This window comes from Lissotriton helveticus, chromosome 9, assembly GCF_964261635.1.
Source record: "Lissotriton helveticus chromosome 9, aLisHel1.1, whole genome shotgun sequence".
Lineage (NCBI taxonomy): Eukaryota > Metazoa > Chordata > Amphibia > Caudata > Salamandridae > Lissotriton > Lissotriton helveticus.
In genome coordinates this window covers 657,588,578-657,876,935 of record NC_136070.1, presented here as the reverse complement: position 1 = coordinate 657,876,935, position 288,358 = coordinate 657,588,578, and the positions used below count along the sequence as shown (strand labels likewise).

The window sequence follows — 288,358 nt, the reverse complement described above, 5'->3', positions numbered from 1 at the left end:
CAAAAAGGAAGACTTCCTAGACCTGATTTATCCAGCCTTGGCAAGGAAACTATATATCCAATTCAGGCTGGGCTGTCTTCCGCTTAGGTCATTTACCACCAAATGAGAGACGAATAAAAATACCGAGTGCCCAGCCTGTAGATACCATCTGGAAAATGAAATTCATGTCCTCTTTTTCTGTCCCACCTATCAGGCTGTACGTAAACGCTGGGTAAAACCGATCTGTAGAAATCTAGGCTTTAGACAATGTTCCACGGCTTTTAGAGTGCTAAAATACGATGCACACCCTCCTATTGTTTTTGCTGTCTCTCGCTTTTTAAACGGGATGTGGAATAAACGCAGAAACTTTTTACCGAAATATTCTGAGATTTAAATATCCCTACGAAATTTAATCTACTTACTCGATAACTACTGTACGGTTTAATCCGATTTTAAGATGTGATACTTAGGGAATGGTTTTATCTTTGTGAAGTAGGTGTATATATATGATTGTGATTGTCTCCGCTGTTCTATGTTATTTATCTATTGTATTGCTGTGCTTGTATGTATTTTATTGCATTTTTATGGTCCGATGTGACCAAAATAAAGTTATCGAATGAATGAATGAATGAATGAATAAAATGTTTTTATCTGACTGTCTTTAATTTTACAATTGTTCTAAAGTAAGTTATGTCCTAGCATATGTTCATCACACTCTGCTATAATCATGGACAGCTGCCTTTTTCTGACCAATGGGCGGCAAAAAAACTATTGCCTGGAATACTGCCCTGAGCAATATTCAGTGGCTTAGATTAATTCAAGCATTCCATTCATAAAGTTTTTGTTGATTGCAAGCCTATCTTACATACAGTCTTAAAGAAGGTTGCTTTCATATTGTATTTTCCTTCTGCTTATTAAGTATTATGTGACCAGTGGCACAAGGGTCGACCTTTGGCCTTGGCTTCCTGCAGATGTCTTCCTACAGATTAGGTTAAAAGAAAATTGTGATGAAAAACTTTTTCTGGAGGATGCTGACGTCCTTGATACAGAGACAATTAAAGAGGAGGAGTGGGAAGGGTGCCAAATTATGGTTAGCAGACGGGGCTCTCTGAGCAAAGGCCAGTTCTAGGCACAAGCATATATTGGCCTGTCTCACATGCAGAGGAAGTGTTTGGTGATAGTTCAGATCGTGACAACGTTGGCCCCTTCCATGTATGTCTTTTTTGGTAATTATTCACACAGGTTTTCCCTTTCCCTGCCTCATGTTTGTAAGGCGATGAATGAAGGTGGCCACGTGTATGCCTCAGATGACATAGAATCAGTGCTTAATTTGAGCCAGTGGTATCCGATGCTCAGCACCAGCACTTAATTGTCAACACTGGCATGTGTGACAGTCTGCCACGAGGTGGAGCTATCTGGCTAATTTAGAGATGACCACAACAATAGTTAACTATTAACTCATCCAAACACTCGTTTAATAGTATGATCTCCCTAATCCATTCTAGAGATTCTTCCCCCTCCATCTCTCCTTATACTCATCCCACACATCAACTTACTTCTAGGCTCTCCCAATAAAAATGTTCTAAACTCTTCGCTCTTCTATCCCCCATTATCCTATTCAATCCAACTAACAGACTCACAAGTCCACCGCTTAAATTAACTCAAATGTTCACTATACTAACCCACCACAAACTCTTTTTGGGTTCCGGAGTAGCGTGCTACTCGCCTAAAAGCTCTTTGATGCCTAATCGAAGGTAGTGAGTGCTATATAAATATAATTACAATACAATACAATTCAATATATATTAAAATGATTAGTTCCTGCTGCCCAAGCCATTCTTATAGCCTTGGGACCTTAAATGGTCAGAATTGTCACACCTGTAGGAGAGTGATGCTTAGTAGTTGTCAAAGTCGGATTGGTAAGGCGGGCATCTGGGCAATAGGTGAGGGGCGGTGTCGGAGTTACAGCTGTGGGTAACTTTTTTGCCATTGTGGTGGCCGGTTTATGCTGTGTCTGTGCTGTTAAGATGTTGCCGGAAGCCCAGTGGGGGCCTGAGTGACCTTTCCAAGGTAGATGGGTCTCTATTGCCTCCTTTTACCAAGGGGGCAGATGTGTCATTACCAGTCTTTCTCTAGGCCGGCAATTCATATATGCAGATTGAGGAGGGACAGGGCGCCTAAGCAGACCTGGCATCACTTTTATTTAGGTGTAGTTCACTAGTGTGTACTAACCGGTGCACAAAGAGTCCTGGCAACATTAGCATCTTTTTACATCAGTGAAGTTAAGAAAACATGCCCCTTTTACAGAGCTCCCCCCCCTCTTTTCTTAATACTTAAAAAGCAGAAGCTGTGTTTTGCGAAAAGGCACAATCTGCAAATGTGGGCCTTTTTTCTATAGAATGCCCAGGCCTATTTTTGATCCCAATCCAAGCCTGGTTGTTGGGTTGTTACTATTATTTGCAGCATAGCAGGGGCAATGTGCAGTGCAGGCCTGCCAAGTGCCACACATCCTGCATTAGCCTAAAGCATTTTAAGGCAAGTCCCCACATTACAGCATTAAAAATAATGATCATGCATTTATAGTGCCTCTAATTAGGCCGATATTGGCTGCTCTATTTTATTTTTTTTCTCTTGTTCGGCATGATCTCAACACTGTCCAATATGGCTACGTGGTGTGGCTGCTCTCCTGGTTACGCCTCAATAAACCTTTCCTTCCCTTAGCATACACTTAACCCCTTCGTCGTCCATTTCTGTGAGACGTTAGACATAGAAAAAGCAGTTATAACAGGAAGCAGTAAGTTATCCGGAACACAGTGTTTTCATTATCCAGAAGCAGTAGCACAAACTGTGCTCATCTCTCTTTGAGCCCAGAATTAGATAAGAAATGCTTCCAAACTATCATATATCACTGCCAGGCCCAGCAGTGACACTGTCATTGTTATGTACATTCTGTCCTCTTTCTATTGCGTATGCGCGCAAGCGTAAATAGAGCATCCGGAGCACACATTCCTTCTCACATTTTTGTTTGGCCCTAATATTTTCTCTACGTGGATTCTGACACCAGGGCGAGTACATCTCCAGAATCACTTCATGTGATTTTAGCACATTTCTTTGGTGTTCAGCACTCTATCTGAATGTTTAATGTTCGTTTGGGAGAAGCTTATTTGCACTTTGCTGTTTGGAGTAATCCAACAGCTTTGTGTACTGTTTGATATCAATTTGTGCACCTACCAACATATTCTTTTGGTATGATACACTTTTTGAGTTTTCTCATATCCCTTTGTGGGTGATTGCTTGTAGTTTTGTCACTCACTGGCTTATACCGTATGAGCTAGTGCTGTTAAATAACAATAGGTAAAGAAATCCTCACACTTTGGGCTGTTGCTATACTCTTGTGTAGCAAATAGTGCAGTGATCGACTCACTTACTTTATATTAATGACAGCAATCATTGAGGTCTCTATTAGTAACTATGAAATGTCACAATTCTGCAGTTTTCAGATCTTAGAGTTTCTCGTTGCCAAATGGGGGCAATTTCTGATATTTATGTTTAACTAGTCTTCACTGCTTAATTTTGCTCATGAGTAAGTGTCACTCATAGTTGTTAAAATGTCACTCATAATTACACTGAAATTATGAAAATGTCACACATAGCAATCTGAAACCTTGCCAGCTTTGGTGGTGAAAGCTGCAGTGGTCTCCTGACGAGCCCTGGCGCTTCATTTTTTAATACAAATTAAACACTGCTCGGAATGAAGATTCTAATGTCATGGCAGATGGTCTATGCATGACAGGCCCTCTCTCAGAAAGGCCTGGTTTCTCACGGCCTAGACATATTTTGCACCGAGCTTTTTGTATTTCATTTCAGCGTACAACAGCTCTTAGTTTATATTCCAGAAATATTGGATCACCAGCAGTGAATCCCACAAGGCCCTAGGGGGAGAAGATTAGCGCGGAACACACAACTGCCACAGAGCCATGCGCCATCACCGGTGACTGATGACTGCGCGCGATCAACTGTAGCCGCACGCAGGAGCGTGACTGCGTGCGAGCATCTGTAGCTTCACGCAAGAGCGTGCTTACGCCATGTCCGTGCAAAGCAATCTGTAACCCAGTGCAGACGAGGACATATGTGCAATAATCATGTCTCACGCGGCATATCTGCGTGCTGAAGGTGACGGACCTGTGCCTGAATGCTTTTGCGGTTGGTGTAGCATATTTTTTGGCAAATCCCTCTCCTCCATTGTTCGCTATATTTGTTTGCCTATATTTTGGTATGTAGGCGGTTGTGCCTGCGGCCTGCTCGCACTGCTTGTGCGTGAATGAGCTGCTAGTCCGGGGTTCACGGTGGTAGTAATCCAATAAGGTTAGCGGAACAAGGCTGTGGAGAGAATATTGAGCGGAAGGAATAGGCAACGGAAGGTCATACAAAGCTGGAAAGGCTTGAGAACACGTGCAATTGAGGGTCCTTGAGAAGAGCAGCAATGATCAGGAGTGGAAAGTGATTTGCAAATTCAATGACATCACAGAAAGCGACATCTCACAACGTTTGACGTCACTCTCAACGCGAGAAGGGACAGCAGTGATATAAACAGAAATCGAAATGGATGTAAAATAGATGAAGTAGCTCCCAGCTGTCACCAAAATAGCTTCGTGGCTTACAAAATTAGTGGAGTAGCATACACATCTGTCCAAATGGGCTTTTCCAAAAAATCAAGGGCCCTATAGGAGGACCCACTGGAGTAGAATGGCTTCATACTTTGCAAAGAGCAGATTACTGAAATGGATAAAATAAAGATTTCAGATTCCTGTCCTTACCAAGGGTGACACTTAACCTATTGTGACTTAGAGTAAAAATGGACCCCCATATGTGTGAGACTCTCGTGTGTGGTCTGGGTGCCCGAGTTTAAGGACCTTCAAGAGAACTCTAAAGGAACACTCCCCTGCCCTAGTAATAGCTGCATTCTGCCAACAATATTCTGGTACAAAACCCACAAGGACATCAAAACTAGTCCTGGTCCATAGAATCCTGATGAAGTGTTCGCAAAATTCACATAATTTGCTTATGCAAGATTCTGTAAATAATTACAGAAAATTCAAAATCAGCATTTAGCGTTACATTTTAGCACAGTATGGGTCTTTGCATCCATTTTGGACTCAAGAATGCATTTAATGCTAAAACAAATATCATCACCATAAACACAAGTGCCATTAACAACAGCCACTCACATACTGGTATTCATGTTGTTACCATTGTGCAGTTCAGCACTAAACTCTTGCCACGTGACATTGAGGCCTAATTTTGGAAATTTTACGTTACAAGCATAAAATGAAAATCATGAAATTAAGCAAGATTATATCAGCATAATAGACATTTTTCTGGGCATAATCCTGTCTGTACAAAACTGGTAAGTTCAACCCCCTCACAGCTCCCATTAGGTAAATTGTAATATTTTAACTCCTGGTCAGCTTACAGACACTCTTCATGTTCAGGTCAGGCAGCCATGCACTATACATCCGCTAAATGTGCAGGTGCCTGTTTGCCTGAGGTGAACTTTTCCAGGCTGAAAATTTTACAGCCCTGTGGACGTGGCAAAGTACTTGGAGGCCCTCCCCCTCATGATGAAGGGGAGCATCACTGGTATACTCGGATCTGTGCACTTCAGTTTTTTAAGACGGGATGTCCCCAGGGTTAACTGTCCACCAGTGGTGCTTGTCACAGAGTGGAATGGGATCACCAGTCTCACTAACCCCATCCCACTCTGTGACGAGTAAGGGACTGCTGCCTCCTCTAATTGGCTGAGCCGTACCAGGTTAGCCAATTAGAGGAGACAGCAGTCAAATCCTCCAGGAACCAACGAGGCTTCCCTCCCCGCCACCCTATATCACCATTGTAGCCATTAGGTCATTAAAAACAGTGATTGATGTGTGCGTTTGTGTATTTATGACTGTATGTGTATTTGTGCATGCGTTCTGTAAATGGGTGTGTGCGTGTGTATGTACTTGTGAATGGTGGGTGTATGTTTGCACACTTGTGAGTGCATGGATGTGAGTGAGTGCGCATGTAGATGGCTGAGTGAATTTGTGTGCGTGTGTAGCCCACTCGCACCCACCATTCTCATATTACCAGGTGCCACTGATAATAGGTGCCTCTATGAGCAACATGCTGCTTTGAGGTCAGCAATCCGGCTGTGCCAATAAGCCTTTCATCCTTCTGAGGTTGATATGACTGTCTTGAACCTATTAAATAAAACACTGACTATCAACAATATTTTGCAGCTTCATTTACCACTATTGTCTGGTAATTGTTCAGAGTGTCACCTATGTGTGGCCAGGTCTAAAAGTGGTGGGCCCTGTTATGCTGCGTTCTTCCTTTCTATGTCAATGTAGGAATAACACTTTATGGGTAATAATGTATAAAGCTGCCTCTTTGTGAGTATTTTGAATAAGAATTTCAAAGATTATTTATTGTTTTACTATCTCGCCTTATTGACCACAAATTAATTAGGCATTTTCGAATTGTAAGTATCACATCACTTATTAATCATACACTGTCCATAAGGTTGTGAGAAGAGACAGCATCAAGCCTTAACTGACCCATTAAGCTTGGAAATGTTTATAGTAGTTTCACATCACTGTGGCATTGCTTAATGTATGCTGGTTGCTGCAGGCGTTCGACGCCGGCACTAATATTTCAGGACGTGGACTTATTTTTCATCATCAGATTTTGGCCAGAAGAAACAGAAATGGAGAAAGGAAGAGAAAAGTTTAAAGACTGCGAAAAAAGTAAGAAAGCAAGCATGAAAAGGAAGCTACAAGAGTGACATAGGAAGTGTTGGGTGGTGAGAGACCGTGATAGGATGGAATCTAGAATAGGCATCCCTGATAATCTGCAACCCTGATATTCAACAGCAGAGTTTTAAGAAAACTTTTGGGCCCCTGCACCTATGTTTTCTAAGTATCAGGCCCACCAAACTTTGGCACTCGTGAGAATTCATCAAGGTTTCATGTACAAGTTAGCAAAGTTGGGGAAAATTAACAGCCCTTCTCAGAGTGCCTTACGTCTGGGTTCAGCCTCTAGCACCCTTGGTCCTTACATCCATGCACAGGTTTAAACCTCATTTTAGTAAAAGAAAAACACTTCTGATCTATCATGATACCAGAGCCTTCATTATTCCCAACACTATCACAGAATTCATTTTGCAATCAGAAAGATTAATAATTAGCACACTTACATAGCATACACACTACAACAGAAATCATTTCTAGGCACTGATAATAAGAGATATCATTAAGCGTGTGCAAAGACTTTTTTCACACATGAAGGCTTGTGTTAGGGGTGGGTGAAACTTGCGGAGTTACACTCCAGAGAGTTTAAGCAAAGTTACATGAAAATTCCATGAGATTCGCAGAGTTCTGCGAATGGGAGAAATCGGTAAGTCACGTTGCTTGCACTGATTTTTAGCGCCGAGAGCTTGTTCCGCGCTGCAAAATGAACACGGACGGCACTATGCTGCTCGCCAGAGAGGTCTCCTTCTTTGCTGCCACTCAAGTAGATTTTCTACTCGAGTAGCAGCTTTCTCAACATGAACGGTTGCCGCCTCCTGTAACCGACCGCATTGTGAAAATCTCACCAGGTGCCCTCCTAGCACCCCAAAATCTCACTAGAGGACGTTACTTCTCGCTCAAGCTCGCCAAGGTATACAATTGGCGAGCCGCACGCAAAACAATTCCAACACGCAGCGCTGGGCGGACTTTTGCCCTAACTCTGCGTTACAAGCATAAAGGGGAGTGGGCAAAACTCTGCGAACTCCGCCGTAGAAGCAGAATTTATTACCCACACCTATTTTGTGTACCCTGGGATTTACACCTTTGCCATAGTTTGAACTTTCCCAGTATTCCTTGTCCTGCTTATTCCCAGTTCTCAATGTGACTGCAGAATAGTAGAGTAGCAAGCCCTCATTTAGAGATATCCATGAGGTAAGAAAAATCGTGCTAAATATGAGTCACATTTTTTTTTCACATGTAATATGGTTTTTGGTACTTAGATCAAAGTCGTATTGTGCATCAAAAATGCATTAATACCACTTCTTTTCTTGAGAAATCCGTGCCCATCTCAACCAAAATGGCAGTACAATAAACATTTGGTCAGAGTAGCAACAATTTAACAATGACAAAGAAATAGTGGCATTAACAACAGTAAGATCTCAAGTTTTGCAGTGGATGAGATTTATTTTAAAGGCATAAATCACTTCTTGTAGACAACACAGTTGTTCATACATGCGGAACATGATTATGTACGCAACATTGGTGCTCTGAGATAGAAATGGGTGGGGGCGTTCTGGGTCAAAGTGAGTGAGGGAGTTGGAAAGGGGAGAGGTAATGTGACATATATATATATTATATTTACATAGTATAATCTGTCCGACATATAACAGGCCAAGTAATTCAGTACATATAAATAGGATTCTAGTGACACTGATAATGAATTTTGGTCGTCAAAGCTTGTATAAACGGTGTGTTGTAGTCAATGTTTCGACCCCTAAGAAAGTCCTAGGTAGTTCAGTCCTTAGAATGGGGTCTTCGTCAGGAAGGGTGTGACAGACTACCCAATTGGTCAAACAGCACGTCGCATCCGGCTGTAGGGTTTAGGGTAGTGTGCTTCAAAATACTCTAAAAGATCAACGGGAAAGATACTGTCATGTGTACATGTATGGGCATCCGTAACGGGACTGTGGATAGAATGAACCCCTACAATCAAATGGTAAACCTCTAACTTCCTTCTTCAGTGCACAATTGTTTATTGTACTGCCATTTTGGGATCACTGACATAATATTGATAACATAAATATCGATGTAGCAAAATATCGAGTTAAAAATATAGAATACAAAAATATCAAACTCCTATCTCCAAACAGGTAAGTGCAAAAATATTGAATCAAAAATATTGTTGTAAAAAATATAGATAGTCAAAATATCGATTTTTTTAAATGTCTTAAAAGTCATTGAAAAATAATAAAATATTAAATATAATTAACTTAAACATACTTAAAATACTTAAATAACCTTAAAATTAATAAATAATTAATTTGTTAAAAATAAATAAACATACCATTTAATTTTTAAATACATACATATATATAAACATAATATTAATAAAAAATATACAATATTTTTACCGTAGGGTAGCGGGACAGCAACATTTACTATTACCACTCCAGTGAGTAGGAGTAAAAATTACTATTCCCACTCCAGTGAGTGCATCAGTAGGGAAATCGTTGGATAGCGGGAAGGTAAAAATTACTATTCCCACTCCAAAGAGTGCAGCAGTAGGGAAAGCGTTGGATAGCGGGAAGGTAAAAATTACTATTCCCATTCCAGGGAGTGCAACAGTAGGGAAATCATTGGATAGCGTAGGGGTAAAAATTACTATTCCCACTCCAGGGAGGGCAACAGTAGGGAAAGCGTTGGATAGCAGTAGTGTAAAAAATAATATTCCCACTCCAAAGAGTGCAATAGTAGGGAAAGCGTTGGATAGCGTAGGGCTAAAAATTACTATTCCCCCTCCAGTGAGTGCAACAGTAGGGAAAGCATTGGATAGCGGGAGGGTACAAATTACTATTCCCACTCCAGAGAGCGCAACAGTAGGGAAAGCGTTGGATAGCATAGGGGTAAAAATTACTATTCCCACTCCAGAGAGTGCAACAGTAGGGAAAGCGTTGGATAGCGTAGGGCTAAAAATGATTATTCCCACTCCAGGGAGTGCAACAGTAGGGTAAGCGTTGGATAGCGTAGGGGTAAAAATTACTGTTCCCACTCCAGTGAGTGCAACAGTAGGGAAAACGTTGGATAGCGGGAAGGTAAAAATTACTATTCCCACTTCAAAGAGTGCAACACTACGAAAAGCGTTGAATAGCGTAGGGATACAAATTACTATTCCCACTCCAGTGAGTGCAACAGTAGGGAAAGCGTTGGATAGCGGGAGGGTAAAAATTACTATTCCCACTCCAGAGAGTGCAACAGTAGGGAAAGCGTTGGATAGCGTAGGGGTAAAAATTACTATTCCCACTCCAGGGAGGGCAACAGTAGGGAAAGCGTTGGATAGCAGTAGTGTAAAAAATAATATTCCCACTCCAAAGAGTGCAACAGTAGGCAAAGCGTTGGATAGCGTAGAGGTAAAAATTACTATTCCCACTCCAGTGAGTGCAACAGTAGGGAAAGTGTTGGATAGCGGGAGGGTATAAATTACTATTCCCACTCCAGAGAGTGCAACAGTAGGGAAAGCGTTGGATAGCATAGGGGTACAAATTACTATTCCCACTCCAGAGAGTGCAACAGTAGGGAAAGCGTTGGATAGCGTAGGGGTACAAATTACTATTCCCACTTCAGGGAGTGCAACAGTAGGGTAAGCGTTGGATAGCATAGGGGTAAAAATTACTAGTCCCACTCCAGTGAGTGCAACAGTAGGGAAAGCGTTGGATAGCGGGAAGATAAAAATTACTATTCCCACTTCAAAGAGTGCAACACTAGGGAAAGCGTTGAATAGCGTAGGGATACAAATTACTATTCCTACTCCATTGAGTGCAACAGTAGGGAAAGCGTTGGATAGCGGGAGGGTAAAAATTACTATTCCCACTCCAGACAGTGCTACAGTAGGGAAAGCGTTGGATAGCGTAGGGGTAAAAATTACTATTCCCACTTCAGTGAGTGCAACAGTAGGGAAAGTGTTGGATAGCGGGAAGGTAAAAATTACTATTCCCACTCCAAAGAGTGCAACAGTAAGGAAAGCGTTGGATAGCGTAGGGATAAAAATTACTATTCCCACTCCAGTGAGTGCAACAGTAGGGAAATTGTTGGATGGCGGAGGGTAAAAATTACTATTCCCACTCCAGACAGTGCAACAGTAGGGAAAGCGTTGGATAGCAGGAAGGTAAAAATTACTATTCCTATCCAAAGAGTGCAACAGTAGGGAAAGCGTTGGATAGCGTAGGGATACAAATTACTATTCCCACTCCAGTGAGTGCAACAGTAGGGAAAGCGTTGGATAGCGTATGGATAAAAATTACTATTCCCACTCCAGGGAGTGCAACAGTAGGGAAAGCGTTGGATAGCGTAGGGGTAAAAATTAATATTCTCACTCCAGGGAGTGCAACAGTAGGGAAAGCGTTGGATAGCGTAGGGGTAAAAATTAATATTCTCACTCCAGTGAGTGCAACAGTAGGGAAAACATTGGATAGCGTAGGGGTAAAAATTACTATTCCCACCCCAGGGAGGGCAACAGTAGGGAAAGCGTTGGATAGGGGGAGTGTAAAAATTACTATTCCCACTCCAAAGAGTGTAACGGTAGGGAAAGCGTTGGATAGCGTAGGGGTAAAAATTACTATTCCCACTCCAGTGAGTGCAACAGTAGGGAAAGTGTTGGATAGGGATAAGGTAAAAATTACTATTCCCACTCCAGAGAGTGCAACAGTACAGAAAGGATTGGATAGCGTAGGGGTAAAAATTACTATTCCCACTCCAGAGAGTGCAACAGTAGGGAAAGCGTTGGATAGCGTAGTGGTAAAAATTACTATTCCCACTCCAGAGAGTGCAACAGTAGGAAAAGCGTTGGATAGCGTAGGGGTAAAAATTTATATTCCCACTCCAGGGAGTGCAACAGTAGGGTAAGCGTTGGATAGCGTAGGGGTAAAAATTATTATTCCCACTCCAGGGAGGGCAACAGAGGGAAAGCATTGCAGAGCGGGAGGGTGAAAATTACTATTCCCACTCCAAGGAGAGCAACAGTAGGGAAAGTAAATACTTCATATATGATTAAAAATAAATTAAATATTAATACCAATTACAAGTTAATTAAAATTAATTACCAATTTAATATAATATAATAATTAATCAATTAAAAATAATTACTAAAAAATAATTACCTATTAGTACAAATTAATTACCAATAACAATTAATTAATTAAAAATTGAAAAATAATTAACAATTAATTAAAAATAAATACCAATTAATAAATTTTAAAATTCCCCTATAAACCCACAACCTGCTACAGAAAATAAATAATAAAATGAACATATTTATCAATTAATCAATTAATAAAAAGTAATTACCAATTATATTTTAATTAATTACCAATTAAAAATTAATTAACAATTAATTTAAAATAAATACCAATAAATACATTAAAATATTTAATTAATTATATTTAAATTACTTCCCATCCTATTCCCCTATAAACCCACAACCCGCTACAGAAAATAAATAAATAACATTTACATAATTATCAATTAATCAATTAATAAAAATTAATTACCAATTATATTTTAATTAATTACCAATTAAAAATTAATTGACAATTAATTCAAAATAAATACCAATAAATAAATTAAAATATTTAAAATATTTAATTAATTATTTAAATTACTTCCCACCCTATTCCCCTTTAAACCCACAACCCGCTCCAGAATTATATTACGCAAAAATTAAATACCATAAAATTAATTATTTAAAATAAATTATAAAATACACTTTTAACACATATACTATTATAAAAAACACTTACATATTATTACAAAATAAATTTTAACAGTTCGGGCTGGACTGTTCCCATGAGGCACAGGGTCAGACTGATTTGCATATAGCCATGTCTGAACTGGGGTGGCAGAGTGGGCTAAAGAACGGTGATGGATTAAATCCAGATGTTTTGACTGGGTGTGAGTGTTTGATTGATTCAGATGCTCCGTCCATCACCACCCCCTTTTGTACCGCTTTTGGCCGCCATAAGTGTGGCAGGGTATGCTCAGACGTGAGTCCCTTGCTCACTTTGCCACTGGATTCAAGCAAGCCGGGCTGAAGATGGCTGGAATGCCAGAAACCGGTCCTCGGAAGCTTGTTTCCGGGCCAGGGAAGGCATGGCTTGGCAGTTCTGGCTGGACTGTTCCCCTGAGGCACAGGGTCAGACTGATTTGCATATAGCCATGTCTGAACTGGGGTGGCAGAGTGGGCTAAAGAACGGTGATGGATTAAACCCAGATCTTTTGACTGGGTGTGAGTGTTTGATTGATTCAGATGCTCCGTCCATCACCACCCCCTTTTGTACCGCTTTTGGCCGCCATAAGTGTGGCAGGGTATGCTCAGAAGTGAGTCCCTTGCTCACTTTGCCACTAGATTCAAGCAAGCCGGGCTGAAGACGGCTGGAATGCCAGAAACCGGTCCTCGGAAGCTTGTTTCCGGTCCAGGGAAGGCATGGCTTGGCAGTTCGGGCTGGACTGTTCCCATGAGGCACAGGGTCAGACTGATTTGCATATAGCCATGTCTGAACTGGGGTGGCAGAGTGGGTTAAAGAACGGTGATGGATTAAACCCAGATCTTTTGACTGGGTGTGAGTGTTTGATTGATTCAGATGCTCTGTCCATCACCACCCCCTTTTGTACCGCTTTTGCCCGCAATAAGTGTGGCAGGGTATGCTCAGACGTGAGTCCCTTGCTCACTTTGCCACTGGATTCAAGCAAGCCGGGCTGAAGACGGCTGGAATGCCAGAAACCGGTCCTCGGAAGCTTGTTTCCGGTCCAGGGAAGGCATGGCTTGGCAGTTTTGGCTGGACTGTTCCCCTGAGGCACAGGGTCAGACTGATTTGCATATAGCCATGTCTGAACTGGTGTGGCAGAGTGGGCTAAAGAACGGTGATGGATTAAACCCAGATCTTTTGACTGGGTGTGAGTGTTTGATTGATTCAGATGCTCCGTCCATCACCACCCCCTTTTGTACCGCTTTTGGCCGCCATAAGTGTGGCAGGGTATGGTCAGACGTGAGTCCCTTGCTCACTTAGCCACTAGATTCAAGCAAGCCGGGCTGAAGACGTCTGGAATGCCAGAAACCGGTCCTCGGAGGCTTGTTTCCAGTCTAGGGAAGGCATGGCTTGGCAGTTCGGGCTGGACTGTTCCCATGAGGCACATGGTCAGACTGATTTGCATATAGCCATGTCTGAACTGGGGTGGCAGAGTGGGCTAAAGAACGGTGATGGATTAAACCCAGATCTTTTGACTGGGTGTGAGTGTTTGATTGATTCAGATGCTCCGTCCATCACCACCCCCTTTTGTACCGCTTTTGGCCGCCATAAGTGTGGCAGGGTATGCTCAGACTTGAGTCTCTTGCTCACTTTGCCACTGGATTCAAGCAAGCCGGGCTGAAGACGGCTGGAATGCCAGAAACCGGTCCTCGGAAGCTTGGTTCCAGTCCAGGGAAGGCATGGCTTGGCAGTTCGGGCTGGACTGTTCCCATGAGGCACAGGGTCAGACTGATTTGCATATAGCCATGTCTGAACTGGGGTGGCAGAGTGGGCTAAAGAACGGTGATGGATTAAACCCAGATATTTTGACTGGGTGTGAGTGTTTGATTGATTCAGATGCTCCGTCCATCACCACCCCCTTTTGTACCGCTTTTGGCCGCCATAAGTGTGGCAGGGTATGCTCAGACTTGAGTCTCTTGCTCACTTTGCCACTGGATTCAAGCAAGCCGGGCTGAAGACGGCTGGAATGCCAGAAACCGGTCCTCGGAAGCTTGTTTCCGGTCCAGGGAAGGCATGGCTTGGCAGTTCGGGCTGGACTGTTCCCATGAGGCACAGGGTCAGACTGATTTGCATATAGCCATGTCTGAACTGGGGTGGCAGAGTGGGCTAAAGAACGGTGATGGATTAAACCAGATCTTTTGACTGGGTGTGAGTGTTTGATTGATTCAGATGCTCCGTCCATCACCACCCCCTTTTGTACCGCTTTTGGCCGCCATAAGTGTGGCAGGGTATGCTCAGACGTGAGTCCTTAGCTCACTTTGCCACTGGATTCAAGCAAGCCGGGCTGAAGACGGCTGGAATGCCAGAAACCGGTCCTCGGAAGCTTGTTTCCGGTCCAGGGAAGGCATGGCTTGGCAGTTAGGGCTGGACTGTTCCCATGAGGCACAGGGTCAGAATGATTTGCATGTAGCCATGTCTGAACTGGGGTGGCAGAGTGGGCTAAAGAACGGTGATGGATTAAACCCAGATCTTTTGACTGGGTGTGAGTGTTTGATTGATTCAGATGCTCCGTCCATCACCACCCCCTTTTGTACTGCTTTTGGCCGCCATAAGTGTGGCAGGGTATGCTCAGACGTGAGTCCCTTGCTCACTTTGCCACTGAATTCAAGCAAGCCGGGCTGAAGACGGCTGGAATGCCAGAAACCGGTCCTCGGAAGCTTGTTTCCGGTCCAGGGAAGGCATGACTTGGCAGTTCGGTCTGGACTGTTCCCATGAGGCACAGGGTCAGACTGATTTGCATATAGCCATGTCTCAACTGGGGTGGCAGAGTGGGCTAAAGAACGGTGATGGATTAAACCCAGATCTTTTGACTTGGTGTGAGTGTTTGATTGATTCAGATGCTCTGTCCATCACCACCCCCTTTTGTACCGCTTTTGGCCGCCATAAGTGTGGCAGGGTATGCTCAGACGTGAGTCCCTTGCTCACTTTGCCACTGGATTCAAGCAAGCCGGGCTGAAGACGGCTGGAATGCCAGAAACCGGTCCTCGGAAGCTTGTTTCCGGTCCAGGGAAGGCATGGCTTGGCAGTTCGGGCTGGACTGTTCCCATGAGGCACAGGGTCAGACTGATTTGCATATAGCCATGTCTCAACTGGGGTGGCAGAGTGGGCTAAAGAACGGTGATGGATTAAACCCAGATCTTTTGACTGGGTGTGAGTGTTTGATTGATTCAGATGCTCCGTCCATCACCACCCCCTTTTGTACCGCAAGCTTGGGAAGTAGGTGCACTAGCAAATGTGCACGGTGTCCAGGAGTTCCGGTTCCACATCTCTCGTGATGGCTTCGGGTCTCATCTTTGCTGGAATCTCTTGTCGGCCTCCGAGATGTCTGGAAGTCTATGTCCTGTGTCACAAATCCTTCGGGATCCGGCGGGAGCCTTAGAAATGCAGACCGGCAAGATGCTTCTTTGATGCCTGTTTAAACAGGGGAGTCACTCCTTGACCCCAAGTGAGATTCTTCCGTCTTCTAGTCGATATAGAATGTTGAAGTTCCAGGTATAATCTAAAGTCTTAAGGACTGGGTTCCTGTACTTATACTAAGTTTAGAGGTTGGACTAACTCTAAGGTCCCACCTATGAAAGGACCTGGGGAGGGGGTGATTACATCCCTTCCCCTTTGTCCAGTTTTGCGCCAGAGCAGGGGCTGTGTGCCCCAGAACCCGGTTTGAACTGGGGTATACACAGGGACACCAAGTGTGCCCCAGGCACTATCTGAAAAGCATTCACTGAATGCACCCACCCTGCCCAAATACACTAAAGCCTGTCTGGGGAGGTGGTTACACCTCTCTGTGACCGGAAACCTATTGTCCAGGTCTCTCCTGCCGGAGTTTCGTCCAGCAGCAGGAGGTCAGACTTGTGTCTGTGGTAGTGTGTACATGTCTTCTCCCTCTAGAAGGGTGGAATTTTACCCCCGCCGCCAGGACTGGCGGGTGTAGGATTCCAAAGTATTTGACACCAAACACGACATGTTTTGATGCAGCCATTCCAAAGTTAGCATTTACTGCAAAGTTATAATGCACTTAAGAGTATATGGTATGGCTGTATCACAGAACAGCCTCAGAGAATATATTCCGAAAGCTGCAGAGGGGCTCAGCTCATGCTTGGGCACCCTCTCACATAAAACCAAGCACTGAGGAAAATTATATTTTGCCTGACCAAATATGACCAAATATGTCCTCTACATATACCCTATGTTACATGTCATGTGCATGTCACCCATGCATATTTCCCGTAGTGGCCTGAATCACTAGGCCTCTGCAAACATGTCCTGCAAGTCAAGTCATCAAGTCTCCCAAACGTTAAGCTAAAATGAAGGCCCATGTATTTGCATTTTGCATTGTGCTCTTTTAAATAAATATCGTACTGGTTGAGCCTGAAACCACTTTCTGAATTAATGTTTACATGACTCCTGACACACTGAAGCTGCAGTTACGTCCCTCTGACCTCGCATACTTCTAGTTCAGCCGAGAGAAGCCCAGCAAGAGGCCAAGACAGTATTATGAATAACAGTTATCTGAGGAAAAGTACACAGAACCCGTCCGAGGGAGATAGGCCTAGCCATTCTGTCTCCATTTAATTAAATCACAGTGCTTGCACCCATAGAAAGCTCATGCAACGAATAAATATGCCCTCTCTGTCTTTTAGTGACGAACAACCTTTGCTTCTTTTGCTTGCTGACTCTAGATATCAGTTGTACTAGATGTGCTGGTCGCCTTGACATAAAAGATCTCTCTGCTAGGTTGTAAGTCAGCCTCCACCCAGTTACACGTCAATTGCACGTCATGTTCAAAGTTGCACAATTAGGGCACAGTTCGAGCTGGTCATGCAAACTCCTCCTCTGTGTACCACCCACCTATGACACCTACCTATCACACACCTATGACTCATCAAGTGTACACCCACATGTTCTTATCTCATTTCTGTCTTGCGCCTGCTCCTATGTACAAGGAGTGAAAAGTATATAATATAATGTTTTGTTATTAAATGTTAGAAGACTCTTCCTGAACCTCTGTGGTGATGGAACATATTCTCCCTTTGACTCGAGTTATTGGAATAAAGCCCATTTTAACTCAGATACCACGGACTCTGCCTCTCACTTGATGCATGATACTTTGTTAATGCCTATAAATTCTGCCAGGGTAATATTTTATTTACCACATAATTTGGCGCCCGAATAGGGAAATATCCTTTTCCCCACTCGCCGGAGTTGTGGGTCTAGTCTTTGCCCCCTTCTACAGCCGTGACGGACTTCAAAGCGCACCAGCAGGTCTTCCTGCCACTCCCTCAGGCCCACGGAGGAGGACGGACTGCGACCTGGCATCCATGTGAGGCGGTGTGGAACGCGGGTCGTCTCAACCAGAGGCCCAGCCCGTGAGAGAGCAAGGTCCGAGGTCTCCAGAGGTCCACCTGTTCCAAGGCGCAAGCGTAGTCAAGTCAAGTTTCCGAGGCCTTCAAGTTTCAAGTTCTGCTTTCCCGGTGAGTACCACTATGGGGATTGCATCTAGTTTCAAGACGGGCCCACGGTAAAAGGTGGGCCCGGTAAAGACGTGCCCACGGTAAAAGGTGGGCCCGGTAAAGACGTGCCCACGGTAAAAGGTGGGCCCGGTAAAGACGTGTCTCAATTTTTTGGGACCGGTATGGTTGTACTGTATTTTCAGTGCACAAAACTGTTTTTCAAGTACATGTTTTATTCCATGTATCAGGTTAGACTGTGTCTGTTTTAGTGTTATAATGTGTCTTGTATGAATGATTGTTGTATGTTTCAGTCTATTCTTGTGTATTGTGTTTCCATTGTGTTGGTTTCAACATACCACTGTATGTCAGATAGGGACCAGAAAAGGTATACTAGAATAGACAGTTAATATCCGGCCTAGAGACACACCGGGTCATGATATGTGTTAAAAAGTCAAGACCCTCTCAGAAAGATGCCATTGAGTTATGGCGCAAAGAGTGACATAGGAGAACAAAGAATGAATTCAATAAAGCAGAGAGAACTAAACAAGCCAAGAAATGCCGTTGTTAACTGGTATTTATCCCGTTCTGTCAGAAAAACTAGCTAAAGTGACCACCTCAGAAAGACCCAGTAGGTAGAGAACGCCACCACCTGTACCCTTTAGAGTATGTAGAATTAAAGCCAACAACATCTGAAGAGTTCATTTCCTTGTATCTAGACAAGTCCCTTCTGGACTGCGAAAGTGCCTTGTGAGTAACTAGTTGGTTTATTTGTGAATTGCGCTTTGTGCTTAAAGACTTGTGAATAGTTTGTTGCATCCATGTGTGTAACGCTTTGTGAGTGGCTTGTAGTTGCTTGTGAATAGCGACTTGAGATTCAGACTTGTGAGTAGTATGTTGAATTTTCTTAAGTATAGCTCCTTGTAAATATGCCTTGTGAATAGCGTGTCATTTTTGTGACTTGTTGAGTTTCTTGTAAATATGGCTTGTGAATAGCGCCATGTAGTTATGTTTTGTGCAGAGCATGTTATCATCAGGTCCCTAGCCGTTACGTTAGGCAGGAGAGAGCTGGATCTCTTTCAAGTGCTTAGAGAAAATGTTTTGAAGATGTGCGTATGTGTTCTGTGATAACGTGGAGAGATGAGTTCATGACTTTCCCATGTACTGCAGTCATTGGGGAATGATTGTGCTTCGGCTGCCAAAGAGTTAATATCTTTTATTGAGAAGGCAGTATTTGTTTTAACAAGGTGTTGAGGTATTCTGGCGTTTTTTTTTTTTTGTGTTTGCGGGGGGGGGGGGGGGGGGGGGCGTGTTTTTGAGCGGAAATTCGTACCCGTTCCTGTGGAGGGATTTGGTTGCGTTTTGGTGAGGATTTAGGGAATAGCTTGGACTACTGTGATGCCAAATTTGAAAAGGATCTGAGCTGTGGAAGTGGTGGAAAAAGCATGTTTTGTGTGGAGGTGCGATTTGCCATGTTATCCAATGGGCGTATTCAGTTTGCAGATTGAATGGTAAAATGTTGCATGGAGGGTAAAGGAGTGTTTTTGTGAAGGGTTTTGTCTTGGAATACTTGATTTAATGTGTTTGGCTCAGAGGTCGGTATAGTTGTAAATAGACCAGTCGAATTGAGATAAAGGTTTGCACAAAGGGTGCTTAGATGTTTTCAGGGTTGACAAGAAAATATAAATCAGACCCTTCATAGAATGCGTTTTTATTAGTGTAATAGAACAGTGTGTTTTTTAAATAGGGATGTTTCTACAAAATATGAATTATTATTTTTCCCAATGCAAGCTGCCCTTTAGAATAGCGTGTGAATGTTAGCCCACTCAATTAGGAAAGTGGCTATTTGTAAATTAATGAACGTGGCCCTTTTTGATAGCTATAATACACTACCATCTTAATGCATTGCTAAGAGTCCCCTACATTAGTTTAATTTGCATTTAGTTTCAAGACCGACCTATGTACTTTGACAGGCTGCTTCAATTGATATGTGCAGAGAACAGTCCCCACTAAAATTAGAAAACATGGCCTTTTGAAAAAGTATGAATCTGGCCCTTTTAATAGGTAGAATAGAAAAGCTGACACACTTACTCATGAAAATATTGGTTATGCAATGCAGAATTAAGGAGTTCGACATGTTATTTTCAACAAAAAAAAAGGTAAAATATGGTGTGTTTCCATGCCATGATTGTTTTGTTCTGTTTATTTTTTCCCTTGCAGCTAGTAGCAGTACAGAATTATTTTAAAATGCTAGCATGTCACTCAGTTACAGAAAAATATATGTCTTTATTAATTTACTTTTTACCACGTTTTAAAGTTTGCTTCAGTTAAAGTTAGAAAAGCTCTGGCCTGGGAAGAGATATGTTATGACGTACAAGGAATGTGTTTTTTTAACCTTGAGACAGTCCGTCCGAGACAGAGATGGCCTGGTTCCCAGTTAATTGCTTTTTCTCTCTTGGAGTGCCTGTCTGTTGATATTGGCCATCCTCCAATTCCTTTCCGCGGACGATTATTGGCTGTTCTCCAGCTAAGTCAGGCTTCCTTCGCAAGCAGAATAAAAATACTTGACGAGCCACGGAGAAAATGTTTATGTGAAGGGAGGGCTACTGCTCAAGACTCACACTAGCTTCCTTCGCCTGTAGAGGGTGGAAGCTTGCATTCCAACCAAGCCCACTCTTTAAGAAACTTGGCAGACGCTTGACTCTTTCAATGAGCTCAGCGTTGGCAGCGACCCAATTTTAGAGAAGCAGAGACGAGTGAGAGGCTTGTCTCCTCTTAGTGATGTTTGACACTGAGCCAGCTCCTGGCTCTGAGGGGAGGGGTAGGTGAGCAAGGAGTGAGTTCGTAGCGAAGTTACCTCCCCAGCCCCTCTGACTTGTGTACAGAAAAAGTGTTCTTCATTACAGTCAACACTATAAGCTTCATTGACTTCAGATAAAGTCACGCTTGCAAATGGATAGTTATTCCCCCAGTAGTGTAAACAGAATAATTGGCAGGAGTCTTGCTCTTGCGATGGGTTCAGCATCTGGCAGTCATTCAATTGTAGATCTCAGTGTAGCCCGGCTTGGAGTTGATTCAAAACTCCGAGCGCGAACATAATTCCAGAGGGAGGGGCTGTTTCTCACAGAGGCTCCAGCCTTCTGTCTATGACTAGAATACTTTGGTTTTAATTCAGATACATTTAGAGAACATATTGTAGGTAGTATGGTCATACTGTTCCCAAGATCTAGAGTAGGATTTATTGTGAAACTGCAGAGGTTTTGGATAGAGGTTCCCCAATATAAAATAGTGCTTTTGAATTGAGAATATTTATTTATTTATTTATTTGTTTTTATGTAATTCCTTTTTGCTAGATTGGTGACAGTGAGCCCTAGCATTTACAGTCAGACACTGAAAATACAGCTAGACAGTATTGACATGCCTACCAACACAGCACTAATACAGCAGGATCAGAACCAGACCGTGACATTGCATCTCTGACAGTCTTGCACTTTCTGTGTAAAGCAAGTGGTGTACAACACTTGCTTTCCAAGGAGGGTCACCAGGTAGACAGCTAACACAAGAATCATACAGCTCATTACTAACCTTTCACAGCCCAGGACACAAAAGGAAGTACGTGCCTTTATTGGCCTCACTTCTTACTGTAGGCAATGGATTCCCCAGTATGCATATCTAGCAAACCGCTCATACAGTTAACTACACAGGAGGCAGCCATTTTGACTGTTCTCCCTAGGACACAAGATCACACCTTGGCATTTGAGGCCAGTTCTAAGCAACTCCATGTCACAGTAAACATTTTATGCTTTTTTATTTTTATTTATTTTTATATTTGACTGTAGCGAGACTGACAGGATATGGACTGACATTGTTTCAACCACACATAGAGATCAGACGTTGTAACATTCTGAATCCTGCAACGCTTTTGCCCTCAAGTACAGTAAATGCATCACCACATGACTATGTGGACGTAATGAACAAACCAAGACAAGACATGACAGATATTGCACTTCTGGGCCCAGACCAGACACTCTATGTAGATGGATCATGCATGAGAACAAGTACAGGAGAATTAGTAGCAGCGTATGCCGTGACCACTGAAGTCATAGAGACACAGAAAATAGACACACTGTCTGCTCAAGCAGCAGAGCTCATTGCTCTGACACAAGCCTGCACAAAGCACTTGAAAGTAAACATTTATACGGATTCACAATATGTCTTTGGCGTAGTCTTGACCTCCCATGGTGCCAAGATTCAGCATGAGCCAGCTTATTCAAGCCCTGTTAGAAGCCATATATTTACCTACAGCCGTTTCTATCTTGAAATATAAAGCTCATACCAAAGTTACAGACACCATTACCCAGGGTAATGACCTGGCAGACCGAACAGCTCAGACAGCACAGACACCAACATACACGACAAGGACAGAGGTACCATTACTGACAACATGTATGACAGTCAGGGATCCCACTCAAGATGTACTCGACATACAGACACATGCCACCACAGATGAGATAAAGAAATGGACTTTACAAGGAGGATCCAAACTAACCAAGGTTAGATGACTAAGGGAAAAGGTACATTGTTTTCTTCTCAGCACATAGTCCCGCACACTTAGGAGAGAAGGCAATGCTAGACTGTTTACAGTATATTTGGTTTAACAAGCACCTATGTGCAACAGAAAGTGCGAACATGTATGATCTATTGCCAGTTTAATCCAGGTAAAGGCATTCCGGTGGAACAAGGCGGATTTCATCCTCCTGACCACCCTTTTGAGGTTCTCCAGATGGATTATATCCAAATGGACAGATGTAGAGGATCAAGGAATCAACAAATATGTCTTAGTAGTTGTGCACTGTCTAGATGGACAGAAGCATATCCAGTTCCAGATTATACTGCTGTTACAACAGCCAGACAATTAGTGCCTGTACTTCCCCAGCTATGAATCACCTCATGTGATCTACCTCATGTGATCTATTCAGATAACGATCAGCCATTCTCCTCTGAATTAATGAAACAAGTGTCACTTCTGTTAGGAAAGAAGTTCCATTGTGTCAGACACCCAGAAGCAGTAGGCCTTGTAGAAATAAGACATAATCAGACCCTCAAGACAAAACATTGCTAGGATCTGTACAGAAATAGGCGTGGATTGGATGGTGGCCTTGCCGGTCGCCCTCTTTTACATGCTTATGGTAGCTCATTCCAGAACAGGCCTATCTCCTTATGAACTTATGAACTATATGTGGGGTACGCCTATGCCTAGAAAGAAAATAACTGATGTTGACAGTAACATGCTGACAGATTACCTGGCTTCCTTGATTTCTGCACTACTCTCTTGTTGTTCACAGGTTGCTGCCGCCTTCCCTGACAAACACCCAGGTCGAGGAACATGCCATAGCACCAGGAGAATTTGGACTCCTCAGGATCTTTGATCGTTCAAGTCCCCTTGAGCCACGTTGGAAGACGCCGAAGTTGGTGGAAGGACGTAAAGGCCGAACTCACCTTCATCACTACAAAAGACACTTTAGAAAAAAGGACACTGACCTTTGCTAGAAAATACCCCTCAGCAAGAGTATAGGTCTAGAGTATAGAACTAGCAAGTCAGACGTAGTTTAATTGTTTAAGCCCACCCGGTGGTGAATCGGTTAGACTCGATTCTGACATGCATAAGATCACAAACAAGAATAGTAATAACGAGAATAGTAGGAAGAGAGATAAGAAGGAAGTATACTGCAAGAGATTACGCAGTAGATGTATAGTTTCCTTAATCATCCTTTTTATTCTGTGCATTGTTATAATTGGTGTCAGTTTATTGCTACATGTTTTCTATCCCATTTCCTCACGTTTACACTCTTCCAGTAACAGTACCATAGAGCATACATTTAGCGACCTGCCACCTCATGAATTGTCATATCGACTTGCACTACGTAACAATACCTTTATTCGAATGTTACACCATTCTCATCAGACCAGCAATGCGACCAATTGCTGGGTATGTGGCCAGCTGCCCCCTTATCAAGAGACGAAGGGAGTATTGCCCTTCTACCCTTTACCGTTCTCACACAATGGTTCGTGTGGAGCATGGTTTGCTCTAATGACCTCAATAGATAGAAGGTACATAGCTTATCCAGGTGGCTGGATATATGGAAACCTGAATAAAGTAATGAATGAAGCATGCTTTCCAGACAAAGACGGATTCCCCCAAAGAAAGGGATCCGATTTAGAGAATGAAGAGTACGAACAGGGAAATGCATCTGTTAATTTTATAATGTTAAATGTTCAGCCCAAGCAAAACACAGGTCCACCGTTTATTTCAGTCCTGCCAGCAAAAGGTGATTTATGTGTTAGTAAGAAAGGCTCAGTACATATGGGACACAGCGAGTGTAACACTGTAGTAGAGTTTGATGATAAAGGACTTTCTTCTTTCAAAACATCACGCCATACCTATTTCATTTGTGGTCAGACAGCCTATGTACATCTGCCCTTAGACTGGGGTGGGACTTGTTATATAGCATTCTTATTGCCACCCGTTTTTCTAGCCCCATCAAATTATCACAGAGATTCACGACTGGAACATGTTAGACAAAAGAGAGAGACAGATTCCGCAGGGATTGATCAGACTGAAACAGCTTGGGAGCAATATACAGATTTCAACAGAGGATTCTTTTTCTTCATAGGTCCCGTCCAAAACAGTAAACTGATACGCAGGTTAACAAGGACTCTTGAAACAGTTGTAAATATAACTGCATCTGTCCTGGCGAACTTAACCCAGGAACAGTCTGCTATTAGACTTGTCGTTCTTCAAAACCGCCTCGTTCTAGACGTCATCTTGGCGGATAGGGGCGGAGCCTGTAGAGTCATCCGATCTAGTTGTTGCGTTTTCATCCCAGATAATGCACCATCTGTGTACGAAGCAATAACAAGACTCCACAAGATTGCTAATGCCATACATCAAGACCCAGGCACATGGACTTGGTCCAGTTGGTTCTGGGGTGTAATATCTGCATGGGGATGGAAAGTTATGTCCTTCCTAGGAATGGCCCTACTTATGGTATTTGGTTGCTGTCTCTGTCTGCAGTGTGGTCCGGCGATTTGCGGGCTGTGTGCTACTGCCTGTATTCCCCATCCACGTAAACAAAGGATAAAAGATGAAGAAATGATGCTGTATGATCAACTATACGGTCTCATGAATATAGATGTATCCTAAAGGGTTATGTAGGGAACAAGGAGGGAATGAGGAAAATGATATTTTGCCTGACCAAATATGACCAAATATGTCCTCTACATATACCCTATGTTACATGTCATGTGCATGTCACCCATGCATATTTCCCGTAGTGGCCTGAATCACTAGGCCTCTGCAAACATGTCCTGCAAGTCAAGTCATCAAGTCTCCCAAACGTTAAGCTAAAATGAAGGCCCATGTATTTGCATTTTGCATTGTGCTCTTTTAAATAAATATCGTACTGGTTGAGCCTGAAACCACTTTCTGAATTAATGTTTACATGACTCCTGACACACTGAAGCTGCAGTTACGTCCCTCTGACCTCGCATACTTCTAGTTCAGCCGAGAGAAGCCCAGCAAGAGGCCAAGACAGTATTATGAATAACAGTTATCTGAGGAAAAGTACACAGAACCCGTCCGAGGGAGATAGGCCTAGCCATTCTGTCTCCATTTAATTAAATCACAGTGCTTGCACCCATAGAAAGCTCATGCAACGAATAAATATGACCTCTCTGTCTTTTAGTGACGAACAACCTTTGCTTCTTTTGCTTGCTGACTCTAGATATCAGTTGTACTAGATGTGCTGGTCGCCTTGACATAAAAGATCTCTCTGCTAGGTTGTAAGTCAGCCTCCACCCAGTTACACGTCAATTGCACGTCATGTTCAAAGTTGCACAATTAGGGCACAGTTCGAGCTGGTCATGCAAACTCCTCCTCTGTGTACCACCCACCTATGACACCTACCTATCACACACCTATGACTCATCAAGTGTACACCCACATGTTCTTATCTCATTTCTGTCTTGCGCCTGCTCCTATGTACAAGGAGTGAAAAGTATATAATATAATGTTTTGTTATTAAATGTTAGAAGACTCTTCCTGAACCTCTGTGGTGATGGAACATATTCTCCCTTTGACTCGAGTTATTGGAATAAAGCCCATTTTAACTCAGATACCACGGACTCTGCCTCTCACTTGATGCATGATACTGTGTTAATGCCTAGAAATTCTGCCAGGGTAATATTTTATTTACCACAGCACTCTGCCTTCAGGATTGCCAAGGCCTGCCATTGCAGTGACTGAAAGGTTCATAGGTGTCTGTATTTAGAGGTAGCTATAGGTAACCTATATCTTAGCATAGGGTGCTTAAACCACCTTACCCAGGCTGCAGTAGCAGACCTGTGGTGCCAATTTGGAAGGCTTCCCAGGGGTGGCATAATACATGCTTCAGCTCCTGTTAGGCCTCTGGTCTACCTATGCCCTTGGTACCTAAGGTACCATATACTAGGGACTCACAAGGGTAACCCAGTAACCAATCTGTAGTGTAAATAAAGTACATGCAATCAATTTAGAGAGGAAACAGTTAGGCTGGGGTCCTGGTTAGCAGGGCCCCAGCCAGACTAAAGTCTAAAAACAGTGAAACACCTGCAAAAAGTGGGGGTAACCATACTACGCAGATCCTACTCTCCTATAACCCTTATGCCTGCCATGAGGCATAAGGGTTATAGGAGAGTTTGCTGCGTCACTTCTAAGACCCTTGCTTGCGGAGGTACGCCAACCCTGCATACATTATACCTGGCGCAGGTATAATGTAGCGCAGGGGTTTACGAAGTGACGCATCTACCTAGATGCGTCACTTCGTAATTATGGTGCAATATGGCGCATTTTTTATGCCACTGGTGCGTCACAAAAAGTGTTGTACCGGTGGGGCAAAAGTGATGCAGGGGCTCATAAATGAGCCCCTTTGTATCTATCAGAGTCTTGGGAATCAGGGAAAACATAAATGTTTGTTCAGGGGATCCGGAGGATTCCTTAATTTAGTTACCTTTTAAACAAAAAGGAAATGGTTGTCTGCTTTTCTGTATCTACCCCAGTGGCTTCAAGGAGATGTAGTGCCCTTCAGTGAAATGCGTGTTTGTTTTATTGAAAAAAGAATAGAGTAACTCTTACCTCAGCACCCCATGCATGGAACATTCCCTCCCTTCTCCCTTCTATCGCCTCCCTCCTTGTGAAGAACCCCAGCCTTTCATCACCTTGGACTCTGGGGCAATCCACCACTCTTCCACCCAGGACTCATCTTCTTCACTCCCGCTGATGGGTCCATCTTATATCGCCTGCTCAATGTCTTCTGCACCAGAATACTGGATGGCTGCTTCCTTCCACTGCTTCGCATTGTACAGAGAAGCATCCATCTCTTCTCAAGCTGCTTTGGTCTCTCCTGTCTCGCTGTCGGCGTTCCTCTTCCTGGATGTCCTTTCTGGTTTTTCCACTTCCTTTGTCTCTTCCAACCAAGAATCAAATCTGTTCTCCCTTTGGGGCGTGGCCAGCAACATGGCCGACTAGACGTGCCTGAGCAGAGCTCCGGCCGAGCCTGTTTATAATCCGGCTTTCAATATTCCCCACGACCCAGAACCGGCACCAGAAGTGTGGCCCTGGTGCCTGGACACCTACTGAGGGCTGCTGCAGTTCCGGAACGGACCCAACCCTGCCCGGCCGCTGTGCGCGACGGTGCCTCCTCACTGCCCCGGAGATCGGTCTGGCGGCCTGGGAGACGGGAGGAAGAGGAACGCGCCGAGCGCCGGAATTCCCGCGAAGAGCAGCTGCGGGTGATCGAGGCTCGATCGGGTGCTCGGCCGCCGGCGGGAGATCACACTCCGCCGCAGCCGGACAGCGGGAGCAGGACGGAGGAGATCGCCGACCACCTACTCAAGATGGCGACCGACGCGGCGAGGGAGAGGTAGAGACGGCGAAATCCCCCCACTGCTTCCGACGTGGTGCAGAGTCGGTGCCTGGGAGCAGGGGCGGAGGGCCAGTGAGCTTTGCGCCGAGGTGAGGAGGACCGCGTCTGTTCTGGGCCTAGCGTTGGGGCTGGTCTCGGTGGCGGCGCCCGCCTTTACCAAGATGGCGGCCGCGCACTGACGACCCACAGAGTGACGGACATCGGACTGTGGAGCCCGGCTCCTCCTGCCCTGGAACTTCGGCCTTCTCGACCTGTGCTGACCCCTTTTTGTTGGCCACTGGAACTTCTGTGGCACCACCCTGCCTGTGTCCACACCTGGTGATCCGACCCTACGATAGGGAGACTCCTGGGGGGGACGTGCACGTGGCGCAGGCTGAGGAGCACCCCCTGGTCCCCGCGGAGCGGACAGGGGTGGAGACGGGGCCCCCGCCAGTAGTGCAGCCGGGGTGAACCGGCGACCAGAGCCCGGACCCGGCGCTCCACATCGGGACGGGGAGTGTATGCGGGCCCCAGCCCAGAGGTTCTCAGGATCATATTCGGGGGCCGCCCGGGGGCCCTGCGTGGTCGAGGCGCTGCTTCACTCTGCCTCTGTCCCCGGTACAGGACCGAGCCCAGCGATACCTCGGAGGGAGGCTACTTCAGCCCAGGAGCCCCTGGCCTCTAGCCAACGCCGCGATGGGTAAAAATGCAACGGCACCCAAGACTAAGGGGCAAGGCCCGATGGACAATTTCGCTGCGCCGCGCAATGCGGTGGAACAACGGCCTGCGCAGTCAGGGGCACGCAATGACACAGACATGCTGCTGGAGGCCATTCAGGCGTCTAGAACGGACATCCAAGCTTCACGTGCGGCCTTGGAAACCAAAATCGGAGAGGTGGGATCTGAGGTTACGCTGCTACGCCAGGACTTTCGTAACTTAACCGACAGGGTCACGGTGACTGAGACAAGGTTGACGGACAATGAGAAGTCGGTGGCTGAGCTAAGGAAGGACATGGCAGAGCTCCAGGCCTCCCATCGTCAACTTTTGTGGAAGGTGGACGATGCCGAGAACAGGTCCAGGCGGAACAACCTGCGCTTCGTGGGCTTTAGAGAAGGGATCGAAGAAGGGAATATGGCTGCCTTCCTCCTTGACTGGCTCAAACAGACCTTCCCGGCGGCGCGGTTCTCCCCGTGTTTCATCATAGAGAGGGCGCACAGGGCGCTCTTGGCCAAACCACCGGAGGGTGCGAGACCGAGACCGGTCATAGCCCGGTTTCTGAACTTCGCCGATCGAGACCTGATATTGCGAGAGGCCAGGACACTGGGGGAGATCCGCTTTGAAAACGCCACCATAATGATTTTCCCGGACTACAGTCAGGAAGTCTCCAAACAACGCCGCTCCTTTGACGCCGTGAAAGCGAAGCTGAGGTCCCTTAACATCCGGTATATGCTCCTCTTCCCGGCCAAGCTCAAGGTCATTTATCAGGACAAATCCATCTTTTTTGCACACCCAGACGATGCTTGGCAATGGTTGGAGGAGCGGCCTATCCTGAATAGTAGGGAGGCGGCGGGCCGGGCAGAGTTGGACCGGTCACTACGGGAACGTCCGACGTGGGAGAGGCCGAAGCCGCCAAGGAGGAGATTGAAGAGGACACAGCGCAAGACGCCGCAAACTCCATACAGGACCACCGACCAGCAGGAGAGGAGGCGAGGCAGGTCGGCGTCACCGGGCTCCGACTCCGTGGCAGGCTCGAGGTTTGGTTGCCTGAGGAACGGAATCCGCTCGGAGGAGGAAGAACCGGAGGAATCGGAGGGCCGCGCATCCGGAGGAGAGGAGGAGAATGCTAGGAGTGACTCGTTGCACCCTCTGGCCAAAGAGATCCGGCAGCTAGAGCAAGACTCTACAGGTCGTGAGGAACAGATGGACACACAAGACTCTCACTCGTGAACACTGTTGCACTGGGTCTGGGAAGGGATGACGGCTCGGCGATGCAGAGCAAGCAAGTTGGCACTCCCCCTAGTACTGTTTTTTTGTGTTTATTAGCACTGGTTGGGGTTTCTTGAGGGTGGGATGTGTGGGAGGGCGACAGGCCTACTCCCGTGGATAGTTGAGACCCGTATGGGGATGCAACTGGAAGGGGAGGGAGGTGGGGTGGGGGGAGCGGGATGGGGCTTTGTTATCATGTTGCCCCACGTTGGGGTTGTTGAGAGAGCTGGGGAGGGTGGGGGGAGGTTCGTTAAAACACAGCAGCAGCAGCATGTTCGGGAAAGAATACCCTTGCCACCGTCCCGGCCTTGGGGCCAAGTGCTGGATAGTCCTCAAGTGAAACAATGGCGAGTACACTAGCTACACCCCACGGTGAAGGCACCGGGGTTAAGGCGCTGACCTGGAACGTAAATGGACTGGGTTCCAAAATTAAGAGGGGCCTGGTCACTGCATATATTAAACGGGTGGCACCTGACATCGTCTTCCTCCAGGAAACACATTTGAGGGGGAACCGATGTGCCTTTTTAGCGCGCGGGCAGTACACAGTTCTGGCACACGCGGGTTACACCATGGATTCACGGGGCACGGCAATACTAGTTAGGAAAACCGCACCTTTCACAGTTACACGTACATGGTTGGACCCACAGGGCTCGTTTACCGGGGTACAGGGGACATGGAGACGGCGCAGGTACACTCTACTGTCGGTATATGCTCCACCCAAATTACAAGCACGAACAATGCAGGAGGTCTCGGCCATTCTGCTAGACACGGCGGACACAATACAGATTGTGGGAGGGGACTTCAATGACGTGATGGACGTGACACGCGATAGATCTGGGAACCTCCACACAGTGGCTGCAGAGACGGCATTGGCGCGCAGAATGGACACGATCGGGCTTACTGACGTTTGGCGGTGGCTCCATCCTGCCCATGTGGCTTACTCATTCTACTCTGGGGCCCACAAGGTCTTCTCTAGGCTAGATTACATTTTTACATCTAGGCAGGAGCTTTCAGCGGGAGACGAGGCGGACTACAGGGCGAGGGGTATCTCGGACCATTCTCCGCTGTTCGCACACATAGGTCGGGGAAGGGGGAGGGGCCAGGCACAGTGGCATATGTCGCCATGGGATTTACAGACTCCTGAGATTCTAAGGGGCATAAGAGCGGATATCAAAGTTTTTATGGCCGAAAATGAGGGATCGGTACAGTCCGGAGTGACACTGTGGGAAGCCATGAAAACAGTGTTGAGGGACCGCTTCCAATCCAGGGTAGGGGAGGCCAAGAGGAAACGCACGGAAGCCATAGCGAGGGAGGAGGCAAACATCTTGACCCGGGAGGCAGAATATCACAGAACGAAGGAGGAGGTTGATCTTAGACTACTGCTAGATACACAAAGGCTGTATAGAGAACTGAGCACGGACGAGGCGCGTACACAGGCGCTGGCCACCCTACATCGCTTATACGATGTTGGCGACAAATCTGGTAAACTCATGGCGTGGTTGAGCAGGCGCGAGAGAGCTGCCAGATGGGTGGATTGGGTTGAGCTCCCTGGTAAGGCGCGGGCGTCCTCAGACGGCGCCATTGCAGAGGCCTTTGCGACCTACTACGAAGCCTTCTACAGGGCAAGAGACCTAGGGGACAGCGAGGTGGCGAGATCGTTCCTGGGCGACGTGGCCGTTCCGCAGTTGGCCCCTGAAGATAGTGAGGCTTTGGAAGCCGCCCTGTCTCTGGATGAAATCACAGAGGCGATGGCTGCCCTGAAACCGGGGAAGGCGCCGGGACCGAATGGTTTCCCGGCGGAGTTCTTCAAACGAACGGGGGACCTCCTTTCGCGTCACATGAAGTCGCTGTATGAGGGTGCGTTTGCATCCGGCGACCTCCCGCCGGACCTGGCCCTAGCGACCATAATCCCGATCCACAAGGAAGGCAAGCCCCTTGGTGACTGTTCCTCCTACCGCCCAATCTCGCTACTAAATATTGAGACCAAAATCCTGGCCACTATTCTTGCAAGGCGCTTGCGTCAGGTAATTACGGGCCTGATCCACCCGGACCAGTCCGGGTTCCTCCCGGACAGGGCCACCAAACTCAACCTGCGGCGCGCCCACAACTGGCTCCAAGAGGTCTGCGACAGGAGGGAGCCACATTGGTTCCTCTCCTTGGACGCGGAAAAAGCGTTCGATGCGGTCCACTGGCCTTTCCTAATGGGGACCCTTGAGAGGTTTGGGTTTGGGCCGAAGTTCCAGCGCTGGGTGACACTTCTATACTCGAGGCCTAGGGCTAGAGTGCGCGTAAACGGACGACTGTCGAGAGAGTTCGCGATAGAGAGGGGGACGCGACAGGGATGTCCGCTATCCCCACTCCTTTTTACCCTCACGATCGAGATCCTTGCGATCCGCATCCGGCTCAACCGAGCTGTGACTGGATTCCACTGGGGGGAATCGGCCGCCGACCAGGAGAAGATCTCCCTTTACGCCGATGATGTGCTACTATATGTGACTGATCCGGCCACGACGATACCGGCCTTATTCAGGGAACTGGATGACTTTGGGGCGGTAGCCGGCCATGCTATAAACTGGCATAAGTCGGTCCTATACGACCCACAAGGTGCCCCGCGAGGGGAGGAGCTGCCTGAGCTGCTCATTCACACCACGACAGGCTTCCGGTATCTGGGGGTCTTTATCACCCGAGATGTGCAGCGCTCCTATACGGACAATGTCGATAGAATTTTGGTGGCGGCGAAGGCGGAGATGGATAGGTGGCGGTCGCTCCCGCTCACCATTTTGGGCAGGGCTGCCCTGTATAAGATGATCCTACTCCCAAAGTTTTTATACGCCCTGCAAAATGAGTATTATCCCCTCCCGGCTCAGACTCTGCGGAAAGTCCATGCCGATCTCCGCTCCTTCTTGTGGCTGGGGAAGCAGGCCCGGGTGGCACTCACGACTATGCAGCGCCATCAGTATAGTGGGGGTCTCTCACTGCCTAATTTGGAGGCCTATTACTGGGCGGAACACCTCACCCCGATCAACGATTGGATACACGCCCCGGCGAACCACCCCACCTATGCACTTGAGAGGTCTCGGTGGGGCACTAAGACGGTGCTCCACTTTTTATATGGGGGGAGGGGAGGCCGCCAGCTTCTTCCAGCGACTAGGATCACCTTGATGGCGTGGCGCAGAGCGTCGGTTAGAATGGGTTGGCATGAAAGGCTCACCCGCCAAACCCCCCTATGGGCATGTAGGTGGCTGACTGAACTGAACAAGTTGCGCGGGTTTCAAAGGTGGGATGACATTGGCATCTCCACAGTTGGGGATGTCATAGCAAAGGGGGAGCTTAAAACATTCCAAGCACTGCAACGGGAGTTTGGACTCCAGAGATCCCAATACTACAAATACATACAGCTGCGACACGCATGGGGAGCCCAACACATATCTCTCACTGACATTCCCCAGTTTGCACCACTTGAGGGTCGCCTGCTGCAAGAACAGATGCAGAGAGGGGCAGTATCCATGACCTACAAAACATTGACAAATAACATGTTGGGAGATCTACAGGTCCTCAGGGAGAGGTGGGAGGCGGATGTGGGCACGCTAGAAGACCTAGACTGGGATCTCATACTCATGCACCCCCGAGAAGTGGCCATAAAATCGAGGCTTCGTCTCATTCAGTTTAGGGTCCTTCATCGGGCGTACTTTGACAGGGTGAGGCTTTTCCGGATGGGGAGGGCTGCTAACACCGCATGTCTACGATGCCAGCACCCAACGGGTGACTTCTTCCACATTATCTGGGGATGCACTGTGATACAGGAATATTGGGGTGAGATTTTCAACGAATTGAGTGAGATACTGGAGGTGGAGATACCCAGGGACCCCAAGTTGGCGCTCTTGGGAATGTCCACGGAGGTGGATATCACGCGATATTTGCTCATCTTTTTGCTGTTGGCCCTGGTGGTCGCCAAAAGGGACATTGCAAGACTGTGGGGGGCGCCTGGGAAACCAAATCTCGAGGAATGGAGAAGAGGCCTGGATATGTATATGGCAGCTGAACGTGTTACGTATAAAGCTAGGGGGTGCCCCCGAAAATTTAGAAAAATATGGGCCAAGTGGAGGCACTACCATGGACTGGAGTAGGAGGGTGGGACCGGGAGGGGGTAGTGGGCGGGTGGTAGGATGAAGCACAGTCATGGTGTGTAGGTCGCTGATCCCAGCAAATGTGCACTAGAAGGCTAGGGCCATGGGGAGTGCTTATACTCATTGCCACACAAATGCGAGGACCGAGAGAGCCATGAGGGGCGGGGGGGGGGGAGAGAGTGGGTGGAAGGGTTCATGCTGCTGGGGGGGGGGGGGGAAGTTGGGTGGGGGGGGGCTTCGAGGTGAGGTCCCTCAGTTACTACCTTTATTTATAGTTGATGGGGGGGGGGGGGGGGGAGTTCGGGGTGAAATTGAAGAATGATAAGTTCGTCAGGATGAATGCAATGTAACTGTCTATTTCAAAAGTTGCGTAACGGCGGGTAGAGCGGAATGTTGACGCTCCCCCGCGATGTATTGTTCATGGTACTAATGATTCACCTGATGCAACAATAAAAAGAATTTCAAAAAAAAAAAAAAAAAAATCTGTTCTCCCTTTCACCCTTCCATTCGCATGCTGATATCAACCATTTCTCCTTTACATTTTCTCATAAATGTATTCTTTCATCCATGATTCAATCTTTCACTATTACATCCATCCAGTGGCCATTCCATCCATCCATCCGTGCAGACATCCATCCTCTATGCTTGCATCCATCCACCTACACATCCACCATTTGATTTATCCATCCATCAATAAAACCTTTCATACACCAATTGATTCTTTTGCCTATCCATTCCTATGGTGCAAGGGGGCCTGCGTTAGTGCTAGGCAGCTGTAATTAGCACCAGTGCAGGTGGAAACGCCGGGCTGCACAGTATTCTTGTAAATGCTGTGTAACCCTGCATTTCAAAAGTGGCAGAGCGTGGCATTAAGCCAACAAAGCTAATGCCAATTACCGCCAATTAACTTGTAAATATACCCCTTGGTTTGTTTCGCAATGGTGTCTTTATTTTTACCTTGTTGTGCATTAAAACATACATATGAGGTTGGGAGGAGTTTTTCCAAAATGATGGTAGGTTATTAATCTTCTTTGTTTCCTTCTAGGTCTGTGGAAGTGGAAACTCAGACAAACTTTCCAAGCAACCGAACACAGCCGTAAGTATTTATTCAGAATATAATCAATAATCTCCCTTCCCCATATCCTTTGGCGCTCAGGCTGAAAAAGGGGACTGAGAAAGAATAATAAGTAAATATGAATGAAAGGGAAGGAGTTTTACAGGAGTGAGGGAGAGAGGAACAGATGACCTCTCTGTTCTCTCTCTTAAATGATACTGCCTGCTCCCCCAATAGGGTATATGTGACATCTCTGTATCTATCAGAGTCTTGGGAATCAGGGGAAACATAAATGTGTGTTTAGGGGATATGGAGGTTTCCTTAATTTAGTTACCTTTAAAACAAAAAGGAAATGGTTGTCTGCTTTTCTGTATCTACCCCAGTGGTTTCAAGGAGATGTAGTGCCCTTCAGTGAAATGCGTGTTTGTTTTATTGAAAAAAGAATAGAGTAGCTCTTACCTCAACACCCCATGCATGGAACATTCCCTCCCTTCTCCCTTCTATCGCCTCCCTCTTTGTGAAGAACCCCAGCCTTTCATCACCTTGGACTCTGGGGCAATCCACCACTCTTCCACCCAGGACTCATCTTCTTCACTCCCGCGGATGGGTCCATCTTATATCGCCTGCTCAATGTCTTCTGCACCAGAATACTGGATGGCTGCTTCCTTCCACTGCTTCGCATTGTACAGAGAAGCATCCATCTCTTCTCAAGCTGCTTTGGTCTCTCCTGTCTCGCTGTCGGCGTTCCTCTTCCTGGATGTCCCTTCTGATTTTTCCGCTTCCTTTTTCCCTTCCAACCAAGAATCAAATCTGTTCTCCCTTTCACCCTTCCATTCACATGCTGATATCAACCATTTCTCCTTTACATTTTCTCATAAATGTATTCTTTCATCCATGATTCAATCTTTCACTATTACATCCATCTAGTGGCCATTCCATCCATCCATCCGTACAGACATCCATCCTCTATGCTTGCATCCATCCACCTACACATCCACCATTTAATTTATCCATCCATCAATAAAACCTTTCATACACCAATTGATTCTTTTGCCTATCCATTCCTATGGTGCAAGGGGGCCTGCGATAGTGCTAGGCAGCTGTAATTAGCACCAGTGCAGGTGGAAACGCCAGGCTGCACAGTATTCTTGTAAATGCTGTGTAACCCTGCATTTCAAAAATGGCAGAGCGCGGCATTAAGCCAACAAAGCTAATGCCAATTACCGCCAATTAACTTGTAAATATACCCCTTGGTTTGTTTCGCAATGGTGTCTTTATTTAGCTTGTTGTGCATTAAAACATACACATGAGGTTGGGAGGAGTTTTTCCAAAATGATGGTAGGTTATTAATCTTCTTTGTTTCCTTCTAGGTCTGTGAAAGTGGAAACTCTGACAAACTTTCCAAGCAACCGAACACAGCCGTAAGTATTTATTCAGAATATAATCAATAATCTCCCTTCCCCATATCCTTTGGCGCTCAGGCTGAAAAAGGGGACTGAGAAAGAATAATAAGTAAATATGAATGAAAGGGAAGGAGTTTTACAGGAGTGAGGGAGAGAGGAACAGATGACCTCTCTGTTCTCTCTCTTAAATGATACTGCCTGCTCCCCCAATAGGGTATATGTGACATCTCTGTATCTATCAGAGTCTTGGGAATCAGGGGAAACATAAATGTGTGTTTAGGGGATATGGAGGTTTCCTTAATTTAGTTACCTTTAAAACAAAAAGGAAATGGTTGTCTGCTTTTCTGTATCTACCCCAGTGGTTTCAAGGAGATGTAGTGCCCTTCAGTGAAATGCGTGTTTGTTTTATTGAAAAAAGAATAGAGTAGCTCTTACCTCAACACCCCATGCATGGAACATTCCCTCCCTTCTCCCTTCTATCGCCTCCCTCTTTGTGAAGAACCCCAGCCTTTCATCACCTTGGACTCTGGGGCAATCCACCACTCTTCCACCCAGGACTCATCTTCTTCACTCCCGCGGATGGGTCCATCTTATATCGCCTGCTCAATGTCTTCTGCACCAGAATACTGGATGGCTGCTTCCTTCCACTGCTTCGCATTGTACAGAGAAGCATCCATCTCTTCTCAAGCTGCTTTGGTCTCTCCTGTCTCGCTGTCGGCGTTCCTCTTCCTGGATGTCCCTTCTGATTTTTCCGCTTCCTTTTTCCCTTCCAACCAAGAATCAAATCTGTTCTCCCTTTCACCCTTCCATTCACATGCTGATATCAACCATTTCTCCTTTACATTTTCTCATAAATGTATTCTTTCATCCATGATTCAATCTTTCACTATTACATCCATCTAGTGGCCATTCCATCCATCCATCCGTACAGACATCCATCCTCTATGCTTGCATCCATCCACCTACACATCCACCATTTAATTTATCCATCCATCAATAAAACCTTTCATACACCAATTGATTCTTTTGCCTATCCATTCCTATGGTGCAAGGGGGCCTGCGATAGTGCTAGGCAGCTGTAATTAGCACCAGTGCAGGTGGAAACGCCAGGCTGCACAGTATTCTTGTAAATGCTGTGTAACCCTGCATTTCAAAAATGGCAGAGCGCGGCATTAAGCCAACAAAGCTAATGCCAATTACCGCCAATTAACTTGTAAATATACCCCTTGGTTTGTTTCGCAATGGTGTCTTTATTTAGCTTGTTGTGCATTAAAACATACACATGAGGTTGGGAGGAGTTTTTCCAAAATGATGGTAGGTTATTAATCTTCTTTGTTTCCTTCTAGGTCTGTGAAAGTGGAAACTCTGACAAACTTTCCAAGCAACCGAACACAGCCGTAAGTATTTATTCAGAATATAATCAATAATCTCCCTTCCCCATATCCTTTGGCGCTCAGGCTGAAAAAGGGGACTGAGAAAGAATAATAAGTAAATATGAATGAAAGGGAAGGAGTTTTACAGGAGTGAGGGAGAGAGGAACAGATGACCTCTCTGTTCTCTCTCTTAAATTATACTGCCCGCTCCCCCAATAGGGTATATGTGACATCTCTGTATCTATCAGAGTCTTGGGAATCAGGGGAAACATAATTGTTTGTTTAGGGGATCTGGAGGTTTCCTTAATTTAGTTACCTTTAAAACAAAATGGAAATGGTTGTCTGCTTTTCTGTATCTACCCCAGTGGCTTCAAGGAGATGTAGTGCCCTTCAGTGAAATGCGTGTTTGTTTTATTGAAAAAAGAATAGAGTAGCTCTTACCTCAACACCCCATGTATGGAACATTCCCTCCCTTCTCCCTTCTATCGCCTCCCTCCTTGTGAAGAACCCCAGCCTTTCATCACCTTGGACTCTGGGGCAATCCACCACTCTTCCACCCAGGACTCATCTTCTTCACTCCCGCGGATGGGTCCATCTTATATCGCCTGCTCGATGTCTTCTGCACCAGAATACTGGATGGCTGCTTCCTTCCACTGCTTCGCATTGTACAGAGAAGCATCCATCTCTTCTCAAGCTGCTTTGGTCTCTCCTGTCTCGCTGTCGGCGTTCCTCTTCCTGGATGTCCCTTCTGTTTTTTCCGCTTCCTTTGTCTCTTCCAACCAAGAATCAAATCTGTTCTCCCTTTCACCCTTCCATTCACATGCTGATATCAACCATTTCTCCTTTACATTTTCTCATAAATGTATTCTTTCATCCATGATTCAATCTTTCACTATTACATCCATCCAGTGGCCATTCCATCCATCCATCCGTACAGACATCCATCCTCTATGCTTGCATCCATTCACCTACACATCCACCATTTGATTTATTCATCCATCAATAAAACCTTTCATACACCAATTGATTCTTTTGCCTATCCATTCCTATGGTGCAAGGGGGCCTGCGGTAGTCCTAGGCAGCTGTAATTAGCACCAGTGCAGGTGGAAACGCCGGGCTGCACAGTATTCTTGTAAATGCTGTGTAACCCTGCATTTCAAAAGTGGCAGAGCGCGGCATTAAGCCAACAAAGCTAATGCCAATTACCGCCTATTAACTTGTAAATATACCCCTTGGTTTGTTTCGCAATGGTGTATTTATTTTTAGCTTGTTGTGCATTAAAACATACATATGAGGTTGGGAGGAGTTTTTCCAAAATGATAGTAGGTTATTAATATTCTTTGTTTCCTTCTAGGTCTGTGGGAGTGGAAACTCAAACAAACTTTCCAAGCAACCGAACACAACCGTAAGTATTTATTCAGAATATAATCAATAATCTCCCTTCCCCATATCCTTTGGCGCTCAGACTGAAAAAGGGGACTGAGAAAGAATAATAAGTAAATATGAATGAAAGGGAAGGAGTTTTACAGGAGTGAGGGAGAGAGGAACAGATGATCTCTCTGTTCTCTCTCTTAAATTATACTGCCCGCTCCCCCAATAGGGTATATGTGACATCTCTGTATCTATCAGAGTCTTGGGAATCAGGGGAAACATAAATGTTTGTTTAGGGGATCTGGAGGTTTCCTTAATTTAGTTACCTTTAAAACAAAAAGGAAATGGTTGTCTGTGTTTCTGTATCTACCCCAGTGGCTTCAAGGAGATGTAGTGCCCTTCAGTGAAATGCATGTTTGTTTTGTTGAAAAAAGAATAGAGTAGCTCTTACCTCAACACCCCATGCATGGAACATTCCCTCCCCTCTCCCTTCTATCGCCTCCCCCCTTGTGAAGAACCCCAGCCTTTCATCACCTTGGACTCTGGCGCAATCCACCACTCTTCCACCCAGGACTCTTCTTCTTCACTCCCGAGGATGGGTCCATCCTATTTCGCCTGCTCGATGTCTTCTGCACCAGAATACTGGATGGCTGCTTCCTTCCACTGCTTCGCATTGTACAGAGAAGCATCCATCTCTTCTCATGCTGCTTTGGTCTCTCCTGTCTCGCTGTCGGCGTTCCTCTTCCTGGATGTCCCTTCTGGTTTTTCCGCTTCCTTTGTCTCTTCCAACCAAGAATCAAATCTGTTCTCCCTTTCATCCTTCCATTCACATGCTGATATCAACCATTTCTCCTTTACATTTTCTCATAAATGTATTCTTTCATCCATGATTCAATCTTTCACTATTACATCCATCCAGTGGCCATTCCATCCATCCATCCGTACAGACATCCATCCTCTATGCTTGCATCCATCCACCTACACATCCACCATTTGATTTATCCATCCATCAATGAAACCTTTCATACACCAATCAATTATTTTGCCTATCCATTCCTATGGTGCAAGGGGGCCTGCGTTAGTGCTAGGCAGCTGTAATTAGCACCAGTACAGGTGGAAACGCCGGGCTGCACAGTATTCTTGTAAATGCTGTGTAACCCTGCATTTCAAAAGTGGCAGAGCGCGGCATTAAGCCAACAAAGCTAATGCCAATTACCGCCTATTAACTTGTAAATATACCCCTTGGTTTGTTTCGCAATGGTGTATTTATTTTTAGCTTGTTGTGCATTAAAACATACATATGAGGTTGGGAGGAGTTTTTCCAAAATGATAGTAGGTTATTAATATTCTTTGTTTCCTTCTAGGTCTGTGGGAGTGGAAACTCAAACAAACTTTCCAAGCAACCGAACACAACCGTAAGTATTTATTCAGAATATAATCAATAATCTCCCTTCCCCATATCCTTTGGCGCTCAGACTGAAAAAGGGGACTGAGAAAGAATAATAAGTAAATATGAATGAAAGGGAAGGAGTTTTACAGGAGTGAGGGAGAGAGGAACAGATGATCTCTCTGTTCTCTCTCTTAAATTATACTGCCCGCTCCCCCAATAGGGTATATGTGACATCTCTGTATCTATCAGAGTCTTGGGAATCAGGGGAAACATAAATGTTTGTTTAGGGGATCTGGAGGTTTCCTTAATTTAGTTACCTTTAAAACAAAAAGGAAATGGTTGTCTGTGTTTCTGTATCTACCCCAGTGGCTTCAAGGAGATGTAGTGCCCTTCAGTGAAATGCATGTTTGTTTTGTTGAAAAAAGAATAGAGTAGCTCTTACCTCAACACCCCATGCATGGAACATTCCCTCCCCTCTCCCTTCTATCGCCTCCCCCCTTGTGAAGAACCCCAGCCTTTCATCACCTTGGACTCTGGCGCAATCCACCACTCTTCCACCCAGGACTCTTCTTCTTCACTCCCGAGGATGGGTCCATCCTATTTCGCCTGCTCGATGTCTTCTGCACCAGAATACTGGATGGCTGCTTCCTTCCACTGCTTCGCATTGTACAGAGAAGCATCCATCTCTTCTCATGCTGCTTTGGTCTCTCCTGTCTCGCTGTCGGCGTTCCTCTTCCTGGATGTCCCTTCTGGTTTTTCCGCTTCCTTTGTCTCTTCCAACCAAGAATCAAATCTGTTCTCCCTTTCATCCTTCCATTCACATGCTGATATCAACCATTTCTCCTTTACATTTTCTCATAAATGTATTCTTTCATCCATGATTCAATCTTTCACTATTACATCCATCCAGTGGCCATTCCATCCATCCATCCGTACAGACATCCATCCTCTATGCTTGCATCCATCCACCTACACATCTACCATTTGATTTATCCATCCATCAATGAAACCTTTCATACACCAATCAATTATTTTGCCTATCCATTCCTATGGTGCAAGGGGGCCTGCGTTAGTGCTAGGCAGCTGTAATTAGCACCAGTACAGGTGGAAACGCCGGGCTGCACAGTATTCTTGTAAATGCTGTGTAACCCTGCATTTCAAAAGTGGCAGAGTGCGGCATTAAGCCAACAAAGCTAATGCCAATTACTGCCAATTAACTTGTAAATATACCCCTTGGTTTGTTTCGCAATGGTGTCTTTATTTTAGCTTGTTGTGCATTAAAACATTCATATGAGGTTGGGAGGAGTTTTTCCAAAATGATGGTAGGTTATTAATCTCCTTTGTTTCCTTCTAGGTCTGTGGAAGTGGACACACAGACAAGCTTTCCAAGCAACCGAACGCAGCCGTAAGTATTTATTCAGAATATAATCAATAATCTCCCTTCCCCATATCCTTTGGCGCTCAGGCTGAAAAAGGTGACCGAGAAAGAATAATAAGTAAATATGAATGAAAGGGAAGGAGTTTTACAGGAGTGAGGGAGAGAGGAACAGATGACCTCTCTGTTCTCTCTCTTAAATTATACTGCCCGCTCCCCCAATAGGGTATATGTGACATCTCTGTATCTATCAGAGTCTTGGGAATCAGGGGAAACATAATTGTTTGTTTAGGGGATCTGGAGGTTTCCTTAATTTAGTTACCTTTAAAACAAAATGGAAATGGTTGTCTGCTTTTCTGTATGTACCCCAGTGGCTTCAAGGAGATGTAGTGCCCTTCAGTGAAATGCGTGTTTGTTTTATTGAAAAAAGAATAGAGTAGCTCTTACCTCAACACCCCATGCATGGAACATTCCCTCCCTTCTCCCTTCTCCCTTCTATCGCCTCTCTCCTTGTGAAGAACCCCAGCCTTTCATCACCTTGGACTCTGGAACAATCCACCACTCTTCCACCCAGGGCTCATCTTCTTCACTCCCGAGGATGGGTCCATCTTATATCGCCTGCTCGATGTCGTCTCCACCAGAATACTGGATGGCTGCTTCCTTTCACTGCTTCGCATTGTAGAGAGAAGCATCCATCTCTTCTCAAGCTGCTTTGGTCTCTCCTGTCTCGCTGTCGGCGTTCCTCTTCCTGGATGTCCCTTCTGGTTTTTCCGCTTCCTTTGTCTCTTCCAACCAAGAATCAAACCGGTTCTCCCTTTCACCCTTCCATTCACATGCTGATATCAACCATTTCTCCTTTACATTTTCTCATAAATGTATTCTTTCATCCATGATTCAATCTTTCACTATTACATCCATCCAGTGGCCATTCCATCCATCCATCCGTACAGACATCCATCCTCTGTGCTTGCATCCATTCACCTACACATCCACCATTTGATTTATTCATCCATCAATAAAACCTTCCATACACCAATTGATTCTTTTGCCTATCCATTCCTATGGTGCAAGGGGGCCTGCGTTAGTGCTAGGCAGCTGTAATTAGCACCAGTGCAGGTGGAAACGCCGGGCTGCACAGTATTCTTGTAAATGCTGTGTAACCCTGCATGTCAAAAGTGGCAGAGCGCGGCATTAAGCCAACAAAGCTAATGCCAATTACCGCCAATTAACTTGTAAATATACCCCTTGGTTTGTTTGGCAATGGTGTATTTATTTTTAGCTTGTTGTGCATTAAAACATACATATGAGGTTGGGAGGAGTTTTTCCAAAATGATGGTAGGTTATTATTATTCTTTGTTTCCTTCTAGGTCTGTGGAAGTGGAAACTCAGACAAACTTTCCAAGCAACCGAACACAACCGTAAGTATTTATTCAGAATATAATCAATAATCTCCCTTCTCCATATCCTTTGGCGCTCAGGCTGAAAAAAGGGACTGAGAAAGAATAATAAGTAAATATGAATGAAAGGGAAGGAGTTTTACAGGAGTGAGGGAGAGAGGAACAGATGACCTCTCTGTTCTCTCTCTTAAATTATACTGCCCGCTCCCCCAATAGGTTATATGTGACATCTCTGTATCTATCAGAGCCTTGGGAATCGGGGGAAACATAAATGTTTGTTTAGGGGATCTGGAGGTTTCCTTAATTTAGTTACCTTTAAAACAAAAAGGAAATGGTTGTCTGTTTTTCTGTATCTACCCCAGTGGTTTTAAGGAGATGTAGTGCCCTTCAGTGAAATGCGTGTTTGTTTTGTTGAAAAAAGAATAGAGATATCTCTTACCTCAACACCCCATGCATGGAACATTCCCTCCCCTCTCCCTTCTATCGCCTCCCTCCTTGTGAAGAACCCCAGCCTTTCATCACCTTGGACTCTGGGGAAATCCACCACTTTTCCACCCAGGACTCTTCTTCTTCACTCCAGAGGATGGGTCCATCCTATTTCGCCTGCTCGATGTCTTCTGCACCAGAATACTGGATGGCTGCTTCCTTCCACTGCTTCGCATTGTACAGAGAAGCATCCATCTCTTCTCAAGCTGCTTTGGTCTCTCCTGTCTCGCTGTCGGCGTTCCTCTTCCTGGATGTCCCTTCTGGTTTTTCCGCTTCCTTTGTCTCTTCCAACCAAGAATCAAATCTGTTCTTCCTTTCACCCTTCCATTCACATGCTGATATCAACCATTTCTCCTTTACATTTTCTCATAAATGTATTCTTTCATCCATGATTCAATCTTTCACTTTCTGATAGATACATCTGCCGTGTGGATTCCTCACCTTGTGAATATCCCCCTTGCGTCAGCAACATTCGGAAATTCTTTTGTAGCTTCGCGCCGACGTGGATCCGGACGTCACAGAGGCACGGCATCGCACGCGACCCCGCTGACGTCACCGGCGCCTATAACAGGCCCACGCCGGCGTGATGACATCAGTTCCCTTTTTTCCGCGTCGTCGACGCTTACGGTTTTCAGGGATCGTGTAGTAGCTTACAGTAACTTTGTTACTATTTCCTTATATTTGTGTCTTTGTTCATTCTCTTCGGAATGTCGTCGAAGAAGACTGGGTTTAAAGCCTGCGGTGAATGTGGCAAGACCATGTCAATCACCGACCCTCATGAATGTTGTGTCTGGTGTTTGAGCTCCGACCATGATGTCGAGGACTGTTCCTGCTGCAAGAAGATGACTCCGAAGGCCTTGAGAGAGAGGGAGACAAAGCTCCTCGTGGCGAAACTCAAGAGCAAGAAAACCAAGAAGTCATCGAAATCTCGATCTCGCCGATCGAGGTCGAAATCGAGGTCGAGGTCTCGTTCGAGGTCGCACTCGGAGTCATCCTCGGCTCACGCTTCGAAGTCATCGAGGAAGAAGCACAGGAAGAAGACCCATGAGTCACGTCATCGCTCTGGGAAGGACTCTGGCTCAAGACCGAAGTCCCGGGTCAAACTCATGGGTAAAGAAGTGGAGGTTTCGGAGTCTGAACACGAAGAGGCTTCGCATCCGGATTTGCCCGAACCTCAAGAACAGGTCCATTCTCCGATGCCAACCAATCCTTCTGGTCAGGAGGATGAAGGTGAGGAGCAGGGGGCTGGTGGAGCCGAAGTTCCGGCACCTGATGGTTCATCGACTCCGGTTCCGGCGCCCGAAGAAGAGGTCGACGTCGTATCGACTCCGCCTCCCCGGGAACATCCAAGATGTCCATATCCTGAGTTTCCAACTCCAGGTCAGGATCCTACCCAGTTCCTGAACGCCATGTTTGGTGTATATTCAAGAGCGATGTTCCCGTCTGGTGCACCTGTTGGTCCCACGGGTCCTATGGCTTTTAACTTAGGGGTTCCACAGGCTTATGCCCCTGCACCCTTCATGCCTTTTATGCCGGCTCTACCACCGCATTGGCATTTTCCGACACCACCTGTGTCGTCGACGCCGAAGCGCACGACGCCGGCTCCATCGACGCCGATCCCATCGACGCCGATACCCGCGACTCTGAGGCAAGATTCTGTCCGACCTCGTGTCGAGAGACCTCGTCCGACTTCGGGTTCGACGCCGGCACCGACCCCGTCGGAGTCGGTTCCGAATCCTTTGACTTCGGTTGGGAAAGAAAGGTCTCGGAGGAAGGCCCAGAGACTTCTAGAAGAGGAGAAATATGGGTATTCTGATACTGAAGAAGGGGAGTTGCAGGATTCTGAGGATCCCTTTGAAGACTTGTGCGAGGCCAGTGGGCTTGAGCTATCGCCTGAATGGGAGTTAGCTTCTGTATCAAATGTTCCAACTAAGGATGTGGTGCCTTACCACACTGTCATTAAGAAGGCAGCGAGTTTGCTAAACATTACTTTACCTACGGCTGATTATAAGCCTAATATTTTAACGGAGGTGCTTCATTCTCCCTCATCTGTGATCGAACCTATGTTGCCCTTCAACGAGGCATTGTCTGAACCTATCTATGAAGTCTGGAAAAAACCCTTATCTGCTCCTGCGGTTTCTAGAACGGTGGCGAGGAGGTATAGAGCTGCACCGGAGGATCCTGCATTTTTAACAACGCATCCTCTTCCTGAGAGTTTGGTAGTGCAGGCTGCCTGCTCTAAGAAATCTGCTGGAGCGTTTCCACAGGTTCCTGGAGACAAGGAATCCAGGAAACAGGACCAAAGTGCAAAAAAGGTTTTCTCGTCAGCCAGTATGGCATTAAAATCTACCAATGCTACGTGTCTGATGGGGAGATATATCCATGCTTTAATGGACTCTGTCAAACAGATTATTCCAAAGATTCCTGAGGAGGACAGGAAGGATTTTCAAGAAGTAGTCTCGGACACCCAAGCAGCTGCGAGACAGGTCATCCAGAGTGGTCTGGACACCGCAGACTCGGTGGCAAGAGTCATGGGTTCCTCTGTGGCTACTAGGAGAGCTGCTTGGCTCAAATCTTCAGAGTTTTCTGCTGATGTCCAGTCTGCGTTAATGGACTTGCCTTTCGATGGATCAGGTCTGTTTGGAAAGAAAGCTGATACTGCCTTGGTGCGTTTTAAGGACAGTAGGGCCACTGCAAAATCTTTGGGCCTTCAGTCCAGGGGTACTACCGGAAGACGCTTCAGGGGATTTGGCCGATCTTCCTTTCGATCTTATAGATCATCCCAGCAGCAGCCTCAGCAGCAGCAGAATACTCTGTACAAGTCGTACAGAGGCAGACAAAGATCCCGTCCTAGAGGTCGTCAAGCTTCCTCCTCCTCCTCCTCCTCTCCTTCCCAACCCCCGGCCAACGCAGCAAAGCAGCCCTAGATCCGCCATTCCGGATCATGTGGGCCCAGTGGGGGGTCGGCTTACTCATTTTCTACAAGATTGGGAATTTATAACATCGGATCTTTGGGTTCTCAATCTTGTAGAGAATGGGTATGCTCTTCCTTTCCAGGAATTCCCTCCCAATTACCCTCCTTGCCAGGGTTATTGTTCGGAGGACCACCTGCTTCTCCTGCAGGAAGAAGTCCTGGCACTGTTCCGAAAGGGTGCGATAGAGGTGGTTCCAGAGCAGGAAAGGGGTCAGGGGTGCTACTCCCGGTATTTCCTGATCCCCAAAAAAGATGGCAGACTTCGGCCAATCCTGGACCTCAGGATTTTGAACCTTTACCTGAAGCAGGAAAAGTTCAAAATGCTCACTCTTGCACAGGTTCTTCAAGCGCTGTTGGAAGAGGACTGGATGGTGTCGATCGACTTGCCGGATGCGTATTTTCATATTCCCATCTTGAAGTCGCACAGAAAGTATCTCTGTTTCACGGTTGGGTCACAGCACTACCAGTTTGTGGTCCTTCCGTTTGGCCTTACTACTGCACCTCGAGTCTTCACCAAGGTGATGGCAGTGGTGGCAGCTCATCTCAGAAGATCGGGGATTCACGTGTTTCCGTATCTAGACGACTGGCTGATCAAAGCAGAGTCGCCAGAGAAGGTGCTCCATCATCTGCAGGAGACAACTCAGTTGTTGCACAGGTTGGGTTTTTCGATAAATGTACCCAAGTCTCACCTGGTGCCCTCACAGCGCAACCTGTTCATAGGTGCGGTACTGGACACTACTGTATGTCGGGCATTCCCTCCTCCTCAAAGGATTCGCGCCATACAGGAGATGATTCCTTTATTTTTCAATGGAGCGGTCGTTCCAGTCTTGAAGGTTCTTCGCCTGCTCGGTCTGATGGCTTCATGCATTCTGTTGGTCAACCATGCACGCTGGCACATGAGGGCACTCCAGTGGTGCCTCCGCAGGCAGTGGTATCAGCACAACGGGGATCTCAGGGAGTCAGTGAGGATCTCCAGAGAAGCTGCGGCGGATCTGTCTTGGTGGGGCGTGGAAGGCAATCTGTCTCAAGGAAAGTCTTTCCAACTGCCTCCATCGGTGGCCACAGTGATATCGGATGCATCCACCCTGGGTTGGGGTGCTCATCTGGGGGATCTGGAGGTCAAGGGTCTTTGGTCTCCAGAGGAAAGGTTGCTTCACATCAACCTTCTGGAATTGCGGGCGATACGTTTGGCGCTCAAGGCCTTCCTCCCTTCCCTTCGCGGTCAGTCGGTTCAAGTCCTGACGGACAACACGACCGCTATGTGGTATGTCAACAAGCAGGGAGGAGTGGGGTCGCAGTGTCTCTGCAGAGAGGCTCTGCGCCTCTGGTCCTGGGTTCAGAACCATCAGATTTGTCTGATGGCAAATCATCTGGCCGGGGTTCTGAACGTTCGTGCAGACAGTCTCAGTCGGCAGTTCTCTGCCGACCACGAGTGGAGGCTTCACCCGGAGGTGGTTCGCGACATCTTTCAGATGTGGGGGACTCCTCGGGTGGACCTGTTCGCCACTCGCGAGAATGCTCACTGCCCGTCATTCTGCAGTCTCCAGTATCCGTTGCAAGGAGCCTTGGGGGACGCGTTTCAGTTGAGTTGGGGAAATCAACTCCTTTACGCGTTTCCTCCCATACCTTTGATTCCTCGGGTTCTGAGGAAAATTCGCCAAGACCGGGCCCAAGTCATATTGATCGCCCCGGATTGGCCGAGAAGGGTGTGGTATTCAGACCTTCTCCACCTCTCCTCTCACCCGCCGCTCCGTCTCCCTCACAGGGCAGATCTCCTCTCTCAGATGGAGGGGCAGGTTCTACACCCCCACCTCCAGACCTTACACCTTCATGCCTGGAGATTGAGCGGGGCAATCTGATTTCTTTTTCTCTCCCTCACGATGTGGTGGATGTCATTTTGTCAGCCAGGCGTGACTCCACTAAGTCCATCTATTCTTATAGGTGGTCTAAATTTGTTGTTTGGTGCAGGGAGAAATCTATAGACCCTTTGAGGTCCCATTTATCTGATGTGCTCCAGTTTGCCCTTTCTCTGGCCCAGCAGGGGCTTGCTGTTGCCACGGTGAAGGGTTATCTTTCTGCGCTGTCGGCGTTTATCTGTTTGCCTGACCAGCCTTCTCTTTTTAAGTCTCCCATTGTTTTAAGGTTTTTGAAGGGCCTTACTAATAGGTTCCCTCCTACACCCTTTGTCGTGCCTCAGTGGGATTTGAACCTAGTTTTGACATTTTTGATGGGGGCTCCCTTTGAGCCTCTTCACAAGTGTCCCATGAGGCTTCTGACCTTGAAAACGGTTTTTCTCGTTGCAATCACCTCGGCAAGGAGGGTAAGTGAGCTTCAAGCTCTTAGTTCCAAGCCCCCATTCCTGACCATTCATGCTGAACGAATGGTTCTTAGGACCAGGGCTGCTTTTCTGCCAAAGGTGGTTACTCCTTTCCACCTTGGTCAGTCCATTACCCTTCCTACCTTTTATCCTCCCCCTCACCCTTCCAAGGAGGAGGAGCGGTTACACCGTCTTGACCCCAAGAGGGCGGTGTCTTTCTACTTGGACAGGACTAAAGACTGTCGAATGGACGACCAGCTCTTCGTTGGCTTTGCTGGCTGCAAGAAAGGAAGAGCGGTCCATAAGAGGACTCTGTCAAGGTGGATCGTGCTCTGCATTAAGATCTGCTACTCTTTGGCTGGTAAGAACCCTCCAGAGGGTATTAGAGCACATTCGATTAGAGCAAAGTCTGCAACATCTGCTTTGTCTAGAGGTGTTCCTGTTGAGGACATTTGCAGAGCCGCGACTTGGGCCTCCCTCCACACTTTCGCGAAGCACTACTGCTTGGATACCGAGGTGAGGAGGGACGGCCACTTCGCGCGCTCTGTCCTCCAAGATTTCCTGGTATAGCAGAGTGGACACCCTCCTCCGGGAGTGGGGACTGCTGTGGGACTCTATTCACAAGGTGAGGAATCCACACGGCAGATGTATCTATCAGAAGAACAAGTTACTTACCTTCGGTAACGCTTTTTCTGGTAGATACAATATCTGCCTGTGGATTCCTCACTGACCCACCCGCCTCCCCGTTGTCCACTCTTCTATGCCAGAGTTTCTATGATATGTTATTTTATTGTCATGGAAATGTTTATTTCAAATGTTTTATTGCATTTGCTTCACACTGTGTGTGTTACCTTGTTTTCTATACTATGTATACTGTGTATATTTCTACTGTCATCGGTCCGTCCGTGTGCCTCGAGGGCACGGAAAAAAGGGCGGAACTGATGTCATCACGCCGGCGTGGGCCTGTTATAGGCGCCGGTGACGTCAGCGGGGTCGCGTGCGATGCCGTGCCTCTGTGACGTCCGGATCCACGTCGGCGCGAAGCTACAAAAGAATTTCCGAATGTTGCTGACGCAAGGGGGATATTCACAAGGTGAGGAATCCACAGGCAGATATTGTATCTACCAGAAAAAGCGTTACCGAAGGTAAGTAACTTGTTCATTACATCCATCCAGTGGCCATTCCATCCATCCATCCGTACAGACATCCATCCTCTATGCTTGCATCCATCCACCTACACATCCACCATTTGATTTATCCATCCATCAATAAAACCTTTCATACACCAATTGATTCTTTTGCCTATCCATTCCTATGGTGCAAGGGGTCTTGCGTTAGTGCTAGGCTGCTGTAATTAGCACCAGTGCAGGTGGAAACGCCAAGCTGCACAGTATTCTTGTAAATGCTGTGTAACCCTGCATTTTGAAAATGGCAGAGCGCGGCATTAAGCCAACAAAGCTAATGCCAATTACCGCCAATTCACTTGTAAATATACCCCTTGGTTTGTTTCGCAATGGTGTCTTTATTTTTAGCTTGTTGTGCGATAAAACATACATATGAGGTTGGGAGGAGTTTTTCCAAAATGATGGTAGGTTATTAATCTTCTTTGTTTCCTTCTAGGTCTGTGGAAGTGGAAACTCAGACAAACTTTTCAAGCAACAGAACACAACCGTAAGTATTTATTCAGAATATAATCAATAATCTCCCTTCCCCATATCCTTTGGCGCTCAGGCTGAAAAAGGGGACCGAGAAAGAATAATAAGTAAATATGAATGAAAGGGAAGGAGTTTTACAGGAGTGAGGGAGAGAGGAACAGATGACCTCTCTGTTCTCTCTCTTAAATTATACTGCCCGCTCCCCCAATAAGGTATATGTGACATCTCTGTATCTATCAGAGTCTTGGGAATCAGGGGAAACATAAATGTTTGTTTAGGGGATCTGGAGGTTTCCTTAATTTAGTTACCTTTAAAACAAAAAGGAAATGGTTGTCTGCTTTTCTGTATCTACCCCAGTGGCTTCAAGGAGTTGTAGTGCCCTTCAGTGAAATGCGTGTTTGTTTTATTGAAAAAAGAATAGAGTAACTCTTACCTCAGCACCCCATGCATGGAACATTCCCTCCCTTCTCCCTTCTATCGCCTCCCTCCTTGTGAAGAACCCCAGCCTTTCATCACCTTGGACTCTGGGGCAATCCACCACTCTTCCACCCAGGACTCATCTTCTTCACTCCCGCTGATGGGTCCATCTTATATCGCCTGCTCAATGTCTTCTGCACCAGAATACTGGATGGCTGCTTCCTTCCACTGCTTCGCATTGTACAGAGAAGCATCCATCTCTTCTCAAGCTGCTTTGGTCTCTCCTGTCTCGCTGTCGGCGTTCCTCTTCCTGGATGTCCCTTCTGGTTTTTCCGCTTCCTTTGTCTCTTCCAACCAAGAATAACATCTGTTCTCCCTTTCACCCTTCCATTCACATGCTGATATCAACCATTTCTCCTTTACATTTTCTCATAAATGTATTCTTTCATCCATGATTCAATCTTTCACTATTACATACATCCAGTGGCCATTCCATCCATCCATCCGTACAGACGTCCATCCTCTTTGCTTGCATCCATCCACCTACACATCCACCATTTGATTTATCCATCCATCAATAAAACCTTTCATACACCAATTGATTCTTTTGCCTATCCATTCCTATGGTGCAAGGGGGCCTGTGTTAGTGCAAGGCAGCTGTAATTAGCACCAGTGCAGGTGGAAACGCCGGGCTGCACAGTATTCTTGTAAATGCTGTGTAACCCTGCATTTAAAAAATGGCAGAGCGCGGCATTAAGCCAACAAACCTAATGCCAATTACCGCCAATTAACTTGTAAATATACCCCTTGGTTTGTTTCGCAATGGTGTCTTTATTTTTTAGCTTGTTGTGCATTAAAACATACATATGAGGTTGGGAGGAGTTTTTCCAAAATGATGGTAGGTTATTAATCTTCTTTGTTTCCTTCTAGGTCTGTGGAAGTGGAAACTCAGACAAACTTTCCAAGCAACTGAACACAACTGTAAGTATTTATTTAGAATATAATCAATAATTTCCCTTCCCCATATCCTTTGGCGCTCAGGCTGAAAAAGGGGACCGAGGAAGAATAATAAGTAAATATGAATGAAAGGGAAGGAGTTTTACAGGAGTGAGGGAGAGAGGAACAGATGACCTCTCTGTTCTCTCTCTTAAATTATACTGCCCGCTCCCCCAATAGGGTATATGTGACATCTCTGTATCTATCAGAGTCTTGGGAATCAGGGGAAACATAAATGTTTGTTTATGGGATCTGGAGGTTTCCTTAATTTAGTTACCTTTAAAACAAAAAGGAAATGGTTGTCTGCTTTTCTGTATCTACCCCAGTGGCTTCAAGGAGATGTAGTGCCCTTCAGTGAAATGCGTGTTTGTTTTATTGAAAAAAGAATAGAGTAGCTCTTACCTCAACACCCCATGCATGGAACATTCCCTCCCTTCTCCCTTCTATCCCCTCCCTCCTTGTGAAGAACCCCAGCCTTTCATCACCTTGGACTCTGGGGCAATCCACCACTCTTCCACCCAGGACTCTTCTTCTTCACTCTCGAGGATGGGTCCATCTTGTATCGCCTGCTCGATGTCTTCTGCACCAGAATACTGGATGGCTGCTTCCTTCCACTGCTTCGCACTGTACAGAGAAGCATCCATCTCTTCTCAAGCTGCTTTGGTCTCTCCTGTCTCGCTGTCGGCGTTCCTCTTCCTGGATGTCCCTTCTGGTTTTTCCGCCTCCTTTGTCTCTTCCAACCAAGAATCAAATCTGTTCTCCCTTTCACCCTTCCATTCACATGCTGATATCAACCATTTCTCCTTTACATTTTCTCATAAATGTATTCTTTCATCCATGATTCAATCTTTCACTATTACATCCATCCAGTGGCCATTCCATCCATCCATCCGTACTGACATCCATCCTCTATGCTTGCATCCATCCACCAACACATCCACCATTTGATTTATCCATCCATCAATAAAACCTTTCATACACCAATTGATTCTTTTGCCTATCCATTCCTATGGTGCAAGGGGGCCTGCGTTAGTGCTAGGCAGCTGTAATTAGCACCAGTGCAGGTGGAAACGCCTGGGTTGCACAGTATTCTTGTAAATAGTGTCTAACCCTGCTTTTCAAAAGTGGCAGAGCGCGACATTAAGCCAACAAAGCTAATGCCAATTACCGCCAATTCACTTGTAAATATACCCCTTGGTTTGTTTCGCAATGGTGTCTTTATTTTTAGCTTGTTGTGCATTAAGACATTCATATGAGGTTGGGAGGAGTTTTTCCAAAATGATGGTAGGTTATTAATCTTCTTTGTTTCCTTCTAGGTCTGTGGAAGTGGAAACTCAGACAAACTTTCCAAGCAACCGAACACAGCCGTTAGTATTTATTCAGAATATAATCAATAATCTCCCTTCCCCATATCCTTTGGCGCTCAGGCTGAAAAAGGGGACTGAGAAAGAATAATAAGTAAATATGAATGAAAGGGAAGGAGTTTTACAGGAGTGAGGGAGAGAGTAACAGATGACCTCTCTGTTCTCTCTCTTAAATTATACTGCCCGCTCCCCCAATAGGGTATATTTGTCATCTCTGTATCTATCAGAGTCTTGGGAATCGGGGGAAACATAATTGTTTGTTTAGGGGATCTGGAGGTTTCCTTAATTTAGTTACCTTTAAAACAAAAAGGAAATGGTTGTCTGCTTTTCTGTATCTACCCCAGTGGCTTCAAGGAGATGTAGTGCCCTTCAGTGAAATGCGTGTTTGTTTTATTGAAAAAAGAATAGAGTAGCTCTTACCTCAACACCCCATGCATGGAACATTCCCTCCCTTCTCCCTTCTATCGCCTCCCTCCTTGTGAAGAACCCCAGCCTTTCATCACCTTGGACTCTGGGGCAATCCACCACTCTTCCACCCAGGACTCATCTTCTTCACTCCCGCTGATGGGTCCATCTTATATCGCCTGCTCAATGTCTTCTGCACCAGAATACTGGATGGCTGCTTCCTTCCACTGCTTCGCATTGTACAGAGAAGCATCCATCTCTTCTCAAGCTGCTTTGGTCTCTCCTGTCTCGCTGTCGGCGTTCCTCTTCCTGGATGTCCCTTCTGGTTTTTCCGCTTCCTTTGTCTCTTCCAACCAAGAATAACATCTGTTCTCCCTTTCACCCTTCCATTCACATGCTGATATCAACCATTTCTCCTTTACATTTTCTCATAAATGTATTCTTTCATCCATGATTCAATCTTTCACTATTACATACATCCAGTGGCCATTCCATCCATCCATCCGTACAGACGTCCATCCTCTTTGCTTGCATCCATCCACCTACACATCCACCATTTGATTTATCCATCCATCAATAAAACCTTTCATACACCAATTGATTATTTTGCCTATCCATTCCTATGGTGCAAGGGGGCCTGTGTTAGTGCAAGGCAGCTGTAATTAGCACCAGTGCAGGTGGAAACGCCGGGCTGCACAGTATTCTTGTAAATGCTGTGTAACCCTGCATTTAAAAAATGGCAGAGCGCGGCATTAAGCCAACAAACCTAATGCCAATTACCGCCAATTAACTTGTAAATATACCCCTTGGTTTGTTTCGCAATGGTGTCTTTATTTTTTAGCTTGTTGTGCATTAAAACATACATATGAGGTTGGGAGGAGTTTTTCCAAAATGATGGTAGGTTATTAATCTTCTTTGTTTCCTTCTAGGTCTGTGGAAGTGGAAACTCAGACAAACTTTCCAAGCAACTGAACACAACTGTAAGTATTTATTTAGAATATAATCAATAATTTCCCTTCCCCATATCCTTTGGCGCTCAGGCTGAAAAAGGGGACCGAGGAAGAATAATAAGTAAATATGAATGAAAGGGAAGGAGTTTTACAGGAGTGAGGGAGAGAGGAACAGATGACCTCTCTGTTCTCTCTCTTAAATTATACTGCCCGCTCCCCCAATAGGGTATATGTGACATCTCTGTATCTATCAGAGTCTTGGGAATCAGGGGAAACATAAATGTTTGTTTATGGGATCTGGAGGTTTCCTTAATTTAGTTACCTTTAAAACAAAAAGGAAATGGTTGTCTGCTTTTCTGTATCTACCCCAGTGGCTTCAAGGAGATGTAGTGCCCTTCAGTGAAATGCGTGTTTGTTTTATTGAAAAAAGAATAGAGTAGCTCTTACCTCAACACCCCATGCATGGAACATTCCCTCCCTTCTCCCTTCTATCCCCTCCCTCCTTGTGAAGAACCCCAGCCTTTCATCACCTTGGACTCTGGGGCAATCCACCACTCTTCCACCCAGGACTCTTCTTCTTCACTCTCGAGGATGGGTCCATCTTGTATCGCCTGCTCGATGTCTTCTGCACCAGAATACTGGATGGCTGCTTCCTTCCACTGCTTCGCACTGTACAGAGAAGCATCCATCTCTTCTCAAGCTGCTTTGGTCTCTCCTGTCTCGCTGTCGGCGTTCCTCTTCCTGGATGTCCCTTCTGGTTTTTCCGCCTCCTTTGTCTCTTCCAACCAAGAATCAAATCTGTTCTCCCTTTCACCCTTCCATTCACATGCTGATATCAACCATTTCTCCTTTACATTTTCTCATAAATGTATTCTTTCATCCATGATTCAATCTTTCACTATTACATCCATCCAGTGGCCATTCCATCCATCCATCCGTACTGACATCCATCCTCTATGCTTGCATCCATCCACCTACACATCCACCATTTGATTTATCCATCCATCAATAAAACCTTTCATACACCAATTGATTCTTTTGCCTATCCATTCCTATGGTGCAAGGGGGCCTGCGTTAGTGCTAGGCAGCTGTAATTAGCACCAGTGCAGGTGGAAACGCCTGGGTTGCACAGTATTCTTGTAAATAGTGTCTAACCCTGCTTTTCAAAAGTGGCAGAGCGCGACATTAAGCCAACAAAGCTAATGCCAATTACCGCCAATTCACTTGTAAATATACCCCTTGGTTTGTTTCGCAATGGTGTCTTTATTTTTAGCTTGTTGTGCATTAAGACATTCATATGAGGTTGGGAGGAGTTTTTCCAAAATGATGGTAGGTTATTAATCTTCTTTGTTTCCTTCTAGGTCTGTGGAAGTGGAAACTCAGACAAACTTTCCAAGCAACCGAACACAGCCGTTAGTATTTATTCAGAATATAATCAATAATCTCCCTTCCCCATATCCTTTGGCGCTCAGGCTGAAAAAGGGGACTGAGAAAGAATAATAAGTAAATATGAATGAAAGGGAAGGAGTTTTACAGGAGTGAGGGAGAGAGTAACAGATGACCTCTCTGTTCTCTCTCTTAAATTATACTGCCCGCTCCCCCAATAGGGTATATTTGTCATCTCTGTATCTATCAGAGTCTTGGGAATCGGGGGAAACATAATTGTTTGTTTAGGGGATCTGGAGGTTTCCTTAATTTAGTTACCTTTAAAACAAAAAGGAAATGGTTGTCTGCTTTTCTGTATCTACCCCAGTGGCTTCAAGGAGATGTAGTGCCCTTCAGTGAAATGCGTGTTTGTTTTATTGAAAAAAGAATAGAGTAGCTCTTACCTCAACACCCCATGCATGGAACATTCCCTCCCTTCTCCCTTCTATCCCCTCCCTCCTTGTGAAGAACCCCAGCCTTTCATCACCTTGGACTCTGGGGCAATCCACCACTCTTCCACCCAGGACTCTTCTTCTTCACTCCCGAGGATGGGTCCATCTTATATCGCCTGCTCGATGTCTTCTGCACCAGAATACTGGATGGCTGCTTCCTTCCACTGCTTCGCACTGTACAGAGAAGCATCCATCTCTTCTCAAGCTGCTTTGGTCTCTCCTGTCTCGCTGTCGGCGTTCCTCTTCCTGGATGTCCCTTCTGGTTTTTCCGCCTCCTTTGTCTCTTCCAACCAAGAATCAAATCTGTTCTCCCTTTCACCCTTCCATTCACATGCTGATATCAACCATTTCTCCTTTACATTTTCTCATAAATGTATTCTTTCATCCATGATTCAATCTTTCACTATTACATCCATCCAGTGGCCATTCCATCCATCCATCCGTACAGACATCCATCCTCTATGCTTGCATCCATCCACCTACACATCCACCATTTGATTTATCCATCCATCAATAAAACCTTTCATACACCAATTGATTCTTTTGCCTATCCATTCCTATGGTGCAAGGGGGCCTGCGTTAGTGCTAGGCAGCTGTAATTAGCACCAGTGCAGGTGGAAACGCCGGGCTGCACAGTATTCTTGTAAATGCTGTGTAACCCTGCTTTTCAAAAGTGGCAGAGCGCGACATTAAGCCAACAAAGCTAATGCCAATTACCGCCAATTCACTTGTAAATATACCCCTTGGTTTGTTTCGCAATGGTGTCTTTATTTTTAGCTTGTTGTGCATTAAGACATTCATATGAGGTTGGGAGGAGTTTTTCCAAAATGATGGTAGGTTATTAATCTTCTTTGTTTCCTTCTAGGTCTGTGGAAGTGGACACACAGACAAGCTTTCCAAGCACCGAACATAGCCGTAAGTATTTATTCAGAATATAATCAATAATCTCCCTTCCCCATATCCTTTGGCGCTCAGGCTGAAAAAGGTGACCGAGAAAGAATAATAAGTAAATATGAATGAAAGGGAAGGAGTTTTACAGGAGTGAGGGAGAGAGGAACAGATGACCTCTCTGTTCTCTCTCTTAAATTATACTGCCCGCTCCCCCAATAGGGTGTATGTGACATCTCTGTATCTATCAGAGTCTTGGGAATCAGGGGAAACATAATTGTTTGTTTAGGGGATCTGGAGGTTTCCTTAATTTAGTTACCTTTAAAACAAAATGGAAATGGGTGTCTGCTTTTCTGTATCTACCCCAGTGGCTTCATGGAGATGTTGTGCCCTTCAGTGAAATGCGTGTTTGTTTTATTGAAAAAAGAATAGAGTAGCTCTTACCTCAACACCCCATGCATGGAACATTCCCTCCCTTCTCCCTTCTATAGCCTCCCTCCTTGTGAAGAACCCCAGCCTTTCATCACCTTGGACTCTGGAACAATCCACCACTCTTCCACCCAGGACTCATCTTCTTCACTACCGAGGATGGGTCCATCTTATATCGCCTGCTCGATGTCGTCTCCACCAGAATACTGGATGGCAGCTTCCTTCCACTGCTTCGCATTGTACAGAGAAGCATCCATCTCTTCTCAAGCTGCTTTGGTCTCTCCTGTCTCACTGTCGGCGTTCCTCTTCCTGGATGTCCCTTCTGGTTTTTCCGCTTCCTTTGTCTCTTCCAACCAAGAATAAAATCTGTTCTCCCTTTCACCCTTCCATTCACATGCTGATATCAACCATTTCTCCTTTACATTTTCTCATAAATGTATTCTTTCATCCATGATTCAATCTTTCACTATTACATCCATCCAGTGGCCATTCCATCCATCCATCCGTACAGACGTCCATCCTCTATGCTTGCATCCATCCACCTACACATCCACCATTTGATTTATCCATCCATCAATAAAACCTTTCATACACCAATTGATTCTTTTGCCTATCCATTCCTATGGTGCAAGGGGGCCTGTGTTAGTGCAAGGCAGCTGTAATTAGCACCAGTGCAGGTGGAAACGCCGGGCTGCACAGTATTCTTGTAAATGCTGTGTAACCCTGCATTTAAAAAATGGCAGAGCGCGGCATTAAGCCAACAAACCTAATGCCAATTACCGCCAATTAACTTGTAAATATACCCCTTGGTTTGTTTCGCAATGGTGTCTATATTTTTTAGCTTGTTGTGCATTAAAACATACATATGAGGTTGGGAGGAGTTTTTCCAAAATGATGGTAGGTTATTAATCTTCTTTGTTTCCTTCTAGGTCTGTGGAAGTGGAAACTCAGACAAACTTTCCAAGCAACTGAACACAACTGTAAGTATTTATTTAGAATATAATCAATAATTTCCCTTCCCCATATCCTTTGGCGATCAGGCTGAAAAAGGGGACCGAGGAAGAATAATAAGTAAATATGAATGAAAGGGAAGGAGTTTTACAGGAGTGAGGGAGAGAGGAACAGATGACCTCTCTGTTCTCTCTCTTAAATTATACTGCCCGCTCCCCCAATAGGGTATATGTGACATCTCTGTATCAGAGTCTTGGGAATCAGGGGAAACATAAATGTTTGTTTATGGGATCTGGAGGTTTCCTTAATTTAGTTACCTTTAAAACAAAAAGGAAATGGTTGTCTGCTTTTCTGTATCTACCCCAGTGGCTTCAAGGAGATGTAGTGCCCTTCAGTGAAATGCGTGTTTGTTTTATTGAAAAAAGAATAGAGTAGCTCTTACCTCAACACCCCATGCATGGAACATTCCCTCCCTTCTCCCTTCTATCCCCTCCCTCCTTGTGAAGAACCCCAGCCTTTCATCACCTTGGACTCTGGGGCAATCCACCACTCTTCCACCCAGGACTCTTCTTCTTCACTCCCGAGGATGGGTCCATCTTATATCGCCTGCTCGATGTCTTCTGCACCAGAATACTGGATGGCTGCTTCCTTCCACTGCTTCGCACTGTACAGAGAAGCATCCATCTCTTCTCAAGCTGCTTTGGTCTCTCCTGTCTCGCTGTCGGCGTTCCTCTTCCTGGATGTCCCTTCTGGTTTTTCCGCCTCCTTTGTCTCTTCCAACCAAGAATCAAATCTGTTCTCCCTTTCACCCTTCCATTCACATGCTGATATCAACCATTTCTCCTTTACATTTTCTCATAAATGTATTCTTTCATCCATGATTCAATCTTTCACTATTACATCCATCCAGTGGCCATTCCATCCATCCATCCGTACTGACATCCATCCTCTATGCTTGCATCCATCCACCTACACATCCACCATTTGATTTATCCATCCATCAATAAAACCTTTCATACACCAATTGATTCTTTTGCCTATCCATTCCTATGGTGCAAGGGGGCCTGCGTTAGTGCTAGGCAGCTGTAATTAGCACCAGTGCAGGTGGAAACGCCTGGGTTGCACAGTATTCTTGTAAATAGTGTCTAACCCTGCTTTTCAAAAGTGGCAGAGCGCGACATTAAGCCAACAAAGCTAATGCCAATTACCGCCAATTCACTTGTAAATATACCCCTTGGTTTGTTTCGCAATGGTGTCTTTATTTTTAGCTTGTTGTGCATTAAGACATTCATATGAGGTTGGGAGGAGTTTTTCCAAAATGATGGTAGGTTATTAATCTTCTTTGTTTCCTTCTAGGTCTGTGGAAGTGGAAACTCAGACAAACTTTCCAAGCAACCGAACACAGCCGTAAGTATTTATTCAGAATATAATCAATAATCTCCCTTCCCCATATCCTTTGGCGCTCAGGCTGAAAAAGGGGACTGAGAAAGAATAATAAGTAAATATGAATGAAAGGGAAGGAGTTTTACAGGAGTGAGGGAGAGAGTAACAGATGACCTCTCTGTTCTCTCTCTTAAATTATACTGCCCGCTCCCCCAATAGGGTATATTTGTCATCTCTGTATCTATCAGAGTCTTGGGAATCGGGGGAAACATAATTGTTTGTTTAGGGAATCTGGAGGTTTCCTTAATTTAGTTACCTTTAAAACAAAAAGGAAATGGTTGTCTGCTTTTCTGTATCTACCCCAGTGGTTTCAATGAGATGTAGAGCCCTTCAGTGAAATGCGTGTTTGTTGTATTGAAAAAAGAATAGAGTAGCTCTTACCTCAACACCCCATGCATGGAACATTCCCTCCATTCTCCCTTCTATCGCCTCCCTCCTTGTGAAGAACCCCAGCCTTTCATCACCTTGGACTCTGGGGCAATCCACCGCTCTTCCACCCAGGACTCATCTTCTTCACTCCCGCGGATGGGTCCATCTTATATCGCCTGCTCGATGTCTTCTGCACCAGAATACTGGATGGCTGCTTCCTTCCACTGCTTCGCATTGTACAGAGAAGCATCCATCTCTTCTCAAGCTGCTTTGGTCTCTCGTGTCTCGCTGTCGGCGTTCCTCTTCCTGGATGTCCCTTCTGGTTTTTCCGCTTCCTTTGTCTCTTCCAACCAAGAATCAAATCTGTTCTCCCTTTCACCCTTCCATTCACATGCTGATATCAACCATTTCTCCTTTACATTTTCTCATAAATGTATTCTTTCATCCATGATTCAATCTTTCACTATTACATCCATCCAGTGGCCATTCCATCCATCCATCCGTACAGACATCCATCCTCTATGCTTGCATCCATCCACCTACACATCCACCATTTGATTTATCCATCCATCAATAAAACCTTTCATACACCAATTGATTCTTTTGCCTATCCATTCCTATGGTGCAAGGGGGCTTGCGTTAGTGCTAGGCAGCTGTAATTAGCACCAGTGCAGGTGGAAACGCCAGGCTGCACAGTATTCTTGTAAATGCTGTGTAACGCTGTATTTCAAAAATGGCAGAGCGCGGCATTAAGCCAACAAAGCTAATGCCAATTACCGCCAATTAACTTGTAAATATACCCCTTGGTTTGTTTCGCAATGGTGTCTTTATTTTTAGCTTGTTGTGCATTAAAACATACAAATGAGGTTGGGAGGAGTTTTTCCAAAATGATGGTAGGTTATTAATCTTCTTTGTTTCCTTCTAGGTCTGTGGAAGTGGAAACTCAGACAAACTTTCCAAGCAACCGAACACAACCGTAAGTATTTATTCAGAATATAATCAATAATCTCCCTTCCCCATATCCTTTGGCGCTCAGGCTGAAAAAGGGGACAGAGAAAGAATAATAAGTAAATATGAATGAAAGGGAAGGAGTTTTACAGGAGTGAGGGAGAGAGGAACAGATGACCTCTCTGTTCTCTCTCTTAAATGACACTGCCCGTTCCCCCAATAGGGTATATGTGACATCTCTGTATCTATCAGAGTCTTGGGAATCAGGGGAAACATAAATGTTTGTTTAGGGGATCTAGAGGTTTCCTTAATTTAGTTACCTTTAAAACAAAAAGGAAATGGTTGTCTGCTTTTCTGTATCTACCCCAGTGGCTTCAAGGAGATGTAGTGCCCTTCAGTGAAATGCGTGTTTGTTTTATTGAAAAATGAATAGAGTAGCTCTTACCTCAACACCCCATGCATGGAACATTCCCTCCCTTCTCCCTTCTATCGCCTCCCTCCTTGTGAAGAACCCCAGCCTTTCATCACCTTGGACTCTGGAACAATCCACCACTCTTCCACCCAGGACTCATCTTCTTCACTCCCGAGGATGGGTCCATCTTTTATCTCCTGCTCGATGTCGTCTCCACCAGAATACTGGATGGCTGCTTCCTTCGACTGCTTCGCATTGTACAGAGAAGCATCCATCTCTTCTCAAGCTGCTTTGGTCTCTCCTGTCTCGCTGTCGGCGTTCCTCTTCCTGGATGTCCCTTCTGGTTTTTCCGCTTCCTTTGTCTCTTCCAACCAAGAATCAAATCTGTTCTCCCTTTCACCCTTCCATTCACATGCTGATATCAACCATTTCTCCTTTACATTTTCTCATAAATGTATTCTTTCATCCATGATTCGATCTTTCACTATTACATCCATCCAGTGGCCATTCCATCCATCCATCCGTACAGACATCCATCCTCTATGCTTGCATCCATCCACCTACACATCCACCATTTGATTTATCCATCCATCAATAAAACCTTTCATACACCAATTGATTCTTTTTCCTATCCATTCCTATGGTGCAAGGGGGCCTGCGTTAGTGCTAGGCAGCTGTAATTAGCACCAGTGCAGGTGGAAACGCCGGGCTGCACAGTATTCTTGTAAATGCTGTGTAACCCTGCATTTCAAAAGTGGCTGAGCGCGGCATCTAACCAACAAATCTAATGCCAATTACCACCAATTCACTTGTAAATATACCCCTTGGTTTGTTTCGCAATGGTGTCTTTATTTTTCGCTTGTTGTGCATTAAAACATACATATGAGTTTTTTTTTTTTTTAAATTACACTTGTATAGCGCTATCTACCCGGAGGCCTCGTAGCGCTTATGACTAGAAACTTACTAGCGCGGGCTCTGGGCAGATCAGCAGGACTTAGCATACAGGTGAGTTTTCAGGGCTTTCCTGAAGGAGAGAAGGTTAATAGTTCCTCGGAGGGGTAGAGGGAGGGTGTTCCAGAGCTTGGCCGCAGTATACGAAAAGGAGCGGCCACCCCAACGGGTTTTCCTGACTCTGATGGAGGTAGCCAGCTGGAGGGTGCAAGAACGGAGAGAGCGGGACGGAACGTAGGGGGTGACCAAGGACTGTAAAATTGCAGGGCCAGTGCGATGAAAGGCCTTGTGTAAGATACACATAGCCTTGAATTGTACTCTAGCTGCGATAGGTAGCCAATGGAGCTCCCTTAAAGCATTCCTTGCTGACTGCCAGCGAGGAAGATTGTAGAGTAAGCGGGCCGCACTGTTTTGGGTGACTTGGAGCTTCTGGATAACAAAGGAAGGGGCTCCCATAAAGAGGGCATTCCCATAGTCCAGGCGAGATAGTATAAGAGCCTGGACCAGGATCCTCCTAGCCTGAAATGGAAGCAGAGGGAGCACCTTCCGCAGCATCCTCATCAGCCCAAAACAGGTAGCCGCGATCTTTGTGGCTTGTACCGAAAAATTCAAGGCTGTATCAAACCAGATCCCCAGGCTTTTTATTTGGGATTTGGGAATGGGGGGCGTGCCCAGACATGGTGGCCAGATGGATGCAAAGACAGAGGGAGAAGAATTACCCAGTAAGATGACATCTGTCTTCTCCCCGTTGAGTTTTAAACAGGAGGATTGCATCCATCTGGCAACGTTGGGAGGAGTTTTTCCAAAATGATGGTAGGTTATTAATCTTCTTTGTTTCCTTCTAGGTCTGTGGAAGTGGAAACTCAGACAAACTTTCCAAGCAACCGAACACAGCCGTAAGTATTTATTCAGAATATAATCAATAATCTCCCTTCCCCATATCCTTTGGCGCTCAGGCTGAAAAAGGGGACCGAGAAAGAATAATAAGTAAATATGAATGAAAGGGAAGGAGTTTTACAGGAGTGAGGGAGAGAGGAACAGATGACCTCTCTGTTCTCTCTCTTAAATTATACTGCCCGCTCCCCAATAGGGTATATGTGACATCTCTGTATCTATCAGAGTCTTGGGAATCAGGGGAAACATAAATGTTTGTTTAGGGGATCTGGAGGTTTCCTTAATTTAGTTACCTTTAAAACAAAAAGGAAATGGTTGTCTGCTTTTCTGTATCTACCCCAGTGGCTTCAAGGAGATGTAGTGCCCTTCAGTGAAATGCGTGTTTGTTTTATTGAAAAAAGAATAGAGTAGCTCTTACCTCAGCACCCCATGCATGAATCATTCCCTCCCTTCTCCCTTCTATCGCCTCCCTCCTTGTGAAGAACCCAAGCCTTTCATCACCTTGGACTCTGGGGCAATCCGCCACTCTTCCACCCAGGACTCATCTTCTTCACTCCCGCGGATGGGTCCATCTTATATCGCCTGCTCAATGTCTTCTGCACCAGAATACTGGATGGCTGCTTCCTTCCACTGCTTCGCATTGTACAGAGAAGCATCCATCTCTTCTCAAGCTGCTTTGGTCTCTCCTGTCTCGCTGTCGGCGTTCCTCTTCCTGGATGTCCCTTCTGGTTTTTCCGCTTCCTTTGTCTCTTCCAACCAAGAATCAAATCTGTTCTCCCTTTCACCCTTCCATTCACATGCTGATATCAACCATTTCTCCTTTACATTTTCTCATAAATGTATTCTTTCATCCATGATTCAATCTTTCACTATTACATCCATCCAGTGGCCATTCCATCCATCCATCCGTACAGACGTCCTTCCTTTATGCTTGCATCCATCCACCTACACATCCACCATTTGATTTATCCATCCATCAATAAAACCTTTCATACACCAATTGATTCTTTTGCCTATCCATTCCTATGGTGCAAGGGGGCCTGCGTTAGTGCAAGGCAGCTGTAATTAGCACCAGTGCAGGTGGAAACGCCGGGCTGCACAGTATTCTTGTAAATGCTGTGTAACCCTGCATTTAAAAAATGGCAGAGCGCGGCATTAAGCCAACAAACCTAATGCCACTTACCGCCAATTAACTTGTAAATATACCCCTTGGTTTGTTTCGCAATGGTGTCTTTATTTTTTAGCTTGTTGTGCATTAAAACATACATATGAGGTTGGGAGGAGTTTTTCCAAAATGATGGTAGGTTATTAATCTTCTTTGTTTCCTTCTAGGTCTGTGGAAGTGGAAACTCAGACAAACTTTCCAAGCAACCGTACACAACCGTAAGTATTTATTCAGAATATAATCAATAATCTCCCTTCCCCATATCCTTTGGCGCTCAGGCTGAAAAAGGGGACGAGAAAGAATAATAAGTAAATATGAATGAAAGGGAAGGAGTTTTACAGGAGTGAGGGAGAGAGGAACAGATGACCTCTCTGTTCTCTCTCTTAAATTATACTGCCCGCTCCCCCAATAGGGTATATGTGACATCTCTGTATCTATCAGAGTCTTGGGAATCAGGGGAAACATAAATGTTTGTTTAGGGGATCTGGACGTTTCCTTAATTTAGTTACCTTTAAAACAAAAAGGCAATGGTTGTCTGCTTTTCTGTATCTACCCCAGTGGCTTCAAGGAGATGTAGTGCCCTTCAGTGAAATGCGTGTTTGTTTTATTGAAAAAAGAATAGAGTAGCTCTTACCTCAACACCCCATGCAAGGAACATTCCCTCCCTTCTCCCTTCTATCCCCTCCCTCCTTGTGAAGAACCCCAGCCTTTCATCACCTTGGACTCTGGGGCAATCCACCACTCTTCCACCCAGGACTCTTCTTCTTCACTCCCGAGGATGGGTCCATCTTATATCGCCTGCTCGATGTCTTCTGCACCAGAATACTGGATGGCTGCTTCCTTCCACTGCTTCGCACTGTACAGAGAAGCATCCATCTCTTCTCAAGCTGCTTTGGTCTCTCCTGTCTCGCTGTCGGCGTTCCTCTTCCTGGATGTCCCTTTTGGTTTTTCCGCTTCCTTTGTCTCTTCCAACCAAGAATGAAATCTGTTCTCCCTTTCACCCTTCCATTCACATGCTGATATCAACCATTTCTCCTTTACATTTTCTCATAAATGTATTCTTTCATCCATGATTCAATCTTTCACTATTACATCCATCCATGGGCGGAGCCGGGAGCCGGGCGGACGCTGATCGACTCGGCTCCCGGTCCACGAAATGCTCTGACCCGGCCCTGGGCAGTTACAGCCCGTCTTTTTGACCGCTCTTCTGTCCAGCACGAAGCGGAGCGAGTGGGGCAGGAGCGGAGCAGCAGCGATCGCTCCGGGGTTGGCAGACAGGCTCGTTCTCCCGAGGTGAAGGAGGAGAGGGCAGAGGCGCTCAAGATGGCGGGCGGCACGGCGCCGTGGACTCTGCTGACTGCGGCCGCCGCTGGGAGGTAGGATCGCGTCCTGCGCTACCCCGGCTTGCTGAGACTCTCGCCGCAGCTACTGGCATAATTGCCTCTACCCTTATATCGGTGGAGACCACCACCGAGGGAATCCTCCCAGCGCCTGCCTGACTCTAAGATGGCGGCCGGAGGCGACTGCTGATGGCGATCGCCGCTTCCACTGGCTCGCCCCAACTTTTCCCCGGCCTCCTGCTAATCCTGTGGCCCTTTCTTGATCTAGTGGCCTGCCTCCCGACCTGTTGCCAGCTTGGGGCCACTGCCAGTGCCGGATTATCCGGACATTTATTTCGTATGAACTGCAGGTTCCTGTTTTTTCCACGCATAAGAACTAAGATGGAAAAAAACTGTGTTGGGGGTATTTATGGCCTTGAGGAACTATCTCCAAGCGCGGAGAGAAACTTGGAGACAGAGAGCTCACTTGGTTGCTGCTGGGATTGAGACTTCCGTCATGACTTCAAACAAAGTAGTTGTAAAGGGACAGCTGAAATTCCAGGAGCCTAGTCCCGACAGTTCGACGACTTCGAAGGGCTGGAAGAGGTCCCCCGCTACACGGCGGAGGAGGGCACTGGACTTTCCAGGAGCCTAGTCCCGACAGCTCGACGACTTCGGAGGGCTGGAAGTGGTCCCCCGCTACACGGCGGAGGAGGGCACTGGACATCGAATGCTGTCTTATTTAAAGCGCTTTGATAACCTAATCGGTTCAAGTTACTGAAATGTGCAGCGTAACTGATTCTATGTAAACTGCTGTGATAACATGTAACGGTGATAAATGTAACATGTGCTATGTAAAGCGCTCTGATAACCTAATCGGTTCAAGTTCGCGCTATAGAAAACTCTAAAAATAAAATAAATAAAATAAATAAATTCCATCCATCCATCCGTACAGACATCCATCCTCTATGCTTGCATCCATCCACCTACACATCCACCATTTGATTTATCCATCCATCAATAAAACCTTTCCTACACCAATTGATTTTTTTGCCTATCCATTTCTATGGTGCAAAGGGGCCTGCGTTAGTGCTAGGCAGTTGTAATTATCAGCAGTGCAGGTGGAAACGCCGGGCTGCACAGTATTCTTGTAAATGCTGTGTAACCCTGCATTTCAAAAGTGGCTGAGCGCGGCATCTAACCAACAAATCTAATGCCAATTACCACCAATTCACTTGTAAATATACCCCTTGGTTTGTTTCGCAATGGTGTCTTTATTTTTCGCTTGTTGTGCATTAAAACATACATATGAGGTTGGGAGGAGTTTTTCCAAAATGATGGTAGGTTATTAATCTTCTTTGTTTCCTTCTAGGTCTGAGGAAGTGGAAACTCAGACAAACTTTCCAAGCAACCGAACACAGCCGTAAGTATTTATTCAGAATATAATCAATAATCTCCCTTCCCCATATCCTTTGGCGCTCAGGCTGAAAAAGGGGACCGAGAAAGAATAATAAGTAAATATGAATGAAAAGGAAGGAGTTTTACAGGAGTGAGGGAGAGAGGAACAGATGACCTCTCTGTTCTCTCTCTTAAATTATACTGCCCGCTCCCCCAATAGGGTATATGTGACATCTCTGTATCTATCAGAGTCTTGGGAATCAGGGGAAACATAAATGTTTGTTATGGGGATCTGGAGGTTTCCTTAATTTAGTTACCTTTAAAACAAAAAGGAAATGGTTGTCTGCTTTTCTGTATCTACCCCAGTGGCTTCAAGGAGATGTAGTGCCCTTCAGTGAAATGCGTGTTTGTTTTATTGAAAAAAGAATAGAGTAGCTCTTACCTCAACACCCCATGCATGGAACATTCCCTCCCTTATCCCTTCTATCGCCTCCCTCCTTGTGAAGAACCCAAGCCTTTCATCACCTTGGACTCTGGGGCAATCCACCACTCTTCCACCCAGGACTCATCTTCTTCACTCCCGCGGATGGGTCCATCTTATATCGCCTGCTCAATGTCTTCTGCACCAGAATACTGGATGGCTGCTTCCTTCCACTGCTTCGCATTGTACAGAGAAGCATCCATCTCTTCTCAAGCTGCTTTGGTCTCTCCTGTCTCGCTGTCGGCGTTCCTCTTCCTGGATGTCCCTTCTGGTTTTTCCGCTTCCTTTGTCTCTTCCAACCAAGAATAAAATCTGTTCTCCCTTTCACCCTTCCATTCACATGCTGATATCAACCATTTCTCCTTTACATTTTCTCATAAATGTATTCTTTCATCCATGATTCAATCTTTCACTATTACATCCATCCAGTGGCCATTCCATGCATCCGTACAGACGTCCATCCTCTATGCTTGCATCCATCCACCTACACATCCACCATTTGATTTATCCATCCATCAATAAAACCTTTCATACACCAATTGATTTTTTTGCCTATCCATTCCTATGGTGCAAGGGGGCCTGCGTTAGTGCTAGGCAGTTGTAATTAGCAGCAGTGCAGGTGGAAACGCCGGGCTGCACAGTATTCTTGTAAATGCTGTGTAACCCGACATTTCAAAAGTGGCTGAGCGCGGCATCTAACCAACAAATCTAATGCCAATTACCACCAATTCACTTGTAAATATACCCCATGGTTTGTTTCGCAATGGTGTCTTTATTTTTTGCTTGTTGTGCATTAAAACATACATATGAGGGTGGGAGGAGTTTTTCCAAAATGATGGTAGGTTATTAATCTTCTTTGTTTCCTTCTAGGTCTGTGGAAGTGGAAACTCAGACAAACTTTCCAAGCAACCGAACACAGCCGTAAGTATTTATTCAGAATATAATCAATAATCTCCCTTCCCCATATCCTTTGGCACTCAGGCTGAAAAAGGGGACCGAGAAAGAATAATAAGTAAATATGAATGAAAGGGAAGGAGTTTTACAGGAGTGAGGGAGAGAGGAACAGATGACCTCTCTGTTTTCTCTCTTAAATTATACTGCCCGCTCCCCAATAGGGTATATGTGACATCTCTGTATCTATCAGAGTCTTGGGAATCAGGGGAAACATAAATGTTTGTTTAGGGGATCTGGAGGTTTCCTTAATTTAGTTACCTTTAAAACAAAAAGGAAATGGTTGTCTGCTTTTCTGTATCTACCCCAGTGGCTTCAAGGAGATGTAGTGCCCTTCAGTGAAATGCGTGTTTGGTTTATTGAAAAAAGAATAGAGTAGCTCTTACCTCAGCACCCCATGCATGGATCATTCCCTCCCTTCTCCCTTCTATCGCTTCCCTCCTTGTGAAGAACCCAAGCCTTTCATCACCTTGGACTCTGGGGCAATCCACCACTCTTCCACCCAGGACTCATCTTCTTCACTCCCGCGGATGGGTCCATCTTATATCGCCTGCTCAATGTCTTCTGCACCAGAATACTGGATGGCTGCTTCCTTCCACTGCTTCGCATTGTACAGAGAAGCATCCATCTCTTCTCAAGCTGCTTTGGTCTCTCCTGTCTCGCTGTCGGCGTTCCTCTTCCTGGATGTCCCTTCTGGTTTTTCCGCTTCCTTTGTCTCTTCCAACCAAGAATCAAATCTGTTCTCCCTTTCACCCTTCCATTCACATGCTGATATCAACCATTTCTCCTTTACATTTTCTCATAAATGTATTCTTTTATCCATGATTCAATCTTTCACTATTACATCCATCCAGTGGCCATTCCATCCATCCATCCGTACAGACGTCCATCCTCTATGCTTGCATCCATCCACCTACACATCCACCATTTGATTTATCCATCCATCAATAAAACCTTTCATACACCAATTGATTCTTTTGCCTATCCATTCCTATGGTGCAAGGGGGCCTGCGTTAGTGCAAGGCAGCTGTAATTAGCACCAGTGCAGGTGGAAACGCCGGGCTGCACAGTATTCTTGTAAATGCTGTGTAACCCTGCATTTAAAAAATGGCAGAGCGCGGCATTAAGCCAACAAACCTAATGCCAATTACCGCCAATTAACTTGTAAATATACCCCTTGGTTTGTTTCGCAATGGTGTCTTTATTTTTTTGCTTGTTGTGCATTAAAACATACATATGAGGTTGGGAGGAGTTTTTCCAAAATGATGGTAGGTTATTAATCTTCTTTGTTTCCTTCTAGGTCTGTGGAAGTGGAAACTCAGACAAACTTTCCAAGCAACTGAACACAACTGTAAGTATTTATTTAGAATATAATCAATAATTTCCCTTCCCCATATCCTTTGGCGATCAGGCTGAAAAAGGGGACCGAGGAAGAATAATAAGTAAATATGAATGAAAGGGAAGGAGTTTTACAGGAGTGAGGGAGAGAGGAACAGATGACCTCTCTGTTCTCTCTCTTAAATTATACTGCCCGCTCCCCCAATAGGGTATATGTGACATCTCTGTATCAGAGTCTTGGGAATCAGGGGAAACATAAATGTTTGTTTATGGGATCTGGAGGTTTCCTTAATTTAGTTACCTTTAAAACAAAAAGGAAATGGTTGTCTGCTTTTCTGTATCTACCCCAGTGGCTTCAAGGAGATGTAGTGCCCTTCAGTGAAATGCGTGTTTGTTTTATTGAAAAAAGAATAGAGTAGCTCTTACCTCAACACCCCATGCATGGAACATTCCCTCCCTTCTCCCTTCTATCCCCTCCCTCCTTGTGAAGAACCCCAGCCTTTCATCACCTTGGACTCTGGGGCAATCCACCACTCTTCCACCCAGGACTCTTCTTCTTCACTCCCGAGGATGGGTCCATCTTATATCGCCTGCTCGATGTCTTCTGCACCAGAATACTGGATGGCTGCTTCCTTCCACTGCTTCGCACTGTACAGAGAAGCATCCATCTCTTCTCAAGCTGCTTTGGTCTCTCCTGTCTCGCTGTCGGCGTTCCTCTTCCTGGATGTCCCTTCTGGTTTTTCCGCCTCCTTTGACTCTTCCAACCAAGAATCAAATCTGTTCTCCCTTTCACCCTTCCATTCACATGCTGATATCAACCATTTCTCCTTTACATTTTCTCATAAATGTATTCTTTCATCCATGATTCAATCTTTCACTATTACATCCATCCAGTGGCCATTCCATCCATCCATCCGTACAGACATCCATCCTCTATGCTTGCATCCATCCACCTACACATCCACCATTTGATTTATCCATCCATCAATAAAACCTTTCATACACCAATTGATTCTTTTGCCTATCCATTCCTATGGTGCAAGGGGGCTTGCGTTAGTGCTAGGCAGCTGTAATTAGCACCAGTGCAGGTGGAAACGCCAGGCTGCACAGTATTCTTGTAAATGCTGTGTAACGCTGTATTTCAAAAATGGCAGAGCGCGGCATTAAGCCAACAAAGCTAATGCCAATTACCGCCAATTAACTTGTAAATATACCCCTTGGTTTGTTTCGCAATGGTGTCTTTATTTTTAGCTTGTTGTGCATTAAAACATACAAATGAGGTTGGGAGGAGTTTTTCCAAAATGATGGTAGGTTATTAATCTTCTTTGTTTCCTTCTAGGTCTGTGGAAGTGGAAACTCAGACAAACTTTCCAAGCAACCGAACACAACCGTAAGTATTTATTCAGAATATAATCAATAATCTCCCTTCCCCATATCCTTTGGCGCTCAGGCTGAAAAAGGGGACAGAGAAAGAATAATAAGTAAATATGAATGAAAGGGAAGGAGTTTTACAGGAGTGAGGGAGAGAGGAACAGATGACCTCTCTGTTCTCTCTCTTAAATGACACTGCCCGTTCCCCCAATAGGGTATATGTGACATCTCTGTATCTATCAGAGTCTTGGGAATCAGGGGAAACATATATGTTTGTTTAGGGGATCTAGAGGTTTCCTTAATTTAGTTACCTTTAAAACAAAAAGGAAATGGTTGTCTGCTTTTCTGTATCTACCCCAGTGGCTTCAAGGAGATGTAGTGCCCTTCAGTGAAATGCGTGTTTGTTTTATTGAAAAAAGAATAGAGTAGCTCTTACCTCAACACCCCATGCATGGAACATTCCCTCCCTTCTCCCTTCTATCGCCTCCCTCCTTGTGAAGAACCCCAGCCTTTCATCACCTTGGACTCTGGAACAATCCACCACTCTTCCACCCAGGACTCATCTTCTTCACTCCCGAGGATGGGTCCATCTTTTATCTCCTGCTCGATGTCGTCTCCACCAGAATACTGGATGGCTGCTTCCTTCGACTGCTTCGCATTGTACAGAGAAGCATCCATCTCTTCTCAAGCTGCTTTGGTCTCTCCTGTCTCGCTGTCGGCGTTCCTCTTCCTGGATGTCCCTTCTGGTTTTTCCGCTTCCTTTGTCTCTTCCAACCAAGAATCAAATCTGTTCTCCCTTTCACCCTTCCATTCACATGCTGATATCAACCATTTCTCCTTTACATTTTCTCATAAATGTATTCTTTCATCCATGATTCGATCTTTCACTATTACATCCATCCAGTGGCCATTCCATCCATCCATCCGTACAGACATCCATCCTCTATGCTTGCATCCATCCACCTACACATCCACCATTTGATTTATCCATCCATCAATAAAACCTTTCATACACCAATTGATTCTTTTTCCTATCCATTCCTATGGTGCAAGGGGGCCTGCGTTAGTGCTAGGCAGCTGTAATTAGCACCAGTGCAGGTGGAAACGCCGGGCAGCACAGTATTCTTGTAAATGCTGTGTAACCCTGCATTTCAAAAGTGGCTGAGCGCGGCATCTAACCAACAAATCTAATGCCAATTACCACCAATTCACTTGTAAATATACCCCTTGGTTTGTTTCGCAATGGTGTCTTTATTTTTCGCTTGTTGTGCATTAAAACATACATATGAGTTTTTTTTTTTTTTTAAATTACACTTGTATAGCGCTATCTACCCGGAGGCCTCGTAGCGCTTATGACTAGAAACTTACTAGCGCGGGCTCTGGGCAGATCAGCAGGACTTAGCATACAGGTGAGTTTTCAGGGCTTTCCTGAAGGAGAGAAGGTTAATAGTTCCTCGGAGGGGTAGAGGGAGGGTGTTCCAGAGCTTGGCCGCAGTATATGAAAAGGAGCGGCCACCCCAACGGGTTTTCCTGACTCTGATGGAGGTAGCCAGCTGGAGGGTGCAAGAACGGAGAGAGCGGGACGGAACGTAGGGGGTGACCAAGGACTGTAAAATTGCAGGGCCAGTGCGATGAAAGGCCTTGTGTAAGATACACATAGCCTTGAATTGTACTCTAGCTGCGATAGGTAGCCAATGGAGCTCCCTTAAAGCATTCCTTGCTGACTGCCAGCGAGGAAGATTGTAGAGTAAGCGGGCCGCACTGTTTTGGGTGACTTGGAGCTTCTGGATAACAAAGGAAGGGGCTCCCATAAAGAGGGCATTCCCATAGTCCAGGCGAGATAGTATAAGAGCCTGGACCAGGATCCTCCTAGCCTGAAATGGAAGCAGAGGGAGCACCTTCCGCAGCATCCTCATCAGCCCAAAACAGGTAGCCGCGATCTTTGTGGCTTGTACCGAAAAATTCAAGGCTGTATCAAACCAGATCCCCAGGCTTTTTATTTGGGATTTGGGAATGGGGGGCGTGCCCAGACATGGTGGCCAGATGGATGCAAAGACAGAGGGAGAAGAATTACCCAGTAAGATGACATCTGTCTTCTCCCCGTTGAGTTTTAAACAGGAGGATTGCATCCATCTGGCAACGTTGGGAGGAGTTTTTCCAAAATGATGGTAGGTTATTAATCTTCTTTGTTTCCTTCTAGGTCTGTGGAAGTGGAAACTCAGACAAACTTTCCAAGCAACCGAACACAGCCGTAAGTATTTATTCAGAATATAATCAATAATCTCCCTTCCCCATATCCTTTGGCGCTCAGGCTGAAAAAGGGGACCGAGAAAGAATAATAAGTAAATATGAATGAAAGGGAAGGAGTTTTACAAGAGTGAGGGAGAGAGGAACAGATGACCTCTCTGTTCTCTCTCTTAAATTATACTGCCCGCTCCCCAATAGGGTATATGTGACATCTCTGTATCTATCAGAGTCTTGGGAATCAGGGGAAACATAAATGTTTGTTTAGGGGATCTGGAGGTTTCCTTAATTTAGTTACCTTTAAAACAAAAAGGAAATGGTTGTCTGCTTTTCTGTATCTACCCCAGTGGCTTCAAGGAGATGTAGTGCCCTTCAGTGAAATGCGTGTTTGTTTTATTGAAAAAAGAATAGAGTAGCTCTTACCTCAGCACCCCATGCATGAATCATTCCCTCCCTTCTCCCTTCTATCGCCTCCCTCCTTGTGAAGAACCCAAGCCTTTCATCACCTTGGACTCTGGGGCAATCCGCCACTCTTCCACCCAGGACTCATCTTCTTCACTCCCGCGGATGGGTCCATCTTATATCGCCTGCTCAATGTCTTCTGCACCAGAATACTGGATGGCTGCTTCCTTCCACTGCTTCGCATTGTACAGAGAAGCATCCATCTCTTCTCAAGCTGCTTTGGTCTCTCCTGTCTCGCTGTCGTCGTTCCTCTTCCTGGATGTCCCTTCTGGTTTTTCCGCTTCCTTTGTCTCTTCCAACCAAGAATCAAATCTGTTCTCCCTTTCACCCTTCCATTCACATGCTGATATCAACCATTTCTCCTTTACATTTTCTCATAAATGTATTCTTTCATCCATGATTCAATCTTTCACTATTACATCCATCCAGTGGCCATTCCATCCATCCATCCGTACAGACGTCCTTCCTCTATGCTTGCATCCATCCACCTACACATCCACCATTTGATTTATCCATCCATCAATAAAACCTTTCATACACCAATTGATTCTTTTGCCTATCCATTCCTATGGTGCAAGGGGGCCTGCGTTAGTGCAATGCATCTGTAATTAGCACCAGTGCAGGTGGAAACGCCGGGCTGCACAGTATTCTTGTAAATGCTGTGTAACCCTGCATTTAAAAAATGGCAGAGCGCGGCATTAAGCCAACAAACCTAATGCCACTTACCGCCAATTAACTTGTAAATATACCCCTTGGTTTGTTTCGCAATGGTGTATTTATTTTTTAGCTTGTTGTGCATTAAAACATACATATGAGGTTGGGAGGAGTTTTTCCAAAATGATGGTAGGTTATTAATCTTCTTTGTTTCCTTCTAGGTCTGTGGAAGTGGAAACTCAGGCAAACTTTCCAAGCAACCGTACACAACCGTAAGTATTTATTCAGAATATAATCAATAATCTCCCTTCCCCATATCCTTTGGCGCTCAGGCTGAAAAAGGGGACGAGAAAGAATAATAAGTAAATATGAATGAAAGGGAAGGAGTTTTACAGGAGTGAGGGAGAGAGGAACAGATGACCTCTCTGTTCTCTCTCTTAAATTATACTGCCCGCTCCCCCAATAGGGTATATGTGACATCTCTGTATCTATCAGAGTCTTGGGAATCAGGGGAAACATAAATGTTTGTTTAGGGGATCTGGACGTTTCCTTAATTTAGTTACCTTTAAAACAAAAAGGCAATGGTTGTCTGCTTTTCTGTATCTACCCCAGTGGCTTCAAGGAGATGTAGTGCCCTTCAGTGAAATGCGTGTTTGTTTTATTGAAAAAAGAATAGAGTAGCTCTTACCTCAACACCCCATGCATGGAACATTCCCTCCCTTCTCCCTTCTATCCCCTCCCTCCTTGTGAAGAACCCCAGCCTTTCATCACCTTGGACTCTGGGGCAATCCACCACTCTTCCACCCAGGACTCTTCTTCTTCACTCCCGAGGATGGGTCCATCTTATATCGCCTGCTCGATGTCTTCTGCACCAGAATACTGGATGGCTGCTTCCTTCCACTGCTTCGCACTGTACAGAGAAGCATCCATCTCTTCTCAAGCTGCTTTGGTCTCTCCTGTCTCGCTGTCGGCGTTCCTCTTCCTGGATGTCCCTTCTGGTTTTTCCGCCTCCTTTGACTCTTCCAACCAAGAATCAAATCTGTTCTCCCTTTCACCCTTCCATTCACATGCTGATATCAACCATTTCTCCTTTACATTTTCTCATAAATGTATTCTTTCATCCATGATTCAATCTTTCACTATTACATCCATCCAGTGGCCATTCCATCCATCCATCCGTACAGACATCCATCCTCTATGCTTGCATCCATCCACCTACACATCCACCATTTGATTTATCCATCCATCAATAAAACCTTTCATACACCAATTGATTCTTTTGCCTATCCATTCCTATGGTGCAAGGGGGCTTGCGTTAGTGCTAGGCAGCTGTAATTAGCACCAGTGCAGGTGGAAACGCCAGGCTGCACAGTATTCTTGTAAATGCTGTGTAACGCTGTATTTCAAAAATGGCAGAGCGCGGCATTAAGCCAACAAAGCTAATGCCAATTACCGCCAATTAACTTGTAAATATACCCCTTGGTTTGTTTCGCAATGGTGTCTTTATTTTTAGCTTGTTGTGCATTAAAACATACAAATGAGGTTGGGAGGAGTTTTTCCAAAATGATGGTAGGTTATTAATCTTCTTTGTTTCCTTCTAGGTCTGTGGAAGTGGAAACTCAGACAAACTTTCCAAGCAACCGAACACAACCGTAAGTATTTATTCAGAATATAATCAATAATCTCCCTTCCCCATATCCTTTGGCGCTCAGGCTGAAAAAGGGGACAGAGAAAGAATAATAAGTAAATATGAATGAAAGGGAAGGAGTTTTACAGGAGTGAGGGAGAGAGGAACAGATGACCTCTCTGTTCTCTCTCTTAAATGACACTGCCCGTTCCCCCAATAGGGTATATGTGACATCTCTGTATCTATCAGAGTCTTGGGAATCAGGGGAAACATATATGTTTGTTTAGGGGATCTAGAGGTTTCCTTAATTTAGTTACCTTTAAAACAAAAAGGAAATGGTTGTCTGCTTTTCTGTATCTACCCCAGTGGCTTCAAGGAGATGTAGTGCCCTTCAGTGAAATGCGTGTTTGTTTTATTGAAAAAAGAATAGAGTAGCTCTTACCTCAACACCCCATGCATGGAACATTCCCTCCCTTCTCCCTTCTATCGCCTCCCTCCTTGTGAAGAACCCCAGCCTTTCATCACCTTGGACTCTGGAACAATCCACCACTCTTCCACCCAGGACTCATCTTCTTCACTCCCGAGGATGGGTCCATCTTTTATCTCCTGCTCGATGTCGTCTCCACCAGAATACTGGATGGCTGCTTCCTTCGACTGCTTCGCATTGTACAGAGAAGCATCCATCTCTTCTCAAGCTGCTTTGGTCTCTCCTGTCTCGCTGTCGGCGTTCCTCTTCCTGGATGTCCCTTCTGGTTTTTCCGCTTCCTTTGTCTCTTCCAACCAAGAATCAAATCTGTTCTCCCTTTCACCCTTCCATTCACATGCTGATATCAACCATTTCTCCTTTACATTTTCTCATAAATGTATTCTTTCATCCATGATTCGATCTTTCACTATTACATCCATCCAGTGGCCATTCCATCCATCCATCCGTACAGACATCCATCCTCTATGCTTGCATCCATCCACCTACACATCCACCATTTGATTTATCCATCCATCAATAAAACCTTTCATACACCAATTGATTCTTTTTCCTATCCATTCCTATGGTGCAAGGGGGCCTGCGTTAGTGCTAGGCAGCTGTAATTAGCACCAGTGCAGGTGGAAACGCCGGGCAGCACAGTATTCTTGTAAATGCTGTGTAACCCTGCATTTCAAAAGTGGCTGAGCGCGGCATCTAACCAACAAATCTAATGCCAATTACCACCAATTCACTTGTAAATATACCCCTTGGTTTGTTTCGCAATGGTGTCTTTATTTTTCGCTTGTTGTGCATTAAAACATACATATGAGTTTTTTTTTTTTTTTAAATTACACTTGTATAGCGCTATCTACCCGGAGGCCTCGTAGCGCTTATGACTAGAAACTTACTAGCGCGGGCTCTGGGCAGATCAGCAGGACTTAGCATACAGGTGAGTTTTCAGGGCTTTCCTGAAGGAGAGAAGGTTAATAGTTCCTCGGAGGGGTAGAGGGAGGGTGTTCCAGAGCTTGGCCGCAGTATATGAAAAGGAGCGGCCACCCCAACGGGTTTTCCTGACTCTGATGGAGGTAGCCAGCTGGAGGGTGCAAGAACGGAGAGAGCGGGACGGAACGTAGGGGGTGACCAAGGACTGTAAAATTGCAGGGCCAGTGCGATGAAAGGCCTTGTGTAAGATACACATAGCCTTGAATTGTACTCTAGCTGCGATAGGTAGCCAATGGAGCTCCCTTAAAGCATTCCTTGCTGACTGCCAGCGAGGAAGATTGTAGAGTAAGCGGGCCGCACTGTTTTGGGTGACTTGGAGCTTCTGGATAACAAAGGAAGGGGCTCCCATAAAGAGGGCATTCCCATAGTCCAGGCGAGATAGTATAAGAGCCTGGACCAGGATCCTCCTAGCCTGAAATGGAAGCAGAGGGAGCACCTTCCGCAGCATCCTCATCAGCCCAAAACAGGTAGCCGCGATCTTTGTGGCTTGTACCGAAAAATTCAAGGCTGTATCAAACCAGATCCCCAGGCTTTTTATTTGGGATTTGGGAATGGGGGGCGTGCCCAGACATGGTGGCCAGATGGATGCAAAGACAGAGGGAGAAGAATTACCCAGTAAGATGACATCTGTCTTCTCCCCGTTGAGTTTTAAACAGGAGGATTGCATCCATCTGGCAACGTTGGGAGGAGTTTTTCCAAAATGATGGTAGGTTATTAATCTTCTTTGTTTCCTTCTAGGTCTGTGGAAGTGGAAACTCAGACAAACTTTCCAAGCAACCGAACACAGCCGTAAGTATTTATTCAGAATATAATCAATAATCTCCCTTCCCCATATCCTTTGGCGCTCAGGCTGAAAAAGGGGACCGAGAAAGAATAATAAGTAAATATGAATGAAAGGGAAGGAGTTTTACAGGAGTGAGGGAGAGAGGAACAGATGACCTCTCTGTTCTCTCTCTTAAATTATACTGCCCGCTCCCCAATAGGGTATATGTGACATCTCTGTATCTATCAGAGTCTTGGGAATCAGGGGAAACATAAATGTTTGTTTAGGGGATCTGGAGGTTTCCTTAATTTAGTTACCTTTAAAACAAAAAGGAAATGGTTGTCTGCTTTTCTGTATCTACCCCAGTGGCTTCAAGGAGATGTAGTGCCCTTCAGTGAAATGCGTGTTTGTTTTATTGAAAAAAGAATAGAGTAGCTCTTACCTCAGCACCCCATGCATGAATCATTCCCTCCCTTCTCCCTTCTATCGCCTCCCTCCTTGTGAAGAACCCAAGCCTTTCATCACCTTGGACTCTGGGGCAATCCGCCACTCTTCCACCCAGGACTCATCTTCTTCACTCCCGCGGATGGGTCCATCTTATATCGCCTGCTCAATGTCTTCTGCACCAGAATACTGGATGGCTGCTTCCTTCCACTGCTTCGCATTGTACAGAGAAGCATCCATCTCTTCTCAAGCTGCTTTGGTCTCTCCTGTCTCGCTGTCGTCGTTCCTCTTCCTGGATGTCCCTTCTGGTTTTTCCGCTTCCTTTGTCTCTTCCAACCAAGAATCAAATCTGTTCTCCCTTTCACCCTTCCATTCACATGCTGATATCAACCATTTCTCCTTTACATTTTCTCATAAATGTATTCTTTCATCCATGATTCAATCTTTCACTATTACATCCATCCAGTGGCCATTCCATCCATCCATCCGTACAGACGTCCTTCCTCTATGCTTGCATCCATCCACCTACACATCCACCATTTGATTTATCCATCCATCAATAAAACCTTTCATACACCAATTGATTCTTTTGCCTATCCATTCCTATGGTGCAAGGGGGCCTGCGTTAGTGCAATGCATCTGTAATTAGCACCAGTGCAGGTGGAAACGCCGGGCTGCACAATATTCTTGTAAATGCTGTGTAACCCTGCATTTAAAAAATGGCAGAGCGCGGCATTAAGCCAACAAACCTAATGCCACTTACCGCCAATTAACTTGTAAATATACCCCTTGGTTTGTTTCGCAATGGTGTATTTATTTTTTAGCTTGTTGTGCATTAAAACATACATATGAGGTTGGGAGGAGTTTTTCCAAAATGATGGTAGGTTATTAATCTTCTTTGTTTCCTTCTAGGTCTGTGGAAGTGGAAACTCAGGCAAACTTTCCAAGCAACCGTACACAACCGTAAGTATTTATTCAGAATATAATCAATAATCTCCCTTCCCCATATCCTTTGGCGCTCAGGCTGAAAAAGGGGACGAGAAAGAATAATAAGTAAATATGAATGAAAGGGAAGGAGTTTTACAGGAGTGAGGGAGAGAGGAACAGATGACCTCTCTGTTCTCTCTCTTAAATTATACTGCCCGCTCCCCCAATAGGGTATATGTGACATCTCTGTATCTATCAGAGTCTTGGGAATCAGGGGAAACATAAATGTTTGTTTAGGGGATCTGGACGTTTCCTTAATTTAGTTACCTTTAAAACAAAAAGGCAATGGTTGTCTGCTTTTCTGTATCTACCCCAGTGGCTTCAAGGAGATGTAGTGCCCTTCAGTGAAATGCGTGTTTGTTTTATTGAAAAAAGAATAGAGTAGCTCTTACCTCAACACCCCATGCAAGGAACATTCCCTCCCTTCTCCCTTCTATCCCCTCCCTCCTTGTGAAGAACCCCAGCCTTTCATCACCTTGGACTCTGGGGCAATCCACCACTCTTCCACCCAGGACTCTTCTTCTTCACTCCCGAGGATGGGTCCATCTTATATCGCCTGCTCGATGTCTTCTGCACCAGAATACTGGATGGCTGCTTCCTTCCACTGCTTCGCACTGTACAGAGAAGCATCCATCTCTTCTCAAGCTGCTTTGGTCTCTCCTGTCTCGCTGTCGGCGTTCCTCTTCCTGGATGTCCCTTTTGGTTTTTCCGCTTCCTTTGTCTCTTCCAACCAAGAATGAAATCTGTTCTCCCTTTCACCCTTCCATTCACATGCTGATATCAACCATTTCTCCTTTACATTTTCTCATAAATGTATTCTTTCATCCATGATTCAATCTTTCACTATTACATCCATCCATGGGCGGAGCCGGGAGCCGGGCGGACGCTGATCGTCTCGGCTCCCGGTCCACAAAATGCTCTGACCCGGCCCTGGGCAGTTACAGCCCGTCTTTTTGACCGCTCTTCTGTCCAGCACGAAGCGGAGCGAGTGGGGCAGGAGCGGAGCAGCAGCGATCGCTCCGGGGTTGGCAGACAGGCTCGTTCTCCCGAGGGGAAGGAGGAGAGGGCAGAGGCGCTCAAGATGGCGGGCGGCACGGCGCCGTGGACTCTGCTGACTGCGGCCGCCGCTGGGAGGTAGGATCGCGTCCTGTGCTACCCCGGCTTGCTGAGACTCTCGCCGCAGCTACTGGCATAATTGCCTCTACCCTTATATCGGTGGAGACCACCACCGAGGGAATCCTCCCAGCGCCTGCCTGACTCTAAGATGGCGGCCGGAGGCGACTGCTGATGGCGATCGCCGCTTCCACTGGCTCGCCCCAACTTTTCCCCGGCCTCCTGCTAATCCTGTGGCCCTTTCTTGATCTAGTGGCCTGCCTCCCGACCTGTTGCCAGCTTGGGGCCACTGCCAGTGCCGGATTATCCGGACGTTTATTTCGTATGAACTGCAGGTTCCTGTTTTTTCCACGCATAAGAACTAAGATGGAAAAAAACTGTGTTGGGGGTATTTATGGCCTTGAGGAACTATCTCCAAGCGCGGAGAGAAACTTGGAGACAGAGAGCTCACTTGGTTGCTGCTGGGATTGAGACTTCCGTCATGACTTCAAACAAAGTAGTTGTAAAGGGACAGCTGAAATTCCAGGAGCCTAGTCCCGACAGTTCGACGACTTCGAAGGGCTGGAAGAGGTCCCCCGCTACACGGCGGAGGAGGGCACTGGACTTTCCAGGAGCCTAGTCCCGACAGCTCGACGACTTCGGAGGGCTGGAAGTGGTCCCCCGCTACACGGCGGAGGAGGGCACTGGACATCGAATGCTGTCTTATTTAAAGCGCTTTGATAACCTAATCGGTTCAAGTTACTGAAATGTGCAGCGTAACTGATTCTATGTAAACTGCTGTGATAACATGTAACGGTGATAAATGTAACATGTGCTATGTAAAGCGCTCTGATAACCTAATCGGTTCAAGTTCTCGCTATAGAAAACTCTAAAAATAAAATAAATAAAATAAATAAATTCCATCCATCCATCCGTACAGACATCCATCCTCTATGCTTGCATCCATCCACCTACACATCCACCATTTGATTTATCCATCCATCAATAAAACCTTTCCTACACCAATTGATTTTTTTGCCTATCCATTTCTATGGTGCAAGGGGGCCTGCGTTAGTGCTAGGCAGTTGTAATTATCAGCAGTGCAGGTGGAAACGCCGGGCTGCACAGTATTCTTGTAAATGCTGTGTAACCCTGCATTTCAAAAGTGGCTGAGCGCGGCATCTAACCAACAAATCTAATGCCAATTACCACCAATTCACTTGTAAATATACCCCTTGGTTTGTTTCGCAATGGTGTCTTTATTTTTCGCTTGTTGTGCATTAAAACATACATATGAGGTTGGGAGGAGTTTTTCCAAAATGATGGTAGGTTATTAATCTTCTTTGTTTCCTTCTAGGTCTGAGGAAGTGGAAACTCAGACAAACTTTCCAAGCAACCGAACACAGCCGTAAGTATTTATTCAGAATATAATCAATAATCTCCCTTCCCCATATCCTTTGGCGCTCAGGCTGAAAAAGGGGACCGAGAAAGAATAATAAGTAAATATGAATGAAAAGGAAGGAGTTTTACAGGAGTGAGGGAGAGAGGAACAGATGACCTCTCTGTTCTCTCTCTTAAATTATACTGCCCGCTCCCCCAATAGGGTATATGTGACATCTCTGTATCTATCAGAGTCTTGGGAATCAGGGGAAACATAAATGTTTGTTATGGGGATCTGGAGGTTTCCTTAATTTAGTTACCTTTAAAACAAAAAGGAAATGGTTGTCTGCTTTTCTGTATCTACCCCAGTGGCTTCAAGGAGATGTAGTGCCCTTCAGTGAAATGCGTGTTTGTTTTATTGAAAAAAGAATAGAGTAGCTCTTACCTCAACACCCCATGCATGGAACATTCCCTCCCTTCTCCCTTCTATCGCCTCCCTCCTTGTGAAGAACCCAAGCCTTTCATCACCTTGGACTCTGGGGCAATCCACCACTCTTCCACCCAGGACTCATCTTCTTCACTCCCGCGGATGGGTCCATCTTATATCGCCTGCTCAATGTCTTCTGCACCAGAATACTAGATGGCTGCTTCCTTCCACTGCTTCGCATTGTACAGAGAAGCATCCATCTCTTCTCAAGCTGCTTTGGTCTCTCCTGTCTCGCTGTCGGCGTTCCTCTTCCTGGATGTCCCTTCTGGTTTTTCCGCTTCCTTTGTCTCTTCCAACCAAGAATAAAATCTGTTCTCCCTTTCACCCTTCCATTCACATGCTGATATCAACCATTTCTCCTTTACATTTTCTCATAAATGTATTCTTTCATCCATGATTCAATCTTTCACTATTACATCCATCCAGTGGCCATTCCATGCATCCGTACAGACGTCCATCCTCTATGCTTGCATCCATCCACCTACACATCCACCATTTGATTTATCCATCCATCAATAAAACCTTTCATACACCAATTGATTTTTTTGCCTATCCATTCCTATGGTGCAAGGGGGCCTGCGTTAGTGCTAGGCAGTTGTAATTAGCAGCAGTGCAGGTGGAAACGCCGGGCTGCACAGTATTCTTGTAAATGCTGTGTAACCCGACATTTCAAAAGTGGCTGAGCAAGGCATCTAACCAACAAATCTAAGGCCAATTACCACCAATTCACTTGTAAATATACCCCATGGTTTGTTTCGCAATGGTGTCTTTATTTTTCGCTTGTTGTGCATTAAAACATACATATGAGGTTGGGAGGAGTTTTTCCAAAATGATGGTAGGTTATTAATCTTCTTTGTTTCCTTCTAGGTCTGTGGAAGTGGAAACTCAGACAAACTTTCCAAGCAACCGAACACAGCCGTAAGTATTTATTCAGAATATAATCAATAATCTCCCTTCCCCATATCCTTTGGCGCTCAGGCTGAAAAAGGGGACCGAGAAAGAATAATAAGTAAATATGAATGAAAGGGAAGGAGTTTTACAGGAGTGAGGGAGAGAGGAACAGATGACCTCTCTGTTTTCTCTCTTAAATTATACTGCCCGCTCCCCAATAGGGTATATGTGACATCTCTGTATCTATCAGAGTCTTGGGAATCAGGGGAAACATAAATGTTTGTTTAGGGGATCTGGAGGTTTCCTTAATTTAGTTACCTTTAAAACAAAAAGGAAATGGTTGTCTGCTTTTCTGTATCTACCCCAGTGGCTTCAAGGAGATGTAGTGCCCTTCAGTGAAATGCGTGTTTGGTTTATTGAAAAAAGAATAGAGTAGCTCTTACCTCAGCACCCCATGCATGGATCATTCCCTCCCTTCTCCCTTCTATCGCTTCCCTCCTTGTGAAGAACCCAAGCCTTTCATCACCTTGGACTCTGGGGCAATCCACCACTCTTCCACCCAGGACTCATCGTCTTCACTCCCGCGGATGGGTCCATCTTATATCGCCTGCTCAATGTCTTCTGCACCAGAATACTGGATGGCTGCTTCCTTCCACTGCTTCGCATTGTACAGAGAAGCATCCATCTCTTCTCAAGCTGCTTTGGTCTCTCCTGTCTCGCTGTCGGCGTTCCTCTTCCTGGATGTCCCTTCTGGTTTTTCCGCTTCCTTTGTCTCTTCCAACCAAGAATCAAATCTGTTCTCCCTTTCACCCTTCCATTCACATGCTGATATCAACCATTTCTCCTTTACATTTTCTCATAAATGTATTCTTTTATCCATGATTCAATCTTTCACTATTACATCCATCCAGTGGCCATTCCATCCATCCATCCGTACAGACGTCCATCCTCTATGCTTGCATCCATCCACCTACACATCCACCATTTGATTTATCCATCCATCAATAAAACCTTTCATACACCAATTGATTCTTTTGCCTATCCATTCCTATGGTGCAAGGGGGCCTGCGTTAGTGCAAGGCAGCTGTAATTAGCACCAGTGCAGGTGGAAACGCCGGGCTGCACAGTATTCTTGTAAATGCTGTGTAACCCTGCATTTAAAAAATGGCAGAGCGCGGCATTAAGCCAACAAACCTAATGCCAATTACCGCCAATTAACTTGTAAATATACCCCTTGGTTTGTTTCGCAATGGTGTCTTTATTTTTTAGCTTGTTGTGCATTAAAACATACATATGAGGTTGGGAGGAGTTTTTCCAAAATGATGGTAGGTTATTAATCTTCTTTGTTTCCTTCTAGGTCTGTGGAAGTGGAAACTCAGACAAACTTTCCAAGCAACCGAACACAACCGTAAGTATTTATTCAGAATATAATCAATAATCTCCCTTCCCCATATCCTTTGGCGCTCAGGCTGAAAAAGGGGACCGAGAAAGAATAATAAGTAAATATGAATGAAAGGGAAGGAGTTTTACAGGAGTGAGGGAGAGAGGAACAGATGACCTCTCTGTTCTCTCTCTTAAATTATACTGCCCGCTCCCCCAATAGGGTATATGTGACATCTCTGTATCTATCATAGTCTTGGGAATCAGGGGAAACATAAATGTTTGTTTAGGGGATCTGGAGGTTTCCTTAATTTAGTTACCTTTAAAACAAAAAGGAAATGGTTGTCTGCTTTTCTGTATCTACCCCAGTGGCTTCAAGGAGATGTAGTGCCCTTCAGTGAAATGCGTGTTTGTTTTATTGAAAGAAGAATAGAGTAGCTCTTACCTCAACACCCCATGCATGGAACACTCCCTCCCTTCTCCCTTCTATCCCCTCCCTCCTTGTGAAGAACCCCAGCCTTTCATCACCTTGGACTCTGGGGCAATCCACCACTCTTCCACCCAGTACTCTTCTTCTTCACTCCCGAGGATGGGTCCATCTTATATCGCCTGCTCGATGTCTTCTGCACCAGAATACTGGATGGCTGCTTCCTTCCACTGCTTCGCACTGTACAGAGAAGCATCCATCTCTTCTCAAGCTGCTTTGGTCTCTCCTGTCTCGCTGTCGGCGTTCCTCTTCCTGGATGTCCCTTTTGGTTTTTCCGCTTCCTTTGTCTCTTCCAACCAGGAATCAAATCTGTTCTCCATTTCACCCTTCCATTCACATGCTGATATCAACCATTTCTCCTTTACATTTTCTCATAAATGTATTCTCTCATCCATGATTCAATCTTTCACTATTACATCCATCCAGGGGCCATTCCATCCATCCATCCGTACAGACATCCATCCTCTATGCTTGCATCCATCCACCTACACATCCACCATTTGATTTATCCATCCATCAATAAAACCTTTCATACACCAATTGATTTTTTTGCCTATCCATTCCTATGGTGCAAGGGGGCCTGCGTTAGTGCTAGGCAGTTGTAATTAGCAGCAGTGCAGGTGGAAACGCCGGGCTGCACAGTATTCTTGTAAATGCTGTGTAACCCTGCATTTCAAAAGTGGCTGAGCGCGGCATCTAACCAACAAATCTAATGCCAATTACCACCAATTCACTTGTAAATATACCCCTTGGTTTGTTTCGCAATGGTGTCTTTATTTTTCGCTTGTTGTGCATTAAAACATACATATGAGGTTGGGAGGAGTTTTTCCAAAATGATGGTAGGTTATTAATCTTCTTTGTTTCCTTCTAGGTCTGTGGAAGTGGAAACTCAGACAAACTTTCCAAGCAACCGAACACAGCCGTAAGTATTTATTCAGAATATAATCAATAATCTCCCTTCCCCATATCCTTTGGCGCTCAGGCTGAAAAAGGGGACCGGGAAAGAATAATAAGTAAATATGAATGAAAGGGAAGGAGTTTTACAGGAGTGAGGGAGAGAGGAACAGATTACCTCTCTGTTCTCTCTCTTAAATTATACTGCCCGCTCCCCAATAGGGTATATGTGACATCTCTGTATCTATCATAGTCTTGGGAATCAGGGGAAACATAAATGTTTGTTTAGGGGATCTGGAGGTTTCCTTAATTTAGTTACCTTTAAAACAAAAAGGAAATGGTTGTCTGCTTTTCTGTATCTACCCCAGTGGCTTCAAGGAGATGTAGTGCCCTTCAGTGAAATGCGTGTTTGTTTTATTGAAAGAAGAATAGAGTAGCTCTTACCTCAACACCCCATGCATGGAACATTCCCTCCCTTCTCCCTTCTATCCCCTCCCTCCTTGTGAAGAACCCCAGCCTTTCATCACCTTGGACTCTGGGGCAATCCACCACTCTTCCACCCAGGACTCTTCTTCTTCACTCCCGAGGATGGGTCCATCTTATATCGCCTGCTCGATGTCTTCTGCACCAGAATACTGGATGGCTGCTTCCTTCCACTGCTTCGCACTGTTCAGAGAAGCATCCATCTCTTCTCAAGCTGCTTTGGTCTCTCCTGTCTCGCTGTCAGCGTTCCTCTTCCTGGATGTCCCTTTTGGTTTTTCCGCTTCCTTTGTCTCTTCCAACCAAGAATCAAATCTGTTCTCCCTTTCACCCTTCCATTCACATGCTGATATCAACCATTTCTCCTTTACATTTTCTCATAAATGTATTCTTTCATCCATGATTCAATCTTTCACTATTACATCCATCCAGGGGCCATTCCATCCATCCATCCGTACAGACATCCATCCTCTATGCTTGCATCCATCCACCTACACATCCACCATTTGATTTATCCATCCATCAATAAAACCTTTCATACACCAATTGATTTTTTTGCCTATCCATTCCTATGGTGCAAGGGGGCCTGCGTTAGTGCTAGGCAGTTGTAATTAGCAGCAGTGCAGGTGGAAACGCCGGGCTGCACAGTATTCTTGTAAATGCTGTGTAACCCTGCATTTCAAAAGTGGCTGAGCGCGGCATCTAACCAACAAATCTAATGCCAATTACCACCAATTCACTTGTAAATATACCCCTTGGTTTGTTTCGCAATGGTGTCTTTATTTTTCGCTTGTTGTGCATTAAAACATACATATGAGGTTGGGAGGAGTTTTTCCAAAATGATGGTAGGTTATTAATCTTCTTTGTTTCCTTCTAGGTCTGTGGAAGTAGAAACTCAGACAAACTTTCCAAGCAACAGAACACAGCCGTAAGTATTTATTCAGAATATAATCAATAATCTCCCTTCCCCATATCCTTTGGCGCTCAGGCTGAAAAAGGGGACCGAGAAAGAATAATAAGTAAATATGAATGAAAGGGAAGGAGTTTTACAGGAGTGAGGGAGAGAGGAACAGATGACCTCTCTGTTCTCTCTCTTAAATTATACTGCCCGCTCCCCAATAGGGTATATGTGACATCTCTGTATCTATCAGAGTCTTGGGAATCAGGGGAAACATAAATGTTTGTTTAGGGGATCTGGAGGTTTCCTTAATTTAGTTACCTTTAAAACAAAAAGGAAATGGTTGTCTGCTTTTCTGTATCTACCCCAGTGGCTTCAAGGAGATGTAGTGCCCTTCAGTGAAATGCGTGTTTGTTTTATTGAAAAAAGAATAGAGTAGCTCTTACCTCAGCACCCCATGCATGGATCATTCCCTCCCTTCTCCCTTCTATCGCCTCCCTCCTTGTGAAAAACCCCAGCCTTTCATCACCTTGGACTCTGGGGCAATCCACAACTCTTCCACCCAGGACTCATCTTCTTCACTCCCGCGGATGGGTCCATCTTATATCGCCTGCTCAATGTCTTCTGCACCAGAATACTGGATGGCTGCTTCCTTCCACTGCTTCGCATTTTACAGAGAAGCATCCATCTCTTCTCAAGCTGCTTTGGTCTCTCCTGTCTCGCTGTCGGCGTTCCTCTTCCTGGATGTCCCTTCTGGTTTTTCCGCTTCCTTTGGTTCTTCCAACCAAGAATCAAATCTGTTCTCCCTTTCACCCTTCCATTCACATGCTGATATCAACCATTTCTCCTTTACATTTTCTCATAAATGTATTCTTTCATCCATGATTCAATCTTTCACTATTACATCCATCCAGTGGCCATTCCATCCATCCATCCGTACAGACGTCCATCCTCTATGCTTGCATCCATCCACCTACACATCCACCATTTGATTTATCCATCCATCAATAAAACCTTTCATACACCAATTGATTCTTTTGCCTATCCATTCCTATGGTGCAAGGGGGCCTGCGTTAGTGCAAGGCAGCTGTAATTAGCACCAGTGCAGGTGGAAACGCCGGGCTGCACAGTATTCTTGTAAATGCTGTGTAACCCTGCATTTAAAAAATGGCAGAGCGCGGCATTAAGCCAACAAACCTAATGCCAATTACCGCCAATTAACTTGTAAATATACCCCTTGGTTTGTTTCGCAATGGTGTCTTTATTTTTTTAGCTTGTTGTGCATTAAAACATACATATAAGGTTGGGAGGAGTTTTTCCAAAATGATGGTAGGTTATTAATCTTCTTTGTTTCCTTCTAGGTCTGTGGAAGTGGAAACTCAGACAAACTTTCCAAGCAACCGAACACAACCGTAAGTATTTATTCAGAATATAATCAATAATCTCCCTTCCCCATATCCTTTGGCGCTCAGGCTGAAAAAGGGGACCGAGAAAAAATAATAAGTAAATATGAATGAAAGGGAAGTAGTTTTACAGGAGTGAGGGAGAGAGGAACAGATGACCTCTCTGTTCTCTCTCTTAAATTATACTGCCCGCTCCCCCAATAGGGTATATGTGACATCTCTGTATCTATCATAGTCTTGGGAATCAGGGGATACATAAATGTTTGTTTAGGGGATCTGGAGGTTTCCTTAATTTAGTTACCTTTAAAACAAAAAGGAAATGGTTGTCTGCTTTTCTGTATCTACCCCAGTGGCTTCAAGGAGATGTAGTTCCCTTCAGTGAAATGCGTGTTTGTTTTATTGAAAGAAGAATAGAGTAGCTCTTACCTCAACACCCCATGCATGGAACATTCCCTCCCTTCTCCCTTCTATCCCCTCCCTCCTTGTGAAGAACCCCAGCCTTTCATCACCTTGGACTCTGGGGCAATCCACCACTCTTCCACCCAGGACTCTTCTTCTTCACTCCCGAGGACGGGTCCATCTTATATCGCCTGCTCGATGTCTTCTGCACCAGAATACTGGATGGCTGCTTCCTTCCACTGCTTCGCACTGTACAGAGAAGCATCCATCTCTTCTCAAGCTGCTTTGGTCCCTCCTGTCTCGCTGTCGGCGTTCCTCTTCCTGGATGTCCCTTTTGGTTTTTCCGCTTCCTTTGTCTCTTCCAACCAAGAATCAAATCTGTTCTCCCTTTCACCCTTCCATTCACCTGCTGATATCAACCATTTCTCCTTTACATTTTCTCATAAATGTATTCTTCCATCCATGATTCAATCTTTCAGTATTACATCCATCCAGTGGCCATTCCATCCATCCATCCGTACAGACATCCATCCTCTATGCTTGCATCTATCCACCTACACATCCACCATTTGACTTACCATCCATCAATAAAACCTTTCATACACCAATTGATTCATTTGCCCATCCATTCCTCCATCCATCAGTCATCCCATCCACTTTCTATTTGCTTCTCCGCCCATCCTCTCAGACTTCCATTTACCATGCCATCCATCCCTTCTCTCAAATGGCTAATTACTCTGTAATCCTTACATCCACTTACCTAGCCACCCATCCTCTGAGATTTCTATTTTCTCTGCCATCCTTTCTCCCACCCATCCACCCTCTAAGATTTCCATTTCATTTTATATCCATCCTTCCGTCCATCATCTCAGATTCTCATTTACTCCGCAATCCTTTAAATCCACTCACCCCTCCATCCATCCTCAGATTTCCATTTACTCTGCCATCCTTTCACCCATCTATCCACCTATCCATCCATTCACTTAGATTTCAATTGCCTTTGCTATCCATCAATCCATCCATCCATCCATCAATACATCTTAGGTTTCCATTTAGTCGGCCATCTTTTCATCCACTGACCCATCCTCTCAGTTTTCCATGTACTTTACCATGCTTTCAGCCATCCATCTATCTGTCATTTCACCCACTCACCCATCCAACTTTTCACCCTCCTACCCTTTCACCGACCTATACAAACTTTCACCCATCCATCTTTTCTCCAACTCATCCATCCTTTTGCTCGCTCAACCTTTATTGCACACATCCATCCTTTTACCCACCCTTCCTAACATTCTTTCTTCCACCCATCCTTTCACCCACTCATCCATCTATCCTTTCATCCACCATCCTTTCACACACTGATCTATCCTTCTTTACATCCACCCATCCTTTCACCCAGTCATGCATCTCCTCACCCATCCTCCTTTCTCTATACTATCAGTCTATCTTTCTTTCTTCCGTTTAGAGATAATTACAAGCCTTTATCTGCCATGTTACAGATATAGAGGTCCATAAGAACCCTACCCTCACTGTAGCTGGTAAAGCGGGGGTTCACAACATCTTGGCCTCTGGAGGTGACTGAGAAAATAGCCAATCTTCCAAAATTAGGAAACATTGAAAAAAAAGAGCTCTGTAAAGAAGTGTCTGTTTTTTTCCTAGAAAAGAGCATCAACAATCCGTTTGCTAACCTAAGGTGACCATCTTCCTAGTTTTAAGGAAAATGCAGAATTGAATCAAAAAACATTTTTTTGCCACAGTTTTCTCATTTTTCTTAGGGTTAGCCCATTATTCCTATTTTTTGTGCTTCCAACCTATTTACAGTTTATGGTGGAAACAGGTGTGAAATACATTGGTGATCCAAGAAAGCTATAGATTTCTGAAAAGTATACATAATTCGGAATTTAGAAAGGAGTCATTTGTGTAGATCCTGCAAGGTTTTCCCGAAGATATTTACTGTGAAAATAAAAACAAATTTGAATATGAGAAGGAAAAACAACCATATGTGACAACATTTTAACCTCTGACCTCTTGTCACGATAGGAAATTTACAAAAGCAACATACCGTTACGTCCACTAGACCCTTCTAGTCCCAAAGACATACAGGGTTTATAGGTTCTCCAAGAACTCGAGGTACCCAGCGCCAACATCTGAGCACCACCGTCCAATGATTTTTATTTGAGTACCACCTATGCAGTAATTCATATGGTAAAATATAAAGAATGAAACATGAGTATGAAGGAAACCTATATATTTCTGAAATGTACAAATAACCACTACTCCTAAACTCAGTTTCCTGTGTACATCTATAAATTTGTGAGTAACCCATACTAGCATTTGATTACAAAATATCTTCTTTCTTACACACTGGCTTACATTTGGAAGGAACAGGTGCAGGGAGAAATCCAGTTGGTAGCAATACAGTGTCTTCTTCAAAAACCTTTTTTTTGGTCTGTACGACCATAAAAGTATGTATACATTACAATCAGAAACATTACATTGCATGGTTAAAAGCACTCGAAACGAAGATATAAAAATAGAGAAGTAACATCAATGGGAACACAAGAAATTTCGCAACACGGGCCAATGATTCATTAGTTCTGAGAAAGTGCAAGTGCAATAATAGCAGGAAAAAAAACCACAGGCATAGATAAGCAATCAAATCAATTGGGAGGATCATCAAATACATAGAAAATTTAAAAGTACACCCGGAGAGGGTTATAGATAAATATCGCATTAAAAATCATCATTTCATAAATAAAGATTTTTAGAACAGTTAAAAAGAATAAAAAACTGATCCTCTACCCATATTTGTGAAATTGAGACAATCTATGCCCTAGGAGCTTGGGCGGTTGATACTGTTTTGGGTTTTTCTTTTTCTATAAAAGCCTGACGCTGACGCCTGCGCCACATTGTGTTTAAAAAACGAGACACAGCAAAGACAATGGGTTTGGAGGTGTCATGCTTCAGAACTCTGAATGCCACCTGGCAGTGCACAAACCCCATGTTCCCGCACAGCTGTATAGCCAACACTGCCTTGCCATTTTATAATCATGGCAAAAAAACAAAACATGCAACTCTGTCTCCTCCTCATGGTTGCATGCTGGACAACTACGTTGGGCCCATCCAGACAATTTAGAGGTAAAGGCCCGCAGGGAAAGGGTACTGAATCTGAACTTGAGGTATAATTTTCTTGCTGGAAACGGTAGAATATCATCCAAAAAGGGTTCTAATTTATACTCGTCTTTTAGAGCAAGAAATTCTGCTGTCATAACACCTAAATTCGGGTTCCCATGGATGACCTCCAGTTTATGGGATTGATAAATTCTCACCAGTTCAGCTCGAGAAACTATAGTGCAAGTGTCTTCAGGGTTACTCCAGAGGGTTGGTCTGCGTATCCTTTTGCACTCTTCCCTTAATTGTGCAAATCAGGATAATATTTTTCCACCCCTGGGAGACGTAATAGCTCTTTAGTTTCTGCCTGGTATTCTACCAGTTCCGTGGTCACCCACATCCTGTGCCAAAATGTTAGTGGTCGTAGGGTAACTTCTTCTTCAATCTGCCTTATACCTAGATCTAACCGCAAGGGTATTAGCGGGGTGCGGGCCAGAAGGCCCAGAATTTGTCTTAGAAAGTTGTTCTCAACTTTGCTTAGGAGACTACAGGAACAGTGTCCCCAAAGTTCAGCCCCATGCAATGTGGCTCCCCTAGCCTGTGCCCTATACATTTCAATGATTGGCCCAGTAGGTTTATAGGTCGATTCCCTCATCAATTTAGCTATCGCACCAGAAGTCTGTGCTAATTTGAGCTTAGCTTTGGCTATTTGTGGCCCCCAATCCAAGTTTTCCATAAGAGTGACCCCCAAATAGTCAAATTCAGGAACCTTTTCCAGTGCTATACCATTTAAGTGGGGATTTGGGCGTGCTTTCTTGGCCGTATTGACAATCATAAACTTGGTTTTCATGGTATTAATCTCCAACCCCCTGTTATTACAAAAGATGACAAAACTGTCCAGTATCCTCTGGATTCCCATCAGCGACTTGGACATCAAAAGGGTGTCATCAGCAAACATCAAAGCTGGAACCTTTGAGTTTGCTAACTTGGGGGCATCATTATCCTTCACCTCTGTAAGTTGGGTAATAAGTGCGTTGACAAAGAGGTAAAACAGGGTCGGTGCAAGCACGCAGCTTATCTCCCCCCTCTGCCAACTGGGAGTCTAGTAGTTAATTCTTCCCCCTTTCCACACCTTACTCGGGCGTAGTTGGCCTCAGGGAGCTTAATAAGAATGGTTAACAGGTAAAAGGGAATCCCCAATTCTCTTAATACCCCTCATAATTTAACTCTGGGCACCAAGTCAAAAGCCGTTTTCAGGTCCGCGAAGACCAAATAGAGGCTGCCACCCTCCATTGACACCGTCTTCCATGATATAAGTTGGAGTCTATAGATTTAGTCAACGGTGGAAGTGTTCTTCGTGAACCCTGCTTGATAGGGGCTTATTATATCATTGTCATGCATCCACCCTTTTATACGGTCTAAAAGCATCTGTGCAAACAGTTTTTGGGTGACGTCGATCAAACTGATCCGGATGTAGTTTGCAGGAAGTAGGGGCGAGCCCTTCTTAAAGACTGGGACGATTTCTGCCCCCACCCAGGTGTCAGGGATTCACATGCCGTTCATTATGGCGTTAAATAGTACGCACAAATAGGGGCCCCAGATAGCTGGCTCTTCTCGGAACAGGTCCCCTGATAACCTATCTAAGCCAGGCGCTTTACCTGTGGGTAATTTCTTGATTGCTTTGGTAACTTCAAGGAGTGTAATCCAATCAGGCACCTCAGCAGAATACTCGGAGCAAGGGTGATTAGCTCCTCTACCAGGACAGTGTCAGCCCCTAAGTCCCCTTGTGTGGCGGTATGACTGGAGAAATACAAACCAGGGTCAGTTTCCATAGCATATAATGCTTGGAAATGGTCGGCCCACTTTTTTGCTGGAATATTCGGTTCAGTGGCTAAAATGCCTTCCCTACTACCTGTTCTAACTATGGCCCAGAATTCTTTCATGTCCCAGTTCTGTAAGGCAGTTTTAATGTCCTCCCATTTGTTCACTTCCCAGGACTGCTTTGCTTGAGAGACAGCCTCTTTATATAAAACCCTCCTCGTTTTTATTAAAAGCCTATTTTTAGATTTAATGGCCACTATCAACGCCCGTTTTGTCTTGTGACAACTTTCATTAAACCACATTTTTTGGGGCGCACTATTGGGTAGAATATGTCCACTAATTTAGTTAGCAGATTCGTATGAAGTTCTCCAACATGGTTGCAGGAGGTTAAATGGTCCCAGTCGGCTACAATGCTGCTAAACTCTTGCAATGCTGGTACTATTACTTCATATAGGGCACCCAACTTCTCAGGTGTTTGTTTTATTGCCCCCCACTTAATTCTTCTATTATTGGTAAGTGTTAACCTGTTCTCCGGGGGTGAATACTAACAGGGGAAATGCCCGAGTCCGGCACCTTCAATACCAGTATCAGCGCGTTGTGGTCACTATCATGCCGTGAAAGAACAGCAAAATCAAGGACCCTGTGCCATGATCTGGATTCCACTAAGATATAATCCAAAAGAGAGGCTTGGCCAATTCTATTGAATGTTAGTTTACCTCGTCTATCATAAGTATGGGCGAAATTTGCGAATTTGCGGTCTGCAAATTTGTGCGAAATTGCAAAAAAAGTCAGCGAGTTCGCAAATTTTCCAGCGAACTCGCGGATTTTTGTGCCATTTGCACAAATATGTGACCACGTGTGCCTGTAACTTTGCGAGCGCGCCAAAAGGCGCCGAGGTCCCTTGAGTGAGCTGGCCATTTTAATGGGGACAGGCGGGAAGACGTTTCATACCGCTAGTCTGTGGTGGATGGGCCAAACGGGCGGGGCTTCTATGCGAGTTCACATGCATCTTGTTTATAAAGGGTCAGAGACCGAGCAGAGCAGCAGATGACGAGAAAGCAGCCTCCTGGTCACAGGAGCTACACAGGGATGGCGCTCGGGAAGCTCATGGATGCAAAAATACATTTGGCACAGGACCCCAGAATCCTTCAGATATCCAAGATAGCTCTGCCGCGCGTGTTGGTACAAAGCCATTCTGATCCTGCTCAGTGGGTTCAGGCGCATGCAGCTGCTGCTGCTGGACAATGTCCCATCTCATACTAAACTGCCCCGTACAGGCATATGCTGACACTGGGCAGTAGGGTGCAGTGGCATGCGGGTGCTCCACGCCTGGTACATGCGCATACCAGTGCCAGGGGGGACACGTGTTTATTGGTGCTCTGTAGCAAGTTATGACTTTACATTTTGACTGCACCAGACGGTGGTACCACTTACACGGATCAGGAGCATCCAGGCACCAGACTTCATGGTGCAAGAGCATAATGGTGCTGTGCGGTACGGGTATATATGTACTGGGGGCAGGGGGACACTTAGCACAATGTGTGCTCACACCCAGAGGGCTCCCAGGCAATTGAGCACGAATGATTTTCACACTAAGAGGGCTCCTGGGCAGTTCAGCAGCACGGGGGCTCACACCCACTGGGCCCCGGGGCAGTTCATTAGCGCGTGGGCTCACAACCCCTGGGCACCTCTGGTTCATCACTGCCACCCTCTGTTTCATCACTGCCACCCTCTGGTTCACCACTGCCACCCTCTGGTTCGTCACTGCCACCCTCTGGTTCACCACTTCCACCCTCTGGTTCACCACTGTCACCCTCTGGTTCATCACTGTCACCCTCTGGTTCATCGCTGCCAACCTCTGGTTCATCACTGCCACCCTCTGGTTCATCACTGACACCCTCTGGTTCACCGCTGCCACCCTCTGGTTCACCACTGCCACCCTCTGGTGCACCACTGCCACCCTCTGGTGCACCACTGCCACCCTCTGGTTCATCACTGTCACCCTCTGATTCATCATTGCCATCCTCTGGTTCACCACTGCCACCCTCTGGTTCATCACTGTCACCCTCTGATTCATCACTGCCACCCTCTGGTTCATCACTGCCACCCTCTGGTTCATCACTGCCACCCTCTGGTTCACCACTGCCACCCTCTGGTTTATCGCTGCCACCCTCTGGTTCATCACTGCCATCCTCTGGTTCATTACTGCCACCCTCTGGTTTGCCACTACCACCCTCTGGATCATCACTGCCACCCTCTGGTTCATCACTGCCACCCTCTGGTTTGCACTGCCACCCTCTGGATCATCACTGTCACCCTCTGGTTCATCACTGCCACCATCTGGTTCTGCACCGCACCCTCTGGTTCACCAGTGCCACCCTCTGGTTCATCACTGCCACCCTCTGGTTCATCACTGCCACCCTCTGGTTCATCACTGCCACCCTCTGGTTGGTTCATCACTGCCACCCACTGGTTCATTACTGCCACCCTCTGGTTCACCAGTGCCACCCTCTGGTTCACCAGTGCCACCCTCTGGTTCACCCCTGCCACCCTCTGGTTCACCACTGCCACCCTCTGGTTCACCACTGCCACCCTCTGGTTCACCACTGCCACCATCTGGTTTACCACTGCCACCATCTGGTTCACCACTGCCACCCTCTTCGTCATCACTGTCACCCTCTGGTTCACCACTACCACCCTCTGGTTCATTACTGCCACCCTCTGGTTTGCCACTACCACCCTCTGGATCATCACTGCCACCCTCTGGTTCATCACTGCCACCCTCTGGTTTGCACTGCCACCCTCTGGATCATCACTGTCACCCTCTGGTTCATCACTGCCACCATCTGGTTCTGCACCGCACCCTCTGGTTCACCAGTGCCACCCTCTGGTTCATCACTGCCACCCTCTGGTTCATCACTGCCACCCTCTGGTTCATCACTGCCACCCTCTGGTTGGTTCATCACTGCCACCCACTGGTTCATTACTGCCACCCTCTGGTTCACCAGTGCCACCCTCTGGTTCACCAGTGCCACCCTCTGGTTCACCCCTGCCACCCTCTGGTTCACCACTGCCACCCTCTGGTTCACCACTGCCACCCTCTGGTTCACCACTGCCACCATCTGGTTTACCACTGCCACCATCTGGTTCACCACTGCCACCCTCTTCGTCATCACTGTCACCCTCTGGTTCACCACTACCACCCTCTGGTTCACCACTGCCACCCTCTGGTTCACCACTGTCACCCTCTGGTTCATCACTGTCACCCTCTGGTTCATCACTGCCACCCTCTGGTTCACCACTGACACCCTCTGGTTCACCACTGACACCCTCTGGTTCACCACTGCCACCCTCTGGTTCACCACTGCCACCCTCTGGTTCACCACTGCCACCCTCTGGTTCATCACAGCACCCTCTGGTTCATAACTGCACCTTCTGGTTCATCACAGCACCCTCTGGTTCACCACTGTAGATTATGGGGAGAAAGCACACCTGCCCAGCCTCAACCGGGGGCTGGTTAATGTGTTACTGAATTTAAGCTTCAAGTCCGGCACCTGCTTCCTTATCTTTAAGTGCTTCCTGTTGTGGTTTAATTTTTGTGACAGCCTGGAGCATTGTGCCATACTTGTAACTATTCTCTGACCCTGCTTCGAGGGTCAGAGCAGGGTCAGAGAATAGTTGCAAGTAGGCAACAACTCTGGAGGCGCCGCTCAGGAAGCACTTACAGGGTTACAGCAGGTGCCCAAGTTGAAGTTAATTTCTTTGTAACCATTTTGTAAATGGTTACAAAGAAATTAGCTTCAACTTGGGCACCTGCTGTAACCCTGTAAGTGCTTCATGTACTTTGTTAGTTTTTGAACATCCGTCCCGAACGCGATTTCGCGGATTTTTCTGCAATTTCGCAAGATTCGCGGACAGAAAATTCCAGAAAATCCGCAAATTCCGCGAACGGAACGGATTTTACACCCATGCTTAGAGGTTGTTCGGCCATTGCAAGCTCTCAAAGAGTGGTTTAGAAAGATGGCATTTATTTGAAGTACCAGGGGGACCAGGACTTAATCGGTTGGATTTGTGGTTCAGGGATAGCCCACTGGGAGTCCTCATTGGTAATTAAATCGAGAGTGCCAGGAAGGGGCTCGAATTGACAATTAAAGTCGCCCCTGACAATTAACCTCGTGTTAGGCGGCACATTGGAGATAAAAGAGTTTAAGGCATAAAGGGTTAGTGATTCCTTGCTCACTCTTACAGGTCGAGAGTAGACATTAATAAGGGCAAACTTCAACTTAGTGGGGAACCTATGCATGACACATTGGATGTCATTAGAGGAAGTGAACAAAGGACTAGCTAGGCAGCACACATGTGAGCCGACCCAGATAGATAAGCCTCCAGATGGTCTGCCCCTCTCTCTATTAACAGCTGGAATGTTAAATGTCGCAAAGCCCGCCCTTGTGTATTCGTCCCCACCCATGTTTCCTGGAACATGCAGATGTCATAGTTGTCCACGAAAAGTCCCCATTAAGGACAGGAGAGTTTACCCTTGATGCCAGCCACGTTCCAGGAGAGGATCTTCAGCTCGTTACCTGCCCATAAAATTTCCTTCTGGGGATCAGTACCAAATGGGATTACAATTGGGGGATTTACCCCCGGTGCAGTATTATTAGAGTGAGTAAAAGAGTTAATGAGTGTGGGCCCCGAAAGATGGCCTGGTCCCACATGGCCCTTACCCTCCTGTGAGGTGGCTAGAACCAGAGCCCCCGTTTCTGTTACTAACTTTGGAACGGAGTGCTGGATTTTACCTCCATGATCTAACTCCACTCGTCCTCTTAGGGACGTCGGAATTCTCTCAAAATTACCCAATCCTACTGTCCCTGATAGTCAATCCACATCTTCCAGGGGCCAATATCGGTTATTTACAGGTAAATTAAATAAAAGAGATCTAGTGGGCGGATGTCTGTGATCAACATTCTGGTCTTCAATCAGATGCCTTTCATACCCCAAGGTTACATTTGCCCTACCAGGGTTACAACAGTGGGAGTAAAAGTGGTCAAGCGAAAAAGCTCTCACCTCTGTATGGGGCTCTGCTGGACTACTTTTATGATTTAAAAGCCTATGTACAATCTGAGGATTTTTAAAATTGATAACCACACAGTCCCCTTGAGTAGTTTTTTTGGTAGGTCCCACCCAATCAATTCTCCACACCATTAATATTTCCCCAGCCCTTTCATAGGGGAACTGCATGTGTCTTGCTAGCCAGAACAAACTCTTGTTCCTTAGATCTAATTGTGACTCCCTCTGGTTGTTGTTAAGGGGAGGAACCCCAGCCAAAATGATTACACACGGTACTGAAGCAGGTGGAAGGTTTATAATTGACTGAGCAGCTACTTCCATCCTACCCACAGGGCACTCAACCCTCCTCTGCTCTTCTCTGCTTGTACTTGGCCCTGGTACACTCATAATGGTTTGGTGGGTATTCCACATAGTATCGGTTGTGGCGTTACTCTCGACCACACTGCGGGGTGTCCTCATCCTTGTGTGTGCTGGCTGCTCTAATACTCACTGTGTACCGGAATGCTGGGGGATATGACTGGTATCTTGACTATTGATCGACAGGGTATTGGGGTCGTGGGTCCTAAGTGTCTCTTGATTATTTAGAGAAGCACAAGGGTTACGATCTAGTATATTATTAAAACCGCCCTCCCTCGGTGCAGATTGTATTACATTGGCACTGGCTTGCCTTTCCCTTAGGCCCCCCACCGTTGTAAAAATATTTAGTTGATCAAGTAATAGGGCAACTTCTTCCTTTATAATAGCTCTTAGTTGAATCAACAGGTCTGTCAATAGGGTATGAGCCCAGGTTGGGTACTTTGGGTCTGTACAAGTGATGATGGCATGTTCTATTGATGGGTTGACATAGGTGAGTGTTCTACACTTGGCTTGTTCCCTCTCTTTGCTTTCTTGCTGTTAGTTGCCCTCCCGCCTGTTTGCTTTCGTTTCCCATTCTTATGCATGCCTAGACCCTCGTCCCCCTTTCTAGATACACTTGTCGGAACGTTCACTCCAAGTGAGGGGGATGGGGAAACATTTCCATTAGATGAAGGTACTGCAGAAGTAGTATTGGGAATAGACAAATCTACTGTTTGGAGGGATAGATCAGGGGTGATTGACAATCGCCTTTCAGTGCGTTCAATTTCAGTTGTTACAGGCCCTATTGCCCTTTGTAACATTTTGTCAATTGACGTTGGGAGTGGCGAGGAGGAGGGGTTAACTTGGGCCCGGGCTTTTTAGTGGTACAAATGCGTTTCCCCATAGTGTAATTTTAAAAACACACCATGCTCAATCCCCCTTTAAACTAGCTTCTGGAGTCCCGCGCCGCGTAAAAGGCAGCAGCGCCTTTGAGTGCTTATTGGCTCCTCCCCCACATCTGAGGCAGCCGATTGCAGTCACAGAGCACCCTGGGACATGGAGTCCCACCAGGGTTGAGTGCGGCTCTGGGATGTCACGATTCGAGGATCTGTGGGGAGGTGAGCGCATGCATTGTAGCCCCCTGGGACGAAGTTCCCACCAGGGTTTTAAGAGGACCACAAGCTGGCCCCCACGGCGAATAACAGCTTCTGGATTCCCGTTTCTACTATTCTGTCTTGCCACATGTATCCTGATAAAAATGGCACCTTACATGTATGAGTAAGTCTAGTTTCCAGTAATGTTGAAGCTCACTGTGAAACTGTGAAAATAAAGGATAAATGACAACACTGAAATAAACCATTCGCTCTCAGCACACAAGTTCGCAAGGTTTATTGGGAACCCAATCAGAATGTAATCAGAATGCAAATACACGTGCGGCACGGAGACCTCGGCAAAGCTTACTGAGTGCCCAATTGGTATGACAGTGCAGAGACATTTTATAGGTACAAGCCCTACAGGATGGGCATCATAGCATACGTAACCTAGATCGGACTATGTCCTGCTGGACCAATCAATGAAGGGCAATTGTGGTGTGATACCCTTTTAAGGCTCGAAATATGTCTATACCCTGGCGTTGCTGCCCACATGCCATCTACAAGAGCAGATTTGGGTTTTCCCCTAAAGGTGAAATCTGTGCCTCTGGTATACGTGGACTTGGCACGTACGTGACCGGCCAGGTCATGTCGACATGATTACTGAAATGTGAGGTTTTGCAATAGCTAGCTGGAAGCTGGCGTGTTTGTTCTTGGAAAGCCTTGCGTTGCTTTGCACGTTGCGCTGACTGACACACAAAATGGAGCGTGCAACCATTTTGTGAATTCCTGCTGGTGTCAATTCTTTAGTAGCTCAAAAAAGACTATAGGCCTGGCAACATTTGCATTTGGTATCATAGAAATATCTGCTTCATCATTCCCAGATCTGATACCAAATCATATGCTATTCAGAAACCATCTGTGCTCATCATTTCCTGTCCCTCATCCTCATCCTTATGGGTGTGGTGTGGTGAATCACCTTTCTTGGATATGCACCGGGCACGGGAGCTGGAAATTACTGTACAACAAGCTGGGCATATTTTGATCAGGAGGCATAGTGTCAAAAAGGCTGCTACCACTATTATAATTGCCTTTAGTATCCAAGAACCCCAGTCTGTGAACCAGTTCATCATGTCTTCCCATAAGCCTCCTGTGTGTATACCGTGGGCCTCATCTCTAATGGCTTTGATCTTTTTTATTGTTTTATTTATATTCCCACTGCTATCCGGTATGAATACACAGCATTGGCTCTGGGCCAGGGAAGATACTTGATGAAGGATGGAACAGACTCCTCCTTCTTTGGCCAGAATGATATCGAGAGCAATCCTGTTCTGGATCACAACTGCCCTCATGGAGGTGAGTTCCTCTGTTATATTTCCTAAGGCATCAGTGGTAGAGTCCGCTAGATCCTCAATCATCCTGGATAACTGGTGTATCCTTTCTGAGGTATAGATATTGCCTTCTACTGGGATCATTGCCCCAAAAGCTGTTAACATGTGATCTACTCATGCGGCTGTTCTCTTGGCCCTAACTAGTGTCAACTCTTTCTTTTCTGCTGGCACTAATTTTGTGAAGTGGGTCATCTGTGGGATGATGGATGCTTGGTAGCAACTTCCATACCATCCTGGGGGCAGATAGAAGTATGCCCATGGACCACAGACAAAGAACAGGCCCCTGTAACCTACTAGACCTAGGGACGGCTCGTCACCACTCCTAACTTGAGTTAGTCTTGTGGTGTGGTTACAGCTGCTCGTCCCCATGTAAATCTGGGGAACTGCCTTGGTAGGTAGTGTGCCTTTTATCCTGTTTATCCTGTCTTCACAGTCAAACCATCCCTGCTCCCCTTTAGCGACTTCTCCGAAGGTGCATCCAAATGAAATGCATTCTTTCCAGTTGTCTTTGGACAGCAGTTTCGAAAAACTGCATGTTCTGGCAGCTCCTTTTGGCAAAACCGGTATTCTTTTTTGTGTTATCCTTTCATCCTTAAGGATGCAGGAGGGGGCTGAAACTTCCCCTACCCTGAACCATGGCACTTTCATGTGGCCTGTCTCCATGTCATCCCAGCCCGCTCGGCCTCTCCATTCCTCATTCCTAGCAGCCCTGTCAAATCCTTTTAGCATCTCTAGGTCTCCATTAGTTGGCTGTATATTCATGCAAGGGATCCTCTTAGGTCTGAGAGGAGGGCCTGTTGTTTTTCTGCTATAGCCATTGTTACCGCTGGGATCAGCAGCCAGTACTTCAGATGAGGTCACACCTATCGATACTGACACAGACATGCTGTGTTGACTTAGTAACATGTCACGCATCAGAACACAGCCTACATATGTGGATACCGGCAGCACATTGTACTTCAAACTATGTGTGGCATCTGTGGGCAGGTGTGTGCAAGCATAGCAATCTGATATATTCAAAATTGTCACATATAGTTTCAGCATTTCAATATATTGGTTTCCTTCATATGTATCCCACAACCTTTCTTGGTCCCCTTTATTCACATCCACCCCCATTTCAGTAATGTTCGTTGTTATATTCTGTTCATAGTCTTTTGGGGATTTTGTTGGCTCAGCTCCATCACTCCCATTCCCCACTCTTCCATTAAGATGTGGTATTTCAAGCTCAGCAGAATACACTATTATCATCGTTGTTACTAGTATTGCTGGTGCCGGTAACAATATTGCAAGGACCACTGCTTTCCAGTTACATGTGTGTCTTTCAGTGGATGGCATGACTCAGAACAAACCTGACCCTTCCCTATGCTATGCAATCTTCTTGTGAATAGACCCTAAGTTTATTCTTGGTCCACTCGGGCTTGTGAATAGACCCTAATTTTATTCTTCTTCCTCTTGGCGCTATGCTAACTGTCCCTTAGAGCCAAGTATTTAACCACTGTTTTTCTCTTGTATTTAATGTCTCGAATAAGTCTAGGACCAGTGACCTCTGTTGCAAAAACAGCACGATAGAGAATGTTCAAGGTTTTGAATAATGCTAGATCCAGTGCTTTCTATCGCAAAAATGGCACCATTGAGAATGTCAAAACGTACATCTGTTAATTCTTGCTCAGGGACTTGCTCTGGGCCCGTTGGAAAGGAAATCTCATTAAAAATTAGTTTGATTATCTCACTGAGCAATAGTGGCCTTGGGATAAGTAATGTTAATGTTGCACTTATATCTCTCCCCGGACACAAAATAGTTAATTGTATCCTGGACCGTTGTCAGTAGGCTTGTATTGACACAGGTCGAAGTCTATCAGTCCTGAGCCCTTGTATTTAGGCAGCAGCTCATTAATCATTAATCTATGTCTGCGACTTTCTGTTTGTTGGAGCGAAGGTTAGATTCCTGGCGAGGCCCTCCTGTCGATACCAGCGTTGGTGGGATCTGTTCTTCGTTCTCAGGCGTTGCTTTTTTGGTGTGTGCCGCATGAATCCACAAAGTTAGACCATCACATTTCACTGCTGTAGCCGTAGTGAGAATAACCTGCATGGGTCTTCTCCATCTGGGCTGCAAGCAATTTCACCGTGTGTGGGCTTTGACCCAGTTCCAATCCCCTGGTTGCAGATCGTGGGCTGGTGGAGTCGCGGCTTCTGGCAGGGTGTTCAGCACCTGACAATGGAGGTAACGTAAAATGTCTGTTAATTTCCTACAGTAACACAATAATAAATTGTCTGTCACTGACATTGGGGCTGTTGACATGTTTCCTGGAATGTGCATTGGCCTACCGAACACAATGTCGTGTGGGCTCAGCTTTGTTACTCTGTCTGGTGTACATCTCATTGCTAGTAGTGCTAAGGGCAGCGCATCAACCCAGGAGAGGTCTGTTGACGCACAAATTTTAGCTATTTTGTTTTTCAACACCCCATTCTTCCGCTCAACAGCGCCTGCTGCTGGTGGATGATAAGCACAATGCAATTTCTGTGTTATGGCAAGCTCTTTACATAGTCCCTTTATGACATGAGAGATAAATGCAGGCTCATTGTCGGACGCAAGGAGAGAGGGTACCCCAAACCTTGGCAGTAGTTCCTTCAGTAGTCACTTGGCCACCCTCTGTGCATCGCAATGTTTGGTGGGGTAGGCCTCTGTCCATTTGCTAAACATACAGACGACGACTAAGACGTACTTGTATGTCTAGGTGGGGGGCATGTCTATAAAATCAAGCTGAAGGCTTTCAAATGGCCCATGAGGAGGGGGGAAGTGGCCAGGTGCAGTTGGTGTACCTTTTTCCGGTGTTGTATTGGGCACAGACAGAGCATTGCTTGCAAATCCTTTCTGCTGTCTGGCGAGATTTTGAGTTATACCAACATTGAGTAAACAATCTGATCATTCCATCACGTCCCACATGTGAAGGCCCATGGAACAGTCTGCTCATTGAAGGGAGCATGGTGGAAGGCAAACATATCCTGCCATTAGGCCCTGTCCATAACCCCTCCTTTGTTTGTGTGCAACCCTGTTGCGCCCACTCCTCCTTTTCCTGGTTGGCCACACTCATCTGAATATGTATTGGGTCAAAATGTAATGAACCACTATCCTTTCTGGTTTCTGTTCTGCTGTCTACTAATTGTACCATTGTTCGCTGGCAGCCTGTAAGTGCTATTCTCTTCACTTCTTGGTCAATGAAAGCATTGCCTCTGGAAATGGTGTCTTTTGATGAGGTGTGGGCAGCACATTTTATGATAGCCACTTTGAAAGGTAGTAGCAGAGCTCGGAGAAGGTCACAAATCAATTGTGCATGTTGTATCTGCTGGCCTGCTGATGTGAGCAACCCCCTCATTGACCACAGCTGGCCAAAGTCATGGACCACCCCAAAGGCATACTGGCTGTCCGTGTATATATTCACTTTCTTTCCTTCAGCCCATGCGCATGCCCTTGTAAGTGCCACAAGTTCGGCTGCCTGTGCACTCTTTGCTGTTGTCAGTCTCCCTCCTTCCAATAATTTAGTAGCTGTGCCCACTGCATAGGATGCTTGTAGTACTCCTGTGTCATCCCTTAAGCACGACCCATCTACAAACACATCTCCTAGAGCATCTGGGAGTGGCGTATCTTTAAGGTCTTGGCGTATCTTAGTATGCCTATCTAAGGCCAAGGCACAATCATGAAAGGAATCATCTCAATCAAAATTCTCCAGCTCATGTTCAGTTGGTAGCAAGCATGCAGGGTTCAAGGTGGTACACCTCTTGATGATAATGTGTGGTGTCAAGAGTACCAACTCATACCTGGTGAGGCGTGCATTGGTGAGATGCTGTGTCTTGGTGGATGTGAGAAGTGTGTCCACTGCATGTGGAACATGTAGGACTCGTGTGTGTCCTAACACTAAGTTGTTTGACTATTCCACTCCAAGTGCTGCAGCTGCCACTGCTTTCAGACACGGCGGGAGCTCTGAGGCCACTGGGTCTAGCGTGGCAGAGTAATAGGCCACTGGGCGGTAGAAGGCTCCATGTTTCTTAGCCAAGACCCCCATTGAGCAACCTCCCTTCTCGTGACAAAACATGTGAAAATCCTTGCTATAGTCCGGTATGCCTAGTGCTGGTGCTTCCCTCAATCCTCTTTTCAGCTCATTGAAGGCTGTCTCACATTCTTGTGACCAGGGTACAGTGTCAGGTATGTCTTTGTGTGTGAGTGCCTGTAAGGGTTTCGCAATGAGAGAGAAATTCGGTATCCAGTGACGACAGTACCCTACAACCCCTAAGAATGCCCTAACCTCCTTCTGAGTGCGGGGTCTGGGAAAATGGGTTATTGTTGAAATTCTGTCTGGCAGCAGTTTTCTTGTTCCTTCTGTTAACTCCTGGCCTAGGTATTTCACAGAGGCGAGGCAAAACTGTAACTTCTTTGGGGAGACTTTGTATCACTTTAGAACTTAGTGGCACAGAACAGCGATGGTGTCTTTTACACAAGCTTCCCTCGAAGGCGAGGCCACTAGTAAATCGTCAATATACTGGATAAGCGTGGATCCCTCCTTAGTACCAGGGAGTCTAAATCTGCTTTTAAGGCATGCGTGAAGATGGAGGGTGACTCGGTATAGCCCTGCACGAGCCTTGTCCAACAAATTCTCTTCTGTCTAACACTAAAGGAGAAGAGATGTTGGCTGTCCAGGTGCAAGGGGATGGTAAAGAAGGCGGAGCTAAGATCCATCACTGTGAAGGTGGTGGCTGTCACTGGGATGTTGGATAGTATTGTTGCTGGGTTTGGGACCACTGGGAAAGAGGGCAACACTACCTTGTTCAATTCTCTCAGGTCTTGTGTGAATCTATAGTCAGGGGCCCCGTTCGGGCCCTTGGTGGCCTTCTTCACCGGGAGTATCGGTGTGTTACATTGACTGTATTGAATCTCTCTTAAAATTCCTTGTTTTAGGAGGTCTTGTATGACTGGTGCGATGCCTTCCTCCCCCTCCTTAGATATTTTGTATTGTGGCACTCTTGGGAGAATTGCCCCTGGCTTTAGTTTTATCTGTACTGGTGGGTAGTTCAATACCCGCCCTACATCATTGGCGCTTGTTGCCCAGACTTCAGGCGGCACACAATGGAGTAGTTCTGGTGGTATTGTGGGGTCGGTGCATGTCATGAAAGCTTGCAACATTAGGCCATTGGCCTTGCTCTATAGAAAGACCCCTGTTGGTGAGCAGTGTATGGTGCATTGCAATTTGCATAACAAATCTCTCCCCAGCAAATTCACGGGCCAAAATCTGCTAAGAATAAACTGGTGGTGCACTGTTATTGTGCCTACTACAAACTGTAGTGGCTCAGTAAGGTATTCTGTAATCGGTTGGCAAGTCATGTCTACTGCGGTTATTGTAGTCTTAGAAAGTGGAACCTCGGGCGTTGTTAGTGCCTTCAGCATTGATCTTTGAGCCCCTGTGTCAATTAGAAATGGAACAACCCTACCCAATATTTCTCTCTCTACATATGGTCCGGATTGATCTACTGCTATTGCTGGTGCTATCACGCAGTTTCCCACTTTCAGGCATCCCTAGAATGATGTTGGGGGCGGTGGTTGAGGTCAGTCATTGGTTACTGGTGTCCACCCTTCCCCCCGTGTCCATTGCTGCTGGGACTCATTTCCTGTTGCGCATTGTCTCGGTACCCTGTGTGCCGAGTGTAGTTCGTGTGCTGGTGTCTGCCCTCCTGCCCGCTGTTCTGTTTGTACCTACTGTCCTCATTTTTTTTCTTTAATATTGTGCAATCTGCTTTCCAATGATTGGGATCCTTACAATAGAAGCATGCTGTTCCTTGTGGTGGCAGGGAGGCTGATCTGCGGGGTATGGAAGGTGCCCTACTGGTCTGTTGTTTTCCTGCGCCTCGTGCCCCTCCTCTGCTCCTCTCCCTTCCCCTGTTATTGCTGTAAAACCGTTCTTGTGCTACCATTAACCTCACTATTTCTTTCTTTAATTTTTCTGTCTCCATCGCCTGTGCACTAGACTGGAAATCTGAGCAGTATTTAGCCGCTGACAGCACTTTTTCTATAGGTTCCTGCTGCCAGCAGACAAAAGAAGTTTGCAAGTGTGTTCTGATAGGTGGTATGAGGCCTTGTACAAATGTAGTTACCAGGGCCGGCATCGCATCCCCCATAGGGTTGTTCAATCCACTGTTCTGCCTATATACTTGCAGGAGGCGGTCAAAGTATGTATTCACACTTTCATCTTTCTCCTGTTTAGTACTCGTAATTTTGCTCCAATCAACCCTATCTTCAGGTACCTTGTCCTTCAAGTGTTCCACCACCTTCTTATATAACTCATCTTCTTATATAACTCATTCTGACACTTTAACAATTCAGATTTAAAGCTGAATGGATCAAAGACGGAAATCCTCCTTCTGGGTCAGAAAGGACTCACCTTCCCCCTGGACGCCTGGCCACCCTGTCTGGGTCTTCCCCCTGACCCAAAACAGGAAGTAAAAAGCCTGGGAGTATGGATCGAAACTGATCTTTCATTCACCACGCAGGCAAAAAAAGTAGCCGGTACCTGCTTCGGACTACTGAAATCTATGAGAAAGATCCTGCCCCTACTTCCACCCATATCCCAAAGACTTCTTGTTCAAGGCCTCATACTCTCCAGGCTCGACTACAGTAATGCAGTCTACCTGGGCGCACCTGAAGCAACCTTAAATAAACTTCAGAAAATCCAGAATGCGGCGGCCCGGATCCTCACCAACACCCCGGCCAGAGCTTCAGCCAAACCTGCTCTGAAGCTCCTCCACTGGCTCCCAGTGAGGGAACGTGTGATTTTCAAAGTCCTTTGCCTAGCGCATAAGCTACTGCAGAATCAAGGCCCTCCTATTCTTAGGAAATTCATAAAGCCCTACAAAGCCTCCAGATCCCTTCGATCAGACACTGAATCCCTTATCATCCTGCCCAGATTCAAGAAAGCCCGCTCGGGTGGAAGACGCTTCTCGGTCCATACTGCACGCCTCTGGAATGCTCTTCCCCGAGACCTGAGAAAAGAACCCAATTACCTACGATTCAGGAAACGGCTCAAAGCCCATCTGTTTCCGTAATTTTTAACCCTCCCCTTCTGAATCTTGTCCTCCCCCCTCTCCGACGCCGAACCCACAGAAGTAGGGATCTTCAGCGCTGGGATACCTTAGGGTGACTACGCGCTCTATAAAAAAATTTTATAATAATAATAATAATCTATTTCTGGACCTGGCATCCCTCCCTTGCCCCTCTTTGGCTCCACATCTGGCCACCCGACCTTCCCTTTACATTCTTCTCAAAGGTCCTTTGGGATAATGATATTAAACAACGTATCAAGATCTCTCCATAGTAACCCCCCTAATGCAGACATTCTCTGTAACTCCTCATAACACTTTCGGGGTTCCTCTCTGAGCTTGGGGAAGTCTCTACTGAAATAGTTAATGTCCTGCCTTGACCATGGGACATAAACATATGCTAAATAATTTGCCGCACTGCCAGGTGGTGGCGGTATCTCCCGTAGGGGCATGATACGTGATGGGACTTCTGTTGTGGTGGAGGAGTCTGTTATGTTGGCTGTGGTGATGGAGTGGGCAAGAGAGTGGGCTACGTCAATTACTGCACATGTGTGTATTAGCTGTTTCCATTGTTGTAATTTTTCTATAGCATATTTAGGCGTGTCCTGCAACTTAGACTCCTCCCATGTTATTAAATCTGAGTCTGTGAATTCGAACTTCCCTATTTCCCAATCATATTGTGCTGGTAGTTGGGTACTGTTAGCCGTGGTTGTCTGGGTCTTGGCTTGTTTCGCATATGCCAAATGGGCCTGAGGTCCTTTGTTCATTAACTCTGCTCGTGCTAAAGACAGTGTTTTCTCTAAATACTTTCTACCCTGTGTTTGTATAAATGAGTCCACTGTTAGTGAGCCCTCCACGAGCCGCTGTAGTAGTGCTTTACAATTTAAAGAATCGCTCTTTAGCATCAATTTTGGTGAGTTTGGAGTGGACGCAGAAGCTCCTCCCACCCCTCCCCCCAAACTGCCTCTTCTTTTGCTCTCTGGAGTTGACTCTGGGGCCGATTCACAGAACTAACTTAAGACAAAATCCTAAACTTACCACTTTTGGTATTCACAGAAGGTAGGATTTTGTCTTAAGTGTGTCTTAAGACAGACTTAAGACAGACTTAAGGCAAAATCCTAACTTAAGTCTGTCTTAAGTCTGTCTTAAGTTTGTCTTAAGACAAAATCCTAACTTCTGTGAAAACCAAAAGTAGTAGGTTTAGGATTTTGTCTTAAGTTAGTTCTGTGAATCGGGCCCAGTGTGTCTGCCCTAAAGTCGAAATGTCGTGTTCTGTGTGGTGGACATATTTAAATACATCCCATATTAGTGAGTGCCACTGTGACTGGCCGAATGAATCATCCTGTGATTCATCTTCAAATAATTGCTGCCACTGTCTGTCTATTAATTTAGGTATTTTAACCTATTTTTTCACACATTATTTGAGAATGCTATGTTTCTTATCGTTGTAGTCTGAAGCAGCTTGGACTGCTGTGTCTCTCATTAGTTTCAGAGAACCCAGGTCTTGGACAGCGTCCAACTCTGGTCTCGCAACCTTATCTTTCAGCGCTCTGCGTACAAAGGTTATGGCTGCCTCCCTTTCCCCGGGAGTTAGCTCATTGTGTTCTGGCTCAGATGCAGGCAGCGGTGAATCGCATCACAGGCATCCCAAGAGAATATCTTCTAGGAGTTGGTCCTCCACCCCTGACCCACCTTCTACCTTCTTTTCTTCTTTAACTTGGATGCATGGGAATGCGCCTACTACGTCTAGCTGATGTTTTCTCCATCTGCCCTCCAGTTTTGCCTGTAATACTTTCTTTTTAATTTCCATAATTTCACTGTGGACCTTTGATTTGACTAAGCTAGTTGAACGCATCTCACTTAACACACAATCCCAACTATAGTAAGCCTCCCATTCCAGGCTTCTAAACTTCTTTCCCTTTAAATTCAACATCTGGCGCAAATATGATAATTTTACCATGTCATATGTGCCATTACATGGGAACTGTAGATCCGGGTTTTTAGATGTGAGATCGTGCCACTTGTGTGTGTACATAATTGAGCTTAAGCCTCTTTTTATACCCACTATATATGCAGGTGAGTTCTTGGGTGGGGCTGGCTGAGCCGTATCTAAATTCTTTTTACTATTGCTGTTTCCCATGGTTGAGTTGTGTGTAGCAGCTAGTCCTAAATTCCATACAAATAACTGTTCAAGTAAACCAGACAGATGGGTTGCAGGGTGGACTTCAACACGGTAACATGTGATACAATAGGTTGACAGAAATGCTTCATATATATTTCAGCCACACAGTATTTGCAAGAGAGCAACAAGAAAGCCATACATCAGTGACCCCAACAGGTCATGTTGTGACAATTCTCCAAAGCTGTTTCACAAGGAAGAAAGAAGCCAGATCCTGGTTGTTTGTTGAGCCTTGACGGCCTGTGAAATAAGTAAGATAGGAAAACAGAACCCTGTCTGTGGCTGTGCCACAGGGTGTTGACATTCAACAATAGAACCAGAGTGGTGAATTGCTTCGTGCAGTTCAGACAATCACATAAAACATCTAGGACAAATTCTGGGGATCCTACGCGGCAGCGCTGTAGAAAAAACCCTCTGTACTGAGAATGCGTGTGGGTCTGCTGTACTTAATCCCAAAGAAGTGAGGGGAATAACAGAATTTACTTTTAGTTTTGGAAATTTAGAGAAGTGCACATTAATCGGTCTTTCAGCCAGTCCCTTTTAGAGGCCAGAGAGTATTATGGACGGAAGTACCTATTTAGCAACGTTGGTAAATGGGTGTGTGAGGTAAAAATCTTCTATCAGATCTCCGTCAAGTAACGTTCTGATGCCCAGAATAAATGAATAAGCTGGCAAAGGAAATCTAGAACCTGGCACCAAGTAAAAACACCCCACATACCTAACAGTATTTGGCCACTAAATAAGCCAAGCACATTACAAGTACACATTAAAAAAATGCAATGAAACCTATAATGATTGAGAAAAGAAACACTGTTGTACCAAGCATCACACCCCCCTCTTCGTGCCGAGAAATATCCCGAGGCACGAACCTAGAACCACTCTGGTGCCTAGAAGGACGTCTCCAGGGGGAGGGCGGAGGCGGAACCCAGGCAGGGCAACGGGCGTTAGCCAAAGAGTCAGGAGTGCCTTGACCGTTCCTCATAAATGCCCAAATATTGGGCCAGCGGCGCGTGGGCGATAGTGCTGGACCCAGGTCAGAGCTCATGAGAACAAAAGAAAAGCACGATCGTCAAATACACAGTAGAAAACAAAACCTGGCCGCTAATCCGGCCACCCGTATCGCGATACCTAACAGGCACACACACTATGTGCCAATCTGGGGAGCAAAACTGCCACGCCCTATACCGGCGTGCTACCTAATACCACCCACAGGGGAGCAAAAACTGCCACAGCTCAACAACGAGGGGCCAACTGCTACAACCCAAAACCGGAGGATGAAAATCCCCCCCAAGTGTACTCACCGGGCTCCGTCCAGTCTGTTAGAGCATACCGACGTCCGCTGCAACCAAGGAGAATGGTCAGGCGAGGGCGTCCCGCACTCCCAGCGGCCGGTGACTCTCTGCGGCGGGGGAGGGGTGCAGAACTTCGCCCTCAATGGCAGGCCAAGGGCCTTCCGATACCGAAATCACCAAAGAGTTACTGCCGGCCAGGAATCCTGCAGAAACTTGCCATCACCAGCCAAGGAACGCAGGAGACCAAGGCCAGACCCTACAGGACAAAAAAATTATCGTGAGAAAAGGCAGCGGACTCCAGGTAGCAATGACAGAGGGGAACACACGCCAGTGGCACAGAAATGAAGAAAAGTCAATAGCGCAGGGAGCGAGAGAAACGGCTAAACAGGAGTTACCTCCTGGGCAGCGTGATGACAAAAACAAAAATATATTATCAGAGCCAATAACAGCAGGATGAAAAAAGCGATCAGAAATGGGATCACGAAAGACATGGAGTCTGGACAGGCAGTGGAAATATCCCCAGGACACAGGCACACTGGTCCAGACATAGAAAGCCAAGAACAAGAAGGGTCAGAAGAGGCAGAAACAACCCAAGCATGCTGAGAGTGAAAAGCGCAGGATCACACTAAAGACAACAGAGAGGTAACAAACAGACCATCCACCGGATCCGACCCGTCCAGCAACCAGAGAGATTGGAGAGAGATAAACAAACAGAACGTTATCACCTCAAATCCCCGCCCTCAGAAGGGTGCCAAAGGGTCCGACCACCAGTGTCTGTTCCGTCAATGGAGCCAGTCAGTCGTAATGGGTCCGCATTCTTCCACCAAATGTTGAAGCTCACTGTGAAACTGTGAAACTAAAGGATAAATGACAACACTGAAATAAACAATTCGCTCTCAGCACACAAGTTTGCAAGGTTTAATGGGAACCCAATCAGAATGTAATCAGAATGCAAATATAAGTGCGGCACGGAGACCTCAGCAAAGCTTACTGAGTGCCCAATTGGTATGACAGTGCAGAGACATTTTATAGGTACAAGCCCTACAGGATGGGCATCATAGCATATGTAACCTAGATCAGACTATGTACTGCTGGACCAATCAATGAAGGGCAATTGTGGTGTGATACCTTTTTAAGGCTCGAAATATGTCTATACCCTGGCGTTGCTGCCCACGTGCCATCTACAAGAGCAGATTTGGGTTTTCCCCTAAAGGTGAAATCTGTGCCTCTGGTATACGTGGACTTGGCATGTACGTGACCAGCCAGGTCATGTCGACATGATTACTGAAATGTGAGGTTTTGCAATAGCTAGCTGTAAGCTGGCGTGTTTGTTCTCGGAAAGCCTTGCGTTGCTTTGCACGTTGCGCTGGCTGACACACAAAATGGAGCGTGCGACCATTTTGTGAATTCCTGCTGGTGTCAATTCTTTAGTAGCTCAAAAAAGACTATAGGCCTGGCAACATATGCATTTGGTATCATAGAAATATCTGCTTCATCAAAGGTACTGCAGAAGTAGTATTGGGAATAGACAAATCTACTGTTTGGAGGGATAGATCAGGGGTGATTGACAATCGCCTTTCAGTGCGTTCAATTTCAGTTGTTACAGGCCCCATTGCCCTTTGTAACATTTTGTCAATTGACGTTGGGAGTGGCGAGGAGGAGGGGTTAACTTGGGCCCGGGCTTTTTAGTGGTACAAATGCGTTTCCCCATAGTGTCATTTTAAAAACACACCATGCTCAATCCCCCTTTAAACCAGCTTCTGGAGTCCCGCGCCGTTTAAAAGGCAGCAGTGCCTTTGAGTGCTTATTGGCTGCTCCCCCACATCTGAGGCAGCCGATTGCAGTCAGAGAGCACCCTGGGACATGGAGTCCCACTAGGGTTGAGTGCGGCTCTTGGGATGTCACGATTAGAGGATCTGTGGGGAGGTGAGCGCATGCATTGTAGCGCCCTGGGACGAAGTTCCCACCAGGGCTTTAAGAGGACCACACGCTGGCCCCCACGGCGAATAACAGCTTCTGGATTCCTGTTTCTACTATTCTGTCTTGCCACATGTATCCTGATAAAAATGGCACCTTACATGTATGAGTACGTCTAGTTTCCAGTGTCATAGAAATGCCCCAAAATGCAACATGGACACATTACATTTTTCAGCTGCACACTGGCACTCTTTTTGCTATGTGGCAAGCTGTGGATTTTGGGGCCTAGGCGAGCCAGTATCTATGGAAACCTAGTAAACCTGCACATTAATTAAAACTATACACCTAGGGAAATCCACATTGGGGTGACTTGTCCTTGCAAACCTCAAAAATAGATTTTTTTTGTAAAAACATTTTCCTCACATTTCTGTGATGGAAAGTTCAGTAAAGTGGTAGGAGCCACACATTTCCTACCAATTAGCATTCCACAAGTCTCTCGATAAAGGTGGAACCTAATTTTTGTGGGTAGGCCTAGTGTCTATGACAGGAAAGGTTCTAAACTGCAACATGGACACATCACATTTTTTGACTGAAACCAGACCCTTTTTAGGTCTCGCTGAGTCAGCGCATGTGCTGCTCTGCGAGACTTTAGTAGGTGAGTTTTCAAAGTGCTGCTGGCTGGCCTAGTGCTTGCGTTCACATGAGCGTGTACGAGCGCAGCCATTGTCTTTCACGGGTCATTAGAACCACTCGGCCGCACGTCTTGTGGCTCCTGCCATGTCAGCGGCCATCTGTCACGTCCTGTCACGGGTCATTAAGTGCATGCTTTTTCCCGTCCCCTTGTGTGCTGCTTTCCACCTCTCCAGACACCCCGTTGCATACCTCCCTCAACAGTTCTTCCGTTGCACCCTCCATTAGCCTTTTATGTATATTTTAAATTAATTCTTTAAAAAAAAGTATTTGTGCTACTTTATTGAATTTTTGAAACACGTGAGTTCATGCGTGCTTACATCATCACACTTGCGCACACACGCTGGGGCAGAATCATCCTCTAACCTCCGTGTTTAATGAAATCGTTTATTTCCCAGTCATTCTTTAAAAAAAAGGTATTTGCGCAACTTTATTTAATTTTGGAAACACGTGAGTTCATGCGTGCTTACATCATCGCACTTGCGCACACACGCTGGGGCAGAATCATGATTTAACTTCCGTGTTTAATGAAAGCGTTTATTTCGAAGTCATTCTTTAAAAAAAGGTATTTGCGCAACTTTATTTAATTTTGGAAACACGTGAGTTCATGCGTGCTTACATCATCGCACTTGCGCACACACGCTGGGGCAGAATCATGATTTAACTTCCGTGTTTAATGAAATTGTTTATTTCCCAGTCATTGAAGTTATGGCGGTTATCATTTCCACATCGTGCAGTCTGAGACAGTCAGCTGGAACATGAAACTGCTGCTGGTACAGTGTATCGTCTTTTCAAACTTTTGCCACCATGGCACCCCCACACAGACGGGATCGGCCAAAGCCCTGCGGTCCTCTGCTCTCAAGCGGGATGGTAAGTGCAGGCTCTGTTCGTGCTGCTGGTTTTTTTTTTATCGTGCCGCTCCTCACAGAGCGCCCCTCCCCCACCACATAGTGCGTCTCTTTATCACTCTCTTTATATGGTCCTGCTCCGGTCTGTCAGCTTATCCTCTTTGATGTAGGGTTCTAACATCCTCCGAACTCTAGTGTGTTTCGTGGACGACTCCATCGTTGAGGACACCACTGTCGACGATGACATCGATGACGGCAATAAGCCCACCGTCGACGGCGGATCCGTCGAGGACGAAGATTTCACTGGCAGTGATGTATGCCAGTTTTTCAATGCCGGTTTTGCAAAGGGCGTGCATGGAGTTTAAAACTCCAAAGATTTCACCTCTACCTCCCAGCAAGCTTCTGGATGTTGAAGATACGGACGACAACGAGGGTCAATTTGGAGTGGCTTATAGCCCCTCACAGTTTAATGTGAAATGTCAAGAGGATGATGACTATGCTGAGAAGGAGCACTACTACCAACAGTATGAAGCCCCTCCTGTTCATTATAGACACATTGAGCAGCCTGTGCAACAACCTGCTCAATTCCCACTAGCGTTACCATTAGACCTCCAGAGTATGCTGCAGGACTACCTAAAGAGGTTCCCTCCTCAAGACCAGGAAATTGTAGTACCTCCACCACAGGCAGCACCTCCAGCACCTTTGCCGCCTCCTGTGATGCCAAGTCCTAATATCCTCCCTCTCCCTCCACAAGAGGATCCAGCTACCTCTGATGAAAAGCAGGTGGAGGGGGAGATTCCTGACCCTGCGACAGCTGCTGAGGAATGGGATGATTACGTAGTGCCAATGCCTTCACTGCCACCTCATCGCCCTTCGGTTTCACCTTCTGAAGACATAGGAGATTTCCATAGTATTATGGATAGGGCTGCTGTTAGGTTACACCTACCAACTGTTGTACATCAGGAGGACTGCTTTCTGTATGACTTTAAGGAGCAATCCAGAAAAATTGTGAGGTCAATACCTATCATCGATCACATTTGGCAGGAAGGGGTGAAAGTGATGAAAACACCACCCTCTGTAATCCCTGTCCTGCCGAGACTGGATAAAAAATATAGAGCCCCTGAGGACTCTCCTGCTCGTCTAACAGGTCACCACAAGGCGGATTCAGTAATCTCTCAGGCGGCTCCGAGGCCCTCTACGAATCCGTCCGCTCTTATTACCTCCCCACCTGATAAGGATGGTAGACGTCTTGCCGCCATCGGAAAGAAATTTCTGTCGATGGCAGCGATTTCTGTAAGGGCGGCAAACGCTCTGGCAATCCTGAGCAGATACGATCGTCAGCTATGGTCTGATGTTGGGGAGATGAAATTCTTCCTCCCGGAAGAAAATAAGGATGAGTTTGCTAAAATCACTGAAGGAGAAAGAGCAGCGTCAGAGCTGATTAAAATCGCTATGGACATTGCCACTACCAGTTTTAGGCAGTTAGCGAGTGCTGCTGTCTTAGGGCATCAAGGGTGGCTGAAAGCGACAAGTTTCTGCCCGGAAGTGCAATCCAAAATCTTGGATATGGCTTACGATGGTGATAGGCTCTTATGCAGCCACATTGATGAAGAGTTGCCTGCCATAAAAAAAGATACTGAAACAGCTAGAGCTCTAAACTGCCATCAAAAAAAGATACTGACACAGCTAGAGCTCTAGGTACCCTTCAGTACCGCAAGGTTCCTTTTGGAGGAGCTCCAGCAGAGGTTTCTCAAACTACAGAAGTAATTACCAGCGTTCCCAGACCTATCAGTCTTACCAGTCACGACAAGGTTATCAGCAATATAACCGCCAACCAACTATAGCTGGATTCTCTCGACAAGGCTCATGACGAAAGTCAGCATCCCAAGGCCGTGACTCCGGCCGCAAACAATGAGTTCAGTCGGGTACAAGTGAGACTGCCTCTTCCTTTGAAAGGTGCGAAACTCTCCATGCATTTACACCAGTGGCGCAAAATCACCTCAGACAAGTGGGTCCTAGATCTCGTGCCTCACGGCCACACCTTGAAGTTTATTCAGATACCACCCAATACCACCCAGGGGATCGCACCCCCCTCGTCTACATATGTTCAGGAGGGAAGCGAAGATCATGCTTCAGAAGAGAGCAATAGAAAAAGTCGCTTTCTCGCAGTTTTTTCCTTATTTGCAAGAAATCAGGAGAGTGGAGGCATATCCTGGAACTCAGAAAGTTAAACAAATTCTTGAAGACTCGAACTTTCAGGATGGTCACTATGGCAGACATCTTGCGTCGCCTCAACAGTGGCGACTTCATGATGTCATTGGACCTCGAAGACACTTACTTTCATAACCCTATTCACCCAAAACACAGAGAGTTCCTAAGGTTCACAGTGGCTGGTACCCACTACCAATTTCGAGTCCTTCCCTTTGGTCTCAAATCGGCTCCACGAACATTCACGAAATTCATGGTCTCAGTAGCAGCTGCATTAAGAAACAGTGGTCATCAGGTATTTCCATAACTAGATGATTGGCTTCTGAGAAAGCGCCGTCGGCTCATCTAGTGGAAGCAGCACCGGAAGATTGCATTTCCCTGTTTCAGCGATTAGGCCTATCATTAAACTGCAAAAAATCCTCACTCATTCCAAGCTAGAGAATGTGTTTTCTGGGAGCAATTCTGGACACCATTTAGAACAAGGTCTTCCTTTCCCAGGAAGGACAGCAACGATTACAGACACTAGCACTAAGACTGACCAGAAAAAAGTGTGTTTCTGTAAGGATGTTCAAATATCTACTAGGAATGCTTTCATCGGCAATAGACCTAGTGCCAATGACTCGACTACACACGAGACCTCTTCAAGAGGAGCTGCAATGCCAGTGTATATAGACCAAAGGCTCTTTAGACGACATACTAAAGATCACTCCGCTAATGAAAGAAACTTTCCTCTGGTGGGCACAACAATCAAAACTATCCAAGGGACTTTCTTTTCTCCCAGTTATTCCAGACTACCTTGTCACAACAGATGCTTCTATGGAAGGCTGGGGAGGACACTTACAGGACCTACAAGTTAAAGGAAAGTGGTCTTCAGTTCAAGGCAAAATACATATAAACAGACTGGAGTTGAAAGCCATCTTTCTTACTCCAATCTTTCCTCCCACTGATTCAGGGATCCTCGGTTCTAGTCCGCACGGACAACACTACAAGCATGTTCTATATAAACAAATAGGGAGGAACCAAGTCCCTATCTCTGTCACAAGATGCCCAACAACTTTGGGACTGGCTAACGCTCCACAAAATCTCTTTAACAGTGGAACATGTCCCAGGTTTAAGAAATATCCTAGCAGATGTCATGAGCAGAGCGAACGAAGGTTGTCACGAGTGGGAGGTGGAACCATCACAGCTGGACAGGATATTTACGACATGGGGGAAACCAGAACGGGATCTCTTTGCGACTCAAATCAACTCCAAATGCCGATTCTTCGCAAGCAGATTCCCTCTCTCAGGATCTCAGGGGAATGCGCTTTCGATGCGCTGGTCAGGGATCTATGCGTACGCTTTTTCCCCCATACCCGATTCCCAGGGTCCTCACGAAGATCAAGTGGGAATGTTGTCACATTCTGCTCATAGGCCCCAGATAGCCCAGGCAACTCTGGTACTCAGAACTCCTCCTGTTGTCAGAAGCAATGCCCATTCACCTTCTCCCAACGCCAACACTGTTATCCAGGAACAATGGAAAAGTGTGTCACCTGGAACCAGCCACACTGCAATTGCATGCTTGGCTCCTGAATTCTTTGAATTTAAAGACCTAGACATTGACCAAGACTATAAAGAAATTATAGCCAAGTCAAAAGCTGACAGCACCAATAGAACATACAAACTTAAATGGAAGCGTTTTTGTGTAAGGTGCAGACTCAAAGCCTTAGATCCTTTCCATTCTGCTGCTGAACAAATCCTACCTTATTTACTCTTTTTAGCGAAATCTGGTCTCGCACACTCTTCAGTTAGAGTTCACCTGGCTGCTATATTGAGGTACCGGCGATTGCCCAATTGCCCCTCTTTATGGTCATCAAGAATCGTGAAAGAGTTCATGAAAGGCTTGTTTAGGATTTTTCCACCTATCAAAGCTCCACCTTCAGAGTAGCAACTAAATGTAGTATTGCCTCAGTTGATGAGGCAACCTTTTTACAAAAAGAGACTAATAAGCTATATGATGCATGTTTGCATCTATGGGCCTATGTTTTTTCATTATTTACTGCTATGTTATTTGTACCGTGGGACTCCCACTACGATAAGGGGGAATTATATCAGGCATTTGAATCTATGAAAAATACCAATACTGGATAACTGCAGTTACAGTAAGTAACTTAGGGGCATATTACCAAGATTAAGCGATAATTATCGCTTAACACGGTTAGCGGCAATATTATTATCGCCGAGCTCCGCCGATTTTTATCGCAGATAAACCTTGCTATTATCAAGGTTTATCTCAAAAGCGATAAAAATCGGCCGTAATGCATGAATATCGCTGAAAAGTGTGCGATATTCATGCATTACCGAGCTCATGCTCTTAGCCATGTTATTCCACCTACCATTGGATAACATGGCTAAGAACTGCTCTGGGCAGGCGTTAGCTTTTGGAGAAATTCGCGCTTAGCGCAAATATTTCCAAAAGTATACCTTTGTAGGTAATAGGAGATAGCGATGTTAGCGACTGTTTACAGTCGCTAACATCTTGGCACGCCAACTTTGCATGTCATTAGCGATAAATATCGCTGATATGCAAAGTGGGCCCAAAGATGATCGCTATCTCCTACTAGCTGTCGCTAACTGGTGTTAGCGACAGCTAGGTAATAGGGCGATAAAATTATCGCCGCTTTAGTGGGAAAAATTCCCGCTAAAGCGGCGATAAGGCCCTTGGTAATATGCCCCTTATTTCTTACCTGTGAAATACTTTCCTTTTCATTATATAAGCATGCATGGTAAAGGCAAATGTGTTTTTAAAACTGAATATATGTATTTTTAGGCCCATATCTGTCTGTATGTGTATATGTATTTACATATCTATAGATAATACATTTATATTTTTTATATACATGTATGTGTATATATAAATATATAAATCTATTAATGTATTTTTTCTTTTATCAACCCCAAATCCATCCATAACCCTCGAAATTCCCTTCTCACCCAAACCCACCCTAAAAATTCCCTTACCAACCAGAAGCCCAAATCCACCTTAAACCCAAAAATCCCCTTACCACCCAAAATCCCAAACCCACACTCAACCCTAAAACTTTCCTTGTCTCCCAAAACCTGAAATACACCCAAACATTCTCTTGAAAACGAAAACCCAAACCCACCCGAACCCTTATAAATTCCCTTGCCGTTCAAAAACCCAAATCCACACTAAACCCTATAAATTCCATTGCCACCCCAAAACCCAAACACACCATTAACTCTTATAAATTCCCTTGCCACCCAAAAACCCAAACCCACACTAAACCCTATAAGTTCCATTGCCACCCAAAAACCCAAACACACCCTAAACCCTTATAAATTCCCTTGCGAACAAAACACCCACACCCAGCCTGAACATGCCCTTATCCTATATATATATATATATATATATATATATATATATATATATATATATATATATATATATATATATATTACCTACTGGCTGTCGCCAGTAGGTAGTTATAGTTAGGATTGTTTTCCATAGGAAAATCGCAACATACTATTGGGAATAACTTTGGCGCCGGTTGAGGAATCTGCCTGAAAGTTTCCTCAAATTTGCCTCGCGGCTCTCCGCCCCTTCCCTGAAAGTTTGGGGGGGATTCGTCAATCGGGGGCTGAGATAAAAGGGGGGTCCAAAAACGTGTTTTCCCCATGTTAATTTCCATAGGGCGGTCGAACTCACTTTTAGCTCGAACGGCTGAATGGATTTTCACCAAACTTGGCAAAATTGTAGGGACTGGTAGCCCGATGTGCCTTTGCTATGTCTCAAGATATGTGCTCCAGAGGATTTTGAGTAATTTGGGTTTAAAAAAATATATATATCTATAAGTGCGCCCGGGTACGCGCTCCGGGGAGCGCACCGGGCGCGCTACGCGACTTGCGCACGGAAAGCTGATTGGCTCTCGGGTGTCTGTAAACATTTGAAACAGTCCGCAGCGGCCGCCATCTTGTATCTCGGTAGGATCGAGACACAAGAGGTGGCAAAAAACAAAGGGGGAAATGACCAAAAGGGGGCAGGGTACACCCTCCCTGACCCCCTAGGTTTGATGTGGGGGCCATAAAAGGGTCCCGCGGGACAAAAAAAAAATCGATTTTCGCGGGGAAAACGCCCGGTAAGCGCCCCGGGGAGCGTACCGGTACGCGTACCCTGTAGAAAAAAGATTGACAGAGATTCTTTAAAAATATAGGTTTATTTTTATAAATTAAAGGTAGTTCTAAAAAGAACTGTTTTTTTTATTCTTCTTGTTGTTTTATATTTTTTTATTGTTTTTTGGAACATTTTTTATTTTTTGGGGCTTTTCTGAAGTTTTATATTTTTTTTGTATTTTTTAAGGGGAAACAAAAAATAGGGAATTCTAAAGGGCTCAACAGGAGCAAAAAAAAAGGCGGAAAAAATCAATGTTTCCTTGGGCACTTGTGGTTATCCCAAGCAAGGTTAATAAGTGTGATGCTTTGCTCTCCATAGCATGTTGTTTGTCCACAAAAAATACAAACCATTTTAAAATTGGAAACTTTGTTTGTTTGTTTGTATGGTGGAGCATATCTCCCTAACTTCCGGTCCCGATGGGGTGGGAACATTAGTTTGGGAGGTGCTGGCAAAAGATTGGACAGGGTTTCTGGCCAGTTCCCTGACCTCTGCCCTAGCATAGTTATTTGGATGCCTGCGTAGCATATGCCTGATCATGGTGTGGTTGCCAAAGGAGTACTTTTTGTTGGGATTCCCCTTGACAGCTCCTGATGACATATTAAGCAGGTTGCCTTAGGCGCATTTACTTTTTTCTTGTCATTGGGGATTGAAAAAAACTGCCAGATGATGTGCTCTTTAGGTTTGTAGGTAATATTGTCCTCTTTGACGAATCTCCTCTCCTCGTCCTCCTCATCCTCCTCCTCTTCTTGATCTCCACCACTGTGAAGTTGTGGTGGTCCTTGTGGTGGTGGTGATGGTGGTGGTGGTGGACCAGAAGCTCCAGCAGCTGCAGCTAATGTAGCCATTTTCTACTGAAATAACTGCAGGTCTTCCTCTCTCAAAGCACAAAGGTAGAATGAGGAAAAAAGGTAGGGTCTTTTATCATTTGGAAAAGAAAACTGTTCTGATCCAATGAAAAGTGTTATTTTTAGGTCACATGACCTGGCCTTACATCATTAGGAAACCAAAAGTGAAATGAACCAATAAAAAGTTTTATTTTCAGGTCACATGACCCGACGCGCTTACGCTACGCGCCCCAGGGCGCGCCCCGGGGCGCGCCCGGGGGCACGTAGCGTAAGCGCTGCAGGACGTTGCGCGATCGTATGCGCTCGCGTGCTTCCGGGTGCGTTTACGCAGTGCGTCATATGACGCATCACGCGGTTACGCGAAACGTCACAATGTTGTTTTCGTTCGCGAGAATAGCGCTAACGGGAGGCTCACCGGTACGAGCCCCGGGCCGCGCCAATGCACTGCGCTTACCCGTGCGTTCACCGGTACGCGCCCCGGGAGCGCTCCGGCGCCAATAAAAAAAAAATTGACTTTTTATACCTATAGAGATTTGCTATTAAAAAAACATTGAAATTCACTGAAAAAACCATAGGTTTCACACCAGTTATAGTTAGGAATTCGCATTTAAAAAACCTATTAAATTCACTGAAAAAACCATAGGTTTCACACCAGTTATAGTTAGCTGGAAATTTTACTCGCATAAAACCATTGAAATTCCCACGTTATAGTTAGTTGGACTCACTATAACTTGTGCGTGCAATGCACTGCTGATGACGTCACATATTACATCACTCATGACATGGTCAGTGACATCACTCATGACATCACTGATGACACCATCCAGTGAATGTGTGTCTTTCTGAAAAATAAATATGTTTTATATATGTATATGTAAAAGTTGATGGAAGAATAAATGTTTAAATAAGTGTTTACATGGATGTTTAAAAAAAAAATTATTGGTTAACTGGCTTATTAAGTGTATCTTAGTGAATACATATATTAGTGAGTAATGTTTAAATATTTAAATATATGTATTAGTGTTTCACTTTCTGTATAAGTGGTTGCATGGGTTGGTGAGTAGCTACATGTGTATGTATATGGGTTATTAGATGTTTTTCTTAGTATCAGTATGAGAGTTTGCATGGTTTGGTCGGGGTATTACTTAGCATATAGAGGCATGAATGACTGACTCTCTGTATGTGTTTTGAAGACAGCATATGTGCAGGACTGTATGGGTGGAAGAGTGTGTATATGTGTGTGTTAGTGAGTGAATGACTGTCTCACTAGTGTCTTTATCAGTAACTACATATGTTTTAAACTAGTATATGTGAATATTGATGTAAGTGAGTATATGTGAGAGTATGAGATTGTGAGAGTTCCTGTTTAAATAAGTATGTGTTTCTATAAGTGATTGTTTAAGAGAATAAGTATGTGTAAGTTTACTTAGAAGTAAGGTGGTTGTGTGTGTATAGCTGTATATGCAAATAAATGTATGTTCAATAGTTTATTTGCATGTGTGAGTAACTTTTGGATGACTGTCGGTGTGTAACATGGTGTATAGGTGTATCACTACATATGATGAGTGAGTATATGTATGAGTGACTATGTAGAACTGTTTGTGAATAAGTGGATGTGTATATAGATGGTGGAATTACTGAATTGGTTGTTGTAACTGATATGGGTATCTCCATTTTTTTTTAAAGTTTAGTTTCTATTTTTGAATATGTGTTTCAAGGGTTACATTACAGTGAATGGAGGTCTGTCAGTCTGTCACAAGGATGGTGTCATCAGTGATGTCATGAGTGATGTCACTGACCATGTCATGAGTGATGTAATATGTGACGTCATCAGCAGTGCATTGCACGCGCAAGTTATAGTGAGTCCAACTAACTATAACGTGGGAATTTCAATGGTTTTATGCAAGTAAAATTTCCAGCTAACTATAACTGGTGTGAAACCTATGGTTTTTTCAGTGAATATATATATATATATAGGTCGCCAGTAGGTAGTTGTAGTCAGAACCTAGTTTTCATAGGAAAAGCATTTTTAAACTTGCCTAAAACTTTGGCTTTGTTTGTGAAGTTTTACCCAAAAAAGTGTAAAAGCAGGTTTTGGTTGTCATGAAAAGTTTAGGGGTGATCCAAGGAGGTGGAAACAAGAAATAGGGGCGCGAAAATAGGGTGTGTTATAATGTTCATTCCCATAGGTACATATTGTTGAACCTACAGCATGAACCACTAGACGGAATTGCCCCAAATTTGGCAGAAAGGTAAATGTTGTTACCCAGATTGTGCCTTTTGTTATTTGGTGCAAATCTGTCAAGTAGTTTTTGAGAAATTTAAGCAGGGAATTTATAGATATATCTCTGGCCGTGGATATTTTGCGATGAATCTCAAATGCCCGCCCCAATGGGAATGCTCTTATTGGCTAGACTCCACCTGAGTCAAAAGTTGGGGTCATCATTTTATCATCTGGAAATGGTACCTGGGGCTAAACATTTACATGAAAGCTCATATAACGGGTCAGGGTGGAGATACTCTGGCCACATTTTTGAGAAATTAGTGTGCTAGTGACACAAGTCATGTGTCCAAAATAGATTTTTTTAATTATATCATATCATATTGGCGACAACCTATGATCGCCAGTGCACCCCCTTGTACCATCACGGGGACATAGCGACTATTGTGACGTCATTTCAAATATAGGCGAAAATATATGAAAAAATATATATATATTTTTGTACACAATCACAAATCACTGTCACACACTCCTGTATGCACTCACAAACTCACTCAGACACGGATGCACCCATTCACATACCCACCCACACACTTATACATTCAGCCACATACCCACTCAGGTACTCATGCACCCACTCACATACCCATTCAGGTACTCATGCACCCACTTACAGACTCACTTGGAGAGTGATGCACCCATGTACAGACCCACTCAGACTCTTGCAACTACTTAGAAAGCCCCTGTTAGACTCATGCGCACAGTCTCATACCCACTTAAAGACTCTTACACCCTCTCACAGGACCACTCACAGACCCACTCAGATACTAATGCACCCAGTTACAGACTCACTCTGAAAGACACTCACTCATGTACAGACCCACTCAGAGACTCACTCACCCACTTACAGACCCACTCGCATATTTATGTTTGTCCTCACCAAGCCACTGAGACACTCGTATACTCATACACCCACTCACAGATACACTCAGATACTCATATACCCATTCACATGCCCAGTCACTCACACACTCAGTCACAGACCCTCTCAGAGACTCATAGACTCATTCACTCATATACTCACAAACTCCCTCACAAACTCACTCAGATATACGTGCACCCACTTACTCACCAAGTCAAGGTTTATGCATCCATTCACATAGCCACCTAGACGCTCTCCCAGTCACAGACACACTCATACATGCACCCATTCACTCACCCACTCAGAGAGTTATGCTCTCACTTACAGACCCACTGTGACACTCATACACCCATTCACAGGTCCATTTAGACACTCATACATCCACTCACGGACGCATTCAGACACTCACACACCCCCACAGTCACTCACACAACCACTCAACGACCTACTCAGAGACTTATGCACCCAGTCAGTTATACACTCAGAGACTCATGTACCCACTCACAGTCACACTCAGTGACTCACACACTCACTGACCGAACTACTCAGACACTCACACTGCCAGTCATAGATTCACTGAGAGACTCATGCACTCACTCACAGACCCACTCAGATACTCAATTGAACAATCATATATTCACTCACAGATCCAGTCAGACACTAATATACTTATTTACAAATGCACAAGGGCACTCATTCACCTACTCACCGATTGAGTGATAGATTTAGCCAACCAATCACAGACCCATTGTGACACTGATGCACCCACTCATAGATGTACTAAGGCAGTCATGGATCTCGTTACAGAAGCATTAAAAGACATGCACCGTCTCACAGTGAATGAGACTAAATGATACAGTGATGCATGCAGTTATAGATTTACAGAAAAAGTTGTGCACTGTGTTATAAAGATATTGAGGGAGTTGTACATGCGTTTATACAGTCGATTAGATAGTAATGTGTTTAGTGTGCTGGTTATAATCCAGTTTGCAGTTAAAAGTTTTGAATGTGGTGGTAGCTTTTAAATGTCAGCATGTGTTTTGTCATTTCGCAATGAAATCATTGCGACACTTGGTGTTACCGCTGAAGTTTTTATACAAACTCCCTACAAAAATATGACTTCAAACAGTGCAGTAATAAACCCCTAGCGTATAAAATACTGTTAAATGTGTGCATATATGTGCTTTGCGCCCCCTAAAAAATGGACGATTGTCAGTTATTAATGTACTTTATGATAAACACATCCCAAATCAAAAAATGAGAGGTATTTTCAGGACTGATTAAGACAATGTTTCACAGTTACAAATTAGTATAAGCTTTGTTCATCAATCACATTTTCATTTTTCTCCCCAACCATAAACATTGTCGGTCGCCATGTTGCCAACAGCCCATCCTGTAGCAGGAAGGACAATCTAGAAATATAATACTAATAATGGAGTCTAAACGTTCTCATGTCTATGCCCAACAGTGACATGTCACTCCAGCCCCACTGTGAATAGGGTCTGCAGTAGTCAGCCAACCCCACCATACATTACAAGAATAAAGCAACCCTCTTCCCTCCCTTCCTCCCCAACAGTCCCACCCAGTCTCCCCCCCCCCGTCTCCTGGTCACAGTGAAATCACCATAATATAGTGCCTTCTGATTTATATCTTAATTGTGTAGACCATAGCATTAAAGATACAAGTAGTCTGTACGTTGCCCCGGGTGTCATAATGTCCCATTAATCAAGCTCTGTACACTGTGTAGGCATCATACCCTATCCCCTTGTGACGGTATAAGATCTATTCCCTCCAGTTCCATTAGCATGACCTCCCATTCCTGTGCTATAGGACATTTCCGTTGGCCTTTCTCCTCCTCTCTTCTAAGAGCTGACTCCACCGCTCGGCCCCACTTCACAAGGTCTGTCTGCCACACGGCCGTTCTGGGTGGCCTGGGGAATTTCCATCTCATTGTCAGTGCCCTGACCGCTAATAGGAGGGCCAAGTCTAGGAGTTTCAATTTAGCCTTCAGCTGTATGGGTCTACTACGGGACCCCACTAAGCAGTATAGAGCCTCCTCAGGTACCGGCAGGTGGGTAATGGTTCTTAATAACTGGCATATTTCTGCCCAGTATCCCCGCAGGCGTGCACAGGACCAGAGCATGTGGAGGAATCCAGCCTAATCTTCCCCGCAACGCGGGCAATTATGGGAGGAGTCCGGGAACATCTTGTGTAGCCTTTTTGAAGTTAGATACGCCTTATGCAGCACCATTACTTGTATGAATCTGAATTTAACATTCCGCGACACTCGCCTGGGATGCTCAATGATAGTCTGCCAAGCCTTATCCGTCAGTACTGTGTCTTTATCCTGAACCCAAGTGTCCCTAAGCATTATAAGTGGAATTGTTGCATGTTCCCTGAAATACAAAAAAGAGAAGGGATTTTCAATTATCTAGCACACAGTTATTATCAAAGGTGGCAATTAATGTGATCGCGCGTTTCGGCTTTAAAGGAACGCCTTCTTCAGGAGCCACAAATTTATTCTGTAAAATATAATCAAAAAGAAGAAAAAGATATAAAACTTCAATCTATACATATTCTAATTACAATCATAAGAAATAAACAAAACATTTGATAAAATTCATTTTCATCATACATATGAATACAGAAATCAGCTTTAAAAACAAACCTCTTCCCTATCTGTTCAGATAACAAGTATATGATAAACATATAATTGAAAATTCCTTCTCTTTTTTGTATTTTTTCTTAAATTGATACTTATGATTTCTCTTCCAGTTTATATGTATTAGTATGTATTATGTTGTATATGATTTATGATTTTAATATGAATGTTTATTAAAAGGAATATAATAATGTTATAATAGAGTTTGTATCCTTAGTCTCCTTTTTTACAACCTTGTTCCCTTTGCTGTTGTTATGATTGCCTAGGATTGATATATACAACCCAGAGAGCTATGGCCAGGGGCTCCAGAGCGAGTATGAATAAGAGCAGGGAAAGGGGACAGCCTGTCTAGTGCCCCTATACACCGGGTAACTGTCAGACACATATCTGTTCGTGCGCGCCCTGGCCGAGGAGCCCGTGTATAATAGTCTGATCCACCGCAACAAGGTGTCCGGGAAGCCAAACCGTTCCAGGGCTGCAAACATAAATGTCCATGACAGGGAGTCGAACGCCTGTTTTAGGTCCAGAGCTATACAGCCCACTCGGGGGTAGTCCCGTGGCTTAGTTGTCATAAGTGCATGTAACCTCCGCGTGTTCAGGGACGTACTCCGTCCCGCGTGAAACCCACATTGGTCTTGATGCACAAGGGTAGGAAGGTGGGATTGTATACGCAAGGCTATGATCTTACTAAGGATCTTATACTCTGTGGAGAGCATGGACAGAGGCCTATAATTTACCATGTCTTCAGTGTCCCTGCCAGGCTTTAGTATCGACGTGACCAGAGCTTGCATCATCGACGTAGGTAGATGTCCCTCCTCAATCGCGGCCCTCTATACCTTTTCCCGGACCGGTACTAGGGTATTTGCATAAACCGAGTAAAACTCCACCGGGAGCCCGTCTAAGCCCGGTGTCTTATTGCGGTTGAGAGACCTGATGGCCATGCGTATTTCCTGCTGCGTGATGGGCCCCTCCAGTTCCTTCCGCACGTCATCAGTCAGTGCCGGGAAGGGAAGATCCTGTAGAAACTCAGACACCCTGTCTGGGTCCTCACGATCGAAGGGAGCATATAATGCTCTCAAGTGGTCGTGGAACGCTTTGTTAATCTCTGATTGCGAGCGGACCAGATTACCCGATCTATCAAGTATCCGCGTTATCACCGGGGGGTCCGGCTGGTCTCGTATCAGGCGGGCCAATAGAGTGCGCGATCTGTCTGCCTCAGTAAGTTGGCGGCGTAAATATTCCTTGTGATCAATGTTCCTCAGTGTTTCCAGTGTTTCCGCATGTTCAATGTTACCTAACTGCAATTTCCCTTTCTTCCCTGGGTCCACACTCGCCTCCCTCTCGAGTCCCTTTAAACGATCCTCCGCCTCACATTGTTTTTTGTGGATTTCCTGTCTGGCTCCTACTAGTTGACCTATGGCGGCTCCATGCACTACTACTTTCATGGCATCCCATACCACTAAATTAGAGGAAGCAGTGTCCCAGTTTTCCATGAAATACTTAGTCAGGGTGTCAGACAATGTTGCCCGGAATGGGCAATCCTCCAGGAGGAGCGGATTGAGCCTCCAGATAGGTACCGGGGTCGGCACCCTACCCCAGAGGAGGCTGAGCGACAGGGGCCTGTGGTCTGAGAAAGTCTTGGCCAAATACTCTGGGTTTTCAATCATGGACACCAGTGATCGTGAACACATGAACCGGTCGATTCTAGTATGTAGGTTATGTAGGGGGGAATAGTATGAGTATTCCTTATGGTCCGGGTTCGATACACGCCATGCATCTGCCAGTCCCCAGCCTCCGGCCCATGCCGTAAATACCTCAGACAGTCGGGAAGCCATTTGGAGGGGAGGATGTGATCTATCCAAACCCAGATCCAGTACCATGTTCCAATCCCCGCCCAGTACCCAGGTGATACCGGTCCAATCCGAAAGCGCCAGACCCACGGTATGTAAAAATTTATCCTGATCGGAATTTGGTGCATAGATACTGCCAAGCACTATCAATTCACCATCTAAGGTGCCCTTTACCAGGATATACCGACCTTGATCATCTACTTTCCTCTCTATTTCCTCAAATGGCGTCCCATGTCTGATCCAGATGGTCGCCCCTCTAGAGAAGGCAGAGTATGTCCTGGAATAAATAGTACCTCCCCACTTTTTCCGTAGTTTCTGGGCCTCTGATGCTATGAGGTGGGGTTCTTGGAGGAATGCAATCTGTGTGTGGTGTCTAAGCAGAAATTTGTGAATCCGATGCCGTTTCTGTCGTGCCCCCAGCACGCGCACATTCCATGTAGTGAATCGATATGTTCCTACAGTGTTAGCCATGGTCATCTGTGAGCAAGTGCAGGAGTGTCAGTAAACCAATAGCACAGTCCCTTATGCCGGGTGACCAGGAGACTTCATACCCCAAACTCCCCTTCAAGAACTGAACTAACCTGGCGCAGCAATTCAACATTGCTGGGCCCAACATGGTAACAATTAACAAAGAAGTCCTAACTTCAGTGCGTACGGCAATGGGGGGTTGGCCAAGCACTATTTAGGTCATCTAATCGGTTGCACCGGGTGCCACTGGCTCAGCGGCGTACCGCCCTGGGGGCACAATTTTAGAATCATACTTGTAGCCATTGACTGCAGGCCTCTCCATGGGATGCCTCAATTAACCCGCAAGGTCTAAATCCAACTAGGGACCGCGTCCCCTGCCCCACCCCCACCCGGGCAGGGAAAGCGACAAACTCTCACAGTGTAAGCAGGCAGAAAACATATCACCCAGCAACCCATCAATTCCTCATAATAGAAGTGGGCAGTTAAAGCAATAAACAGTATACACATTATAAAGGATACTCAAATGGTGCAGTTCAGCGAGTCTGCTCCGAGCGGAGCCATCTACTTCTTCAATTGTCCAGCATGCCTTCCGCTCTGGGCGTGACGGTAGGGAACAGGACCACACTGTGGTCCGAGTCTGAGTGGACCGTGCTGTCGTCCGAGTCCGTTGCGATCTTTCCCGAGTCTTCTCGGAACGTGCCCACCATCGCTAATGCTCCCAGCTGGTCTTCCTTCTGTTGTTCCCGCGATGGGCCGCGTCGTCCCGCTCTCCTCTCGGACGCCGGCGATCCTCCATTTTCATGTTCCGAGCCTCCCCGTGATCCATTGGCCGCGGTCTCTTGGGTAGCGTCTTGGCTCCCATCTATGCCCATCACCTCCAGCCATTCTTCAGCATCCGCAGGGCTCTCAAAAAAGTGTGTTTTCCTGCCGTGTACAATCTTTAATCGGGCAGGGAAGAGTAGCGCATATTTCAGTCTGGCCTTTTGTAGCCTTTTCTTCACCGCCACATATGAAGATCGCTGTTTCGACCACATTGGTATAATCCGGGTAGAGGGATACTCGTTGGTTCTCATATTGAATGGGGGAGTTCTCTCGCGCCTTCTGCAATAGGCTGTCCCTGTCCCGGTAGTTGAGTATCCATACGATCAGAGGGAGGGGTGGGCGGCCCGGCCTGGGCCTACTGGTCGGGATCCGGTGCGTTCGCTCTACATAGAAGTACGGGGATAATCCCTCCACAGCGACATGGTCCCGGAACCACTGCTCCATAAAATCCGCAGCACGGGCCCCCTTGCAACGCTCCAGAAGGCCTATGACGCGGATGTTGTTGCAGCGATTACGGCCTTCCGGGTCCTCCACTCGCTCCATGAGGGAGGTGACCTGTTGCTGTAATTGTTGGATGGAGGTGGAGTGGTCGGACACGGTCGGTGTGAGTTCAGCGATGGCGAGTCCCTGATCTTTAACCTTATCCGTCAATTTACCATGGGTCATTCGGAGGCTTCGTGCTCCCTCCTCACCTCAGCCGCCTACCTTCGGGTGTTCCCGGGCAGCAATCCGGTCCTCCACCGTCCCCGGACCCCGGCTCAATCCACATGTCGGGGACCTCCAGCTGGGTCCTCACCCCCCCTGCAGCCAAGCGCTGTCCTCCGGTAGGCCTCCGATTCGGCGGCGCCTCCCCCACACCTTCCAGGGGGTGCAGTCCGGGGACTTCCGGCTTTGTGTGCCTCAGCCGACCCGGGCTCCGAGCCTACCCCAGCTCCTGGCTTCTGCCTGCCGGCGTTGCTTCAGGCCCGGGCCTCCTCCATGCGCATTTTATGGGTCGCGATCACTCCCTCCGCAGCTCAAAGGCTCACCGCGGGTTCCGGCAGTATTCCCCCTCCGTATACCACAGTCAGGATTCGTGCCGGTACCCTATATCAGGATCAGGCCCCCAGGCGGACACGGAGCTCTAGTAGCTGCCGACCGCCATCGTGGCTGGCTAGCCACGCCCCCCCCCTCCCCGGTATATAATCTAAAAATAATATACAATATCCATTTATAAAAAGAATATAACAAAATGTTAAAGGCTCACTTAAAACAAAATGGATGTCACAATTAAGAAATAGAATTTTTTTTAAACCTTAGAAATTCACTGAAGAAATCAAAGGTTACAGGGATGTTATAGTTAGGAATTAACATTTAAAAAAGCCATAGCAATCCACTGGGGAAACCAGCATTTGCAATGCAACAGGTCTCGCATCAGTTAGAGTTAGAGTTATTGGCATTGTAATTACAATTGTGTTTTATAGAACTCTCAATAATCCACTACTCATACTTCTGTTTGAATTCAACAGATATTGTTATATCTTCTGCTTTGAAAACTGCTGGAAAATGTTCTGCCTGTCTATAGTAACATATCATTATATCAATATCATTTTGATGAGGTGCTTGGGAACTCTGGCTCAGTATGTTTCCAGGTTCTAAGCAGTTTTTGTTGCAAAGTAGGTAAACACTGATCAATGACTGAAATGATGGTGGTTTGCGACTCATGTGCTGCAATCTTACAAGGACTAGTCAGGTGGCTAGGTTAACGACTGGTTCAAATTGTCTCATTGTCTTCTTTGGTGACCTCGTAACATACTGATTAAATAGTCCATCCAAGACACCACCGGCATGTGGACTAGGTTTGTCTGAACTTCTTCCCCTATGGTCAGGGTAGTGTCCAGGACACAAAACGGTTCAACAATGAGTGTGTGATTCGCAACTAATTGTATAGTCTGTGATTGCTTCATCTTGCAGTGTGGGGGATTGCCTGTTCCTTTCTGTACTATAGAGTACTGATTAAGTCAATAATAATGACAGTTATGCATTGTGTGCTTCAAGTGCCTAGAAATGAAATAAACGATCAAGTGAAATCTAAGCAAATTGATATCTGAAACTGAGGTCTTCGGAAAAGTTCAGACTTCTAGGTCTTATTGTAAATGGATTGACTCACAAACTACTGAACAGAGCAAACAGATGAAGGTAGACGTATGCAGAATGCAGATATCCACCAATCAAACTGTGTATCAGAGTAACCAGCACAGTGATGTGCATGATACTTTGCATTGCTAATCTCAAGTGGTCATTTAGTGATTCGACTTGACTTGCTATGAAAAATTATATTTGATGATGATGATGATAATGACTTGCTCGGAAAGGCTATGTTAAAGGCTGAAGAAAATGAACCTGTGGGCGTATATCGACATTTAGAACAAATATCTGACTTTTCTGGAATTAACAGAGGATTCCAGGACTACTTCTGGGAAGGTGTGCCTATCCCAGGCCTAGCTCTGAAATCGTTTTATGAATCCCAAACTTTGTAACATGCCAAGGCATTTTATCATGTGTAACTGTGCATGGCGTACATGTACATAAGCACAAATACCTTGCAATAGTGCAACTGTATTCGTTTTTCATTGAAACCGTTCATTTTATTAGCATCATTTAGTGTGGGCCATGCAGCCTTCTTCTACAATGGTAATAAACGCTACCATGACAGGAATGTGGGATGTATTTAACTATTGTTTGCATTTGGAAATTTATTGCCGGATTACCTTTCCCGTGCCCTGGTAATATTTTCAAACTAAACATGTGTGTTGTTTTTCTCATCTAGTGGGCTTCTATGCGACACTTCAGTACAATACCACCAAGTTGACAGTTATGGATCATGTACATACCATATTCGGTTATTGTCACTGTGCAAACAGCGGTGGTTGTAATATGGCATTCAGAACCATGGAATCGGACCAGTGAATTAATTATGTTATGTAACCAGAAGTGGCGCCGACAGTAACGCCATTCTCGTGAATTACAGATTTTTAAGCAATAAAGATCTTAAAAGACTATTTTAACAAAATAGAGAATGAGGCACAGATGGTGTATTTACCTTACTCAATATAACTGACTTTATAAATTAAAGAATGCATTGTCCTTCGGAAATGCGAACGTCTGTCTATCCAACCTACAGATTACTTACAGATAACTGCAGCTGCGCGCGGCGCTCACGTCCCGATTGGGACTGGGGAGTTTTCTGTTTAAGGACTGCTGTTTGAAGCACCCCATCAGCTCACAGCGCCTCGAATCTGCTGTTTGTTATCAGCTCCATCACCCACCGGTACGTGTCAGATGCACAGTGAAACAAGCATTTGCAATGCAATAGGTCCCGCATTAGGAAAGTGCGAGCTATTGGTATTGTAAATGATAATTTTTTTAATATGTGTTTGGCTTTGAAAATATATAAATTAATAGCATTGTTATTCACAAAGCCAATAGCTTACACTTTCCTAATGCGAGTCCTATTGGCTATGGCAATGCTTGTTGGTAGCAAGCAAGGACAGTGCTGTTGTAGTGCTGAGTGATGATGTGGTTGGGCTGAGTGATGTGGTGGTGTATTAGAGTTATGTGGTGGTGTATTAGAGTGATGTGGTGGTGTCCCAGAGTGATGTGGTGGTGTCCCAGAGTGATGTGGTGGGCGTGGTGGTGTCCCAGAGTGATGTGGTGGTGTCCCAGAGTGATGTGGTGGTGTCCCCGAGTGATGTGGTGGTGTCCCTGAGTGATGTGGTGGTGTCCCCGAGTGATGTGGTGGTGTCCCTGAATGATATGGTGGTGTTCCTGAGTGATGTGGTGGTGTCCCTGAGTGATGTGGTGGTGCCCCTGAGTGGTGCCCCTGAGTGATGTGGTGGTGTCCCCGAGTGATGTGGTGGTGTCCCCGAGTGATGTGGTGGTGTTCCCGAGTGATGTGGTGGTGTCCCTGAGTGATGTGGTGGTACCCCTGAGTGGTGCCCCTGAGTGATGTGGTGGTGCCCCTGAGTGATGTGGTGGTGTTCCTGAGTGATGTGGTGGTGTCCCTGAGTGATGTGGTGGTGTCCCTGAGTGATGTGGTGGTGTTCCTGAGTGATGTGGTGGTGTCCCAGAGTGATATGGTGGTGTCCCCGAGTGATGTGGTGGTGCCCCTGAGTGATGTGGAGGTGCCCTTGAGTGATGTGGTGGTGTCCCCGAGTGATGTGGTGGTGTTCCTGAGTGATGTGGTGGTGTCCCTGAGTGATGTGGTGGTGTCCCCATCAGCTCACAGCGCCTCGAATCTGCTGTTTGTTATCAGCTCCATCACCCACCGGTACGTGTCAGATGCACAGTGAAACAAGCATTTGCAATGCAATAGGTCCCGCATTAGGAAAGTGCGAGCTATTGGTATTGTAAATGATAATTTTTTTAATATGTGTTTGGCTTTGAAAATATATAAATTAATAGCATTGTTATTCACAAAGCCAATAGCTTACACTTTCCTAATGCGAGTCCTATTGGCTATGGCAATGCTTGTTGGTAGCAAGCAAGGACAGTGCTGTTGTAGTGCTGAGTGATGATGTGGTTGGGCTGAGTGATGTGGTGGTGTATTAGAGTTATGTGGTGGTGTATTAGAGTGATGTGGTGGTGTCCCAGAGTGATGTGGTGGTGTCCCAGAGTGATGTGGTGGGCGTGGTGGTGTCCCAGAGTGATGTGGTGGTGTCCCAGAGTGATGTGGTGGTGTCCCCGAGTGATGTGGTGGTGTCCCTGAGTGATGTGGTGGTGTCCCCGAGTGATGTGGTGGTGTCCCTGAATGATATGGTGGTGTTCCTGAGTGATGTGGTGGTGTCCCTGAGTGATGTGGTGGTGTCCCTGAGTGATGTGGTGGTGCCCCTGAGTGGTGCCCCTGAGTGATGTGGTGGTGTCCCCGAGTGATGTGGTGGTGTCCCCGAGTGATGTGGTGGTGTTCCCGAGTGATGTGGTGGTGTCCCTGAGTGATGTGGTGGTACCCCTGAGTGGTGCCCCTGAGTGATGTGGTGGTGCCCCTGAGTGATGTGGTGGTGTTCCTGAGTGATGTGGTGGTGTCCCTGAGTGATGTGGTGGTGTCCCTGAGTGATGTGGTGGTGTTCCTGAGTGATGTGGTGGTGTCCCAGAGTGATATGGTGGTGTCCCCGAGTGATGTGGTGGTGCCCCTGAGTGATGTGGAGGTGCCCTTGAGTGATGTGGTGGTGTCCCCGAGTGATGTGGTGGTGTTCCTGAGTGATGTGGTGGTGTCCCTGAGTGATGTGGTGGTGTCCCTGAGTGATGTGGTGGTGTTCCTGAGTGATGTGGCGTGTGAGGGTGTGTGGGGGTGTGAGGCGGTGAGGGTGAGTGGGGGTGAGAGGGTTGTGAGGGTGAGGGGTGTGAGGGTGTGAGGTTGTGATGGTGAGTGAGGGTGTGTGAGGGTGGGTGAGGGTGTGAGGGTGAGTGAGGGTGTGTGAGGGTGACGGGGGTGAGGGTGAGGGTGTGTGAGGGTGAGGGTATGTGAGGGTGAGGGTGTGTGAGGGTGTGTGAGGGTGAGGAGGTGTGAGGGTGAGGGTCCGAAGTAAATGGTGGCAGGGCAGACATCATAAGACAGAGAGAAGAGACTGTGTGGTGACTGCGTTGGTGAGTTTCAGAATCAGGAGGGGCAGAGTCAGCACAGTCTGTGAGGGACCAACGTGTCTAGAGGCAAAGCATAGCGGATGTAGCATTGCAGCTAGCAAGTTGAGTGTTTTCAAGCCGAGTGTCCCTGGAGAGATGGCAGCACAGCAACAGCATTTGAAGAGCAAGGCTACTGTAAACAAGCACGGTAAGCTTTCACTTTCACCTAGAAACAAGCTCTCGGCATTGCTGTGGCGGGGGTGGGGGGGCGGGGGAGCGGCAGCCTTTGAAGTCTGATGCCGCAGCACAGACAAATGGTGGTGCGCGATGTGCACGTGGGGGCGGGGGAGCGGCAGCCTTTGAAGTCTGATGCCGAGGCACAGACAAATGGTGGTTGTGTTATGTGGCTGGCGGTGGTGTGCACGAGCATAGATCACATGAACTGTATGCGATCCGCAGCCGTTTTGGTAGACTTTTCTTTTCCGCTTACTATAATCTCGCCGGAGTAATGCGCAAGCGCATTGGCTCAGGCGAGACCTAAAATGCAAAAGTCTGGGCGACCTACACATGCATAGACCTCGGGAATTAGAGATCTCCGCAAAAGCTACAAATTGAAAAACATTCTGTAAAGAAATGTAACCTTGAGATCTGCTGCTGTGTCTCTTCATATAACTCTATTTTCAAAAGACAGGCGAAGGAGATGCGATAAACACATCTCAAAGGATACCAAGTATTAGGTCATATTCTTAAGCAGACGGGAGAGGGCGCTCTCAAGATTGCTATTATTCTTTTGTACGAGCGCGCTATCTCTCTTTTCTAATGGTTCTTTTTCTTCTACATACACATCTCGCTCAGCTTGGTGGACTTTAGTAAAAAGAGAAGAGTGTGATCTGTTTCTAGTACTCGGTCCCTGATCCAGTGACTGTTTCGGTATCATCAAGAAATACCAAGGCTGCGACTTACAGTACATCTAAATTGCACAGGTAACCACGGATGCAGCTCAGAGGTAGAGTGCATGCTTCGCATGTATGAGGCCCCGGGTCAATTCCCGGCTTCTCCAGATTACACATCTGTATTTCACGAAAATTGATTTATGTTAAACCATAACTTAATAATTATTTGCTGTGCACGAAATATAAATTAATTCAGAAAGGAGGAAAACAGTGTTGAAAACGTGAGTTAGCTAACACAGATTGTGAAAGCTCGCGACCGTTAACTATGAAACATTTCAGGCGTGTTTGCAATAACTCATATGACGTCACGTAGAAAAAGCCGACATAACAGCTGAACTAATAAAACCAGACATTGCATTGATTTCAATTTACGCATGGTTTTAGAGGAGGCTCATTCCATAGAATGAATTAAAGTCTTAGGGGCATATGTATCAAGCCCTTTTCCCATCGCAAACAGGCCGATTCTCACAATCTGCCCATTTGCGAATGGGGAAAGGCCTTTTGTATCATCCCAAAAGACATCGCATATTAGAGAATCGCAAAACTTGCGATTCTCTATTTTGCAAAAGCATTTAAGGAATCACAAATTGCGATTCCTTAAATGCACGAAAGCATTTAAGGAATCGTAATTTGCGATACCTTAAATGTAATGTAATAAGCATCCAATCAGATTTCAGTACAGGGATTGTCCTTAGATATAAAAACTTGTTTTTTTGGTTTATATCTCAAAAACCTCTGAACAGATTTACACTAAATTAGAAAAAGAACACTTTCTGGACCAAGAGCTAGCTTTTTGTCCAATTTAGTGTAATTCTGTTCACCGGTTCAGGCTGCGGTCATGTTCAAAATCCCTAAGGGGAAAACTTGTTTTGGGACCCCACCTATTTCTCTGCCCAGCATGATGGTTCACCCTGAAACTTTCAAAATTTCAGCTGAGTGTAGTATTAGTTTTGAACATTTTGTGAAGATTCGTCAAATGGGACCAAATATTTTGGGGAAAAAACTGTTCTTCCTATGGAAACTAGATTCAGTTGCTATATAAATATATTTCCTATGGGTGGGCCCCCTCCCCCCTATTTTTAACAATAATAAAACATTTTAGAAAAGAAGTCAGGCCCCAGGGGAAGGAGTCCTCTGTGCCAAATTCAGCCTGGGAGTGGGGCTGCACAGCCTTCCTCCGCCTTTTGTTGTTTAATAAAAATAAACTAAAAGGCATGGCCCTGGGGCCAAAATTGCCCCTGAACGGGATGGCCGTGTAGCCCCCTCCCCATTAAAAAATGCTCTGGACTCGGCGGATGGGGTCCCTGGGCCAAAAACGGTTCAGGGAAGAGGAGCCATGCCCGCCCCTCCCCTAAAACAAACTCCAGAAAGTTGCTGGAGGCCACACCCCTTTCACCGCCACTCTGCAAATGCGCCGCCTGACTCTCTGTCCACTGTGTGGCCTGAAGTCCCCTTGGCTACAGAGAGTCCTTGGGAGCCAATAAGTTCTCCTGTTACTACTTTAAGTAGGTCCCAAACAGCAGGTTTGCTGAGAGGACTTGGCCATGCCCCCTTTCACCGCCACTCTGTAAACGTGCCTCCTGGTGCTTTGCTGGTTGAAAGATGAAGCCCCCTTGCTGCTGAGGGTCTTTGAGAGCCAACTACCCCTCCTGTTATCTCCAGTAAGCCCCACACAGCGAGATTGCTGAGATGTTGTTGGAGGCCACGCCCTCTTTTTCTATCACTCTGCAATCACACCTCCTGGCACACTGCTGGTTGGGGGATGGAGTCCCCTTGGCTCCAGAGGGTCCTTGGAAGCCAACTTCCCCTTGTGGTACCTCTGGTCAAGTCTCACAGAGTGTGATTGCTGTGAGGACTTTGGAGGCCACAACCCCTTCCTCCACCACTCTGCAAATGCGCCTCCTGGCGCACTACTGATTGGGGATAAAGCCCCCTTGGCTGCTGATGGACCTTGGGGGCCAAAAAGCCCTTCTGTTACCTCCAGTTAATGCCTTACAGCGGGATTCGTGAGAGCTGGTCTGATGTCCCGCCCCTTTCTCCACCAGTCTGCAATCGTGACTACTCGTTACAAAAGCCATAGAAATTAGCTTAAAAAAACAAAGGTTACAGGGACATTATAGTTAGAAACAAGAATTAAAAAAACCTTAGAAATTCACTGAATAAACCAAATGTTATAGGGACATTATAGTTAGGAAATAGAATATAAAACAACCTTAGAAATTCACTGAAAAAAACAAAGGTTACACGGACATTATAGTTAGGCTCAGATTTCACTCATACTAAAACAGTGAAATTCAGCAGTTATAGTTACTTGAGAATCTGGAAACTGGGGAAGAACACAGAATCGCTCCAAACAACAGCAAGCCCAGGCCCGGCAGGAGTGAAACAAAGGGAGTACCTCTTCCTAAGAAGAACTTAACACTAATTTCATGGAACATCGCAGGGAGCAGCAAGATCGCAGATAATAACAACCTGAGGCGATTTCTGGAAACAGGAGACATACTCTGCCTCCAAGAGACCTGGGCATTATCTAGCACTGAAAACAAAGAGAGTCTAGGGGTCAGATACAAGGAACTCGACTCCATGAACCGTCCAAGACACAACTAATTACTAACGAAGTGAATATAAACCAATAAGTGTCTATATATGTTGTGAACTAAAAGACAAATCTCAAGGGTATGGGAAAAATTCCCATCAGTTGCCACTCTGCACCACCCTTTTACATCATATGGGTTCTCCTTAACACCCAGGAGAAAATGTCCACAGCCTAAAAGATGTGGCTGGACCTTGACCAGTGATGAATGTATAGGTGACTTGGTGATACCAAAACTTGTATTTTAGTGTGGGTAACTGAATAGCAGTGCAAAAGGTGAGTGTGTGAAGTGTTAAAATTGGATAGGACTGAGTAGAGAGTGAACTTTAATAATTTCTCCCAGTTCCTCCAAATTTTAAAAGAAGTGTAACATACCAACAGATTTAACATAATATCTGTTTTGCAATAGATGTCGACATGTTTCAGCAAAAGTGGCCGCTACGCCACTGCTTTCATCAGGACCAGAATGTTTGCTACTGCAAAAGTAGTGAGAATAAAAATAATGATATCACCTGTGGATTCCAGGTTTCTTTTTGTTAATAAATCCTCCACATCGCTGTAGGATCGTTGTATCAAGGACAAGGAACAAGGAGAACCATGGGGAAGAAAAGAAAAACAATCGAGACAAAATAATACAATGCATATCTTGTCAAAGTGGAGCATGACGGATTTCCCATTACTCCATAGCAGTCAACCACTTACCTATTTGGTGTGGGGATAATGCTTCACCACACCTGACTGCAGCTCAGGTAAGAGGAGCACCGCTCTAATTAAAACAATGAAAAACATTCGATCAGTAAATGGTCAAAACTACTACATAGATTGACAGATGCAGATGTAGTTCTTAAATCATCATACATCAGCTATGTGTAGAGCCATGTACTCTTGGTCGTTGTGCTGTATACGTGCGACTGCATATTCACAGAGCACTATGCTGTTCACATATAACAAACAACAAACTTTTATGTAGGGATCTTAAGAGATGAATCGGGGCCAACCCTTTTAATTCATAGTTTGGTAAAACACACAAAAGACACCTTAATGGATTAATGTAGTCAAATAGTATGATTGACCGAGTATGTGATTCTCATATTGGGTATTATCTCTCAGTACTCACTTTAAGCGAGAGCGAAAGCGCCCCCCGTGAAATGTGGGAGTCGTGAAACCATAAAGTAAGCACTGGGGAGAATTTGCTTGCGTTTGATGTGAGATTTATGCTGGACGCCCACAAACAGCAGGTCGAGTCATGATGCTAGCGTTAGCGCATACAAATAGGAAACCAATGCGGTCCTAAGTATAACGATCTTTTAATTGAGACTTGCACTAAGAAGCGACCGACCATAACCGGCGATTTAGCTTATAATGCCTTGGTTGTAAGCGTAGATATAGAGTATGATCGCTCGAGATCTGAAGTATAACAATTTTCGAAACGCTTATGAGCCGGGCTATAAAAACTTTAAACCGGCACTAACCTGTCCGTGGGTGTCTCCCAGCGTCCTTCTGCGCTGACTGGGGAGGCACTGGTATGGAGATCAGCGCCATATTTTTTTAGTCCTCGATGGTGAGTGGTCACGTGATCCGCCGATCACGTGACCAAGCGGCTCATGGGTAATGTAGTACAATGAAAAGCCGATCACTTTAGCTACCTTAGATAACATGGTCCAACGTGCAATTGTAATAGAACCATGCAGATTGTTCAGCAGTGTTCAATTTTTACCACGCTTAGGATAAATCTTTCTGGTAGCTATCATTGAAGATTAATGTGGAGCAAACCTGGCATAATAAATGATCAAACTGACAATTCTTAAAGATGATAAAGAGTGTATAGGTACAACTCTATCCTCCGATGTGGCCCAATTAATTATTTCTCTCTTTATATATTAGAAAGGCCAACTAGACCCTTCGTATTAAGCCTTGCTAATGAGTGGTTACGTGATCAGCCGATCACATGGCGAGGCTGCTCATGGGTAATGTAGTTCAGTGGATAGGCGGATCACTGGAACTGCCTACTCGTGTAATGTAGTGCAATGCACGGATATTGAAGAACCATGCGGATTATCTTAATGTTCCAGTATTCCATTTATACCACGCTTGAAATGAATCTTTCTGATAGCTTCAGGGGCAGAATAATGTAAAGAGAAACATGCATATCAAGTGCTTGTACTGCCGGACATATTAGACAAAGTAATAGAGTGTGTGTAAGCACAACTCTTTTCTCCGCAGAATTTATTTTTCTCTCTCAGTATGTTAGAAAGGCTGTCTAAACCCTTCGCATTAAGCCTAGATATAGGATTAATTGCAGCCACCGCGACCAATTCTGTAGGCAGTTGTAATGCGTTGGTCAGTCAAACTGGTTGCCTGTTAATACCCGTGGCCTGATGATGTAATGATTACAAGTGTACTAGTTGTCTCTTCCATTATAATCCACCTTTATGTTATAGTCATTTCATGGTGACTCCTATAGGGACAACTAGTGTCGTCTGGCCGGATGATAAGTACCTTTAAAGATTCACTTTTTGTCTGTCTATAGATCTTTTAATAGTACCTCTTGGGTGCCCATTGGGCTATAAAGACATCCATGGAATAGGTTCGTTTAGTCCATCTTTGTCGCTATTAAGATTATACGCCCATTTTTGTTGTTTATTGAACAGGAATTTTGCCACGTCAGGAACGTGTTCAGGTATAAAGGGCTGCTCTAGGACTGTCCAAGTAAAATCATTCGGACCATGTCCCACTTCCCAAAAATGTGCTGTCCGACGTGTTGCTTGTTTACGACACCGAATAGTGCTCTTGTGTTCGGATCTGCAAACCTTAATCTTTCTTGTCGTCATGCTGACATACCGTTGTTGGCATAGACACGTAATTAGATAGATAAGGTTCTGGCTGTTACAATTCGTAAACTTGCGTTGCTGCCAGGGTCTGTTGGTACCTATATCTGTACTCAGAGATTTGCATGTTTGGGGACAGGCTGAACACATGCCACAGGGGTGATGGCCTTCAACTGGAGGAAGATCCCACAATGTGCCGACTGATCTAACTGGTTTGCTCCTTGGTCGTGGAAGTACAAGTTTGTCCCTCAGGTTTTGTCCTCTTTTAAAGGCGAAGAGGGGCATAGGTATACTATCTCCCCCTGTATTCAGGATTGACCAATGTTTCTGGACAATTTTCTGAACCTGGTTTGATTTGGTATTAAATGTGTTCACAAAGGTGATTCTCGAGGATTTCTCTTTTGGCATTGACTGCTCGAGGAGTGTCTCACGGTTATTATTGGAAGCACGCTTCTTTGACTGGCGTATTATCTAGCACGCCATTGGCAGGGTTCTATGAACATCATGTGCCAGCAATAAGGAAGAACCTCTTTGGTCGCCCCTCCGGCGGTCTATCAGTTTATATAAAACACGCAAGCCCCTTCGTAGCTACTGGAATAAACCTAAATGTACCTGGTCTGCGAGCCCTGCAAACAGAAGGTCTGAAACACACACTACAACCAAGACGCCTCCTAATATTAAACTGCTACGTCAATCCAACTCAAACCACCATGAAAGATTAGTTGAAGGCATTGACAAGGGAAATCAACAGCCTCCTAAACAAATACAAAAATCATCAAGTAATCTTAGTCGCGGACTTTAACTTGAAGGACCTCGACAATACAGCATCCCCATATCGAGGGACGGGAAGGGCTGCACCCTTTCATGACTTATTCAACAATCATAAGCTATCTTCAACGTACGCTGTGAAAGCAAGATACTCGAATGGCGGGCGACTACAGCTGACCTTCTGGGACATCTCGAGGATCGACTATATCATGGTCAGCGAAGTAATGGCGGCCAGGCTAGAAGATTTTACAGTCAAGATCAGGTTGGAAAGCGATCACAGGCCACTAATAGCAGTTTTCAAGCTAGAAGTTCCAGCGGTCCTTAAGTTCCAAGCCATCGGAGAGTCCAGAGGGGACGAAAATTACAGCCTCCTAAAGAGAATCAGATGGACAGACGAGACGGGAGCAAAACTTCAAAACTGGCTGGACCTAAAGCAGGAGGAGATCCCAGCAATTCAGTCTTCACCGATAAAAATATGGGAGACCATAGTTGATGAGATACAAACAAGCTTGGGCCATACCCAGCCACAATGCTCCAGGCCCAAAAAGAATATAACAGCTGGAATCATCCGTCCAACCAAGGACATCCGCGAGACCAAATGCCTCTTGCGTAAGGAACTAGTAATAAAGAAAAGAGGAGGCAGACAAACAGATGGGACATCGATTGCATCATTGAGGGCAGCCCTAAGAAAGAAATGGTGGGAACACAAAAATGCTCACATGGAGAGGGAATGGATCAAAGTTTTCTCCCTGCTCAAACAGAAGAACTCAGCAGGATTATGGAGACACATAAACCGGCTAAGCAGCAGAGGTGCTCAAAGAGAAAACAGGTTGCAGAGCAAGATTGGCTGGTCTACGTAAAGCAGCTATATTCAATTGCCCATGTACACACACGCAGTACTGAAGATTCTAACTGTGGGACAGACTGTCTTCACCTACCAAGGGCAATGATCGAAGAAAAAACTTCTAGCCCCCGAAATCCTCCTGAGGGTTTGCGCGACCAGGCAGAGATGCGCCATACCCTGTCTGCCCAGATAAACCATGATATGGTTATTAAGATATTTAAGAACATGAAAAACGATGGGGCCCCTGGACCAAACGGGATATCGGCCAGGTTTTTAAAAAGGCCCCCGACTTTTGGGCATCTGTCCTACTCCTTTTTATAACCATTCCTTAACGACAGCAATAACCCCCGACTCATGGAGGGGCTCCATATTAGTCCCAATTTTTAAAAAGGGAGATCGTCTAAAGCCATCGAATTATAGGCTCATCGCTCTTCTTGACATGGAAGCCAAGGCCTACGCCTGCCTCATACTGAAGGACCTGGAGTCATGGGCCGAAGGAAAAAGCATCATACCCTGCTATCAGACTGGCTTCAGACCACAAGCATCGACAATGGATAATATCCTGGCGTTAGCGCACCTAGCAACTGAAGCAATAAAGAAGAAAAACCCTCCCCTCTTTTGTTGCTTCATTGATTACAGCACAGCATTCGATAAAGTGGTACGAAATAGGCTATGGCGGAAACTAGAAAATTGGGGCGTTCCGCCAAACCTACTGAAGGCAATCAGATCACTTTATGATGGCACCTGGGTGCGGGTTAAAATCAGCGCTGGTACAGTGTCCCCTAAAATAATAACAAACAACGGGCTGAAACAAGGATGCGTGCTGGCGCCCATCCTTTTTAACTTGTACACAGCGGATTTGGGGGATGCCTTATAAGGCGCCAGCTTAGTAGCACCGAGATTAGGCAGCATGAGGCTGCCGGTCCTACAATATGCCGACGACACAGCTGTAATGGACCACACGAGGGTGGGCCTACAGAGATCCCTAAATGCGTTGAATCAATTCAACAAAGATAACAACCTTCTAATAAACCAAGGGAAAACTAAGGTCATCATTTTTGGGAGCTATCATCTGAAAAAGAAAGCACAGTGGCGAATGGGAGATCTGCAGGTCAGTACAGTGGCAGAGTATAACTACTTAGGGGTTTGGTTTACGGAACGGGCCAATGCGAATGTCCATCTGAAGCAGCAGTCGTCCAAGGCCAATAAGGTGATGTTCCTTTTAAAGCAACTGAGCTTACATCTGATAAGCCCCACGGCCGGACCAATATTAACTGCCTTAAAAGCAAAATTGCCGCCAGCCATCAGCTATGGCCACCAGGCCTTCCGGGGACGCAGGATGTCCTTCTCACCGCAATCCAAGCCAAAGCATATAAATCAGTCTTTTCTATCCCAAGGTCGGCAAGGAAGTCAAGACTAAGGGGCTCATTATGATGGAGGATTTTCCGCATCCTCCGGGCCGGCGGAAGCCACCGCCGGCCCGGAGGATGCAGAAAATCCTCTGCGGACCCACCAAAGACCCACCGCCACATTAGGATGGCTGGTGGGTCCTGGTTTCAGTCCACCTCTTTTCCGCCGCTGTTGACTTACAACCGCGGCGGAAAAGCTGTAACATGGCTGGCGGTGTCTATCAGACACCGCCAGCCATAATAGGATGGCGTAAAAGAGATGCTTTTCCACAGCGGCTTCTCCGCCGTGGAAAAGCATGTGTAACTTCACTCTATGGTACCCCCCTGCATTTGTATGCAGTAATCGGCAGGCACCGCACGGTGCCTGCCGCTTTCTGCATACAAATGCAATGTATGCATTTTTAACATTGCGGCGGGTGCAGCTTGAAGCCGCACCCGCCGCAATGTTAAAAATAGAGGATGTGACTGCCAGGGTGGCGGTCACATCCTAATCGGACAGGAGGGAACTCCGCAGGCCATGCGGAGGTTCCCTCCTACTCTGTGGTCGCGGACGGACTCAAGTCCGTCCGCGATCATAATGAGCCCCTAAGATTGGAGCTAGGCCTGGTTAGGCCAGACTTGATGTGCCAAGGGGAGATTATAAAATCATACTTAAGGATTATAAGGGCCCCAACAAACTCCCTAAGATACCAATTGAGAGCCATCTTCGAAGGGCCAAGATCAGCATGGCACACCAGTCTTGGCAAAGCACTCAAGATTCTAAAGATCGAAGAAAAGAGCATACCACTGCCAGAAATCCCACTAAATGCATGGAAAAAAGCCATAAACAGACAAGTTCTGAAAATCTCATTCGAACTGGACCTTAAATCCCTATGCTATAGCCCCCACCTAGACCCGCTGAATAGTTCCTACATGGTAGGCAAGGCACAACCCTACCTGAATGAGGCCCTGACACCACAAGCCAGAACTAAAATCCTCTCTATGAGACTGTGTACTCTAGGAATCACTGAATTTAACCCCACATGGGCTCGTAATGGGGAAAATACAAGCTGCAGACTGTGCCCCTACACAAGAGAATCCTGGCTTCACCTTTTATGCTGCTGCCCCTCCCTTGCGAATGAACGCGGTCATCTTCTCCGCCCAGCCTGCATCATCAAGGGAATCAAGACATGCCGCGAAGCATCAGCCTTGTGCTTTTCTAGAATAACCACGATGACCTTGGCGAGTCTTGGGAAATTCATTCATCTGATTAGAATGGCTTTAAAGACAGCAAACGATAACAAAGAAACCAGTGCCACCAGCGTGGTACAATAAGGGGATCAAGGCAGCCTCCCCTCAAATGAGCCATGATTCTATCCATCCGCCCTAAAGAAATCGCACCACATCAATGGCTCTCTGTAGGAGAAAACCACCAAGCCCTACGAAGCTGTCTAAGAAACTTGGTGCAAGGACTTATGAGAAAGACCCGGGGCTGACGGTCCGAGTGGGTGCAGCGGAGAGGAGATATATTACTTGAACAAAAAACCTTTTTAACCAGCAGTCTTTACAGTTTTAATGTGATCATTGTTTTACTCACCAGTTTTATTCTTTCTAACTGTAATGATTTTAATTAATTGAACAGTTAATAAATTCAAAAATAGTTACTTGAGCTAACTTTAACTTGCGCCCCCTCATGCACTGCTTATGACCTCACATATTACATCACTCACAACATGGACAGTGACATTACTGATGATATCACTGATGACATCATCTACAGGACCACTCACACACCCACTCACACCCCCATATAACCTCTTGCACGCTGACTGACACACACACACAACCACTCACATACCCATTCACAGAACGATTCCAGTATTCATATACCCACTCACTCCTTCATGGTGGCACTCATGCTTGCACTCATTCACTTGTACAGCCACTCAGACAACCATTCACTCACACGTACAGCCACTCAACACAGCCTCTCACTCACATGCTCACATACCTACACAACCACTTACATACCCATTTATACATCCATACAAGCACTCATACATCCACTCACTCACCCATACAGCCATTCACACAGACACTCTCCAAGACAGCTACTCACACACCAACTTACTTAATTAAAAACTCACTCAAATAGCCACTAATTCACCCACACAGCCATTTACACACCCATTCACTGACTCATTCAGCCATTCAGACACCCACTCATGGGTTCGCAAAGTCACTACACACCCACTTACCCACCAGCTTACCCACCCATAGAGCCACTCACTCTGCCACTTACTCACTCATACAAACACTGACACACCCATTCATTCACCAATACTGCCACTCACACAGCATGTCACTCACCCTCGTAGCTACTCACACACCCACTTATGCACCCATGCTGCCACTCACACACCCATACACACAAAGATACTTACAGTCACACAGCTACTCACTTAATATATGTTAGACACTAAGTAGTAGTTCACCTAGTATACTAATTTGACTTTGTAGTAGATTAGTACATATGTTTGATACTGATAGACTCTTTAAAACACTTACTCTCTAGATGATATCATCAGTGATGTCATTTGAGATGTAATCGTTGATTTTATTGACCATATTAGAGCAGTGCATTGCGGGGGTGTAAGGTAACTATAACTGCTGAAATTCACTGCTTTTGTACGAGTGATATCTGAGCCTAACTATAATGTCCCTGTAACGTTTGGTTTTATCAGTGAATTTGGATATATGTATATATAGATATAGAAATATATATATTTAGATATATATAATACACTTGCCTTTATACTTGCCTTTTGCATGGTAATGGCATGCGTCGTAAAGGCAGGTCCTGGTACAAAAATGCATGGTAAAGGCATGTGTGGTAAAGATGCATGCAATGTAACACTTGCATAGTAGTGATATGCATGGTTTAGACCGTGTTGAAATTGCTGTTTCCGATGGGGGCTGCAGGAACTCTCTTTACTTTCACCCAGAGATTGTTGGTGCTGAAAATATCTGAAATCAATTTGCGAATGTATGAGGAAAATAAGGAATTACCAGAAGAATTGGACCTGACATTTACCCTGGTTATTCCTCATTTATTAGTGGACACTCATGGTCCAACTTATAATAGGCCAGATTTTCTAAGCTCCCGTTTTTACCAATACCCCTTGTAACTTATAATGGCAAATGGGGTTCAAGCCTCTTACAGATTTCGTAGTGGGACCCCATAAACAGACTGAATCTTCGTAATATTTTTATGGACCAAACCTGCCAAAAGCTCCCTGCAAGGCCCCTGCTTTCTCTAAGACAATGTGTTATGAGTTATTAGAATTTTTAAAGAGGGCTCCAGTTAGTCCAAGACACCTATAAACCAATACTTACAACCCATCACTTACTTGTCAGAACCTTAGCTCCCTTGCATTGTATCTTTAAAAGAAGGCACAAGGGGGCATGTTTACTAGGAGATTGCATCAACAAAGAAGGGGGAGAAGGAGGTTAAACCAAACCAGGTCGGCCTCCAGTCTATGTACGAAATACAGGGACCTTATGTCAAAGGTCCAGAGACCTGGTGGGTATGCTTATGGTTACTGCTTACTAAGTCAGTGTGTACCATAATTTGTGTGTGAGAAAGAAAAATTTCTTTCTAGAGTCCCCTCACTCACCGGGGTTGCCCCACGGTGACATGCTTCATCATTGGGGCCATCCCAGTTCTCTACGAAAAGGGGCGTGCTGCGACAAGGCGACTACGCTGGAGCACTAGTTTTGTGAGATGACTATGTGTGGTGCAAGTGTGATGATGGTGGAGTGGGTGTGAGATTAACAATACCGTGCTAGTGGGCCTCAACAATTTATTTCGCTCCTAGTGTGGTATAAAAATTAAAAAGGGGTAACACTGTGTACTAACTTTTACTGAGCTAGATCAGTGTTCAGGTCAACATGTTTCAAGCTCCCCTAAGCTTTTCTTCAGGACCATACAGGGTCCAGCCCTGTATTGCCACTCCTATTTTCTAATGAAAAAAGTGTTGCTAAAGAAATATATACATATATGTGTGACAATCTACGCTGTTATTAATAAACATGCGTGCTGTACATACGTTCTGTATTTCACTGCGTTTTCTGAAAGATAGAATAACAAATGTTAAAAGGTAGACAACCCCTTCCAGGAAGGGGGCAACTCACAAGCATCTCACTCCAACTAGGGCGTGAGTGTGCCCATGGCATCATATTGACGCGTGCTGGTTTCCAAGACGGTGTTGAGAAATAAATCACTGTGAATAAAGTGGTTTAGTGATTTACACATAAAACATACAAACACATAGACTAAATGTGACTATAGACAAAACACACTATGTACAAACACGAAATAATATGGCAGATGGTTATATTTACATAAAAGAGTGTATGGTTACACCCCATGGTCTTAGGCGAGGGCAGGAACGCCTCGTGGAAACGTTGCTGAAAAAAGGGATTATCAAAAATGCAGAGTTAGAAAGTTTTCCCTTTTCCTTCTCGTTGGCCCATTCGGATTTACCGTCTTTCTAGTAAGATTCCATAGCGCATTCACTTACTTCCTATTGGCAGACCCGCTCGGTACTACCTGGTTGCTTCCTCACCCGACCGCATACTGATATGAGGCCGGGCTGGCGGTGTATTTGATGCGCGTGAGCTGCCGAGTGGCGGGAAAACGCCTATGTCTGCTAGAGCGCGCACTGGGGCGGCCATCTTGGTGGGATGTAATCGCGCTCGGCGCGAGTATGAATTAAAAACAATGTTTATTAAAGAGTCTCGCTTGGTACAGGAAAAAGAAATAATTTAGGGCGCTGATGTTGGCAGGGTCATTCTTGCACAACAATTTAGAACACAGGATGATTTTTGCGTGGTTGCACATAATATGGGTTTGATCATAGACATGTAGGTAACGTAGCATTGGCAGAGAAGCAAGGATGGTACCTCTCATGTCTGGGTTCAGCTAGGTGTACTAGTTTTGTTGAGAAAACAGGTAAAATTATTTCAGATAGTAGGGACAGTTTTTGTGTTCAAACAGGTCGGACCAGCCTTGAACAGTCATTAGAAAAAATGATAACTATAGGCGAAATGCTCCCCACGGGATTTCATCATTGAGTTGGGTGTCTGTATGGAGACGAAACACCCATCTTTGTTCTTTTTCATGGAGGGTGCGTTCCAGATTGTCTTTGTTTTTCACTGTCTCTAATACTACCCAGGACAGGTCATTGGGTGTATGATTCTGCTCAATGAAATGGGTGGTCATTCTTGTTGTGGCTCGCTTGCACCTGATGTTACTTCTGTGCTCTACTATGCGAGTACTAACCTTCCTTGTCGTCATTCCTACATAGTGAAGGTTGCACGTACAGGTTATCAAATACACAACCCCACTTGTGTTGCAATTAGAGAAACCTTTTAGTTCCCATCTCGTACTGTTGTTGAAAGTAACGTTTTTGGTTGGGGAGGTCAAATGACAGACACTGCAGTTGTTGCATGGGAAATGACCGTCCGGTAGTGGCTGGGATCTAACTGTCTGAATTACTGCTGTGGGGCGTGTGTGTACCAAATAATCCTTTAGATTTTTACCTCGCCTATGGCTAAACATAGGAGTGGGTATGTGTAGGCCGCCGCTGTTAAGTATCGGCCAATGTTTCTTGATTATTTTAGATACATTGTTTGAGACTTGATTGTACGTGGTGATGCAGATTGGTTTTCTGTCCTCAAGTTGAGTTCTTTCTTTGGGTTCCAAAAGTGCTTCCCTGTTGTTGTTGGCCGCCCGTTTTTTAGCTTCTTTGATCAGTTTGTTTGGGTATTTCCTGTGTTTGAGCTTGTTGCTTAGGTCTTCCGCTTGAGTTAGGTAGTCTGATTTCTTGCTGCAGTTCCTGCGTAAACGGAGGAATTGTCCAAATGGCAGATTTTGTTTGAGATGGCGAGGATGAAAACTGTCAAAGGTCAAGAGACAGTTTCTTGCCGTCTCTTTAAAATGAGTTGTCGTCACCAGTCTCCCTGACTCAGCATGGATGTTTAGGTCAAGAAAAACTAGATCAGTCTTACTCATTGAGCAGGTAAACTTCAGGAAAGGATCCTGTGTGTTAAGCCACGTGAGGAAAGTCTGTGCTTCTTCCTCAGTGCCCCGCCAGATCAACAAAATGTCGTCGATATAGCGTTTCCAGTGGAGGATATGGTGTCTATGTGGATTTCCTTCAATCAGTATTTTGTTTTTCTCCAGTTGGTGGACGTACAGCCCGGCTATACTCGGCGCGAATGTGCTGCCCATACTGGTCCCATGTTGTTGTTTATACAGGGTCGATTCAAAACGGAAGAAGTTCTCACATAGTGCCAGTTGGCAGCATTCAAGTACCACATGGCGAGGAGTCTGGAACGACCACTCGTTTTGGTACAGTACTTCCTCTAGAATCTGTAAAGTCTCTCTGTGTGGCAAGCTGGTATAAAGACTTTCAACGTCCAGACTTATTAATAAGCTGGATGTCGTATCAAAGGTTAGATCTTGTAGCAGGCATAGCACGTCCTTGGTATCCCTTAAATAGGTGTCCGTTTTCTGCACGAGGGGTCTGAGAAAGGCATCTGCGAATTGTGAGAGGGGCTCCAAAATTGAACCTATCCCCGAGACTATTGGCCTCCCTGGTGGGTTCTCCAGTCTCTTGTGTATCTTGGGGATGGTATAAAAATACGGTGTTACTGGTTTTCTGTTTGTTAAGAAATCAATTTCTTTTTTACTAAGCCAATCGTTGGCTTGGCATTCCTCTGTCAAGTACGCAATTGAGATTCTTAGGCGTTCTGTCGGGTCTTCACCAAGTTTGGCGTAGTTTCTTGTGTCCCCTAGTAGGCGGAGGCATTCATTCCTATAATCCGTAGTATCTTGTAAAACAATTGCCCCGCCTTTATCGGCGGGTTTTATGGTGATTTGACTGTTTTTGGATAGTTCTTGTAACGCAGAATATTCAGCTTTGCTGGTGTTATGAAATACTTTGACAGTTCGTGGGTCCAACTCCTGAACCTCTCGCATGATCGCCTTCTCAAAGGTTAGTACCTCCACTGGTAGACTATGTGAAGGAGGGACAAAATTTGATTTCTTGTGTAATCCTGTGTCACTCTTAGTTTGTACTTGGGGATCCTTGTCTCGAAAGAATACTTGTAGTTTAATTTTCCTCAGGAATTCTTTTAGTTCGCAGCATAATTTGAACTTGTCTGTGGTTGGGGTGGGTACAAAACCCAGGCCTTTGTTAAGCACTTGGGTCTGTATAGCAGTGAGACATAGTGAGGATAAATTTACCACTAAGTCGAGCTGGCGCTCGCTGCTGGAATCAGCCAAATCACTATGCTGCGAACTAAAAGAATTCCTGAGGAAAATTAAACTACAAGTATTCTTTCGAGACAAGGATCCCCAAGTACAAACTAAGAGTGACACAGGATTACACAAGAAATCAAATTTTGTCCCTCCTTCACATAGTCTACCAGTGGAGGTACTAACCTTTGAGAAGGCGATCATGCGAGAGGTTCAGGAGTTGGACCCACGAACTGTCAAAGTATTTCATAACACCAGCAAAGCTGAATATTCTGCGTTACAAGAACTATCCAAAAACAGTCAAATCACCATAAAACCCGCCGATAAAGGCGGGGCAATTGTTTTACAAGATACTACGGATTATAGGAATGAATGCCTCCGCCTACTAGGGGACACAAGAAACTACGCCAAACTTGGTGAAGACCCGACAGAACGCCTAAGAATCTCAATTGCGTACTTGACAGAGGAATGCCAAGCCAACGATTGGCTTAGTAAAAAAGAAATTGATTTCTTAACAAACAGAAAACCAGTAACACCGTATTTTTATACCATCCCCAAGATACACAAGAGACTGGAGAACCCACCAGGGAGGCCAATAGTCTCGGGGATAGGTTCAATTTTGGAGCCCCTCTCACAATTCGCAGATGCCTTTCTCAGACCCCTCGTGCAGAAAACGGACACCTATTTAAGGGATACCAAGGACGTGCTATGCCTGCTACAAGATCTAACCTTTGATACGACATCCAGCTTATTAATAAGTCTGGACGTTGAAAGTCTTTATACCAGCTTGCCACACAGAGAGACTTTACAGATTCTAGAGGAAGTACTGTACCAAAACGAGTGGTCGTTCCAGACTCCTCGCCATGTGGTACTTGAATGCTGCCAACTGGCACTATGTGAGAACTTCTTCCGTTTTGAATCGACCCTGTATAAACAACAACATGGGACCAGTATGGGCAGCACATTCGCGCCGAGTATAGCCGGGCTGTACGTCCACCAACTGGAGAAAAACAAAATACTGATTGAAGGAAATCCACATAGACACCATATCCTCCACTGGAAACGCTATATCGACGACATTTTGTTGATCTGGCGGGGCACTGAGGAAGAAGCACAGACTTTCCTCACGTGGCTTAACACACAGGATCCTTTCCTGAAGTTTACCTGCTCAATGAGTAAGACTGATCTAGTTTTTCTTGACCTAAACATCCATGCTGAGTCAGGGAGACTGGTGACGACAACTCATTTTAAAGAGACGGCAAGAAACTGTCTCTTGACCTTTGACAGTTTTCATCCTCGCCATCTCAAACAAAATCTGCCATTTGGACAATTCCTCCGTTTACGCAGGAACTGCAGCAAGAAATCAGACTACCTAACTCAAGCGGAAGACCTAAGCAACAAGCTCAAACACAGGAAATACCCAAACAAACTGATCAAAGAAGCTAAAAAACGGGCGGCCAACAACAACAGGGAAGCACTTTTGGAACCCAAAGAAAGAACTCAACTTGAGGACAGAAAACCAATCTGCATCACCACGTACAATCAAGTCTCAAACAATGTATCTAAAATAATCAAGAAACATTGGCCGATACTTAACAGCGGCGGCCTACACATACCCACTCCTATGTTTAGCCATAGGCGAGGTAAAAATCTAAAGGATTATTTGGTACACACACGCCCCACAGCAGTAATTCAGACAGTTAGATCCCAGCCACTACCGGACGGTCATTTCCCATGCAACAACTGCAGTGTCTGTCATTTGACCTCCCCAACCAAAAACGTTACTTTCAACAACAGTACGAGATGGGAACTAAAAGGTTTCTCTAATTGCAACACAAGTGGGGTTGTGTATTTGATAACCTGTACGTGCAACCTTCACTATGTAGGAATGACGACAAGGAAGGTTAGTACTCGCATAGTAGAGCACAGAAGTAACATCAGGTGCAAGCGAGCCACAACAAGAATGACCACCCATTTCATTGAGCAGAATCATACACCCAATGACCTGTCCTGGGTAGTATTAGAGACAGTGAAAAACAAAGACAATCTGGAACGCACCCTCCATGAAAAAGAACAAAGATGGGTGTTTCGTCTCCATACAGACACCCAACTCAATGATGAAATCCCGTGGGGAGCATTTCGCCTATAGTTATCATTTTTTCTAATGACTGTTCAAGGCTGGTCCGACCTGTTTGAACACAAAAACTGTCCCTACTATCTGAAATAATTTTACCTGTTTTCTCAACAAAACTAGTACACCTAGCTGAACCCAGACATGAGAGGTACCATCCTTGCTTCTCTGCCAATGCTACGTTACCTACATGTCTATGATCAAACCCATATTATGTGCAACCACGCAAAAATCATCCTGTGTTCTAAATTGTTGTGCAAGAATGACCCTGCCAACATCAGCGCCCTAAATTATTTCTTTTTCCTGTACCAAGCGAGACTCTTTAATAAACATTGTTTTTAATTCATACTCGCGCCGAGCGCGATTACATCCCACCAAGATGGCCGCCCCAGTGCGCGCTCTAGCAGACATAGGCGTTTTCCCGCCACTCGGCAGCTCACGCGCATCAAATACACCGCCAGCCCGGCCTCATATCAGTATGCGGTCGGGTGAGGAAGCAACCAGGTAGTACCGAGCGGGTCTGCCAATAGGAAGTAAGTGAATGCGCTATGGAATCTTACTAGAAAGACGGTAAATCCGAATGGGCCAACGAGAAGGAAAAGGGAAAACTTTCTAACTCTGCATTTTTGATAATCCCTTTTTTCAGCAACGTTTCCACGAGGCGTTCCTGCCCTCGCCTAAGACCATGGGGTGTAACCATACACTCTTTTATGTAAATATAACCATCTGCCATATTATTTCGTGTTTGTACATAGTGTGTTTTGTCTATAGTCACATTTAGTCTATGTGTTTGTATGTTTTATGTGTAAATCACTAAACCACTTTATTCACAGTGATTTATTTCTCAACACCGTCTTGGAAACCAGCACGCGTCAATATGATGCCATGGGCACACTCACGCCCTAGTTGGAGTGAGATGCTTGTGAGTTGCCCCCTTCCTGGAAGGGGTTGTCTACCTTTTAACATTTGTTATTCTATCTTTCAGAAAACGCAGTGAAATACAGAACGTATGTACAGCACGCATGTTTATTAATAACAGCGTAGATTGTCACACATATATGTATATATTTCTTTAGCAACACTTTTTTCATTAGAAAATAGGAGTGGCAATACAGGGCTGGACCCTGTATGGTCCTGAAGAAAAGCTTAGGGGAGCTTGAAACATGTTGACCTGAACACTGATCTAGCTCAGTAAAAGTTAGTACACAGTGTTACCCCTTTTTAATTTTTATACCACACTAGGAGCGAAATAAATTGTTGAGGCCCACTAGCACGGTATTGTTAATCTCACACCCACTCCACCATCATCACACTTGCACCACACATAGTCATCTCACAAAACTAGTGCTCCAGCGTAGTCGCCTTGTCGCAGCACGCCCCTTTTCGTAGAGAACTGGGATGGCCCCAATGATGAAGCATGTCACCGTGGGGCAACCCCGGTGAGTGAGGGGACTCTAGAAAGAAATTTTTCTTTCTCACACACAAATTATGGTACACACTGACTTAGTAAGCAGTAACCATAAGCATACCCACCAGGTCTCTGGACCTTTGACATAAGGTCCCTGTATTTCGTACTAGGAGATTGCACCACTAGAACCTCACTTTTTTGATGTTTCAGGAGTGCAATGCCCTGCACCATATTTACAAAGCGGTGTTAAGCCTCTCTGCATGACTTAACGCAGCTTTTTAAATATGGTACCCTTTGACGCAGTTTTCTGTGTAAAAGGGACGTCTAACGGATGTTCCTGTGGGTGTTCCACTTCATCACCCACTGCTTTTTGTCACTGTCCCAGATTTACAAGGACTGGTAAAACTGAGGCAACTCCAAAAACTAATACCTTGCAAAAGCAGGCGCTAATTTGGTGCAACTAGGAGAAATACATTTATTTCTCCTTGTTTTTGCTTTTTCTACATGCTATCCAATCACCATTATTGTTTGTGTGCAGGAAGGTGTCCCTGCAACACATGCACCCTTGCACTATGGCGCAAGGGTGTCTGCACTGCATTGCCGCTAGTCAGCTATTTTTAGCGCCAGCACAAGGGAAAACACAGGTGTGTGATGTATTCTTAATACCCACATCCCAGCGCTTTTTAAATTATGGAGCGTGGCGCTGCAAAATTTGCTCCAGCGCAATGCCATTTCCTTATAAATATGCCCCTTGGTTTGTATTTATTGATATAAATAACTTTCAACATGAGCAAACATACTTTCTTCCATTTTTAAGGTCTTGCCTACGCAGCGCACATGCGCTGCATAGGACAAAGACCTTTTGAAATCGCTTCAGTTTTGGTGCCAAAAACGTGCACGCATTGCATTCCCTTCAATGGCAACGCGTGCACGTTTGGCGATTCCCTTGCGGGGGCGAGCTTTGTCAGATGGTTCCTGCTCACTCCCACAAGGAAAACAGGCGCTGGCCCCCTCCTCTCTCCCCTCATCCTGCTGCCTACTCCTCTCCTTGTTTTTTTTTTACCTCGCTCAGCGCGACGCGCACGCGCTTGTTTCCAATTGTTAACAGCTCAAAGCGAATGACCTGCTTGTTAACAAATGTAGGTGAACATTGTGCGGTAAAATGCACCATTTGCCCAAATTCTTTCAAAATTACCTCGGGGAAGAACCCCACCCTGACGGAAGAGAGGCCCGCTCGATCTCTACAGTTCAGAGTTTGGGCGATGACAGTTATGCGAAGAATTGGTGGATGTAGACTGCGCCAGAATTGGAAGAGGGAAAAAAGCTCTTTAATATGAAAAAAATGACAACTATTTATTTATTTGCAAATTAAGCACTGCTAGTAAGTATCTTGGGCTCAGACAGCAAACGCTGCTTGACTGGCATTGCTCTGACTCTCTGTCAGAAGAGGGCAATCAGCTCTTAGGTATCAATTAACTTCTTAATTGTATACCGTGTCTGCGCATGCGCTTAAGAGCGAGGCTGCCGGTGCAGAAAAGCAGCGAGGTTCATAGAACTTCAGAAGAAGAGTGTTTATAAGAATGAATCACATTCTTCCTTTCCATCTGTTGTGCATTGTGGGGTGAGAAACGCAGATACCAAGAAAGCAATACATCAATCATAGCCTCTTTACTGTGGCTATAGCATAATGTGAAAACGCAGGAATTGCTTCTTTGTGGAGAGACGAGACTGGCCCAATGTCAAGTCCTTTTAATGCACCTCTAGTGGCAGATCCAAGACTGATCTGATGTTTCTAAGGAGAAACTAAAGGAGTCTCGTGTTTCATGGTTTCCCTGGTCCAGCTGACCACCTCAGACAAGCTACGACGGGTAAGCGTTGTGCCACCGGGTACCTCTTTATTCTCTTTTTAATACAGAGAGTCCGCTATTTCACGGGGATAGCAACCCCGTAGGTGCCTTAGGACATGATGGGTCCATGCACTGAAGAGGCACGCTTATTAAATAGATTTAAAACTGCATGACTTTACACCACTCGTCAGCTCGCCTCGTTAAAAGAGGCCCTTAGGTGGCCCTAACATGGTAAGTGAAGAAGACGGGAAGCCTGGAAGCAGTGTTTTTTTAAAATGTCTATTAATATGGTATTTTTAACAAGTTTGCTGTTGTTTAATCAGCTCTAGAAATTGAAAATTGGGGTGGGATAGCCACTGAAGCCTCGAACCAACTTCAAGCCAGGTACATGGCTTTTGTTTTGCTAAGCCGCAGGGCTCGAAAATTCCACTCGACCGCTCGCATAGTCGAGCTAAATTTAACAAGGTCGAGCTGTTTTTAGGTCCTTCTCGCCCTTTCTGGTGAGTAGGAAAACAAACCAACTTTTGTCCTCTGTCTGTGAAAACCGAGCAAATGTGACAAGATAACAAGATTTAAAGGCATTTTTATTGCTCACAAAGTTAATGAGCAATAAAGATGCCTTTAAATCTTGTTATCTTGTCGCTTTCAGAGACGGAGGGCAAGTAGGTTTCAGTTAGGTGGAGGATATTTTTAAGGTACTAGTCCTGCAGGACTAGTACCATTTTTGGGATTTTTCGAGCCCTGAGCCAGATACATGGATTTGGAATAGTCGTTATCACGTTTTACACAATGATTTAAAAGTCAAAAAAGCAGAGGACTCAGTTCGTAATAACGAGCGCCAAGCCAGGCTGTTTGCTCAGATCGATTCTATTATTTTCTGGTTCGCCCACCTATAATGAAAAACACAAAACTGTAGATGCTCACCATTGCTGAGTGCATGTATCCTGGAAAGTGCCAGCACTTGCCTGCTGAAGGCATTACCACGATTGGTAGTCCTCTTCGGACTAGCAATGTGTAGGACATGGACACGTCATGTAGATATGGGGGGGGGCGGAGATGCCAGTGTATGTCGAGGGAGTTCCCTGTCAAGAAGTAAACAGGACTGCAATTCAAAGCAGTACCAGAAAAAGAAATATTACCCCCGACGGGGGAGCTTAGGACGCCTACATCCAGAAGGATGGTGGGTCGGTCAGGCTGCTCAAGGACCATGCAGCTAGCTCCATCAGAACCCGCACAGCGTCTAACTACGGGCTGCCCTGCGCGTCAACATTTTCAGTCACTCCCCTTCCCCAGCGGGGAACGAGACAGCATGCAGTCCCTGCTTTTCGTCCGTGGGTTGGCCGTTGAGTATGTCTCCACCCGCCCACAACACGCAGACAATCACCACCCGTGTCTACATTAATCGTGCTGCAGGCTGTGGGAGTTAGTAGCCTGCAGGCAACTTCCCACACTGCGTCTGCCCAGCCTGCTGCACTCCGTCGGGCTTCCCGCGGGCGGCAGAAACCGCACCTTCCTTGGGCTGCGCATCTGACATTGAGAGATGCGCAGACGTTTGATGAGGCTGGAGCTATCAACAGACATGAAGAACGGGCAGAAGGGCTGGGAGGAGTCAGTCACGGATGGTAAACTGTACAGCTTCCGTATTCACCCCCATGCAGAAAGAAGCTTTGGGAATTCTGGAGATTCCCCATTCCTCTCGTGGCTGAACTCACCTGGATGTTCGCTTCTGGTTACAATTCACTGATTTCAGTAAGGCAGCTTATTATTTATTGCACAGAGCCCTGTAGGTCATAAACTCCGATAATGATGACACCGTCCAAGTTTGTGCTTTGTCGGCGCCGCTTCGCTGCTCTCATTTAATTGTGCGGCCCTTTTTGGAGATTGTGAAGTTTGGCGGGTGCTAGCCCCACATACTCCAATACGGATCACACAGAGTCCACGGACACAGTTGGTTAGGTTGGATAACTGGCCCAGAGCACGTGCACTCGGCCCCTTTTATTGTCAGGGTCACCCGACTGGTGACGTCTGTGGTGGGTGGGTGTACAGTGTGTGGTACAGCAGGGGAAAACACTAGAACATATCCAGCCGGATACTACAGAGATCTTGATGCAATGTAAGATGTAGTCAGTCTCCTGTCACCAGAGTGGGGAGAGGTTGTAGTGTTATGGTCAGAGCTCCCGACTTTAGACCAAGGGAACCAGGTTGGAGCCTCGACGTTGGCACAGTTTCCTGTGATTCTGGGCAAATCACGTACTCTCCCCCTGGTTACCAAAATTGAATGTGTCCTTGTGTAACATAATTGGTACCGGTACTCAATGTAAAGCGCTCTAATACCTTTGTGTCGAGTTCGCGCTATAGAAATCTGCAAAGAGAACAAGCATTAGCATAGCCAATAGGTCTCGCCTTTGGGACCTTATAAGTGTTTGGTTTTCCAGTACAATATCCTTGGTGCAACAACATCAACTGTTGCATTGCTAAACACTGATAAGGTCCCAAAGGCGAGACCTATTGGCTATGCCAATGCTTGTTTTAATCTGCCGCCATTTTGAGCTAAGTATAACGTCGACAAACGCTTAGCATTTGGAAAAGACACAGCTGATTTGCAATACGTAGAAAGAACTTTTTAGTGTCTTGTCACATTTCCTTTTGGGAGACTGTATCTAGTCTATTGTATTGACAGGTGATCACACATTTAAGAGGAAGTTTAAGAGCACCAATAAAAACAGAGGGCCATATTTACGAAATTTTCACACATTGAAGGGCAGCAAACAAAGTTGCTGCGCTGCTCTGCATGTACGTTAGAGAGCTGAACAGAACTATATGTACTAAAATATGGCACTCTTCAACTCTCTACCTGTGATGGTTCACTTGAGGCTACTTAGCAGCAATGCGGGCGCCTTTGCACCATGGCGCAAGTGTAAGGGCGTTACGGGCAGGACTGTTTTTCTTCAAGAAAGGATACCTTCCAGCACAAAAACAACCCAAAGATGCATTTTCTTTCTGTGTGTGATGTGGAATGCATCATAGCATAACAAAGAGAAACAGACATATTTCTTCTCCTTACACTATGGTCTGGGTGGCGTACCATTTTGGCACAATCCTAGTATACTGATTGCAGTAAATCTTCGATTGCTTAAATTTCATAGGTGAATGCATGGGAGTGCCCATTTTCCACCTAAGGAACACCTACCACCATGAAATGCAATCCAGTGCGTTGCGCCAAATTTATTTCTCACACAAGGCATTGCAAATCACCACTTTTATGGCTTTGTGAATCTTCAGCATTCGCATTGCCTTGTGTCGCAATGTGCAACGGAAGGACAATGCAAAGACTTAAGGCCTGATTTAGATCTCGGCGGACTGGTTACTCCGTCACAATGGTGACGGATATCCCATTCGCCATAATATAAATCTCATTATATCCACTGGGGTTTATATTTCGGCAGATGGGATATAATCACTGTTGTGACGCATTAACCCGTCCACCGAGATCTTAATCAGGCCTTCAGTAAATCTGGGACAGAACATGATCAAAAATCCCTAAGATCGCTATGAGTAACTCTGCATTCATGTCCTGTGGTCCACTAGCTCTAATGCCTCACTAATAAGTGCTTTTGGTATTTCATCACTTATATTCACTATATGTTTTGTTATGTTATATTGAATTTTTATAGCGCACTAATCACTCAAGAGGGTATACAGGCGCTTGGCAGGTGTATAGGTTTGTGGTCTCCAAGATACGGAGAATCAAGAAGTAAGTAGGAGGTTCTGAAGTGTTGCGGGAGGTTGTTCCATGTCTTGGGTGTAATTTTGGAGAATGAGCGACCTCCAGTTTTGCTTTTCCGGAGGCGGGAAGTGTGTGGATTGAGAGTGAGGCAGATCATAAGTGTCTCGTGGATGGGCTAAATCGTACGCGGCTGTTTAGATATTCTGGTCCTGTTTTGTGAAGGGCATTTGTATGTGTGCGGGAATAAGTTTGAATAGGCAGCGCTTGTGAATGTGGAGCTAGTGAAGCTTCCTGAGGTACGGTGTGATGTGGGTGCAGCATGGGAGGTAGAGTATGAGTCTTGCAACTGTGTTCTGAATGGTCTGGAGTCTGTGTAGGAGGTATATGGAGATTCCAGCATAGAGTGTGTTGCCATAGTGCAGCCTACTAGTGATGAGTGCCTGCATGACGGTCCGCCTAGTGTTGTGGGGCGACCATTTGAAGATTTTGTTGCAGCATGTGTAGGATGTGGAAGCAGGAGGTGCATACTGTGTTGACTTTAGTTGTCATGTTGAGCTTGTCATCTAGGATGATCCCTACATTTCTTGCGTGGTCTGTGGGTGTGGGTATTGGTCCTAGCTGCAACGGCCACTAGGTGGAGTCCAATGGAAAAGTCTTGTTGCCAAAAACCAGTACTTCCGTCTTGTTGGAGTTGAGCTGCACATAGTTGGTTCCCATCCAGTCTGCTACCATGGTTATGCAGTGGGCGAATTTGGTTCTGGCAGTGGTATTTTGTTCACTAGTTTATGAGTTCCAGAAATAAGGGATGACAGATCGTGCACAGCATATTAAAAAAACATTTGCATACCATAGTGTTTTTTTGCAAGAAATGCAGGATTGAATGGTTATAGATGAATCAAATATTTTTTAAATGCAGGATCATGCATATCCACGACCATTCACTGCTTTTCATTAATATGTAGATGTACATGGATGTTTGTCTTAAAAACATAAATTGTAAATCATATATTGATAGATAGATTCTGCTTATTAAACCTTTTAGGAACTTGTACAAATTTGCCGTCTATAATCGGGGGCTGGTGGTAAGAAATGGAAAAAAGATGAGGGAATGTACATGAAAAAAAGGAAGAAACATGGGTCCAACCCCTCCCTTTCCCACCTCATTCACTCATGAGTCCTGAGGACACTACTGTCCATTACTGTACCCCTCAAGCCACCTCTGATGGTAATCAAGATCTGACAATGAAGTTGACTTACTGCAGCCTTACTTATCAGTGCCATGGGCCTACATTGTCATGGTAGGGAGGGACACTAAAATGTAGCAGTTTAACGTATTGAGAGCAGGTCAGCTCATCAAATTTGTTTTACAAACATTCTATGAACGGAGACCAAACCTCCCGAGACATGTCAGCTTTGAATTTCATGGAGAGCATTAGTTTCTCCATACCCCGCTTGTGCCAAATCTGGACCATGGTCAGGTCTATACCCCAGAAAGAGAGACTAGCCTGATGAGCAGCACACAATGCAAGGGTGATCTGCTGTCCTCTCAAACATTTTAGTGAAAAATAACTCATCTGGCAGTTCCAGAATTGTTTGAGCGTAATGCGGGGGATTCAAGTATCAAACATAGTATCAACATTATGCAGAATTGTCTCTTAGTACTGTGTCACACCACAGCCCCTTCAGCATTCCCTGTTTCATTCCTGGCACCACCCCGAACCCTAGCTGGAGTATTAAGTAGCAATGCATTGCTATCTTTGTCATGGTTTCCCTGCTGGAGGCATCCCGTGCAATGTACCATGATTGGTGAAATATATCTTCCAGTTCCTTAATTGTGATGATGCACCCTAACTCAGTTTTCCATTATTTTTGACTAGGGGATTTCTCTTTCAGGAAGAAGGTGCTAAGAAACATTACATCTCAGAAACTAGGACTTTGTTATTGGTCTTCCTTTTTTCAAAAGATGTGAGTGGTTTTATGGTGGGATGTGTGGCCCAGTGACTGATATGCATTCATTGCTTTTGTTCAATCTCTGTAATCGGTGGTCTGTTATTAGTCTATCAAAGGGAATAATCCCTTCTATGTCATAAGGGCTAACCACTTTTGTGTACCCAGATATCTGCCAGTTGGTGAGGAGATATCCCTGGAGACCAGGGGTGAAATCAGCGATGCCAACAATTGGTATCTTTGGTAATCAGAACGAGGAACACTCCCTCCCTTCCACCACCCTCCCCCATACTGCCAAGGTAGCCCTTACTGTAGAGGAAGAATATAAACATATGTAGATTCACTATATAAACATATAAAGGTTCTATGTTTCCAGAGCAGCCACAGGACCTTCCCAATATCTTCTAGTCCATAAAGCGTCAGTGCTTTTTGGATGCCTCCCTTCCTCTCTCCACTATGTAACACAGTTGTGCTGTCTGGTATTCTTGGATGATGTTTGCTGCTCATATGCCACCTTCGGACATGGATCTGTAGGCCAACGTGTGGTGCATGCACAGTTCCTAATCTCACCAGACCAAACGATTGAGTGCTGTTTGTATTGTCTTGAGTGTAATGGGGCATTTGTATTGGGCTTGTCAGTAAGAGGAATATGACTTTGATGGAGTATTCCTCTTTATCGCAACAATCCTACCTTACCAGGAGAATTTCAGTTGATGCCACAGAGATAGGTCTTGCTTGACTTGACGATGGAGTACACAGTATAGTTAATAGCCTTCGTTTCCACTTGGCGAGTTGTATACCAAAATACCTAATAGACATCTCAGCCCAGGTTATAGTAAACTGAGTTTGGAGGACAAGCTACTGTGCAGGAGAAACTCAAAGATTGAGTTTCTGCAATTTCTGCAGGTTAATATTGAACTCAGAGAATTCTCATCATGCTCTGGCATATACCTATCAGGACTGGTAGAGCAAGAATAGCGTCAGTGAGAGCTACCAACACATCATCAGCATATAACCCGACAATATGAACCTCCCCTCTGAACCTTACTCCAGTTATATGTGGATTGTCTCTAATAGTCTGGGACAACTGCTCCAGATAGAGGTAAAAAAGAAGGTGGACCAGTGGCCATCCCTGATGGGGTCGACTTGGATGGAAAGGCCCTGAGGAGGCTCTGACTGAGGCCCTGAGAGAGCAGTACCCCCAGGATATTCACTGGCTGAAGCTTTCTCCGAAACGAAAGTGTTTCATAGTCTGGATTAGGTAGGGCCAATGAAATTCTGTTGAACGTTTTCTTTGCATCGATTGTTAGAAGCATGATTTCTTGTTTTGATCTGTAGATTTTATCAATAATGTTGAGTATGTGTTTTGTATTGTCTCTTGGTCTCTTTGAAAATCTAGGAGGGACAATGAATGTATTATGATGGTGATATATCGCTAGTCTAATACGATTTACTGAATAGGCTGATTATATGATTTAGGAATATACTGACCTTATAAGGCCAACAAGGTGAGGGTAAGAATTATCACAGGGTGAGAATCGGCAGCTGTCACTGGATCTCACCATGGTAACCATTTTAGGACAATAACTTGAATTTGACACTCCTTAAAGCTTACTGCATAATCCCAATATGGGGCTTGAGGTCAGACACACATTAGTTTATTTGGCCAGTAGATGAGGCCTTGCCTACGTGTCTGCGTCATCACACTGTCACGTGGTCACGCTTGTGTGGAAGCACATGCTTCTTGAAGATGCCAGGGAGAAGGGATTAAATCCTACACGCCAGATCATGCAGGCATCTTTGGGTCCGTGGAGGCGGAATAGGATGGTGGCAATGACCAGATGCAGTGCATGTGAGTGCATTGGGGATTGAGTGATTTGAGATTGCCTACTCGTACATTGAGGACCCATGGCCATTTAGTTCATATTCAGGGAGTACCTACAGGTGGCCTGAGATCCCACGTGTCCTAAGGGCCCTGATTCTAGTGGGGAGTGAGTAAGAGCCTAATAATGAGCCTGCATTTGATTCACGGTGATCTTAAGATCATTTACTTATGATTCACACATTTATCACATTGATCGGAGGATGTGGTATCACCAGTTGCATACCATGGGCCCACGCAGCCCCACAGTGTGGAGGGCCCAAAGCTCCAGGTGGCCGGAGAGCTCCCGATTGGGTCTGGAGGGTGCCCTTCCACGTGCCTTACATGGGGGCCCCCTCAAGTTTTGTTATGCCAGTGGGTATCGCTACACAAAAGAGGTCTGTGTGAATGTCATGTTTTTGACAGGTATCACGGTGTGACACCCAAAGTGTGGGATGTGTAAACAATAACATAAACAGGATACACATTTGTATCCTGTGATGTGAACGTATCACATTTTAATTTGTTTATTTAAGTATATTTTTTTGGTCAGTTTTCATGTTTTGAATTAACCCTCTAAAGACAAAGAGGTGTAAGTTATATCACAATAAATAAAGATTTGGTGATCATTTGAGTGGGTGCACACTGTGAATATATATTAGGGTCCACTACATGTAGATTAGGTTTTATCGGGTCCTGATGAATTGCCATAGATCTGTAGAGACTGAGAAGGGCAAGAAATATGTCGATTGATTAGGAGAATAAATAGAGGAATATTTCCCAATATATTGCCTATTGTTTTTAACCTCTAACAGGGAACCCTAGAAAAAAAGTACTTTTATAGGGGTGCCTTGGTTGATTTTAACTTTTGTTTAAATGATCTACTCATTTGTATTGTGAATAGCCGCTTAATTACACAAAGTTTAGTTTATTCACTTATGGCAAATTGAGAAAAAAGATCTCTGACAAAGCGCATCTTTTAAGAGGTCCATTGAGCGTTGCAGCAACGGCCCAATGAGGATTTAGCCCAGTGATGAAGCATTCCACCCCTTAGGGTCGGAGAGGGCTGAGAGAGTCTGAAACACTCTCTCTGATCTTATCACCGCCCAGGATCACAAGTTGGGTTTCCCTTGGTTTGGTTAGGAACAGCACACCTTGTCTGACTATAGTAACACCATCCTGGAGATTTTAAATGTTTCATTTTGCCAATGACAGATATAACTTTTTTATATCATAATAGGTTTCTTTAGGTTTGTAGTATGCTCCAAAGGAAATTCTTTGGCATATGGTATCTCCAGGTAGAGTGACTGTTATATCTTTGAGTTTGTGGGTTTGCAAGCAGTAGAGGGTATGGTAAAATTTTCCAAATGTTTATGTGATCTCATAATCACCTTTTATTCCACCCCCATTTTCTCCAAAACTGATTGCACTCCCTCCCTATTAACCCTTGATGGCAATGTATGCATCTGTATGATGTAGCAATCAGCCTTCCCTGACCACCAATTTCAATGGTCCCACATGATGTCTTGAAGGACCTCCCCTGTGTTGTTGTATCACATGTACTGAGCAATAGTTTTATTCACCCGCTTCAATGTTGCACTTATTGCGTAAACTACTATCTCAGAGCCTCCATGAACCGGGTACTTCCCTTTTTGCTGACATGCCAGCTGCCAATAGACAATGGTGTGTGGTCCGACTGAGACATAGCCTCTTTGTTCACTGTGTGAGCAATGGCTTGAAGAGCCGGGCCAGCCAGAAAATAATATATCCAGTCATATGTTTTATGGAATGCTGAGAAAATGCGTAATCCCTCTGTGTGGGGTGAGTCTATGGAGATTGACCAAGTCCCATTGCCGGATTTTTGTTTTCTTAGAGAGGACTCCTGTTTGTCCGAAGTGCTGGCCGGACCTGTCCAGATCATTGTTCAATGTCATACTGAAGTCTCCACCCACTAGCATGTCAGTTTCTTGGGTGTGCATGGTATTAGTGATTGCTTTTTGCAAGAACTGCTCTTGATGATCGTTAGGAGCATGGACATGAGCTGTAGTAAAATGTTGGTAGGCTAGCATTCTTCCCTTAATTTCAGTACTTTTCTCCACTACCTCTCCTTTGAAGTCTCGGGAAATGAGTAAAGCAATCTCTTTTTTTCTGGATCTGTGGATACATATTGGTAAGGGAATCAGCATTACTTTAGCTTGTCCACATCTTTGGACAGAAGGTGCATCTCCTGGAGTAGGCAGATTTCATAGCCTCCACCCTCTTGCTGCAACGTAGAGAGGAGAATTGCAATTTGCTTCGTCGGGCTATTTAAACCATGAACATTGAGGCTGTCTATCTTAATATCATGAGTAACGTTAATTCGGCAGCTAGATTTGTGCTACATTGGCTAGGTAGATTGTCTAGAAGCACAAATATAACATATGTAAAGGATCTGCCTGCCCGGTCTGTTTTTATAATCAAAGTATAATTGTATTCTGACATCTGTGCTTGCACTGAACTATCTTTATATATTTCTAAACATGGGCACATGCGGTAGCCATAAACGAAACAACAAAGTAGAATCATGACTTGGGCTCTGTTTAGCTGAAGAAATGCATAGACTTCTACTTGGCAGAAATAGAATGTAAATGATTTTTCATGTTTATTCTTTATGTACGCCAAGCATTTCTGTGAGCCTCCTTGGTGCTGCTTTATATTTCTGCTCAATTAACCACAAATGTATCGACAGAAAATGCTGGTGCCATTCTCAAGCTTTCTGCAGTTGGGGCAATGTGGTGCTTGATTATTGATTTGCAGCCTGAAACATCCTGTTTATTGGCCATTTCATGAATTCCCTACATACTTTTGTATCGGCAACCTGGGACATTAGTCTGGCCAAAACAGCCATTGGGGACAGCTGAATGCATTCAGGTGCCTCAGGGCATCCTGTACAAAAGTGCAATCAGATACCTTTCCCTTGAGGCTACACCCCAACAGGTGTAAGGACTTGGATGAGGAATATTGATAAGTTCATAATGCAGATAGCTCATTAGTGGGGACCCAAAACCTGGTTCCAAGACACCCATCAGATATCACTGATCCAAAAGCCTTAGTGACAGAAAGTCAAGAGGTTAAGCTGTTCATCCCTAAGGAAGACAATGTAATTTTACACCTTACTATCTCACACTAAAATATTGTTATCCAGTATTATGGGTGTCTTTCATAGATTCACATGCCTGAATCATTCCCCGTCGTCGAGATGGGAGCCCCGGTAATAGAAAAGTAATGTCCTATAGACATACATAGAGAAAAGTAGGCCTAAAGGTCTTGCCTTAGTAGCCTATCTGTGTCCTTTTGTAAAAAGGACCAAATTCCTGAAGGTAGCCAATCAGCTACCACCTCCCTCTAGAACCTTCCTGCCAGGAGCCTCAGTCTCTCAGATTTTCTACCGCACATTGTGCTAGGGAGTCCCCACCTGAGCTCTCCTCAGGTTTCTTGAATTTCTCACTTTTTCAACAGAAAACTTGGATTATTTACTTCTACTATGACTGAACAACAGAAGAAAGGACTATTTAGAGCCTGTTCCTCTTGTGGCAAGAAGAGACTGCACATTGATGAGAAACATGAGACTTGTCTCTACTGTCTTTATCCGGATCATTCTGTCAAGGAATGTAGGATTTGCAGAACATTCTCTACTAAAACTCCCAAAGATAGAGAAGGAAGACTGCTCCTCTGGTTAAACAGACTCAAGACCAGAGATGATGATGTGCTGTCCTCGGAGGGCAGTGAAATGGCTTCAGTTTCTTCAAAACTGTCCTTGAAAAGGCCAAGGGATGCTTTCCCTAGCCATTCATACGTCCCTCACAAAAAGACTACTACTAAGTCTTCTGAGGTAAGATCAGACACGTCTGTGAAGGAGCCCACAACCTTCAAAAAGCCATCGCAGTCTTCGTCGACGACCGCGTCGACGTTTTCTTCAAGAAAAACCACATATGTCTCCACGTCGACGACGACGGTTTCGACGACGATGGCGTCGTCCGCCTTTGCTTCAACGACGACGACCACCCAATCGTCGACGATGGGTAAGCCACTGTCGTCAATTGTACTGATTAAAAAGCAGCAGTCATTTGTTAAAGCTTCGTCGACGTCACCATCGACGATGACGACATCGACGACGACGATAAAACAAAAGACGACAACGCCTTCACCGTCGACGAAGATTCCGTCGACATCCGGTGTGTCGTCGACGAAAGCACCGTCGACGCCAAAGTCGCCACCGACGACGAAAGCACCGTCGACGACTAAGACCACATTGTCGACGAGAACATCTTCGACTGCGAGAGTACCGTCGACGACCGCATCGACGACGACGAAGATTGCGCCGACGACCACACCGTCGACGATCACATCGCCGACGACAGCGACGACGACGAGAGAACCGTCGATGCCCGACAAAAGATCGTCATCATTACCGTCGACGACACCGTCGACGACCTCATCGTCGACGACGACATCGTCAACGCCATGGAAAAAAGCGGAGTTGATTCCATCAAAAATGATCACCAAACTCCCTATTACACCAGAATTAACATCACCCAGTAGGGTTCAGAAACTACCTCCAGCTTGCTTATTGCAAACTGATGAATCTGATGATGACCAATTCGAACAGGCGACCAGTCCGTCGGATCTCAATGTCAAATGCCAGAGTACTGACGATGACGGAGATGATGTCATCTTTACGGAGGAAACTACGCAGATCCAAGAACATACTCGGGTTACTCCGATGATATGCCTGCCGGCTGAAATAGTCTCTGACTTACAATTCTTAATCACAGACTACAAAAAACGATTCCCAGAATCACCAGCGGCCTCTTCCAAAGAGAAGCCTCGCGAGTCATCCAGACCGCAACAATCCACAAAGTCACGACCACCACCTTTGGTTATGCCGCAGGAAAGTGAAGCGGTGCATAACATTCAATCTTCTGAAGAAGAAGATGTTCCTGAAGAAGGAGAGGTTCGAGACGACCTTTCACATAACAGAGACGGCGAGGATTACGTCGCTCATTCTCCAGCCATGTCGGAACCCAACACTTCAGACTCTCCACCAGTGGATATCGGCGGATTCCACAATTTGATTGAGAGAGCGGCCATTAGATTCCACATGACCATGGAATCAAAGGAAATGGATTGTTTTCTCTATGACTTTAAAGATCCTATAAAGAAATCGGCGAGGTCAATTCCCATAATAGACTACATCTGGGAACAAGGTCAGCAACTCATGCAAACGCCTGCTTCTGTTTCAATAGTTGTGCCTAGACTGGATAAAAAGTATAAGGCACCAACATCTGCACCTATTTGCCTTAATACACATCCCAAACCGGATTCGGTAGTCACCCAAGCCGCTCAAAAGAATTCCAGAAATCCATCCTCGCCACTGTCAGCGCCACCAGACAAAGAGGGCAGAAAATTAGATGGCATCGGCAAACGCTTCTCCACAACGTCAGCCATGACGGTAAAGGTGGCCAACGCCATTGCTCTGCTAGGCAGATACAATAGACAATTATGGGAAGATATCGTTCCATATCTGGCGGATGTACCCGAAGATTTGAAGGAAGAAGTCCAGTCACTCCTTAAAGAAGGACAGATGTTCGCATCGGAGATCATTGATTCAGCTGTGGATGTTGCCATGACAGGCTTTAGACAGCTGGCAGGCGCAGCTGTTTTGCGCAGACAAGGATGGCTCAAAGCGACGTCCTTCCGTCAGGAAGTCCAAACCAAAGTTTTGGACATGCCCTATGACGGACAACATCTATTTGGGGCAAAAATAGATGAAGCCTTGCAGACGATCAAGAAAGACACTGACACTGCAAGAGCTCTCGGGACTTTACAATTCAAAACTCAGTCCTTTCGAGGTAACAGAGGACGAGGTCAGCCCACATACAGAGGATCATATCAGGGAAGATCCTCTTACTCCTACAACCAAAATCGCTCACAATATCAGCAGCGACAGCAACAACAAGGTCGTCAGACCTCCTACGGGAGATCGAACGTCAGGCGCAAATCCCAGAAGAAAACGACCGGCGGACGACAATGACCACTTCCCGCAGACACTCCCCACACCGTCGTGTCCTCTCAAGATTGGAGGAAAAATGACACATTTCCTCCACAACTGGAGATCGATAACGACGGATCGGTGGGTTCTCCAATTAATCCAGCACGGTCACACATTGGAATTCGACTCACTCCCACCGTTAACTCCTCCTCGCAAACTACCACACAGGCACCTTCGTTTGCTTCTACAAGAAATCTCTTCAATGCTGAAGAAGGGAGCAATAGAACGAGTTCCATCCGCTCAGAAAGGGAAGGGATTTTATTCCCGCTTCTTTTTAATTCAGCAGAAAAAGAAGAAATGGAGGCCCATTCTTGATCTCAGGGCACTCAATGCCTTCCTAAAGAGCCAATCGTTTCGAATGGTGACGATCCAGGAAATCTTAGGATCCCTAGAGGAAGGAGACTATATGACGTCTTTGGACCTGCAAGACGCATATTACCATATCCCAATACACAATCGCCACAAAAAATTTCTTCGCTTCGAAGTGGCAGGTCAACACTACCAATTCTGTGTCCTACCATTTGGCCTCAAATCAGCGCCACGCATTTTTACGAAATGCCTGGCTCCAGTGGCAGCTTTTCTGAGACAGCAGAATCACCAGGTTTTCCCCTACCTAGACGACTGGCTGGTGAAAGCACCATCTCTCACAGACGCACAGCTGTCTTCAACCGCCTGTCTCAATATTTTCCAGCACCTAGGTTTAACTCTCAACTACGAGAAATCAACCTTACAACCCACCAGAATTATAACATTCCTGGGGGCAACTCTAAACACCATTTCTTCCAAAGCCTTCCCATCTCAAGAACGAAAACACAAACTGATGGCTCTAGCTACCGCAGTGTCTTCAAAAAGGTCCATCAAAGTCCGAACTTTCAAATCCCTTCTAGGGATGATGTCTTCTTGCATACTTCTCATCCCTCACTGTCGGCTCAGAATGCGCCCCCTTCAGGTGGCTCTGAACAAACAGTGGACCCAATGTACAGACTCTTTCGAGGATCACATAGTCATCACTCCACAAATAACCGAGGCTTTGCTGTGGTGGACAACGAACAAGAACTTATCCAAAGGTCTAACGTTCTTGATACCAGCAACTCCACACGTCATAACAACAGACGCTTCTCTGGAAGGTTGGGGTGCAGTCCTTCAGGATCTGCAAATCAGTGGCAAATGGACGGACAGAGAGAGGACTCTACATATCAACCTCTTAGAACTGAGAGCAGTTCTTCACTCTCTACAGGCATTCCTCCCTCGCATCAAAAACTCAGCAGTGCTTGTGCGAACGGACAACACAACCACAATGCACTACTTGAACAAGCAGGGAGGGACGCGTTCACTGACACTGTCTCGCGAATCGCACAAAATCTGGAACTGGCTACTGCTCAACAACATCACATTAACAGCAGAGTATGTCCCAGGAAAAGACAACGTAATAGCGGACGCTCTCAGCAGACAGAGGTCACTGTCCCACGAATGGGAACTTGACCAACAAGTTCTCAACGACATCTTCTCGACATGGGGGGAACCGCACATAGACCTCTTCGCCACCAGGGAGAACGCCAAATGCCACAGCTTCGCAAACTGGCATCCCCAACCGAGGTCACTAGGAAATGCATTTTCCATCGCATGGCGCAACGTGTTTGCGTACGCATTTCCGCCATTTCCCCTGATAACCAGAGTCATTCGGAAAATGAAAATGGAGCACTGGACCTTGATTCTCATTGCCCCATACTGGCCGAGACAAAATTGGTTCACGGACCTCCGTCGCCTTTCTGTTCGACCATCAATCCAACTACATCAACATCCAACTCTTCTCTCAATGTCCAAAGGGCAAGTACTCCACCCGAATCTGAAATCTCTCAGATTATCGGCGTGGCTCCTGAGTACAGAGAATTCTGTCACCTAAACATCCCGCAGGAGTGCAAGGATGTCCTAGCTAAAGCAAGAGCTGTCAGTACAAACAAAACATATTCCTTGAAATGGAAACACTTTTGTGTTTGGTGTTCAGACAACAATATCCATCCTTTCAGAATCACTCCAGAGCAAATACTGCCTTATTTACTACATCTGGCACAAACAGGGCTTGCACATGCCTCCATTAGAGTACATCTGGCAGCAATCTCACGCTTTACAAGGACTTCAAGAGGTCCCTCACTATGGTCCAACAGGCTGATAAAGCAATTCCTTAAAGGACTATATAGATCTTTTCCAAGGCCAAGATGTATACCACCAACGTGGCACCTTAACATAGTACTCAACCAATTGATGAAGCATCCATTTGAGCCCATACATAGGGCTGATCTCAAATACATCTCATGGAAAACTGCACTTCTTTTGGCCTTAACATCAGCAAGAAGAGTCAGTGAGTTACAAGCGCTTTCAATACAAGATCCTTTCATGCAATTCAGAGAGGACAGAGTAATTTTAAGAACCAATTCTCCTCGCTTCATTCCTAAAGTCCCCTCGGACTTCGATCTCAATGAACCACTTGTACTTCGCTCATTCTTCCCGAACCCCAGTACTATGGCTGAAAGATCTCTCCATTCTTTGGACCTCAAGAGATGTCTAAAATTTTATCTGGACAAAACGAAACATTTCAGAAAAACAAATCAGCTTTTCATTGCCTTCAGCAGACCTAGAAAAGGCATGCCACTCTCTAAGCAAAGCACTTCCCGGTGGATATCAGCGGCAATTGCCTTTTGCCATGACAAAGCCGGACGTCTATTACATTCCACAGTCCGGGCGCATTCCACAAGGGCTGTGTCCACATCGGCAGCACTATTCGCTGGAGTACCGATTCTGGACATTTGCAGAGCAGCGACCTGGAAATCTCCGCATACATTTACCAGGCACTACTGCCTGGATACGGAACTGATGCAGGATGCAGCTGTGGGCCAGGCTGTACTTCACCATCTATTCCAGTGAGATGAGCCCTCCTTCTTCCCACCGTCCTGCAATGGTATGCACATTTATTTACTTTATTCCTTGTATTACTGATGGTATATAGTCACATGATATGTTTTATCTCAGACTAATTCTTATGTTCCATCGCAAATGTGCATAATGTATTGCTTGCTATTCTGATTCAGGCATGTGAATCTATGAAAGACACCCATAATACTGGATAAGAAATGCGTTACTTACCTGTAACAGCAGTTATCCAGTATTGATGTCTTTCATAGATTCACATGCAACCCTCCCACCTCCCCAGGAAGGACTCATCTCTCACTTTAGGACATATATTACGTCTACCTAGCTTGGTGCGTACGAAAATCTGAGAGACTGAGGCTCCTGGCAGGAAGGTTCTAGAGGGAGGTGGTAGCTGATTGGCTACCTTCAGGAATTTGGTCCTTTTTACAAAAGGACACAGATAGGCTACTAAGGCAAGACCTTTAGGCCTACTTTTCTCTATGTATGTCTATAGGACATTACTTTTCTATTACTGGGGCTCCCATCTCGACGACGGGGAATGATTCAGGCATTTGAATCTATGAAAGACACCAATGCTGGATAACTGCTGTTACAGGTAAGTAACGCATTTCTTAGTCATAGGGTATGATGTATGCAATAAGGTTCACAAAGATCTCTGTATGTGAATGCAGAAGTGAACATGAGTGAGTCCTGTTTTAAATGCATGTCATTTGGGACATGATGACATTTGATGTTTTGGAAGTCAATGCTGGTTCTGTCACGCTTCCTACTAGTAAGAGCAGGAATATTATATTTTTTTGTATAGTCTCAAGCAAATCGTTGTTCAGTATACTGAACATTTGAATGAACAGTGTTAGGAGCGATAACGAAAAGTATCCTTATTTGCATCCTGAGAGTGTTTTAAGATGATGCACTTTACAGGCTTCGTTTATAAACATATCACTAACGGCCTGAATTAGAGTTTGACGGACAGTTTACTCCATCACAAATGTGACAGATATCTGGGCAACCTTTTTGCTACTGGATAGATATAATTAGGGCTCCCGATTTCATGGTATTTTTTTAACATTTCCGTCTGTATTTATCCAGATCTATTTTTGGGTCATTTTATCTGTCTTTATACACATTTTATTTTGTCGCAAGCAAAAGAAGACGCTGTAGCTAGTATTTGTTCACATTTATTTAAACAGGCAATGCGCACTTGATTGTTAGAGGTTTAGATAGATTTATGTAGATGGATGAATGTGTTACTGCTTTTAACAAGGTGATCCTTTTGTTACTTGCAGTTAGTATCAATCCTACCAATATAACACAGTGAGCTATGAAGGACCCTGTAACCCTCACTGTGTTATGTAACACATCCTACACATTGATTTACACACATGATGTATTGTCAATGTATAATGTGTGATGTAAAGCGCTCTGACATTCTGCATTGGAATGAGAAGTGATATAGCGTTAAATGAGAAATAAAACAAAATAGTGTTATTTAAATTGTTATTTTTGTAGATCCTGGGACAGATTTATTTTTATATTTTATTTTTATTTATTTAGTTAAAGAGTTTTATATAGCGCTGGCTAGACCCGGAGGTATCAGAGCGCTTTACATGAGAATAAACAATGTAACAGAAAAAGTTCAACAATTACAAAATAAATCCCCCCAAAAATAGGCAATACAATTAGGAGAGGGGAGAAAGGAGAGAGAAAGGTGGTGGAGGGGGCAGGGGAGGTGAGAAAGGGAGGATAAGGGAAGAGACAGTACGGAGAGACGAAAAGAAGTCTGTCTGAGGACCGACAGGGTAGGTGAAGACCAAGGAGGGAATCCACGGCCCATCGCACCTATGGCTAAACCAGGTAGCTCCATCAGGCATCAGACAAAAAAGTTCAGTCTCAATACATTGAGAGGGAAGAAGGAGAGACATAAAAAGAGGGAGGATGCGGGAGGAGACAGCAGGAGGGACGAAATGAAGTGCAACAATGCCTTAAGTACCTGTGAAGTGATAAGCTGTGTATATTTGTTTTCCCTCAATTGCTTTTAGGTGTGCACCCCTTACCCCCGCATAGTTCTCAGCCAAGATACTTATACAAAAGGAGGCCTGATGGCCCCTTAATGTCGACCTTTGTAATGGGCGCAGCTGAAATTCGATAAGCCCTCTCCCCACCTGCACTCATACAGGCTCATCTTCTTTTGGCAGACAGCATTAACGTTAAACAAATTTATTGTCATTTTTCTGTTTCTATTGATTAATACAGACAAAGGTAAAATATTTTCCATCTGTATTCATATGCAAAAATCAGTTTAGCCGGAGCTTTAGGTATAATGCACTTTTAGTAAGGCAGACACAATATCTGTCACATTTGTGAGGGAGTAACTTATCCACCAAACTCTGTATAAGAAGCTAAGCTTTTCATTTAGCTGGCTGAGCCAGGAGCAATCTGTAATATGCCATCATATACATTAGGAAAAGGATAAATCACATACGCTCCTGCAATAACTCTGCACTCCTATCTAGGGCAATGAAATAATCAATAAAGCCTGGTGAGATATTATTATCTTTGAAAACATTGCTTATAATAGAGAGAGCTTACTTCTTGTTATGACACTGATGGAAGTATGATAATAGAAGTGACAATGCCAAAAATTATTGTGGAAACATTATTTTCACCTTTTTACCACAGAAATGCAATCGATTGTTCACATCAAATACAAGGTGATGGATGGAATGCTTGAATTAAACTGAACCACTCTAAATCGCTTGAGGTTGCCCCGATCCATAGTTTCTCACCCAATATGTTAGGTCATTTTGGACCCAGGCATATGCAAATCAGTATTGCCAGGCCAGGTCCTCCATGAACCAAAACACAAGCAACCCAAGACCAGTTTCTCTCTTATTAGGGCTCATTAGCCAGGTATAACTTGGTTCCAATGGCACATGAGCATGGGACCCACATATTGGTATACTCATCACAGTTAGGACATCAAAAACATGGTGCTGGTTGAATGCTTGATCTAATCTCAGTCAGTGGCAATCGCTCCGGCTGTATCCTGAGCCATTGTTTTACGCCGACCATGTCACCTCAGTTAGGACCCAGTCATATGCAAATCAATCTAGACCATACTCAATGGGGACAGTCCAGCCCAGACTGCCAGGCCAGATCGTCCCTAAACTGGAGCACAAGAAACCCAGGACTCGTTTTGCCCTTATTAGGCCTCATAAGCCAGGTTCAGCTTGGTTCCATTGACACAGTCAGCATGGGGCCCACATCTGGGCATACCCATCACACTTAGGGCATCAAAAACAAGGTGACGGATGGAATGCTTGAATTAATCGCAGCCACTTGTAGCTGAAAGCCTTGCACTCCAGCAAATTGACTCTTGATGCTGCTACCTGCTTCAAACTTGACATTCTCTGCATCACTAAGCATAGAGAGCTTTACCCTGAACTCACTCCCAGGCCCACTAGCCCAGACAATCTCATCAGGCAAAACAACTCTTCAAATCCTGACCCCTTTATCCCTCACTGTAATGGCTGGACTGAACTTACAGTCACATAGCTGAACACACAATCCCTGGCTAAACACCAACTAGAAATCAGATAAACCAGACATTTTCTTTCTCGTTGAAACTTGGCTCACCAAAGAGTTCACCCAAGACACCCTAGCATCACTCCCTAGTAATTATTATATCCTTCTAGCTAAAAGGATCCCCGGGAAAGTAGGGGGAAGAGTTGCTGCCATAGTTCACCAGAAGGTACAGTTTACATCTTTCGCAGCAATGGGCCTTCCATCAGTTGAATGCTTAATTTTATAACTTGATTACCCACATTCCCCCCTCATATGTGCACTAATTTATCGACCTCCCTATCACACACCATCATTACCCCAACATCTGGGTGAATGAATCTCCCACCTAGCCATCAACTACGCCAAATTCCTAATTAGTGGGGATTTTAATTATTGGGCTAATAATACTATGAGTGGCACCAGCTCTGCTGAACTGACAGACTTCCTTAAAGGGCCGAACTGTAACCAGCATGTGACTGTCCCCACTCACGTCAAAGGTCACACACTTGACCAAGTTTGGACATCCAACCTCATGGTCCCTAATTTAATGATCTCCCCTTGCACCTGGTCGGTCCACTATTTTATAATAATTCTCCCTCACCAAAGTGTACTTAGCCAAGCCTAATTTGAAGGTGGGCCGCATGGCAGGAAATTGGAGACGCTCCATCACTGAAGACTTCTGCACTTTGCTGGCCAGTATAGTCCCATCTGAACAGCTGTTGATTAACAAACACAAAGAAGGCATTAAATCTTGGCTTGAATCCGCTAGTGACAATTCTGCACCCATTAAGAAAGTCAATATAGCCAGACCCCACGATGCCCATTGTTGGTTCTCCGACGGCCTGAAACTTAAGAAACTCACCCTACGTCAAGCAGAACGGATCTAGAAATTAAATTACTCTCCAGACAAAACAGATGTATTTATAAATCATCTTAAACAATGTAAAAATGTCATCTTACAAACCAAGGCCACCTATTTTTCCAACAAGATATTGAGCTCATCTAACAACTCTAAAGAAATCTTTGCTTTTATGGCTGAACTATCCAAGGCAGCGTCACAGAAAAACCTGCCCCCACTCAAGCACTATGTGACTCTCTTAATACCTACTTTATTGAAAAAATTGCTACCATTAAGTCTAGCATACCTGCTAATTCCCCTTCTATAGCCCTACTATCAACGGTCAGGAACCCCCACTTGCTAGAACAGGTTCCTCTCATTACCAGGGAAGCCTTTTCTAGTCTTCTAAGGTAGGTGAGATCTTTGACTTGTTGAGCGCAAACGAATCATACCCGAGGGGATCTCTCAGTGCTATAGGAGACAGTAGGGAGTTCACACCTATCTAGAACAACCATGTCTTTAGAAGTTTCTTAAAACTGGGTAGCTCGCTGCAAGCCCTGATGTTTAATGGCAATTTATTCCAGTGGCTCATGGCCAAGTAACAGAAGGCTCTACCGCCCTTCCTTACCCTCTGTATCTTCTGAATACACAGAAGGTTGGCATTACTAGATCTTAATTGTCGTGCCGGTTGATACCGCCTGAGTTTATTGCTGAGATACACAGACCCTTTCCCCTGTAATGATTTGAAAACAACACAGAGCATCTTAAAGATAGCTTGTTTCCTCACCGGGAGCCAGTGTAACTGGTTCAACCAAGGGGCCGATGGGGTCCGTGCCGGCTTGTTTAGGGCGAGGCGGGCTGCTGTGTTCTGCACTACCTGTAGACGTGTTAGTAGGTCCTCCCTGGCACCCACCAGCAGCGAGTTACCATAGTCCAGCCGACGGGTTTTCCTCGCTGACAGAGGGATCAAGGGAAACATTTTCCTGAGCATTCTCATTGTGCCAAAGCACGTGCTGGACACTGTCTTGACCTGCTCCTCCATAGATAATTCATCATCTATCCTGATGCCCAGATTCTTGGCCCATCTCCTAGGTAACGGAGCCTTGCCCAGCTCGAGTGGCCACCACCAGGGGACCAAATTGCCTCAGCCTTCCCGAAAAGCAGAATTTCCTTTTTTGAGAGATTAAGTTGTAAGAAATTCCTCCTCATCCAGACGGCAATACTAGACATGCAGCTTCTAAATTTCCGTTGGGTTGACATAATATCTTCCTCAATGGGGACAATTAGCTGCGTGTCATCCGCATTGAAAATAGTCTCAAACCCGTGGCCTCTGATGATATCTGCTAGGGGTGTCACATATACATTGAACAGTGTCGGGCTCAGTACCGAGCCCTGCGGGACACCTCTATCTACCCCTATTGTCTGTGATACAAATGGCCCCAACTGGATGCTCTGTGTACGTCCCGATAGAAAGCTCTGGATCCACTCAAGAGCCGGTTGTATGACGTTACAACGCATACTTTTACAACGCATACCTTTACAACGCATTTTTTACAACGCAACATCCATTACAACGCATTCCATTACAACGCATGCCATTACAACGAATTTTTAAAAACTACCTTTACAACGCATACCATAACAACGCATAACATTACATTGCATGTATGGTAAGTATTGGATAGTGTAGGGGGAAAAATACTATTCTAACTCCAGGGGGTGCAAAGTAGGGTAAGTGTTGGATAGTGTAGGGGTAAAAAGTACTATTCTAACTCCAGGGGGTGCAACAGTAGGGTAAGTGCTGGATGGTAATGGTATGCGTTGTAATGGTATGCGTTGCAATGACTGCATTGTAATGACACGCATTGTAGTGGTATGTGTTGGAGTGTTCTGCGTTGTAATGGTTGCGTTGTAATGGCATGCGATGTAATGGATGTTGCTTTGTAACAGTTTCGTTGTAATGGTAGTGCGTTTTAAAAGTGGCTTTGTAAAGGTTGTTTCCCCAAGAGCCGTACCCCTCACCCCGATCCCCCTTAGTCTGTCCAGCAGTAACCGGTGTGAGATGCTATCAATGCCACTGACAGATCAAGGAGGACTAGGATCACTGGAGACCCTCCGTATAATGTCATCCTGATGGTATCCATCACTTCTAACAGTGCAGCCTCTGTGCTGTGCGATGCACGGAATCCAGACTGAGAGGGATCCCGGAGGTGATTGTGTTCCAGATAGTGGGACAGCTGTTGGTTCACTAGAGTTTCCAGAACCTTCGAACAACAGGGGAGGAACGAAATAGGCCTGTAATTCTGCAGCTCAGACGGATCCGCCGTCGCCTTCTTTAGGAGTGGCTTGACCCGCGCTCTTTTCCACTCATTTGGAAATATGGCTGTCTCCAACGAGATGTTGTATATTTTAGAAAGCGCATCTACTGACTGTTGCCCTCCGCATATATTAAGGGAAGCCTTCCTCACTAGTCTGGATCCTCCTCTGGTGCTTCTGAATAACTCCCTTAAGCAGGGAATTGGCACAATGTATTTAAAGGAGCAGAAATTGTCCCCATCTTAAAGAAAACAGGGTCAGACCCTTTAGCTCTGACGACCCATCGCCCCATTTCCCTCCTCCACTTTCTAGCCGAGGTTCTGGAAGCCCATGTGGCAAGCTGTCTCAGCACCTTTATCGAACATTCTCACTACCTCGACCCCCACTAGGTGGGCTTCCGTCCAGCTCATTCCACAGAGGCCATCATCATCACAGTCCTAGACCAACTTAGAAAGGGGGCGGACAAGGGCATTACTAAGGATCTGGTACACCTTGATTCTTCTGCAGCATTCAACACAGTCAACCATGAACTTCTGTCCAACCGTGTCAGCAACGCCGGGATCCAGGGCCTGCCTTTAAGTGGCTATTATCCTTTCTGGAACACCGCTCTCAAGCTGCACGCCTCACCCACCTTTCCTCCCCCAAGGTCAAACTTACCTGTCCAGTGCCGCAGGGCTTTTCCCTCTCAGCGCTTCTTTTCAACCTGTACATGCAGCCCCTCATTCGCTTCCTTGGAGAAAGGAAGGTCTGCACCTTTAACTTTGCCAATGACCTACAATTGATATTTGATATCGATCAGTCGGCATCTTCTGTCTCCAATTTCCAATCCACCTTGCAATTCATAAGTGACTGGATGAACAGCAACCATTGAAATTTACCCAGATAAAACAGAGCTGATTCTAATCGGCGGGCCATCTAACCCCTGGAATTCCAACTTCTGGCCAACCAAACTGGCAAACCCCCCACTTCCCTCGAGCTCAACCAAAAGACTGGTCATCACTATTGACAATGATCTTTCTACGAAAGCCCAGATTAGGACAGTGGTCTCTTCCTGCTTCTTTCAGCTTTGAAGGATCAGGAAGATCAGCATATTCTTTACTACTGAAGCCCTGACCCAAGTGGTATTGGCCCTAGTCATCTCTCACATTGACTATGCCAACTCACTCTACGTTGGCATCCCGGCATATCAATTAAAATGATTACAACTGGTGAAAAACCAGGCGGCCAGACTAATCTACCACCAGCCTAAATGGCACCACGTTATCCCGTTAATGAAAAAATTATACTGGCTACCGGTAGCCGAACACAGTGCTTTTAAGCTGGGCTGCATCATCTTTAAAGCTCTTCATGGCACAGTCCGGTGTTTGTTTCCTCTCGGGTGCAGCATTATGTCCCCTCTCGGAACCTTAGGTCTTCCCATCTGAATCTTCTTGTCATCCCATCCTTCAAATGCAAGAAATTTGGGGGACTAAGATTTTCGGTCCTGGTCTCTCCAATTCTGGAATTCTCTCCCTCTGGACATCATATTACTGACCTCTTACACTCCGATCAGGAAACTCTTAAAGACCTGGCTGTTTCGCCAGGCATATGATTAAGTCACTCAAGCAGTAGTATCCCTCAGACCCCAGCGCCATGAAACCGTTTGGAGTATGTGCGCTTTAAAAGCTCCTTTAACATAGCATAACATAACACTGGCGATTGCGCGGACCGCATCCAAATCCATCATTTTTACTCATCATGTTATACCTCACTTTGGACCTGCCTTGTGCAAATCAGTCCTGGGACCGAGCTGTACCAACCAACTGATGAGCCCTAACTAGGGTGAAACCAGTCTTGGGTTGCTTGAGTTTGATTCTAGAAGCTCAGGTCAGACTGTTCCCATTGGAGCAGGGTCAAGATGGATTTGCATATTTGGCTGTGTCCAAACTGAGGTGACATAGTGTGCAAAATAACAATGGATTAGGATGCAGCCCGAGTGATTACCAGTGGCTGAGATTAATTCTAGCATTCCCTCCATCATTTTTTTGTCTGCTTTGGTGTGTCGCTCTATGTGGGACAAGTGTGCCCAGACATGGGTCCTGTACTCACTGTGGCAATGGAACCAAGCTATACCTGGCTGATGAGCCCTAACTAGGGCAAAAGCAGTCCTGGGTTGCTTTTGTTCTTGCTCATTGGAGTGCTTAGCCTGGCATTCAGGGTTGGTTTTTCATTGGCGAAGGGTCAAGACTGATTTGCATATAGCTTGGTCCAAATTGAGGTGGCCATCTATTTAGTTAAATATTATCTTTTCACTGCTGTTTCCAAGAGCAGCTATAAAATGTTTGTTGATGAAACAAAATCATGCGGCTGGGTCAATTTAAGGGCAATGTTTATGATTTTAATCTCTCCATCTGCCAGGCTCAGTGTCAGGCCATGTACAAGCAGAGCCTACTGGACCTCAACTATGAGGATTGAAATCGTTTGCCTATAATGGCCCGTGGACCAGCCTACTAAGGCGCTGTAAACTGGGTCAAATACAACCTTTTCCACACTTGACTCTCAGTGGTAGCGATGGAGAGATGTTCAAGGCTACTCAGGGAGGAAGTGTGGAGCTGCTCTTGCTCAGTGCTCAACAAGCACCTCTTCCCCTGCTTTTCTATATCTCCCCATTGATACAGGCTATTTTCCTCAAGCCTAGGTGTCACCCTGAGTAAAGATTATAAGTTACTAGCATTATGCAGTTCAGTTGTACTTGGTATCACTCTCAAAATAGGGGCACCCAGTTCACAGTGTTACTACTCAACACAGTCCTCGATGGGCTGGTTTAGCTCCAAGCGCATGGGCATAACTCTCACCCTCTCAACTGAGAGATTGCGCACTATTTTGCAGCATTTTCTTAGATCATACTTCATCCACTAGGCCCATGCTGAATAGTGGGCCTGACAAAAGCGGAGGCACCAATTACGGGATCGACAGAGTACAGATCGGAAAATGGATGAGTATCTCTACAGTCAGGATCTCAGCTATGTACTTATGTCAACATTGTTAGTCATCACTGGGGTCTGATCAGGCAAGCTGACACTTACAAGTACAACCTCTTCTGACTGGTCATGATGTCAGGAGATGTATCATTGAACTGGTCAGGTCAAATGGGCAATTGTAGCTCAGTAATGGGCTAATTGTAGTAAATGTCTTCTTCACTGTTCTTCTCTGGCTAGACTGTACCATGATGTATATGACATCATATAATGCCAGAGTGTCCCTCTAGCTCACTGTGCCTTTCTATTACTTACTGTGGCAGTTGGTCATCTGAGGCTGAGCTACCAACAGCAAGCTCCTGGTGGGGTTTTACTTACAACTTAACCTGTCTGTCTAACCTGGAAGGAACCTGCAATAAAGGATCTTAACTTATCAAGTGGACTCTGCATCTTTCATTTATTACAACTTGGCGACGGTTTGAAAAGGATGAACCTACGTAGAGCTAAAGAATCAACTTCAAGTAAAGGAACTAAACTAAGGAACTAAAGACTTTGTGAAACTCAAACTTAAAACTAAAGGTAAAGCCCAGCTGACCCCACCAGTGTCTAATCTCACCTGGACAGCCTGCACCCTGGGCGTAACTCTTTTTGTTTATGTCTGCGTGTATCTGAACAGCCTGCAACCTGCACCTATTATGCCATATGTGACTGGTCAAAGGCCTCTGCCTGTGTCTTTCCACCGTTTGGAAACCTGTGTTAACTGGAGCGTCTCTCTGCCAAAAAATCAACAGTTTCCATACACCTTGGAGGAAGACACCAACTCGTAGGAGAGGTCAGTTCTACTTGTGGGATGCAGTAAAAATCGTGTTTATTTTTGCTGTCACTTTGGCATTCCTTCGGCGTTCGAGTGAACTATTGTCCTTTTGATTACAGCGCCAGCGCTTTCAGGCATCATATGGCATTCTAGTCAGTGATTAGTCTTCAGATGTTTGGCAACTAGTGGGACAACGGACGGAAATTTCATTTTGCAGAAATTTTCTCGTTTGTGAATAATTTTGAGCCCTGACTGTGCCTGTGGCCTCGTATTTATGGGTGAGTCAAAGACAATTTAAAAAGACATTTCTTATCTTTTCGCACTTACTGTGCCAGGGCAGTTTAACTGCTGCAGTTCGAACTTTATTCATCTCTCCCACCGCGCGTACATCGCGCGCTACCTGTCTCGCTCCACTCACTGTCTGTGACGTCTGCCTACTGTTCAATCGTCACTATCCACAGCACGTCTTTGCCGTGAACCATCCGGCGGAGGCGTAACAGCGTGCAGTGCGCTGTTACAGGCTTCTGTTGTAAACCGTCTTGTGCTGTGAATTCCGTCATGGAGCCCGAGGCATTTTTAAGGAGTTTCTCATTTAGAGTAATGACTACCTTTTGTTTACACTTCTGTGCTGCCGAGTCAATCAGTTTTGGCACACGACCTAAATCAATACTAGTCCAGCACTTTGAACAGTTTTCTATAATCTTTCTCGAGCAAGTGCGGAGCTACGGAGTTGAAGGGACTTTCTTCATGTATTGGATCATTTCCTATTCTCATGGTGAAATTCAACAGCGACTACGGGGACCTCAGTGGCGTCTGCAGGGAGCGGAGTACAAAGACCCCGGGTGAGAGGTCGCTCACCGGAGCTCTTGTCATTTAATAATTTTTGTTATGTTAACTTGTCTCTGCAGGGGTGTATTTAGTGTTTTACAGTCTCACACTATCTAAGGGAGGTTGTGTGCTGTGTGCATAGTCTATTCCGTTTTCTCTTTTATAGGGTGTTTTAGGACCTTATTGTGTACCCTATATAGGACATATTAGGTATATGAATGTCTGTTGTCATTCCTCCACTTTGCTTCTAGGGAGATGTGGTGTCTGTATCATACTTAGAGGAGGTTGTGTGTTTGTATGAGGGTAGTCCAAGCCCCTCGTTTTTTTCCCCAGGATTTCTACCTTGCCATGTACCCTTTGCGAAGTCCCTGTCCTATTGTTTGCCCCAGGATTTTTGTCTTTATCCTGCGGAGTACCCTTTTCTGGGGAAGTTAATGTTTGTGGGTAGTCCATGCCCCGTCGTTTGTCCCAGGGTTATTGTCTTTATCCTGCGGTGTACCCTCTTCTGGGGATGTTGATATTTGTGGGTAGTCCATGCCCATCTCTTGTCCCAAGGTTATAATCTTTATCCTGCGGTGTACCCTCTTCTGGGGATGTTGGTGTTTGTGGATAGTCCATGCCCATGGTGTACCCTTTTCTAGGGATGTTGGTGTTTATGGGTAGTCCATGCCCATAGTATGTTTATGGGTAGTCCATGCCCATAGTATGTCCCAGGATTTTTATCATTATCCTGCAGTTTACTCTTTTCAGGGAAAGTTGGGTTCTTGCGGGTAGTCCATTCCCCATGTCTATTCCCAGCTTTATTGTCCTGCGTTGTACCCTTTGAGGTTAAGTATCAATGGGTAGTCCATGCCCTATTTCCCAGAGATATTTTGTTTACTCTGCGGTGTACCCTTTTCAGGGGAGGTTGTGTGTTTTTGGATAGTCAACACCCATGCTGTCCTGCAGCGTACCCTTTCAGGGGAGGTTCAGTATCTCTGAGTAGTCCATTCTCCTTATTATACACTGTCCCCTGTTTTTGGTGGAGATTGTTTGTACACTATGTTTTTGTCTCAGTCTACCTTCTTGCAGCTACTGGCCAGGGTTTCTTTTGTGTAAGATTTTGAGTAGTGCTTTTATCAAACATTTGGTGTCAACATATCTTCATCAAGGGTAGTTTTTTTATTTATTCTCTATGGTGAATTCTTGTCAAAGAGATTTACTCTCTAATGTTACATTAAGATAGTTCTAACCCATTCTGACTCTCCCAGTCTACTTATGAGTGTCAGCAAATAACTTAACTATCAGTCTTAGTTTTGTTTCAAAACCTTACTCTTTCGTTAAGGGAGGGGGATGTGGCATATAATGTCATAATGTTGATTCTTTGTTCTTTTCTCAGCTAATAATACCTCATGCTAAAGTCATCAATTGTTATACACTATTACTTTTGGTTATTCCTATTTGTGTACTTCCCTGCTGATTGAAGCATTTAAGGTATTGTAGCTGATTATTCCTTTGTTCTGCTATTACTCCATAAAGGGAGAGGATGTGTAGTAAATGTCTTCTTCACTGTTCTTCTCTGGCTAGACTGTACCATGATGTATATGACATCATAGAATGCCAGAGTGTCCCTCTAGCTCACTGTGCCTTTCTATTACTTACTGTGGCAGTTGGTCATCTGAGGCTAAGCTACCAACAGCAAGCTCCTGGTGGGGTTTTACTTACAACTTAACCTGTCTGTCTAACCTGGAAGGAACCTGCAATAAAGGATCTTAACTTATCAAGTGGACTCTGCATCTTTCATTTATTACACTAATCACTCTGGGTAATTGTGGCCATGCACAGCCCTATCACACTCTGGGCAGTTGTGGTCATGCCAAACCTATGGTCATTTTTGTCAGTCTCTTAAAGGCCAGTCAACTCAAGCAGGCATAGGCCCGTACAGGCTGACTTTTCTGTTAGCTTGTAGAGACACTTTCAGATCAGGTTTCAACATATACCAGAGTTTATTAGGCCTCAGTAATTGCAGTTACAGTGAATGCATTTCCAGTGAGGAACCAACATGGAGAGTTTACTGACCCCAACAAAGAGGTTGAACAGATCACTCTCTTGAGTCCTTCTCTTCAATACGCCTCAAAGACACCTGGACATGCTGCAATTTGCTCCTCCTGGACCAGCACTCGTAGAGCAAGGTTGGCTTGCTCCTTTGCTTTCTCAGGAGGCAGGTTTCTAGATGCTATAACACAGGTAAACCTCACTTCCAGCAAGAGAGCCAGACTCATAGATGTCCCTTACCTGTGGTAGACTGATTATCATGAAGACACCAGGCAGGTTTCACAGCAGTCCTTTGAGTACTCTGTGGAGCACTCCCTTTCTTGGCTGTAGAGGACTTGGACCTGGAACAAAAACTGGGGTAGCGAGGTCACACTTTTATTTACCAAAATCAGACAGGAGATGTTTACCCACTATCTGTGACCGTAGAACTAGTTTGGGGGGATTCTCTCTTCATCTATTGTAAGATGCTCTCAAGACACTGTCTTTGTGCAGAGTGATGCGTGTCAGAGAAGCGGCACAAAGATCAGTAAGGTTTTTCTACCTGACTTGCATCAGCCAAACTGAAGGAGTAACCATTGAAGGGCCAAAGGACAGGCCTCACCTATAGGTTTCGTCACCTTGCACTTTCATCTGCAGCCCCCCCTTCACCACTACCATCCACCAACTGGCAGTGTTCAGAAAGTCTAATCAGCAACTCCTTGCTAAGCAAAAGGCCTAATTAAATTTCTTAACCCCTTGCATGCTTGTGACGGAACCGTTCCGTCACAAGCCTCGGGTGTGCTGTGCTTGTGACGGAACGGTTCTGTCACGGCCCGCTCGCCGCGCCTGCACGGCGCAAATTCCGCGCCTGCGCTGAGCATTCTATTGGGCGGGCGGGGCCGTGACGGAACCGTTTTGTCACAAGCACAGCTCACCCGAGGCTCGTGACGGAGCGGTTCCTCCTGCATGAGAGCTATAGCATCTACTTCTAGAAACTTTTACTTTGAGGACTACTTTACAGTGCTTATATTCATATATGATATAGGTCCAAGACAAGATATCTCGTTCTCTGGTTCATGTTCACGGCCACGATCCATTACGTTCTAAATCATTCATCTAGCCTTGAAAAAGTCATGGTATGGATTTGATGTACCGACGAAACACGTGTTGGCTGCTCTTGTTGATGCTTTGATTATCTTCTATGAAGCCTTTGAATAAATGGAAAAATAAGCATACATGGACTTTATTTGCTTTTGTATCTTGTCCAAAAGAGAAGACGCATTGATGTTATGAACTGGATTTTGCTATCTCTTATATATAAACGTTGTGATTAATTTGTCATTTACTTTACTGCTTCTTCCACTTGCGCAGGATCCAAACAATCAGCAGATTTCTTTCCTTTGAGGCCCTTGTCCAGGTCATCCTGGCTTTAGTCATGTCACAAATCGATTATTCCAACTCCTTATATGCCGGGATCCCTGCCTATCAGTTACAGCGGCTTCAACTGGTGCAGAACCAAGCGGCCAGATTCGTACACAGCCAACCTAGGTCGCACCACGTAAAACCCCTCGTGAAAAGTCTTCACTGGCTCTCAGTTGCCCAACGCTGCCTCTTCAAACTTGGCTGTCTGATCCACAGCGCTACATCCCCCGCCGCACCCTTCGCTCTGACAGCTCCAACCTCCTGACTCCCCAGTCCTTCAAGCGTAGGAAACATGGTGGACTTCGATTCATGATCCTGGCACCCCAGTTCTGGAACACACTACCGCCCGCCCTACGTCAAATCGAGTCTTACCCTATGTTCAGGAAAGCTCTTAAAACATGGCTGTTCTCCCAGGCCTACGATCAATAACTTACACGCCCTGCCTGTCTACGCTCCCCTATACCTAGCGCCAAGAAACCGTTGGTGAACGAGCGCTCTATAAATTCCTATTATCATATCATATCATATTATCATGTCACTTGGGATGTTAACAATAGGACCTGGGAAAAGGCTTAGAAGTGGAACTTTACATGAGTGGACCATAAGGACTCCATTTCAGTGACACGAATAAAAAAGCGTGGTCACAACTATGGACCCAAAAAATACGCTATGTTGCCACCAACACTAAACCCACAACATAGATATTAGTCCACTGTCCGACAATGAGGGCACGTTTGATGAACATCTCCACATCGTGGGCCGAGTTTTTTCTCCAGTATTGGGGTATCTTTCATAGATTCACATGCCTGAATCATTCCCCGTCGCCGAGATGGGAGTCCCACGGTAAAATACAAAAGTAGTGCCATAAGTAATAAATAGGCAAAAGGCTATATCTAAGTAGCCTATCTTCATCCTTAAATGAGAAGGACCAAAAGGCAGCTCCAACCAATCAGCTATCAGCACGCTCTAGAACACTCCCAACAGAAGCAGTTCTCCTCAGATTTATACCACACGTCGTGTTTAAAGGGACTCTCCCTGAGGTCTGCTCAGTTTCTTTAGCTATTACTTCTTTTTGGATCATCCAAGATTATACTTCATGTTTCATTTCTCTGACCCTGGCAGTAATATGGCAGAGTGGCAGAAAATAAGGTAATAGACCACGAAATATGTTTAACCTTTTCCTCAAAAACTCTCACATTCTGAGAGATGAGGCTATTATTGGTATTACGGAGACTTAAATATGTCACTTCTGATGAGGACAACGAGGATTCCTTCATCTCATAGGAGAGGTCAAAGGGAGAGGGCGTGCAAAGAGTCTCCAGAAGGTGCGCAAGAAAGCCATAAAAAAGACTTACCTTGAGTCTTGATAAGGCACTTCTCACAGAGAGAGGCAATTGGAAAAAACGTCCTCAGTTGCAGATCCTACAACTCACTATTCATCTCTGACACTACATCAGGGAGGTCCTCATAACCTGACAATAAGGAGTCCATAACAAAACTCCATGCCTACTATTACTGCCTCACCAATATTGACCTCATCTACGATGGCCTCCTACGATGGTAGTCTACAATGGTCATCTACAATAGCCTCATCTATGACGTTCGTCGATGACGGCCTCATCTACGACGGTCGTCGACGACGGCCTCATCTACGGAATAGGTGACGTTACAACCCATGCCATTACATTGAATGCTGTTGCAACGCAAACTGTTACTCAGACTTTCTGTCGGAGGGCACTAGAAGTTGGAATAGATTAATTTTCTATTCCAACTCCAGTGTGTGCAACAGTAGGGAAGGTGTTAGAGTTAAATCCAACACCTTCTAACCACTGCTGCAATCTTTTTCATTGCAACGACATGTGATGTAATGGCATGCGTTGTAATAGTTTTGTTGTAAAGGCTGTCTCCCTCGTCAACGATGGCCTCATCTACGACAGTCATCGTTGACTGCCTCATCTTTGACGGTCGTCAACAGCGGCTTCATCTATGACGGTTGTCGGCGACGGCCTCATCTACAACAGTCGTCTACAACAGCCTTGTCTATGACGGTTATCTATGACGGCCTCATCTATGATGGTCTCACCTACGAATAGCCTCATCTACGATGGCCTCATCTACAATGGCCTTGTCTAGGACAGCCTCATCTTGATGACAACATCATCTACAATGGTCATCTACGACGGTCGGCTATGACAGCCTTATCAATGAGGCCTCATCTACGTATGGCCTCAAGCACGTATGGCCTCATCTACGAATGGTCTCATCAACGAATGGCCTCATCTATGAATGGCCTCATCCACAAATGGCCTCATCTACGGATGGCCTCATCTATGAATGGCCTCACCTATGATTGCCTCATCTATAATTGCCTCAGCTACGGATGGCCTCATCTACGAATGGCCTCACCTATTATTGCTCAAATGGTGTTACAAGGAGGAAAACCTTCTTGTCAATAGGCGCGCTGTTTAATACATGAACCACAATGGGATTCTTCACGTGTGTAATCACTTTTATTCACTTTTAATCCTTAGTCATATATTTCCTTTTGGCTCCACTTTTCATTGATTATTTCATCTCATAATCATGTCAATTAAACATCATATTTCCATTTTATCATCAGCTTATCAACACCCAATGCATTTCGGGTCATCCAAGCAAATTGACCCTTCGTCAGGGGTCTGTAACAAAATGGAAAACATTCGAGTGCACGGGGATAACATTGAAATATTATTGGAACTGCAGTCCTTTAATCCCTGATTGCACCAACTGTGAAATCATGCAGCTTGATGATATAGCATTATTACCTACAAACAAGGCAGAGACATTAGGTTTTACACCTGAAGCAGCTTTGGAAATTTACGATTTGATACAGGAGACCAGACTGTTCACCCCACAAAAAACCACCACAGCACAATTATTACGTCAATTTGAATATATGAGTAAAAAAGAAATCAACCAAAGGATGCATGCCACCACCCTGATCCATTACCATAAAAATCAACGGATACCCAGAGGCCTAAGAATGCTATGCAAGAACAGTAAGAAGTTCATTGAACGTTGGTATCAGATCCTCAACAAGTGTTCTTTAGATCTGATCTTACTGATCGTGGAAGAACTATCTAAAGTATTAACAGAATTAGAAGAAGAAATCAAAACTTTACAAACAGAGATAAATAAAGTACCTGATCTACAAAAAACACTTGAAGACATTAATTTGAAATTAGAAAAATATGCGAAAGAAGTGAATGACAGAAAAGTGAGGAAATATCGTAGAGATACACTGGACTATAAGTTAGAGGAGGTATATACATGGGCCGAAATCTACACCCAAAAACAATGGCAACAGAAACCCAACCAACAACAGACTAAAAAAACCTCTAACATAACTACATCTCAAGAGAGTATGGTTTCAGATTCAGAGATATCTCAATCAAGGGCACCCATCAGCAAAACTAAAGAACCAATAAGTAAACCAACAACAAGTGGCTCTAACACACAGGCTTTTTTAGAGATAAGTCTGGCAGCGAATGCCCCACCATTAACAGAACAATCAGGAGAGGTGGCAGAAACAGATCGAAGCATAGCAGAAAGGACAAGGAGCCAGATGTCAAAAATGAACTAGTTGTGAATATTTCTTCAAAAAATCTAACCAAAACAGAAACCAAAGTATTGAACAAAGGTATGACATTTGTGCCTACATATCGTTCCAATCCAGCCGAGACGGATATTGCCTTATTTAAATTCTTTAGAACACTGAGATTAAGATATTTTTTTAAAGATGCACCACAAACTTCATCAACAACAGCATGGGACAAAGATTTCAAACCTAAGAGCTCATTTTGTGCCCTTTTCACTCACAAAACCATAGAAGCCTTCGAACGTTCAGTACTTTCAGAAATACAATCTATTAAGTTTGTTAAACCGAGGAAAAGTAATTTGTCATCTAGTGAATGGAACACATTGAAAAACTTGGGTCAGAACACAAAGTTAACATTTCAAAAAGCAGATAAAGGAGGAGCCCTTGTGGTAATGGATACTGAATTTTATATGCAAAATGTGAATGACCATGTTAACAACACAGACATCTATCTTCCACTTGCTACGGATCCCACGATTGAATATCAGTTGATGTTAAACAAGATCATTGAACATGCGTTCGAAATGAACTGGATCACTGAAAAAACGAAACAATTTTTTGTCACTAAATACCCCAGAAGACCAAAATTTTATATGATGCCCAAAAATCACAAGAGTTTAACTAATCCTCCATTCAGACCCATAGTCTCGGCATGTGGGTCAATTTCAGAACCGATTGGCAAGTTTATTGATACATTTTTGCAACCCATTGTACAAGGCTGCAGTACGTATCTGAAAGATACTACGGCATTTTTGAAACTTTTGAAAAGCATTCAATTGGAGAAAGATCAAACATATTTACTTTGCACAATCGTGTAACAGCGTTGTACACATCAATCCCTCACAATGAGGGCATTGAAGCATTGGAGTGGGTCTTACTAAAAAGTACTTTGGAAGATCAACAAAAAATTTTGATTTTGGAACTGATGCAATTTTCTCTTTACAGCAGCTACTTTGAATGGGATGGTAAATTTTACAATCAAAGCAGTGGTACATCCATGGGCTTTGGGGGTGCCCCCTCATATGCTAATATTTTCATGAATACGTTCGAGACAGACTACATATTAGAAAATCCAAGTTGGACGGAGCATTTGATAACATACAAAAGGTATATTGACGACCTATTTCTGATATGGAAAGGTACTTTTCAACAACTGGAACAGAATATTGCAACTCTGAACACCTGTAATCCACGGATTAAATGTACCCATACCATTGATGAAGAAACAATATCATTTCTTGATGTACAAGTAAATATTCATGAGAATAAGATCATCACCAGAGTTCATATTAAACCCACCGACAAAAATTCATCATTGTTATTTCAAAGCTTTCATCCTGATTCGTTAAAGAAACATCTTCCCACATCCCAATTCATCAGAATTAAACGCATCACTTCCGAAGAAGAAGATTTGAAAAGTGCATTAGAAATACAGACCAATAAATATCGTCAAAGAGGCTATCCTGATGATGTGTTAAACATAGCTTTAAAAACAGTAGCAAACCAATCTCGTGAAAAATTGATGGAAGAGCAAACTAAAACATCAGACACAAAAACTGTGTGTATAATGAAATACTCGAGTGATGTTTTAAGGAAAACTGGGTCTCACGTAAAACGTGGCTAAAAAATGTTATTGGGACTGATTCAAAATGATTGTGCAAATAGTGTTTTGGACTTATTTTGTTGTGATATTATTTTCATATTGTAGACTTGCAGAACAGAATGACATTATGATAATGCTACCACACTTTATTCACATTGCCGCTCTTAAGAACTTTATTGACAACATTATGTTCTCTTCACTAGGAAGCGGGTCTGTACCCCCGTCACATGACACTGGTGCGCGAAGCTAAATCACGCCGATTGGTACTTGTGCCGATCACGTGATTTAAAGCTTGGTTCTAGTTAGGAGCTAGATTTTGACGCGTAAAACAGACAAGCCACTGAGTCTAGAGAGACAGGAATGGAGATCTGCTGATCCGGACGTAAGTGTTGCTATCGATACACTGCTGCGCGTAAAGGTCTTTTCTTTAAACTGCGCATCGATTAATGTTGTCTAATCACTTTAAGTACACAGCGTCTGAAATGATTGTCGAATAATGTGTTGAGCAGGTCATGCACTTTACCAGTACGTTCAGCATTAGGAGTAACTAAGTCACTCATGAAGCTGGTAGCGCTTGAACGGTTATGTGCTAAATTGTTTGAGTATTATGGTTATTTTGTAGTACACTTTGTTTATGTAAAAGGTCGGTGAACCTAATGGTCCTGTTTTCCATTTCGTTACAAACCCCTGACGAAGGGTCAATTTGTTTGGATGACCCGAAATGCATTGGGTGTTGATAAGCTGATGATAAAATGGAAATATGATGTTTAATTGACATGATTATGAGATGAAATAATCAATGAAAAGTGGAGCCTAAAGGAAATATATGACTAAGGATTAAAAGTGAATAAAAGTAATTACACATGTGAAGAATCCCATTGTGGTTCATGTATTAAACAGCACGCCTATTGACAAGAAGGTTTTCCTCCTTGTAACACCATTTGAGTTTCATAAAGACACGGAAGGACGCCGTGTGACATAGGTTGCGCCAACACGAAAGTAGATAATCAAAGATTGAGTGTGTTTTTCGAGTGCACGGGGATAACATTGAAATCTCACCTATTATTGCCTCATCTATGATTGCCTTATCTACGATGCTATTTTCTATGACAGTCGTCAACGATAGCCTAATCTATAATGGTTGTTCATGACGGTCATCTATGACGACGGCCTCGTCTGGGATAACCTTGCCTACATAACCATGTCTATGACGGCCTAGTTTACGATGAGAGTCTATGATGGCCTCATCTGATAGAGACTACTAGCCGCAGATTCCGAAACATAGAATATCTCCCAGGCGTGAGACTGGACCCTGAAAACTTTCTTGCCCAGCATCTCTGCGCGCCGGGGGGCGATGCCACGCGACTCCGCCCGACGTCCTCCGCGGGCATGACATCAGCAACGTCACATAAGCCCCACCCCCGCTTGCCGCGTGCTGACATCAGTTTTCTTCTTTTCCGTGTGCAACGCGGACCCGAATCGTGTACTCTGGGCTCTTTCAGGCCTCCCTTTTTCGCATTGAGCGTTTTTCTTGAGAACAGTGTGCGAACACCTTTGGGCTTCAAAACGTGCTCATCTTGCGCACGCCAGATTTGGTCAACGGATCCTCACTACATCTGCATGTGGTGTTTGGGGGAGCACCACGACTCCACAGACTGTGAGGCGTGTCAGCAAATGAAACCGAAGTCCCAGAAGGAGTCCCAGATGAAACTTTTTTCGGCACGCATGTCCAGGTCATCGTCATTGTCGTCGCCGCGTCCGTCCCCTGTGGACGGCTTCAAGAACCACCGCCTCCGTCTCCGACATCGTCCTTCTCCCAGGCCGCAAAAGCGTCGCTCACCTATTGGTAAGTGTTGCAACTTGTCCCTGAGGGCTGGTCCCCGACCTGTTGGGGGCGTGGGTTCTCTGCGGGTGGTGCAGCATGTGCGTCGCCACCCTATCCACCGTTTCCCGGCACGGGGTGACTAGAGCCCAGATGCAGGCTTATGCGGCAGCCTTGCAGGCCTCGTTGGGTCCTCCTTCTCCTCCTGGGACGTCTGCGGATCCCTTGCTGCACGCGGGTACTTCTGCTGCGTCGCCGGAGGCTTCGGCCCTGGCACCGACAGGTTCGGCTCCAGGTTCGGAGGATGTGGTGCCGTCGGGGTGCGACCCTTCGGGGTTCCCTCCTTCGGACCACGGCACCTCTGTCTCCCTGCAAACCCTTGCGGGGGTCCCTGTGGTGTCACAGGAGGTTGCCGGGGCGTGTCCCAGAGTCACCCTCGGTCTTCTGGGCAGGCGGCGACCTTGTCCGAGGCGATGCCGCTCAGGCGCTGGCGGTTGCTGCCCATGGCGGTGCTGCAGGTGCCGGCTAGGGGTCGGGCGTGCTCTCGAGCCCCCTCGTCCCTCCTTGCAGGCGGCTGCCTCGTTGGGGGTCGAGTCTACGTCAGTCTAGGCCAGAAATTATTAAAGCCTGGAGAGTATAGATCTGCAGCTTCTTAAACCACATCTGCTCTCTACGCAACCAGAAGCTTCATCAGACCCGAATCTTGCCTCATCAAACTATTCAAACTGGCACCAAAAGGCTTTTAATCTTCTGGTGCCACAATTTTTTTTTCTAAAAATCGTTGTGCCCCTTCCGCTCCTTGGTTTTCAGAAGCCCTCAGAGTACAGAAGCAACTGTGTAGAAATCTTGAGAGACATTGGCAAAAAAACTATAACAATAATGACAAAACTCAATATAAAGACACACTCACGAAATACAAATTGCTGATTGTACAGGAGAAAAGCAAATATTATATGGGACAGATAGAATCCACGCAAGACTCTAACAAACACCTCTATCAGGTAGTAGCCAAATTATCAGGACTGACATCGAACCCCACCCCAGCCCCCTCACATGCCTTATGTGACTCTTTGGCTAGCTATTTCTTTGAAAAGGTTAATGACAGCTACATTAACTTCTCCTCTCAACCCAAAACTGATGATCAGTCCCCAATCCTTGGCATTACTGAACCCTCCTCTTCTTTCTTGCAATTTGATAGGATAATATCTGACCAGATCTTAAATTTAATTTCTACTACTAAGTCAGGCTCTACCACCAACCCCTGTCCATCAGCCATGCTTACACCACCTTACCCAGGCTGCAAGTGCAGACCTGTGGTGCCATTTTGGAAGGCTTCCCAGGGGTGGCACAATACATCCTTCAGCTCCTGGTAGGCCTCTGGGGTACCTATGCCCTTGGTACCTAAGGTACCATATACTAGGGGCTCACAAGGTAACTCAGTAACCAATCTGGTATGTACATGATATCAATGTAGAGAGAGGACAGTTAGGCTGTGGTCCTGATTAGCAGGATCACAGCCTGACTAAAGTCGAAAAACCAGTGAAACACAGCAAAAAGTGGGGGTAACCATAGAAAGCAGACCCTACTCTCCTACAATCCCACTGTCCATTTCCCCACGGATCATCTTCTGGAGGTCCTCTATCAGGGTTCTGGTGGTCGGTAGCTGCTTCTTCCCTTTGAGGCTTCGCTCCACACTTCGCTTTTGGAGGCTTGGGGGCGGCCCGCCACGGGGGACCCGGTGCCCCAACAACTTCTGAACCGCCACCGCCCTCCGCCGGATGACCCTCTCTGTCTTTCCCTTCACCCTTCTACCAGGGGCCTTTTGTTACAGACTGCCTTTCCCTCCCTGCCATCGGTGTTGTCTCCCCCGTCACGGGAGGCCCGCTGGTTAGACTCCTGGGAGGGCAATATCTTCGGCTCCACCAGCGCGGCCTTGCGGGCCATTAACACGCTGTGTGTCTTGGCTTGGGCCACTTCTTGCTTGTGGGACTCGGCTGAGTCTCTTCTGTTTGCAGTTTCTCGGGAGGGTGCCTGTGTTGATCTGCGACACCATGTGTTGGATGGCCAGGAGCTGGCTTCATTCATTCTTTGCTCTGCTCTGGACATTTTGGAGGTGCTTGGTTGTACCATGGCTTTTTCTGTGGCCCTTCGCTGACATGCCTGGCTACGGGATAGTGTGTTCCCAGAGAACCTTAGGGAACGGCTGGTGGACCTTCCTTTTGATGGCACTATTTTGTTCTATGCCCCTGCAGACTCTGCCATTCAGAGGTTTCTGGTGGGGCTTCGTTGTCCTCCTCCTCCTCCTTCTCCCCCTCAGTGACCAGTGAGTTATTCTGGTTTTTTGGGAGGTGTTCTTCCATTGTGTTCTGGGGCCTTGTTGCGAGTAGCCCCGGTGGTGTGTGTTCTGTGTGATTGTTGTGCCTTCCGGTCCTTTTGTTAGGACTTTGGTGCTGTTGGCTGCTGGTTGGGCCCCTTTTTGATTGTGGTTTTGGCTGCTGATAAGCCGTGTTGGCCCTGAGATTAGGCCTTCTGTGTATTCTTTTTGGCTGCTTGGCATGCCGTCTGCGGTTCCTCCGCAGGTCTTTTTTGTTTGTCCTCTGCTGCGGATACTTTGTCCTAAGAGGGTTCCCATGTCTTGGGATGTCACATGCCCTATGCGGGGTATTGGTAGCTATTATATAGCTCTGTCATGTGCTGGGAGGTATGGTCATCCTTCAGGCCTCTGCTCTCGGTGGCGTCACAGTATGTCGCAGGTGCGATCCTCTTACTAATGGTTTTGGAGTGGCTTGCGTTGGGCCAAAGTCCGTCCTTCTTCTGGATCGCTGTGTTGCTAGCCTGGGTTGGCCTGCTGCCTGCCTTTTAGCATTGTACCTCTACCTGGTTCCACTTCTTTCGTAGGCCTGTGTGTGATGGGCCTCTAGTTTGGCTGGCGTCTGGCTTGTCCCGGGTGCAAAGTTCTGTGGTGCTGGCTGCTGGCTGTGCATGCCAGTGGAGACATGTTGTTCTTCTGCACTATTGTGCCCTTGGTCCCTTCTTCTCCTGTCTGCCTTTTTTTGCTGAGGCGCCATTCGGTCTTGTCTGTTGCCTTCCGGCGGTGATGGGCTTGGATGCCCTCTTCACTGGGTGTGTTCCCGGTGGGGGGGCTTGCCTTGGTCCTACCTCTTCTCCTTGGAGTCTTTGGGTAGCTCTTCTTTCTTGGTGCTCCTCTGCGTTGCCTATGCCTCTGGGACTTCTGGTGGAGAACCTTGGTTCTTTGGCGGGGCTCGGGGTGATCTGGCTTCCCTTCGCCTTGTCCTTGTTTCCTCCTTCTGGGAGAGGGCAGGCCGCCTCTTTGCTTGTCTTCCCGCATCCCCTCTGGGACTGGTGCTCTTCTGGATGAGGGGGTTCTTTTTTGCCTCTGGAACAGGGGTCTGTTCCCTGACCGGTTGACTCATCCACTTGGGGCCCTGTGTTGAGTCCAGGCTGGTGGGTCCCTTCGCAGACCCTCCTTCCCTTTGGGTATGGCTAGGGTATCTATTCTACGTTATGGAATCTGCGGCTAGTAGTCTCTATCAGATGTACAAGTTACTTTCCTTCGGTAACGATGTATCTGGTAGAGAAGTTTCTAGCCGCAGATTCCTTCATGATCCAACCTTCCTCCCCGTTTCTGCGAGGACCCTCTGCTTGGGTTTCTGCGGTTGCCTCCCTATAGGTACCTTGCCTTCTGTGGATATTCTCTTTGTTTTCTTCCGGTCAGGCTCCCTTCAGCTGGTTTCTGCTCAGCGTGGGGGCCTACCTTGCTCATTCCCTCTCTTGTTGGTCTTCGTCGTGGGGGTTCTTTTACCTGTCCTTGGACTCCTGTTCCCTTCAAATGGCACTGTGGTCCGCGGATGGGTTCCCTGTCCTTGCCTCCTCCTCCTTTCAGGAGGTATGCCCTTCTTTGGCAGGGTGATCTGAGGTTGGGTTACTTTTGCTCCTCTGTCCCGGGGTGGTGACACTTCTCCTTGTGGTTGTAGTTGAGGACTTCTTCCTCTTTTCCTCTCTCCTTTTCTGTCGAGGGGCTTTCACATGCTTGTGCCTTCAGGATGGCTCTAGATCTGGCTTGCAGGGTGGTTCCACTGAGTGGTGATTTGCGCTTTCTTGCTATGGCCTTGCTGCTCTAGCCTTCTGGTGCCTTACTGCCACCCGGTGTTTTCGCCTTTGCTTGCACGAGTTGTTCCTTAGTGTGGTGCTCTGCTCCTTTTCTGCTCTGACCCGCTGTTGTCCCTTCTGGTGCCTTGGGGCAGTCGAGTGGTGTGCCTCGCCTTTTTATTTCTCTCTATTTGTTCTCTGGTTTTCGCACACTGTATCCATGCTCTCCTCAGTTTTGTTGTGATGGCTCAGCTGCCAAATGCATTTCGAGAGTCACAACTCTCTTCGTCAGTGGCAAGTTCATCATATGCTGGCACACAGGGGTGTGAGGTATCCCCTGTGAACACTCCATCAATGGCGTGAAAGCAAGGCAGGCAAACAAATGAGATGTGCCTTCATTCCACTTGGTTTTAAAATTTGCATCCATTTCGCTGGGGATCACTATTTGATACTAAGACTACGGATCCCATAAACGCCTCTGACTGCTAATGCCCAGTGGGCGGGGACTCAATATAAAGAAAGAGTGAGTGTGCCAGCATATGATGAACTTGCCACTGACGAAGAGAGTTGTGACTCTCGAAATGCATTTGGCAGCTGATTACTTGAAGAGCGTCACCTTTGTAACCCTGCTGGCAGGCTGTTGAAATAAAGGAGTTCAGAATGGAGTTCGTGTGTGGCTGCATCCAAATGGGTCTCTGCAGTTTGTTGGATTAAAAATGGCCGCCCGGTCGTGGATTGCAGCCCGCTGTTGCGACAGAGCCAGCCCTCTGTACCACGGAGGGAAAAGTGGACACAAACGTTTCTAGGGGTACTGCAGACGTATCCCCTGTGAACACTCCATCAATGGCGTGAAAGCAAGGCAGGCAAACAAATGAGATGTGCCTTCATTCCACTTGGTTTTAAAATTTGCATCCATTTCGCTGGGATCACTCTATTTGATACTAAGACTACGGATCCCATAAACGCCTCTGACTGCTAACGCCCAGTGGGCGGGGACTCAATATAAAGAAAGAGTGAGTGTGCCAGCATATGATGAACTTGCCACTGACGAAGAGAGTTGTGACTCTCGAAATGCATTTGGCAGCTGATTACGTGAAGAGCGTCACCTTTGTAACCCTGCTGGCAGGCTGTTGAAATAAAGGAGTTCAGAATGGAGTTTGTGTGTGGCTGCATCCAAATGGGTCTCTGCAGTTTGTTGGATTAAAAATGGCCGCCCGGTCGTGGATTGCAGCCCGCTGTTGCGACAGAGCTAGCCCTCTGTACCACGGAGGGAAAAGTGGACACAAACGTTTCTAGGGGTACTGCAGAGGTATCCCCTGTGAACACTCCATCAATGGCGTGAAAGCAAGGCAGGCAAACAAATGAGATGTGCCTTCATTCCACTTGGTTTTAAAATTTGCATCCATTTCGCTGGGGATCACTCTATTTGATACTAAGACTACGGATCCCAGAAACGCCTCTGACTGCTAACGCCCAGTGGGCGGGGACTCAATATAAAGAAAGAGTGAGTGTGCCAGCATATGATGAACTTGCCACTGACGAAGAGAGTTGTGACTCTCGAAATGCATTTGGCAGCTGATTACTTGAAGAGCGTCACCTTTGTAACCCTGCTGGCAGGCTGTTGAAATAAAGGAGTTCAGAATGGAGTTCGTGTGTGGCTGCATCCAAATGGGTCTCTGCAGTTTGTTGGATATATATATATATATATATATATATATATACATATATATATATATATATATATATATATATATATTACCTACTGGCGGTCGCCAGTAGGTATATATAGTTAGGATTTTTTCTCTATGGGATTTTTTAAAATTCTATGTCTAATAACTTTGGCGTTTGTGGACGGAATTGGCTGGAATTTTCAGGAAAATGGAACATTTTGTTTCTGAGCAGCCCCTGAAAATTTGGGGGGGGTTCGTCAAGGGGGGGCCGAGAAAAAAGGGGGTCCCAAAACGCGTTTTTCCCATGTTAATTTCCATAGGGCGGTTGGCCTCACTTTTAGCCCGAATGGCTGAATGGATTTGCACGAAACTTGGCAACATTGTAGGGACCGGTAGCCCGATGTGCCTTTGCTGGGTCTCAATATATGTGCTGCAGTGGATTTTGAGAAATTAACGTTCAAAAAAAGATATATATCTGTGACAGCGTCCCGGGTAGCGCTCCGTTTCGCGTACTTTTCGCGTTATGGAGCTTTGCGAAGCGAAGCTGATTGGTTCTCCGGCGTCTGTAAACATTCCAAACAGTCCGTAGCGGCCGCCATCTTGTCTCTCGGTAGGATCGAGAGACAAGAGGAGGCCAAAACAAAGGGGGAAATGACCATAAGGGGGCATAGTAGATCCTCCCTGACCCCCTAGGTTTGATGTGGAGGCTTTAAAAGGGCCCCACGGGGCAAAAAAAAAAAAAAAATTTTTTTTTTTGCGTGGGTAGCGCCCGGTTCGCGAACCGGGAAGCGGTCGGGGAGCGTACTATAAGGAAAAAAGAATTATAGACTTTTCAAATATTGTATGTTAATTGATTGTTTGTTTTGTTGAATATTTTTTAATTTCTTTATTTTTTAAGCAATTATTTATTATTGTGATTGTGTTTCAAAATTTAATAAAATGTCTAACATTTCACTGTCTGAAATGTCGTTATTTTCATTGAACATAGCTTGTAATGTTTGAGTGTGTAAAATGTCCTCATTTTCAAGGAGGACATCTACTGCTTGCACACATTGCAGTAGTTCTTGGTCCCAAGTTTCATCCATAAATTCTATATAATTTGGATCAATTATTTCTTGGTTGCTGTCTTGCAGGACAATTTGAAATTAAACTTTCTGTTCGCCTTCCATTTTGCCTGAAATTTGGATAAAAAAAATATATTAGTACAGATAGGGCATTGTTGGGATTAATTTTAGATAGGCAGTTTTTATCAGTGAATTTATCTTTGGGCAGTGTATAGTATCAGAGGGGAAGTAGGAATATAAAAAAGTGTATGTGATTTAACGTAAGTAAATTCATAATTATACAAGAGAAACCTAACTCCATCCATAACTATAACAGAGAAGTCTATCTAAATCTATAACTACTACAGAGGGATAGTATATAACTATCAGAAAAAGTTTACCATATTAACTTATAGTGCACAATATACTTCAGTTTTTAAAATAACAACTTACCTTTACAAAGAAGTTGAAGTGATTAGTGAAAATCCTATTGAAATGTACACCAGGAAGTAGTAGTCAAAATGGCTGTGTTTCATTCTCTTCCTTTATATATATTCAGGTATATAACCAATGAAATGTCAGGTAAAAAAAGTAGAAAATGAAAGTAACATTTTCATTGGTTGTCAATTCCAACACTTCAGATGTGTTTTGTGAAGTAATTTACTTCACGGTATTTAGAGAGGTCTACAGGCTAAATGGCTAAATGGAATTTCAATCAAATTTGTGAAAATGGTAGGGATTGGTATGTAGTATGAGCTAATCTATATTTGGTGAAAGTGTCTCCAGTCGCTTTTCTGTAAATTACTTTCCCACCTTTTTTGATGGTGCGCTTCCCAGGGAGCGACCCGGTACACGAACTGGCGAGCGCCCCGGTACGCGAACCTGAAGCGTTACGGGAGTCCACCATTTTGTGTTTCGGTCGAATTAAGATACAAGATGGAGGGCAAATAATGTTCAGAATGGGTAGAAGGGGACACGGTAGACATATTTTGACCCCCTAGGTTTTCTGAGGATGGCTGAGGAGGCCCATATGCATACATGCCAACATTTCAGAAGAGCAAAGAGGGAGATTTAAAAAAAAAAAAAATTGGGAGAATAGGTCCTTGAATCGGGTTTCTGTCATGTGTGGACTTTGGAAGTGTGCTGCTGCAGGATTTGACATTTGAAATACAAATGCACGTTTTTTCATACCATTCAGAAGCATGGAGCGCAATGGCAGACAGAGAGAGGGTGATGCAAGTGTTGTGCACCGGCCTGGCAGGTTGCTGGCAGTGCATGCTCCCCCCGCCCTACACCCCTGTGTGACAGCCCGGGCTAAACCAGCTTCCTGTGCACAGACACAGCCCCCACCCCAATACTTCACAGGTCTTTAAAGACCATTCCCAATCCCTTGTTAATGACGCTTTGTTTTGTTTTTCACCCCTTCTAGAGCCCCTGCATGGCCACTCTGACTATTGCTGGAAGAATTGGTACTTTACACAATACCAAGCATTGTCAGCTGAAACCCCGAGGAATCGGGTTTTGCTTTCAGGAATCGGGAGGCGGGAGACTTGCCTTGATATCGGTAGTCTCACGCTTGAATCGGGAGGGTTGGCATGTCTGCATATGTGCGGAAAAAAAAACATTTTTTTTAAAAAATTCGCGCGGTTAGCTTTCGGTTCGCGTACCGGGTAGCGCCCCGGGGAGCGTACTTTGTTGAAAATTAGTGAAAAAAGTTGGAGTAAAATAATCATTGTGAGTGATCAGATGTAGGGTAGCTCTGAGAAGAGCTTTTGGGTTTATGGTACATTTAGGTACTTATAAGTAGGTACCAATGCACAGTCTTAAATTCAAAATGAAAATTCTGTTGCCCTCATCTGAGAAATGAACTCCATCTCCTCTGTAGATATCTTGCATGTAGTAACGCAAGTTATTGTTGTACACGGAGCCCATTCCATGGTCTCTCGTGTAAGCTGAAACAGATTTGTTTACATGCTTCCTCGACTTCTCAATTTGTGGACAAAATTGGTTCGACCACCTCCATTTCTGTCTTTGGCATATATTTGAATATACCAAGGCAGTTTGAGGAAAAAGTGCCATCAATTGCTCAAAGGTGTCCTTTAAAAGCATTTCCAGACCTACACCAGTCAAAGTGCCCAAGTCATTACCTCCACAGTGCAAAATTAACAGGTCAGGTTTAGGCAAATGCATAAAGGTTTTCACCAATGGTATCAATTGGTGACATTTTAATCCTCTGTGGCCAAACCACTTAATTTCCACATCTTGTAAATTGAGGTTAGGTAAATTTCTGTTCTCAGCATACCTCTGAGCCCAATAGATGTAACTATGTCCAACAATCCAGACAGAAAACATGGTGAGAGAAGGTTCTGCTGCAGTCAGATGAAGTGTGGTAATGAAATGGCAGTTGAAAAAAAAAGAGTTTAAAATGAAAAAAACTGTGGAGTTTCTGTGTGAATGAAGCAGTAACAGTGATTGGTGGATTTTGATTGCTGAAAACAGAAAGTTAGGGTGCATGGATGAGTTCTTTGAAAGATGTATTTTGAATGGTCAATAAAAAATCATTAAATGAAAGATTGCACTGGATATGCAGGTGCACTGAGAGTTCAGAGTTCAATTGAAACATTGTTGTGTGAACTTGCAAACACCAGAGGCCTTCAAGGAGGTGGTTGCTATGCAAAAAAGGCAGAGAGGGCAGAGGGGGGTAGGGTTTTGATTTGAAAAAAGTGAGGGAAGAGTTTTGATTGGGTGACATGAGAGATATGTGTGATGAATTACAGCATTTCTGTGCTTTCTATAGCTGCAGCCTCTGGAGTGCATACCCTTTGTTCTGCTGAAGACAAATTGGTGTATTTCTGAGACTGTTTTGAAACTCATAAAGTATTTGCTAAGGTGAGAAAAGATTTATTTAATTTAGATAGAGAATAGTGTGCTTTAAGGAGAAAATTATGAAGAAAGTTGTGTTTTTAAAATGTTGCTTTGTCTCAAGTGTTTTACAAATAGATTTTGTTTCTTTGAGAAATTGTAATTGGAGAAAATGTGAAGTATTAGTACTGACAGGGTGTTTTTGTGCATAGGAGCTGTGCAGTGTTTTCAAATTATGACTTGAAAATCGTTTTTGAGGAAAAGGAATGCTTTTAAAATTTATGACAAGGAAATAATGGTGTCTGCTTCTTTATAAGGCATTTGAGTGTCTCTGATGTTATTTTTCCCATTTTAATTTAAGACCTTTCTCCGTGGGGCAAGTGAATGATTTACTTTTTTTTTTTTTTTTTTTGAATGATTAAAAAAATGACTTACTTCATTGGTAGGCTTTCACATGTATTATCTCCTTTGTATTCTTCAACAAGCGTAAATTTGATCTGCAACCCTGAGTAGGCCTCACCTTAAACAAACCTCTGGAGAGGCCACACCTTATCGTCATCCTGAATTAATCATTTAAAATGTTAGGGACAGATTTATGATAGGTGTGTGCCTCTTTTGCGCCGCTGTGCGTCACTTTTGTGACGCAGCGGCGGTGCAAAAGATTTGCTATGTGGCGACATATTTACAACTTGATGCATCTAGGCAGATATATCAAGCTGTAAAAAACCCGTGCCACATGAAACCGATGCAGCAGTGATGCAAAAGATGCACCATGTTGCAAGATAGGCCTCACTTCATCTGCATCAAGATACTGTTAGTTTAAAATGTATATTTTTAGGACTGTGTAGGGGCATGGAGAAGCAGAGGCTTCTGTAAGTGTCAAAGTTGTTGAAAAACTGTTTGTCCTTCAATCTTTTCCCTTGTCTTTTCTAATTTTTAAAAACATGTTTTAATATTTTTCAAATGTTTGTTCTCTCTTTCACAGATTGAAAGTATAAAAATAACAAGTGACTAACTTAACGACAATTATAAGGTAAATGTTTTGTACTCTTTTCGTTACATTTCTATCACATTCACCTACTATTAGTTCCACAGCTTCATTTCTTTAACCCTCAGTTTCCTGCCTTTGCTACTTCCCTCATTCCTTTCTCTATTACCTACTTACTCTACTCCTTCCACTCCTTTTCTCAGTCTCTCTCTTCTCATAGTTCCTCACTCTTGTTCACTCACTCCATCTCTATTACTCTTAGTGTCTTTGACTGATCACTCTTTCACTACTTGTTCATTATGCTTTTTCTGTGTAGTTGAAGCACACTAAGGGGCATATTATGAACACAGCCAATAAAATTATTGCTTTTTTATCGGCAGAAAACTGCTGCAAAAGTGGTTTTAGCTGCAGTTTTCTGCCGCAAAAGCGGCTTTAGCGACACATTTCTGCCGATAAAAGCTGCAAAACTTTTATTGCCTATGTTGATAATATGGCCCTATGTTATTTACATTTCTTTGCTGTTTCAATTATTCTTTTTCTGTTACTTCTTCTTTTCTGCTTTCTGTTTTTTCTCTCTGTTATTCCACATGTTTTAATCTTATTTTGAACATTCACTCATATTCTCTAAGAAACTCTTCTTTGTTATTCTTCTACTCTCTTTTTTTTCTTTCACTTCCTTATCTATTTTGTTTTTCACAATTATACCCTCTTCCATCTTTTCTTCGGTTAATAAATCTATTAAACAGTATCTCTGGTTTACTCCCTATAGCTGTCTTTCTTTTAACATTACTCTCTGTTTACTTCCCTTATACTTACTCTTCTTTTTAAAAAAAAAAAATTTTTGGGTTCGCTCCCGGTTCGCGTACCGGGGACCGAACGGGGAAGCGAACCAAAAGAAATAGAGGTTGCCAGAGTGCTAAACATGCTAGCAATTTTTCATAAAGGGAAGGTAGTTCTGAAAAGAACTTTATTTTTTATTTTTTGTTGTTTTATATTTTTTGGGGTTTTTTTGGAGGGGGGGGGAAACAAAAATGATTCAGTACAAAGGGCTCAACAGGAGCAACCAAAAAAAAAGAAAATTTAGTTTCGGGGACGTTTTGAACATTGATGATGTTCATATGCTGTATTTATTAGAGTAACACTCATCTGTCCACATGAAATTAATTTGCCACAATCTAAACATGTCATTTTAATCTTTCCAAAGTTCTTCTGAATATTTGGGACCGTTTCCCTTGCCTCTGATGCTGTCAGTGCCACTTCATTGGTAGATGTACTGGCAGGTCGGGGGTTGTCCACCAAATCTCTCATTTGTGCAGCACTATAATTAAGCGGGTGCCACCTCTCCATGTGTCGATGCATGGTATAATTACCAAAACTATATTTTTTTTCGGTCCCTCTGGAGAGTTGTTCGTGGCAGATCAGGCAGGTAACGTATCTGGCATTTACTTTCTTTTTATGTGGAGGCAAAGAAAAAAATTGCCAAATAAAATTGACTTTAACATGGGACGTCCTTGGCATTTCTTTCAAAAAAACCCTTGTCCCTTGCTCCTGTTCCTCGTCTTCCTCTTCTTCCTCCTCTTGTTGGAAGATGACCTGGCCAGTTGGACCTCTCTTCTTTGGTGGTGGTGGACGTGGTGGGGAGCCACCAGCTGCAGCTACTACAGATGCCATGAGTAAGCACGCAAAAACAGGTCTTTCTCTCATAAAAATGAAAGTCGGAGTGAAGAAAAAAAGTGGGACTTTCATCATTTGGGAAAAAAAAATGTTGTAAACCAATGAAAAGTGATTATTTCACGTCATATGATCAAACGTTCCATCATTAGGAAACTAAAAGTAAAATGAACCAATGAAAAGTTTTATGAACTAGTCACATGACCTGTTATGCTTACGTTACGCGCTCCGCGCCGCGCCTCGGATCGTTTCCGGGGCTCTGCGTTTCGCGCCTTGGTTCGCGTTCCAGAGCGCTTCCGGGTGCGCTAACGAAGGGTGTCATAAGGCGCATTACGCAGTAACGCGATACGTTGTGATTATGTGACGCGTCACGATGTGGCTTTCTAACGTGGTCAGTGGGGGCTGTTTGAGGATCTGACTGCATTGGAAAGCAATGTGATGCTGTGCGTCGCCCCCAAGATGGAGGTTCCTCGGCTGCAGTGGGGCGCCCCTTGGTTTTTCACTCGCTATGCAGCTGAGGTGCAAATAAGTTTCAGACAGTCTAACAAGCACTCCTCAAAACTTTGAACTATCAGAGTGCATGAGTTTCATGCTCGATCGATTGAGCTAGCCGGATCGGGCAACAAAAAGTATAAAATAGTTATGTAAATAGTTATTTAATAAAATGTTTTACCCTGTTACTTTGCTGGTGTGTTGTATATATTTGTAATATTTGCATAGAGTTTATCGTTATTTTGGGCGGGGTGGGTGGCGGAGCCGAGCTGTCTTGCAGCCATCATGGTGTGGAGTTAAGTTCATCTCACTAGTTTCGTATTTCTCATGAGGGGTTGTTCCTAATGTTTCTATTTTAGCGAGGTCAAAAAGAGATCCCATTAGTGGCCTACTGATTTTGCTCGATTCCTTTTGTTTTTTTACACGATTTTTCGCTATCTGCAAAGACTAAACAGAGTATTGCGACTCTGTGCTTGTTTGTAAATAGAGAATGAACCAAAGAGAACCAATTCTAAAACAGTAAATGCTTGGATAACAATCAATCAAATGGAGAGAGAAGCAGGCACGACGGATTACAACGGGGGCAAAGGCCTGCGTTAACTACCCTTCACTATCTGCAAAGAGAGAGTACTCCTAATAGAAATGAGGGGGGGGCAGCATTCAAAGCAGATCAGTGTGCATAAACACGAAAATGTTTTTACTTACCACATACTTGACATTCGACAGCTTATGATATTTGCTATTAAAAAAACATTGAAATTCACTGAAAAAATCATAGGTTATAGACCATATATAGTTAGGAATTAGCATTTACAAAACCTTGAAAATTCACTGAAAAAACCATAGGTTATAGACCATATATAGTTAGGAATTAGCATTTAAAAAACCTTATTTTACTCACACAAAACCATTGAAATTCCATATATAGTTAGTTGCACTAACAATATATCGCGCACCCGCAATCCACTGCTGATGATGTCACATATTACATCATTCATGACATGGTCAGTGACATCACTGATGACATCACTGATGACATCTCAAATGACATCACTGATGACATCACTGATGATATTAAAGTTGAACAGATAATAAAGTTCGGGGGTGCACAGCAAAGGTAAGTGGAGGTTTAAGAAGCCAATTGTAGAATTTAAGGGTGCTCACGAAGGGAGGTGTTTATCCGTCAAAACACCGAATAATAATACTCAGGTTGTGTATGCAGAAACTGCAGGTACATCCCCTTCAGAATGGCACACCAGACGAGGTCACAGAAGTGATTCAATGTTCAATTATTTTATTTTCATTTTCGTAAGGTTCGTTTTCAATCTTTTAGATATCCTTAACTGATATTAACAGCATATCAGAAAACAGCGTCAATAGGTGAATTTTAAAGAACTCATTCCCCAATGCATTTCGGGCGGTGAAGCCCTTGATCACGGAGAGCTGCGGAGGAAGATGAACAGGGCGGGAATCAGTGGGAGGTCAAAGACAATCGAGGGGGAGGATAAATTACCAGTGCTAAACGTGCAGGGGTTAAAGAATATTGCTACAAAAAGTGCTCGGTATTATTGTGACGGTATGGGACAAGTGATACTAACCGTTACCGCAAGTGTTCAACAAGTTAGACTATTGGCAGCAAATGGCAGTAAGGCACAGTGTAAAAAACGTACTTCAGGTTAACGCGTAGCGCACGAGAAGCGCTGTCGATCGGCTCACAGGTCTGTATGTTTGTGCGCCGGCATGCGCGATTAGTAAGTGAACCACTCAGTAAAAAGCGGCATAGGACTCATGCATTGGGTGCCTAAGGTGCAGGAATCTGTATGGGCGCCATGTTGGAATGGTTTAGAAAGTGTAGATGGGTTATGTGGAAAGGTGACGGGAGAAGGGGTAAACTAAAATAAAAAATGAAATGTAATGAAATAAAGTGAAAAGGGTAATGGAAACAAGGGTACATGGAAACAGTTATGTACAATAGATGTAACAAACTCGGGTGCATGGAAACAGTTATGTACAATGAACGTGACAAGCACATTACAGATGCATTACAGGTAACAGCTAAATTCAAGCCGATCATTGAGCCCATGGGGCTTCAGGGTCTGTAATAGATAAATCCATTCTAGTTCTCTTTGTAACAACAATTTGTTGTTGTCAATCCCTTCCTTCTTTTGGATGACTTCCAAAACAATAAACTTCAACTGGGCAATGGTATGGCGTGCTTCAGTGAAGTGCATGGCTATGCTAGATTTTTCCATTTTCAATCGTATGTTGGACTTATGTTCGTTGAGACGGGTTTTTATTTTACGCTCTGTTTTGCCAACATATAATTTGCCACACGGGCATTTCAAGGCGTAAATCAAGTTGGTGGTGTCGCAAGTGGCATCAACTGAGAGTTTGATGTTATGTCCTTTCATAGGGTGTTGTATCCTGTTGCCTCTGATGACATTATTACAATGATTGCAATTTAAGCAGGGTTGTGTACCACGGTGAAGTTTGGGTGTTTCAGTCGGCCTGGTAAGTATCTCTTTGAGGTTTCTGCTTCTTGTGTGGGCAAATATTGGAGGTTTTTCAAATATGCCCTGAAAGTCAGGTTCATTCTGCAAGATAGGCCAGTGTTTACGTATGATTTTTTTGTATGATGCACTTGCTGTGGAGTACTTAGATACAAGTACCATGCGTTGTTCACCAGTTTTGTGAATTTTTACCAGGCTGTCTGATCTGGTTATGTGGGCAACTCGTGATTGGGCTTGGTGAAGTATGTTCTCAGGATACCCTCTATTACGGAACCTGTCTTGCATTTCCTTGATGCGAATGTCAACGATGGCATCATCCGATACTATGCGCTTGACGCGCAACATCTGAGAGAAAGGTAGATGCTCCTTTAAAGATCCTTGATGGAAACTTGTAAAGTGAAGAGAGTTGTTACGGTCTGTACTCTTCCTGTGTAGATCCGTGCTGAGACCTTCAGGAGTATTCTTTATGAGAACATCCAGGAAAACTATTTCCTCTTCACTGATTTGCCATGTAAGGTTGATGCGAGGGTCTTTACTATTGACTTCAGTCAATAACTTTTGAAGGGAATCTTTGGTGTCAGACCACAAGATGAACAAATCGTCTATGTACCGAACGTACATTCTTGAATGTTTTTGAAAACTTGAATTGGTGTACAAGTGATGTCTTTCCCACTGTTCCATGTATGTATTAGCGTACGACGGGGCAGCGCAGTTTCCCATTGCCATTCCGGAAAGTTGCAAAAACCATTGGTTATCAACTTTGAAGTAGCTGTGATACAGAATGAATATTACCAATTCCATCAAGAACGTTTGTAAGGATGAATCAATGTCACTGTTTAGTAAAATGTGTTCAAAAGCTTCGATTCCCCCTTGGTGGGGTATTGAAGTATATAGCGAACTGACGTCAGCTGTGCAAAGGACGAATGGTTCGTTTCTGAATGATTGCATTCTGGATAACTTGGTCAAAAAATCCGTAGTATCTTTGATGTAACTATCAGCTTTAATCACCAAGGGTTGCAAGTACTTATCAATAAATTTGCCAGTAGCTTCATGAATCGATCGTTTGGTGGACACTATTGGTCTAAATGGCGGGTAAAACCAAAGAAAACAGTCTCGTAATTAACATCTCGTAATTAACATCTCTAACGTAGACATTTCTAATTATCAAATGGATTTGTTAGAAAAAGGAACTTCATTTATTCCTACTACACCCACCAACTTGCTAGAACTCGAAGTGAGCACTTTCAAGTTTATCAGAAAATTGCGACTACGTCACTATTTCGATAACACATTACCTATCGTAACTACCACTAAAGATGACCAACTCAAAGGCCTACGACCTTCGAGCACTTACCAACCACCGATCAGCCATAAGTGCATCGACTTATTTGAGACCCTGGTCCGCAAAGATCTAGTGAAGATTAATTTCAAAATGACTAGGAAGTCCCAGAACCTCACCAACAAGGATCGCGACACTCTGAAATCATTGGCCAATAATCCTCGCATCAAAATCACAAAAGCAGACAAAGGCGGCGCTTTAGTTATCCTTGATGCTGAGATGTACACTCGTAAACTTAGTGAACACATCCAAGACAATATGACCTATATGGCTTTGGACTATAATCCAACTAATGAATACCATAACATCTTGAAAGATCTTGTTAACAAAGCATATCAATCTGGAGTTATTGAAGAACGCACTAAGAAATATTTATTACTGGATCATCCTAAAAGCCCGACCATGTACATGTGTCCTAAGATACACAAAAACCTTATGGACCCGCCATTTAGACCAATAGTGTCCACCAAACGATCGATTCATGAAGCTACTGGCAAATTTATTGATAAGTACTTGCAACCCTTGGTGATTAAAGCTGATAGTTACATCAAAGATACTACGGATTTTTTGACCAAGTTAACCAGAATGCAATCATTCAGAAACGAACCATTCGTCCTTTGCACAGCTGACGTCAGTTCGCTATATACTTCAATACCCCACCAAGGGGGAATCGAAGCTTTTGAACACATTTTACTAAACAGTGACATTGATTCATCCTTACAAACGTTCTTGATGGAATTGTTAATATTCATTCTGTATCACAGCTACTTCAAAGTTGATAACCAATGGTTTTTGCAACTTTCCGGAATGGCAATGGGAAACTGCGCTGCCCCGTCGTACGCTAATACATACATGGAACAGTGGGAAAGACATCACTTGTACACCAATTCAAGTTTTCAAAAACATTCAAGAATGTACGTTCGGTACATAGACGATTTGTTCATCTGGTGGTCTGACACCAAAGATTCCCTTCAAAAGTTATTGACTGAAGTCAATAGTAAAGACCCTCGCATCAACCTTACATGGCAAATCAGTGAAGAGGAAATAGTTTTCCTGGATGTTCTCATAAAGAATACTCCTGAAGGTCTCAGCACGGATCTACACAGGAACAGTACAGACCGTAACAACTCTCTTCACTTTACAAGTTTCCATCAAGGATCTTTAAAGGAGCATCTACCTTTCTCTCAGATGTTGCGCGTCAAGCGCATAGTATCGGATGATGCCATCGTTGACATTCGCATCAAGGAAATGCAAGACAGGTTCCGTAATAGAGGGTATCCTGAGAACATACTTCACCAAGCCCAATCACGAGTTGCCCACATAACCAGATCAGACAGCCTGGTAAAAATTCACAAAACTGGTGAACAACGCATGGTACTTGTATCTAAGTACTCCACAGCAAGTGCATCATACAAAAAAATCATACGTAAACACTGGCCTATCTTGCAGAATGAACCTGACTTTCAGGGCATATTTGAAAAACCTCCAATATTTGCCCACACAAGAAGCAGAAACCTCAAAGAGATACTTACCAGGCCGACTGAAACACCCAAACTTCACCGTGGTACACAACCCTGCTTAAATTGCAATCATTGTAATAATGTCATCAGAGGCAACAGGATACAACACCCTATGAAAGGACATAACATCAAACTCTCAGTTGATGCCACTTGCGACACCACCAACTTGATTTACGCCTTGAAATGCCCGTGTGGCAAATTATATGTTGGCAAAACAGAGCGTAAAATAAAAACCCGTCTCAACGAACATAAGTCCAACATACGATTGAAAATGGAAAAATCTAGCATAGCCATGCACTTCACTGAAGCACGCCATACCATTGCCCAGTTGAAGTTTATTGTTTTGGAAGTCATCCAAAAGAAGGAAGGGATTGACAACAACAAATTGTTGTTACAAAGAGAACTAGAATGGATTTATCTATTACAGACCTTGAAGCCCCATGGGCTCAATGATCGGCTTGAATTTAGCTGTTACCTGTAATGCATCTGTAATGTGCTTGTCACGTTCATTGTACATAACTGTTTCCATGCACCCGAGTTTGTTACATCTATTGTACATAACTGTTTCCATGTACCCTTGTTTCCATTACCCTTTTCACTTTATTTCATTACATTTCATTTTTTATTTTAGTTTACCCCTTCTCCCGTCACCTTTCCACATAACCCATCTACACTTTCTAAACCATTCCAACATGGCGCCCATACAGATTCCTGCACCTTAGGCACCCAATGCATGAGTCCTATGCCGCTTTGTACTGAGTGGTTCACTTACTAATCGCGCATGCCGGCGCACAAACATACAGACCTGTGAGCCGATCGACAGCGCTTCTCGTGCGCTACGCGTTAACCTGAAGTAAGTTTTTTACACTGTGCCTTACTGCCATTTGCTGCCAATAGTCTAACTTGTTGAACACTTGCGGTAACGGTTAGTATCACTTGTCCCATACCGTCACAATAATACCGAGCACTTTTTGTAGCAATATTCTTTAACCCCTGCACGTTTAGCACTGGTAATTTATCCTCCCCCTCGATTGTCTTTGACCTCCCACTGATTCCCGCCCTGTTCATCTTCCTCCGCAGCTCTCCGTGATCAAGGGCTTCACCTCCCGAAATGCATTGGGGAATGAGTTCTTTAAAATTCACCTATTGACGCTGTTTTCTGATATGCTGTTAATATCAGTTAAGGATATCGAAAAGATTGAAAACGAACCTTACGAAAATGAAAATAAAATAATTGAACATTGAATCACTTCTGTGACCTCGTCTGGTGTGCCATTCTGAAGGGGATGTACCTGCAGTTTCTGCATACACAACCTGAGTATCACTGATGATATCTCATTTGACATCAATGGTCACATCAATGATGATATCATTAATGTGACAATACAATGCATCTCCTCACACTTTAATATAACCTCTGTTACACCGAGTGTTAAATACATAATATAATTTTTGAAACCATTGACACACCAATACTAGTTACTACATACGCACTCACTGATTCTTACGTCTACACACACATTCACTCATTCACCCATACAATCATTCATACATACAATCACTCATCTTTACAACACTATCATATGCACTCATACACCTATACAGACACTCACACTCTGCCACTCATCCATGGAGTTACTCACACACCTAGTCAGTCCTGTAAAGAATCAATCACACTTCCATTTTCTAATCTATACAGTTAAACATAGAGCACCTTACATTTTCAAACATATACTAACACATACTTACTCTCTTATACAATCATTGATACAAGTACACATTGATCTGCACAGAGTCACACACCTCCCAGCCAGCCACACACACACTCAGTCTCCCATACAAATACTTGGACAATCAATCAATAACCCATATAGTTACTCATATAGCTACTGATCAACACATGCAGCAGTTTACAGAACAACAGACATAATGATGCACAAATTAAGACAGTTTAGTCACTAACCCATGCACTCAGTGAGACACATTTAATCACTCACTCATACAGTCAGTCATGCACCTACTAAATCCTTCGTCCAGACACTTATACATCCACTCATTCTTCAATATGTAAGACATATTTAAACTTTACAGAAACATAAAATCACTGGATGTTGTTATCAGTGATGTCATGGTTTTGTGTGAGTAAAATAAGGTTTTTTAAATGCTAATTCCTAACTATATATGGTCTATAACCTATGGTTTTTTCAGTGAATATATATATATATATATATATATGTATATATATTTATATATATATATATATATATATACACACACATATATATATATATATATATATATATATATATATATATATATATATATATATATATATGAAAAAGATTCTGCAGGGGTTGAAACCTCCACATCAGTAAATACATATTGCACTAGAGATATAGCCTCAATAGGTATTTCACAACTGGCAAGGTCAGTGGTCCTTAGACACCAATGTTGGTTCAAGATCACTGAATATAGAACCTGAGGTGCGAATATCTAATATTTTTACCATACCATTGCGCTGTTCTGTTTGGCAAGCACGTTGACAACACCTTGCAAGTAGTCAAGGATGACTCTGACACCGCAATATTTTTTGGCACATTCAATTTCAAAAGAAACATCCTTTTGAGTAACCCTGGGCAAAGCACTACGTTACGCTTGCGTAGTTTGCGCTACTTCGCACTACGTGAACTGCATGTAGCACAGTGCAAACACACGTAGCATAGCGTAGCTTAGCGGTAATTTTTTGCTTGCTCGCGTTCCTCAACGTCAAGTAAAATGACATCCCGGCGAGACTTTTCTCTTGTTCACGATCAGCAACATCAAGTTGCCGATCGCGAGCGTGGAAAATAAACCTTCCGGCGAGATTCTCAACGCGGGGAGGTCAGGTTTCTCATTGCGAGTGGTCGCGTATGCTCGCAACCGCTCGCAATGAGAAACTACCAGTCCGCGTTGAGAAAGCTGCTGTGCGAGTAAAAATCTACTTGAGCGGCAGTAAAAGACATCTCGCACTGTGAAAGATGCCGTTTTCAATGATTGCACAGTGCGGACAAGCATCCGGCACTGTGCAATCATCGCGAACAGCGCACTACGCAGTTCACGTAGCGCTACGCGTAGCGCGCGTAGTGCAAAGTGCACTTTGCGTAGCTACGGGTAGCGCTACTTCGCAAACTACGCGCAGGCTTACTTTTGAGGCACTTGTGAAAGAGATTCTAATCTGTAGCTATCAGTAGACTTTAGGATAGCTTACCTACAGTGACAATGTTCTAGTGCTGCATTCGCCATCCTCTGGGAGAAACAGTTCCAAAATGGTGTCATCTACTCTACCAAAAGGAGGGTGCCCCCCTCCTCACCTGCATCTGCTTAGAAAAGGAGTGATGGCTATGCTACCTCGAGGTTCGATAGAGAAAGAAGTACATTTTAAGCAAACAACAGGCTGCTATTCTCTTTTTTTTCTTCATAGACACAAACATAAAGGATTGGCTATCCATCATAGATCCCTGGAAATAAAACAAGTATTTCTGAAACCAATACTGTTACCATTACAGGGCCCCTATCCAGTCCGAGGGAACCCATAGTCGAACTAGGGGAACGACCGCACATTCTTGAATCATTGATGAGTCCACTTGATACGGTCACTCCTCCTCCTCCTATCTCGAATCCCAGACCACCTTCTTTAAAGATATTATCCTGGAACGTGGCTGGCTTGGGGAATAAATTGAATTGCCCGGACTGGAGTTCATTTATTGAGGCCAAAGACATATGCCTGTTCCAAGAAACTTGGGCAAGAGAGGCCATCTCCCGTTCAGCTTTCGCAGCATTTTCCATTCCAGCGAAGTGGGCGGGTAAGGGGGCGTCCTTCAGGAGGTCTCGCAACCTGGGTGGGTGCCGACCTGGGCTGTCAGGCCACATTACTCCCCACAGCTTCGGAGGATATTCTCGGTATTTTGTTGGAGTGGCCGAACTTGAGTAGACTGGCCGTGGTAAACGTTTACTCTAGGACGGTAAACATCACACAAGAGTCACACACCATCGAGGAACTCTCAGTCTTTCTCAGTGACATCCCCCAGGGTACACCCTTTTTGGTAGGAGGTGATCTCAATTGCCACTTTGAGCCCCTCCTGGGTTTATTGGATGGATCATCCCAGGAGGAGGATGCAGTGTGGTCTGTACCCCCTACGATAGCCCCCCCCAGAGCTTGGACTCCTCTAGCTGTCCAAATTACTGCCCTAACTCTGAAACATGGTGTGCGGGCCTGCAATGGACGCATAAGTTCCGATATCCCCCCCAAATACACATACAATAGAGAGGGCAGGGAGTCAAGACTGGATTATATTCTGGTCCAACTCTCTCTGTGGTCGCATATTATTGACTTCTGGGTGATATCTAGGGAAGACAGCGACCACAATGCGCTCCAACTGGAATAAGCCCTTCACGGCCTAGAAGATAGAGGGGCTGTGGCAGATGCCCCTTCCCAAGGGCTGGAGCTGACGAACAATAGACGGAGAGTGAGGTGGGAGAAGCCAGCCTCGAATCCATAGACGGTTTCAGGGCTATATGCCCGGCTCATCCCCACACTCGAAAAGGTGTGTGCAATAATTGAGCATCCCACCACCCAGGGCACACACAAGCAATTGTGGTCGGCGCACGAGGACCTCATCAAGTCTGTGGCTGAAGTCCTTTTTTCCACAGGTAAGAGTGGGGGCGGTCATCACAACCGCCCCACCTGGTATAACGCTGCATGCCGCAAGGCCAAATTAGACCTCCTGACTTCGATCAAGGAAAGTATAGACAGATCTGTGATACAGGCCAGGAGAAGGGACTATAAGCGCCTGATTACCCATGCCAAGAGCGAATGGGAACAGGAGAAATGGGAAAACCTCACTATTTCACTAGCTAATAGGGACTCTCGTAAATTTTGGCGTATTGTCAACACGGGGTCCGAGGTGCTAGCCTCGGCTATAGAACCTAATATTTCAGCCAAGGCCTGGCAAGATCACTTCCAGTCCCTCTACAAGGTTGTTGACGGGGCCCCTAACAGCCCTCCACCTAACATTAGCGTACTATTAGAAGGGGATCCCTTCACAGAGATAGAGGTACGAGCAGCCATCGCAGGGCTGACATCAGGCAAAGCACCCGGACTGGACGGCTTACCGGGCGATTTATTTAAACAGGAGCCAGATGTATGGGCCCCTTACCTGGTGATGCTATTCAACGCTGTCTTGGGGGGCATGGAGGTCCCCTGTACTTGGCTGGGCGCCAGAGATTGTTCCCATATTTAAGAAGGGATCACCTCTGCTCCCAGCCAACTACAGGCCCATCAGCCTCTAGGGCACCGCACCCAAACCGACGGACCACGCACGCAACCTGGGCTTCATCCTGGACTCCTCCCTCTCCATGACCAGACAAGTCAACGCCGTCTCCTCGTCATGCTTCAACATCCTGCGCATGCTACGGAAGATCTTCTGGTGGATCCCCACCGAGACCAGGAAGACTGTCACCCAGGCCCTCGTCACCAGCCGACTGGACTACGGCAACGCCCTCTACGCCGGAACCACCGCCAAGCTCCAGAAGAGACTCCAGCGGATCCAGAACGCCTCAGCCAGACTCATCCTCGACATCCCACGAAACAGCCACATCTCCGGACATCTGAGAGACCTGCACTGGCTCCCCGTCAACAAAAGAATCACCTTCCGTCTCCTCACCCACGCACACAAAGCCCTACACGATCAAGGCCCGAGCTACCTCAACAACCGAATCAACTTCTACGCTCCCAAGCGCCACCTCCGATCAACCAGCCACGCCCTCGCCGCCGTCCCTCGCATCCGAAGAGCGAGAACAGGAGGAAGGTCCTTCTCCTACCTGGCCGCCAAGACCTGGAACTCCCTCCCGACCGACCTGCGCCTGACCCAAGACCACCTCTCCTTCAGGAAGAAGCTCAAGACCTGGCTGTTCGAGCAGTAACGGCACCCCCCCCCCTAGCGCATTGAGACCCTACGGGTGAGTAGTGCGCTCTATAAATGTCTTTGATTGATTGATTGATTGATAGATGTACCCCAGAAAATATTTGGCAGGCTGATACTCGACCGCCTCCAAAATTGGATAGAGGAACTTACCATCTTAAGTCCCTACAAGGCAGGATTCAGAAGGGGGTCTCAACTACGGACCAGATCTTCCGTCTGAATCTTCTGTTCTGGAAGACCGGGGTAATCGAGGGCGGCAGTTTGTACACTGTATTTGTGGACTTGCGAGCCGCCTTCGACTTAGTGCCAAGAGACAGACTATGGACCGTATTGGCGGAGCTGGGTATCCCGGCTGACATCTTGACCATTCTGATAAGATTACACCAGGGAAATTTTGCACGTGTCAGGTGAGGTAGAAATGGGGCACTTTCTGGAAGGTTCCCCGTTGACAGGGGGGTGAGACAGGGTTGTGTGCTTGCACCGACCCTGTTCTGCCTCTTTGTCAACGGGGTAATCGCCCATTTGACCAGGATGGGTGACATTGACGCTCCCAAGCTTAATGGCAGCAGGGTGCCCGCTATTATGTTTGCGGACGACACCCTGCTGCTGTCCAAGTCCCCCATGGGAATACAACGGGTCTTGGACGGGTTTTCAGCTTTCTGTGTGGAGCGGGGGCTTGAGATCAACGCCATGAAAACCAAATACATGATTCTCAACCCCCCCCTCCTCAACACGCCCCAACCCTACCATAGGCGCACTGAGACTTGAGAGGGTTCTTACCTTCGAATACATGGGGGTAACTATCAACCAGGATATAACCTGGGACACGCATCGGACCAAGGCCAATATGAACATGGCCCAGCTAACTGGTGGCATTTGTAGGATGGCAAGTAGGTCGACCTACAAACCTTTTGGGCCCGTCCTTCAAATTTACAAAATGCAGGCAAGAGGGGCAGTTACATATGGAGGGGAACTGTGGGGTCACACACCTGCCCAAAACCTGCTGACTATTGAAAACAAATTCATCAGGCAGTTGGCGGCCCTACCCCCAAGCACCCCGCTTCTCCCGATGAGACTAGATCTGGGTCTCAGACCAATCACAGAAGAGCTGGGACTAAAACCAATAACTTTTTGGCGCCGAATTTGGAGCATGCCAGAACTCATGAATTACAGGACTGAGCTCCAAGAGATCCAACACCTGCCAAATGCAACACAAATCCCATGGCTGAGATGCATAAAACAAACATGTGAGAGCCTAGGAAGACCAGAATTATGGCTGGACCCGGGAAACGCATGTTGTAGGATCCAACGCAAACTCCTCTCGATGGACTTCTATGAGCTAAAATTACTGGCCTTAATAGGGAGTACACGGGAGGGGTCCCTTACAAATCTGTTTATTAAATCTAAAGATTTGTACTATCTAGAGCACGTTCTAGATGGCATTTCTCCCGTTTTGACCAGAAAATTATTTACGCAGTGGCGATACGGTACACTCCCCCTTATGGCATTCACTAACCGTTTGGCCCAGCCATCGTCTACAGAACAGTGCCCGGTATGCCCACACCACCAGGAAAATGATTTGCATGTTATATTCTTCTGTAATGCTTATCAAAGATCGAGGAAATATTGGCTTGTTCCACTTCTTAAAAATCTAGGTTTCAGGCACTACTTCCCAGCTTACAGAATATTAAAAACGGATCTATCACCCCCGATTGTGTTTGCGGTGGCAACATTTCTAACTGCGATGTGGCACACCCGTACTCGCTACATGAAGTCAGAGACAGACTCGTGATAAATGAAATGTAATGATGACTCTTAAATGTAATGCACTGTAATTGATTTTAATAGGCTTATTGTAACGCTTCTTAATCTCTGTCTCATTTGGTATCATTTTAAATTGATTTTAAACTGTTTGTATTTCTTTTATGATCCAAATAGATCGAAATAAAGACTGAAATGAATGTTACGTGGTCACCCTCTCCAACACCACATGATAGCTCTGATTTTACAGAATGCATACTTCCACTTTTCCTCCCATGCATTAAAGCCCTCCCATTTGGCTTCAGTTCAACTTCCTGCATTTTACCTAGTGCATAGCCCTGTGGCAGTTTCTTTCAGGATGAAGGGTCATCAGCTATTCCCCTACCTCAGCAACTGGCTGATTAAAGTACCAAAGACATTTTAATTGTCCATGGCCATAGAAGCTTGCCTAAAGTTTTCACAAACTAGGTCCCCTTGTGAATTATCTAAGATCATCAACTCATTCATCCCAGAAGATTCTGTTCCTAGGCCACAACACTTGATACTGTCCAAGACAAAGGACTTCCTATCCTAAGCCAAGCAGCTAACTCTGTAGGAACTGACTCCTAAAATTTTTTTATAAAAAGATATCGGTGCGTTGGTTCAATTAGCCTCTGGGCATCATGTCCTCAGCTATCAATATGATCCCTCTTGCGCACCTGGATATTAAACTCTTACAGGAAAGCTACAAAACAATAGATGCAATCTAAAGAATTGTTCAGGGGCTTGGTGATCTTCCACATGTATGATCAAACTCTAGACTGGTGGTCCCAGATCTCCCACTTATTAGAAGACCTCACGCTCTAACCCTAAATTCCTCACTTCGTAATGACTATGTATGCAACCCTGGAGAGCTGGGGTAGCCATCTACAGACCCTACAATTTCGAGGAAAGTGGTCTCCGCTCAAAAAGAGCATGCATATCAATCACCTGCAGCTCAAATCCATCCAACTTTGGCTACAAGCTTACCTGCAAATGATAGCAGCATCTTCGGTGGTAGTTCGCAAGGGCAATACCACCAGAATGCAATGAAGCGGCCTCCACGAATAAAAGTTTGATCGGTCGGCACCAAATTGTTGTGGGACAAACTGGCTCTATGCAACTTGTCATCCACATCCAGGATCCGAAAGGACAACTTTTCGAAACTTGGTCCAGGATCTCGGTTTAATTCTTTGTTTTCCTTGATACCTTTAATACATAAGGTTCTCAGCAACAGGAAGGTGGAGCGGGGTCCTCTCATCTTGCTAGCCCCCCACTATGTTCATATTCTTTCAATTTAAGGAGTTGACTATTACACAGGAGTATAAAGACATTTTTGCCAGGTCTTGTGCTGATGGCACCAACAAGACTTACTGACTGAGATGTAAGCAATTCTGTCTCTGGTGCCATTAAAACATTGTGCATCCATGTATCTCTGCTTCAGAGCAAATCTTACCGTACCTTCTGTCCTTGACAAAATCAGGACTAGTATATTCTTCAATTAGAGTTCATCTAACAGCTATTTCTCGATATAGACGCTCCCTTAAACGTCTGTCTCTTTGTTTTATCAGAATTGTACAGCAATTCATGAAAGATTTGTTTCGCATTTATCCACCTGTTAAGGCTTCACCTCCTGAGTGGCACTTAAATATATTCCTGTAGCAATCTATAGGGCTGACATCAAATACCTGGCAAGTGGCTCTTCTATTGACCCAAACATCAAATAGGGGTTAGTGAAATACAAGCGTTCACGATAAAACATCCTTTTATTATTTTTTCAAATAAATGGTTATCCTCTGGACGAATAGAATCCCAGATTCATCCCTATGGTTCCTTCACAGTTCCCTTTAAACAAACCTGTCATTGTTGCGTTTTACACAGAACTATGTAAAAGATACCAATACTGGATAACTGTAGTTGCAGGCAAGTAACTTGGTTTCTTCTTCAGTAATGGGATTCGTGAAACCTAACAGTGGCATACCACAGGAGATGCTACTTTGCAGCATCTGAGCATGGGAAAACTACAAGACAACATCAGAATTTTGTATTTTGGACTTTTCCTACTTTATACGCTAATATAATCAATCATCTTTTCCCTTGAATTTCATAGAAACAGAGCAAAATCCTGCAGCCCTCCGCCACCGACAGGATGGAGGTAAAATGTTTGAATTTTTTAGTTTGCAGTGTGAATGTCGTTGATTTGCAGAAACCACGGAAAACAAAGTGCTTATAATGCACTGATATGTAGAATAAGTTTCCTTCATTCACATGGTTTCTCTCCCTTTCAGTCTCTCATTTGAGTCCAAGAAGCCTCTCACCTTAATCGCCTTGCTTGTGTGGAATGAGGCTTATGCACTTTGGGAGTATGGTAGACTAACAAAGTGGGTTAGCAGAAACAAAGAATGAGCACCAGGGACTATTTTATTGCACATAGAATGCGTAAAAAATATGTGTCCTACGGCTAAAGTGTAGCTCTGATAATGCCAACTGAATGCATGGTTGAATGACAGGATAATAGAGGAATGGAGTTCACATTGTATTAACAAATACCTAGAGCTCTGAGGAGCAGAGAGAGGAATCACAGAAAGGGGTTGCATAAAGGACATAATCCAGTTTCATAATATAATGCCAGAGGAAAGATGGGAGGTTAGAGGAAGTGGTTGCGGATAAAAGACATGTGGTAGCCAATACAAGGGCATGCCACAAATTACACAAATCTTTCTGGCCATGATGTGAGAGGAGATTAAAGCCTAGATCTAAAAGAGATTATAACATCTTTCTTTCTTTCTTCATTCCATAAATAGTAATTATTTCATGTTATCTAGGTTTCTATCGCTCAATCTAGTTTTCTTTCTTTCTTTCTTTCTTTCTTTCTTTCTTTCTATATTCCTTTAGTCATTATTATCATTATTTAATGTTCTCTTGGTTTCTGTCTCTCAATCTAGTTTTCTCTCTCACTGTCTTTCTCTTTTTTCTTTCTTAGATACATATTTATTTTTATCCTTCTCTATTCTTCATTTCAGGAAGTGGCTGTGTTTATGTTGAACCTACTGGAGAGAGGACGTGTCGGCGGTTCCGCATGAAACTGACTAGGCACTGGGACTAAAGACATTCCTGCAATAATTGAATGCAGAAACCCGGTTAAGAAGTCCCCAGGAAAAAAGTGAAGACCTGCTCTCGCATCAAACACAGGGACTAAAGATATCAGTATCCAGGTGTATAATCAAGCAAACAACCTACAGGATATCTTGTGCAAATTAAAAGACGTAAGAAAACGCCTCAGACACGAGGAAGAGTATTCTCCGGTTTTTTAAAATTATTGATACTATCATGAAGAGAAACTGAAATTGAACAAATCGAATAAGAGTGGAAACCCCACAGTGAGAAGGTTGACGTAATAGCAATCCAAAAAGAAGATCAGTTGTTTTAACTCATAAGTCTGTCCTGAAGAAGGTGCTTAAAAAGAGCTTAACGCACCGAAACGCGTCGACAAGGGACTTTCTTTCAAACTATGTATTTTGATGTTTGAATATCACTTTTTTAATGTATGAAAAAAAAATTTAATTTGTTTTTTGAGCGTTGAACCTGAATAGGAATTGTTTTATGTATTAGATTAGGATTGCTCTTGAGTACATGCTCAAAAGAAATGTTCTGATAGATACATCTGCCGTGTGGATTCCTCACCTTGTGAATATCCCCTTGCGTCAGCAACATTCGGAAATTCTTTTTGTAGCTTCGCGCCGACGTGGACTTGGACGTCATAGAGGCACGGCATCGCTCGCGACTCCGCTGATGTCACAGACGCCTACAATAGGCCCACGCCGGCGTGATGACATCAGTTCCCTTTTTTCCGCGTCGTCGACGCTAACGGTTTCGGGATACTCTGTAGCTTATAGTATATTGTTACTTTATTTCCTCTATTCTCCATTCTCTGAACCTTTTGCTCGATTATCATGTCGACAAAGAAAATGGGGTTTAAACCTTGTAGAGAGTGTGGGAAGATGATGTCAGTTACGGACCCTCACCAAGACTGCATCTGGTGCTTGAGTTCGGATCACGACGTTGACGAGTGTTCATCATGTCAGAAGATGAATCTGAAGGCTCTTCGAGAAAGAGAATCAAAACTTCTTGTGGCTAAACTGAAGGCGAGTAAAGTTAAAAGATCCTCGAAGCACTCGAAGAGATCAAAGTCGAGATCCAGGTCGAGGTCTCGAGAGGCGTCGGCCTCGAAGTCTTCGTCTGATCACGCTTCCGGTTCTCGTAAGAAGCATAAGAAAAGGAGGCATGAATCCCGCCATCATTCAGGTGATAAGTCTGGTTCTAGATCGAAGTCTCCCAAGAGGATGAAATCGAAGGTAATTCCTCCGCAAGTGTCGGATCAAGAAGGTGAGGCTTCGCCTTCGGAGTCGATGGTCCATTCTCCGACTCCGGTTCCGGATCTGACGCCGGCTCCGTCTCCGACTCCGTCTCCGGCTCCAGGTGACACCGATGGAGTTCCTATTGAGGAGGAAACTTCGAATCCTGTTGTGGAAACAGATTCTAACCTACCTCGAGATCAGCCTGAACATCCACCATTCCCGACTCCAGGTCAGGACCCCTCTGCGTTTTTGAACGCAATGTATGGTGTGTTATCAAGATCGTGGTACCCCTCTGGAGCACCTTCGGGTCCCATGGGTCCTATGGCTTTCAGTTTGGGTGTTCCTCACTCATATGCTCCAGCACCCTTCATGCCATATATGCCAGCCCCGACCCCGCTGTGGCAGTACCAAGCTCCACCGAGGTCGACGTCGGTATCGACGCCGGCTCGGCTGAAGTCGACGACTCCGGCTCCGACGTCGCCGGCTCCTAGCAAATCTATGGAACAACCTTCCAAGCCCTCGGATTCGATTCCGAAGTCGGCTCCGGCGCCGTCGGATTCGGCGCGGGATTCGACTGCACTTCGAGTTAAAATGAGGTCTCGAAGAGAAGCTCAACGTCTTCTTGATGAACAGAGAGTTGGTGATTCTTCTTCTGAAGTGGAGGAAGGTGAGCTGGAGGGGAGTTATTTTGAGGACCTAGCAGAAGCGAGTGGTCTCGAATTTTCCCCAGAGTGGTCTTTACCTTCAGGACCTGATACACCCTCCAGAGATGTTCAACCTTATCATGTTGTCATGAAGAAGGCAAAGGACTTTTGGGTTTGACTTTGCCTACTGTCGAATTTAAGTCAAACTTACTGACTGAGGTCCTTCATTCTCCAAATTCGGCAGTGGAGCCTTTACTGCCATTTAATGATGCTTTAAAGGATCCCATTATGGAGGTATGGAAGAAACCTTTTTCTGCTCCTGCAGTTTCAAAAAATGTGGCTAGGAGATATAGAGTGGCTCCTGAGGATCCTGCTTTCTTGTCTTCTCATCCTTCTCCTGAGAGTTTGGTAATTCAGGCCGCTTGTTCTAAAAAGTCAGTTGGTGCTTTTCCGCAGGTGCCTGGCGACAAAGAGGCCAAGAAACAAGATCAAGTTGCAAAACAGACTTTTTCTTCAGTTAGTATGGCATTGAAGTCTTCTAATGCCACTTGCCTTATGGGTAGATATATTCATGCTCTTATGGACTCTATGCGTTCATTAATCCCTAAGGTTCCTGAGGATAGCAGAAAAGACTTTGAGGAAGCTTTGTCTGATTCTCAGGCGGCAGCCCGTCAGGTCATTCAAAGTGGGCTTGATACTACGGATTCTGTGCCAAGGATCATGGGCACGGCGCTGACCACGAGGCGTTCAGCCTGGTTGAAGTCGTCTGATTTTTCAGCTGATGTACAATCTGCTCTATTGGATTTACCTTTCGATGGTGAAGGGCTCTTTGGAAGGAAAGCAGACACTGCCTTGGAGAGATTCAAGGACAGCAGAGCAACTGCTAGATCTCTTGGCCTTCAGGTCAGGGGTTCTACGACCAGGAAATTTAGAGGTTTTGGCCGTTCTTCCTTTCGTACATTTAGACAAGGTCAGCAGCAGCAACAACAACAGCAGCAGCAGAATACCTTGTATAGATCATACAGGGGAAAACAGAGGGCACGTCCTCGAGGACGTCAAGCCTCCTCCTCTTCCACTTCTTCCAACCCCCCAACCACAGAAAAGCAGCCCTAGATCCGCCATTCAGGATCATGTAGGCCCAGTGGGGGGTCGGCTTACCCACTTTCTACGGGATTGGGAATCGGTTACATCAGATCTTTGGGTTCTCAATCTCGTAGAAAATGGGTATGCTCTTCCCTTTCGGGAATTCCCTCCCAATTACCCTCCTTGCCAGGGGTATTGCTCAGAGGAACATCTGTTACTCCTTCAGGAGGAACTCCAAACTCTATTGAGAAAAGGTGCGATAGAGGTGGTCCCAGAGCAGGAAAGGGGTCAGGGATGCTACTCCCGGTATTTCCTGATTCCCAAGAAGGATGGCAGACTTCGTCCAATCCTGGATCTCAGGATCTTGAATTTTTATCTGAAACAGGAAAAATTCAAGATGCTCACCCTTGCTCAGGATCTTCAGGCGCTGCTGGAAGAAGACTGGATGGTGTCACTCGACTTGCAGGATGCGTATTTTCATATTCCAATCCTGAAGTCGCACAGGAGGTATCTCCGTTTTACGGTGGGATCGCAGCACTACCAGTTTGCGGTCCTTCCGTTTGGACTTACTACTGCGCCTCGGGTCTTCACCAAGGTGATGGCAGTGGTGGCGGCGTGTCTCAGAAGATCAGGGATTCCTGTATTCCCGTATCTGGACGACTGGCTGATCAAAGCGCAGTCGTCAGAGGCCGTGCTTCATCATCTGCGAGAGACAACCCAGTTGTTGTACAGGTTGGGTTTTTCGATAAACGTACCCAAGTCTCACCTGGTGCCCTCCCAGCGCAACCTGTTCATAGGTGCTGTACTGGACACAACTGTATGTCGTGCATTCCCTCCACCTCAAAGGATTCGCGACATACAACAAATGATTCCTTTATTTTACAATGGAGCGGTCGTTCCAGTCCTGAAGGTCCTTCGCCTGCTCGGTCTGATGGCTTCTTGCATTCTGTTGGTCAACCATGCACGCTGGCACATGAGGGCACTCCAGTGGTGCCTCCGCAGGCAGTGGTATCAGCACAACGGAGATCTCAGGGAGTCTGTGAGGATCTCCAGAGAAGCTGCGGCAGATCTGTCTTGGTGGAGCGTGGAAGGCAATCTGTCTCAAGGAAAGCCCTTTCATCTGCCTCCATCGGTTGCCACAGTGATCACGGATGCATCCACTCTAGGGTGGGGTGCTCATCTGGGGGATCTGGAGGTCAAGGGCCTTTGGTCTCCAGAGGAAAGGTTGCTTCACATTAACCTTCTGGAATTGCGGGCGATTCGTTTGGCGCTCAAGGCCTTCCTCCCTTCCCTTCGCGGTCGTTCGGTCCAGGTCCTGACGGACAACACGACCGCGATGTGGTACATCAACAAGCAGGGAGGAGTGGGGTCGCAGTGTCTCTGCAGAGAGGCTCTGCGTCTCTGGTCCTGGGTTCAGGACCATCAAATTTGTCTGATGGCAAATCATCTGGCCGGAGTTCTGAACGTTCGTGCAGACGTTCTCAGTCGGCAGTTCTCTGCCAATCACGAGTGGAGGCTTCACCCGGAGGTTGTTCACGACATCTTTCAGATGTGGGGGACTCCTCGGGTGGACCTATTCGCCACTCACGAGAACGCTCATTGCCTTTCATTCTGCAGTCTCCAGTATCCGATGCAAGGAGCTTTGGGGGACACGTTTCAGTTGAGTTGGGGTTCACAACTCCTTTACGCGTTTCCTCCCATACCTTTGATTCCTCGGGTTCTGAGGAAGATTCGCCAAGACCGGGCCCAAGTCATATTGGTCGCTCCGGACTGGCCAAGAAGGGTGTGGTATACAGATCTTCTCCACCTCTCCTCTCACCCGCCGCTCCGTCTCCCTCTCAGGGCAGACCTCCTCTCTCAGATGGAGGGGCAGGTTCTACACCCCCACCTCCAGACATTACACCTTCATGCCTGGAGATTGAACGGGGCAACCTGATTTCTTTTTCCCTCCCGCCTGACGTTGTGGATGTCATCTTGTCAGCCAGGCGTGACTCCACTAAGTCCATCTATTCTTATAGATGGTCGAAATTTGTCACGTGGTGTGGGGAAAGGTCTGTTGACCCTTTGAAAGCCCATTTATCTAATGTTCTCCAGTTTGCCCTTTCTCTGGCACAGCAGGGGCTTGCTGTTGCCACTGTGAAGGGTTATCTTTCTGCGCTGTCGGCTTTTATCTGTTTGCCTGACCAGCCTTCTCTTTTTAAATCTCCTGTTGTCTTAAGGTTTTTGAAGGGCATTGTAAATAAGTTCCCTCCTACTCCTTTTATTGTGCCTCAGTGGGACTTAAATCTTGTATTGACCTTTTTGATGGGTGCTCCCTTTGAGCCTCTTCACGAATGTCCCATGAGGCTTCTTACTCTTAAAACAGTCTTCCTTGTTGCAATAACCTCGGCAAGGAGGGTAAGTGAGCTTCAAGCTCTTAGTTACAAGCCCCCTTCCTTGACCATTCATGCTGATCGAATGGTTCTCAGGACCAGGGCTGCTTTTCTGCCTAAGGTGGTAACTCCTTTCCATCTAGGACAGTCTATTACCCTACCTGCCTTCTATCCTCCCCCTCACCCTTCTAAGGAGGAAGAGAGACTGCACCGTCTGGACCCTAAAAGGGCGGTGTCCTTTTACTTGGACAGATCCAAGGACTTTCGTTTGGAAGACCAGCTCTTCGTTGGATTTGCTGGCTGCAAGAAAGGAAGAGCGGTCCATAAAAGAATTTTATCGAGATGGATCGTCCTCTGCATAAAGATCTGCTACTCTTTGGCCGGTAAGGAACCACCAGAGGGTATAAGGGCTCATTCTACTAGAGCTAAGTCGTCAACCTCTGCATTGGCTAGAGGTGTGCCTGTTGAGGATATTTGTAGAGCGGCAACTTGGTCTTCCCTCCACACTTTCGCGAAGCATTACTGCTTGGATTCCGAGGTGAGGAGGGACGGTCATTTTGCACGCTCTGTCCTTCAGGATTTCCTGGTCTAGAAGAGTGGACACCCTCCTCCGGGAGTGGGGACTGCTGTGGGACTCTATTTACAAGGTGAGGAATCCACACGGCAGATGTATCTATCAGAATAACAAGTTACTTACCTTCGGTAACGCTTTTTCTGGTAGATACTATATCTGCCTGTGGATTCCTCACTGACCCACCCGCCTCCCCGTTGTCCACTCTTCTTTACCAGAGTTATTGTAATGTAATGTATTTATTGTTTGTTGTCAGGGAATGTTTCAATAACTTTCCTGCTTTTGCTTCACACTGTGTGTTTTGCCTTTACTATTGTGTACTGTGTATACTGTATACATTTCTACTGTCATTGGTCCGTCCGTGTGCCTCGATGGCACGGAAAAAAGGGCGGAACTGATGTCATCACGCCGGCGTGGGCCTATTGTAGGCGTCGGTGACGTCAGCGGAGTCGCGAGCGATGCCGTGCCTCTATGACGTCCAAGTCCACGTCGGCGCGAAGCTACAAAAAGAATTTCCGAATGTTGCTGACGCAAGGGGATATTCACAAGGTGAGGAATCCACAGGCAGATATAGTATCTACCAGAAAAAGCGTTACCGAAGGTAAGTAACTTGTTCTTTTGTTATTAGTTTTATGTAAATGATTTTAAGCGTAATAAAATGTTGAGAGATAGAAGTGACTTCAGTGTTGTGCAGTAATAATTACCTAAAACCACTTTTTGAACACTAGTAACATAAGATTAGTGTGTAGACCAGTCGGTCACAAAGCAAAAGTTAATGACACAGAAAGGAATCTCTTTTTACTGTGTTTATGTTGATGCTGTGCCATTCAACGCTGCACTACAAGGAACACAGTGGCCCGTGGGAAAGACACCGAGACTTTGACGTAGTTTTCCGGATACGGAAAAAAAAAAAATCCGTAAAACTACGTCTGAAAGACCAGCCTACAGCCCGTTTCACGCAAGACGGAATTACCCGCCGATTCTTGGGGGATCTTAACTTTACACTTTGGCTCCACGCTTGATACTACGGCCGCAGTGGGCCTTTGTTTGTTTGAACATTACCCGACTAGGACCGGGTTGGAATTATCACCGGCCCCCCGATACCACCCTATTACACGTTCTTCAGCCCTGAAGAGTCACGGGTATTTCCCGAATTGACGAAACACGTGTCGGCTGGTGCATGCTCTTTGGCTCTCCTTGACAGGAGTTCCATTCTGACTCATAAAAACTATTACATATGAAAAGAACCATTGGTGTGCGATTTTATCATTCCATTACGCATGTGAATACTCTCACAGTATAATTTACTCCAAAGTGTGCTCTGGACTTTGCTTATAATCTTGGGTAGGTGTCTGTTGTATTTCTCTGTGGCACAGTTTGTGCATCTAAGACTGTTTGGAAAAAATGCACACTGCTATTGAGCCCCAGATAAAAATGTGGCATTCAGAATTGAAGAGGGAAACGGCTCTCAAAATCTAAACATTCATTGTCGCAGTCAAGCCTCATTTTCCAGAAGCACTGGATCAAGCTCATCTATGTGCTTGTAATAATATGGGTGCTTCTCAGGACACACAGACTCACACTTGCCTCCCTCTCTCTTCCAGCTGTTACAACTTCCCCTGCAGAGCTTTGCTGCTCTGGTTATGGCCTTTGCTCTCTTTTGAAAGCCTTCGGAATGCTCATGAAAATATTACAAGGAGGCTGGGAATCAGGTCGCCAGATCACTTGATATTATTCTTCCTTGTGTCAGGAGGGTCAGGCACGGGGAAGGGATGTGTGGGTGACTTCAATATTTTACACATTTAGTCCACGCCCCCTCTCCTGCCATCCTGTGTCTGTCAGACACCAGCCCAACTACAGAGAAAGCTTCTCAAGAGGACAGCGGTTAAAATGGACACACTTCAGATGGAAAGTGGCACACAACTGACTTTGGGCCAGCTCTACCAGCCTCTTAGAGGCCTGGGATGTTGGGAATTGGCACACCCACCTTCAGAAACAGCAGCATTGAAGAGGATAGACAGATCCTCCCCACACGCCCCCCCTCCAAATATGACAGTCTTTTGTCTCAGCCCTACAGCCTCTCTCTCAAAGGCATGCGATTGTATACTTCCGGATCATTTTACCACGACCATCCATGCTCTACGACCCTTTGGATGCACTGGCATGGTCATGAGCTGACAGACCTTCTGAAATTGGAGACCCATGGTTGATATGTGGTAGTGGAGAGGATGTGGTCTCACAGGTATAGAGGGTGGACCGCGAATCTCGAGAACCGGGTTCGAGTCTCGGTAGGGATGCTCATCATCCTGTGATTCTGGGCAAATTACTTCATCTCTCAGCGCCTACCAAAAATTAAATGTGTTCGCCTGTAACGTAACTGGTGCTCATGTAAAGCACTCTGATACCTTCAGGTTGAGTTTGCGCTATATAAAACTCTTTGGGGGAAAAAAACATATTCAGACATACTGGTCATTGATGCTGAGCACCATTAATGATATAAGGGGAATTGCTCTTCATCCTCATGCCCTGCTGATAATGCTAGGTTACACTGGAGAAGATAGTCCCTACCCACTCACAACTCCTACGGGGAAACTAACTGTGCGTGTTATTGGTTCCAAGATTATCTATAGCCCAGTGCTGGAAATCGCTAGCCACTCCACTGTTAAAGACTCTGGTGGCCCAAATCCTTGAATATCTTTAACATGGAGAAGCTGACATCCATATTCTGTAACACCCGCAACACATTTGAACGGATACCACAAGATTGTCTAATAAAACCCAGGTCTGATAGGAAGTGTCGCTGGTCGGCGTGCAATAAAGAGAACGCCGCCTGACGATGAGCTACGCAGTCTAAACGCGAGGTTTACTATCCAAACACAATCTGGTTGTTCAGTTTCAGTTTACGTCTTTATTTCGATCTGGTTGTTTATTACACAAGCCTGACAGAGTTATTAGCACTGAGCTGTTCTGTCAACAATCACCCAGGCACAGGGAGACAGGAGAAAAACAAGCAGCCGTGCCGAACCAGGGAGAGGAGGGGGACCACGCCCCCAACCAGACCTATTGGCTATGGTGGGTGGGTGGATGGGTGGGTGGGTGTAATTGCGAAAATTATTGACGGGTGCATGATGGATGTGTGGATGTGTGGATGTGTGGGTGGGTGGATGGATGGATGGATGGCTGGATGAATGGATGAATGGATGGGTGGGGGATGGATGGATGGGTGGATGGATGGATGTATGAATGGCTGAAAGGGCGTACAGTCTGGCCTTTGTGACCAAATTGCACGCTAAAGTGTGTTTATAAAATGGTTTTAGGTGTAAGGTATGCTGAAACTGGTGTACTTTAATTGTTGTAGGGATATACCCTACGACTGAATAATACCAATTTTGTCTCTTAAAAGCAGAATTGCTGTTTTTGAGGAATTAAGTTGTAAGAAATTCCTCCTCATCCAGAGGCAATACTAGACATGCAGCTTCTAAATTTCCGTTGGGTTGACATATCTTCCTCAATGGGGACAATTAGCTGCGTGTCATCCGCATAGGATATAGTCTCAAACCCATGGCCTCTGATGATATCTGCTAGGGGTGTCACATATACATTGAACAGGGTCGGGCTCAGTACTGAGCCCTGCGGGACTCCCCTATCCACCCCTATCGTCTGTGATACAAATGGCCCCAACTGGATGCTCTGTGTACGTTCCGATAGAAAGCTCTGGATCCACTCAAGAGCCTTACCCCTCACCCCGATCTCCCTTAGTCTGTCCAGCAGCAACCGGTGTGAGATGGTATCAAATGCCATTGACAGATCAAGGAGGACTAGGATCACTGGAGTCCCTCCGTCTAATGTCATCCTGATGGTATCCGTCACTTCTAACAGTGCAGCATCTGTGCTGTGTGATGCACGGAATCCAGACTAAGAGGGATCCAGGAGGTGATTTTGTTCCAGATAGTGGGACAGCTGTTGGTTCACTAGAGTTTCCAGAACCTTCGCACAACAGGGGAGGAGCAAAAAAGGCCTGTAGTTCTGCAGCTCAAACGGATTCGCCGTCGCCTTTTTTAGGAGTGGCTTGACCCGCGCTCTTTTCCACTCATTTGGAAATATGGCTGTCTCCAACAAGATGTTGTATATTTTAGAAAGCGCATCTACTGACTGTTGCCCTCCGCATATATTAAGGGAATCCTTCCTCACAAGTCTGGATCCTCCTCTGGTGCTTCTGAATACCTTCCTTAAGCAGGGCATTGGCACAATGTATTTAAAGAAGCAGAAATTGTCCCCATCTTAAAGAAAACAGTGTCAGACCCTTTAGCTCTGACTATCACCCCATTTCCCTCCTCCCCTTTCTAGCTGAGGTTCTGTAAGCTCATGTGGCAAGCTGTCTCAGCAACTTTATAGAACATTCTCACTACCTCGACCCCCACTAGGTGGGCTTCCGTCCAGCTCATTCCACAGAGGCCGTCATCATCACAGTCCTAGACCAACTTAGAAAGGGTGCGGACAAGGGCATTACTAAGGATCTGGTACTCCTTGATCCCTCTGCAGCATTCAACACAGTCAACGATGAACTTCTATCCGACCTTGTTAGCAACGCCGGGATCCAGGGCCTGCCCTTAAGTGGCTATTATCCTTTCTGGAAGACCGCTCAAGCTGCACGCCTCGCCCACCTTTCCTCCCCCAAGGTTAAACGTACCTGTCCGGTGCCGCAGGGCTCTTCCCTCTCAACGCTTCTTTTCAACCTGTACATGCAGCCCCTCATTCGCTTCCTTGGAGAAAGGAAGGTCTGCACCTTCAACTTTGCCAATGACCTACAATTGATATTTGATATTGATCAGTCGGCATCTTCTGTCTCCAATTTCCAATCCACCTTGCAATTCATAAGCGACTGGATGAACAGCAACCATCTGAAATTGAACCCAGGTAAAACAGAGCTGATTCTAATCGGCGGGCCATCTAACCCCTGGAATTCCAACTTCTGGCCAACCAAACTGGGAAACCCCCCACTTCCCTCGAGCTCAACCAAAAGACTGGTCATCACTATTGACAATGATCTTTCTATGAAAGCCCATATTGGGACAGTGGTCTCTTCCTGCTTCTTTCAGCTTTGAAGGATCAGGAAGATCAGCAGATTCTTTACTACTGAAGCCCTGACCCAAGTGGTATTGGACCTAGTCATCTCCCACATTGACTATGCCAACTCACTCTACATTGGCATGCCAGCATAACAATTAAAACGATTGCAACTGGTGCAAAACCAGGCAGCTAGACTAATCTACCACCAGCCTAAATGGCACCACGTTATCCCGTTAATGAAAAAATTATACTGGCTACCGGTAGCCGAACACAGTGCTTTTAAGCTAGGCTGCATTATATTTAAAGCTCTTCATTGCACAGTCTGGTATTTGTTTCCTCTCGGGTGCAGCATTATGCCCCCTCTCGGGACCTTAGGTCTTCCCATCTGAATCTTCTTGTCATCCCATCCTTCAAATGCAAGAAATTTGGAGGACTAAGATTTTTGGTCCTGGTCTCCCAATTCTGGAATTCTCCCCTCTGGACATCAGATTACTGACCTCTTATGCTCAGTTCAGGAAACTCTTAAAGACCTGGCTGTTTCGCCAGGCATATGATTAAGTCACTCAAGCAATAGTATCCCTCAGACCCCAGCGCCATGAAACCGTTTGGTGTATGTGCGCTTTAAAAGCTCCTTTAACATAGCATAACAAAACACTGGCGATTGCGCGGGCCGCATCCACATCCATCATTTTTTGCCAATCATGTTACCTCACTTTAGACCTGCCTTGTGCAAATCATTCCTGAGACCGAGCTGTACCAACCAACTGATGAACCCTAACTAGGGTGAAACCTGTCTTGGGTTGCTTGAGTTTGATTCTAAAAACTCAGGTCAGACTGTTCCCATTGGAGCAGAGTCAAAATGGATTTGCATATTTGGCTGTGCCAAACTGAGGTGACGTGGTGTGCAACATAACAATGGATTAGGATGCAGCCCGAGTGATTACCAGTGGCTGAGATTAATTCCAGCATTCCCTCCATCATTTTTTTGTTTGCTTTGGTGTGTCACTCAATGTGCCCAGACATGGGTCCTGTACTCACTGTGGCAATGGAACCAAGCTATACCTGGCTGATGAGCCCTAACTAGGGCAAACGCAGTCTTGGGTTGCTTTTGTTCTGGCCCAAGGAGTGCTTAGCCTGGCATTCAGGGTTGGTGTTTCATTAGAGAAGGGTCAAGACTGATTTGCATATAGCCTGGTCCAAATTGAGGTGGCCTCCTTTCACTAGAATTAATGCGAGCAGTTTGCAACCTTGTATTCTGGTCGCCCCCAAACTACTGCGCCCATAATGCATCATGTGTGACGATGCATGCTTTGAAACTTGGTGTCACACCGCTACATCGTACACGCTCTAGTTCACATTAATACGCTGTATAAAGAACTGCGTTGTGGAGAACACTGAGACTTCATTCACAGGTCCCCTCTTGTATCCATACACATAGCGAGTCACACCTAATTTTCAACTAGGTCCTACCATAATAAATCCTCCTTTCACTAAAATTAATGCGAGCAGTGTGCGACCATGTATTCTGGTCACCTTTAAACTACGACTCCCATAATGCATTATGTGTGAAGATGCATGTTTTAATAAATCCAAAATGGCGGCCGCAGTAAGAAACGGCCAGCGAGGAAGCCAGCAACATCGGTCCCACCAAGCAGAGCGGAATGTAAATAATCAGGTATTGTGCTAATGAAAACGCGCCAGCCTTTGCTGCAGGTTAACTAAGCAGGGAACGCGGGTTACATTTTACCGCGTCCTTTTTGTTTCCAGATTTTTTGGGTATCCACTGAGCCCCGGCGGGGAGCTTGATGAAAAGGATTCGACCCCTTTTGCCGCTGATAAAGAAAGAGAAAGGTAGTAAATGACTGACCTTAATATGCGGGTAAAGACAACGTGAAAGAGTTTGTAAATAGATTTAAATAAGAAAACAGTGGACTTAATGGTCGTTCTGTCCAAACTAGGTTGAAGGGACCGTTGTGGCCTAAACAGACGAAGCAGCTCGGCTGCAGCGCGATATTGGAAGACCCAAAAGGTAGGGGATGGTCAGTGTATATGCATCCACGCAGTATACTAAGTATGAAATAAGAGTGTAGCTAAAAAACATCAATGTGCTTTTACAATTAGGACTAAAAGGCAAGCAGAGACAGAAAGTTCTTCCTCTCCTCTGGCAGCGCCAGCCCGCGCAGACGGAGGTATGAATCTTTACAGTATTGGTTAAATTGAATGTTAAAAAATTTTCTAGCACTCTATAAGTATAGAGCATGAATAAGGAAAACATGTTATTGATCCCTAGACACTCCCCTAGAGTCGAAGATAGGAGTGCAGTAACCAACAGCAGCTACCAGCGGTTACCCACAGAACAATACAGGTAAACATATAACTTGTCCAAACGGTGTAGTAGAGGACTGAGGGAATTGAAGGGTCATTAAAACTTTATGTTTTTCTGCATCCTCAACAGATAACTAACAGAGCCTTGATGAGGGTTTGGGGACTTTTGACCCGAACCTGAAACGCGTCGGCATATCTATCAAGAGCCAAGCATCGCATTTTATGCCCTTTTGATTGAATGAAATGGACATTGTAGCTCTTGTTATGAAATCGTTTTCTGTTTAGGAATTGGAATTAAATAACTGATTTATTGAACTGCATGAATTCCAAAATGATGAATTGTTGTTTTGTTGGATGTTTTTGAGTTTTTTGAGTTGTTTGTAAATATATGTTTTGTATATGGTGATGTTAGATTAATATGTATTTTGCTAATCAAATAAGAATGTAAATACTTCCTGATATGTGTATTTTCCTCTGTCAATCAAAAAAAAATTTCTTCTAAAAAAACAAATGAGTAGAAGGTATAAATAAACATACCAGACCGGATTTAATGAATGTGTTTATTCGGTTGTTGAAAAAGTAATACTGTAAGTAGTGTGAGAAGGGGGCATCCTTTAGTATGTATATTGTATAACGGTCCAGCCCTCCCTCAGCCCCACCAAGGACCTAACTCCTCTTTTGCGCTATATAGAGCGGATACCATATCCGCGAGAGTTTGCAGGGGTATAAAGATCACTATAATTGTGGAAGGGTCACAGATCCTTCAAAGAGTATGGCAGAGAAGGATACACTCTCTTTCAGTGAGAGCCATATCCAGTACCTCATAGCTTCCTCTCCGTTTGGCTCAATCGCTTTAAGCACCACCGTGAAGCAACAGAACGAGTCTGAGAAACTTACCATGCTTTGTAAAAAACACGTAAGAACTGAACTTCACGGATATTTTTTATTAAAACATTTGAAGGGTGGAACTATCCCCTGGGGGCTTCAGGTGAAGAACACACCTGTCATCTTTGTGGAAGACGCTGAATACAAAAAGGGATTCAGCTTTATCAATACGAAATGTAGCCGGGACCTTATGGTCCACACCATTGAGACGGCATAAAGGCTATGCGCGAAGGAGTTGGAAGAAATAGACGCACTAACAAAAGCCATAGCTAACGATTCAGCAGTCACTGAGGCCAAGATTCTTCTCGACAAAATTGAAAAGGACATACAGGTCTTTAAAGACATAACAATTAACAATAAAAGCCTAAAATACGAGAGGGACAATAAGTCCTTTAAAATTGAGCAAGTATACCCTTTTCTAAAAGAGGATTACTACACCCAGGTAGAGTCGCGCAGAGCGCTGTACGATTATCAAGGGAGATCACGAAATCGTTTCACCACCTTCTCCGAAACTTCATCATCGGAATCATCAGATCCTGACTCAAGAGGCAACAACTCACGTAAACAGGTTGCTTTTTTAGAGAGGGGCCAACAGGGAAGAAGCAGGCCAAAAGTCCCGTGGGAAATGCGAACACGCAAACGGTTTTACAGATCATAGAGAAACTAAACGTGGTCGTTAATTTATCCGAACGGGTTCTCACAGACAGCGAAGAATCTCTATTAAACTTAGGCTTGAAATTTGTCCTATGTAAATACACTGATTTCATGAAGTTGAAAATCGAAATATTAGACTTTTGTAGGAAATTAAGACTAAAGTCTTTCTTTTTTAACCAACCGGTACCTGTGAACACTGAGGTGACAGGGCTAAGGAACAAATCTAAATTTGTTCCATATAAGAACATTCCGAAACAAATACAGGACTTTGAGCAAATCCTGTTATCTTCCATCAACAAGATGGAGAGAACTAAAAAGTATGTCCCCTCCAACATGAGTAAGGGACAGTTGCAGGCGATACAAAGTCTCAAGGAAGATTCCTCCCTGGTCGTGAAACAGGCCGATAAAGGGGGTGCAGTCATGATCTGGCCTCGCGATAAATATGTCGCAGAGGGTTTAAAACAAGTAAGCAATACCACATGGTACCGAGCATTGAATGGGGATCCAACGAGTGAGATTCAGGGACTAATTAATCAAGTGTTGGCCCAAGGTAAAGAGGATGGTTTTTTGGGGAGTAAAGAGTTTGATTTTTTAAACAAAAAATGCCCCCGGACACCAGTCCTTTACCTTTTACCGAAAATACACAAAAGCCTAGCCGAACCACCAGGGCGCCCGATTGTGTCGGGATGTGACTCCTGCTTGGAGCTTATATCCAAGTACGTGGATTTCTTTCTAAAGCCCTTTCTGAAGGAAGTGAAATCATACCTTAGGGATACTACGGATTTTCTATCCAAGGTGGAAGGAACTCGATTCGATCCATCAAATCAAATAATGGCTACTATGGACGTTACGTCCCTTTACACACAAATTCCTCAAGAGGAAGCACTTGAGGTAATCGAGTTGTACCTAGACAAAAGGGACAGGCCCCACAGAGTGCCGACTTCATTCATATTACAACTTGCAGCGATAGCATTGAAAAAGAACTACTTCGTGTTCAATGATCGGTTCTATATGCAAGTCAAGGGCACGGCCATGGGGTGTCCTTATGCCCCAGAAATGGCAGTGCTCTACATGGCACAATATGAGACCATGTTCGTGGAAAATAACAATCCATACATTGCGAACATCGTACAATGGTGGCGCTATATAGATGACGTGTGGCTCCTGTGGCAGGGGAGCCACACCGAACTATTGGCGTTCCACGAATGGATTAATTCCAGACATAGGGACATCCAGTTCTCCATTGAGACAAGTACCACCAAAATGACATTCCTGGACGTAGAATTGTCCTGTGCGGATGGTGTCCTAAAAACAACGTTGTATAAAAAGCCAACGGACAAGAACACCATCTTGCACCACGTGAGTTACCACCCGAGAAGCCTGAAGGCAAACCTACCATATGGCCAAATGCTACGCATTCGGAGAAATTGCTCCGAAATAGGGGATTATGACCATCATGCCCAGTCATTCTGTAACGAAATGCTCCATCGAGGGTATCCAAGGAAGCTGTTAAAGCATTCATATAAAAGAGCTCGATTCACTCCACGTGAATCACTACTGCAGACGAAGGAAAAGAAAGAGTTGGATCGATTAGTGTGCGTGACCACCTTTGGGCCAGATACGCACAAATTGAGGCAAGCAGTGCTAAAAAATTGGCATCTCTTGGAAAATTTGCAGTGCCCTTTTCCGCGCCCCATTTTCGCGTACAAAAATAATCGGAGTGTGGGACAACAGATTGTGAGAGCTGATCTCTCCAAGCCCCAGCCTAAGCATGATCTCCTTGCCCTGTGGGATTTGAAACCAATCGAGGGGCATCATAAATGGGGCAATTGTGTCGCATGCGTGAATACCATCGAAGGAATTAAATTCCAACACCAGGGAGTGAAATAGAAGCACCTTGGTTTCTCGAATTGTAAAACAAAAAACGTAATCTACGTAGTCATTTGCCCCTGTAGCAGGATCTACATTGGCAAGACAAATCAACAGGTCAACCTCCGCATAAGCCAGCATAGGTCCAGAATTAAAAAGAAGGTACTCACTGCTCCCATGGTCGAGCACTTTGTTGAAATGTCCCACAATGAGAACGACTTTAAATGGTCAGTGCTTCACACAATGAATAATGTGCAGCGCTCTGCCGATATTGACAAGATGCTCCTTGAAAAGGAAGCATATTTGATCCTAAAATTTAATTGTATACTGACTGGCTTGAACAGCATGTCAGAGCTGTCAAGAATCTGAAACTTGGCGTCATACTGCTGCATCGCACATGCTTTAGCTTACATAAATACGCTGTATAAAGAACTGCGTTGTGGAGAACACTGAGTCCTCATTTATAGGTCCCCTCTTTGATCTATTCATATGGCGAGTTACACCTAATTGTCAACCAGGTCCTACCATAATAAATCCTCCTTTCACTAGAAATAATGCGAGCAGTTTGCGACCTTGTATTCTGGTCGCCCCCAAACTGCTGCGCCCATAATGCATCATGTGTGACGATGCATGCTTTGAAACTTGGTGTCACACCGCTACATCGTACACGCTCTAGTTCACATTAATACGCTGTATAAAGAACTGCGTTGTGGAGAACACTGAGACTTCATTCACAGGTCCCCTCTTGTATCCATACACATAGCGAATCACACCTAATTTTCAACTAGGTCCTACCATAATAAATCCTCCTTTCACTAAAATTAATGCGAGCAGTGTGCGACCATGTATTCTGGTCACCTTTAAACTACGACTCCCATAATGCATTATGTGTGAAGATGCATGTTTTATTAAATCCAAAATGGCGGCCGCAGTAAGAAACGGCCCGCGAGGAAGCCAGCAACATCGGTCCCACCAAGCAGAGCGGAATGTAAATAATCAGGTATTGTGCTAATGGAAACGCGCCAGCCTTTGCTGCAGGTTAACTAAGCAGGGAACGCGGGTTACATTTTACCGCGTCCTTTTTGTTTCCAGATTAGTTGGGTATCCACTGAGCCCCGGTGGGGAGCTTGATGAAAAGGATTCGACCCCTTTTGCCGCTGATAAAGAAAGAGAAAGGTAGGGAATGACTGACCTTAATATGCGGGTAAAGACAACGCGAAAGAGTTTGTAAATAGATTTAAATAAGGAAACAGTGGACTTAATGGTCGTTCTGTCCAAACTAGGTTGAAGGGACCGTTGTGGCCAAAACAGACGAAGCAGCTCGGCTGCAGCGCGATATTGGAAGACCCAAAAGGTAGGGGATGTTCAGTGTATATGCATCCACGCAGTATACTAAGTATGAAATAAGAGTGTAGCTAAAAAACATCAATGTGCTTTTACAATTAGGACTAAAAGGCAAGCAGAGACAGAAAGTTCTTCCTCGCCTCCGGCAGCGCCAGCCCGCGCAGATGGAGGTATGAATCTTTACAGTATTGGTTAAATTGAATGTTAAAAAATGTTCTATCACTCTATAAGTATAGAGCATGAATAAGGAAAACATGTTATTGATCCCTAGACACTCCCCTAGAGTCGAAGATAGGAGTGCAGTAACCAACAGCAGCTACCAGCGGTTACCCACAGAACAATACAGGTAAACATATAACTTGTCCAAACGGTGTAGTAGAGGACTGAGGGAATTGAAGGGTCATTAAAACTTTATGTTTTTCTGCATCCTCAACAGATAACTAACAGAGCCCTGATGAGGGTTTGGGGACTTTTGACCCGAACCTGAAACGCGTCTGCATATCCATCAAGAGCCAAGCATCGCATTTTATGCCCTTTTGATTGAATGAAATGGACATTGTAGCTCTTGTTATGAAATCGTTTTCTGTTTAGGAATTGGAATTAAATAACTGATTTACTGAACTGCATGAATTCCAAAATGATGAATTGTTGTTTTGTTGGATGTTTTTGAGTTTTTTGAGTTGTTTGTAAATATATGTTTTGTATATGGTGATGTTAGATTAATATGTATTTTGCTAATCAAATAAGAATGTAAATACTTCCTGATATGTGTATTTTCCTCTGTCAATCAAAAAAAATATTTTCTTCTAAAAAAACAAATGAGTAGAAGGTATAAATAAACATACCAGACCGGATTTAATGAATGTGTTTATTCGGTCGTTGAAAAAGTAATACTGTAAGTAGTGTGAGAAGGGGGCATCCTTTAGTATGTATATTGGACCAAATTAAGGGCAAAGTTTGTGATTGTAATCACTCCATCTGCCAGGCTCAGTGTCAGGCCATGTGCAAGCAGAGTCTACTGGACCTCAACTATGAGGATTGAAATCGTTTGCCAATAATGTCCCGTGGACCAGCCTACTATGGCGCTGTAAACTGGGTCAAATACAACCTTTTCCACACTTGACTCTCAGTGGTAGTGATGGAGAGATGTTCAAGGCTACTCAAGGAGGTAGTGTGGAGCTGCTCTTGCTCAGTGCTCAATAAGCACCTCTTCCCCTGCTTTTCTATATCTCCCCATTGATACAGGCTATTTTCCTCAAGCCTAGGTGTCACCCTGAGTAAAGATTATAAGTTACTAGCATTAATGCAGTTCAGTTGTACTTGGTATCACTCTCAAAATAAGGGCACCCAGTTCTCTCACCCTCTCAACTGAGAGGTTGCGCACCATTTTGCAGCATTTTCTTGAATCATACTTCTTCCACTAGGCCCATGCTGAATAGTGGGCCTGACAAAAGCGGGGGCACCAGTCCGGTATCGACAGAGTCCAGATCGGAAAATGGATGAGTATCTCTACAGTCAGGATCTCAGCTATGTACTCATGCCAACATTGTTAGTCATCACTGGGGTCTGATCAGGCAAGCTGACACTTACAAGTACAACCTCTTCTGAATGGTCATGATGTCAGGAGATGTATCATTGATCTGGCCTGGTCAAATGGGCAACTGTAGCTCCCTAATGGGCTAATCACTCTGAGTAATTGTGGCCATACACAGCCCTATCACACTCTGGGCAGTTGTGGTCATGCCAGACCTCTGGTCATTTTTGGCAGTCTCTTAAAGGCCAGTCAACTCAAGCAGGCATAGGCCCGTACAGGCTGACTATTCTGTTAGCTTGTAGAGACATGTTCAGATCAGATTTCAACATATACCAGAGTTCATTAGGCCTCAGTAATTGCAGTTACAATGAAAGCATTTCCAGTGAGGAACCAACATTGAGAGATTACTGACCCCAACAAAGCGGTTGAATAGATCACTCTCTTTAGTCCTTCCCTTCAATACGCCTCAAAGACACCTAGACATGCTGCAATTTGCTCCTCCTGGACCAGCACTCGTAGAGCAGGGTTGGCTTGCTCTTCGCTTTCTCAGGAGGCAAGTTTCTAGATGCTGTAACACAGGTAAACAACACTTCCAGCAAGAGAGCCAGACTCATAGATGTCCCTTACCTGTGGTAGACTGATTATCATGCAGACACCAGGCAGGTTTCGCAGCAGTCCCTTGAGTACTCTGTGGAGCACTCCCTTTCTTGGCTGTAGAGCACTTGGACCTGGAACAAAAACTGGGGTAGCGAGGTCACACTTTTATTTACCAATATCAGACAAGAGATGTTTACCCACTATCTGTGACCGTAGAACTAGTTTGGGGAGGTTCTCTCTTCATCTATTCTAAGATGCTCTCCAGACACTGTCTTTGTACAGAGTGATGCATGTCAGAGAAGCGGCACAAAGAGCAGTAAGGTTTTTCTACCTGACTTGCATCAGCCAAACTGAAGGAGTAACCATTGAAGGACCAAAGGACAGGCCTCACCTATAGGTTTCCTCACCTTGCACTTTCATCTGCAGCTCCCCCTTCACCACTACCATCCACCAACTGGCAGTGTTCAGAAAGTCTAATCAGCAACTCCTTGCTAAGCAAAAGGCCTAATAAAATTTCTTAAAGGAGCCCTGTTTCCACTCCTCCCAATTTATTGTCTAGTTCTCCTCCCTCCTGCTTCAGGAATGTAAAAAAATAAAATCCACTGTCCAGGTAAATAGCCTCTCCTTCAACCTGCGCAAAGGCTAACACAAATGAATCCCACATAACTCCATTACTCTGAGTTGCTCATACACACAATGCATATAACATACTGGAAGGGTGACCAGATGTCCCGGATTCCCCTGGGCAATCCTAGTTTTCAGTGAAATGTCCCGGTGTCCTGACACATTTTTTCATTTGAAATAAATGTTCCGGTCAGGTAATTCAGCAAAGCACAATTGAAAAAAGAATTCTCTCCTTTCACAAGCGCCTCTGAAGACAGAAAATGTATCTGTTTCGGTGTTATATATATATTTATTTTAAGTAAGCCTCTAATATTTCTTATTTTCTTTCTATAATTGGATATTGTATATTACATTTATATTATATACCACTAGTTTTTTTGATTTGGTATGTGTTTATCAGAAAGTACATAATAACTGATTTTATTTTTAAGAATTTTTTGAGTCGGCACAACATTGTCACATTTACAGTGGAGAATCTATGATCAGTAAATTTATTTCACATACAGAAAAATACACTTAAAGACATTTTTTTAAATAAAGTTTGTCTGAATATTTAGTAAGATATTGTTTTAACTTTTCTCTCTGTGACCAATTTAGAAGGAAAGCACCTTTTCAAAAAAATAATTATATTTGCAACTATCAACGTCCTCTGGGTGCCATCAGTAGACATGAAGAAAGTGTGGTTTGTACAAAGTGTAAAACATATATATGTAGACACATTCTATGACAGTACGCATCACTGTATCGCTAAGTCTCTCATTTACTGTATACGTATTTGAGGTGCTCTGCGGGACGGTACATCAGTGTTTTAATACTTCTCAGTACATCTATGAGTGGGTGCATCAGTGTCACAATAGGTCTGTGGTTGCGTAAGTCTCTCGATCTGTGAGTAGGTGCATGAGTTCCTTTGTGCATTTCTAAGTATATATGACTGTCTGTCTGGACCTGTGAGTGGATACTTGAATGTCTAAGTGGGTGTCTGAGTGGGTGAGTGAGTGGGTGCATGAGTGTCTGAGTGGGTCTGTGAGTGCATGACTCTCTCAGTGGGTCTGTGACTGACAGCATGAGTGTCTGTCAGTGGTTACATGGGTCACTGAGGGCGACAGTGATTGGGTACATGAGTCTCTGAGTGTATAACTGACTGGGTGCATAAGTCTCTGAGTGGACCTATGAGTGGCTGTGTGAGTGACTATATGGGTGTGTGAGTATCTGAGTGGGTCCATGAGTAGATGTATGGGTGTTTGAGTTGAGCTGTGAATGGGAATATGAGTGTCTCAATAGATCTGTGAGTGAGAGCATAACTCTCTCTATGTGGGTGAACGAATGGGTACATGCATGAGAGTCTGAGTGGGTCTGTGACTGGGAGGGCGAGTGTCTGGGTGGGTCTGTGAGTGGATGCATAAGCCTTGACTCTGTGAGGAAGTGGTTGCATGTATATTTGAGTCAGGAAGTGGGTGGGTGTATGAGTCTGTGAGAAGTGAGTAAGTGAGTGACAGAGTCCATAAGTCTCTGAGAGGGTCTGTGACTGAGTGTGTGAATGACTGTATGGGTCTGTGAATGGGTCTATGAGTATCTGAGTGTATCTGAGAGTGAGTGTATGAGTGTCTTAGTGGGTCTGTGCGGACATACGCAAGTGTGTGAGGGGGTCTGTATGTAGGTGCTCGAGGCTTTGAGTGCGTCTATACCAATATTCGTGGTGACATCGCAATATTCGCAATGTCCCCATAGTGGAACACAGGGGGTCGCGCTGGTGATCATGTCATCATCGCGAATATTGCACACACATAAAAAAATCCATTTTGGGCACATAACTTGCATCACTAACACACCTATTTCTCAAACATGGGTCAGAGTACCTCTACCCTGACCCCTTATAGGGGCTTTCACACAAAGTTCCAGCCCCAAGAACCACTCCTGGACGATAAAATAGCAGCCACAACTTTATGTTCAGGTTGCGTCCATCCAATCTGAGCATTCCTGTTGGCGCGTGCATTCGCTCTTAATCGTGAAACTATCACAAAATATCCGTGGCCAGAGATATAGCTATCATTTTGGGCCTAAATTTCTCCAAAACTATTGGATGGATTTGCACCAAATATTAAAAAGCACAATCTGCATAACAACATCTACCTTTCTGCCAGATTTTGTGTAATTCAATCCAGCGGTTCGAGCTGTAGGTTCGACATCGCATTTTTATGGAAATTAAGATTACAAAGGCACCCTTTTTTTGTGCCCCTATTTCTGCACGGATCACCCCCAAACTGTCCATGACAACCAGAATCTACTTTGACACTTTTTGGGGAACATTTCATAGATTGGTCAAGCAACGCCAAAGTAATAGGCAAGTAAAAAAATGATTTTCCTATGGAAACTAGGTCCTAACTATAACTACCTACCGGCCTCACCTCGGGAACGCTGCACTCGCAGCAGGGCTTCTTCCGCGACCGGAGCTGGCCACTATAATCCAAACCAAACCGAGTTGCCCCTTATGGAAGAGCCACACCAGTATAATTCTGATGACATCTTTTTACATCTGTATGCAGGCTTCGTGATTGAATAAGGAAGGAATTGAACCTACCTGGTGTGTCTCATCCATAAGGGGCAACTCTGTTTGGTTTGATACATATATATATATATATATATATATATATATATATATATATATATATATATATATATATATATATATATATATATATATATATATATATATATATATATATATATATATATATATATATATATATATATATATATATATATCCAAGCAAGACTCCTCCAACAGAAGAAGAAGAGACCACAAGTGGGGACGTTCTGGAAGCCTTTATTCGGAACACAAAACCACGGCAAATGCATTTCGGCATATTTTAGAGCCTTCCTCAGTGCCTAGAAGTGTTCACAGGGTGCGCAATGAAAGTCACGGTGTAAAATACCCAGCTGCACCCTGTGTGTGAGTAATAGCTCCCCCCCTTGATGATGCAAATTGTGGCAAAAGGAATGTCGCCTACAAGTCCCAGCATGCCATCTTCAGGTAAGAAAATGTCCGGGAGAGAGGGGGACGGCATCACATAGTTCACCACCCTAGAAGTTATTGTGCCTCCCAAAATAGATGCTTCCTTGGGTCCCCAAAACCGCATAAACCTCCAATCCTCCGGGCCAAGTGGAGGCAGGGGCATCGGGAAAATTTTCCACATAGCCCGCCGCCTAGTTTCTCCCGCGATCGTTGGTGGGTTGTGGTGCAAATCCAGTACCCTGGAACACAGCAGTCCGTCGAAGCAGAAGCCAACAACATCACAGCCACTTAATAATGCGGGGGTCTCTGAGCGTGGATGTTGGCGTCCACGCGAAAATATCCAAGCAAGACTCCTCCAACAGAAGAAGAAGAGACCACAAGTGGGGACGTTCTGGAAGCCTTTATTTGGAACACAAAACCACGGCACAGGAAATGATGTAATTATCCTTTCAAACTTATGTAAATCACTAGCAATTCACTGTTTGCAAGTTACCGTGATCAAGCAGCGGCTGCTGCGAAACGCGTCGGCTTTTTGATGTCTTGCCGAGTGTCCGATGGAAATATAACGCTATGAAATAAAAAGAAATCTTGCTGAAACGAGTTCCTTTGATGAGTGCGACCCGTCTTTTCCTGGGCTCCCAGGAGTTTCATGAATAATTTAACGGCGTGGTCCTGCCGTTGGAAACCGCACCGCCAAGAGATTGCCGGTTAGCAGGGCAAACAGGACTACCATTGCCAAATATATATATATATATATACATATATATATATATCAAAGCTCCACTTACACCTGCCAGACGCACTCCTAGGCTGGTGCCTGCTCGCCGGGGGTGCACCCGACCTTAATATCCGCTCGACAGTCCCTCCCCGCAAATTCCGGGAATTAGGTAGCAGCACTCCGGGGTAAATTCACAGTTAGGTTTTATTATACAAAACGCGCTTTCGGCACTCTGCCTTCGTCAGTGTTCAAAGCAACAGTACAGCGCAAAGTCTCAATGCTTTTAAAATCGTCACGTGATATTTTACAAGACACAAAGATAGGACCACGAAAATAACAATGGTCGCCATCTTTGAATGGGTAAAGTGTGTTAAATGTTGCTTGCCGCTCCAGATAGCCAGCAATGTACAGCAAAGATGGCGCGTTTTGTATAATAAAACCTAACTGTGAATTTACCCCGGAGTGCTGCTACCTAATTCCCGGAATTTGCGGGGAGGGACTGTCGATATATATATATATATATATATATATATATATACATATATTTATCGACACCAAATCCTGTTCACATGAAATTGCTTCAGCATATGATTGCAGGAACGGACCTCCACACAGGGTAAAGTTTTCTGATGTGCGTTTATTATTCAGATCACAACATGATGCGTTTCGACCCCGGTCTTGATCACATGACATTATCGACATCCCGGGTGGTTTAAATACTTTTTTTACAATGTTTTCCCTCCGTTTGTGAGCAACAGAGAGGTAAAAGACAGACTTTACATGGGGAGTTTGACTTACTAAAAGAGGTACCTATTTACAATATATTAATTGATACTAACAGCAAATCTAAACAAAAAGTTGCCATAATATGTAAACACTTTTGCTAAATTTAAACACGCTTTAAGAGTAAATTTAGGTACTTAAATTTCTTAAAGTCACACCACTACAAATGTTCTCCATTTTCCTTCAATGTGCAAAATGCGCAATGCTGGGCAAGTGCCCTAAGTCGAATTCCAACACTGCCTGTCTATTTCTGAAAGTGCAAATGCATAATATTGTAATCTTGAGTATTTAAGAAATTTATGATAAAGAGCAATTTCCTATCAGTAAACTATTAAAATCAAAGAGAACACGATAAGATCAAAAAGATAAAAAGTTCCAACAGATGGAGCGGATGCAATTAATATATCCTAATTTTCAAAGTTATATGTGTTAATACAATAAAGTGCACATTGAGATGATCCAGGTCCCAAACAAAAGACTGCACTCACGGGGATTATTTCGTGATTTTATTAAAGTGCAGAAAACCCTCTCCCTGCCAACAGACACGTTTCGGCGTTGCCGCCTTTCTCGGTGTGGGCTACCATAGATCGAACCACCATTTTTAGGTTTCGCCTGTCGAAAGCTGCGCAGCAGCCTTTCGCGCAGGGCGAAATCTTATGTCTTACACTGTGTGCCTTAGTTCAGCCTCTCTCTTCCATTGGCTAGCTCCATAAATGGAGGCTAGCCATTGGAAGAGAGATCTGTCCGTCATTTACCGAGGCGATTGGTGGGCGTTCCGCCGATTTTTTCCCTCTCCGCCCCTTTTAAAACGTCATGCGGCGGTGGGCGGTGGTTATTTTTAGTTTTTGGGGGGGGGTTTGTTGTGCTCATTTTTCCGAAGATGGCGGCCGGCGGGGGTCCTGTTTTGATGAACGCCCGCGCTCAGCTCGGGATGTCCTCGATTCCGGTGAGTGGGGAGCACTGGCACGTGTTCTTGTTGACTTCGTCTCATGTCTGTGCTGAGCAGGCCAGCAGTGCCCGGTGACGCCGCAGCGGTGATTCCGGCGCTAGCGCATCCCCGGCAGCGTAGCCTGCGCCGCACAGCAGAGGAGAAGGCTACTGCCTGCCTGCGCTTTCGGCTGCACCTCCTGCCACAGCCAGGGGAGTCATTGCCATGCAGGGCTGCGGAGCACTGCCGCAGAGCAGGCGGCCATGGAAGGGGCATGCTCGCCCTGCAGCTCTGCTTCACAAGAGGATGTGATCTGGCCGAGACCCAGAGACATGGCCCTGGACGCCCTGCTGCAGAGATTACAGGCCGTTTACGAAGGCAAAGGTAGGAGGAGCCGAAGGGCTTTAATAATCCTCTTTAATGCGCAGCGCGGCCATGTGTCTAAGGCATTTAATGAAATATTTGCTTGATTTGGCATATCTGGGGGGGGGGGACATCAGACTTTTGAAAAATGAAGACTGAAAAAAACATAAACTTTGTTAGGCAGCGGCACGTCATGATTGATGTCCGTGGAAGCTGCCTGCTTACTCCGCGGCTCAAGCTGCCTCCTTCCCTCACCCTCAGGAAAAAGGCTGCCATTACAAGCCACCAACCTGCAACCGAGCCGTGTCCCTTGCACAAGGGACATGATAAAGCGAAACATTGTGTTATGTCGTGCTTGAATACTCAGCTTTCCAGACACTACAGCGCCAGACGTCTGTGTGCACCAACTCAGTGGCACGCAGCTCATCCTTCCCTCCTCCACTCCATCGCCCAACCCCTCCCAAACCCCCTTAATCTACCCCTTGACCGTCCAGCTTCTTTCACTGTCACGTACCATCTCCACCCCCGTCTCTGCGCCCTCTCATTCTGCCTATCTATAGCACCCTGTTCGATCGCCTCTTTTCTAGTTCACCTATTTTCTCTATTCTGACACGTTTCCCCACGTTACCCGCTCGAACCCCACCGCCCGCATCTCACTCCCTGTTCCCCTGCGCCGCCCCCACCTTCCTGAACGTTTCTACACAGCCTACTCATTTGTTCTGTCTGGCGGCATTCTCAGCAGATAGCTAATACCGATTGGATGATAACTGGCGCCCACTGGTGGCGATGGGCAAGTAGCATGCAACAAGCACTGACGCCTGTTCGATTGTACCCCCCTCGCTTATTTTTATGGGGGAGCAGGTTGTAATTTGGATCTCCGTATGATACTTGGGGTGGACTGGGTGTGGCAAAACATTGGGAAGCTGCTGACGCCATGGTGGGCCATGGAGTGTGGAGGGGACAGACGCCATGGAGTGTGGAGTGGACATACGCCATGGTGGGCCATGAAGTGTGGAGGGGACAGACACCATGGTGGGCCTATGCTTTGCTTTCCCCTTTAATCCCTGTGTCTTTCTCTTTTGTTGTAGTTCTGTGCTGGTGGTGAGCTTTTCTCTTATTTCTAACTCAGCATCCGTTACCACTCACTGGTGAATCGTGCCTGCTTTTACACACAAACAGAATTGTATGCTTCAGAACATAGGCAAAAGAGGCTTCCGCACACGCCAGTATGACTTTTCTATTTTTAACGCTATGAGGAAGCATGTTGCAGAAGCATGGTTCAGTTCAACGCTATGAGGAAGCATGTTGCAGAAGCATGGTGCAGTTCATGTTTTGGAGATGTCAAAAGTTGGCAGCCTCATCATTTTCTGAAACAAGTGTGAACTGACCTAATAACAGTGGTCATGTTCAGTGTGTTTGAGATGATTAAAACATGTCGACATCCAACGTTTATGAAGTCAAGGAGTGTTTTTAGGTACAAAAAAAAGCATTAAAAATGCAATAGGTCTCGCCTTTCATTAAGTTAAAGCCATTTGCTTTGCTATACAATACCATTAGCAAAGCAAATGGCTTTAACTTAGTCAAAGGCGAGACCTATTGCATTTTCAATGCTTGATTTATCTGTTTTCAAAACCAACACATAAATACAAAATTTGTCATTTACAATGCCAATAGCTCTAACTTTTCCAAAGGCGAAACCATTGCATTGTAAATGCTTGTTAATATTTCTTTGGCTACGCAAACACTAGGAAATCAGGACAGGCCAGATATAGAAGTAAGGGGGCACAAGATTGCAGCCGGTTTTAAACAAGACTTTTGATCGCCCCACTGTGGTTTCATTTTAACACTGATTACTGTTTTACAAGACAGACTCACTGGAGTAATATACATGAGTGCAACTACGAATACCAGATGGCTCTGCATGTGGCCACGTCCACTGGGACGGTTCATGAGGATTTAAATCAAGTTGCTCCCCGCCGTCTTGTTTTACATATGAATTGCCAATGATTAAGGGTTGATAACCGAAACGCGTCTTGCAGTAACATGAATGATGACTGTGTTTTAACCTGTCTGGAGCGTTCGTGGAATATCACCTACCTTGTTCGAGGCTCTTCCATATATATGTGATATATATATATGCACTTATTTGTTTGGCTACTCAAAACCAGGAAAGCAGGACAGGCCAGATATAGAAGTAAGACTAAAGACTATAGTTCTACTTTTATTCCTAGCATGTCACAGTTTTTGGTTCTCAAAATCTGGTCACCCTACATACAGGATGCACAGATAAACAAGCACAACATGCACTTGGGATGTTAGCAATAGGACCTGGGAAAAGGCTTAAAAGTGGAACTTTACATGAGTGGACCATAAGGCCTCCATTTCAGTGACACGAATAAAAAAAGTCTGGTCCCAACTATGGACCCAAAAAATACGCCATGTTGCCACCAACACTAAACCCACAACATAGATATTAGTCCACTGTCCGCAAGGAGGGCACGCTTGGTGAACATCTCCACGTCGTGGGATGAGTTTTTTATCCAGGATTGGGTTATCTTTCATAGATTCACATGCCTGAATCATTCCCCGTCGCCGAGATTGGAGTCCCACGGTAAAATACAAAAGTAGTGCCAAAAGTAATAAATAGGCCAAAGGCTATATCTAAGTAGCCTATCTACGTCCTTATATGAAAAGGACCAAAAGTCAGCTCCAACCAATCAGCTATCAGCACGCTCAAGAACACTCCCAACAGAAGCAGTTGTCCTCAGATTTTTACCACACGTCGTGTGTAAAGGGACTCTCCCTGAGGTCTGCTCAGTTTCTTCAGCTATTACTTCTTTTTGGATCATCCAAGATTATACTTCATGTTTCATTTCTCTGACCCTGGCTGTAATATGGCAGAGTGGCAGAAAAAAAGGTAATAGACCACGAAATATGTCTAACCTTTTCCTCAAAAACTCTCACGTTCTGAGAGATGAGGCTATTATTGGTATTACAGAGACTTAAATCTGTCACTTCTGATGAGGACAACGAGGATTTCTTCACCTCATAGGAGAAGTCAAAGGGAGAGGGCGCGCCAAAAGTCTCCAGAAGGTGCGCAAGAAAGCCATAAAAAAGACTTACCTTGAGTCTTGATAAGGCACTTCTGAAGGAGAGAGGCAATTGGAAAAAACTTCCTCAGATGCAGATCCTACAACTCACTATTCATCCCTGACACTACATCAGGGAAGTCCTCATAACCTGACAATAAGGAGTCTATAACAAAACTCCATGCCTACTATTACTGCCTCACCAATATTGACCTCATCTACGATGGCCACGTCTACGATGGCCTCCTACGATGGTAGTCTACGATGGTCATCTACGACAGCCTCATCTATGACGGTTGTCGATAACGGCCTCATCTACGACGGTCATCGACGGAATAGGTGACGTTACAACGCATGCCATTACATCGCATGCTGTTGCAACGCAAACTTTTACTCAGACTTTCGGTCGGAGGGCACTGGAAGTTGGAATTTTCTATTCCAACTCCAGTGTGTGCAGCAGTAGGGAAGGTGTTAGAGTTAACTCCAACACCTTCTACCCACTGCTGCACACCTTTTGCATTGCAACGACATGTGATGTAATGGCATGCGTGTAATAGTTTTGTTGGAAAGGCTGTCTCCCTCATCAACGATGGCCTCATCTACGACAGTCGTCGTCGACGGCCTCATCTATGACAGTCGTCAACAACGGCCTCATCTACGACGGTTGTCGGCGACGGCCTAATCTACGACGGTCGTCTACAACAGCCTCATCTATGATGGTCTCACCTACGAATGGCCTCATCTACGATGGCCTCATCTACAATGACATTGTCTAGGTCAGCCTCATCTTGATAACAACATCATCTACAATGGTCATCTACGACGGTCGGCTATGACAGCCTTATCAATGAGGCCTCATCTACGTATGGCCTCAACTACGTATGGCCTCATCTATGAATGGCCTCATCTATGAATGGCCTCATCCACAAATGGCCTCATCTACGGATGGCCTCATCTATGAATGGCCTCACCTATGATTGCCTCATCTATGATTGCCTCATCTACAGATGGCCTCATCTACGAATGGCCTCACCTATGATTGCCTCATCTACGATGGTATTTTCTATGACAGTCGTCTACGACAGCCTCATCTATAATGGTTGTTCATGACGGTCATCGTCTGAGATAACCTCGCCTACATAACCATGTCTATGACGGCCTTGTCTACGATGAGAGTCTAAGATGGCCTCATCTGATAGAGACTACTAACCGCAGATTCCGTAACGTAGAATATCTCCTAGGCGTGAGACTGGACCCGGAAAACTTTCTTGCCAGCATCTCTGCACTCCGGGGGGGGGGGGGGGGTGCCACGCGACTCCACCTGACGTCCTCCACGGGAGTGACGTGAGTAAGGTCACATAAGCCCCACCCCGGCGCACTGACATCAGTTTTCTTCTTTTCCGTGTGCACGGACCCGAATTGTGCACTCTGGCCTGTTTTCAGGCCTCCCTTTTTCGCGTTGAGCGTTTTTCTTCAGAACAGTGTGCGAACGCCTTTAGGCTTCAAAACATGCTCATCTTGCACGCGCCAGATGTCGACGACGGATCCTCACTACATCTGCATGTGGTGTTTGGGGGAGCACCACGACTCCACAGACTGTGAGGCATGTCAGCAAATGAAACCGAAGTCCAGCAGGAGTCCCGGATTAAACACTTTTCGGCACGCATGTCCAGGTCATCGTTATCGTCGTCGCCGCGTCCGTCCCCCGCGGATGGCTTCAAGAACCGCCGCCTCCGTCTCTGACATCGTCCTTTTCCCAGGCCGCAAAAGTGTTGCTCACCTGTTGGTTAGTGTTGCAGTTTCTCCCCGAGGGCTGGTCCCCGACCTGTTGGGGGCATGGGTTCTCCACGGGTGGAGCGGCCCTGTGCGTCGCCACCCTATCGCCGTTTCCCGACACGGGGTGACTAGAGCCCAGATGGAGGCCTATGCGGCAGCCTTGCAAGACTCGTTGGCTCCTCCTCCTCCTGGGACGTCTGCGTATCCCTTGCTGCATGTGGGTACTTCTGCTGCATCGCCGGCGGCTCCGGCCCTGGCACCGACAGGTTCAGCTCCAGGTTCGGAGGATGTGGTGCCGTCGGGGTGCGACCCTTCGGGGTTCCCTCCTTCAGACCACGGCGCCTCTGCCTCCCTGCAAACCCTTGTGGGGGTCCCTGTGGTGTCGCAGGAGGTTGCCGGGGCGTGTCCCAGAGTCACCCTCGGTCCTCTGGGCAGGCGGCGGCCTTGTCCGAGGCCGAGGTGACGCCGCTCGGGCGCTGGCGGGTGCTGGCCATGGCGGCGCTGCTGGTGCCGGCTAGGGGTTGGGCGTGTTCTCAAGCCCCCTCGTCCCTCCTTGCAGGCGGCTGTCTCGTTGGGGGTCGAGTCTATGCCAGTCTAGGCCAGAATTTATTAAAACCTGGAAGAGTATAGATCTGCAGCTTCTTAAACCACATCTGCTCTCTATGCAACCAGAAGCTTCATCAGACCCGAATCTTGCCTCATCAAACTATTCAAACAGGCTGCACAAGGCTTTTAATCTTCGGGTGCCACAAATGTTTTTTCTAAAAATCGTTGTGCTCCTTCCACTCCTTGGTTTTCAGAAGCCGTCAGAGTACAGAAGCAACTGTGTAGAAATCTTTAGAGACATTGGCGAAAAAACTATAACAATAATGACAAAACTCAATATAAAGACACATTCACGAAATACAAATTGCTGATTGTACAGGAGAAAAGCAAATATTATATTGGACAGATAGAATCCGCGCAAGACTCTAACAAACACCTCTATCAGGTAGTAGCCAAATTATGAGGACTGACATCGAACCCCACACCAGCCCCCTCACAGGCCTTATGTGTCTCTTTGGCTAGATATTTCTTTGAAAAGGTTAATGACAGCTACATTAACTTCTCTCAACCCAAGACTGATGATCAGTCCCCAATCCTTGGCATTACTGAACCCTCCTCTTCTTTCTTGCAATTTGATAGGATATCATCTGACCAGATCTTAAATTTAATTTCTACTACTAAGTCAGGCTCTGCCACCAACCCCTGTCCACCAGCCATCCTAAAATTCATCGCCGACCTTATTGCACCTAGTCTATCTAACATTTGCAATGAGATGTTTACATCTGGCGTATATCCACGGATTTGGAAAAAAACAATCATTAAACCTCTGTTAAAAAAATATAATCTTGATCCCAATGATAAGAAGAATTATAGACCTATAGCCAGTTTGCCTTTCCCAGCAAAAGTCTTCGAAAAAGTGATGAATACTCCATTATCTAAGTATATTGAAGATCACCATCTCTTGGATGACACACAATTCGGTTTTCGTAAGGGCCACGGAACCGAGACAGCGCTTATTAAAGCATAAGAAGATATAAGGATGACACTAGATCAGGGTGAGACCGCTGTCCTCATACTGTTGGATCTATCAGCGGCATTTGACACGGTCGATCATGCCATCTTGATCAACCATGTCACAAAAATAGGGATCAAACATACAGCCAGAGCCCTGCTGACTTCTTTCCTTCCAAATCGTACGCAATCAGTGAATCTAGGCACCTTCAATTCTTCTCAACTGGCCCTCCTGTGTTGTTTTTTCTTCAAGGATCTTCATTGAGTCCGATACTGTTTTACATCTATGTGTCGGACCTCGCCAAAGTCCTCAAAGCACACGGGATGGGCCTCACATCTTACGCTGATGAAACTCAACTGGTGCTTGCCGTACACAATGATGGTGATGAAGTAGCAGCTATATTCCAGAAAGACATGTTGGCCATCAGTAGTTGGATGGCCAACAATTACCTTAAACTTAACTCTGAAAAAACAGAGGTCATTATATTCGGCAAACTACTGCCAAACTGGTCCTCCTCCTGGTGGCCATCTTTGTTGGGTCTCCTTCCACTGCCAGTCACCAAGGTCAGAAATGTGGGCGTCATATTTGACGACAGGCTGTCCTTTATTCCTCATGCTAATTCTGTAGTTTCATCATCATTCCATGAACTGCGAATGGTAAAAAAAAGCTCTTACCTTTTTTACCTCTTAGAGCTGGAAAGACACTAGTAAGCACCTTAGTTTTGTCTACCATTGACTATTGCAACGGGCTTCATATTAACGCTCAAAGTAAAGTCCTCCATAAACTTCAAGTGGTTCAAAACTCAGCAGCTAGAATGCTATCAGGTACAAGTCCATCTCACACATATTTCAACAGTATCACTGGCTCCCTGTAAAAAATCGCATTAAGCTTAAAGCTCTTTGTATTGCATACAAAGCCTCAAGTAATTAGGGACCTTTGTTTCTGAATGAGGCCCTTGATGCTTACATTCCAAATTGGGCCTTACGTTCTTCCACAGCAATTTTGCTAAAGGTCCCTCGGACTAAGACAGCATCATGGGGTGACAAGTGATTCATTGTTGCTACGGCGAAGCTTTGGAATTTCCTCCCAATTCATATCAAAGCCAGCCAGTCCTTACTTGCTTTCAGAAAAATGTCAAAAACATGTTTGTTTACTCAATAATCTATTCTGTCGTCGGGTTCATGTCCATTGTCCTCAGCACCGAAACACCTACGGGTATTTGCGCGCTTTACAAATCTCATAAATAAATATGGCTCTTTGGCGCTGTTCCTTAGCTGCCCTGGCTCCGGCACAGCCGCAGTCTCCTGCGCCGTGCGTTGTGGCGGAGGTCGATCCGGCGTCCCCTTCTGCGCCGGTCGACGTTGACCTACCCCCGGTTGCGGAATCTACGGCACAAGGCCGGCGTCGGGTTGTGGATTCGTCTTCGGATGCCCCCCCCCTTTCCAGAGGTTCGGCGGTTGATGGTTTCATCTTCTCTGGCGATGGGTTGCCACGTCGTGGCTTTTTCCCCGGTGTTGTCTAAGGACAGCTCCTCGCGTTGCCGCAGACGCTGACTTCGCCGGAGGCGCCTCAGGTCCCCATTCCTCGGTCCCCTTTCCCCCTTTCCGAACTTGACCTTTCCTTCCTCCGGTGGGATTGGGGGACGGCTGCTTTAGCTTGCAGCCGTCACCCACAGAGGAGCTGCTTTCCCCACTGCGGGGCCCTGCGGAGGCGGGTGCCGCCTTCACTCGGGCTGTTTCCATGGCTGTGGGAAACTTGCACAAGGCGATCCATGTGAGAAGTTGGCCTGGCATATGATGCCCACTATTCTAGTGGGCACCTTGCACCAGTCCAAACGACCCTTATTGATGGTAGGTTTAAGACAACCTTTATAGAAAGCTATCCTAGTGGTAGCTGCGGAGAGCAGCCTTAAGGCTAAGTCTTGAAGGAATGCAAAGCAGCTTGTTTTACCAGTCTATAATCTCTTGAATAATCAAATGAAAGTGTTCCACACAAGGTATATATATAAAATATATGTATTTATTCTAAACACAAACTCTCTAGTCTCTTTAGGAGGTTAGAGGCCAAAGTACAATACAAGGACTTAATTAGTATACAGTAAATTGGCACAGTATACGTTTTGCCTTAGGGGCCTCACAAACCATATACTAAGAAAGTGGTATAAGAACCACGTGAGGGATAGAAGTGAGGCCTAGGACCTGTAGAACCGCTGGGGCAACCAGGAACCAACCAAGGTAGGGATGCAGGAGACCTACGGAGATGTGTGCAGTGTCTAAACACAGCAGCGAATCACCATTGACTTCTTTGGAGGAAATACAAGTTACAATTTTAAAGATTAAGGACACTTGTGAGTGAACTACGATGGAACCCCTTTAGACTTAGACACTTCGAGAGTCAAGACCCACGGGAGCACCGGAGGACTCGTGTTACCTCACCCAGGGTGCATAGTGTCGGGTTTCGTCATCGATTCCAATGGAGAGCGGCGAAGAAGTGCTGCAGGCGACAAGAGGAAAAGTGTCCGGATGGATCCAAGGGTGGATCGGAGATCTGAAGAATCTGAAAGCGGAGGGGACAGAGTCTGGGTCACTAGCCAGTGACCAGGATGGCGACAGGAAGATGCCAGACGATGTCGGGTGCTTTCAAGTAGAGTAGGTGAAGCTTGACTCTTCAGCCACAAGGATCAGGAGGCATTGACGACAACCAGAAGCTGGATTCGAGCTGTCCCACAAAGGATGTCAAGTGCTGCAGTGTCGGTATCTGGATTGGACACAACAAGCCTTAGCAACAGCAACCCATGCAAGATGACATGATTTGCTTTGGTGCAGACCAGCAAGGTCTGAGGGACTCACCCTTTGGAGGGGAGTCGGAGCACATCTGGAGCAACCAGGAAAACTCAAGAAACAAACAATTGTCCTTCGTAGGGACCCACTAGCGAAGGAGCCTCAAGCTGCGGTAAAGCAAGCAGACTCACAGAACACTCGTGGAGTATAGGCCTCTCAGCTTCGGTGCAAAAGGTACATGGGGCAAGGGCAACAAATAGCCCAATGCACAACTTCGGGAAACTTCAGGAAGTAGGTGCACTTGCAAACTTGCAGGATGTCCAGGAGTTCCGGTTCCACGTCTCTCTTGATAGCTGCAGGTCTCAGCTTCGCTGGGGACTGGTGTCAGACTCGAAGATGTCTGGAAGTCCATGTCCTGTGTCGCAGATTCTTCAGGATCCGTCGGGAGCCTCAAAAATGCAGACCAGCAAGATGCTTCTTTGGTGCCTGTTTGAACAGAGAGGTCACTCCTTCAGAGTTTCATCCAGGGTAATCTAAAGTCCTAGGGACTGGGTTCCTATACTTATACTAAGTTTAGGGGTTGGACTAACTCTAGGGTCCTACCTATGGGAGGACCTGGGGAGGGGGTGGTTAAACCCCTTCCCCTTTGGCCAGTTTCATGCCAGAGCTGGGGCTGAGTGCCCCAGCAACCATTTGAACTAGGAAATGCATGGAGCACCTTGTGTGCCCCAGGCAGTGTCTGAAAAGCATTCACAGAATGCAACCCACCCTGCCCCAATACACTAAAGCCTGTCTGGGGAGGTGCTGGCACCTCCCTGGACAGGAAACCTATTGTCCAGGCCTCCCCTGCCGGAGTTTCATCCAGCATCAGTAGGTCATACTCGTGTCTGTGGTAGAAGCATCCATTTTGTGATGCTAGGGCTCTTTAAAACATTTACCGGGTGTACCAGTGTGTACATGTCTTCTCCCTCTAGAAGGGTGGAATTCTACCCCTGCCGCCAGAACTGGAAGGGGGGGTAGGATTCCAAAGTGTTTGACACCATGCACGACATGTTTTGATAAAGCCAAACCAAAGTTAGCATTTACCGCGAGGTTATAATGCACTTAAGAGTATTTGGTATGGCTATATCATAGAACAGCTATAAGGAAGGGTTTCCGAAAGCTGCAGAGGAGCTCAGCTCATGCTAGGGCACCCTCTCACACAAAACAAAGCACTCTGCCTTCATGATTGTCAAGGCCTGCCATAGGAGTGACTTATAGGTCAATATGTGTCTGTATATATAGGTAGATATAGGTATACTATATCTAAGTAAGGGATGCTTACACCACCTTACCCAGGCTGCAAGTGCAGACCTGTGGTGCCATTTTGGAAGGCTTCCCAGGGATGGCATAATACATGCTTCAGCTACTGGTAGGCCTCTCGGGTACCTATGCCCTTGGTACCCAAGGTACCATATACTAGGGGCTCACAAGGTAACTCAGGGGCATGTTACCAAGCAATAGCGATAATTGGTTAGAGATAAAAATTTACCGCAAAGCTGCGGCGATTTTTATCGCAAATAAACCTTGCGATAAAAATCGCCGCAATGCATGAATATCGCTGAAAAGTCAGCGATATTCATGCATTACCGAGCTAATGCTCTTAGCCATGTTATCCACCTCCCATTGGATAACATGGCTAAGAACTGCTCAGGGCAGGTGTTAGCTTTTGGAGATATTCGCGCTAAGTTGGTAATAGGAGATAGCGATGTTAGCGACTGTTTCCAGTCGCTAACATCTTGGCACACCCACTTTGCATATCATTAGTGATAAATATCACTGACATGCAAAGTGGGGCCCAAGATGGTTGCTATCTCCTACTAGCTGTCGCTAACTGGTGTTAGCGACAGCTAGGTAATAGGGAGATAATTTTATCTCTGCTTTCTTGGCTTTTAAAGCCAAAAAAGCAGAGATAAACCCCCTTGATAATATGCCCCTCAGTAACCAATCTGGTATGTACCTAAAGTACATGATATCAATTTAGAGAGAGAACAGCTAGGCTGTGGTCCTGATTAGCAGGGTCACAGCCAGACTAAAGTCGAAAAACCAGTGAAACACAGCAAAAAGTGGGGGTAACCATAGGAAGCAGACCCTACTCTCCTACAATCCAGCTGCCCATTTCCCCACGGATCATCTTCTGGAGGTCCTCCATCAGGGTTCTGGTGGTCGGGAGCTGCTTCTTCCCTTTGAGGCTTCGCTCCACACTTCGCTTTTGGAGGCTTGGGGGCGGCCCGCTATGGGGGACCCGGTGCCCCAACAACTTCTGCACCGCCACCGCCCTGTGCCGCATGACCCTGTCTGTATTTCCCTTCACCCTTCTATCAGGGGCCTTCTGTTAAAGACTGCCTTCCCTCCCTGCCATCGGTGTTGCCTCCCCCGTCACGGGAGGCCCGCTGGTTAGACTCCTGGGGGCGTAATATCTTCGCCTCCACCAGTGCGGCCTTGCTGGCCCTTAACACGCTGTGTGTCTTGGCTTGGCCACTTCTTGCTTGTGGGACTCGGCTGAGTCTCTTCTGTCTGTTGTTTCTGGGGAGGGTGCCTGTGTTGATCTGCGGCACCATGTGTTGGATGGCCGGAAGCTGGCGTCATTCATTCTTTGCTCGGCTTTGGACATTTCGGAGGTGCTTGGTCGTACCATGGCTTCTTCTGTGGCCTTTCACCGACATGCCTGGCTACGGGATAGTGTGTTCCCGGAGAACGTTAAGAAACAGCTGGTGAACCTTCCTTTCGATGGCACTCTTTTGTTCCATGCCCCTGCAAACTCTGCCATTCAGAGGTTTCTGGCGGGGCTTTGTCGGCCTCCTCCTTCTACCCCTCAGTGACTGGTGAGTTATTCTGTTTTTTTTGGGAGGTGTTCTTTCATTGTTTCTGGGGCCTTGTTGCGAGTAGCCCCGGTGGTGTGTGTTCTGTGTGATTGTTGTGCCTTCCGGCCTTTTGTAAGGACTTTGGTGCTGTTGGCTGCTGGTCGGGCCCCTTTTTGATTGTGGTTTTGGCTGTTGGTAAGCCGTGTTGGCCCTGAGATTAGGCATTCTCTGTATTCTTTTTGGCTGCTTGGCAAGCCGTCTGCGGTTCCTCTACAGGTCTTTTTTGTTTGTCCACTGCTGTGGATACTTTTTTCTAAGAGGAGTCCCATGTCTTGGGACGTCACATGCCCTATGTGGGGTATTGGTAGCTATTATATAGCTCCGTCATGTGCTGGTAGGTTTGGTCATCCTTCAGGCCTCTGCTCTCAGTGTCGTCACAGTATGTCGCAGGTGCGATCCTCTTACTTATGGTTTTGGAGTGGCTTGCGTTGCGCCAAAGTCTGTCCTTCTTCTGGATCGCTGTGTCACTAGCCTGGGCTGGCCTGCTGCCTGCGTTTTAGCGTTGTAACTCTACCTGGTTCCACTTCTTTCGTGGGCCTGTGTGTGATGGGCCCTTCTTGGCCCTCCTGGCCTCTAGTTCGGCTGGCGTCTGGCTTGTCGCGGGTGCACAGTTCCGTGGTGCTGGCTGCTGGCCGTGCATGCCAGTGCAGACCTGTTGTTCTTCTGCACTATTGTGCCCTTGGTCCCTTCTTCTCCTGTCTGCCTTTTTTGGCTGAGGTTTTGTTCGGTCTTGTCTATTTCCTTCCAGAGGTGACGGGCTTGGATGCCCTCTTCACTGGGTGTGTTCCCGGTGGGGGGGGGGTTGCCTTGGTCCTACCTCTTCTCCTTGGAGTCTCTGGGTAGCTCTTCTTTCTTGGTGCTCCTCTGCGTTGCCTATGCCTCTGGGACTTCTGGTGGAGATCCTTGGTTCTTTGGCGGGGCTCGGGGTGCTCTGGCCTCCCTTTGCATTGTCCTTGTTTCCTCCTTCTGGGAGAGGGCGGGCCGCCTCTTTTCTTGTCTTCCTGCATCCCCTCTGGGACTGGTGGTCTTCTGGATGAGGGGGTTCTTTTTTGCCTCTGGGACAGGGCTCTGTTCCCTGTCTGGTTGACTCATCCCCTTGGGGCCCTGTGTTGAGTCCAGGCTGGTGGAACCCTTCGCAGACGCTCCTTCCCTTTGGGTATGGCTAGGGTATATATTCTACGTTATGGAATCTGCGGTTAGTAGTCTCTATCAGATGTACAAGTTATCCAGTATTTGGGTGTCTTTCATAGATTCACATGCCTGAATCATTCCCCGTCGTCGAGACGGGAGCCTCCGGTATATAAAAAAGTAATGTCCTATAGACATACATAGAAAAGAATAGGCCTAAGGATCTCACCTTAGTGTCCTATCCACGTCCTTTTGTAAAAAGGACCAAAACAGAGTAGGCCCAAGGGTCCCACCTTGGTGGCCTATCTGTGTCCTTTTGTAAAAAGGACCAAAGTAAAGAAAACCAACCAATCAGCTACCACCTCCTTCTAGAACCTTCCTATCAGGAGCCCAAGTCTCTCAGATTTTCTACCGCTCGTTGTGCTAGGGAGTCTTCACCTGAGTTCTCCTCAGGAATTTTCCTTCTTACTTTAAAAAACGAATTTATTCAACTTCTATCATTATGGCTGATAGCCAGAAAAAAGGTCTCTTTAGAGCCTGTTCCTCTTGTGGCAAGAAAAGGCTCCATGTAGAGGATAAACATGAAACCTGTTTATATTTCCTCTACCCTCAACATCAAGCCAAGGACTGCAAAATATGTAGGACCTTCTCTAACAAGACCCTCAAGGACCGAGAAGGACGCCTACTACTCTGGCTAAACAGGCTGAAGAACAGAACAGACGACTTGGTGTCAGACGGTGAGAGTGTTTCTGGTACTTCGCATTTTTCCTTGAAGAGGCCAAGGGTTACCTCCCCTAGCCCTCCCCTAGCCCCTCAGACACCCATCCTAAGAAGACTTCCAAAAAGTCCTCAGAGGGCAAAACCTCAGTGTCTGGCAAGGATCTTCCTGTCACCAGGAAGCAGCCGCTGGTCTTGACGACGACGACAGCGTCGATGGTCTCCTCAGCACTAAAAACTGTTTCAACGTCGACGAAGACAGTGTCGACGACGACAGCATCGTCGGCCACCTCCTCGACGACGAGGACGACGCCTTCATCGTCGGCGAGTAAGCCTGTGCTGTCGACCATCCCAGTCACTCCGTCGACGACGAAGATACTACCGTCGACGACGACGACACCGTCGACGAAGACCATACCGTCGGCGAAGCCTATCTCGTCGACGAGGAGCATTCCGTCGACGACAGGGAAACAGTCGACGGCGGGAAAACCGTCGACGGCGGAGACATTGCCGTCGACGAAGGCCGCGTCGACGGAGACACGGTCGACGACGAGTAAATTACCTTCGACGAAGGTAATTTCTACGACGGCACCGTCGACACAAGCGTCGACGACCGCAGGGACATGGAAAGAGTCTGAGCTGCTATCGCATGCCATGGATGCCTTCCCGCCTCAGACATCCCATGTCACCGTTAAGATCACGAAAAGGCCAATTACGCCAGTCCTGACGTCGCCCAGTAAGGTGCAACAACTACCTCCAGCCTGCCTATTACAAGGTGAAGAGTCGGAGGAAGAGTTATATACACAAGCCACTAGCCCATCAGACTTGGTGCTTAAGTGCCAAAGCACAGACGAGGAGCCGGAAGAGGAGGAACATATAGAGCAACCAGTCCACACTCAAGTGCACACGCAGGTTACACCAATGGTGTGCCTACCAGCATCCATTGTCTCAGACCTGCAATTCCTAATAAAGGACTACAAAAAGCGGTTTCCGGAGAAACCCACTACGCCTACACTTCCAACTGCACAGGTACCTACTCCTTTGTCTCGACACAAGCCACCTCCACTGGTGCTTAGTAAAGACCAGGAGCCAACACAAGACATCACTCGTCTGACGACGAGGAGAGAGACCAGGAAGAGGGCGAGGTCCGTGACGACGAGTCAGACCCATACGTAGACCAGGACTATATTGCACAATCTCCGGCCTCTCCAGAACCACAGTCTTCGGAATCACTACCCGCAGACATCGGTGGATTCCAAAATCTTGTAGAGCGGGCTGCCAAACGATTCCATATGTCTATGGAAACTCAGGAGACTGAATGCTTCCTTTATGACTTCAAGGAGCCCACTAAAAAGACAACCAGGTCAATCCCCATCATTGACTTTATCTGGAAACAAGGCAAACAACTAACGCAAACACCAGCTTCAATCCCAGTGGTAGTGCCCAGGCTCGATTAAAAAATACAAGGCAACCTCATCGGCGCCAGCATGCCTCACAGGTCACCCCAAGGCAGACTCTGTGGTAACCCAAGCGGCACAGAAAAACTCGCGTAATCCAGCATCGCCTCTGTCGACGCCACCTGACAAGGAAGGCAGAAAACTGGATACTATTGGCAAACGTTTCTCCACTACGTCGGCCATGACGGTGAAAGTGGCGAATTCAATAGCACTTCTGGGCCGTTACAATCGTCAACTCTGGGCAGACATTGCACCCTATCTATCTAATCTGCCAGAGGATTTAAAGGAGGAGGCTCATTCGCTTCTCTTAGAAGGCCAAACATCTGCCTCCGAGCTCATTGACTGCGCAATGGATGTCGCCATGACCGGTTTCAGGCAACTGGCCGGTGCTGCCGTACTAAGAAGACAAGGTTGGCTCAAGGCCACCTCTTTCCGCCAGGAAGTGCAAACGAAAATTCTCGATATGCCCTACAACGGCCAGCATCTCTTTGGCGGAAAGATTGATGAGGCCCTCACCACTATGAAAAAGGACACGGACACTGCCAAAGCCCTTGGAACTCTGCAATTCTGGAACCAGTACTTTCGTGGAAACAGAGGAAGAGGACAATCTTCATATAGGGGCACCTACCAGAATAGGTCTTCCTATTCGTACAACCAGAGCAAAACGCAATACCAACAGCGACAAAACCAGCAAGGACGTCAGACTTCCTACGGCAAGTCAAACTACAGGGGGAAAAACCAAAAAAGACCTGCTGGCAACCGCCAATGACTCGTTTCAATGGCCAGTCCATCCACCATTGCATTTTTTAAAACTTGGAGGGAAACTCACATACTTCCTAAACAATTGGCGGAGGATAACAACAGATCGGTGGGTACTCCAACTCATTCAATTTGGACATTCTCTAGAATTTGTCTCAATTCCCCCAACAACACCACCATGCAAACGGTCCCACAGGCACCTACGATTGCTTCTTCAGGAAATCGCTCCCATGCTCCAAAAGGGAGCGATAGAGAGAGTTCCACAGGCCCACAAAGGGAAAGGTTTCTACTCCCACTTCTTCCTCATCCACAAAAAAGGGAAGAAGTGGAGGCCACTCCTCGACCTCAGGGCACTCAACGTGTTCCTAAAGAAACAATCGTTCCGTATGGTAACACTACAGGAAATCCTGGGTCTCCTGGAGGAAGGGGACTACATGACGTCCTTAGACCTGCAGGACGCCTACTACCATATTCCTATCCTCAAAGGGCACAGGAAGTACCTCAGGTTTGCGGTAGCAGGACAACACTACCAATTTCGTGTCCTTCCGTTTGGCCTCAAATCTGCTCCACGGATATTTACCAAATGCCTCTCACCTGTGGCAGCCTTCCTTCGTCAACAGGGTCACCAGGTCTTCCCATACCTGGACGACTGGTTGGTAAAGGCACCGTCTGCGACCGCCGCAGCCACATTCTCCAGCGCCTGTCTGAATATTTTCCACCGACTAGGTTTGACCCTCAACCGCGAGAAGTCGGCACTGGAACCCAACAAGGTCCTTACATTTCTTGGAGCGACTCTGGACACGGAACGCGTCAGAGCTTTCCCCTCTCAGGAGAGAAAGGTCAAACTCATCTCCCTGGCCACGTCAGTGGCATCACGGAAGACTCTACCGGTCCGCACCTTCAAGTCCCTCCTCGGCATGATGTCCTCATGCATCATGCTCATTCCCCTCTGCCGCCTCAAAATGCGCCCTCTCCAGGAGGAACTAACGGAGCAATGGACACAAGCTGCGGGATCATTCGAGGACCGCATACGTGTCACTCGAACCATGGTCAACCACTTACAGTGGTGGAGATCGCTCAAACACCTGTCACAGGGACTACCGTTCCTGCATCCAGCAGAGCCACACGTAATAACAACAGACGCATCCCTAGAAGGCTGGGGAGCGGTCCTCCAAGAACTCCAGATCAATGGCAAGTGGACGACACAAGAAACCAAGCTCCACATCAATCTACTGGAGTTAAGAGCGGTCTTCCTAGCTCTGCAAGCGTTCCTACCACGCATTCGAAACTCCCCATTGCTCGTCAGGACAGACAACACCACGACGATGCACTACCTGAACAAACAGGGGGGGACGCGATCGCTCTCACTATCTCGAGAATCGCAAAGAGTCTGGAACTGGCTTCTGGAACATGGAATAACGCTGAAAGGGAAGTACGTCCCGGGCAAGGACAATGTCTTGGCGGACGCTCTGAGCAGAGAGAGGTCTCCATCCCACGAATGGGAGCTGGACACGGAGGTGCTGGAGCACATCTTCGCGGAGTGGGGAACCCCGCGAATAGACCTTTTTGCCACCAGAGAGAACGCTAAATGCCCAAGCTTCGCAAGCAGGCATCACCACCCAGGAACCCTCGAAAATGCATTTTCCATCGCATGGCGCAACGTATTTGCGTACGCCTTTCCGCCATTTCCACTGATACCCAGGGTTCTCAGGAAGATGAAGTCGGAGCCCTGCACTCTGATTCTAATCGCTCCATTCTGGCCGAGGCAGCACTGGTTCACGGACCTGCATCGCCTCTCTGTCCGGCCACCTCTTCGCCTGCATCATTATCCAGCCCTGCTCACAATGTCCCAAGGGCAGGTTCTCCACCCGAATCTGAGCTCTCTAAAGTTGTCAGCTTGGCTCCTGAATACCGCGAATTCAGCCACTTAAACATCCCGCAGGAGTGCAGAGACGTCCTTGCAAAGGCTAGAGCGGACAGCACTAATAAAACCTACTCACTAAAATGGAAGAGGTTCTGTTCTTGGTGTGTGACTAAAGGCTTGCACCCCTTCCACATCACTCCACAGCAGCTGCTACCATACTTACTGCATCTAGCGCAATCAGGCCTCGCACATGCATCCATCAAAGTGCATCTAGTGGCGATCTCCAGATTCACAAGGACTTCTAAGGGTCCATCCCTGTGGGCGAACAGACTTATAAAACAATTCCTCAAAGGTCTATTCAGGTCCTTCCCACGACCAAGACCAATCCCTCCGTCGTGGCACCTCAATGTGGTCCTTCACCAATTAATGAAGCACCCCTTCGAACCCATACATAAAGCGGAGATCAAATTCATCTCATGGAAAACGGCCCTCCTCCTAGCCTTAACCTCTGCCAGAAGGGTCAGCGAGTTGCAGGCTCTCTCAATCCAAGATCCTTTTATGCAGTTCAGGGAAGACCGGGTCATTCTACGAACTAACCCTCAGTTTATTCCGAAAGTCCCCTCGGACTTCCACCTTAACAAACCAGTGGTACTCAGGTCATTCTTTCCAAATCCTACCACTGCAGCCGAGAGAACTCTGCATTCATTAGATCTGAAGAGATGTCTTAAATTCTACATCGACAAGACTCAACACTTCCGAAAGTCATCTCAACTCTTTATTGCCTTTAGTAGACCACGAAAAGGCATGCCCCTGACAAAACAAAGTATTTCAAGGTGGATTTCTTCAGCGATCACCTTTTGTCATGATAAGGCCGGACGGCCTTTGGACTCACGAGTCAAGGCTCATTCGACAAGAGCCATATCCACGTCTGCGGCGCTGTTTGCTAGAGTGCCGGTATTGGACATCTGCAGAACGGCGACCTGGAAGTCCCCGCACACCTTCACCAGGCACTATTGCCTGGATACTGAGCTGATGAAGGATGCAGCAGTGGGCCGAGCAGTGCTTCGCCATCTATTCCAGTGAGGTGAGCCTTCCTACATCCCTCCATCCTTTACTGGTATGCACATTTTTTTACTAATATTTACATGACAATGCATTTTGGTGGTTTGCAGTTGCGTGATATATATTATCTACAGACTCATATACGATGTTCCATCAAAAATGTGCATAATGTATTGCTTGCTACTCTGATTCAGGCATGTGAATCTATGAAAGACACCCAAATACTGGATAAGAAATGCGTTACTTACCTGTAACTGCAGTTATCCAGTATTAGTGTCTTTCATAGATTCACATGCACCCTCCCGCCTCCCCTGGAAGGACTCACCTATCTCTCTAACAAGTTTACGCCTAACTAGCTTGGTGCGTACGAAAATCTGAGAGACTTGGGCTCCTGACAGGAAGGTTCTAGAAGGCGGTGGTAGCTGATTCATTGGTTTTCTTTACTTTGGTCCTTTTTACAAAAGGACACACAGATAGGCCACCAAGGTGGGACCCTTGGGCCTACTCTGTTTTGGTCCTTTTTACAAAAGGACGTGGATAGGACACTAAAGTGAGATCCTTAGGCCTATTCTTTTCTATGTATGTCTATAGGACATTACTTTTTTATATACCGGAGGCTCCCGTCTCGACGACGGGGAATGATTCAGGCATGTGAATCTATGAAAGACACTAATACTGGATAACTGCAGTTACAGGTAAGTAACGCATTTCTTACATTCCTTCGGTAACAATGTATCTGGTAGAGAAGTTTCTAGCCGCAGATTCCTTCACGATCCACCCTTCCTCCCTGTTTCTGCGAGGACCCTCTGGTTAGATTTCTGCAGTTGCCTCCCTATGGGTACCTTGCCTTCTGTGGATATTCTCTTTGTTTTCTTCCGGTCAGGCTCCCTCCAGCTGGTTTCTGCTCTGCATGGGGGCCTACCTTGCTCTTTCCCTCTGTTGTTGGAATTTCTGAAGCCCACATGGTCTTCGTCGTGGGGGGTTCTTTTACCGATCCTTGGACTCCTGTTCCCTTCAGATGGCACTGTGGTCCGCGGATGGGTTCCCTGTCCTTGCCTCCTCCTCCTTTCAGGAGGTTTGCCCTTCTTTGGCAGGGTGATCTGAGGTTGGGTTACTTTTTCTCCTCTGTCAGGTGACACTTCCCCTTGTGGTTGTAGTTGCAGACTTCTTCCTCTTTTTCTCTCTCCTTTTCTGTCGAGGCACTTTCACATGCTTGTGCCTTCAGGATGGCTCTAGATTTGGCTTGCAGGGTGGTTCCACTGAGTGGTGCTTTGCGCTTTCTTGCTAAGCCCTTGCTGCTCTAGCCTTCTGGTGCCGTACTGCCACCCAGTGTTTTCGCCTTGGCTTGCACGAGTTGTTCCTTAGTGTGGTGCTCTGCTCCTTTTCTGCTCTGACCCGCTGTTGCCGCCTTCTGGTGCCTTGGAAGTACAAAAAACAGGTGGTCCGAGTTAAATGGTACTGGTATATAATTGAATTTTACACACCACAATTATAGTACATTTGATTAACGCAAATAAAGGTGAATTATTCAAAAACTGAACTGTATTTATTTCATACACAGATGCAGTCGTTTTACTTATTGCTGCATGTCTTTGTTTTTTATAATCATCCGCATTTCATTGATACAATTATACAATCATTGCTCAAATGGTGCTCTCAGTGAGGTTGGGAAGAGGGAGTGAGAGGTGTGCGGGACGTGGTAAAGGTGGCGTGACAGTATTGCATCACATTCAAATAATAACGCCTTTACAATTAACTTACTAGCAGTGTTCCCATACTACATCACACATAGGTAAGAGTAAATCGTTCCTTTGTTCCTATGGCGTGTCGGGTTTGGCGCGGTCTACATTTCGACCCCCAGTATGTGAAAGGGTTATTCTTCCCTCATGTTGGGGTCTTCATCAGGACAAAGTGGAGAGCCTATAAAACAGGACATTGCCTCATTTTAGTAATCTATTGTGGTGGAGTGGCATTAAGATTGTGGACTAATTCTGAAGTTACCTACATGATGACAGGCGTAGAAGGGATCACTGAAATAATATCGACTACCAAAATATCGACTACCCAAAATATCGAGGAAAAAATATCTACAACCAAAATATCGAGTTTGTATGTACAAACAGGTAAGTACAAAAATATCGAGTACAAAATATCGTTTACAAAAATATAGTTGTAAAAAATATCGACTTTAATAAAAACAATGTTTAATTACATTAATATAAAAAATTAATTACTAAAATATAATTAACAATACTTAAAATAACTTTTAATAATTAAATAATTAATGAAAGTAAAAAAATAATATTTTTTTAATCATATTTCTTAAAACATATATATATATAGTAACAAAATTTAATTAAATAATAGCCAATATTATTAACGTACAAATACAAAAGAGTAAAAATTACTATTCCCACTGCAAAGAGTGCAACAGTGGATATATGACGTTACAACGCAACTTTTACAACGCACTACCATTACAACGTAATTATTGGCAAGTATATAATATTTTTTTTAATTTAAATTACTTAAAATTATTTAAATATAATTTAATTTCATTTCATTAAATTAAATTAATGTAAATTTAATTTTACTTTATTTTTACACTGTACCCCTGTACCCCAAAAACCCAAAACTGACCCTGAACCCTAAAAAAACCCTTTACCCAAAAACCCAAAACTGACCCTGAACCCTAAAAATACCCCTTTACCCAAAAACTAAAAACTGACCCTGAACCCTAAAAATACCCCTTTACCCAAAAACCCAAAACTGACCCTGAACCCTAAAAATACCCCTTTACCCAAAAACTAAAAACTGACACTGAACCCTAAAAATACCCCTTTACCCAAAAACTAAAAACTGACCCTGAACCCTAAAAATACCCCTTTACCCAAAAACTAAAAACTGACCCTGAACCCTAAAAATACCCCTTTACCCAAAAACTAAAAACTGACCCTGAACCCTAAAAATACCCCTTTACCCAAAAACTAAAAACTGACCCTGAACCCTAAAAATACCCCTTTACCCAAAAACTAAAAACTGACCCTGAACTCTAAAAATACCCCTTTAATTAAACATAATTAGCAACTAATCAATTAAATTAAATTAATTACCAATTACATTTTAAATAATTAACAAATATTATTTAATTACCAATTAATTAAATATTACTACCAATTAATACATTTACATATTTAATAAATAATAATTAAATTACTTCCCACCCTATTCCCCTATAAACCCACAACCCGCTACAGGAAATACATTATTTTAATTTACATAATTAGCAATTAATAAATTAAATTAAATTAATTACCAATTAAATTTTAAATAATTAACATATATTATTTAATTACCAATTAATTAATTATTACTACCAATTAATAAATTTACATATTTAATTAATTATAATTAAATTACTTCCCACCCTATTCCCCTATAAACCCACAACCCGCTACAGAATAAAATTACACAATAATTTTAAAAAAATCATTAATTAAAAATAATTATAACATAAAATGACACTTTTCACACATATTATAACATAAAAACACTATAAATAATTACATATTATTTAAAAAACGATATTTTGGATATTTTCACTTTCTATATTATTTACAGTCGATATTACTTCACTTACCTTAAAAACGATATTTTGGCTGTCGATATTCTGTCCTGTCGATATTTTCTCCAAACGATATTTAAAACTCGATATTCTGTCCAAACGATATTTTGGAGTCGATATTATGTCTGTGCACCGCGTAGAAGGAATCATACGTCGCGTCTGGGGCTTTGGTGTGCTCCAATATGTTTCAAAACCTGAAATACATTATAAAAAGGAGGATGGGGGAGGAGTAGGGACGGGAATGCTCATCATTGCATTTGTCAACCTAAAAGTGGAAAAAACCTTTGTATAATCCACTTACTGTAATCCGGCGTCTTTAACATAGTACAGGGTATCTTCTTGTGGTGGGCTTCAGAAATGTGCTGCACATCTTTCTGAAGGGATCATGAAACAGAGATTCGGATAAGATTTTTGTTCAACGGGTAGTCAGCATTGTAGATACACTGTGACTCAATTAGTTAACGTATCCTTTAAAAAGCACATTGCAGCCGCAATGTGGCTATATTATGGGACAGAATGGCACGCAAGGTGTGCATCATCCTCTACTATATACAAGTTGTCCTGGTCTGATCCATATAAAAGCGGTCGGATGGGGACTATCGCATACCTTTTCTCCTGCGAGTCTGCGGCGATCAGCACACGTCGGCTCCACTTCGATTGTGGCTGCTCGCGGTGCAGCCGCTAGCTGCTAATGTCAAAAAAGGGCTCGGCTCTGGTAGCCAATGAGCAGTCTCCTGAAAGAGGTGCTATGACGCCGGACTCTTTACTGCGGGGGACCGTCTGTAAAATGTCTTATGCTAGAGTGTTTAAGGGGCCAATAGGTTGTGGTAATGACGATTGGTTTGGAACTTGGAAAGAAACTTCTAGTGTTCAGCATTTAACAGAGAATCTGTTTTGTATGTTATAACACGTGCGTACATATCTATAATACATAAAATATCTACAGTATTTGAAACCTCTGTAGTTCGCTGTCCTCATGTTCTGGACCGAATCAAAATCAAAATGTTTATGTTCATTGCATACAATCATTATCTTGAGTTAGTATAAAATAGATTCGGACATGCACGGAAACTTTAGCAGTGATAAAATATCAACAATCATGACATACTTGACCAGTTATTGAACATAGTATTAACACTCATATGGGCGGCCTCATAGTGGTTGTGATCAGAGGTAGAGGTTATGCCTTTAAATTAAAATAGTGTGCTACTAGGGGTTCTACTGGATGGATTATCAGTTATTCTGGATCTAGTCCTGCCATTTGTGCATAATTAGCGTCCAGTTCATTCAGGCCATTGTGTATCGTGTTGAATTTGTGCATCCATTTGCATTCTCTGATGTTAAGGACATTGTTGAGATTACCCCCTCGGGGTCCCATGGTGATTTTTTCAAGTACAATCCATTTCATGGAATCTGGAGTATGAGTCTTTTCCATGTAATGTTCAACCAGAGGTGCCCCTATTGTCTGGCATCGGATTCTGCTACAGTGTTGAAAAATCCTGTTTTTGATCTTCTGCTTTGTTTGTCCTATATACATAAGGTCACAAGGGCAGATGATGGCATATATAACTCCGCTTGAGTTACAGTTGGTGAAAGATTTCAGGTCTACTGTTATGTTATTGCTCGTGATTTGTTTCGTCTCCCAACATGTCGGGCAGGCTTTGCAAGTTGTACATCTGAAGTGGCCTACCACTGCTGGTAAGTTCCAAAGTCCTTGTATGGTTGGTGCCTGCGGTGCGTCCAACAAGGACCGGACAACGTGGTCTCTTATACTTCTGGCCTTTTTGAAGGCATGCATCGGTGGTTCTGGGCTTTCTATGATGTCTGCTACCAAGCCCCAATGTTTGTTTATTACTCTTTTGATCTCATTGCTTTTGTTGCAATATGTGGTGACACAGATCATTCTTTCTTGAGACTGCTGGCATTCCTTGGATGTCATTAAGGTGCTCCTGTCCTGGAACCAGGCTCTTTTCCGAGATCTTTTCACCAGTCTTTTGGGGTATCCTCTTTCAATCAGGCGAAGGATTAAATCATCGGATTCTTTAAAATAGTCCTCCTTGAAAGAACAGTTTCTCCTGATGCGGAGAAATTGCCCAAAGGGCAAGTTGTCACGAAGTCCTCTTGTGTGATGGCTCGTATATCTCAGCAAGGTGTTCCTTTCTGCCGGTTTTCTGTAGAGGGTGGTGTACAGTTTACCTTCGTTAACTTTAATGCTGATATCGAGGAAGTCAATTGAATCTTTGCTCTTGTGCATGGTGAATTTTATATCGTCTGACTGGTTGTTGAGCCATTCAAAGAAGTCCTGCAACTAGACATCATCACCATTCCAGATCATGAGAACATCGTCTATGTACCTGACCCACGTGGAGATTTTCGTCTGGTGCGGATTATGTTGAGATAAAATACAGTGTTGTTCAAATTCAGACATGAACAGGATGGCCAAGTCCGGGGCGAAGGCTGCGCCCATGGCCACTCCTTTACTCTGGATATAAAACTTATTTTGGAACAGGAAGAAGTTCTTTGTCATGGCGACTTCTAGTAGGTCAATGATAAACTCTGTGGGGACCCCAGCTGGTTGTTCCCTCTTTTGTAAAACCCTTCTCATCGATTCCAACGCTGGTCCTTGCGGTATGCTGGTGTAAAGAGAAACAATGTCCATCGTGACCAAGGTTTGGCTCTCTTTGTTAAAGTTTGTCTGGTCAACCAAATTGATTACTTGCATTGTGTCCCTAAGGTACGTGGGTGTGATTTCCGCCAGGGGTTTCAGGAATGTATCCACATACTTGCATATCGGTTCGAGAAGGGACCCACATCCCGATATAATCGGTCGGCCGGGAGGCTTAGAAGGGTTTTTATGTACTCTAGATAGTACGTATATCGTCGGTACTCTGGGATGTTCCACATTCAGATACTCAAATTCCTTCTTGGTGAGGAAACCCACTTCCAATGCTTTTTTGGTAATGGTTACGATTTCTTTTCTGATCTCATTTGTGGGGTCCAATGCCAAGGGCCTGTAACTCACCACATCCGTGAGTTGGGAGACGAAACAAATCACGAGCAATAACATAACAGTAGACCTGAAATCTTTCACCAACTGTAACTCAAGCGGAGTTAGAAAGGAACACCTTGCTGAGATATACGAGCAATCACATGAGAGGACTTCGTGACAACTTGCCCTTTGGGCAATTTCTCCGCACCAGGAGAACAAGGAGGATTATTTTAAAGAATCCGATGATTTAATCCTTCGCCTGATTGAAAGAGGATACCCCAAAAGACTGGTGAAAAGATCTCGTAAAAGAGCCTGGTTCCAGGACAGGAGCACCTTAATGACACCCAAGGAACGCCAGCAGTCTCAAGAAAGAATGATCTGTGTCACCACATATTGCAACAAAAGCAATGAGATCAAAAGAGTAATAAACAAACATTGGGGCTTGGTAGCAGACATCATAGAAAGCCCAGAACCACCGATGCATGCCTTCAAAAAGGCCAGAAGTATAAGAGACCACGTTGTCCGGTCCTTGTTGGACGCACCGCAGGCACCAACCATACAAGGACTTTGGAACTTACCAGCAGTGGTAGGCCACTTCAGATGTACAACTTGCAAAGCCTGCCCGACATGTTGGGAGACGAAACAAATCACGAGCAATAACATAACAGTAGACCTGAAATCGTTCACCAACTGTAACTCAAGCGGAGTTATATATGCCATCATCTGCCCTTGTGACCTTATGTATATAGGACAAACAAAGCAGAAGATCAAAAACAGGATTTTTCAACACTGTAGCAGAATCCGATGCCAGACAATAGGGGCACCTCTGGTTGAACATTACATGGAAAAGACTCATACTCCAGATTCCATGAAATGGATTGCACTTGAAAAAATCACCATGGGACCCCGAGGGGGTAATCTCAACAATGTCCTTAACATCAGAGAATGCAAATGGATGCACAAATTCAACACGATACACAATGGCCTGAATGAACTGGACGCTAATTATGCACAAATGGCAGGACTAGATCCAGAATAACTGATAATCCATCCAGTAGAACCCCTAGTAGCACACTATTTTAATTTAAAGGCATAACCTCTATCCCTGATCACAACCACTATGAGGCCGCCCATATGAGTGTTAATACTATGTTCAATAACTGGTCAAGTATGTCATGATTGTTGATATTTTATCACTGCTAAAGTTTTCGTGCATGTCCGAATCTATTTTATACTAACTCAAGAGAATGATTGTATGCAATGAACATAAACATTTTTATTTTGATTCGGTCCAGAACATGAGGGCAGCGAACTGCAGAGGTTTCAAATACTGTAGATATTTTATGTATTATAGATATGTACGCACGTGTTATAACATACAAAACAGATTCTCTGTTAAATGCTGAACACTAGAAGTTTCTTTCCAAGTTCCAAACCAATCGTCATTACCACGACCTATTGGCCCCTTAAACACTCTAGCATAAGACATTTTACAGACGGTCCCCCGCAGTAAAGAGTCCGGCGTCATAGCACCTCTTTCAGGAGACTGCTCATTGGCTACCAGAGCCGAGCCCTTTTTTGACATTAGCAGCTAGCGGCTGCACCGCGAGCAGCCACAATCGAAGTGGAAGCGACGTGTGCTGATTGCCGCAGACTCGCAGGAGAAAAGGTATGCGATAGTCCCCATCCGACCGCTTTTATATGGATCAGACCAGGACAACTTGTATATAGTAGAGGATGATGCACACCTTGCGTGCCATTATGTCCCATAATATAGCCACATTGTGGCTGCAATGTGCTTTTTAAAGGATACGTTAACTAATTGAGTCACAGTGTATCTACAATGCTGACTACCCGTTGAACAAAAATCTTATCCGAATCTCTGTTTCATGATCCCTTCAGAAAGATGTGCAGCACATTTCTGAAGCCCACCACAAGAAGATACCCTGTACTATGTTAAAGACGCCGGATTACAGTAAGTGGATTATACAAAGTTTTTTTCCACTTTTAGGTTGACGAATGCAATGATGAGCATTCCCGTCCCTACTCCTCCCCCATCCTCCTTTTTATAATGTATTTCAGGTTTTGAAACATATTGGAGCACACCAAAGCCCTAGACGCAACGTATGATTCCTTCTACGCCTGTCATCATGTAGGTAACTTCAGAATTAGTCCACAATCTTAATGCCACTCCACCACAATAGATTACTAAAATGAGGCAATGTCCTGTTTTACAGGCTCTCCACTTTGTCCTGATGAAGACCACAACATGAGGGAAGAATAACCCTTTCACATACTGGGGGTCGAAACGTAGACCGCGCCAAACCCAACACGCCATGGGAACAAACGAACGATTTACTCTTACCTATGTGTGATGTAGTCTGGGAACACTGCTAGTAACTTAATTGTAAAGGTGTTATTATTTGAATGTGATGCAATACTGTCACGCCACCTTTACCACGTCCCGCACAGCTCTCACTCCCTCTTCCCAACCTCACTCAGAGCACCATTTGAGCAATGATTGTATAATTGTATCAATGAAATGCGGATGATTATAAAAAACAAAGACATGCAGCAATAAGTAAAACGACTGCATCTGTGTATGAAATAAATACAATTCAGTTTTTGAATAATTCACCTTTATTTGCGTTAATCAAATGTACTATAATTGTGGTGTGTAAAATTCAATTATATACCAGTACCATTTAACTCGGACCACCTGTTTTTTGTACTTACTTTATGACCCAGGTCCATGAGTTACGAGGGCGTTCCCCTTTACCACTCATACTCTTAGAGCTAGAGCATTCTTGCGAGGGTTTTGCTTAAATAAATACCACTCACTAACCGAGTGTTCTATATCCAGGGGGGCGATATAAATATGTCACTGGAGACCCTCTCCTACACGGAAGACTATATAAAGGACTTGATCGGGGGAGACACAGGGAATGCTTTCCTTTCATCCAATAGAACCAACATAGACTACTCTCTCAACGAGAAAATCAATAAACTAGAACGTCTTGAAAAGAAGCTAGTGAGAACTAAATTGCATGGACATCTACCTACCGGATACTTGAGGGCTAACATCATCCCTACTGGACTACAAGTCCGTAACGAACCTGCTATATTCGTGGACAGCCCGAAGTTCAAAGAGGGTTTCAGCTTTGTGGCAAACAACTGCTCCCGGCACTGGATGGTGCTGGGAGTGGAGACCGCAAAAGAACAGGTCGAACAACTAGCCAAAGAGATAGAAGATCTAAAAGCTGAAATCAGCAGCCACGCGGCCTTCGGTGATGCTAAAGAGACCCTGGAGAGATTGAAAAAAACCTTGAAAGATTTTGACATAGAGACTCAAACAAAGAAACTAGACAAACTATCCAAAGACATCCAGTACTACGACAAAAAGAAGACCTACCCATATCTCCAAGCAGATTATTTCAGGCAGGATACCCAGGGCCGTTTTTTCTACAGAGGAAGAGGCGGCAATAGGGGTACACACAGATTCACCAACTTTTCTGACTCCTCATATAGTGGTGAAAGCGAAAACGAACAATCGGGAGCGAATTACCAGCCACAAGATCAATGGTACCAGCCCCAACAGGGACAAATGAGTGGTCCTCAAACTCCTTTTTTAGGAGATACCCAATGGAGGCCACCGAGAGGCAGGGGCAGAGGAGGATATTGGAGCAACCGCCCAACCAGGGGCCAAAACCAACAGCCGTGGGATGGAGGAAGACAACAAGGTCAGAGTACCAAACAGGTGCATTTTTAACAAGAGGATCACGACGAGAGGAGCACCAGGAGGAAGACCTACAGATGGTAACAGGGGGGCCCCCCGGAAATACTACAATGACCACAAGCCCTATCATTAATCTATCGAAATACACGCCTACAAGTGATGAAACCAGTGTGCTCTCTAAAGGACTATCGTTTGTTCCAACATCGCAGGTAAATAGATTTGAAATCCAAACTGAACTAACCCGATTCTTCCGAAAATTACGTCTAAGGAACTTCTTCAAGAATCGCCCAGCCACCACTGCTACATCCTTCACGAATCTACGGCCCCGTCCACATTCATGCCAAGCATGGCATCAGTATCACATAGGATTATAACCTATGAGAGTGTGGTAATGAGAGATGTCCTTCAGATATGTAAAAAAAGATCATACGTGAAGCATAACATCACAACAAGAGAAAGAAAAGCGCTGGACACTCTAAAGAACAACAAGTCAATTGTGATCAAACCGGCCGACAAGGGGGGATCTATCGTGTTGCTGGACGTAGAAGATTACAAGGCTGAGATCCTTTCCCAACTCACGGATGGAGTGAGTTACAGGCCCGTGGCATTGGACCCCACAAATGAGATCAGAAAAGAAATCGTAACCATTACCAAAAAAGCATTGGAAGTGGGTTTCCTGACCAAGAAGGAATTTGAGTATCTGAATGTGGAACAGCCCAGAGTACCGACGATATACGTACTACCTAAAGTACATAAAAACCCTTCTAAGCCTCCCGGCCGACCGATTATATCGGGATGTGGGTCCCTTCTCGAACCGATATGCAAGTATGTGGATACATTCCTGAAACCCCTGGCGGAAATCACACCCACGTACCTTAGGGACACAATGCAAGTAATCAATTTGGTTGACCAGACAAACTTTAACAAAGAGAGCCAAACCTTGGTCACGATGGACATTGTTTCTCTTTACACCAGCATACCGCAAGGACCAGCGTTGGAATCGATGAGAAGGGTTTTACAAAAGAGGGAACAACCAGCTGGGGTCCCCACAGAGTTTATCATTGACCTACTAGAAGTCGCCATGACAAAGAACTTCTTCCTGTTCCAAAATAAGTTTTATATCCAGAGTAAAGGAGTGGCCATGGGCGCAGCCTTCGCCCCGGACTTGGCCATCCTGTTCATGTCTGAATTTGAACAACACTGTATTTTATCTCAACATAATCCGCACCAGACGAAAATCTCCACGTGGGTCAGGTACATAGACGATGTTCTCATGATCTGGAATGGTGATGATGTTGAGTTGCAGGACTTCTTTGAATGGCTCAACAACCAGTCAGACGATATAAAATTCACCATGCACAAGAGAAAGATTCAATTGACTTCCTCGATATCAGCATTAAAGTTAACGAAGGTAAACTGTACACCACCCTCTACAGAAAACCGGCAGAAAGGAACACCTTGCTGAGATATACGAGCAATCACATGAGAGGACTTCGTGACAACTTGCCCTTTGGGCAATTTCTCCGCACCAGGAGAAACTGTTCTTTCAAGGAGGATTATTTTAAAGAATCCGATGATTTAATCCTTCGCCTGATTGAAAGAGGATACCCCAAAAGACTGGTGAAAAGATCTCGTAAAAGAGCCTGGTTCCAGGACAGGAGCACCTTAATGACACCCAAGGAACGCCAGCAGTCTCAAGAAAGAATGATCTGTGTCACCACATATTGCAACAAAAGCAATGAGATCAAAAGAGTAATAAACAAACATTGGGGCTTGGTAGCAGACATCATAGAAAGCCCAGAACCACCGATGCATGCCTTCAAAAAGGCCAGAAGTATAAGAGACCACGTTGTCCGGTCCTTGTTGGACGCACCGCAGGCACCAACCATACAAGGACTTTGGAACTTACCAGCAGTGGTAGGCCACTTCAGATGTACAACTTGCAAAGCCTGCCCGACATGTTGGGAGACGAAACAAATCACGAGCAATAACATAACAGTAGACCTGAAATCGTTCACCAACTGTAACTCAAGCGGAGTTATATATGCCATCATCTGCCCTTGTGACCTTATGTATATAGGACAAACAAAGCAGAAGATCAAAAACAGGATTTTTCAACACTGTAGCAGAATCCGATGCCAGACAATAGGGGCACCTCTGGTTGAACATTACATGGAAAAGACTCATACTTCAGATTCCATGAAATGGATTGTACTTGAAAAAATCACCATGGGACCCCGAGGGGGTAATCTCAACAATGTCCTTAACATCAGAGAATGCAAATGGATGCACAAATTCAACACAATACACAATGGCCTGAATGAACTGGACGCTAATTATGCAGAAATGGCAGGACTAGATCCAGAATAACTGATAATCCATCCAGTAGAACCCCTAGTAGCACACTATTTTAATTTAAAGGCATAACCTCTATCTCTGATCACAACCACTATGAGGCCGCCCATATGAGTGTTAATACTATGTTCAATAACTGGTCAAGTATGTCATGATTGTTGATATTTTATCACTGCTAAAGTTTTCGTGCATGTCCGAATCTATTTTATACTAACTCAAGATAATGATTGTATGCAATGAACTTAAACATTTTGATTTTGATTCGGTCCAGAACATGAGGGCAGCGAACTGCAGAGATTTCAAATACTGTAGATATTTTATGTATTATAGATATGTACGCACGTGTTATAACATACAAAACGGATTCTCTGTTAAATGCTGAACACTAGAAGTTTCTTTCCAAGTTCCAAACCAATCGTCATTACCACGACCTATTGGCCCCTTAAACACTCTAGCATAAGACATTTTACAGATGGTCCCCCGCAGTAAAGAGTCCGGCGTCATTGCTCCTCTTTCAGGAGACTGCTCATTGGCTACCAGAGCCGAGCCCTTTTTTGACATTAGCAGCTAGCGGCTGCACCGCGAGCAGCCACAATCGAAGTGGAGCCGACGTGTGCTGATTGCCGCAGACTCGCAGGAGAAAAGGTATGCGATAGTCCCCATCCAACCGCTTTTATATGGATCAGACCAGGACAACTTGTATATAGTAGAGGATGATGCACACCTTGCGTGCCATTCTGTCCCATAATATAGCCACATTGCGGCTGCAATGTGCTTTTTAAAGGATATGTTAACTAATTGAGTCACAGTGTATCTACAATGCTGACTACCCGTTGAACAAAAATCTTATCCGAATCTCTGTTTCATGATCCCTTCAGAAAGATGTGCAGCACATTTCTGAAGCCCACCACAAGAAGATACCCTGTACTATGTTAAAGACGCCGGATTACAGTAAGTGGATTATACAAAGGTTTTTTCCACTTTTAGGTTGACAAATGCAATGATGAGCATTCCCGTCCCTACTCCTCCCCATCCTCCTTTTTATAATGTATTTCAGGTTTTGAAACATATTGGAGCACACCAAAGCCCTAGACGCGACGTATGATTCCTTCTACGCCTGTCATCATGTAGGTAACTTCAGGGGGGCGTGGCCAAGCACGCGATGTGAGAGGACGTGCTCGAGCTGAGCTCCAAGTGAAGCTCCCCAACCACGGGCCATTTATCCTACATTTTCTG

The 288,358-nt window shown here is 45.2% G+C and overlaps 1 long non-coding RNA gene across 2 annotated transcripts; it reads left to right on the top strand.

Annotated features, from left to right (window-relative positions):
- The first annotated feature begins 72,164 nt into the window (after positions 1–72,164).
- Positions 72,165–229,286, top strand: LOC144781761 (uncharacterized). Of its 2 annotated transcripts, none has more exons than XR_013601060.1 (3): positions 72,165–72,176; positions 227,700–227,744; positions 228,613–229,286. It is a non-coding gene; the product is annotated as an uncharacterized LOC144781761 (long non-coding RNA). The 2 variants fall into 2 exon arrangements; XR_013601059.1 differs by lacking the exon at positions 72,165–72,176 and adding an exon at positions 90,157–90,207.
- Positions 229,287–288,358: the final 59,072 nt, after the last annotated feature.